This window comes from Oryx dammah, unplaced genomic scaffold (assembly GCF_014754425.2).
Source record: "Oryx dammah isolate SB20612 unplaced genomic scaffold, SCBI_Odam_1.1 HiC_scaffold_3, whole genome shotgun sequence".
NCBI lineage: Eukaryota > Metazoa > Chordata > Mammalia > Artiodactyla > Bovidae > Oryx > Oryx dammah.
In genome coordinates this window covers 83,874,937-84,114,838 of record NW_024070187.1, presented here as the reverse complement: position 1 = coordinate 84,114,838, position 239,902 = coordinate 83,874,937, and the positions used below count along the sequence as shown (strand labels likewise).

The 239,902-nt window shown below is 37.9% G+C and overlaps 3 protein-coding genes and 4 pseudogenes across 4 annotated transcripts in view; 6 read left to right on the top strand and 1 right to left on the bottom strand.

The window, feature by feature from the left end:
- The window catches only part of LOC120862204 (UDP-glucuronosyltransferase 2A2-like), a 30,207-nt gene extending 7,375 nt beyond the window's left edge, over nucleotides 1–22,832 (top strand). For both annotated transcript variants that reach the window (XM_040238324.1, XM_040238325.1), the window contains exons 2-6: nucleotides 718–866; nucleotides 4,766–4,897; nucleotides 18,109–18,196; nucleotides 19,807–20,026; nucleotides 22,303–22,832. In XM_040238324.1, coding sequence (XP_040094258.1) covers nucleotides 718–866; nucleotides 4,766–4,897; nucleotides 18,109–18,196; nucleotides 19,807–20,026; nucleotides 22,303–22,582 — 869 coding nt within the window. In that variant the 3' untranslated portion in view covers nucleotides 22,583–22,832. The remainder of the gene's footprint in view (nucleotides 1–717; nucleotides 867–4,765; nucleotides 4,898–18,108; nucleotides 18,197–19,806; nucleotides 20,027–22,302) is intronic.
- Nucleotides 22,833–36,818: 13,986 nt separating this feature from the next.
- On the top strand, nucleotides 36,819–43,657 carry LOC120862200 (annotated as a pseudogene).
- Nucleotides 43,658–47,720: 4,063 nt separating this feature from the next.
- On the bottom strand, nucleotides 47,721–48,905 carry LOC120862201 (annotated as a pseudogene).
- Nucleotides 48,906–66,180: 17,275 nt separating this feature from the next.
- Nucleotides 66,181–106,861, top strand: LOC120862198 (annotated as a pseudogene).
- Nucleotides 106,862–115,958: 9,097 nt separating this feature from the next.
- LOC120862197 (UDP-glucuronosyltransferase 2C1-like) lies at nucleotides 115,959–163,372 on the top strand. The gene is made up of 6 exons (XM_040238321.1): nucleotides 115,959–117,182; nucleotides 134,743–134,891; nucleotides 136,722–136,853; nucleotides 138,503–138,590; nucleotides 140,191–140,410; nucleotides 160,593–163,372. The coding sequence occupies exons 1-6, from the start codon at nucleotides 116,462–116,464 to the stop codon at nucleotides 160,870–160,872; spliced, it is 1,590 nt and encodes a 529-aa protein (XP_040094255.1). The 5' UTR covers nucleotides 115,959–116,461; the 3' UTR covers nucleotides 160,873–163,372.
- A 594-nt stretch (nucleotides 163,373–163,966) lies between these two features.
- Nucleotides 163,967–214,483, top strand: LOC120862202 (annotated as a pseudogene).
- An 18,169-nt stretch (nucleotides 214,484–232,652) lies between these two features.
- Nucleotides 232,653–239,902, top strand: part of LOC120862203 (UDP-glucuronosyltransferase 2C1-like) — a 39,891-nt gene continuing 32,641 nt past the window's right edge. Inside the window, exons 1-2 of the mRNA XM_040238323.1 lie at nucleotides 232,653–233,427; nucleotides 238,737–238,885. Of these exons, the coding sequence (XP_040094257.1) occupies nucleotides 232,707–233,427; nucleotides 238,737–238,885 (870 nt within the window). The 5' untranslated portion in view covers nucleotides 232,653–232,706. The remainder of the gene's footprint in view (nucleotides 233,428–238,736; nucleotides 238,886–239,902) is intronic.

The window sequence follows — 239,902 nt, the reverse complement described above, 5'->3', positions numbered from 1 at the left end:
ATTAACAGGACTTATCCACATTAGACTTTTATGCTACCAGATTTTCTTTCCACTTCTTCTGAAAGGGGACACTTTTGTCAGGAAATAGGTCAAAATAGCAAATATTTTGCCACCAGATTATGATGCAGTGCTCTATCTTCACCAAAGAGGACAAAGTTTTGTGAAACTAATTTTGTAAAGGAGATAATCACTTTAAGATTTTTATTATAAGATTTCCATTCTGGATAGGCTGTACTTAGTAGCAACAAGACATTTCCAATACCAGAAAAGAAAACAGTGGTTCAGTTTAAAAAGCTGTTTATTTTTAAAGCTATCAGAAGCTTTTGGAGCAATGAGGATGAAATAAATTGGAATTCCAGAAGAGGAGGAGACTGTACCACAGTAGGCTGAGGATCACTGGCTGTTTCTTGTTCATTGCTAAGAGCACCTGCTGATTCTGAGCATGGAGTAGGGCTCAGGTGTAGCTCAAGCTGAAAGATTTTGTTGGTAGAGATAAAGCAGAAGATCTTTGGTTATTCCATACTTAATTCTGTGTTTGGTTCTTCCTAGTCTCAGTATTTTGTACTCTTGGAGGGGGAAAAGCCTGTTGATTTCTCTTGGTTTGCATAGAACTAATATTGGTTCTTTAAAGATTTTGCATAGGAAACTTGATGGTAAAACATGTCCCACCTAGCATATCAAATAATTTTCCCTTTATCATCTTTCATTTTTGTTCAGGAAAATCTACCAAATTATGTGAGATTATGGGAAAAGCTGAAATGTGGTTGATTCGAACTAGCTGGGATTTTGAATTTCCTCACCCTTACTTACCTAACTTTGAATTTGTTGGAGGACTGCACTGTAAGCCTGCAAAACCCTTGCCTAAGGTAATTAAATGTGTTTCTTTTTGCCTCTCTCAGTATTTACCTCCTGGAATGATTTGTAGTTTATTATTTCTAGTATTTGATATTCAAACTGAAAGCCTAGACACAAGAATTAACAGGACTTATCCACATTAGACTTTTATGCTACCAGATTTTCTACATCATTGTGGTAATCATTACTGATGCTAATCAAATATGCCAGATGTTTAGCTAAAATAAAATTCCCAGCCCCTGAGTTTAGTGAAATTGTCCAATATTCTCAGGGCAATGAGTATGAGCTGAAGAGGCATGTAAAACTTCTATATCCGACTCTTAATTGGCAGATGCGCTTACTCCAGAGTTCTCTTTCCCTTTGTGATGTGAAAAGCGTGTGTCAATCTCAATCCTGATTAAAAATACATGGAATAATAGATATGTGGTAAAAGAAAGAAGCTGTTTCTTTAAGACACTAAGATTCTTGAGCCTTTTATTTACTTGTTTATTTTTGGCCATGCTGTGGCAGCATGTGGGATCTTTGTTCCCCTGACCAAGATTACACAGGCGTCCCCTGCCTTGGAAAGCAGAGTCTTCATCACTGGGACAGCAGGGAAACCCCAAGACACTGAGATTTGTGTTGCAACTTATTCAGCATAACCTAGTCTAAGAAATGGACATAGTAGAGAAATTACGATACTTTGAGAAAACATCAAATAGAGGTGTGATGGCTCACCCGAAATCCTGGCAGAACTTACAGTAATTATTTGTTTAGTTTAAATAGAGGAAAGAAATTAGCCTGGAGAGGTGATCATAGGATAAATTATGAAAAAATCAAATGAGCAATACTAAGTAGTCTTTGAGCTTCCCTGGTGGCTCAGAAAGTAAAGAATCCACCTGGAGTGGAGGAGACCTGCGTTCGATCCCAGGGTAGGGAAGATCCCCTTGAGGAGGGCATGGCAACCCATGCCAGTATTCTTGTCTGGAAAATCCCCATGGATTAGAGGAGCCTGGTGGGCTACAGTTTATGGGGTCGCAAAGAATCAGACACGACTGAGCAGCTAAGTGCAGCATAGTACAAGTACTCTTCCCCTCAAATTTAATATCAATGACAGATCAATGTGTAAGTTTTAAGCAATAACGTGATACAGCTTACCACTTCATATATTTTGGTTACTGGATTATTTGGAATGGAGTACAGTTTAAATAGGCTGAGATGGAATGGGCTGAGAAATATGTGCAATAGTTTCAGAAAGACTTTATAGAAATCCAAACTGAAATATGATAATAATTTTGAGCATAAATGGAAAGATTTGGTGAATATTTACAAAGAAAGTCAGATTTTCAGATAGGCTGGAGGTGGCAGTTAAGAGTGACAGTTTCAGAATTAATCCTTAGCTTTTTATTTCTTGTATATGTCATACCTTTGTATTTACTATATTGTATGGGAATTTAGTATAGAATATCGTCATTTACTAAGTGAAGAAGGAGAAAGGAGCAATTTTGAGGGGAAATGGTCAATTCATGTTTGTATATGCTGAATGAGGTACAATGCAGTATCTAGCAAGCAGCTATTAAATGCACTGTGTTAATCATAGGAGACAGGTCAATTAAGTATTTATGAAGTTTTTTAAATTAATAAACTATTTTTAGAGACATTTACATTCACAGCAAAATCTTAAAGCACAATGTTCAATATTTTGAAAAGATAGATGATGTTGGATATCCATTCTACATTGTCATAAGCCATTTTTTCAGCTCAGAAAGTAATCCTTTAAGTATTCTGAGTTTTTTTTCTTCATAATTTTTAATAAAAGATCTATGCCTTGTAAACATTCAGTTCTAAAATCCTAGAAATCAAATGTTGGAATAGTGTGAGGCTTGCTTATAAACATATTAGATATATTTAATAGCTCAAAAATATGAAGAATTCTTCTATTGTCTTCGTATTGACCAATAACATATGTATGTGTAATGTTTAATGTGTATGCCTATGTATGTGTAATGTGTATATTTAAGTATTTATTTATCAATAGTGTGGCATCAAGGATCAATCTGTTATTTTTTGCAGGGGGTCCAGAAAGCGTAAGAGCTTTGTAGATTTTCCAGTGAATCTATCTCCCCATCTCCACCCACAGAGAACACCAGGGCCCTGGGGACACTACAAAAGCACAATCACATCTCGGCAGTCACATAATGACATGCTCTCACACATATGAAAAAGAACAAAGATTCTTAAATCTATGATATCAGCAGGATTCTTCAATGTAGCAAGCATTTTCAAACATTGAATTTTTTGAATAATTTGTATTGCTAAGACTTTGATGCTGGGAGGGATTGGGGGCAGGAGGAGAAGGGGACGACCCAGGATGAGATGGCTGGATGGCATCACTGACTCGATGAGTGTGAATCTGAGTGAACTCCGGGAGTTGGTGATGGACAGGGGGGCCTGGCGTGCTGCGATTCATGGGGTTGCAAAGAGTTGGACACGACTGAGCGAATGAACTGAACTGAACTGAACTGAACTGAACTGAATGTTGGTTCAGTAATATCCCTAATTACAAAAATTAGGCAACAAAGGACACTAAATCAACATGTTATATACAGCTACAAGAGTCCATGCAAATGTGCAAAGTAAGGCATAAAGAGGGTGAAGAGTAAACTAATCGCAAGGTTTGAGGCTCTAATAGAAAGGAATATGATGGAGAACCTGGTGACCCTTGAATGTTTTCATGAACAATAACAACTTTTGTGGGCTGTTTCAGAGTTAGTGCATGTACAATGGTAAATGATGAGTAAGCCAATGACTATATTCAGTTCTCTTTATTACCTTTTAGCACCCTCTCCACAATGATCCAAATGAATAACGTTTGATTCTTAAGTAGTTCTGGTGCTTCACCTCATATTTAGCCATGGATGCTAATAAGATTCATCTTTCATTTTCTACTGAAGCACAGTCAATATAATGACATACCTTTGGTACAGTTACTTTGTTCTGTTTTCTAAATTTCAGTTTTGTTTTATATTGCCTATTTTTTCTCTTGGTAGAAGGTTCCGCAGCACATTTAGAAATGAGATGGCTATATAACTTCCTGACTGGACAAGTAATGCAGAACTTCTTATAATGCATATTCGAGAATGACAGTAATATAATAGACACATATAGCATCACATTCAAAGTAAAATGGCATATTTAATCGTGCTGAAGTAGCTTAGAAATTTGGCTAACACCTACAGCTGTGTGAAAGTCACTCAATTGTGTCCAACTCGTTTTTGGGACCCCATGGACTGTACCTGTCAGGCTCCTCTGTCCAAGGAATTCTCCAGGCCAGAATAGTGGAATGAGTAACTGCTACCTTCTCCAGAGGATCTTACCAACCCAGGGACCAAACCCAGCCCTCCCACATTGCAGGTGGATTCTTTACAGTCTGAGCCACCAGAGAAGCTCAAGAATACAGGAGTGGGTAGTGTATCCCTTCTCCAGCATATCTTCCCACCCAGGAGTGGAACTGGGGTCTCCTGCAATGGAGGTGGATTCTTTACCAGCTGAGCTACCAGGGAAGCTCTATAGCCTTGGACAAATTACTTAACCTTTCTGAGATAGTGTTCTCATCTGCAAATGTATACATATTACTTTAGTTACCATGTATCAGAGTCAAATTATACAAGTAAAGAGCTCAGCAATGGCAAAAGATACATATAGTCAATAATTTGTAAAGATATACACACACATCTCTAATGTGCTAAAAGGGAACCTCCAATTTAAATCATTTTTAATTTGCCTATTAACCAATGATTTCAGGTCATATTCTGTACTCTGAAATGGTTAACATGAAAAAAATAGAATCATTCTTAGTTCAGGCACATTGAGAAAAGTGTGTGACTCATAACTCTAAACTCTCACATAACAAAGACTGTTTTCTTTACAGGAGTTCGAAGAGTTTGTTCAAAGTTCTGGAAAAAATGGAGTCGTGGTGTTTACTCTGGGATCAATGGTCAAAAACCTCACAGAAGAAAAGTCTAAAATGATTGCATCAGCCCTTGCCCAGCTTCCACAAAAGGTCAGATATTTATATTTTTTGAGGGAAGGGCAGCTATTTTAGAATCTAGGAAAAATTCTTTAATTAAAAAGTGTGCTTTAAAATGTAGAAGTTATTGGTACTGTTATTGTCAATTTAACTGAGATATTAAAAAAGTATTAACTGTGAAAGTGACATATGTAATTGCTGTCCTGGCATTGCTAGCAGGAAAACATATTGCAGAATTTTCTTTAAACAATGAGCTAATACTGAGTCATTCACTACTGTTAATCAGTAAGCTTTGTGCTTAGATTTTAAACCTTCCATGTAATCTAACATTGTTTTGTTGTTTGTATTGTTTTATTTTAATATGAGGCATATATACAAGTTACAACTGCCATGATTGAGAATAAAATAATATTTATTTTAAATATTTTAAATATTTATTTTGAATATTTTAAAATATTTATTTAAATATTTTAAAGACTATAATATTTTAAATTATAGTCTTGATTCACAGGATGCCTTGGACTATATTTTCTTATAAATGGATTTGGGTCAGTCAGGACCTGGTTGATCCTTGAAGTAACAACATAGATTCTTGGAATACTCCTAAGCAATAATTCTTCTATTTACATAATTGAAAACTTTAATAACATTAATACAATAAAGATTTATCTAGTTCACTCTATGATGTTACCCTAAATTATAATTTTTATTGATACTATTCTAGGTTATAACTGAATAATATTCTTCTTATACTCCCAAAGACATTTTTCCCCCTAGCTTTAGTGAAAACAGAATTACCTGTAATGTTAAGTTACAAATGCTCACTATAATTATTGTATTCATAGCCAAATTACTTTCAAAAATTGTTTTGTGGAAGTAATATCTTCTAAATATTTAATGTAAAAAAGCATCTTCATAAGAATATTGAATTGTATTAAAATATACATTGCTTAAGGGTTGCTCAGTTGTGTCCGACTCCTTGACTCCATGGACTGCAGCAGGCCAGGCCTCCCTGTCCATCACCAACTCCCAGAGTTTACTCAAACTCATGTCCATTGAGTCAGTGATGCCATCCAACCATCTCATCCTCTGTTATCCCCTTCTCCTCCTGCCTTCATTTTTCCAAGCATCAGGGTCTTTTCAAATGAGTAAGCTTTTCGCATCAGGTAGCCAAAGTATTGGAGTTTCAGCTTCAACATCAGTCCTTCCAATGAACACTCAGGACTGATTTCCTTTAGGATGGACTGGTTGGACTCCAAGGGACTCTCAAGAGTTTTCTCCAACACCACAGTTCAAAAGCATCAATTCTTCGGCACTCAGCTTTCTTTATAGTCCAACTCTCACATCCATACATGACCACTGGAAAAACTATACCTTTAGATGGAACTTTGTTGGAAAAGTAATGTCTCTGCTTTTTAATATGCTGTCTAGGTTGGTCATAACTTTCCTTCCAAGAAGTAAACATCTTTTAATTTCATAGCTGCAGTCACCATCTGCAGTAATTTTGGAGCCCCCAAAATAAAGTCTGCCACTGTTGCCACTGTTTCTCCATCTATTTGCTATGAAGTGATGGGACAAGATGCCATGATCTTCGTTTTCTGAATGTTGAGCTTTAAGCCAACTTTTTTCTCTCCTCTTTCACTTTTTCATCAAGTGGCTCTTTAGTTCTTCTTCACTTTGTGCCATAAGGGTGGTGTCATCTGCATATCTGAGGTTATTGATATTTCTCCCAGCAATCTTGACTCCAGCTTGGGCTTCATGCAGCCCACCTATTCTCATGATGCACTCTGCATAGAGGTTAAATAAGCAGGGTGACAATATACAGCCTTGACCTACTCCTTTTCCTATTTGGAACCTGTTTGTTGTTCCAAGTCCAATTCCAACGGTTGCTTCCTGACCTGCACACCGGTTTCTCAAGAGGCAGGTCAGGTCGTCTGGTATTCCTATCTCTTGAAGAATTTTCCACAGTGTATTGTGGTCTACACAGTCAGAGGCTTTGACATAGTCAATAAAGCAGAAATAAATGTTTTTCTGGAACTCTCTTGCTTTTTCAATGATCCAGCAGATGTTGGAATTTGATCTCTGGTTCTGCTGCCTTTTCTAAAACCAGCTTGAACATCTGGAAATTCATGGTCCACTTATTGTTGAAGCCTAGCTTGGAGAATTTTGGGCATTACTTTGCTAGCGTGTGAGATGAATTCAATTGTGCAGTAGTTTGAGCATTCGTTGGCATTGCCTTTCTTAGGGATTGGAATGAAAACTGACCTTTTCCAGTCCTATGGCCACTGTTGAGTTTTCCAAATTTTCTGGCTTATTGAGTGTAGCACTTTCACAGCAACATTTTTTAGGATTTAGAATAGCTCAACTGGAATTCCATCACCTCCACTAGCTTTGTTCGTAGTGATGCTTCCTAAGGCCCACTTGACTTCACATTCCAGGATGTCTGGAATGCAAATGTTAACTGGGGACTGGAATGCAAAAGTAGGAAGTCAAGAAACACCTGGACTGACAGGCAAATTTGGCCTTGGAGTACAGAATAAAGCAGGGCAAAAACTAATAGACTTCGCCCAAGAGAACGCACTGGTCATAGCAAACACCTTCTTCCAACAACACAAGAGAAGTCTCCACATATGCTGAAATCAGATTGATTATATTCTTTGCAGCCAAAGATGGAGAAGCTCTATGCTGTTGCTGCTAAGTCGCTTCAGTCATGTCCAACTCTGTGCAACCCCATAGACGGCAGCCTACCAGGCTCCCCTGTCCCTGGAATTCTCCAGGCAAGAATACTGGAGTGGGTTGGTATTTCCTTCTTCAGTGAGAAACTCTATACAGTCAGCAAAAACAAGACTGAGAGCTGACTGTGGCTCAGATCATGAACTCCTTATTGCCAAATTCAGACTTAATTTGAAGAAAGTAGGGAAAACCACTAGACCATTCAGGTATGTCCTAAATCAAATTCCTAATGATTATACATTTGAAGTGTGAAATAGATTTAAGGGACTAGATCTGATAGACAGACTGCCTGATGAAAAATGGATGGAGGTTTGTGACATTGTGCAGAAGACTGGGAGCAAGGCCATCCCCAAGGAAAAGGAATGCAGAAAAGCAAAATGGGTGTCTGAGGAGGCCTTAGAAATAGCTGTGAAAAAAAGAGAAGCCAAAAGTAAAGGAGAACAGGAGAGATATACCCATTTGAATTCAGATTTCCAAAGAATAGCAAGGAGAGATAAGAAAGCCTTCCTCAATGATCAATGCAAAGAAATAGAGGAAAACAATAGAATGGGAAAGACTAGAGATCTCTTCAAGAAAATTAGAGATACCAAGGGGACATTCCATGCAAAGATGGGCTCAATAAAGGCGAGAAATGGTATGGACCTAACAGAAGTAAAGAATATCAAGAAGAAGTGGCAAATGTTAATAAAGAATAATTGAAATTATCAAGTTTGAGGAATAGAAAAAGAAAAAAAAGAAGAAAAATGAACAAAGCCTAAAAGTTGTGAAGATCCATCCTGTGAATGAGCATATTTACTGTGGGAGTCCCAGAAAGAGAGAAATAAGGGGATAACATACTAAAATAAATAATGGCTTAAAATAGCCCCAATTTAATAAAGGTATAAATCTATACGGAGCTTCCCAGATGGTGCTAGTGGTAAAGAACCTGTCTGCCAAAGCAGGAGATTTAAGAGCTGTGTGGTCAATCCCTGGATCAGGAAGATCCCCTGGAGGAGGGCACAAAACCCACTCCAGTATTCTTGCCTGGAGAATCCCATGGACAGAAGAGTTTGGCAAGCTATAGTCTATCGGGTCACAAAGATTTGGACATTACTGAAGCAGCTTAGTATGAATGAATCCACACCTCCAAGACGCTTAATGAACTTCCAGTTGATAAACTCAAAGCAACCTACATTAAGACATATTATAATCAACTTCTTGAAAGCCAAAGATAATGGGTAAATATTGAAAGTAGCTAGGAATAAAGAATTCATTACATATATGGTATCTTTAACACAGTGATCACCAATTTCTAATCAGAAACCTTGGAAAGACAGTAAGTTGTTAAATTCAAAGTGTTGAAAGACAAAATTGTTAAGAGAATTTTATATGATGAAAATGTCCTCAAAGCTGAAGTACAAATTAAGACATTCCCAGAAAAGCAAAAGTTGAAGAACATCATTAACATTAGATTTTCCCTGTAAAAAATGCAAAAGAAAAACTTTCTGGTTGTAATAAAAGTCTGCTAAACAGTAACACAAAACTATATGAAGAAATAAAGATCTACAGTGATGTGAAATTGCAGTAAATTCAGTTATAAAAGTTAGTATTTTTGTAGTTCTGGCTATATATCTAACTTTTAAAAATCTCAAAAATTTAATATATAAATGTTTAAAAACAATTATGTAATTAGGAACACAATGCATAAATATATAAATTATGACAACAGTAAAAGAAAGGATGAATCTATAAAGAAGAGGAGCTATTTTCTGCTATTGGATCAATAGGTCAAGGAATAAGGCATGAGAGTAATTAGAAAACATCTTTTTAAATGAATGAAAACACAAGAGACAAAAAATATATGGTGAGAAAGGAGGGCCATAGAAAAAATTTTAATTATTGAATTTGAATTTTAGTAATTAAGTAGTGTTCAACTCTTTTGGAACCCCATGGACTATAGCCCACTAAGCTCCTCTGTTCATGGGACTTTTCACAAGAATACTGGAGTGGTTGCTGTTTCCTACTCCAGGGGATCTTCCCAACTCAAGGACTGAACCCATGTCTGCTGCATTGACAGGCAGATTCTTTACCATTGAGCCATCAGGGAAGCCCTCATAGCTTTATGTGACTACACTGAAACAGAGGAAAGATCTAAAACAAGCAACTTAAGATTATACTTTAAAGAACTATAAAAAGAAGGCTAGCTGAACCAACATGTAGCCAAAGCAAAGAAGTAATGATTATTAGATCAGAGATAAACAAACAAAAATAGGTTAAAAATAAAACAGGGATAATCAATAAAATAAAAAGCCAGTACTTAAAAAAAGTCAGCAAAATTATCAAAATTTAACTAAACTGGAAAAGAGAAAAAAGAGAGTTGATGCAAAAAATTAAAATTAGAAATGATCCTAGATAAAAAGATTATGAGAGAATATAATAGCAATGTGGCTCAGATGGAGAGTAGAAAGACCCCAGATCACCAGCTCACCTTTTTCCTTAGGCACACTAAAATAGTTTCTATTTACAGAGCAATTATTGATGAGAACAAGCAGAAGACAGGCTGTAAAGATCTACACCTAAGGACATAAAGAAGGAACTACAATTAGATAGATAAGAAGGATGGAGATGGAATACAATCAAGACTCATATCCCCAAGCAGGCTAATCAGCAGAGGTGGTTCCCAAAGACTGAAAGGTTTGAGCCCAGTCCTGGACTCCTTGGCCTAGGTATTCTGTGCTCAGAATTTAATCCCCTCAGAGCACTGACTTCAAAGGCAAGTAGGTATTACTTTCAGAGGAGCCAATGGCTCACAGTAGTCAATCTGATCTCAGGGAAATTTAGCAGGCAGTGGCTTGAAGCAGGGTGTCAATTCCTTAACCAGATATTGAAACCAGGTCTAGGCAGTGAGAGTACTGAGTCCAGGCCATTAGACTGTGAAGGCCAGTAGCAAGTGAAAAGGCCCTGTCTTCTTAGCTTTGTAAAAATGAATTTCAACAAAGAGACAGAAATTAGTGAAACAAGTGAAATGTTTATTGGGAGAAAAAAGAAGAGTACGTGTGAACAGACACACATGGGCAGGTTCAGAGAGAGAGTTGTGATTTGTGGTAGCTTAAATCACTCTATGGATCATTTCTTTCCAAATTTCATCTGGCTGATATTGCTTTACCTGGCTCTGAGTCTTTATTGGTATAACTCAGAGTCTTCCCCTGTGTATGCATGCATTGCTTAGCTAGGATGGATTCCATCTCAGAGGCCTGTGGGAAGGTTTATACTACCTATTATGGGGTGACACTCTCTTCCTTTTTGACGCCTAAGAAGACTTTCTGCACATGTGTAATGGAAAAGGTCTCTTTGACCTCAAGAATGAAAAATCTGTGGTCTCTTTATATGAGCAGAACTCAGCTCCTCTCTGCCCCGTATCATCTTTATCTTGGATTATTGGTCCACAGGAGACAGACTTCAACTGCTCAGCCCGGGGCCCCTCTCTCTGCTGCCTCAAACCCATAACAGAAGGATGCATGCAGCCCAAATAGGGGCACCCCAATAGCTAATGACAAGACACTGGCTTGTCCGCTTTGTAAAAATGAAGAGGTAACCAGAGGAGGGTACACTGCTTGGATGCACAGGATATCTCCTACAAAAGATCTCTTCTCCAAGATCAAGCAAGGTAACCAAACTATAAGATACATAAAATAAAACAGAAAGTAAGGTGTCATAAGGTGATAGAAGAATATGGTCAAGTGGAGCAATAATATAAAACTCCAGAAAAAGAACTAAGTGAAATGGAAGCAGGCAATCTGCCTGATGGAGAGTTCAATTATTATGGCTGTAAAGATTTTCAAAGAACTTGGGGCAAGATTGGATCAACAGAGTGAGAAGTTAGAAATTTTTAACAAAGAGAAAATATGAAGCACCACTAAATAGAGATGAAGAATATAAAAACTGACATGAAAAATACACTAGAAGGAAAAAACAGTATATCAGATAATGTAGAGAAACAGGTCAGTGAGCAAAAAGATAAAGTGCTAGAAAACACTGAAGCTGAAAAGAAATAAAAAAAAAATAAAAAGAAATGAGGGCAGCTTAAGAGACCTGCATGACAGCATCAAGCACACTACATTAGTATTATAGGGGACCTGAAGAAGAGGGAGAAAGGGGCAAAGAGATATAACAACTAACCTGCAAAAGGAAACAAGCATCCAATCGTAGGAAGCAGAGACAATCTCAAACAGGACCAGTTCAAAAAGGACCACATTAAGACACAATGCAATTAAAATGGAAAAAAATAAAGATAAAGAAAAAAATGTAAAGCAGCAAAGGAAAAGAAACAAGTTATGTACAAGAAAACTCCCTTAACAGCTGATTTTTCAGAAGAAACTGTAAAGGCCAGAATGGAGTAACTTGACATATTTAAAATGATGAAAGGAGAAACCTACTACCAAGAATACTCTATACAGAAAGGTTCTCATTCAGATTTGATGGTGAGGTCAAATATTTTGCAAGCAAGCAGAAGCTAAAGGAGATTGGAGCCACCAAACCAGGTTTACAGAAATGTTAAGGGAACTTCTTCAAGTGAGAAAGAAAAGGTCAAAACTGGAAACATGAAAATTACAAAAGGAAAAATCTCATTGGTGAAGAGAAATATACCACAGTGCTAGTAAATCAGCAAGGTATAAGGCTAGCTGCTGCTGCTAAGTTGCTTCAGTCGTGTCTGACTTTGTGCGACCCCATAGACGGCAGCCCACCAGGCTCCGCCGTCCCTGGGATTCTCCAGGCAAGAACACTGGAGTGGGTTGTCATTTCCTTCTCCGATGCATGAAGGAAGGTTAAAAGACAAAAGTAATACCATTAAGTATACTCATAATAAGTAGTTAAGGGATACAAAAAACAAAAAGACTGAAAATATGATATTAAAAACACTAAGTGTGGTGGGAGGAGTAAAAACACAAGGTTCTTAAAATGCATTTGCACTTAAGAGGTCAGCAACTTAAGGTAATCATATATTTTACATATATTTGTATGTATTTTGCCAAATACAGTGTGGGGAATGACTATGTAATATCTTCACATGTTGTAACTACATCTATCATGATGATCACTTTGAAATATATAGAAATATCAAATCACTATGTGGTCTAACAGAAACTAATATAGTGTTGTAGGTCAATTATACTTCAAAACAACAACAACAAAAAATTACAGAAATTCCTAGGAAAACAGATCAGATTTTTGGTTACCAGAAGCATGGGATTGGGGAAGGGACAATAGAAGGAAGGTATTAGTAGGTTTAAACTTCCAGTTACAAGATAAATACCAGGATGCAATATACATCATAAACTTAATTAACACTAAGTGAAGTCGCTCAGTCGTGTCTGACTCTTTGCGACCCCATGGCCTGCAGCCTACCAGGCTCCTCCATCCATGGGATTCTCCAGGCAAGAATACTGGAGTGGGTTGCCATTGCCTTCTCCAGGGAATCTTCCCAACCCAGGGATTGAACCCAGGTCTCCCACATTGCAGGCAGACGCTTTAACCTCTGAGCCACCAGGGAAGCCCTGCTGTATGATATACACAGAAATTGTCAAGAGAATAACTTCCTGATTTCTCTTCTGAGGATTTTTTTCTATTTAATTTTATACATATATAAGCTGATAGATATTCACTAAGCTTATTGTGACAGTCATTTCCTAATATATGTAAGTTGAATCATTATGCTGTATAACTTAAGCTTACACAGTGCCGTTATATCAATTATATCACAACAAAACTGGAGGAAAAAGTGATATAAAAATTGCACAACAAAATTAAACAAACTAGAGGTCATGGATAAATATCTTGAAAAACTAGATTTACTTAAGGTGATTTTTTTCTCTTATTTATAATAATTTATTTTTACAGCAAATATTGAATTACTTTGATTATTCATTTACATAATAGTACTAACTCTCAATATTATGTTTTTATTACCACATCTGCTTTTACTGTTTTAGTATAAATCTGACAAAATGGTTGAATCAGAATGTGACAATTGAACATGTCCTATTCAATTACACCTGAAATATCCCTGAAATATTCCCAGTGAAATGTGTTATGCAAATTTGCACCATAAAAATCTATAAATGTCAAATTATACACTTCTTTTTTAAAAGACATTAGCAATATTATTATAAGAATTTAAAAATTTCTCTTCCATTTTTATTGAATGTTATTTAACTCTTTAACTGTCTTTTGAACCTTCTGAAAAATGTGTTGTATAAAAATCACACATTTTCAGTCATCTATAATTGCATGTCTATGACCCAAGAATCATTAAATTAATTTTTAAAAAATTATACAAATTTTAAGTGTTAGTTTCTATTTATAGTTACCACAAACTATTGGCTGTGTTCCCCATGTTGTACAATACATCTTTGAGCTTATCGTGTATTCAATATTTTGTGCTTCCTACTCCCTTAGGCTTATATTACCCTTCTTTCCTTCCCCACTGGTAGCTACTAGTTTCTTCTCTATATCTGTGAGTCTGATCAAAAAAAAAAAAAAAAAAGAAAAAAAAGAAAGAAATGGATTATTTCAACAGACATATCAAATTAAGAGATTGAATTATAAATTATAATAAAAAATCTCTCCTAGAGGAAAAATCCAGGAGAGATCACATCACTGGTAAAGTCTACCAGACTTTTAAACAATAAAATAAGTTAATCACTTCCAAATTTTCAAAAAATTTTAAGGGAACACTAAATAATTCTATGAGACTAGATTCACCCTGATACAAAAGCCACATAGAGACATCACAAAACATAGAACTATAGACCATGATCAGCTTTAAATGTAAATATTAAAATACTTAAGAAAATATTTGCAGATCAAATCCAGTAGAGTATTGAAAAAGAGTATTCACCATAATGAAATGGTATTTAATTTCCTTATATGAGGATGGTTAAGCAAAAGTAAATCAATCAGTATAATAACTTGATATGAGTGTAATGATCTTTCACAGTTATAGAGAAGAAAATAGTGGCTACCAGTGGGGAAGGGCAGAAGGGTAATATATGCCTAGGGGAGTAGGAGGCACAAAATATTGGGTATAAGATAAGCTCGGGGATGTATTGTACAACATCAGGTACATAGCCAATACTTTCTGACAACTATAAACAGAAAGTAACCCTTAAAATTTGTACGATTTTTAAAAAGTTAATTAATTTAATGTTATTTGGCTTGTAGACATATTATGCATGACTGGAAATGTGTAATTTTTACAGTAACACATTTTTCAGAAGATGCAAGAGACAGTTAAAGAGTTCAGTGACATTCAATAACAAGGAAAAAAACAAACAAACAATCATTACAAGCTACACATTAAAGAAAGCTGACAAAATCCAATTTCTCTCATGGTAAAAATTCTTAAGAAACTAGGAAGAGTGAAAAAAAACCCTTAACATGATACAGAGTATTAAAAAAAAAAAATCTAGTATCAAGCTCAATGATGGAACCTGAAAGCTTTCCTCATAAGATCAAGAAAAATACAAGAATGGCTACTTGCATTGCTGCTATTTAATTTTTACTAGAAGTTCAGCATGGAAATGACACAAGAAAAAGAAATGAAAGGCATTCATGCACATTAGAATGAGAGGTAAAACAATGTGTATTTGCAGATGACATGATCTTATACATAGAAAATCTCCAAGAATTCACAAAAAGCTACTAGGGCTAAAAACCAAATTTAACAAAAGTGTAGAATACAAGATTCACCCACAAAAATCAGTTTTGCTTATTATGCACACAGTATCAATGAACACACTGATGGTGAAAATTTAAAACTTTCTTTACAAGAACAATGAAACAATTTAAATACTTAAGAATGAATCTGACTGAGGAAGTTACATATTTGCATGTGGAAAACTACAAAACATTATCATTGTAAGGAATTAAAGAATGCCTAAATACACGGAAAGTCATCCCATGTCCAAGGATAGGAACATTAAGCATGTTAAAACGTCAACACTATCCAAAGTAATCTATAGATTTATTAAATGCCTATCAAAACTCTTTAACAGCCTTTTTTTGTCAGAAATGAAATATCCAATTAACAACCTCATATGAATTTCAAGAACCACAAATAGACAAACAATATTGAAAAACAAAAAAGTGAAAGGACTCATATTTTCAAACATTGTAATTAGAAACATTATAAACCAACAGTAAATTAACAGTGTGGTATTAGAAGCGTAGCCATATAAACCAATGGAAAGAAGACAAATTGGAATTAACCTTCATATATATGGCTAACTGATTTTCAACAAGTGTGAAAGACCTTTCAACTGGGAAAGGACAGTCACTTCTTGACACATTGTACTAATAAAACTCTGATATCCACATGCAAAAAATGAAGACATATCATATATATAAAAATTACCTCAAAATGGATCAAAGTATGAAAATTTAGAAGTAAAATTACAGCAATTTATAAGAAAATCCTAAGGGAAAACTTCATCACGTAAATTTGTTATGATTTCCTAGGTATGAGGCAAAAAGCATAGGTAATAAAAGAAAAGAAAATCAGATTTCATCAAAGAAATTTTGTATATCAAAGATGCTATCATAAAGTAACATGTAAAATTATATATCTGACAAGAATTAATGTGCACAATACATAAATAACTCTTGCAACTCAAGAACAACAAAAACCCAACTGAAAAATGGGAAATTACATAAATAGACATTGATCCAAAGGTATAAAAATGGTCAATAAGTACATGAAAAGGTATTCAACATCATTAATCGTTAGGAAAATGCAATGAAAACACAAAAACATACCACTTCACACATGAGAATAACTATTGCAAAAAAAAAAAAAAAAGAAACAAAATAATGATTGTTGGTTAGAATATGGAGAAATATGACCTCCTACATAGGTGGAGGATAGGTCAGTCGCTTCAGTCATGTCCGACTCTTTGCTACCACAGGGACTGTAGCCCCACAGACTCCTCTGTCCATGGGATTTTTCAAGCAGAAATACTGGAAAGTGACTTGCTCAGTAGTGTCCCACTCTTTGTGACCTCATGGACTGTCATTCCATGGAATTCTCCAGGGCACAACACTGGAGTGGGTAGCCTTTCCCTTCTCCAGGGGATCTTCCCAAACAGGTATCGAACCCAGGTCTCCTGCATTGCAGGTGGATTCTTTACCAGCTGAGCTATCAGGGAAACCCAGTGATATCGGAAGAATACTGGAGTGGGTTCCTATTTCCTCCTCCAGGGAATCTTCCTGACCCAGAGATCGAATCTGCATCCCTGCACTGCAGGTGGATTCTTTAACAGTTGAGCCACTGGAGAAGCCCAAAATGATGCATGTGAAAGGGAAAGCATCTTGTTTGACTCTTTGTGGCCTCATGGACTGTAACCCACCAGGCTCCTCTTTCCATGGAATTCTCCAGGCAAGAATCCTGGAGTGAGTTGTCATTCCCTTCTCCAGGGAATCTTCCCAATCCAGGGATCTGTCCTGGGTTTCCCACATTGCAGGCAGATTCTTTACCATCTGAGCTACCAAGGAAGCCCATGGGCTGTGGAAAACATTTTGTGTTTTCTCAGGAAGTTAAACATGAGTATATCACACAAACCAGTCATTCTAATTCTGGCTATATATCCAAAAGAATTGAAATCATGGGTTCAAACAGCTACTTGCACTCCAGTGGTCACAGCAACATTATTCACAATCATGAAATGACTGGATAAAATGTGACATATACACACAAAGAAATATTATCCACCTTTTAAAAGAAGGAAATCCTGATACGTTACAATATGTATGAACTTTGAGACATAACATTAAGTGAAATAATGTTAAGTCAGAAAGTAATGCATGATTCCACTTAGATTACCAGAGTAGTTAAATCTGCAGAGACAGAAAATAGAACAGAGGTCACCAGGGGTTATGAAGTGAAGGAAATAGGGAGTTGCTGCTGAATGATACAGAGTTATATAGGGATGATGAAGACATTTGGGATATTGATAGTGTTGATGGTTTGACAACATTGTGGATTGTAATGCCTAATGTAAGTTCTAGTCATACAATACCTTAAATTATAAATATCATTATGTATATTTATTATAATAAAGACAATACTCGATTCCATATCACTACTAAGTATATAACAAAGGTCAGAGTGCTAACAAGCTCTTAGGTAAATAACATCCATCCCCTTTACCTCTGAAAATTTTGTTGTGAAATCCCCTTTACCAGAATAACCTAGAAATGCCAATACATAATTGTTTCAGCTAAAGATTGTCTTTTTTTCCTTCATCTTTTAAGTGAGAATTAACCTGTTGTTATATAGATTAGGATTATTGTAAGCATTTGAAAATATGATTGTAATGTCAATGGTTTAGAAACATTCATTGCTTAATCACTAGGGCCTCATTGCTTGTGTAATACCTGGAGGCATTAAATCTGATTAATTCTAAGTTAACTGCCTCCTTCTGACGGGATATGGTTCTAAACATCTTCAAATGAAGTAAAGACACTTGCCTTAACAGGTTCTGTGGAAATATGGAGGAAAGAAACCAGAAAATTTAGGAGCCAATACCCGGATATATGAATGGATTCCACAGAATGATCTTCTGGGTAAGACCAAAGAGAAGAAAATCAAACAGAAAAAAATAAGAGATAATCTGAATGATTACTCAATAACAAATAAATCCAAAAAATTTGCATTCAAACTAAGAAATAAAAACCTTGATGGCTTCTTCACATTTCTTCTGGAGTTTGTTAAAGAAAAAATTATCCATGACACTTGTTAAAGACTAAACTGAAGTGAAGTGCAGTGAAAGTTGCTCAGTCGTGTCCAACTCTTTAATACCCCATGGACTATACAGTCCATGGAATTCTCCAGGCCAGAATACTGGAGTGAGTAGCCTTTCCCTTCTCTAGGGGATCTTCCCAACCCAGGGATTGAACTAGGGTCTCCTGCATTGCAAGTAGATTCTTTACCAAGAATCCTGAGCTATCAAAAAAAGCCCCAAAAGACTGGAAGCCCCAAAAGGCTGTAAAGAACACTTTATCCAAGACCATCAGGATTAATACTACTGCAATAGACTTTCACAGCAAATCAGAGATTGGACTCAATCTGAGTCAAAAAGGAAAAGTGGAAAATTTATAGATAAAGTACAGAGTGGATGGTCATTAGATGAAAAATTAATAAGAGTAAGCATCACAGACAAGAGGGGGGTGGATTCTGGCAAAAACAACTGAATCAGATTCTTGCCAAAGGCAGGCCAGAGTGATCAGGTATCAAATAGGGGGATGGTGAAGGATGAATCAACAATCATAGAGGTGATCAAATATCAAGGTTTCAAGAATCTAGGGAAACTGACTTCATAGGATGCTTGCTAAAATTAGGTAATGCAGAGAGAAAAAAGAAACCCTCAAACCAGGACCTAGTTGAGAAGAGAGTTCAGGGGAGCCTGACTAGACTTTGGTCAAGGATAGAATCTTTTTCAAGCTCTAACATAAATATGGATTTTATAATTCTCCCACTTATGATATAATCTCTGCCTCTTCAGGATCAGGGTAAAGGAAAGTACCTTTAGATAAGGCTCTCATTACTTTTTGTATAGAATATGGCAACACCTTCCCAACTCTCTGTATCCATTTTCTCCTCTGTATCCATCCTCCTCTCTGCGTGTTCCCTGCAGTAACTATTTAGGGAGAAAAAAATCTGGTAAACCATTTCATCATCTAGCATATTACAAATGGCTCCAGATTACTATAAAATTACATGCACAATTGTTTTCTTAAACAGGTACTTAATGAACTTGCCTTGGTCTATCTTTCTATCCTGTGCTGCCAACATTCTCACATTGAAACCCTGCATATCTCTCCGCCCATGTCCCATTCACAGAAGCATTTTTTCTTAAATCCCTCAATCCTGTTTATTAAAGCATCATCATCCCAATTACTTGTCCAATGGGAGGTACTCTCCATCATTTAACTCTGCACAAATTTTTCAGAGGTTTATGGAATGACTCACTAGCTGGAATCACTAATTGCTGCTTAGCCTGGAATAATCAATTGCTACTTTCTTTAGCACCTGTAGGAATCTATATATGGCTTCATTGTACACAATCACATAGTAGAATGCTACCTAACTGATTTAATTATTTATAAAGATGTTATGGCCTTCTATTTCTAAAACTCTTTCAATTTAGAATACTGATTTTTTTTTTTCTTTTTAGGTCATCCCCAAACCAGAGCTTTTATCACTCACTGTGGAACCAATGGGGTCTATGAAGCTATCTACCATGGGGTCCCTATGGTGGGAATCCCCCTGTTTGGTGATCAGTATGGTAATGTTGCTCGTGTTAAAGCCAAAGGAGTAGCTGTTGAATTAGACTTGCAGAGAATGACGAGTTCCGATCTGCTTAACGCTTTGAAGGCAGTTATTAACAACCCTATGTGAGTATAAAGTATACAGTTTTCTGAGAAACATTGGTATTTTAAAAGGAATAATTGTTTCATTCAGTTTAATTCAATACTTTTATATAATTACCAGGACATATCTAACATCAAATAAATTATTGCCATATACTTCTCAAATTCTATGAAAATATTTACCTATTGTTACTGGAGAATAGATTTCATCCTCAAAGAAATGCCAAATTTATTTAAAACAGCTAAACTATTTTAAAAGAGTCACACATACTTTTGCTATTATTATTTTTGTTCATGTGTATGCTCAGTGCTAAGTCATGTCGGCTCTTTTGCAACCTCATTGACTTTAGTCCACCAGTCTCTGTCTGTGGGATTCTATAGGCAAGAAGACTGGAGTGAGTTGCCATTTCCTTCTCCAGGGGAAATGGAGGTTTTTATATACAAAAACCTATATAATCCAGGGGATCTTCCTGACTCAGGGATCCAACCCACATCTGCATTGGCAGGCATATTCTTCACCACTGAGCCACCTGGGAAGCCATTTATTATGTCTTTAAAATTACAGATATTACTACTATAAAGAATTTAGGCAATGTGACAGAAATATAGAGAAATAAAGTTGAAAAAATCACATAGCTCTCTTCAGGTATCTATAACCTATTACCAGTATAGAAATATTACTTCAGATATTTCTTTGTGCTAATTTATAAAGAGAAAAGAAAAAAATGTATAAAAATGGGACCAGGCTACATTTTGGGACTTCCCTGGTGGCTCAGATGGTAAAGAATCTGCCTGCAATGCAGGAGAGGTTCGATCCTTAGGTCAGGACGATCTCCTGGAGAAGAAAATGGCCACCTACTTCAGTATTCTTACCTAGAGAATTCCATGGACAGAGGAGCCTGGAGACCTACAGTCCATGGGATTGCAAGAGTTAGACACAACTGAAGCAACTTTGCACAGCATGCTTGGTATATCTATTCCTGAATGATTTGTTTTATTAATTTTTTATCTGACAAATTTTTTTTCTGTGTCTCAGAGCTATTGTTTTTTCCTTGTTTTCCTGAGATATATCTAGAGGTATTTATTCATTAAATTCTTGTAATTAAGAAAGACCTGTCTTTTTTTTTTTTTTAGACCAAATGGTGACAGGGTTTTGCATACTTTTTTTATTTTGGCTCACAATTCTGTTTCTCAGAACTTTCTACATATGTTTCATTATTTTTCTACAATTTAATGTCCTGTATGCTCTATCAATGATAATTGCACTTCAGTGTGGGAGAATAACCTTTTCTTCCATCTCCTTCACAAACCCAAAGGAATACTTCCTCTAAGTGAGCCATTAAAAACTCTAAACCTAGAGCCTATTTTACAAAGAGAAAGAACTCAGAAAGAGAAAAACAAATGTATTAACTCATATATACAGAATCTAGAAAAATGGTACCAATGAACCTGTTTACAGGGGAGGAATAGAGACACAGATGTAGAGAGGATGGTATTGTGGACTCAGCAGGGGAAAAAGAGGGTGGGACAAATTGAGAAGAGTAGCCTTGACATTTTTCCCTTTTCACTTTCATGCATTGGAGAAGGAAATGGCAACCCACTCCAGTGTTCTTGCCTGCAGAATCCCGGGGACGGGGGAGCCTGGTGGGCTGCTGTCTATGGGGTCACACAGTGTGGGACACAACTGAAGCGACTTAGCAGCAGCAGCATTGACATATCATTGACTTACTCTCAGCCCCTACTATTTGCCCAGAGGATCATATCAAGCTTCTTGTTTTCATCTGGAATGTCAGGGCCATGAAAATCTCAGACTGAAATCTTTCCTGCTGCTGTTGAAAACTAGCTTCTTTTAGCACTAATACTGAACTGGGGAGAGGGAAGAGGAGTACAGGAAGAGTTATTTTCTCATAGCTCTGCCCTTTAAATGCTGCGTCTGTCACTATTATGTTCCCAGCACCACATTCAGCAAAAGAGATAAAAATTCTGTATTCTCAAATTACATATTCTACATTCCACTTTCTGAATCTTTAAAATGCTACTTCCAGTTAGAAATTCTCCCCTACCTCCAATTATTATAGAGACTGTGAAATATCCAACAAATTTCAGTTAATAAACTACCATATCTAGAATATCTCAAGAGTAAAAAAATCTTCCATGTATATTCTGTGCTGTTGGAGATATCATTTATGACATAATATATTTATAATTATGTAATATACTTTTAATAGTATATAACAATTTTAGGTATATCATGTCCTTAACAAAATTTTCAAGTGGCTCTCTATATATTCAATCCTTAGCTATAAAGAGAATGCTATGGAGTTATCAAGAATTCACCATGATATGCCGGTGAAGCCCCTGAAACGAGCAGTCTTCTGGATTGAGTTTATCATGCGTCACAAAGGAGCCAAACACCTTCGACCAGCCTTCCACAACCTCACCTGGTACCAGCACCACTCTTTGGATGTGATTGGCTTCCTGCTAGCTTGTGTGGCTACTATTATATTCTTGGTCACTAAATGTTGCCTGTTTTGTTGTGGGAAGTTTGGTAAAATTTCAAAGAAGAAAAAGAGAGAGTAGTTTTTTTTTTTTTTTTTTTTTTTTAACAGTTGGATTAGAAACCTTGATGCAATCCATCTGAGTTATACCAGGCACTGATTTGAACAGATTCCTACTCTCTTGGGTTCTTGTCCATTCCTCAGCTTATTGAGTCAAAGTTCAAACTCTCACTCCAAAAATATGCCACATGATTTATAATTATGGTTTAAAACATTCTTTTCTTTAAAAAGAGAGGATAAACAAATAAACATGTAAAAGTTGGTACCATTAATGATGTAGTGGTTTACTTCATTCATTGCTTTCAGTCCAACAAGTTGAGATGCTTGTTGGAGGCTTTATGAACATTACAAGTAATTCTATTTTCAGTGCTAACCATATTGAGTATTTCCTTAATATCTGACATGATTTTGGGTTCCATATTCTAAAGGAACTAGACAAGGAGTAATGTAGAGCACATTCTAATCAGAGCTTTCCTTCCAGTCAGGATGATCAGGAAACTCGTAGGGTTTCTACTCATCTGTAAAGCACATTTTACACCATCAATTTCCTTTCATATCATATATTAGGTGTTGTCCCTCTTGAAATGCAAAGCTTTGCTTTGTATTTGATTTGAAGATTGCCCTTCACTTGGATATTAGTAATGATAATACTCATTTGATAATAATAATAGTACTTAATTTGTATTGTAACACTTCATAGCTTCAGAGACCTAGTGATTTTCATATATTAACATGGTTGTTGGTATGATGGAGCAAAAGTAAATGACTGGAATTTAATACTCATCGTTTCAAAGTAACAACTTTTTAAACATTTATTTTAATTTATTTATCTTTCACTGTGTTATGTCTTCATTGCTGCTCATGGGCCTTCTCTAGGTGTGGTGAGCAGGGGCTCCTCTAGTTGCAGTCTGTGGGCTTTTCTTTGAGGTGGTTTCTTTTATTGCAGAGCACAGGCTCTAGGATATGTGAGTGTCAGCAGTTGTAGCTTGTGGGCTCTAGAGTGGGAATTCAGTAGTTTCATTGAACAGGCTTAGTTGCCTGTAGCAGGTGAAATCTTCCTGGACCAGGGATTGAATTCATGTCTCCTTCAGTGGCAGGTGGATTCTTAACTACTGGACCAACAGGCAAGCCCTAAACTAACTTAATTAAAAGAAATTTTCCTATATTAATTTTACTTAGAACATATACATTTGGAGAGAAGAAGCAAATTTCTTAGAGCTACACTGCAGATTCATTGAGGAAAATGCATTTCTCAGAAATACTATTTGCTATGGGGAAAGATTTCTCCATCTAAAGAGAAACTCAGTGGGTTCTCTCATTTCTTCCTTCACTTCCATCACTTCCCCTGGTCTTCTCATAAATGGTCTTTTGATCACCATTTACAAGCACAAGTACTTAACTAACATCTGCTGGAAATCTTCAGTAAGCTTGAAAACACAGCTTGAATTTTAATAAAAAGAGGTATCTCTTAAAAAAAAAAAAAAAGGAACATTCCCTTTCTTTCTTCTCTAATCATACAGGATCAGTTTTGGGGGGTCTGGACAATATTTTGAATTCCACTCAATTCTCCCCTTTAAAAAAGATGTCTCTAACATTCTTTTCTAAAAGTCTATCTCCAAAAAGTTATTTAACATAATACGTGGTTGGATGGCATCATCGACTCAATGGACATGAGTCTGAGTAAACTCCGGGAGTTGGTGATGGACAGGAGGCCTGGGGTGCTGCGGTCCATGAGGTCACAAAGGGTCGGACGCGACTGAACTGAACTGAACTGATATCAACCAGATTTAGTAATGATTTGTCATAGACTTTTATATTAATATCTCAGGCAAAATAGACCTTAAATTACAATCTCAGAATAAATATTAGTTTATCAAATTAGTCTAAGAACATAAAAATATATTAGAATGAATATAGAATTATCTTAAAGAAAGTATCCGACACTTTGGACCCTGTGGACTGTAGCCTGCCAGGCTCCTCCGTCCATGGGATTTTCTAGGCAAGAATACTGGGGAGGATTGCCATTTCCTCCTCCAGGGGATCTTCCCAACGTAGGGATCAAACCCAGATCTCATGCAGCACAGGCAGACTCCTTACTGTCTGAACCACCAGGGAAGTAGGACAAATATGAATGATTTGGGCATTTTTCAGTTTTATTACAGGAATAGTGGCACAAATAAGAACAAGATAAACATAAATTTATTCTTCAATGGGGAATTAACTATAAAAAATACATCAGAAAATTATTTATTCTTAATTTTATGAGTTTGAAATAATTATTATATTTTAAGATATAGAGTTTAAAAAACATAAACACTAATGTTGCTTGTTTTAAGACCTAATTCATGTAATCAATGCAGTAATTTATCATAGTGCTAAAGCATTTTTTTCTGACAGTAAGATAATGTCTTTTTCTATAATACTCTTTCAGTTTAGTTCAGTTCAGAGGCTCAGTCATGTCCGACTGTTTGTGACCATATGAATCGCAACACACCAGGCCTCCCTGTCCATCACCAACTCCTGGAGTCTACCCTAACCCATGTCCATTGAGTCAGTGATGTCATCCAGCCTCACCCTCTGTCGTCCCCTTCTCTTCCTGCCCCCAATCCCTCCCAGCATCAGAGTCTTTCCAGTGAGTGAAGTCTTCTCATGAGGTGGCCAAAATATTGGAGTTTCAGCTTCAACATCAGTCCTTCCAATGAACACCCAGGACTGATCTCCTTTAGAATGGACTGATTGGATCTCCTTGCAGTCCAAGGGACTCTCAAGAGTCTTCTCCAATACCACAGTTCAAAAGCATCAATTCTTTGGTGCTTGGCTTTCTTCACCATGCAACTCTCACATCCATACATGACTACTGGAAAAACCATAGACTTGATTAGACGGACCTTTGTTGGCAAAGTAATGTCTCTGCTTTCAAATATGGGGCCACCCAAGATAAGCGTGTCAAGGTGGAGAGGTCTGACAGAATGTGGTCCACTGGAGAAGGGAACAGCAAACCGTTTCAGTATTCTTGCCTTGAGAACCCCATGAACAGTATGAAAAGGCAAAAAGATAGGACACTGAAAGATGAACTCTCCAGGTCAGTAGGTGCCCAATGTGCTATTGGAGATCAGTGGAGAAATAACTCCAGAAAAAATGAAGGGATGGAGCCAAAGCGAAAACATTACCCAGTTGTGAATGGGACTGGTGATAGAAGCAAGGTCCAATTCTGTAAAGAGCAATATTTCATAGGAACCTGGAATGTTAGGTCCATGAATCAAGGCAAACTGGAAGTGGTCAAACAAGAGATGGCAAGAGTGACTGTTGACATTCTAGGAATCAGCGAACTAAAATGGACTGGTGCTGGGGTCCAGCCCTGGTGGATCCAGAGTAATTTGAAGGGAGGCAGAATCGGCGTCCTAGGAAAAACTTATTTAACTACAGATAGAGAGAGAGATTAGAAATGGATAGTGTAGTAGGAAATATTAGTGGAGAAAAAGATGCTGAATAACTTGGTTTATGTGGGAAACCAATAAAACTCCAAGACAAGGAATTTGCACCATCTACGTTGGGCCACCAGTGCCCGTTTGAATATTGGAGGGTGTCCCACCTTGGGCTCCCTCTCTCACAGATCTTAGAAGCCAGGGCAAGTAAGTAGACATGATGAGTACCCATGCTCCAGATGGGAATTCAGCCAGAAAAACGGGAAACAAGAAAGAACGACACGGGGAAATCAGTCTTTCCAGAAACTGATCCGATTTCTTTATTTTTTAGGTTTGCTTATATACCTTTTGTTACACATAGAGACAAATGGAAATTTTAAAGTCACGCGGGGGTCAGCAGTCCTGACCTTTATCAAAATCAGGTGCTTCACATAAATGTATAAAAAAGGTCTTAGGGGTTTTACATCATCTTCTGGCCATGAGGCCTGCTGACATTTTATGACCCTTTCTTTCTGATAACCAAAAAACTTATTTTTTCCTAGGGTGTTTTTTCTTAAACCAGGCTCCACCCTCCGAAGGTACCAGATAAAGTTGCATTCCTATAAGGTGAAGGTGTAGTGGGTTACAACTAAGAAAGGAATGTATTTAACCTAAGGTTAATATGATTAATCTTAAAGGTTAATACTTATTTCTCCTATATGCTAGTTATATTTAAGGGCAGGGAATATGAAGATTTAGCAGCAAACATCAGCCCAACAAATGAAAACCCTTCACCAACGTTCCCCTTAAGATCTATTTAGTCTTAAGATAGTGATAAAGTTACATTTTCACATAGCAAGGACACAGTGATTTATAACAAAGTACAGTTATCTATAACAAAAGAGAAAATTCATTAACTCAAAAAGTCGAGTATTGCTAACATCAAAAACTACTATATTTCTTTTTCTATATTCCAAATACATTAATATATTCCCAGGTGCCTAAGGATATGGAAGCCTGGCAGCATTCATTGACTCAACAATGAGAAAAGCCCCATGCTAATTAAGATTTTCAAAATACTCCAAACTCTCTCTGCTGTTTATGGTTGAGAGGTAGTAAACAATCATGCAGTGGCAGGAGTGTGGATAATCCTGTCTCACAAGCTAGTCTGCCAGCAGAGAGGTTTGACCTGAGACACCCTTGTCACGCCCAGGAATTTTTATTGACTGGAGCTGCAAGTTTACTCTTTCTCCAAGAGAACCAGTAGAGAATACCCCCCTCCCCCCATAAAGTCAAAGGTGTAGGTGAGAGCATAAAACAGTAAAGTAGGCACTCTGGTTTTGGGGGTAGATGCTCGGGAACAGGGGTTTTCCTGGGGCTTGATCCCACCTTTAGTTATGCCTAAGCCTCCTTCCTCATGACCTTTGCCATGGGCAGAGTTCCTCATGCTGGCTCCCGGCAGACTGGAATGGGTTAATTTAACTCAGATGACCATTATATTTACTACTACTGTGGGCAAGAATCCCAGAGAAGAAATGGAGTAGCCATCATGGTTAACAAAAGAGTCCGAAATGCAATACTTGGATGCAAACCATTCAATATAACAGTAATCCAAGCCTATGCCCCAACCAGTAACGCTGAAGAAGCTGTAGTTGAACAGTTCTATGAAGACTTAGAAGACCTTTTAGAACTAACAATCAAAAAAGATGTCCTTTTCATTATAGGGGACTGGAATGCAAAAGTAGGAAGTCAAGAAACACCTGGACTAACAGGTAAATTTGGCCTTGGAATACAGAATGAAGCAGAGCAAAGGCTAATAGAGTTTTGCCAAGAGAACACAAAGGTCATAGCAAACACTCTCTTCCAACAACACAAGAGAAGACTCTACACATGGACATCACCAGGTGGTCAACACTGAAATCAGATTGATTATATTCTTTGCAGCTAAAGATGGAGAAGCTCTATACAGTCAGCAAAAACAAGACCAGGAGCTGACTGTGGCTCAGATCATGAACTCCTTATTACCAAATTCAGACTCAAATTGAAGAAAGTAGGGAAAACCACTAGACCATTCAGGTATGACCTAAATCAAATATGATTATACAGTGGAAGTGAGAAATAGATTTAAGGGACTAGATCTGATAGATAAAGTGCTTGATGACCTATGGAATGAGGTTCATGACATTGTATAGGAGACAGAGATTAAGACCATTCCCATGGAAAAGAAATGCAAAAAAGCAAAATAACTGTCTGAGGAGGGCTTCCAAATAGCTGTGAAAAGAAGAGAAGTGAAAGCAAAGGAGAAAAGGAAAGATATAAGCATCTGAAGGCAGAGTTCCAAAGAATAGCAAGGAGAGATTAAAAAAAACAAACAAAAAAAAACCCTTCCTCAGTGATCAATGCAAAGAAATAGAGGAAAACAACAGAATGGGAAAGACTAGAGACCTCTTCAAAAAAAAAAAAAAAAAAATAGAGATACCAAGGTTACGTTTCATGCAAAGACGGACTTGAAAAAGGACAAAAATGGTATGGATCTAACAGAAGCAGAAGATATTAAGAAGAGGTGGCAAGAATACACAGGAAAACTGTACAAAAGATCTTCAAGACCCAGATAATCACGAAGCTGTGATCACTCACCAGACATCCTGGAATGTGAAGTCAAGTGGGCCTTAGAAAGCATCACTATGAATACAGCTAGTGGAGGTGATGGCATTCCAGTTGAGCTATTTCAAATCCTGAAAGATGATGCTGTGAAAGTACTGCACTCAATAGGCCAGCAAATTTGGAAAACTCAGCAGTGGCCACAGGACTGGAAAAGGTCAGTTTCCACTCTAATACCAAAGAAAGGCAATGCCAAAGAATGCTCAAACTACCACACAATTGCACTCATCTCACACACTAGCAAAGTAATGCTCAAAATTCTCCAAGCCAGGCCTCAGCAATACGTGAACTGTGAACTTCCAGATGTTCAAGCTGGTTTTAGAAAAGGCAGAGGAACCAGAGATCAAATTGGCAACATTTTCTGGATCATCGAAAAAGCAAGAGAGTTCCAGAAAAACATCTATTTCTGCTTTTTGACTATGCCAAAGCTTTTGGCTATGCCAAAGCTTTTGACTGTGTGGATCACAATAAACTATGGAAAATTCTTAAACAAATCGGAATACCAGACCACCTGACCTGCCTGTTGAGAAACCTATATGCAGGTCAGGAAGCAACAGTTAGAACTGGACATGAAAAAACAGACTGGTTTCAAATAGGAAAAGGAATACGTCAAGGCTGTATATTGTCACCCTGCTTATTTAACTTCTATGAAGAGTACATCATGAGAAACGCTGGGATGGAAGAAGCACAGCTGGAATAAGACTGCAGGGAGAAATATCAATAACCTCAGATTTGCAGATGACTCCACCATTATGGCAGAAAGTGAAGAGGAACTAAAAAGCTTCTTGAGGAAAGTGAAGGAGGAGAATGAAAAACTCTCCTCTTAAAACTCAACATTCAGAAAACTAAGATCATGGCATCTTGTCCCATCACTTTATGGGAAATAGATGAGGAAACAGTGGAAACAGTGTCAAATTTTATTTTGGGGGGCTCTAAAATTACTGCAGATGGTGATGCAGCCATGAAATTAAAAGGCGTTTGTTCCTTGGAAGGAAAGTTATGACCAATAATACTCTTTAAAAACCATAATTGAATCTTTCACCATTTTATGCCAAAATCAAGATGTCTTGCATAATATAAAATTATGTTAACATAGAGGAGCTTAACTAATTAAATGTTTAGATACTTTATTTCTGAAATTTCTCCATTTTTTTCAAAAAAGATACTCTGATAAATAAGTGAATCTATTCTATTTTATAGAAACTGGAACTTCTCTTAAACACTAATATTTGCCTATTTAAATCATCTACACATCATTTTATTAAATAAACAATATGCTAATAATTTTAGGTATGCAGAGACTAAACCTTTGTAACATGCTTTATTTTTCCAGTTTAGTTTTAATAGGCAATTTTTTTCCTGCATTTTTATGACATCTGGCTTTCCTAGTCTGTTATAATAACATGTTCTAAAATACTTTATATTTAAACTAGTTACATCTCATACATCTTTACGTTAGGAAATCCTGCTCAAATTTCTTCCATATCAAGACTTAAATTAAAATAAAAAATTTAAATTACCACAGGTATATGCAAATATTTTGTACATATGTGCATATATATATATGAACACAATGTCAAGTTCTATGTGTCATAAATAAAAAAAGATCCATGAAATTCTATGCTTTGATTTCTAAACTTGGCTGTCTTTTATGGTGAAGGACGTATTTGTTTTAGCTATATTCAACATATTTTAGCAAAAATAATGATTCATCTGTAATCTCAGATCTAACATTATCCATATATTTATGAGGATATCAACTGTAATATTTTAAAAAGCAGTACAATTGGGGCTTAAAATAATATGCAGTTTATGGAGCAGAGAAACCTTAGTTTTGCAATTCACATTGTATTGCCACCGACCTTTTGTTTCTCAATTTTGTTTCCTCCCTAGGTTCTTTGCTTCTGAATCCCACTCCATTTCCTAATGTTCTAGATTCTGGCTCTAAACTTGGCTGAGTAGACTGAGATCCTAAAAATCACAGTCTCACTTCCTGGCATTTATTTCCCTGGAAGATGTCCTTTTTATACACTTACATACAATTCTCTCATATATAATATCAGCAAACCATGTGACATCATGAAATACAAGTACTTATCTTTCATTCTTTTCATATTTTTAAAACTCAACATTCAGAAAACTAAGGTCATGGCATCTGATCCCATCACTTCATGGCAAATAGATGGAGAAACAATAGAAACAGTTACAGATTTTGTTTTTTGGTTCTCCAAAATCACTGAAGATGATGACTGCAGCCATGAAATTATAAGACGCTTACTCCTTGGAAAAAAAGTTATGACCAACCTAGACAGCATATTAAAAAGCAGAGACATTACTTTACCAACAAAGGTTCATCTAGTCAAAGCTCTGATTTTTCCAGTAGTTATGTATAAATGTGAGAGTTGGACTATAAAGAAGGCTGAGTGTTGAAGAATTGATGCTTGTGAACTGCGGTGTTGGTAAAAACTCTTGAGAGTCCCTTGGACAGCAAGGAGATCCAACCAGTCCTTCCTAGAGAAAATCAGTCCTGAACATTCATTGGAAGGACTGATGCTGAAGCTGAAACTCTAATACTCTGGCCACCTGATGCGAAGAGCTGATTCATTTGAAAAGACCCTGATACTGGGCAAGATTGAAGGTGGGAGAAAGGGATGACAGAGAATAAGATGGTTGGATGGCATCCCTGATTCATTGGACATGACTTGGAGTAAGCTCTGGAAGTTGGTGATGGACAGGGAAGCCTGGCATGCTGCATTCCAGGGGGTCACAAAGAGTTGGACATGACTGAGTGGTTGAACTGAACTGGTTCTAACAGTGTTAGCTGATATATCAAAGTGGCTATGATTTGCATTTCTGTGAGGGTTAGAAATACATTTCAATTTGGGGGGGGGCATATGTATGTTTTCTTTGGAAAAATTATTCAATGTGTCTGATCAGTTTTAAATCAGATTATTTTACTATTAATTGTGTGAGTTTTTTTTTTTTTTTTTTAAATTTTATTGGAGGATGGAATCCCAGGGATGGCGGAGCCTGGTGGGCTGCCGTCTATGGGGTCGCACAGAGTCGGACACGACTGAAGCGACTTAGCAGCAGCATAGTTGATTTACAATGTTGTATTAATTTCTGCTGTCATTGTTGCTTAGTTCCTCAGTCATGTCTGACTCTTTGCGACCCAATGAACTGTAGCTTGCCAGGCTCCTCTGTCCTTGGAATTCTCCAGGCAAGAATACTGGAGTGGGTTTCCATGTCCTTCTCCAAGGGATTATCCCAATCCAGGAACTGAAACTTTGTCTCTTGCTTGGCAAGCGGATTCTTTACCACTGAGCTACCATTTCTGCGGTACAGCAAAGTAAATTGGGAGATTGGGTTTGACATATGAGTTCTTTATATTTTGGGGATATTAATGCCTTAATAGGTATGTGGCTTGCTGATATCATCTGTCAGTTGCCTTTTCTTTCCTTCCTTCTTTTTTTTTTTTTTGCTGTGCACAACTTAATATTTTGATGTTGTCCCACTTGTTTACTTTTGTTCTTACTGCTGTGCTTTTGGGGTAAATCAAAAAAACTGCTGCCAAGACCAATATCAAGGAACATGTTCCCTATTTATTCTTCTAGGAATGGTTTAGGTTTTTGTTTTTATGTCTAATTCTTTATAAATTTCATGCTAAGTTTGTGAGTGGCATTTGGTAGAGGTCCAGTTTCACTCTTCTGGACATGGTAATCTGATTTTCCTACATTGTGTATTGCAAGGATTGTCCATTCCCCATCTATTGTTATTGGAACTCATGTTGAATATTAGTTGCCCATATTTATTACAGTTTTTTTTTTTTTAACTTTCAACTCTGTTCCAGTGGTCTTTGCCCATATTTTATGCCAATGTCATTTCAGTTCATGATTGCTATTTCTTTGTAACATAACTTGAAATCAGTAAGTGTAATATCTTCAGCTTTGTCTTTCTTTGGGGGATTGTTTTGGTGATTCAGGGTGTTTTATGGCTTCATACAAATATTAGGAGTGTTTTTCCTATTTTTGTGAAGATGCCTTGAAAATTTTATATTAACTGTATTAAGTAGTAGTAACAATGTAGTATTAGTTGCTTAGTCATGTCCAACTCTTTGTGACCCCACAGACGACCTCTCAACGTCTCTTCCACATTGATTTCTCCCTCTTGTGGGGGATTTATTTAAGTTGTGTATCTCCTTTTCATCCCACAATACCAGCCTCATGTTGAGAGTTTCCCATTTGTCCTCTTAAGTATAGAGTCCTGAAATGTCCAAGGTTGTGAGTATTCTCCCAGTACTACAGATATGGGTCAGATTTCTGCATTTGCTAACTCTTGCTGTCCATGGCAGTGCACAGAGGAGATGGTTCTGTGGGTCAGGGAGGAGGAGCAGAGTGGTGTGGGTGAGCAGATGAAGCACTGGGGAAGCCTGTGGCCACTCAGACTGGCCTGCAGATGAGGTGTCTAAGGAGATGGTGGGAAGTCCACCTGATGGAGTCTGCAAATTGTTTAGTAGGAAGAACCACAAAGTGGTTAATGGCATTGCTTTGAGGAGTTCTAAGACTCAGCAATGATACCAGCCTCTTGTAACCCCTTAGCTTTGAAGATCACTCAGTAATCTTGGCAAGGTAAAAAAAAAAAAAAAAAAAAAAAAAAAGAGGCATTCCTTATTGCTGGGACACCATGTACTGATTCATACAATTTCACTTTCCCCATGTGGGAGAAATTACATTTTACATGGATCTTTTGTGGCACTGAACCATGATAATTGGGGAAGAAGTGACAGAAAAAGCAAAACTCTTACCCTCTTCAATGCATACATTCTTGGGATTATTTGCTCTCAAGGTGGGCTGAAACTTATCCATTGGGCTTTCAGATTCCCAGAAAGTTATGCTCATCCTGAGGTAACTACCAAAATCATTGTTCTATGGGGATGACAGTAGAGATCTCCTATTCTGCAGTCTTGCTGATGTCATTCCAGAGAAGAAATTCTTACCATGAAAACCTCAAAGAAAGCTGATATCAATGGAGAAGGAATGTGGAATGACATATTAGAAATCAAGTCAGTATTTTGTGGGCCATTTCAGAGAGTATAGATTTTAATATCTATATAAGACATAGTTATTAAAATATTTGACTCCACTAAGATAATTTGTGAAAGAGAATTCAAAAAAAAAAAAAATCAGTGAAGTTTCTCTAGCTTCCCAGGTGACTCAGTGGTAAAGAATTTGCCTGCTAAGCAGGAGATTCAGTAGACGCTGGTTCAATCCTGGGTCAAGAAGGTCTTCTGGGGGAGGAAATGGTAACCCACTCTAATATTCTTGCTGGAATAATCCCATGGATAGAGGAATCTTGTGGGCTACAGTCCATGGGGTCCTAGAGAGTCAGACACAACTTAAAACTGCAGCAAAATTTCTCTATGGAATGTGAGTTGCGTGTGTGCAGAATTTGAAGCAGTGAGACCATAAGGGTTCTGTAGTAATTCCAGATTAGATATATAAATGACTATAATGGTGAAGTCTACAAATGTAAATAGATTGACTTATAATTTTGTAGTAGAATGTGTAGAAATAGTAAACAGTTGGATAATTACACAATTACATTTTTGTTAAGAAACAATTATTCTTATGACAATGGTATCATTATATATTTCTATTGTTTAATTGCTTGAGGAAAATAAACTTTTTAAGCAAATGTCCCTAAATATCATTGGATTCAATTCTACAGAGTGTAGTGAATTCAAGTTGCAAAAATTCAAGCAAAAAAAAAATGGAATTTTATATTATAAAAATTATTTTAGAACAAGAAGGCAAAGATAATACAATTAGATTTGCTGGATAGAAGGATAATATTATCAAGTTATGTTCTTCATGACTTCCTTTCTTCACTCTATTAATAAAGTATCTCTTCTCAACATAACATTAGTCTGATGAGAACCAGAGCTTGAATAAGCTGCACTAATAGTGAAAAGATATATTTCTCTGTTTCTCTTAAAGATAGATGTGATTTAGCAGGAAGAGTACTGAATTCAGCATCAGAACATTTGGATCTAAATCTCTCTGCCTTAACATCTCAAAGTATGCATAGTCACTCCATCTGGCAGTAAGTGATGGCCTCATTCTTAACTGAATATTTAGCAGATTTATCAGTAAGAAAAACACTACAGAGACTATCCTGTTCAAACAAACATTCAAATAAAAGCAGAGAAAAATATCCGAAAAAAACAAAAAAACAAAACAGTTCAGTTCAGTTGCTCAGTTGTGTCCAACTCTTAGTGACCCCATGGACTGCAGCATTCCAGGCTTCCCTGTCCATCACCAACTCCCAGAGCTTGCTCAAACTCATGTCCAGTGAGTTGGTGATGCCATCCAGTCATTTCATCCTTTGTTGTCCCCTTCTCCCCTCACCTTCAGTCTTTTGCAGCATCAAGGTCTTTTCCAGTGAGTTAGTTCTTTGCATCTGTTAAAGTATTGGAGTTTCAGCTTGAGCATCAGTCCTTTTAATGAACATTCAGGACTGATTTGCTGTAGGATGGACTGGTTGGATCTTCTTGCAGTCCAAGGGACTCTCAAGAGTATTCTTCAACACCACAGTTCCAAAGCATCAATTCTTCAGCACTCAGCCTTCTTTATAGTCCAGCTCTCACATCCATACATGACTACTGGAAAAACCATAGCTTTGATTAGATGGACCTTTGTTGTCTAAAGTAATGTTGACCAAAGTATTTTCTCTGCTTTAAATATGCTGTCTATGTTGTCATAGCTTTTTTTCCAAGGAGCAAGTGTCTTTTAATTTCATGGCAGCAGTCACCATCTTCAGTGATTTTGGAGCCCCCCAAAATAAAGTCTCTTCCTAATTCCATTATTTCTCCATCTATTCACCATTTATTTATTTATTTGCCAAAAAAATCTAGTCTTCATTGAATACACATGAGATGATGATGGATTTTCTTAACATTATTTAGAAATTATTATGAATTCATGTTTAACTTCACATGCCTTTTTTTTTTTTTAATATCAACTCTTGATGAAAGTAAAAGAGGAGAGTGAAAAAGTTGGCTTAAAGCTCAACATTCAGAAAACGAAGATCATGGCATCTAGTCCCATCACTCCATGGGAAATAGATGGAGAAACAGTGGAAACAGTGTCAGATTATTTTTTTGGGCTCCAAAATCACTGCAGATGGTGATTGCCGCCATGAAATTAAAAGATGCTTACTCCTTGGAAGAAAAGTTATGACCAACCTAGATAGCATATTCAAAAGCAGAGACATTACTTTGCCGACTAAGGTACATCTAGTCAAGGCTATGGTTTTTCCTGTGGTCATGTATGGATGTGAGAGTTGGACTGTGAAGAAGGCTGAGCGCCAAAGAATTGATGCTTTTGAACTGTGGTGTTGGAGAAGACTCTTGAGAGTCCCTTGGACTGCAAGGAGATCCAACCAGTCCATTCTGAAGGAGATCAACCCTGGGATTTCTTTGGAAGGAATAATGCTAAAGCTGAAACTCCAGTACTTTGACCACCTCATGCGAAGAGTTGACTCATTGGAAAAGTCTTTGATGCTGGGAGGGATTGGGGGCAGGAGAAGAAGGGAACGACCGGGGACGAGATGGCTGGATGGCATCACTGACTCAATGGACGTGAGTCTGAGTGAACTCTGGGAGTTGGTGATGGACAGGGAGGCCTGGTGTGCTGCGATTCATGGGGTCGCAAAGAGTCAGACACGACTGAGCGACTGAACTGAAAGACTCATTGGAAAAGACCTTGATGCTGGGAAAGACTGAGGGCAGGAGGAGAAAGGGACAACAGAGGATGAGATGGTTGGATGGCATCATCGACTCGATGGACATGGGTTGGGGTGGATTCCAGGAGCTGGTGATGGACAGGGAGGCTTGGCGTGCTGCTATTCATGGAGTCGCAAAGAGTCGGACGCTACTGAGTGACTGAACTGAACTGAAAATAAGTTTGGAAACTTATTCTGAGGGGTTTCTTTGTAACTCATTTTATTGACTTTATTGATATTTTTCTTTCCATCAAAACAGTTGTATTTCCTTTTAATCTTTAATGCAAAGTACACAACTCAAAGTTTAGTCCAACCATCTATAAACTGACTGTGAATCTCAGAGAGATCTTTGGATTGTGAGTTTCATGAACTTGGTTTAAACCCAGATTTTGTTTGAGCACAGTTAATGTCATGAAAACTGCAAAAGTCTTCTGTGTCCTTTTCATGCTACATTTATCATTCTTTGACCCTGAAAGGAAGGACTACTGGGAAGGTACTTGTATGACCCATGGATTTTAGTCACTGGGTTAATTTAAAAGTTATTCTGGATGAACTCCATTTTCGTGGGCATGAGATAACCATCCTGGTACATTCAACAAGTTTTCTGTTTGATCATTCAAGATTCCCTTTAATGTGGAGATTCTTCAACTTCCAATAAGTAAAGAAGGTTTCATGGAAGAACTCAGTGCTGGTCTCTACACACTTTCTTTTGAACTGCCAAAACTTTCATGATGGGACAGGCAAGTAAAACTGATAAAAATGATCATATTTTTTTTTTTTAGCAACAGACAAAAGAGTATGTGATAGTGCTGTCACAAAGAAGGAACTACTCAGCAGGCTACTGACAGCTAAGTTTGATATCTGTATTGCAGACCCTTTAAGCCTTTGTGGAGAATTAGTGGCTGAACTCATCAATATTCCATTTATATATTCTTTGCAGTTTTCCTATGAAAAAGTCATTGAGAGATTGTGTGCTGGGCTGCTTATGCTTTCTTCATATATTCCTGATGTCACATCAAGACTGACAGATAGTATGACTTTTATACAGAGGCTGGAGAAATGGTTATTGTATACCATGAGTGATGTGATATCTGTACATTATTCATTTCCAGAATGGAATGAGTATTACAGCAAGTTTTTAGGTAAGAGAAATTTGCATGCAATAATGATTCTTATTTCATATGTATAATCAGAGTGTCTATCTGGCTGTATGAAACCTTTGAAAAGTTTTAAGTGAGATATGAGATTCTGTTGCTTAACTGTTTTGAGTGAAAACAATAACTTTTTCTTTAATTTTTCCTTTTTTTTTAAGCTTTTGGTTTTTTGTTTTGTTTCAGATAACTGGGTATTGAAAATATGTATCACAGAAGAAATATTCTCTTTATTTTCCCATATATCCTGTTTGATGTTACTAATTTTTTCAAGTATCTGGAAAACTCAAATCTGACAGTGTGAGTTCCATAACCCTGGATTATTTCTCTCTTTTTTACTTCTCTTTTTATACACTCTGTTTTCTTTCTGATTAATCTTCTCTTTTTTCAAGCTTTCTATTTACATCCTATCAACACTTGGTTGGCTGATTCCTGGGCTTGGAATATGGTGAGCGTGAAACTGGAAAAGAAATATATAAATCTTGGTTTCTCTACTCTTGTCTCCCAGAGGAGAAACATGGAAGATTTTTCTCTAAAGGACCATGTTTCTAGATGTTTAAACTTATCTCATTTTCATCCTGTTGTTATTGTTCTGTTCATAACTACATTAAAGTCAATTAGTGAGCTTTGACTCCAACAAAAAGATTTTCTCTATTTCAGTAAGTCTGTGTGCCCCTTTGTTTTTCATTTTTCATAATTGATTTTTTAAAAGCAGCATTTATTTAATTTATTTAATTGTGCTAAGTATGATTTTGCACAATATAATAATTTTCTTAGAGGAGGCAGTACCCTAGTTGCATTATCTAGTTAGATTTTTTAAAAATATAATTAACATATAATATTGTATTAGTTTCAGGTGTGGATGAGGAAATTAGCCAATAGTTAGCCTAAGAAACAAGTGAAAAATTTTATTTGAGCCACTGTGAGCATTTTAACCCAGGAGAGAGTCTTTCAGAAAGCTCTGGAGAATATTTCACCAATTAAAAGTCAAAGAACAGTTATATGTTTTTGAGATAAAGGGTTTTACATCAGAGTAATATACTGACAGTTTACAGAGGCCAATAAAATGAGTGGTGGGTCACTGTGACCTCTTGAGAGATTAAGGAAGGAATGCTATCTCCTAAGGAGTTACTTTGCTGGTGCCAGGAGGAAATAGTAATTTTTGTTTGTTTTTGTTTTATTGTGAGTAGACATTCCTGTACCTTCTAAGGAGATCTTGATAATGTACAATGGAGATGCAAAATGTATACTAAAGGGAAGCAGGGTGTTGGCTCAAATGGCAGAGAACTTTTTATGTTAAATTTTTCTTGTCCTGCTTTAAAACCATATTGTTTCATCACAGGTATACAACATAATGATTTTATATTTGTACATATTTTGAAACGATCACTAAGGTAACTTTAGTTAACATTCATCACCACACATAGTTAAAATTCTCTTCTGCTTTGAGATAAGAACTTTAAACTTATTCTCTTAGCATATTTCAAATATACAATACAGTATTAACAATGATGGGCTTACCTGTTGGCTCAGTAGTAAAGAATCTGCCTGCCAGTACATTTGATCCCTAGGTCAGGAAGATCCCCTGGAAAAGGAAATGGCAACCCACTTCAGTATTCTTGCCTAGAAAATCCCATGGAGAGAGGAGACTAACAGGCTACACTCCATGGGTGGCAAAAGTGTCAGACAGTACTTAGTGAGTAAAAGACAACTACATATTAACTATAATTACCAAGCTGTACATTAGATCCCCAGGACTTCCTTATTTGAAAACTGAAGTTTGTATCTTTTGTCCACCTTCACCTTTGTGTCTATCCTTTATCCCTAGGATGTGGCAACCACCAGTCTGTTCTCTGTAACTTTATTTTTCTTTTTTTTGTTTCACTTTCTTTTTAGATTTCATATTTAAATAATATCAAACAATATTTGTCTTTCTCTGAGTTACGTTACTTACCATATTTCCTTCAAGTTCTATTCATGCTAAGCAAGTGGCAGATTGTTCATTTTTCTCATGACTTAATAATATTCTTTTTTTTTTGATATAACCATATTTTCTTTGTCCATTCACTCACTGAAAAACATGTTGTTTCCACATTATGGGTATTGTCAATAATGATACAACTGACATGGGAGTGCCTCGCATTAGTTTTATTTCGAAGTTTTTGAGGGACAACCATACTGTTTTCCATTGTAGCTTTACCAATTTACATTCCCACTAACAGAGCACAAGGGTTCTCTTTTCTCCACATCCCCACCAGTATTTTCTATCTGTTCTCTTTTTAATGATAGCTATCCTAATAGGTGAAAGTTGATATCTCATTGTGGTTTTGAGTTACATTTCTCTGGTAATTAGTGATGTTGAGAACATTTTTATGTACTTGTTGACTATTTGAGTATCTTCTTTGGAAAAATGTCTATTCATGTCCTTTGTTCATTTTTTAAATTGAATTATTTGGTTTTTCCATTGTTGAATTCTTTGTCTTCCTTAGACATTTTATATAGTAACAACAAATGAGATACATGGTTTGCAAGTATTTTCTCTCAATTCATAGGTTGCTTTTTCATCTTGTTAATTATTTCTTTTGCTGTTCAAAAGCTTTATAATGTGAATTAGTCTGTACTTTTTAATTTTTAATTTTATCACATGATTTTGTTGTCATATTTAAAAAAAAATCATTGCCAAGATCCATGTCTGAAGGTTTTCCCCTATATTTCCTCCTAAGAATTTTATGGTTTCAGGACTTCCATTTATATTCTTCTTATTCCATTGCAAGTTAATTTTTGTAGTGAAGTAAAATTGGGGTCTAGTTTCATTCTTTTGCATGCAAATATCCAGTTTTTTCAGCAAGAATTATTTAAGACTGTCTTCCTCCTCTGAATATTTTTGGCTGCTTTGTGAAATGTTAGCTGGCCATATATGTATGGGCTTATTTACGGGCTCTTGAGTCTGTTCCATTGATCAGTGGGTCTGCTTTTATACCAGTGTCATATCATTTTGATTGGTACAGCTCTAAAGTATTGCTTAAAATCAGAAACTGTGATGCCTCCATCTTTGTTCTTCTTTATCATGATTGCTTTGACTATTTGAAGTCTTGTAGTTCCACATGAATTTTAAAAGTGTTTTCTTTGTTGCTATTTTTTAACAGAAGTATCAATATCTCTAAAACCCTATCATTACTAAAAATTAAGCTTATTTCTAAATAATTAACAGTTTTCTTTGCACTTATGATCTGTTGTTTTATGTAGCCACTTCATTTTTCTCAAGATATCTGTTCAAAATTTCCTCTGAGAAATTATTTCTTCTACAACTCACAAACAATATGAGTGCTTCTACTGAAGTATGCTACCCAGAAATATGCCACAGATTCAAAAAAGGTGTATGACCTAACCAAGGTTGACGTGTTGCATGGAGGCTTTTTCTGGGCACTCTGTGACAGAAACAGGTGCTTATATCCCTAGAATCGACCCTAAAAAATGTGGACAAAACTGCTGCAAAGTGAGATTCCAAGCTGCAAAAGGCAAAAGTGAGAAAAGAAAACTGAAAATCTTCTGGTGACATTTTCTGAGTCATGGATCAAGCAGTGACTGATCTACAGCTGGACTGAAGCGATTTGCCTACTTCTGGTTCCAGCAACTTTGTACTCAGTTTTGAAAACTCTTTTATAGTAAGGAACAGTGATAGGATATAACTCTGTCTCTGATTTATTCCTAACTCTTGGCACATTAGAACATTCTTTTGGGTAATATATCGATAATCTGAGAAAGAATAATAAAGGCTTGGTAAACAGAAGAAAAACATTTCTTTGACTCTCATAAATTTTAAAATGCTATTACATATAGATTGCTATTCAGAATCCATTGAAGATCTTCATTATAAAGTATATTTCAAGTATATTTTTCAGATTTTAAAAGGATAACATAAATTATACAATTATAAACTGAATCATGTCACAGATATATTCAAATAATTGAAAAGGAAATGAGTAAGGTGGTATTTGTTTCAAAACATACATTGAGGAAATATTTATAAACATTTTGGGAGAAAAAGATCTGTTAGGTTAGGCATAAAAATGGTCAGTGTCTAAAGGGGTAACAGAACCATAATTTAATGGATTTTTTTTTACCAGACAGAAATATAACTCAAGTTTTTAACTTCACAGTATCAGAACACAAATGTCCACAATAAATCAATAATAAATAACAAACCAAAGCATAGGCACACTTTACTATGCTTTTCTTAAAGGATGTAAGTAATTTTTTAATCATTTAATATTCAGTGAATGCTCCAGCATTATATCAAATGTAGCATTGCTTTTGGAAATTCCAAAATGCTTTTCCAAATTTGAGATATTGTCTCACAATCTTCTTATTCAAATAAACTGCTTTTTAAAATCTCTTCTGCAATATCAGATTCATTTCAATAAGATGCATTAAGAGCATGCATGTGTGTATGCATGCTAAGTTGCTTCAGTCGTGCCTGACTCTGTAGGACTGTAAGGAATGCAGCCTGTTAGGCTGCTCTGTCCATGGCATTCACCAGGCAAGAATACTCAAGTGGGTTGCCAGTGCTTTCCTCCAGGAAATCTTCCTGACCCAGGGATTGAACCCACGTCTCTAAACATCTAACCTGTATTGGCAGGTGGGTTCTTTACCACTCTAGATTACTAAATTAGGAGTGGATAATTAACAGGAAAAAGATGTCATCTGATAATATGAAGGTTTGTGAAACAATCATATGACCCTGCAATTCTACTCCTAGGTTTAAAAATGATGACATATGTATATAGAAAACATATACATGAATGCTCATATCAGCATTATTCATAGTAGACAAACATGAAAACAGCCCCAAAGTTCACCAACCTGTGAATGAATAAACAAAATGAAGTATATCTCAACAAAAATCTTTCAGCAACAAAAAGTAATGAAGTACCGATACATGCTACCATGCAGGTGAACCTTGAAAAAAATTATGCTAAGTGAAAGAAGGCAATGAAAGAGACATGATAATGTATGAATTCATTTATATTAAGGGAAATAAAATTATTTGGGAACAGGCAAGTAAAGAAAAAAAATAGGTTACTGGTTTAGAAATGGAGAATGATGGCCAATGGATACAGGATTTCTTTTGTGAGTAATAAGTTTGCTTTTGAATTTAATAGTGGTGTATATACGTACACATGTGTGCTCAGTCAAGTCCTACTCTTTGTGACCCCATGGACTGTAGCCTGCCAGGCTCCTCTTCTATGGAATTTTCCAGACAAAAATACTGGAGGGGGTTACCATTTCCTACTCCAAGGGATCTTCCTGACTCAGGGATGGAACCCATATCTCTTGAGTTTCTTGCATTGGCAACCAGATTCTTTTATCACTGAGCCAGTGGTGATGTTCTCATAATGTTACAAATGTACTAAAAACTACTCAATTGTTTATTTAAAAAGAAGAATTGTATGGCATATAAAATACATCTCAGTAAAACTGTCATTAAAATAAATCATGAGAGAGAAACTTCACACAAAGTGAATAAGATTATACCCCTGGTTAACACCAGTAAGGCTCCAGTATGGGCTCTGTTTTGGACCTGAAACTGGATTTTTAATACCTGTGTCATTAACAGAGTGAGCCCCTAAATTACTGAGATGTGTTTGTGATCTTTTACATAAAAAGATTGTTCTGGTCATATAAAAAATCCTTATATTTTCTGATCAAAACTTCATCACACTTAGAACATCAAGAAAATATTCAAAAAGCCATGTGGTGAGAAAACAGATAGATATGGGTTCTTCCTATCAGTGATATGGAGCACATATTCCAAAAGGAAACCAAACTCTGGGCAAGGTTCTTGCTGCTGCTGCTGCTGTTGCTAAGTCGCTTCAGTCGTGTCCAACTCTGTGCGACACCATAGACGGCAGCCCGCCAGGCTCCCCCATCCCTGGGATTTTCCAGGCAAGAACACTGGAGTGGATTGCCATTTCCTTCTCCAATGCATGGAAATGAAAATTGAAATGGAAGCTGCTCAGTTGTGCCGACTCTTAGCAACCCCATGGACTACAGCCTACCAGACTCCTCTGTCCTTGGGATTTTCCAGGCAAGAGTACCAGAGTGGGGTGCCATTGCCTTCTCCGGGGTAAGGTTTTTATGCCCAGTAATTAAATATAGTTCAGAAATGAAGCTCTGTTTCTGAACTAAGGAAGATAACTCAATGCAGAGTCACTAATTTGAGTTCATGTTCACTTGGTCTCCACTTCAGTTGAAAAGTCACCTTTTGGTAATGTTTATCAGCTAAATATGTCGAAATGGCAAATATTACACCATCAAATTATTATGCAGTGCTCTATCTTCACCAAAGAGAACAAAGTCTTGTGAGACAGGAGTTATAATTATGTATAGAAAAGAAGGTCATTACTTTCTTTTTTTAAAATTTTTTTTAATTTTTATTTTTATTTAATTTTGCTTTACAATACTGTATTGGTTTTGCCATAGATTGACATGAATCAGCCACGGGTGTACATGAGTTCCCAATCATGAATCCCCCTCCCACCTCCCACCCCATATCTCTCTGGATCATCCCCATGCACCAGCCCCAAGCATCCTGTATCCTGTATTGAACATAGACTGGCGATTCGTTTCTTACTGGATAGTATACATGTTCCAATGCCATTCTCCCAAATCATCCCACCCTCTCCCTCTCCCACAGAGTATAAAAGTCCATTCTATACATCTGTGTCTTTTGCTGTCTCGCATAGAGGATTATCATTACCATCTACCTAAATTCCATATATATGTGTTAGTATACTGTATTTGTGTTTTTCTTTCTGGCTTATTTCACTCTGTATAATAGGCTCCAGTTTCATCCACTTCATTAGAACTGATTTAAATGTATTCTTTTCAATGGCTGAGTAATGCACCATTGTGTATATGTACCACAGCTTTCTTATCCATTCATCTGCTGATGGACATCTAGGTTGTTTCCATGTCCTGGCTATTATAAACAGTGCTGCGATGAACGTTGGGGTACATGTATCTCTTTTAATTCTGGTTTTCTCAGTGTGTATGCCCAGCAGTGGGATTGCTGGGTCATAATGCAGTTCTATTTGCAGTTTTTTAAGGAATCTCCACACTGTTCTCCATAGTGGCTGTACTAGTTTGCATCCCCACCAACAGTGTAAGAGGGTTCCCTTTTCTGCACACCCTCTCCAGCATTTATTGCTTGTAGACTTTTGGATCGCTGCTATTCTGACTGGTGTGAAATGGTACCTCATTGTGGTTTTAATTGCATTTCTCTGATAATGAGTGATGTTGAGCATCTTTTCATGTGTTTGTTAGCCATCCATATGTCTTCTTTGGAGAAATGTCTGTTTAGTTCTTTGGCCCATTTTTTGATTGGGTCATTTATTTTTCTGGAGTTGAGCTGCATAAGTTGCTTGTATATTTTTGAGATTAGTTGTTTGTCAGTTGTTTCATTTGCTATTATTTTCTCCCATTCCGAAGGCTGTCTTTTCACCTTGCTTATAGTTTCCTTTGTTGTGCAGAAGCTTTTAAGCTTAATTATGTCCCATTTGTTTATTTTTGCTTTTATTTCCAATATTCTGGGAGGTGGGTCATAGAGGATCCTGCTGTGATTTATGTTGGAGAGTGTTTTGCCTATGTTCTCCTCTAGGAGTTTTATAGTTTCTGGTCTTACGTTTAGATCTTTAATCCATTTTGAGTTTATTTTTGTGTGTGGTGTTAGAAAGTGATCTAGTTTCATTCTTCTACAAGTGGTTGACCAGTTTTCCCAGCACCACTTGTTAAAGAGATTGTCTTTACTCCATTGTATATTCTTGCCTCCTTTGGCGAAGATAAGGTGCCCATAGGTGTGTGGATTTATCTCTGGGCTTTCTATTTTGTTCCATTGATCTATATTTCTGTCTTTGTGCCAGTACCATACTGTCTTGATGACTGTGGCTTTGTAGTAGAGCCTGAAGTCAGGCAGGTTGATTCCTCCAGTTCCATTTTTCTTTCTCAAGATTGCTTTGGCTATTCGAGGTTTTTTGTATTTCCATACAAATTGTGAAATTATTTGTTCTAGCTCTGTGAAAAATACCATTGGTAGCTTGATAGGGATTGCATTGAATCTGTAGATTGCATTGGGTAGTATACTCATTTTCACTATATTGATTCTTCCGATCCATGAACATAGTATATTTCTCCATCTATTAGTGTCCTCTTTGATTTCTTTCATCAGTGTTTTATAATTTTCTATATTTAGTTCTTTAGTTTCTTTAGGTAGATATATTCCTAAGTATTTTATTCTTTTCATTGCAATGGTGAATGGAATTGTTTCCTTAATTTCTTTTTCTACTTTCTCATTATTAGTGTACAGGAATGCAAGGGATTTCTGTGTGTTGATTTTATATCCTGCAACTTTACTGTATTCATTGATTAGCTCTAGTAATTTTCTGGTGGAGTCTTTAGGGTTTTCTATGTAGAGGATCATGTCATCTGCAAACAGTGAGAGTTTTACTTCTTCTTTTCCAGTTTGGATTCCTTTTATTTCTTTTTCTGCTCTTATTGCTGTGGCCAAAACGTCCAAAACTATCTTGAATAGTAGTGGTGAAAGTGGGCACCCTTGTCTTGTTCCTGACTTTAGGGGAAATGCTTTCAATTTTTCACCATTGAGGATAATGTTTGCTGTGGGTTTGTCATAGATAGCTTTTATTATGTTGAGGTATGTTCCTTCTATTCCTGCTTTCTGGAGAGTTTTTATCATAAATTGATGTTGAATCTCATCAAAGGCCTTCTCTGCATCTATTGAGATAATCATATGGCTTTTATTTTTCAATCTGTTAATGTGGTGAATTACATTGATGATTTACAGATATTGAAGAATCCTTGCATCCCTGGGATAAAGACCACTTGGTCATGATGTATGAGCTTTTTAATGTGCTGTTGGATTCTGATTGCTAGAATTCTGTTAAGGATTTTTGCATCTATGTTCATCAGTGATATTGGCCTGTAGTTTTCTTTTTTTGTGGCATCTTTGTCAGTTTTTTTTTTTCTGTGATATTTGCTTTATTGTGGCACTCTAAGGCATGCCTGCACTCACACAACACTGTGAATATCCTGTTGGATCAAACTGCTGTTGACAAAGCCATCTGCCATGGCTTGGTGCCCAAATACAAGGCCATGAGGGAGGCAAAGTTCAAGTTTGAGGCAATCAAAGACAGGCAAAACAAGAGGTTCTTCCCAGGCTGTGATTTTAGATGCTGCCTACATCATCAAAGCAACTTCCCAGGAGAAAAATAAACAGAAGGTAGTAATATGCAAAATACTCTTAAAAAAATTTTTTTTATGGAGAACTGTCATTAACACAGCAGGATCAGATATGATTATGAAAGATACAAAAAAAAAAAAATAAAAAGAATGTTAGCATTTAATAGAAATTAAAACCTGAGCTGAAGGCTGATCAAAATGTTTGATACTTGGCACTGTTCTCATGAAAGATAAGAAATTTGTTTGGTCTTATAAATAAGACAGGTAACTCAGAAAAAGTTAAACTTAGATTTCAAAAAAGCTACAATGCAGTAACACTTGACTTTTTCAAAACTTCACTATGCTACTGGCAAACATTTAAGACAACCAGGGTTATAAGAAGCTCTTGAAGGGGGAGGCAGGGAAGCATATAAATTGTAGATTTTTAATTTGCAAGTTGAGATTATTTTGAAGAAATAATTCTGTTTTATTTATTCATTTAGCTCTAAAAGGCTGGCTCGGCCTGTCAGAGCACAAGAGAGAGTTCAAAGACGTGGGTAAGGACTAACGTGAAGCCGTTCCAGCTTCTAGAAATGAGTGGCGCGGTGTCAGACCACCACAAAGGGCAGCATCAGCGGGGGGAGGAGGCCTGCAGTCGAACTCACTGCTCTCTGGCTTCCAGAGTGTCACTTACTAAGAATCTGATGAAAAATAGGGGTGCTCTTCTCCTTTAATTAGTAACTATCTATAAACAGAGAAATGAACAAAAAAAGCTAACACAAAGTGATGTACTTCACTGACTAAAAATCTGTGAATGTGAATTCATTTTAGTATGCTGAACCTTGAGACATACTTACAAACCAATGGGTAATATACTACAAAACTTTAAAAACATAAACTCTCATCTACAACAGAACTCTAAAACTGATGGAATTAATTTCTCCCTTTTAATTATTCTTTTCAAGGAAAGTCCTGAAACTGAGCAGTCACTGGAATTTCTACACCTTTACATGTCATCAAAACATTATATATATATATATATATTTGTAGAAATGATGCAGGAAGCAATTTCAAAAGAGCTCAAGGAACTTATGTTCTCTAGAAACACATTTCCTGTTTTTTGTACTGCAGGTTACATAAAAAATAAGGAAGGCTGGACTCATAATTTCTCTGATCCCAATGTCATTAAACTCCCAATGTCCTCATGCTAGGAAAGGATACAGTATTTAAGTACACTATTAAATTTAAAAAATACCTCCAGTTCTAAAAGAAACACTTTTTATTTTTTAAAAAAGGGCTGATGCAGTGCCCTTTACTTAGCGGAGACCAGCCACTGACTTCCTTCCTTTACCAGCTTTCCAAGATGACACCAAGCGAGTTTTTGCCCTAATGCTCTTGCCCCAGGCTTTCCGGGGCTGCTCTTCTTTGTGCACCTTCGTGTGCTGCCTGAGGTGTGAGCTCTGGCTGAAGCATTTGCCACATTCACTGCACTGGTAGGGCTTCTCCCCAGTGTGGGTTCGCTGGTGCTGAATGAGGTGGGAACTCTGGCTGAAGCACCGGCCACATTCGTCACAATGATAAGGTTTTTCTCCAGTGTGAATTCTCTGATGCTGAATGAGGTTTGAGCTCTGTTTAAACCTCTCTCCACACTCATCTCACCAATAGGGCTTCTCCCCGGTGTGGACGTGGCAATGCTGAATGAGGTTAGAACTCTGAAAGAAGCTTTTCCCACAATCGGCACACTTGTGGGACTTCTTTCCAGTATGGATCTTCTGGTGCTGGAAGAGAGTCGAGCTCTGACTGAAGCTCTTTTCACATTCAACACATTTATAAGGCTTTTCATCCAGGCCTCGTCTCAGTCTCCTGAAGCTTGAGTCAAATCGGACAGTCACCCCCCCATCTCTGCCGCTGCCGGCCGGTTCTGCGCTGGTTCTCATAGACTTTTCCTTGGCTTGAGCTCCGAGATATACCTCCTTTAGGTTTTCCTAACCGCATGGTGAAGAGCCAAATGTATTCTTAAGACAGGTTATGTCCTTCTTCTGAACGAGTGTTCCACTTCCTAGAGCTACACAGCTCAGAATTTTCGCCGCTGCCCTTGCTCACTCGCCCCGAGCCCTTCCCATCAGGTTTTGATATTAAGGTGATGGTGGCCTCATAGAATGAGTTTGGAAGTTTACCTTCCTCTGCAATTTTCTAGAAGAGTTTGAGTAGGATAGGTGTTAGCTCTTCTCTGAATTTTTGGTAGAATTCAGCTGTGAAGCCTTCTGGACCTGGGCTTTTGTTTGCTGGAAGATTTCTGATTACAGTTTCAATTTCCGTGCTTGTCATGGGTCTGTTAAGATTATCTATTTCTTCCTGGTTCAGTTTTGGAAAGTTGTACTTTTCTAAGAATTTGTCCATTTCTTCCACGTTGTCCATTTCATTGGCATATAATTGCTGATAGTAGTCTCATGATCCTTTGTATTTCTGTGTTCTGTTGTGATCTCTCCATTTTCATTTCTAATTTTATTGATTTGATTTTTCTCCCTTTGTTTCTTGATGAGTCTGGCTAAAGTTTGTCAATTTTATTTATCCTTTCAAAGAACCAGCTTTTAGCTTTGTTGATTTTTGCTATGGTCTCTTTTGTTTCTTTTGCATTTATTTCTGCCCTACTTTTTAAGATTTCTTTCCTTCTACTAACTCTGGGGTTCTCCAATTCTTCCTTTTCTAGTTGCTTTAGGTGTAGAGTTAGGTTATTTATTTGACTTTTTTTTTTTTTGTTTCTTGAGGTATGCCTGTATTGCTATGAACTTACCTCTTAGCACTGCTTTTATAGTGTCCCACAGGTTTTGGGTTGTGTTTTCATTTTCATTCATTTCTATGCATATTTTGATTTCTTTTTTGATTTCTTCTGTGATTTGTTGGTTATTTCGGCCCTTAAGTATAGCAGCAGCTTCAAAGTCTTCATCACTCTGTACCATGACAACCCACATGCCTATATTTCTGATGGAATTTGGTGAAACCATGCTGGGCAAGAAAGACCTTATCCTCCAAGTACTGTGGTTCTGCATTCTGATTGCCAATTACTGCCCAGGATCATTGAGGTGTAGGCATAGAAGTTGGCCACATTTGATTCAACCAGATGGACTGGGAGGCCTGGCATGCTGTGATTCATGGGGTTGCAAAGATTTGGACACGACTGAGGGACTGAACTGAATTGAATTGATCGCTATAAGAAGCAACTTCCATGGGTTTAAAAGGATAGGTCTATTGTTTTTTCTTTTTCCTTTTCCTCCGTTTGGAAGCCAGGCATTAATGAATCAGGCTATTAAAAAAAAAAAAAAAAAAAAAAACTCTTAGTGAAATTTAGAAAGTTATGTGCATGTCCCAGGGAAAGACAGTGGCTCATACAAATACCCAGGAAGACCCAAGGCTTTACCCTCAGCCTGATTTCTGGCAAAGAGAAACACTTCAACAACAGCAATAACAAAAATCAAACTGTTAACAAAGCAGCAAGTATGATTTCTGAAGTTAGAACACTACGAAAATCAAATGTACAGTGCTCAACAAGTATGAACTGTACAAAGGTAGATGAAAGTATGGTTAAATCAAAGAAACTAAATAAAATTAGAGAAGCCATTCCTGAGGGAGCCTGGATTTTGGAATTACTAGAAAAAATTTCCTTTAAAACCACTGTCTTGAAGATGCACAAAGAACTAAGGAAGACAATGGTAAAGAGAAGAAAATGATGTAGGAAGAAAATGAAATATGGATAATGAGAAAGAAATTATTTTTAAAAGGAGCCAAAAAAGAATTTTGGATGTAAAAATTGCAGTAACTGAAATGAAAAGTTCACCACAGGAGTTTAAAATCAGACATGAGCAGGCAAAAGCATCAACAAACTTGAAGAAAGAGTACTTGAAATTATCAAATTCAAGGAACAGAAAGAAAAATAAATGGAAAAAAATGGATAAAGCCTAAGAAACTTGCGAAACACCATCTTGTAAATGTGCAAACACATTGTGGGGATCCCAGAAAGGGAGAAATGGGCAAAAAGAATATTTAAAGAAATAATAGCTTAACACATCCCTAATTTAATAAAATACATAAATCTACAAATCCAAGTATTTTAGTGAATTTCAAGTAGGATAAATTCAAAGAGACCTACACCAAGACACACTGTACTCATGTTGTTGAAAAACTAAAGATAATGAGTGGCTAATGAAAGAAATAAGGTAAACAATTCATCACTTAAAAGATATCTTCAATAAAGTGATCAGCAAATTTCTCATCAGAAACTTTGGAAACCAAAGGCAGTGGATTGATAAATTCAAAGTGATGAAAGACAAAATTGTTAACTGAGAACTTTATATCAGGTAAAATGTCCTTCAAAAATGAAATAGAAAGTAAGACATTTCCAGGTAAACACAAGTTGAAGGATATCATTAACACTAGACTTCCCTGTAAAAAAATGCAAAAGGTAATCCTTGTTGAAAGGAAATGCTGCTAAACAGTAAAACCATGTGAAGAAATAAAGATCTGCAGTAAGGCAAAATTACAGTAAAGGAAAGTATAAAAGCTATAAAAAATTACAAAAATCAATTACTGCAATTTTAAGGTTGTAACTCCATTTTAAAAATTTCTCAATGATTAAAATAAAAAATCATAAAAACTAATTATTGATTGATGTAATTATTAACATAATGTATAAATATTAATTTGTCTCATCAATACAGAGAGAGTTGGATGGATCTGTAAAGAAGTACATTTTTTATGCTTTTGAAGCTAACAATCAATAGGTCAAAGAATGTCATACAAGTAATTTGAAAATATTTGTTTAAATGAATGAAACATGAGACACCAAAGCAAGAGATGTAGAGAAAGCAGAGGTTACAGAGAAATTAATAATAGCTGTCCTGTGTGACGTGGTATGTCTTTGTTCTTTGATTTGCATTTTCCTAGTGATTAATGGGGCTTCCCTTGTGGCTCAGCTGGTAAAGTGCCTACACTGAAAAATAAGAATGATCTAAAATTAATTACCATATCTTATACTTTAAAGAACTATGAAAAGAAGACAAACCAAACCAAAAGCTAGCAGAAGGAGAGAAACGATGAAGATTAGAGCAGAGATAAAATTTAAAAAAGAAAACAGAAAATCAATAAAACCAAAATCTAGTTCTTCGAAAAGGTTAACAAAATTATCAAAGCTTTAACTAGATCCCCAAAAAGGAAAAAAAAAAATTGTATGTGAATAATTTAAATCAGAAATGAACCTAACGGCTTACAGAGATAAAAATTATAAGAGGATATGATTGTGGAGGTATGGCCAAGATGGAACAGCAGGAAGACCCTCAGCTCAGCTTTTCCCTTAGGCAAAACAAAATAGCTCCTATTTGAAGAGTAACTATTGATGAGGACAAATAGAATAATAGCAATAAATATTTTCTACACCTAAATAAAAAAGAACCTCAGTGAGACAGATAGGAGGGATGGAGAAGTGGTACAATCAAGACTTATAGTCCCAACTGAGTCAATTAGCAGAGATGGTCCCATAGATGTGAAAAGTCTGAGACCAATATTGGGTTTCCCAGCCCAGGGATCCTGCGCTGGGAAGTCAAGTCCGAGAGCACTGGATTTGAAGGCCAATTACTTTCAGAAGAATCAGGGCTCATAGTAGTCAACACACAAACACAGAAAGTCCCACGCAACCTAAAATTGGGTTCCCCTAGAACATATGGCTTTCATTATTAGAGCAATTCAAAGCAATTTACATATTCAATGCATCTTACAGGTTTAATGCACTACCTATCAAAACTCTAACAGCCTTTTTGTAGAAATAAAAAATCCAATCCTCAACTCCATGTGTAACAGCAAGAATTGCAAATAGAAAAAAAATTTGAAAAACAACAAAATGAAAGGACTGATATTTTAAAGTACTGAAATTAGAAATATGCTATAAAACCTATAGGAAATTAACACTGTGGTGCTGGAGGAAAGGCAGACATACTACCCAATGGAATAAAAAAAAAAAGTAGAAATTTATCCTCACATATATGGTCAGTTGATTTTCAACAAGGATGCAATACCATTCACTAAGGGAAAGAACAGACTCTTCTCAACCGATAGTGCTGGAAAAATCTTGATATCTGCATGCAAAATACTAAAGATAGATCCTTTTATTACAGCATATACAAACATTAACTCAAAATGGATCAGAGACTTAAACTTTAGAAGTAAAACTATAACACTTGTATAAGAAAATTTTGTTCATTGGTATGACACCAAAAGCACATCAATAAAAGTTAAAAATAAATTGGACTACATCAAAGGCAGAACTTTTTTACATCAAAAGATGGTACCAAGAAAATAAAATACAATGTACAGATTGGGAGAAAATCTTTGCAAATAGTATCACTGATAAGAAATTAAGATACATGATACCTAAGAATACCTATAACTCAACAACAGCAACAAAAACACAATTGAAAAATGGGAGAGTACTTAAAAGATATCTTTCCAAAGAAGATTAAGAAATGGTCAAAAATTACATGAAAAAGGATGCTCAGTGTCCTTAATCATTACCAGCAGGATTTTTTACCAGCTGAACCACAGAGGAAGCCCCATTAATCATTAGAGAAATGCAAATCAAAGAACAAAGAAATACCACCTCACACAGAACAGCTAGTAAAGAAAGAAAAGACAAATGTTCATGGAGAAAGAAGACCTCTTATTGCTGATAGGAGAGAAAAATTATGCATCTTCTCTGAAAAACTTTTTTTTGGTTCCTCTGAAGGTTATGACCAGTACGTTCTCTTGGCAAAACTCTGTTAGCCTTTGACCCGTTTCATTCTGTACTCCAAGGCCAAATTTGCCTGTTACTTCAGATATTTCTTGACTTCCTACTTTTGCATTCTAGTCCCCTAGATGAAAAAGGCATCTTTTTTGGGTGTTACTTCTAGAAGGTCTTGTAGGTCTTCACAGAACCATTCAACTTCAGCTTCTTCAGCATTATTGGTTGGGACATAGGCTGGGATTTCTATGATATTGAACTGTTTGCCTTGGAAACAAAAAGAGATAATTCTGTCATTTTTGAGATTGCATCCAAGTACTGCATTTCAGACTCTTGTTGACTATGAGGTCTACTTCAATTCTTCTAAGGGATTCTTGCCCACAGTAGTAGATATAATGGTCATCTGAGTTAAATTCACCCATTCCAGTCCATTTTAGTTTGTTGATTCCTAGAATGTTGATGTTCAATCTTGCCATCTCCTGTTTGACCACTTCCAATTTGCCTTGATTCACGGACCTAACATTCCATGTTCCTAAGCAATATTGCTCTTTACAGCAGCAGACCTTGCTTCCATCACCAATCACATCCACAACTGGGTATTGTTTTTACTTTGGCTCTGTCTCTTTGTTCTTTCTGGAGTTAGTTCTCCACTGATCTCCAGTAGGACATGGGGCACCTACTGACCTGGGGAGTTCATCTTTCAGTGTCCTATCTTTTTGCCTTTTCATACTGTTCATGGGGTTCTCAAGGCAAGAATACTGATGTTGTTTGCCATTCCCTTCTCCTGTGGGCCATGTTTTGTCAGATCTCTCTACCATGATCTGTCCAGCTTGGGTGGCCCTACATGGCATGGCTCATAGTTTCATTGAGTTAGACAAGGCTGTGGATCATGTGATCAGATTGGTTAGTTTCCTGTGATTATGGTTTTCAGTCAGTCTGCCCTCTGATGGAGAAAGATAAGAGGCTTATGGAAGCTTGCTGATGGGAGAGACTGACTAAGGGGGAAGGAGAGTCTTGTTCTGATGGGCGGGGCCATGCTCAGTAAATCTTTAATCTAATTTTATGTTGAAAGGTGGGGCTGTGTTATTTGACCTAAGGCCAAACTATGGTGGAGGTAATGAAGATAATGGTGACCACCTTCAAAAGGTTCCATGCAAGCACTGTTACACTCACTTCCCTCAACCCTGGACTAAAAGAAAGCTGAGCACCGAAGAATTGATGCTTTTGAACTGTGCTGCTGGAGAATACTCTTGAGAATCCCTTGGACAGCAAGGAGATCCAAATAGTCCATCCTAAAGGAAATCGGCCCTGAATTTTCATTAGAAGGACTTATGCTGAAGCTGAAACTCCAATACTTTGGCCACTTGATGCGAAGAGCTGACTCATTTGAAAAGACCCTGATGCTGGAAAAGATTGAAGGTAGATGAAGTGGATGATAGAGGATGAGATGGTTGAATGGCATCACTGCCTCAATGAACATGAGTTTGAGTAATCTCTGGGAGTTGGTGATGGACAGGGAGGCCTGGCATGCTGCAGTCAATTGGGTCACAAAGAGTTGGACACAACTGAGCAACAGAACTGAACTGAACTGAAAGTTAAAGATGGAGCAATGATATAGCCCAAGAACGCTAATCCTGGTTATGTAGACAAAGGGATTGAAATCAGGGACTAAAACAAATACTTCCACACCAATGGTCACAGCAACATTATACACAATAGCAAAATGAATGGGTAAAAAAAAATGTGATATACACACAAAATGCAATATTATTCAGCCTTAAAAAGAAAGAAAATTCTGGCATGTTACAACATCTATAAACCATGAAAACATAAAGCTAAGTGACATAGTGCAAAGAAAGAAATAGATAAATACTGTATGATTTCACTTAGCTATCTAGAGTAGTCAAATTCATAAAGACAGAAGTGGAATATACATTACTGGGGCTAGAGAATGGAGAGAATAGGGAGTTTCTGCTTAAAAATACAGTTTATGTAGGAAAGATGAAAACATTTGGGTATAGCGAGCAATGATTTTTTCACAATACTGTGGATGTAATTATGCCACCAAATTCTATACTTGCAATACTTCAAAGTGATAAATATCATCATATATATTTTACTATAATAAAAGAGACAATTCTTTATTCTATGTTACTGCCAAGTATACTTATAACAAAGTCAAAGAACCACCAATTTCTTAGTATCTCTTCCCTTTGCCTCTGAAAACTTTGTTTCAAAAATCTCCTTTACCAGAATGGCCTAATAACACCAATATGAAATTGTTTCTGGTACAGATTATTTTTTTCTCTTTATCTCCTAAATGAGAATCATCCTGAAGATGATAGCCTATTGACTGGGATTATTGCAAGCATTTGAAAATATGGTTGTAGTGTCAATGGTTTAAAACATTAATTACTTAATCACTCACAACCTCAGTTTTCCTATCTATTTCCAGGAGGTACTGAGCAAGATTAATTGCAAGTCAATTGCCTCCTTCTGATGAGATGTGATTTTTAAAATCTTCAAATATATAAAGGCATTTATCTGAGCTTCCCTGGTGACTCAAATGGTAAAAAATCTGCCTGCAATGTGGGAGACCTGGATTTGATCCCTGGGTTAGGAAGATTCCCTGGAGAAGGGAATGGCTACCAACTCCAGTATTCTTGCTTGGAGAATCACGTGGACAGAAGAGCCTGGCAGGCTGCAGTCCAGGGGATCACAAAGAGTTGGACAGGACTGAGTGACTTTTTTTTTTTTTTTTTAATCTTAATAGGTTCTGTGGAGATACACAGGGAGGAAACCAGAAACATTAGGAGCCAATACCTGGCTGTATGAATGGATTCAATAGAATGATCTTGATAAGACCAGAGAAGCAAAATTAAGTGGAACTGAATAAGGGGTAACCTGAAGGATTACTCAGTAACAAATAAATTCAGCAAATTTGTATTCAAAATAAGTTAAAAAAAAAAAACCCACCTTGATTTACTCTTTACATTTCTTCTGGAGCTTGTTAAAGAAAAAATTATTCATGACACTTGATAAGATTATAAGGCACATTTTATTCAAGACCATCAGGATGAATATAGTTACTACTGCAATGAACTTTTACAGTAATACAGAGAGATTGGGCTAAACTCTGAATGCAAAGAGGAAACTTGGGAAATTTATAACAGAACTGCTGAGTACAGGGTTGGGGCTGGGGGAGGAGACAGTAGATGGAAAATTACTAAGGAGAAACATCAGGGGCATGGAAGAACCCTGACAAACTGACTTAACTGGATTCTTGCTAAAGGTAGGCTAGGTTCATCAGACATCATGTGAGGGATGATGAAGTATGAAGCAACAGCTACATAGTGTGATCAGATATCAAGGTTGGAAGAGTCTAGCTAAACTTACTTAATAGGATGCTTGGTAAAGTTGGGCAATGCAGAAATAAACAAAGAAACCCTCTAATCAGGTCCTAGTTGAGAAAAATTTTAGAGGAGCTTAACTAGACTTTGGTCAAGGATAGAATCTTTGTGAAGCTATAACGTAAATATGGAATCTATAATATTCTTTTTTATGACACAATCTCTCTCTCAGAATCAGAGTCAGGGAAAGTACCTTTATATCAGGCTCTCATTAACTTTTGCATAAAATATTTCAGCAACCTCCTGACTTTCTGCATGTATTTTCTCCACCTCTCATCTCTTCCCCTAACTACAACTATTTGAAAAAAATCTGATACACCATTTCACCAGCTATAATACTATAAGTGGCTCCATATTACTTAAAATAAAGGGCAGATTTCCATTGTTTAAAACAGAAATCTCACAGTCTTGCCTGGGTCTATTTTTCTAGCCTGTAATGCCAGCACTCTCACATTGAAACCCTGAATATATCTCCTCCCTTCCCCATCCACACAGGTTTTTTTTTTTTTTTTTTAACATCCCTCAGTCCTGTTTATTGAAGTTATCTCATCCCAACAACTTGTCCAATGTAAGTACTCTACATCATTTAACTCTGCACAAACCTTTCAGAGCTTTTTGGAATGACTTAATAGCTGGAATAACTAATTGCTGCTTTCTTAGAGCCTATAGAAATTTATATATGACCTCATGGCACAGAATTATACAGATGTTACCTAATTGAATTAATGATTTATAAACGTGTCACAATTTTCTGTTTGTGAAACTCTTACAACTTAGAATAATGCAATTTTTTTCTTTAGGTCACCCCCAAACCAGAGCTTTTATTTCTTACTGTGAAACTAATGGTATCTATGAAGCTATTTACAATGGAGTCCCTATGGTGGGAATTGCCATGTTTGGTGATCAACATAATATTTCTTGTGTAAAAGTCAAAGGGGCAGTTGTTGAATTAGACTTGCACAGAATGATGAGTTCTGATCTGCTTAACGCTTTGAAAGCAGTTAACAACCCTTTGTGATTATAGAATATATAACTCTTCTGAGAAGCATCAGTATTTTAAAATGAGTAAGTCGTTTCACTCAACTAAATTGATTACTTTTTTCCCAGGATGTGGCTAACATAAAATATGATTGTCTTATACATCTCAGATTCTGTAAATGCATTTGATTCACCTGGGCAATAGATTACTGGGCAATAAATTCCAACCACAAACAAATACTAAATATATTTAAAGAAACTAAGTTATTATTAAATATTATTATTTCAATTAATAGTATTTATTGTTTGTTTTTTTAACATTGCAGATATTATCACTATAAAGAATTTAGGTGATATGACAGAAACAGAAATAAAAATGAAAATTCACTTAACTCTCCTCATGTAGCTATAACCAATTAACAGAAGAAATAATACCTCTATTATTTCCTTGTGCTAATTTATAAATAGGAAAAGAAAAATAATTTTATAAAAATGTGATGGTGCTACTTTTTAATTTAAAGTATTTCAAGAGAAATTAACCAGGCTCCCTGTCCCCTGGTAAAGATCAACAATTAGACACTGTTCATAAAGAAAAATATCTCTGTGAGAGCTCTAAAGTCTATGTAAGAAATTTTAGCAACATGGTGGAGCAAGCATACAATCAGAAAGACCTGAGAATAATCACAGGAGAACAGTGAATACAGCTTTATTATGCCTGCATAATCCTCTCCAAGGCCATGATTGTTCACCTCCAAAAGAAAACTTCCCAGCTAGCAAGAGTTCCTTATGGGAAAGGAGGAGTAAATTGAGTGACTAACTTCTAAAGCCATTTGGGATACAGAAATAGAAAACAAACAAACAAACAAACTTAAGTTGTTACAAACCCACAAAAGATCTCAAATAGCCAAAGAAGTCCTGAGAAAGAAGAAAGAAGCTGAAGGCATCTCAGTTCCTATTTCAAATTATGCTACAAAGTTATAGTGATTTCAAAAGTATGGTACTAGCACAAAAACAGACACATCTACCAATGGAGAGGAACGAGAGCACTGAAATACACCCTCACATACCAAACAGTAATTTGAAAAGAGAACCAAAATAGTCAATAGGAAAATGGTTGTCTCTTCATTAAATGGTACTGGGATAAATTGCTAATAATATGAAGGAGAATGAAGTTTGAGCCCCTATATTCCATCACTTACAAACACTGACTAGAAATACATTAAATACTTAAACATAACATTAAACCATGAAACTCCCAAAAGAAAATATAGGGGAAAAAAATCTCCTTGACTAAAGAAGACACACAAATGGCTAATAAGTATATGAAAAGGGGCTTGATGTCATTAAGCATAAGTTCAGTTGAGTTCAGTTCAGTCCTTCAGTTGTGTCTAACTCTTTGCTACCCCATGGACTGCAGCACGCCAGGCCTTCCTGTCCATCACTAACTCCTGGAGTTTACTCAAACTCATGCCCATTGAATTGGTGAGGCTATCTCCAACCATCTGATCCTCTGTTGTCCCCTTCTTCTCCTAGCTTCAATCTTTCCCAGCATCAGGATCTTTTCCAGTGAGTCAGTTCTTCACATCAGGTGGCCAAATTATTGGAGTTTCAGCTTTAGCATCAGTCCTTCCAATGAATGTTTAGGACTGATTTCCTTTAGGATGGACTGGTTGGATCTGCTTGCAGTCCAAGGGACTCTCAAGAGTCTTCTCCAACACCACAGTTCAAATGCATCAATTCTTTGGCATTCAGCCTTCTTCACAGTCCAACTCTCACATCCATACATGACCACAGGAGAAACCATAGCCTTGACTAGACGGACCTTAGTCGGCAAAGTAATGTCTCTGCATTTCCATATGCTATCTAGGTTGGTCATAACTTTTCTTGCAAGGAGTAAGCGTCTTTTAATTTCATGGCTGCAGTCATCATCTGCAGTGATTTTGGAGCTCAAAAAAATAAAGTCTGACACTATTTCCACTGTTTCCCCAACTATTTCCCATGAAGTGATGGGACCGGATGCCATGATCTTCGTTTTCTGAATGTTGAGCTTTAAGCCAACTTTTTCTCTCTCCTCTTTCACTTTCATCAAGAGGCTTTTTAGTTCCTCTTCACTTTCTGCCATAAGGGTGGTGTCATCTGCATATCTGAGGTTATTGATATTTCTCCTGGCAATCTTGATTCCAGCTTGTGTTTCTTCCAGTCCAGCATTTCTCATGATGTACTCTGCATAGAAGTTAAATAAGCAGGGTGACAATATACAGCCTTGACATACTCCTTTGCCTATTTGGAACCAGTGTGCTGTTCTATGTCCAGGTCTAACTGTTGCTTCCTGACCTGCATACAGATTTCTCAAGAGGCAGGTCAGGTGGTCTGGTATTCCCACCTCTTTCAGAATTTTCCACAGTTTATTGTAATCCACACAGTCAAAGGCTTTGGCATAGTCAATAAAGCAGAAATAGATGTTTTTCTGGAACTCTCTTGCTTTTTCCATGATCCAGCAGATGTTGGCAATTTGATCTCTGGTTCCCCTGCCTTTTCTAAAACCAGCTTGAACATCAGGGAGTTCACGGTTCACGTATTGCTGAAGCCTGGCTTGGAGAATTTTGAGCATTACTTTACTAGCATGTGAGATGTGTGCAATTGTGTGGTAGTCTGAGCATTCTTTGGCATTGCCTTTCTTTGGGATTGGAATGAAAACTGAACTTTTCCAGTCCTGTGGCCACTGCTGAGTTTTCCAAATTTGCTGGCCTATTGAGTGCAGCACTTTCACAGCATCATGTTTCAGGATTTGAAACAGCTCAACTGGAATGCCATCACCTCCACTAGCTTTGTTCATAGTCATGCTTTCTAAGGCCCACTTGACTTCACATTTCAAGATGTCTGGCTCTAGGTTAGTGATCACATCATGATTATCTGGATCATGAAGATCTTTTTTGTACAGTTCTTCTGTGTATTCTTGCCACCTCTTCTTAATATCTTCTGCTTCTGTTAGGTCCAGATCATTTCTGTCCTTTATCGAGCCCATCTTTGCATGAAATGTTCCCTTGGCATCTCTAATTTTCTTGAAGAGATCTCTTGTCTTTCCCATTCTGTTGTTTTCCTCTATTTCTTTGCATTGATTGCTGAAGAAGGCTTTCTTATCTCTTCTTGCTATTCTTTGGAACTCTGCATTCAGATGCTTATATCTTTCCTTTTCTCCTTTGCTTTTCGCCTCTCTTCTTTTCACAGCTATTTGTAAGGCCTCCCCAGACAGCCATTTTGCTTTTTTGCATTTCTTTTCCATGAGGATGGTCTTGATCCCTGCCTCTTGTATAATGTCATGAACCTCATTCCATAGTTCATCAGGCACTCTGTCTATCAGATCTAGGCCCTTAAATCTATTTGTCACTTCCACTGTATAATCATAAGGGATTTGATTGAGGTCATACCTGAATGGTTTAGCGGTTTCCCCTACTTTCTTCAGTTTAAGTCTGAATTTTGCAATAAGGAGTTCATGATCTGAGCCACAGTCAGCTCCTGGTCTTGTTTTTGTTGACTGTATAGAGCTTCTCCATCTTTGCCCGCATAGAATATAATCAATCTGATTTCAGTGTTGACCATCTGGTGATGTCCATGTGTAGAGTCTTCTCTTGTGTTGTTGAAAGAGGGTGTTTGCTATGACCAGTACATTTTCTTGGCAAAACTCTATTAGTCTTTGCCCTGCTTCATTCTGCATTCCAAGGCCAAATTTTCCTGTTACTCCAGGTGTTTCTTGACTTCCTACTTTTCATTCCAGTCCCCTATAATGAAAAGGACATCTTTTTGGGGTGTTAGTTCTGAAAGGTCTTGTAGGTCTTCATAAAACTGTTCCACTTCAGCTTCTTCAGCATTACTGGTTGGGGCATAGACTTGGATTACTGTGATATTGAATGGTTTGTTTTGGAGAGAAACAGAGATCATTCTGTCGTTTTTGAGATTGCATCTAAGTACTGCATTTCAGACTCTTTTGTTGACCATGATGGCTACTTCATTTCTTCTGAGGGATTCCTGCCCGCAGTAGCAGAATAATGGTCATCTGTGTTAAATTCACCCATTCCAGTCCACTTTAGTTCGCTGATTCCTAGAATGTCGATGTTCACCCTTGCCATCTCTTGTTTGACCACTTCCAATTTGCCTTGATTCACGGACCTGACATTCCAGGTTCCTATGCAATATTGCTCTTTACAGCATCGGATCTTGCTTCTGTCACCAGTCATATCCACAACTGCGTATTGTTTTTGCTTTGGCTCCATCCCTTCATTCTTTCTGGAGTTATTTCTCCACTGATCTCCAGTAGCATATTGGGCACCTAATGGCCTGGGAAGTTCCTCTTTCAGTATCCTATCATTTTGCCTTTTCATACTGTTCATGAAATTCTCAAGGCAAGAATACTGAAGTGGCTTGCCATTCCCTTCTCCAGTGGACCAAGTTCTGTCAGACTTCTCCAACATGACCTGCCCATCTTGGGCTGCCCCGCATGCATGGCTTGATTTCATTGAGTTGGACAAGGCTGTGGTCCTAGTGTGATTAGATTGACTAGATTTCTGTGAGTATGGTTTCAGTGTGTCTGCCCTCTGATGCCCTCTTGCAACACCTACCATCTTATTTGGGTTTCTCTTACCTTAAGCATGGGGTATCTCTTCATGGCTGCTCCAGCAAAGCACAGCCACTGCTCCAGCAAAGCACAGCCACTGCTCCTGCAAAGCACAGCCACTGCTCCTTACCTTGGACGAGGGTTATCTCCTTACAGCTGCCGTTCCTGACCTTCAACGTGGGATAGCTCCTCTAGGCCCTAATGCATTAGTTTCAGACAATGACAAAAATTTAATCAATAGTCAACCTAGGAAAAAAATGGAAAATTTTATCAGTTCCAATCTGAGGATTATAATCCTAGAGAAAATCTGGCAAGAAACTCTGAAGAATGGTCCGCCCATTAGAAGTTAAAGAACTGTCATATAAGTTTTTGAGGGAAAGGGTTATACATGAGTGGGTTATATATCTGAACATTGTATTGCCAGTTTATGTAGTCCTAAAAAATGATAAGCTTCCATAAACCTCTTATCCTTATTCATCAGAGGGCAAGTGAAAGTGAAAGTCACTCAGTCCTGTCTGACTCTTTGCAATCCTATGGACTATACAATCCATGGGATTCTCCAGGACAGAATATTGGAGTCGGTAGCTTTTTGCTTCTCCAGGGTATCTTCCATCCCAGGGATCAAACTCAGTTCTTCACTCAGTTGTGTCTTACTCTTTGTGATCCCATGGACTATACAGTCCATGTAATTATTCAGGCAAGAATACTGGAGTGGGTAGCCTTTCCCTTCTACAGGGTATCTTCCAACCCAGAGATCAAACCCAGGTCTCCCACATTGCAGGCAGATTATTTACCAGCTGAGCTACCAGGGAAGCCCCATCAGAGGACAGACAGAATGAAAACTATAGTCACAGAAAACTAACCAAACTGATTACAAGAACCACAGCCTTGTAGAACTCAATGAAACTATGAGCCATGCCATATAGGGACACCCAAGATGGATGAGTCGTGGTGGAGAGTTCTGACAAAACATGGTCCACTGGAGAAGGGAATGGAAAACCACCTCAGTATTCTTGCCTTGAGAACCCCATGAGAGTATGAAAAGGAAAAAAGATATGACACTGGAAGATAAACTCCCCAAGTCAATATGTACCCAATATGCTACTGAAGAAGAGTAGAGGAATAACTCCAGATAGAATGAAGAGATAGAGCCAAAGTAAAATCATCACCCAGCTGTGGATGTGACCAGTGGTGGAAGTCAACTGTGATGCTGTAAAGAACAATATGGCGGTAAGGAAAAATATTGCAAGGAACCTGGAATGTTAGGTCCATAAATCAAGGCAAATTGGAAATGGTCAAATAGGAAATGGCAAGAATGAACATAGACATTTTTGGAATCTGTGAACTAAATGGACTAGAATGGGAGATTTTGACTCAGAAGACCATTATATCTACTATTGTGGGCAAGAATCACTTAGAAAAAATGGAATAGCCCTCATTGTCAACAGAATAGTCTGAAATACAATACTTGGGTCCAATCTCAAACATGACAGAATGATCTCTGCTCATTTCCAAGGCAAACCATTCAATATCACAATAATCCAAGTCTTATGCCCCAACCACTAATGACAAAGAAGCTGAAGTTGAATAGTTCTATGAAGACCTACAAGACCTTCTAGAACTAACACTGAAAAAAGATGTCCTTTTCATCAGAGGGGGTTGGAATGCAAAGTAAAAAATCAAGAAATACCTGGAGTAACAGAAAAGTTTAGCCTTGGGGTACAAAATGAAGCAGCAAAGGCTAGCAGGGTTTTGCAAGAGAATACACATTCTTCCAACAACACAAGAGGCAGTGCTACAAATGGACATCACCAGATGGACAATACCAAAATCAGATTGATTATATTTTTTCCTGGAGAATATTGTGAGGCTCTATGCAGTCAGCACAAACAAGACTGGAAGCTGATTGTGGCTCAGAACACCAACTCCTTATTGCCAAATTCAGACTTAAGTTGAAGAAAGTAGGGAAAACCACTGCACGATTCAGGTATGACCTAAAACAAATCCTTTATGATTATACAGTGGAAGTGACAAATAGATTAATGGGATTAGATCTGATAGACAGAGTGTCTGAAGAACTTTAGATGGAGGTTCATGATATTGTACAGGAGACAGTGATCAAGATCATCTCCAAGAAAAAGAAATGCAAAAAAGCAAAATGGTTTTCTGAGGAGACCTTACAAATAGCTGAGAAAAAAAGGGAATTGACAGGCAAAGAAGAAAAGGAAAGATATATCCAAATGAAGGCAGAATTCCAAAGAATAGCAAGGAAAGAAAAGAAAGCTTTCCTTCCTAAGTGATCAATACAAAGAAACAGGAAAACAATAGAATGGGAAAGACTAGAGACCTCTTCAAGAAAATTAGGGATACCAAAAGAATATTTCTTGCAAAAATGGGCACGACAAAGGACAGAAATGGTATGGACCTAACAGAAGCAGAAGATATTAAGAAAAAGTGGCAAGAATACACAGAAGAACTATACAAAAAAAAAAAAAAAAAAAAAGATCTCAATGACTCAGATAACCTCGATGGTGTGATCACTCACCTAGAACCAGACAACCTAGAGTGTGAAGTTAAGTGGGCCTTAGGAAGCATCGCTATGAACAAAGCTAGTGGAGGTGATGGAATTCCAGCTGAGCTATTTCAAATTCTAAAAGATGATGCTGTTAATGTGTGGCACTCAATATGCCAGCAAATATGAAAAACTTAGCAGTGGTCACCAGACTGGAAAAGGTCAGTTTTCATTCTAATCCCAAAGAAAGGCAATGCCATAGAATGTACAATCTACTACCCAACTGTACTCAGCTCACAAGCTGGCAAAGTATTGCTCAACATTCTCTGAGTGAGGCTTAAATAGTATGTGAAGTGAGAGCTTCCTGATGTTCAAGATGGATTTAGAAAACACAGAGGAACCAGAGGTCAAATTGCTCACATCCGTTGGATCATAGAAAAGGCAGGAGAGTTCCTGAAAAACATCTGCTTTACTGACTACTCCAAAACCTTTGATTTTGTGGTTCACAAGAAACTGTGGAAAATACCAGACCACCTTACCACCTTACTGGCGTCCTGAGAAATCTGTATGCAGGTCAAGAAGTAACAGTTACAGCCAGACAGGGAACAATGGACTGGCTCCAAATTGGGAAAGGAGTACATGAAAGTTGTATATTGTCACCCTGCTTATGTGAAATGCTGGGCTGGAAGAAGCACAAGATGAAATCAAGATTTCTGGGAGAAATATCAATAACCTCAGATATGCAGATGACACCACCTTTATGGCCAAAAGTGAAGAGGAACTGAAGAGCCTCTTGATGAAAGTGAAAGAGGAGAGTGAAAAAGATGGCTTAAAACTCAACATTCAAAAAACAAAGATCATGGCATCCGGTCCCATCACTTCATGGCAAATAGATAGGGAGACAATGGAAACAGTGACAGACTTTATTTTTGGGGGCTCCAAAATCACTGTAGATGGTGACTGCAGCCATGAAATTAAAAGATGATTACTCCTTGAAAGAAAAGCTATGACCAACCTAGATAACATATTAGAAAACAGAGACATTACTTTGCAAAACATAGGTCCATCTAGTTAGAGCTATTGGTTTTCCAGTAGTCATGTATGGGGGTGAGAGCTGGACTATAATGAAAGCTGAACGTTGAAGATTGATGCCTTTGACTGAGGGGTTGAGTTTATAGAGGTGTTTTTTTTTTTCCCCCCATCAAAGCTGTTGTTTTTCATTTTAATCCATAATACAAAGTACACAATTTAAAGTTCATCCCAACCTACTATGAACTGATTGAGAAAGTTGAGAGATCTTTGGATTGTGAGTTTCACGCACTTGACTTAAGCCCAGATTTAATTCTGGGAAGAAATAGCCATGAAGACTGTGAAAGTCTTCTGCATCCTTTTCGTGCTGCATCTATGTCTCTTTGACTCTGGGAGAATGGGCAAAGTTCTTGCATGGCCTGTGGTTTTAGTCATTGGATTAATTTACAAGTTATTCTAGAAGAACTTCACCATCATGGACATGAGATAACTGTCTTGATACCTTCACCAAGTCTTCTGATTGATCATACCAAGGTTCCCTATAATGTGGAGATCCTCCAACCTTCTATGGAAGAGCTCAGTACCATTCTCTATGAAGCTTCTTTTGACATGTCAAAATTCTCATGGTGGGAAATGCAAATAAAACTGGCAAACATAGGCAGAAAATTTTTATTAACAACCAAAAGAGTGTGTGACAGTGCTGTCACTAACAAGGAGTTACTTAGCAGGCTACAGGCAGCCAAGTTTGATGTCTGTATTGCTGACCCTTTAAGATTTTGTGGGGAATTGGTGGCTGAACTCCTGAATATTCTATTTATATATACTTATCGGTTTTTCTCTGGGAATGTCATTGAAAGACTATGTGCTGGGCTTCCTATGCCTTCTTCATATGTTCCTGGTGTCACATCAAGACTGACAGACAACATGACTTTTATACAAAGGCTGGAGAACTGGTTACTGTATACAGTGAATGACATGATATATTCATATTATGTATTTCCAGAATGGGATGAATATTACAGCAAGGTCTTAGGTAAGGGAAATGTGTATATAGTAAGTATTCTTATATACTATGAAAAATGTAAATATTTATCTGACTGTATGAAAACTTACAAAAGGTATTTTAGGTGAAGAAGATCCAAGCTTCTGTGGCTACACTGTTTTGAATTTTAAAAGTAATAACATGCCTTTTTATGGTTTTGTGTTATATGATTAAATACTGATAATATATCCAAGAAGGAATATTCTCTATACTCATGCATAATATTTTGGAGTGTCTGGAGAACCCAAATCAGACAGTGTGCTTGATTTCTGTAACCTTGGATTAGTTTTCTGTTTTTTACTTCTGCTCTTATGCAGACTACTTTCTTTCTGATTAACTTGCACCTTCTAAGGATTTATATTTGTTTTCTATGAAGTAATGATTACTTGGTGGCCAGGTTTGCAATGCAAGCAAACCTGAAAATAGAAAATATATAATGTAGTTTGGTTTCATTTTCTCTTGTGAAGGAATGGTTACTTAGTGGCCAAGTTTGCAATTGTAGGCATGAAAATAGAAAATAAATAATGTAGTTTGGTTTCATTTTCTCTTGTCTTCTAAAGTGTTAAAACAAGAAGTTTTTTTTTTTCTTTTTTTGAAGGGTCATAGTTCTAACTTTTTTTTAACTCACCTCAGTGTTTTGTTCTTGTTGTTCTATTTAAAATTGCATTAGAGGTCAACTAGTGACTTTTGACCCTGAGTACAAAATTTTTGTCTATTTTATCAAGTCCATCTATCCCATTTTCCTTTTGAATAATTTATTTTTTATTATGTTAAGGTGATTATGTTAAGGAAGTTTTGCATAAGGGATAAATTACCCTTGAGAAAGCAGAATCTTTCTCATATTTTCTTTAGCTAGATTTTTTGAGATCCCCTGGGGAAGGGAAAGGATACCCACTACAGTATTTTGGCCTGGAGAATTCCATGGGCTATATAGTCCATGGGGTCACAAAGAGTCAGACACGACTGAGCGACTTTCACTTTTACTTTCTGATTGATTTTTTTTTTTTTTGAGTTATTATTAGCATGTAACCCCACTCCAGTACTCTTGCCTGGAAAATCCCATGGACGGAGGAGCCTGGTGGGCTGCAGTCCATGAGGTCGCTAAGAGTCAGACAGGACTGAGCGACGTCACTTTCACTTTTCACTTTCATGCATTGGAGAAGGAAATAGCAACCCACTCCAGTGTTCTTGCCTGGAGAATCCCAGGGACGGGGGAGCCTGGTGGGCTGCTGTCTATGGGGTCGCACAGAGTCCAACAGGACTGAAACGACTTAGCAGCAGCAGCAGCAGCAGCAACATTGTATTAGTTGCAGTTGGTGACAAAAATGTTAATTAATAGTCAACCTAGGAAAGAAACGGAAAATTTTATTTGAGCCAATCTGAGGATTATAACCCTGGAGAAAATTTGTCAGGAATCTCTGAGGAATGTTCTGCCCATTAGAAGTTAAAGAATTGTCATATAAGTTTTTGAGAGAAAGGGTTATACATCACAACATTTGATTGCCAGTTTATGTAGTCCTAAAAAATGAGTAGTGGGTCATTGTGACCCCTGAAGAGGTTAAGGAAGGAATGTTACCTCCTAAGGAGTTACCTTGCTAGTGCAAGGAGGAAAATTTTTCTTTTTTGTAAGCAAGCTTTCCTGTGTCTTCTGAGGGGATCTAGTTAATGTATAATGCAGATGCACACTGAAGACTAAAACAGGGAGTGCGTCAACTGGCAGATAAATTTTTATGCAAAATTTTTCCGTCCTGCTTTAAAATAATTTTGTTTCAACAGAGGTTTACAACAAAATGATTAGATATTTGTACATGTTGTGAAATAATCACGACAATAACTCTAGATAATATCCATCACTACACATAAATACAAATGGTTTTTACTTGAGAACTCTTAATATCTATTTCTTGGAAGTTAAGTCACTCAGTTGTGTTCGACTCTTTGCAACCCCGTGGACTGTAGCCCACCAAGCTTCTCCATACATGGGATTCTCCAGGCTAGAATACCGGAGTGGGTTGCCATTTCCTTCTCCAGGGGATCTTCCCAACCCAGGGATCAAACCCAGGTCTCCTGCATTGCAGGCAGACACTTTAACCCCTGAGCCACCAGGGAAGCCTATTTTCTTAGTACCTTTCAAATATAATACAGTATTAGTGACTAGAGTCACCAGATTATAAATTACACTCCCTAATTACTTACTTTAGAACTGGAACTTTGTACCATTTGACCACTTTCACCTACCTATTGTGACCATGACCCAACCCTAGCATCTGGCAATCACCAATCTTCTCAGTGTCTATAGCTTGTTGTAGTTTTTCTTTTGTTTTCTCTTTAAAATCCATATATAAGTGATATATTTTCCTATCTTACTTCACTTAACATCATATCCTCAACGTCCATCCAGTTGAGGCAAATGGCAAGTTTTCCTTGTTACTCATGACTTAATAATATTCCACTCCATCTGTCATCATGTTTTCTTTATACATTCACCTATTTATAAACACCTAAGTTGTTTCCATGTTTCTGGCTATTGTAAACAATGCTTCAATGAGCCTGAGAGTGCAGTGATCTGTTTTTTGTTTGTTTGTTTTGCTTTATTCTTTTAAAATATTATATCCAGAAGTGGAAATTTTGGATCATATGTTAGCTTTATTTTTAAATTTTGAGGAATCACCATCACATTTTCCATATTGGCTGTATTAATTTACATTTGCATTAACAGTGTTAAGGTGTCTCTTTTAACTACCTACTCACTAACATTTGTTGTCTCTTATCGTTTTGATGATCACCATTATAACAGGTACGAGATGTTACTTCCTTGTAGCTTTGCTTTGAGTTTTCTTGGTGACTAGTAACATTGAGCATTATTTCATATTCTTATTAACTATTTGAATCTTTTCTTCAAAAATTGTTTATTCAGGTCTTCAGCTAATTTTTTAAGGAATTATTTTTTTTGTGGTATTGAATTTTATGAGTTCTCCCTATATTTTAGATGGTAACACCTAGCTGAGAAAAGATAAGCAAAAGGCAAAGGAGAAAATGAAAGATATACCTATCTGAATACATAGTTCCAAGGAATACAAGTGAGAGATAAGAAACTCCTACTAAGTGATCTATACAAAGAAACAGAGGAGAACAATAGAATGGGAGATCTCTTTAAGAAAATTAGAGATACCAAGGGAATGTTTCATGCAAAGATGGGCACAAAAAAGGGCAGAAATGGTATGGACCTAACAGAAGCAGAAGATATTAAGAAGAGGTGGCAAGGATACACAAGAGAACTATACAAAAAAGATCTCTATGACCTAGATAATCTCTACTGTGTGATCACTCACAGAGAGCCAGACATACTGGAATGAAAAGTCAAGTGTCATAGGCTGCCTTCTTGTTTTGTTGATCTTTTTTTTCTTTCTGTGCAGTGTGCAGTAACTTCTAGTTGTAAGTAGTTCCACTTGTTCATTTTTAATTTTGTTACTTATATTTTAGGTGTCATATTTAAATTCACTGCCATGATGAATGTCAAAAATTATTTCCCATTGTTTTCTTTGAGGAATTTTGTGGTTTTAGGTCTTATATTTAAGCCTTGTCTATTTTAATATAATTTTGTAGTAGAGTGATTTCATTGAATATTTTTGGCTCCCTTGTGAAATACTAGTTGACTACATATGCAGTTTATCTTTGGGCCTTTGCTTCTGTTCTAATGGACCTGGTGACTGTTTTTAAACCTATGTATTGCTTTGATTACTATAGGTTTATAATATTCTTTAAAATTAGAGTGTGTGATGCCTACAGCTTTTCATTTCTCAGGAATGATTTGTCCATTTGGAACTTTTTCATTTTCATATGAATTTTTATTATTTTTCTTGTTACTGATTTTAACAGATGTATCTCTAATACTCTATCATTACTAAAAATTGTGTTTATTCCTAAAAAGTTAAAAAAATTATAGCTATGATCTCTTATTTTATATAGCCACTTCCTTTTTTGAGTATCTATTCAATATTTCCTCTGAGAAATTATTCAACAACTCAAAAACAATATGAATGCTTCTAATGAACTGTGCTGCCTGGCAATATGTAATATGTTAAAAAAAAGTCATATGACCTAATCAAGGTCGGCATGTTGCACTGAAACTTCTTCTGGGCATTTTGTGACAAAAACAGGTTCTTATATCTCTAGACATGGCCCTATAAAATGTGGGTGGAAACCATCACACATCCATGTTGAGAGTTCAAGCTACAAAAGGCAACACTAAGAAAAAAATAACTTAAAATTTCATCTAGATTACATTTTCTGATCATGGATTAAGCCTTGATTGATGTACAACTTGGTTGAACTTGTTTGTTTACTTCTGGTCCCAGCAGTCTGACACTCAGTTTAGGAACATCTTTTTGAGTGATGCCTTATTGATAGGGTATTACTCTGTCCCTGATTCTTCCATAGTTATTAGCAACTTAGAATATATATATATTTTTTGGTGGACTATATCAATAATCTGAGAAGAGTAAAAACTTGATAAATAGAAGAACCACATTTCTTTTACTCTCATAAATGTTAAAATGCTCTAAGATATAGATATAATTTAGCTATTCAGAATTTAAAATCTTCATTATGTTATGTACTGCAAGTATGTTTTACAAACTTTAAAAATATAACACATAATTTATAAAATTATTCATTAAAACATGTCATGCTGCTGTTGCTGCTGCTAAGTCACTTCAGTCATGTCCAACTCTGTGCGACCCCAGAGACGGCAGCCCACCAAGCTCCCCCGTCCCTGGGATTCTCCAGGCAAGAACACTGGAGTAGGTTGCCATTTCCTTCTCCAATGCATGAAAGTGAAAAGCGAAAGTGAAGCTGCTCAGTCGTGTCCGACTCTTAGTGACCCAATGGACTGCAGCCCATGAGGGTCCTCCACCCATGGGATTTTCCAGGCAAGAGTACTGGAGTGGGGTGCCATTGCCTTCTCCAAAAACATGTCATAGATATGTTCAAATAATTGATGAGAAACAAAAACAAGAAAGACAGCATTCATTACAAAAAATTGAGAAGCTCTTTATAAACCTTTCAGAGGATAAAGGAATTTTAGAATAAAAGTCCTAGGTTAGACAAAACAATGGTCAATAAATATCCTATAGAGCAATAAAATCATAATTTGGGAGATGATATTTTCTACTAGACAGAAATATTCCCAGTTAGCAATTAACTTAAATGTATTTTAGCTCAAAAGTAAATTAAAAAAATAAATGACAATGTAAAACCTATGTACATTTTCCAAAAGATATGTACTCAGTATGAAACTGGATATTGTCATTACCAGAATAAAATCTCTCATTTACTGAGATTTGCTTTGATCTCTTATGCGGATGCATCATCCTAGGACTTCAAATCCCTTATATTTTCTAATCAAAACTTTAGCACACTTAGAACATCAAGGAGAATATTCAAAAAGTCATGTGGTGAGAAACCAGATAGCTATGGTTTCATCCTATCAGTGACATGGAGCACATATTTCAGGCTCTACTACAAAGCCACAGTCATCAAGACAGTATGATACTGGCACAAAGACAGAAATATAGAACAATGGAACAAAATAGAAAGCCCAGAGATAAATCCACACACCTATGGACACCTTATCTTCAACAAAGGAGGCAAGAATACACAATGGAGTAAAGACAATCTCTTTAACAAGTGGTGCTGGGAAAACTGGTCAACCACTTGTAGAAGAATGAAACAAGATCACTTTCTAACACCACACACAAAAATAAACTCAAAATGGATTAAAGATCTAAATGTAAGACTGAAACTATAAAACTCCTAGAGGAGAACATAGGCAAAACACTCTCCGACATAAACCACAGCAGGCTCCTCTATGATCCACCTCCCAGAATACTGGAAATAAAAGCAAAAATAAACAAATGGGATCTAATTAAAATTAAAAGCTTCTGCACAACAAAGGAAAATATAAGCAAGGTGAAAAGACAGCTTTCTGAATGGGAGAAAACAATAGCAAATGAAACAACTGACAAACAACTAATCTTAAAAATATACAAGCAACTTATGCAGCTCAACTCCAGAAAAATGACCCAATCAAAAAATGGGCCAAAGAACTAAACAGACATTTCTCCAAAGAAGACATATGGATGGCTAACAAACACATGACAAGATGCTCAACATTGCTCATTATCAGAGAAATGCAAATCAAGACCACAATGAGGTAACATTTCACACATCAGAATGGCTGCGATCCAAAAGTCTACAAGCAATAAATGCTGGAGAGGGTGTGCAGAAAAGGGAACCCTCTTACACTGTTGGTGGGGATGCAAACTAGTACAGCCACTATGGAGAACAGTGTGGAGATTCCTTAAAAAATTGCAAATAGAACAGCCTTATGACCCAGCAATCCCACTGCTGGGCATACACACTGAGGAAACCAGAATTAAAAGAGACACGTGTACCCCAAAGTTCATCGCAGCACTGTTTATAATAGCCAGGACATGGAAACAACCTAGATGTCCATCAGCAGATGAATGGATAAGAAAGCTGTGGTACATACACACAATGGAGTATTACTCAACTATTACAAAGAATACATTTGAATCAGTTCTAATGAGATGGATGAAACTGGAGCCGATTATACAGAGTGAAGTAAGCCAGAAAGAAAAACACCAATACAGTATACTGACACATATATATGGAATTTAGAAAGATGGTAATGATAACCCTGTATGCGAGACAGCAAAAGAGACACAGATGTATAGAACGGACTTTTGGACTCTGAGGGAGAGGGCGAGGGTGGGATGATTTGGGAGAATGGCATTGAAACATGTATACTATCAGATAAGAAAAGAAGGGCCAGCCTATGTTTGGTACAGGATACAGAATGCTTGGGGCTGGTGCACGGGGATGATCCAGAGAGGATATGGGGTGGGAGGTGGGAGGGGGATTCAGGATTGGGAGCTCGTATACACCCGTGGCAGATTCATGTCAATGTATGGCAAAACCAATACAGTATTACAAAGTAAAATAAAGTAAAAATAAAAATTAAAAAAAAAAGACACCAAAATTCTGGGTAAGCTTCATTATAAAATAGAAACTATTTCACCACCAGATTATTATGCAGTGAAATATCTTCACCAATGAGGATAAAATCTTGTAAAACAAGAACTTTCAGACAAAACAACCTCTGAATGCAGGCAGAAGACATCAGGCAACCAGAAAAGCAGATCATTGTCTTCAAAAACAGGTAGGAAAAAATATAAAAGATGAGAAAAGAGACAAAGGAGGTGGGGAGGGAGCTCCGTCCCGGGAAGGGAAGCCTGTCCTGGGAAGGGAATTCTAAGAAGAGAGGTTTCCAAACACAAGGAAACACTCTACCTGCCGAGTCTGAGGCGAGCCTTGGAAACACAGAGGGCAACATAACAGGAAGGAAAAACGAATAAATAATTAAAACCAACAGATTACAAGCCCAACAGTAACTCCCCCAGCGGAAAAGCAGCGCAGACGCCTGCAACCGCCACTAGCAAGTGGGGGCAGGGAAGGGAAGCGCGGGAGACGCGGGCTGCCGTGCTCGGTAAGAAGCGGGCAGAAACGCCCCACGCGTAACCAGAGCGATCGAACTTGGGCGAGCAAACCAGGCTGGGAGATAGCTACCACGCGAAAAGCTGGAACATAAGACCCCGCCAGGACCGCGCACAGAACAAAGGACTGAACGGAAATAGCCGGCTGCAGACCACCCCCCTCCGGGGACAGGCAGCCAGAGCTGTAAGGGCTGGAAAGGGGCAATCGCAGCCCCGGAGAAACTTTACCTAAAAAGCGGCAGGCAGGCTTCTTTGCTGAGACTTCAGGGGATGCAGGACAGTCACCATCCGCCTCACAAGGAGCGCCAGCAGTACACCCAGAAAACTGAGCAGTAGAGACAGAGAAGGGGACAAGTCGCGGCGACCACGCTCACCAAGCTCCCGAGCTGCTCGGACCCGGGAGGGGTGCAGAGCGCAGTCCCAAACAAGTTTGTGCCTCTGAGGGTTACCTGGGCGCCAAACCTGAGCGGCTTGGACCCAGGAGGTGCGCGAAGCCTGGGGCCAGCCTCGGATGGTTCCCGGCTGAGCTCCGTGGAGACGGAGCGGTTTGTGCATCGTTGGGGGAGACAGGTCCAGCGGGGTTGAGACGCTGTGTGCCCACGACAGTGCTATTTGTTTGCAGCATCCCCCCCTTCCCACAGCGCGACTGAACTAGTGAGCCTAAAAAAAAAAAAAAAAAAGTGTCCACCACCGCCCCCATGTGTCAGGATGGAATTCAGACACTGAAGAGACCAGCAAACAGAAGTTAAACAGAGGGAACCGCCTTGGAAGTGACCCCACACGGCCCACAACATCAGAGAAGGGCCAGATATATCTTCACAATTTTTACAATCATTCCTTTTTTTTTTTTTTTTGCTTTTTTTTCCCTAACTTTTTTTAAACTGTTAAGTCTTCTATTTCTCTACCTTTTATTTCTATAACTATTACTTTTCAAAAAAAAAAAGACTCTACTTTTTTAAGGCAAACACCATATATAGTCTTCGTGTGGTTGTTGTTGGTATTTCTTTTTTAATCTTGTGGGTTTTTTTTTTAAATATATTTTTTTTCCTTATTTCTTTTTCTTCTTATTATTATTTTTTTTTATCTTTTTTCTTTTTTTTTCTTTATTCCCTCTGCTTCGTCTCTTTAATATTGTATTTTTGAAAATCTAACCTCTACTCTAGGTTTTTAATCTTTGCTTTTCGGTTTTTGTTGTCAATCTTGTACATTTCATAACCCAATCTTACCTGACAGCGAGATTACTGGCTTGACCACTCTCTCCTCCTTTTGGACTCTCCTTTTTCTCCACCAGGTGGCCTCTGTCTCTCACCCCCCCCCCCCGCCATCTCTTCTATATCCAACTCTGTGATTCTCTGTGTGTTCTAGATGGTGGAGAACACCTAAGGAACTGATTACTGGCTGGACCTGTCTCTCTCCTTTTCATTACTCTCTCTTACCCTCCTGGCCACCTCTGTCTACTTCCTCTCTCTCCTCTTCCCTGTATAACTCCGTGAATACCTCTGAGAGGTCCAGACTATGGAGCGCACATAAGGAAGTGACTATTGACTAGCTTGCTCTCTCCTCTTTTGATCTCACCGCATCTCATTCCAGTCACCTCTAACTACCCCCTCCCTCTTCTCTTCTCCATGTAACCCAGTGAACCTCTCTGGGTGCCCCTCAATGTGGAGAAACCTTTCATCTTTAGCCTAGATGCTATATCATTGGTGCTGTATAGATGGAGAAGTCTAGAGACCACCATAAAAATAAAACCAAAAACCAGAAGCAGGAGGCTTAAGTCCAAAGCTTGAGAACATCAGAGAACTCCCGAATTCAGGGAACATTAAGCAATAGGAGCTCATCAAATGCCTCCAAACCTACACTGAAACAAAGCTCCACCCAAGGGCCAACAAGTTCCAGAGCAAGACATATCACACAAATTCTCCAGCAACACAGGAACACACCCCTGAGCTTCAATATACAGGCAGCTCAAAGTTACTCCAAAACTTTAGACGTCTCATGACCCATTACTGGTCACTCCACTGCACTCCAGAGAGAAGAAACCCAGCTCCACCCACCAGACCTCCAACACAAGCTTCCCTAACCAGGAAACCTTGACAAGCCACTGATACAACCCCACCCACAGTGAGGAAGCTCCACAATAAAGAGAACTCCACAAATTACCAGAATATAAAAAGGCCATCCCAAACGCAGCAATATAACCAAGATGAAGAGACAGAGGAATACCCAACAGGTAAAGGAGCAGGAGAAATGCCCACCAAACCAGACAAAAGAGGAAGAGATAGGGAATCTACCTGAGAAAGAATTCCGAATATTGATAGTGAAAATGATCCAAAATCTTGAAATCAAAATGGAATCACAGATAAATACCCTAGAGACAAGGATTGAGAAGATGCAAGAAAGGTTCAACAAGGACCTAGAAGAAATAAAAAAGAGTCAATATACAATGAATAACGCAATAAATGAGATCAGAAACACTCTGGAGGCAACAAATAATAGAATAACGGAGGCAGAAGATAGGATTAGTGAAATAAAAGATAGAATGGTAGAAATAAATGAATCAGAGAGGAAAAAAGAAAAACGAATTAAAAGAAATGAGGACAATCTCAGAGACCTCCAGGACAATATGAAATGCTCCAACATTCGAATTATAGGAGTCCCAGAAGAAGAAGACAAAAAGAAAGACCATGAGAAAATCCTTGAGGAGATAATAGTTGAAAACTCCCTAAAATGGGGAAGGAAATAATCACCCAAGTCCAAGAAACCCAGAGAGTTCCAAATAGGATAAACCCAAGGCGAAACACCCCAAGACACATATTAATCAAATTAACAAAGATCAAACACAAAGAACAACTATTAAAAGCAGCAAGGGAAAAACAACAAATAACACACAAGGGGATTCCCATAAGGATAACAGCTGATCTCTCAATAGAAACTCTTCAGGCCAGGAGGGAATGGCAAGACATACTTAAAGTGATGAAAGAAAATAACCTACAGCCCAGATTACTATACCCAGCAAGGATCTCATTCAAATACGAAGGAGAAATCAAAAGCTTTACAGACAAGCAAAAGCTGAGAGAATTCAGCACCACCAAACCAGCTCTCCAACAAATTCTAAAGGATATTCCCTAGACAGGAAACACAAAAAGGGAGTATAAACCCAAACCCAAAATAATAAAACAAATGGCAACGGGATCATACTTATCAATAATTACCTTAAACGTAAATGGATTGAATGCCCCAACCAAAAGGCAAAGACTGGCCGATTGGATACAAAAACAAGAACCCTCTATATGCTGCTTACAAGAGACCCACCTCAAAACAAGGGACACATACAGACTGAAAGTGAAGGGTTGGAAAAAGATATTCCATGCAAATAGAGACCAAAAGAAAGCAGGAGTGGCAATACTCATATCCGATAAAATAGACTTTAAAACAAAGGCTGTGAAAAGAGACAAAGAAGGCCACTACATTATGATCAAAGGATCAATCCAAGAAGAAGATATAACAATTATAAATATATATGCACCCAATATAGGAGCACCGCAATATGTAGGACAAATGCTAACAAGTATGAAAGGGGAAATTAACAACAACACAATAATAGTGGGAGACTTTAATACCCCACTCACACCTATGGACAGATCAACTAAACAGAAAATTAACAAAGAAACGCAAACTTTAAATGATACATTAGATCAGTTAGACCTAATCGATATCTATAGGACATTTCACCCCAAAACAATGAATTTCACCTTTTTCTCAAGTGCTCATGGAACCTTCTCAAGGATAGATCACATCCTGGGCCATAAATATAACCTTGATAAATTCAAAAAAATCTAAATCATTCCAAGCATCTTTTCTGACCATAATGCACTAAGATTAGATCTCAATTACAGGAGGAAAACTATTAACAATTCCAACATATGGAGGCTGAACAACATGCTTCTGAATAACCAACAAATCACAGAAGAAATCAAAAAAGAAATCAAAATATGCATAGAAACTAATGCAAATGAAAACACAACAACCCAAAACCTGTGGGACACTATAAAAGCAGTGCTAAGAGGAAAGTTCATAGCAATACAGGCATGCTTCAAGAAACAAGAAAAAAGTCCAATAAATAACCTAACTCTACACCTAAAGCAACTAGAAAAGGAAGAATTAGAGAACCCCAGAGTTAGCAGAAGGAAAGAAATCTTAAAAATTAGGGCAGAAATAAATGCAAAAGAAACAAAGGAGACCATAGCAAAAATCAACAAAGCCAAAAGCTGGTTCTTTGAAAGGATAAATAAAATTGACAGACCATTAGCCAGACTCATCAAGAAGCAAAGAGAGAAAAATCAAATCAATAAAATTAGAAATGAAAATGGAGAGATCACAACAGACAACACAGAAATACAAAGGATCATAAGAGACTACTATCAGCAATTATATGCCAATAAAATGGACAACCTGGAAGAAATGGACAAATTCTTAGAAAAATACAATTTTCCAAAACTGAACCAGGAAGAAATAGACAATCTTAACAGACCCATCACAAGCATGGAAATTGAAACTGTAATCAGAAATCTTCCAGCAAACAAAAGCCCAGGTCCAGACGGCTTCACAGCTGAATTCTACCAAAAATTTTGAGAAGAGTTAACACCTATTCTAATCAAACTCTTCCAGAAAATTGCAGAGGAAGGGAAACTTCCAAACTCATTTTATGAGGCCACCATCACCCTAATACCAAAACCTGACAAAGATACTACAGAAAAAGAAAACTACAGGCCAATATCACTGATGAACATAGATGCAAAAATCCTCAATAAAATTCTAGCAATCAGAATCCAACAACACATTAAAAAGATCGTACACCATGACCAAGTGGGCTTTATCCCAGGGATGCAAGGATTCTTCAACATCCGCAAATCAATCAATGTAATTCACCACATTAACAAATTGAAAAATAAAAACCATATGATTATCTCAATAGATGCAGAGAAGGCCTTTGACAAAATTCAACATCCATTTATGATAAAAACTCTCCAGAAAGCAGGAATAGAAGGAACATACTTCAACATAATAAAAGCTATATATGACAAACCCACAGCAAACATTATCCTCAATGGTGAAAAATTGAAAGCATTTCCCCTTAAGTCAGGAACAAGACAAGGGTGCCCACTTTCACCACTACTATTCAACATAGTTCTGGACGTTTTGGCCACAGCAATCAGAGCAGAAAAAGAAATAAAAGGAATCCAAATTGGAAAAGAAGAAGTAAAACTCTCACTGTTTGCAGATGACATGATCCTCTACATAGAAAACACTAAAGACTCTACCAGAAAATTACTAGAGCTAATTAATGAATATAGTAAAGTTGCAGGATATAAAATCAACACACAGAAATCCCTTGCATTCCTATACACTAATAATGAGAAAGTAGAAGAAGAAATTAAGGAAACAATTCCATTCACCATTGCAACAAAAAGAATAAAATACTTAGGAATATATCTACCTAAAGAAACTAAAGACCTATATACAGAAAACTATAAAACACTGATGAAAGAAATCAAAGAGGACACTAATAGATGGAGAAATATACCATGCTCATGGATCAGAAGAATCAATATAGTGAAAATGAGTATATTACCCAAAGCAATTTACAAATTCAATGCAATCCCTATCAAGATACCGGCGATATTTTTCACAGAACTAGAACAAATAATTTCAAGATTTGTATGGAAATACAAAAAACCACGAATAGCCAAAGCAATCTTGAGAAAGAAGAATGGAACTGGAGGAATCAATTTGCCTGACTTCAGGCTCTACTACAAAGCCACAGTCATCAAGACAGTATGGTATTGGCACAAAGACAGACATATAGATCAATGGAACAAAATAGAAAGCCCAGAGATAAATCCACATACATATGGACACCTTATCTTTGACAAAGGAGACAAGAATATACAATGGAGTAAAGACAATCTCTTTAACAAGTGGTGCTGGGAAAACTGGTCAACCACTTGTAAAAGAATGAAACTAGATCACTTTCTAACACCGCACACAAAGATAAACTCAAAATGGATTAAAGATCTAAATGTAAGATCAGAAACTATAAAACTCTTAGAGGAGAACATAGGCAAAACACTCTCCGACATAAAGCACAGCAGGATCCTCTATGATCCACCTCCCAGAATTCTGGAAATAAAAGCAAAAATAAACAAATGGGATCTAATTAAAATTAAAAGCTTCTGCACAACAAAGGAAAACATAAGCAAAGTGAAAAGACAGCCTTCCGAATGGGAGAAAATAATAGCAAATGAAGCAACTGACAAACAACTAATCTCAAAAATATACAAGCAACTCCTGAAACTCAATTCCAGAAAAATAAACGACCCAATCAAAAAATGGGCCAAAGAACTAAACAGACATTTCTCCAAAGAAGACATACGGATGGCTAACAAACACATGAAAATATGCTCAACATCACTCATTATTAGAGAAATGCAAATCAAAACCACAATGAGGTACCACTTCACACCAGTCAGAATGTCTGTGATCCAAAAATCTGCAAGCAATAAATGCTGGAGAGGGTGTGGAGAGAAGGGAACCCTTCTACACTGTTGGTGGGAATGCAAACTAGTACAGCCACTATGGAGAACAGTGTGGAGATTCCTTAAAAAATTGCAAATAGAAATGCCTTACGACCCAGCAATCCCACTGTTGGGAATACACACAGAGGAAACCAGAATTGAAAGAGACACATGTACCCCAATGTTCATCGCAGCACTGTTTATAATAGCCAGGACATGGAAACAACCTAGATGTCCATCAGTAGATGAATGGATAAGAAAGCTGTGGTACATATACACAATGGAGTATTACTCAGCCATTAAAAAGAATACAATTTAATCAGTTCTGATGAGATGGATGAAACTGGAGCCAATTATACAGAGTGAAGTGAGCCAGAAAGAAAAACACCAATACAGTATACTAACACATATATATGGAATTTAGAAAGATGGCAATGATGACCCTGTATTCAGGACAGCAAAAAAGACACAGATGTGTATAGCGGACTTTTGGACTCAGAGAGAGAGGGAGAGGGTGTGATGATTTGGGAGAATGGCATTGAAACATGTATAATATCATGTAAGAATCGAATTGCCAGTCTATGTCTAATGCAGGATATGGCACGCTTGGGGCTGATGCACGGGGATGACCCAGAGAGATGTTGTGGGGAGGGGGGTGGGAGGGGGGTTCATGTTTGGGAACGCATGTACACCTGTGGTGCATTCATGTCAATCTATGCCAAAACCAATACAGAATTGTAAAGTAAAAATTAAAAATAAATAAATAAATTAATTAATTTAAAAAAATAAAAAATAAAGGAGAATGACGCTTAGAGTGAGTAGGAAACAATGCAGTGAGAAAGGAGAAGCTGCCTTTTCTGCCTTTCCTGGTTTCACCTCCAGGATCAGTTTTCCCTTAAAACATTACAAATAAAGCTCTTGTGCATATTACATAAAAAAAAAAAAGAAGTTTCATTAACTATAGCAAAGGAGACAATCACTTTAAGAATTGTATTAAAAGTACTCAGAATGTAATTAGTTGTGATAGCACACTTGAAAACAGTAGAAAAAGATGGGTAAAGCACAAGTTATTTTTCAGCATAATCAGAGGCTTTTGGAGCAATGATGATGAGATGAATTGGAATTCCAGAAAAGAAAGTGCAACTCTATCTCAGAAGGCTGAGGATTGCTACCTGTTTCTTGTACTTAGTAGAAGCACATGAATGGGTTCAGGCTTAGCTCAAGACGAACGACTCCATTGACGGGGAGAAAGCAACAGGCTTTTCGTTTTGTTCCTTATACTTAAATCTATGCTTACTTTTTCATATTGACTATCATGTACTCTTCAGGGGAAAAGGCCAATTGATTTATGTTGGGTTGCATAGGCTCAGTATTGATCTTTAAGAATTTACTCAGAAAATTAGGTGGAGATATATCTCTCATTTAACATATCAGATTCCTTTCCCTCTGTTATCCTTCATTTTTATTCAGGAAAACCTACCACACTATGTGAGATTATGGGGAAAGTTGACATGTGGTTATTTCAAAGTTACTGGGATTTTGAATTTCCTCAACCTTACTTGCCTAATACTGAATTTGTTGGAGGACTGTACTGCAAGCCTGCAAAGCCCCTACCTAAGGTAATTAAATGTGCTTATTATTGTCCTACATGAATGAAGTGTGAAGTGTTAGTCACTCAGTCATATCCAACTCTTTGCAACCCCATGGACTGTAACCCAACAGGCTCTTTTGTCCATGGAATTTTCCAGGTAAGAATACTGGAGTGGAATAGACATTCCCTTCTCCAGGGGATCTTCACTACCCAGCTATGAGTATTTATCTCTTAAGATGATTTCTGTTTTTTTTTTTTTTTTTTTGTTAACAATATTTGATCCCCAAACAGAGAAAACAGACATAGAATTTAATGGTCATTATTTTCTTAGACTATACACTACAGTAAGAAGATGAGTAGCCTTTATTTTGGATTATATGTTACTATCTGATTGAAGTAGTCCTCAATATTTTCTTTTCTTGTTCAAAGTCCATTCATTACACATGAAAACGTATTATATATAAAATTTAAAATATTTCCTCAGTTCAGTTCATTTCAGTCCAGTTGCTCAGTCGTGTCCGACTCTTTGCGACCCCATGAATCGCAGCATGCCAGGCCTCCCTCTCCATCACCAACTCCCGTAGTTCACTCAGACTCATGTCCATCGAGTCAGTGATGCCATCAAAATATTTCCTAGTATCTTACAAATTCTATGCAATTTTTTTTTTTCTAAGTCGCCTAAGTCATCTCCGACTCTGTGCGACCCCATAGATGGCAGCCCACCAGGCTCCTCTGTCCCTGGGAGTCTCCAGGCAATAATACTCAAATGGGTTGCCATTTCCTTCTCTAATACTATGCTACAATTGAACATAAAGATAACATTATATCTTAAGTCAAATCATCTGTAAACATAGTGTAATGGTTAATTTTATCTGTTAACCTGCCTGGCTAGGTACCCAGCTATTTAGACAAACATTTTCTAGAATTTACTGAGAAGCTCTTTTTAGATGAAATCAACTTTTAAGTATGTGGACCTGAATAAAGAAATTACTCTTCATTATGTGGGTAAGCCTCATCCAATTAGTTGCAGATATTATTAGAACAAAAGACTGAATTCTGCCCGTAGGCCACCTTCAGACTTAAACTACAGCAGTGGCTCTTCTCTGAGTCTCCAGCCTAATGTGCTGTTCTGCAGATTAAACTTGCCAGCTTCCATAACCATGTAAGAAATCTCTTAATATAAATTTCTTCCCTGTCTTTCCATTTCAAGCCTCACACATTTTTTTCTTATTTCATTTAATTGGCTTAGTTTTGCTAGTATTTCAACACAGGATGAACAGATTTATTTTTATTTTACCATGATTGAATATACTGTTTTTATTTTTAATTCAAAATTATATTTTTCTAATATATTCCTATCATCCTCAGAGTATGTTTTATAGGTATTTTGGCATTACTTGTCTGGTCATATGTTACATGGCTACCTCATTCCTAATTGTTTATGTGGAAACATATTAATATATATATATATATAATCAAAATAAAAGAAAATAGAAATTTAGAAAGCAGAGAAAAGTAAATTTACCAAAACTGTATCATTGTACTGACAGTGATTCATCAGAAAAAAATGAAAGATAATCTTATTAGGATCTAAGGCTAAATATAAAGTACAGCACTGGAACTATTTAACTTAAAGGTAGAAATTTGCTCTGCCAGCTACTGCTGTGTAGACTTGGACAAATTACTTAACCTTACTGAGATAGATTTCCCATTTGTAAATGTATACATATCTCATAAAATCACCATATATCTAAGTTAAATGATACATGTAAAGAGCTCAGCAAATGGCAAAAGATAACAGGCAGTCAATAATTTGTAAACACAAGCACACATCCACAAAGACACACACATGCCTCAAATATGCTTTACTAAATGAGCCTTTAGTAACAATAATTTTTAATTCACCTAATAAGGATGAGATGGCTAGATGGCATCACTGACTTGATGGACATGAGTTTGGGTTAACTGGGAGTTGGTGATAAACAGGGAGACCTGGCGTGCTGCAATTCATGGGGTAGCAAAGAGTCAGACACAACTGAGCAACTGAACTGAATAAGGATTTCAAGCCATCTATTATACACTGAAATGGTTAACATAATGAAATTACATAATTGTTCTAATAATTCAGACACATTGAAAAAAGAGTGTGACATCTATTATAACTGTAAACTTTTATATTTCAAAGACTGTTTTCTTCACAGGAGTTTGAAGAGTTTGTTCAAAGCTCTGGAAGAGATGGAGTCATAGTGTTTAATCTGGGGTCAATGATCAAAAACCTCTCAGAAGAAAAGTCTAATATGATTGCACCAGCCCTTGCCCAGATTCCACAGAAGGTCAGATAATATTTATTTCAGGGATGGTTATTTTAAAATCCATGATCATGGTAAAGTATACTTTTAAAATGCAGGAAAGGCTATTGATATTGTTAGTCTCAACTTAAGTGAGCGCTAAAGAAAAAGTACAAATGATAAAACGGGGTATTTGATTGCTATCTTGCTTTAAACCTGGCATTATTAACAGAAAATTCTATTGCAGTATTTTCTTTAAATAATGATCTGAAATTAATCATATGCTACTGTTAAAGCATCAGTCAGCTTTGAGCTTAGGTTTTAAGTCATTCATGTAATTTAACATCTTTGCCTGTTCTTATATATATCTTTTAAATCTGACGCATATAAACAAGTTACAAATAACATGACAGAGAATAAAGGAAAAGCTATTCAAAATAATAGGTATGATTCACAGCATGTCTTGGGACTATATTTTGTTATAATTAATTATTTTAAACATTGTCTTAATGAAACTTGGAAATAAGAGCATATATTCTAAAATTAAACCTATATAATGTTTCTTCTTGGAGAACGCAATGGCACCCCACTCCAGTACTCTTGCCTGGAAAATCCCGTGGATGGAGGAGCCTGGTAGGCTGCAGCCCATGGGGTCGAGAAGAGTTGGACACGACTGAGCGACTTCACTTTCACTTTTCACTTTCCTGCTTTAGAAAAGGAAATGGCAACCCACTCCAGTGTTCTTGCCTGGAGAATCCCAGGGACAGAGGAGCCTGGTGGGCTGACGTCTATGGGGTCGCACAGAGTCGGACACGACTGAGGTGACTTAGCAGCAGCAGCAGCAGCAGCAATATTTCTTCTAATAATCCTAAATAATGAATCTTAAAAATAATCCTAAATGAAATCCTAAATAATGACTCTAAACAGTTAAAGCTTTAATAATCCAGTAACAGATTTAAGAATACACTTTACAATGTTCCAGCAAACTGTAATTTTATATTAACATCATTCTAGGTTATAACTGAGTGACACCTTTTCCCTAGGTTTAGATAAAACATACCATTACAACAATCGTGTTTCAAATAATTATGACAATTCTTATATTTATATTCGAATTGCTTTCAAAAATTGCTTTGTAGAAGTAACACCCATTTAAACATTTAATCTAAAAAAACTTCATAAAATTATTGCATTTTTAATTCCATTAAAATACAATGCTTAGGAGTGGCATTGAGGAAGGGCTAGAGGCGCAAAAAACTCTTTCTCTCTCTCCAAAACTATGTTGAATAAAAGTGGCAAGAGGGAACATCCTTGTGTTTCTGGTCTTAGAAGAAAAGCTTTATTTTTCATCATTGAGAATAATGTTTGCTACAGGTAGTCATATATGGCCTTTATTTTGTTGATGTAACTTTCCTCTAGGTTCACTTTCTACAGAGCTTTTTTTTTTTTTTTTGGGTCATAAACATGTATTGAATTTTGTGAAAAGATTTTCCTGGATCAATTGAGATGATCATATCGCTTTACTACTCAGTTTGTTAATGTGTTTCCCTGATAGCTCAGTTGGTAAAGAAACCAACTGCAATGCAGGAGACCCCAGTTCAATTACTAGGTCAGGAAGATCCGCTGGAGAAGAGATAGGCTACCCACTCCAGTATTCTTGGGCTTCCTTTGTGGCTCAGCTAGTAAAGAATCTGGTTGCAATGCAGGAGACCTGGGTTCGATCCCTGGGTTGGGAAGATCCCTTGGATAAGGGAAAGGCTAACTGCTCCAGAATTCTGTCCTGGAGAATTCCATGGATTGTAGAGCCCACGGGGTTGCGAAGAGTCAGACATGACTGAGAGACTTTCACTTTGCTGCTGCTAAGTCGCTTCGGTCGTGTCCGACTCTGTGCGACCCCATAGACGGCAGCCCACCAGGCTCCCCCGTCCCTGGGATTCTCCAGGCAAGAACACTGGAGTGGGTTGCCATTTCCTTCTCCAATGCAGGAAAGTGAAAAGTGAAAGTGAAGTTGCTCAGCTGTGTCCGACTCGAAGCGACCCCATGGACTACAGCCTACCAGGCTCCTCTGCCCATGGGGTTTTCCAGGCAAGAGTACTGGAGTGGGTTGCCATTAACTTCTCCACTTTGCTAATGTTGTGTATCACATCGATTGATTTGTGTATATTGGACAATCCTTGCATCTCTGGAATAAATCCCACTTGATTATAGTATACAATCCTTTTTATGTATTGTTGGGTTCAGATTGCTAGTGTTTTGTTGAAGATTTTGGCATCTATGTTTATCACTGATATTGGCCTATAATATTCTTTTTTGTGATATCTTTGTCTGTTTTTGATATCAGGATGATGGTCGTCTCATATAATGAGATTCAGAATATTCCTTTCTCTGCCATTTTTGGAAAAGTTTCAGAAAGATAGATGTTGATTCTTTAAATTTTGACAGAATTTGCCTGTGAAGTCATCAGGATTCTGGACTTTTGTTTGTTGGAGGATTTTTAATCACAGTTTCAATTTCAGTACTTGTGATTTGTTTGTTTATATTTTCTTTTTTTTCTGGTTCAGTCTTGGGAGATTGTACATTTCTAAGACTTTGTCCATTTCTTCCATGTCATGCAATTGTCTTTTACTGATAAACAGTTGCTTTTAGTACTCTCTTAATATCCTTTGTATTTCTGTATTGTGCATGGTAGCTTCTTTCTCATTTCTCATTTTATTGATTTGACCCCTCTTCCTTTTTTGTTTGATGAGTTTGGCTGAAGTTTTGCTAGTTTTGCTTATTTTCTCAAAGAACCAGATTTTAGTTTCATTGATCTTTGCTACTGTTTTCTTTGTCTCTGTTTCATTTATTACTGCTTTGATCATTATGGCTTCATTCTACTAACTTTGATTTTGTTTATTCTTCTTTCTCTAGTTGCTTCAGGTTAAGGTTAGGATATTTACTTGAGATTTTTCGAGGTAATATTGTATTGCTAAAACTTCCCTTCTTAGAACTGTTTTTACTGTGTCTTATATGTTTTTGATATTGTATATTTGTTGTCATTAATCCTTAGATCTTAAAAAATTTCCTCAGTGATCCACTCTTTGTTTAGTAACATACTGTTTAGCCTCCATGTACAATGTTTTCTTGCATTATCCCCCTTTCCCAACTGATTTCTAATCTCATTGCTTTGTAATCAGAAAAGATGCTTGATACAATTTCAATTATTTTAAATTTACTAAAACTTGCTTTGTGACCCAAGATGTGATTATCCTGGAGAATGTTCTGTGTCCACTTGAGAAGAAACTGTATTCTGTTGCTTTCAGATGGAATGTCCTATAAATACCAATTAAGTCTATTTGATCTAATATATTATTTAAGGATTGTGTTTCCTTATTGATTTTCTGTCTGATGATCTGCCCATTGGTGTAAGTGCCCCACTATTATTGTATTACTGTTGAGTTCTCCTTTTATAAAAGGCTGTTAGCGTTTGTCTCCTATGTTGGTGCATATACATTTACAACTACTATTACTTCTTCTTACACTGATCTATTGATTATTATGTAGTGCCCTTTATTTTCTATTATAACAGTCCTTGTAGTAAAGTCTATTTTGTGTGATACAAGTATCACTACTTCAATTTTCTTTTGCTTTCCATTTGCATGGAATATCTTTTTCCATCTCCTCACTTTCAGTCAGTATGTGTCCCTAGATGTAAAAAGTAAGTCTCTTGTAGACAGCATATATATGAGTGTGGTTTTATCAATTATCAGTTTATGTCTTTTGGTTAGAGTTTTAATCTATTTACATTTAAGGTACTTATCAATGTGTATGTTCCTGTTGCCATTTTCTTAATTGTTTGGGGTTTGTTTCCATAGGTCTCTTTCTTCCCTTCTTTTTTTCCCTCTCTTCTCTTGTGGTTGAAGAACCTTCTTTTGTGTTGTGCTTGGATTGCTTTTTCTTATTTATATGTGTAGCTATTGTAGATTTTGCTTTGCATAGCTTCTATATATTTGGTTGTGTTAAGTTGCTGATCTTTTAATTTCAAATAGAGGTTAAAGCGTCTGCCTGCAATGTGGGAGAACTGGGTTTGATCCCTGGGTTGGGAAGATCCCCTGGAGAAGGAAATGGCAACCCACTCCAGTATCCTTGCCTGGAGAATCCCATGGACGGAGGAGCTTGGTGGGCTACAGTCTATGGGCCGCAAAGAGTCAGACATGACTGAGCGACTTCACTTTCACTTTCCTTCACTTTCAAAAATACATTTCCAATATCTGTAATCTCCACTTGTCACCATTGCTGGTTTTGATATCATTTTTATGTGTGGATGTTATCCTGTCTTTACTGTATGTTTGCCTTTTGTGTGCTTAGCACTCAGTCGTATCTAACTCTTTGCAAACCTATAGACTGTAGCCCACTAGGCTCCTCTGTTCATAGGGATTCTCCAGGCAAGAAGAGAACAATAAAGAGAAGAAAATGAAGTAGAAAGTAAGTAAAATACTGATAAAGGGGAAAAATTAAAGAACAACAACAAAAAAACTTGGAGCTAAAAATTTACAATAACTGAAGTGAAAACTTCACATCATGGGTTCCAAATCAGACATGACTATGAAGAAGTATCAGCACACTTGAAGAAAAGATAATAAAAATTATCAAATTGGAGGAGCAGAAAGAAAAAAAAATGTATAAAAATGAACCCTAAAGCACTTGTGGGACACTTCCCTGTGAATAATCATAAAGACTGTAGGACTTCTCAAAAAAGATAAATGGACAGAAAGGATACTAAAGAAATAATGGCATGAAATATTCCAGATTTAATGAAATAATTCATGAATATACACGTTTAAAAAACTTGAGAACTTCAAGTAGGATAAAATAAAAAAGACCTATACAAAGACATATTAAATTCAAGCTGTTGAAAGCCAAAGACAATGAAAAAATACTGAAAGGAGCTAGACAGGAGTAATTCATCACATAAAAGATATCTTCACTAAGATGATCAACAAATTTCTCATGAAAAACTCTGCAAGCCAGAGGGCAGTAGATTGATAAATTTTAAGTGCTGAAAGAAAAAAAAAATTAATTGATAATTTTGTCAGACAGAGTTTCTTTCAAAGATGAGGTAGATTAAGACATTAACAGAAAAACAAAAGTTGGGGGGTACATCATTACCATTAGACTTTGCCTATAAAAAATACAAAAGGGACTCTTTTTGGATGAAATGAAAAGCTACTAGATAGTAAAACAAACCACATGGAGACAAAAATGGCTTCAGTAAAGATAAGATCAAAAGTAATTTTAAAAGCTGATACTGATTTAATATGTAATTTATGACACTAATTACAGAAAAAGTTGGATGGAGATATTAAAGAGCAGAGTTTTTGTATGCTTTAAAGTTAACAATAAATACATCAAAGAATAAATCCCAAGAAAAATTAAAAATAGTTTTTAAATAAACCAAAACACAAGAGATTGAAACAAGATATTCAGAAGAAGAAAGGATCAGAAGGAAATTTATACCTGTCTGTGCCTACCTTTAAAATGGAAAAATATCTAAAATTAATATTCTAATATTATACCTTAAAGAATTATAAAATGAAGGCAAACCAAGCCCAAAGCTTGTAGAAGGAAGCAAATAATGAAGACTAGAGCAGAGATTAAAAGAAGATTAAAAAAAAAAAGAAAATCAGTAAAGCCAAAAGCTAGTTTATTGAAAAGATCAGCATTATTATCAAAATATTAGCTAAACTAGCAAAAAGGAAAAAAAGAATAGATGCAAATAAAATAAAAAATGAACCTACAGAGATTACTAATGGTGTTATAGATATAAAAAGGATTACAAGAAACTATAATAGAAGTGTAGACAAAACAGCTGAGGAGGAAGATACTAAGTTCACTTCTTCCCTCTGGCATACCAAAAGAGCAAAAATTTAAAGAGCAACTGTTAATGAGAATAACAGAAGACTAGCAGAAAAGACCTTGAGGTCCACATACAAAGGAAAAAATCTGGACTCTCACCTTATAACATATACAAAAAATCAACTCAAAATCTATAGAGACTTAAACTATGAAGTAAAAATATAACATTTTTACAAGAAAATCTAAGGGAAAAATTCATCACAGTGGATTTTGCTATGATTTCATAGGTAAGACAGCAAATGCAAAAGCAGAAAGAAAAAAAATATATATATAAATTAGACTTCTTCAAATGAAGACCCTTGTGCATCAAAAGATAGTCAAGAAAGTGAGATAAAATGTAGATTGTGAGAAATTCTTTTCTTTTCTTCTTCTTCTTCTTTTTTTTTTTTTTTTACTTTACAATATTGTATTGGTCTTGCCATACATCAGCATGAATCCACCACTGGTGTACACGTGTTCCCCATCCTGAACCCCCCTCCTACCACCCTCCCCGCACCATCCCTCTGGGTCATCCCAATGCACCAGTCCCAAGCATCCAGTATCCTGCATCAAACCTGGACTTCTGATTCGTTTTTACATGATATTATACATGTTTCAATGCCATTCTCCCAAATCATCCCACCCTAGCCCTCTCCCACAGAGTCCAAAAGACTGTTCTATACATCTGTGTCTCTTTTGCTATCTCGCATACAAGGTTATCATTACCATATTTCTAAATTCTATATATATGTGTTAGTATAGTGTATTGGTGTTTTTCTTTCTGGCTTACTTCACTCTGTATAGTTAGCTCCAGTTTCATCCATCTCATTAGAACTGATTCAAATGTATTCTTTTTAATGGCTGAGTAATACTCCATTGTGTATATGTACCACAGCTTTCTTATCCATTCATCTGCTGATGGACATCTAGGTTGCTTCCATGTCCTGGCTATCATATACAGTGCTGCGATGAATATTGGGGTACATGTGTCTCTTTCAATTCTGGTTTCCTCGGTGTGTATGCCCAGCAGTTCTATTTGCAGTTTTTTAAGGAATCTCCACACTGTTCTCCATAGTGGCTGTACTAGTTTGCATTCCCACCAACTGTGTAAGAGGGTTCCATTTTCTCCACACCCTCTCCAGCATTTATTACTTGTAGACTTTTGGATCACAGTCAGAAATCTTCCAGCAAACAAAAGCCCTGGTCCAGATGGCTTCTCAGCTGAATTCTACCAGAAATTTAGAGAAGAGCTAACACCTATCCTACTCAAACTCTTCAAGAAAATTACAGAGGAAGGTAAACTTCCAAATTCATTCTATGAGGCCACCATCACCCTAATACCAAAACCTGACAAAGAAGCCACAAAAAAAGAAAACTACAGGCCAATATCACTGATGAACATAGATGCAAAAATCCTTAACAAAATTCCAGCAATGAGAATCCAACAACATATTAGAAAGATCATACACCATGACCAAGTGGTCTTTATCCCAGGGATGCAAGGATTTTTCAATATCCGCAAATGAATCAATGTAATTCAGTTCAGTCACTCAGTTGTGTCCGACTCTTTGTGACCCCATGAATCGCAGCACGCCATGCCTCCTTGTCCATCACCAACTCCAAGAGTTCACTCAGACTCACGTCCATCAAGTCAGTGATGCCATCCAGCCATCTCATCCTCGGTCGTCCCCTTCTCCTCCTGCCCCCAATCCCTCCCAGCATCAGTCTTTTCCAATGAGTCAACTCTTTGCATGAGGTGGCCAAAGTACTGGAGTTTCAGCTTCAGCATCATTCCTTCCAAAGAAATCCCAGGACTGATCTCCTTCAGAATGGACTGGTTGGATCTCCTTGCAGTCCAAGGGACTCTTGAGAGTCTTCTCCAACACCACAGTTCAAAAGCATCAATTCTTCGGCACTCGGCTTTTTTCACAGTCCAACTCTCACATCTATACATGACTACTGGAAAAACCATAGCCTTGAGGAGAGCGACCTTTGTTGGCAAAATAATGTCTCTGCTTTTGAATATGCTATCTAGGTTGGTCATAACTTTTCTTCCAAGGAGTAAGCGTCTTTTAATTTCATGGCTGCAATCACCATCTGCAGTGATTTTGGAGCCCCCAAAAATAAAGTCTGACACTGTTTCCACTGTTTCCCCATCTATTTCCCATGAAGTGATGGGACCAGATGAAATGATCTTAGTTTTCTGAATGTTGAGCTTTAGGCCAACTTTTTCAGTCTCCTCTTTCACTTTCATCAAGAGGCTCTTTAGTTCCTCTTCACTTTCTGCCATAAGGGTGGTGTCATCCGCATATCTGAGGTTATTGATATTTCTCCTGGCAATCTTGATTCCAGCTTGTGTTTCTTCCAGTCCAGCGATTCTCATGATGTACTCTGCATATAAGTTAAATAAGCAGGGTGACAATATACTGCCTTGACGTACTCCTTTTCCTATTTGGAACCAGTCTGTTGTTCCATGTCCAGTTCTAACTGTTGTTTCCTGACCTGCATATAGGTTTCTCAAGAGGCAGGTCATGTGGTCTGGTATTCCCATCTTTTTCATAATTTTCCACAGTTTATTGTGATCCACACAGTCAAAGGCTTTGGCATAGTCAATAAAGCAGAAATGGATGTTTTTCTGGAACTCTTTTGCTTTTTCCATGTTGGCAATTTGATCTCTGGTTCCTCTGCCTTTTCTAAAACCAGCTTGAACATCAGGGAGTTCACGGTTCACGTATTGCTGAAGCCTGGCTTGGAGAATTTTGAGCATTACTTTACTAGCGTGTGAGATGAGGGCAATTGTGCGGTAGTTTGAGCATTCTTTGGCATTGCCTTTCTTTGGGATTGGAATGAAAACTGACCTTTTCCAGTCCTGTGGCCACTGCTGAGTGTTCCAAATTTGCTGGCATATTGAGGGCAGCACTTTCACAGCATTATCTTTCAGGATTTGGAATAGCTCAACTGGAATTCCATCACCTCCACTAGCTTTGTTCCTAGTGATGCTTTCTAAGGCCCACTTGACTTCACATTCCAGGATGTCTGGCTCTAGTTGAGTGATCACACCATTGTGATTATCTTGTTTGTGAAGATCTCTTCTGTACAGTTCTTCTGTGTATTCTTGCCACCTAACACATCATATTAAATATTTGAAAAATAAAAATCATATGATTATCTCAATAGATGCAGAGAAAGCCTTTGACAAAATTCAATATCCATTTAGGATATAAAAACTCTCCAGAAAACAGGAATGGAAGGAACATATCTTAAAATAATAAAAGCTATATATGACAAACCCACAGCAAACATTATCCTCAATGGTGAAAAATTGAAAGCATTTCCCCTAAAGTCAGGAACAAGACAAGGATGCCCACTTTCACCACTACTATTCAACATGGTTTTGGAAGTTTTGGCCACAGCAATCAGAGCAGAAAAAGAAATAAAAGGAATCCAAATTGGAAAAGAAGAAGTAAAACTCTCACTGTTTGCAGATGACATGATCCTCTATATAGAAAACCCTAAAGACTCTACCAGAAAATTACTAGAGCTAATCAATAAATATAGTAAAGTTGCAGGATATAAAATCAACACACAGAAATCCCTTGCATTCCTATACACTAATGATTAGAAAATAGAAAGAGAAATTAAGGAAACAATTCTATTCACCATGGCAACGAAAAGAATAAAATACTTTGGAATATATCTACCTAAAGAAACTAAAGACCTATATACAGAAAACTATAAAACACTGGTGAAAGAAATCAAAGAAGACACTAATAGATGGAAAAATATACCAAGTTCATGGATAGAAGAATCAATATAGTGAAAATGAGTATACTACCCAAAGCAATCTATAGATTCAACACAATCCCTATCAAGAAAATCTTTTAAAATTATGTATCTGGTAAGGAATTAATGTGCACAATACATAAAAGAACTGGTAGAGCTCAGCAACAACAACAACAAAATCTAATTGAAAAATGGAAAAGTACTTGAATAGATTTCTTCAAGGAATATACAAATGGTCAAAAGGTATATGAAAAGAAGCTCAACATCATTCATCATAATGGAAATGAAAATCAAAAGCATATAAAATTAATAATTCATTCAATAGGATATCTATTATCAGAAAAAGAAGGGAAAAAAAGGAAAATAACATGTTGGTGAGAATGTAGAGAAATAGGACTTGGTGGACTGCCACTAGGAGTAAAAATGATGCATCTGCTGTGAAAAACATTTTTGTAGTTTCTTAGAAAGTTAAACATAGGATCATATGAACTAGACATTCTCTCTTGGCTGTATATTGAAAGGAATAGAAATCAGTGATTAAAACACATATTTGTAGGTGGAACCTGGTGGGCTGCCATCTATGGAGTAACACAGAGTTGGACGTGACTGAAGTGACTTAGAAGCAGCAGCAGCAGCAGGCATAGTGACTTAATGAGTCAGATAACCATGATGATGTGATCACTCTTCTAGAACCAGACATCTTGGAGCGCAAAGTCAAGTGGCCTTTAAGAAACATCACTATGAACAAAGTTAGTGCAGGTGATGGAATTCCAGCTAAGCTATTTCTAATACTAAAATACAATGCTGTTAAAGTGCTGCACTCAATATGCCAGCAAATATGGAAAACTCATCACTGGACACAGGAATGGAAAAGGTCAATTTTCATTCCAATCCCAAAGAAAGGCAATGCCAAAGAATGTTCAAGCTACCACACAATTGCCCTCATTTCCCATAATAGCAAGGTCATGCTCAAAATCTCCAAGATAGGCTTAAACAGTATGTGAACCAAGAACTTCCAGATATTCAAGCTGGATTTTAAAAAGGAAGAGGAACCAGAGATCAAAATGCCAACATCCCTTGGATCCTAGAAAAACCAAGAGAATTCCAGAAAAATACTACTTCTGCTTTATTGACTATGCTAAAACCTTTGTGTGGATTACAACAAACTGTGGAAAACTCTTCAAGTGATGGGAATACCAGATCACTTTACCTGCCTCCTGAGAAACCTGCATGCAAGTCAAGAAACAGCAGTTAGAACCAGACCTGGAACAATGGACTGATTAAAAATTGGGAAAGGAGTATGTCAAGGCTGTATATTGTCACCCTGGTTATTTAAATTATACACAGAGTACATCATGAGAAACGCTGGGCTGGAAGAAGCACAAGCTGGAATCAAGACAGGTGGGAGAAATATCAATAACTTCAGATATGCAGATGACACCACCCTTATGGCAGAAAGTGAAGAAGAACTAAAGAACTTCTTGATGAAGTTGAAAAAGGAGAGTGAAAAAGCTGGCTTAAAACTCAACATTCAAAAAACAAAGATCATGGCATTCAGTCCCATTGCTTCATGGCAAATGGATGGGGAAAAAATGGAAACAGTGACAAACCTTATTTTCTTGGGCTCCAAAATCATTGCTGATATTGACTGTAGCCATGAAATGAAAAGATTCCTGCTCCTTGGAGGAAAAGCTATAACAAACATAGACAGCACATTAAAAAGAAGATACATTACTTTACTGACAAAGGTCCCTATAGTCAAATCTATGGTGTTTCTAGGGGTCATGTATGGATGTCAGAGTTGGACCATAAAGAAAGCTGAGCATTGACAAACTGATACTTTGGAACTGTGGTGTTGGAGAAGACTCTTGAGAGTCCCTTGGATTGCAAGGAGATCAAACCAGTCAATCCTAAAGGAAATCAGTCCTGAATATTCATTGCAAGGATGATGCTGAAGCTGAAGTTCCAATATTTTGGCCATCTGATGTGAAGAATTGACTCATTAGAAAAGACCCTGATGCTGGAAGTGATTGAAGGCTGGATAAGAAGGGGGAAACAGAGGATGAGATGGCTGGAGGGCTTCACTGTCTCAATGGACATTAGTTTTAGCAAACTCTGGGAAATGGTGAAGGACAGGAAGCCTGGCATGCTGCAATCCATGTGGTTGCAAAGAGTTGGACACAACTGAGCAACTGAACAAATCAGAGCAACAATTTTCAGGTCAGAAAAATGATGGATAAAGAATTTGTTTTATTTTATTTTATTTTTTTAATTTTTTTGGAGAGTTAATAGTTTTTAGTTCTGTTTTAGTATAGTTACTCTACAATGTTGTATTAGTTTCTACTATACAGCAAAGTGAATCAGCTATATGTATACATATATCACATTTTGGTGGATTTCCTTCACATATAGATCATTCCAGAACATTGAGTAGAGTTCCCTGTACTTTACAGCAGGTTCTCATTAGTTATCTACTTTAAACATGGTATCAGTAATGTATATATATCAATCTCTATCTCCCATTTCATCCCACCTTCCTTCCCCCTTGGTATCCATACACCTGTTTTCTATACCTGTTCCTCTATTTCTGCTTTGCAATTTATTTACATACATTCATACATACATATATATATATATACATATATGATTTATGTATACAAATAATGTATGATTCCACTTGTACGTGTTACCTAGAGTAGTCCAATTTTACAGAGATGGAAAGTAAGGCAGAGATTATCAGGGGCTAAGGAATGAGAGCTATAGGGAGTTATTTAATGATGCAGAGTTGATGTTATAGATGATGAAAATATTTGAGGTAAACATAGAGCTGATTGGACTTCCCTGGTGCCTTCAGTTCAATTCAGTCGCTCAGTCGTGTCTGACTCTTTGCGACCCCATGAATTGCAGCACGCCAGGCCTCCCTGTCCATCACCAACTCCCGGAGTTCACTCAAACTCATGTCCATCGAGTTGGTGATGCCATCCAGCCATCTCATCCTCTGTCGTCCCCTTCTCCTCCTGCCCCCAATCCCTCCCAGCATCAGAGTCTTTTCCAATGAGTCAACTCTTTGCATGAGGTGGCCAAAGTATTGGAGTTGCAGCTTTAGTATCAGTCCCTCCAAAGAATACCCAGGACTGATCTCCTTTAGGATGGACTGGTTGGATCTCCTTGTAGTCCAAGGGACTCTCATGAGTATTCTCCAACACCACAGTTCAAAAGCATCAATTCTTTGGCACTCAGCTTTCTTCCCTGGTGCCTTAGTTAGTAAATAATCCTCTTGCAATGTGGGAGACCTGAGTCCTATCCAGTGGGTCAGGAAGATGCCCTGGAGCAAGGCATGACAACCCACTCCAGTAATCTTACCTGGAGAATCCCCATGGACAGAGGAGCCTGGCAGGCTGCAGTCTATGGGGTTGCAAAGAGTCAGACACGACTGTGCAACTGGATGCCATGTCATATAGTTGATGGTTACACAACATTGTAGATGTTTTTAGTGTCACCAAACTCTAGACTAACAATACTTTAAAATAATAAATATAATTATGAATATTTTACTTTATGAGTCTATGTTACTGGTAAGTATGTAAAAAAAATAAGCTCAAAAGAGGTAAATAACATCCCTCCCCTTTGCTTCTGAAATCTTTGTTTCAAAAATCCTCTTTACCAGAGTGGCCTAGTAACACCAATATGTAGTTCTTTCAGCTGCAGATTGTCATTTTTCTTCATCTACATCTTCATCATTTTTCTTCATCCGGTTAAGTTAGAATTAACCCGAAGACGAAAGGCTATTGACTAGGATCATTGCAAGCCTTTGAAAACATGGTTGTAGTGTAATGGTTTATAAACACTCATGTATGATGCCTGGAGGCATCAAATCTGATTAATCATAGGTTAACTTCTGATAGGATGTGATTCTAAAAATATTCTAATAAAGACATTCATCTTAATAGGTTCTGTGGCGATACACAGGAAAGAAACCAAAAACACTAGGAGCCAATACCCAACTATATAAATGGATTCCACAAAATGATCTTGGTAAGACCAAAGAGAAGAAAAATAAATAGAGCTGAATGAAGTTTAATCTGAATGATTATTCAATAACATATATCTTACAAATTTATATTTAAAATAAGAAAAAAAGAAATTTTAATGTGTTCTTCACATTTCTTCAGGAGTTTGTGTAAAAAAGGATTATTCATGACACATTTTAAAGATTAAGGCACACTTTATTCAAGACCATCATGATAAATATAGTTATTAGTGCAATGGACTTTTACAATAAGACAGAGAGTTTGGACACAACTCTGTATGCAGAAAGGTAAAGTGGGGAATTTTTCCCCAAAGAACATAATGAAAGTTCATTGGATGAAAAATTACAAACAGTTCAACTGACCTAGTAAATGCTTGCTAAAATTGGGCACTGCAGAGATAGTGGAATCACAAAATCAAATTCTAGTTGAGAAGAGTTCAGAGGAACCTAACTAGATCTTGGTCAAGGATCTTTGTCAAACTTTAGCATAAATATCAAGTTTATAAATCTTTAATTTATGATTAATCTCTCCTTCCTCGGGATCAATGTAAGAGAAAGTACTTTTAGATCAGGCTCTCATTAACTTTTGTATAGAATATTGTAACACACTCCTGATGCTCTTCATCCATTTTCTCCTACCTTTCTTCTCTACAGGAAAAAAAAATTCTGGCAAGCCATTTCACCTATATTTCACATATAACATAAATGGCTGCATATTAGTATAAAGTCAAGCACAAATCCTATTTTCTTAAACAGAGAACATCATAAACTTGATGTAACCTATCTTTCTAGCCTGTTATGCCAACATTCTCATATTGAAATCCTGCACATCTCACCTTCCTTTTCCCATCTTCAAAAATATTTGGTTTCTACAGTCCTTCCCTTCATTTTTATTGATATATTCTTCCTGCAATAATTTGTCAAATGGCAAGTACTCTCCATCATATATTCTGCAGGAAACTTCTCAGTTGTCTGTCATTCCAGCAATGACTTAACTGCTGGAATCACTAATTATACTTAGCCTGGAGTAATTAATTGCTGCTTTGTTCAGAGCCTATAAGGATTTATATGTATTCTCATGGCACATAATTATATAGAAGATGTTACTTAATAGAATTTGGCTTATGCACGTGTCATGATTTTCTGTTTCTGACTCTCTTACAATTTAGAATAATAATGTTTCCTTTTTTTAAAATTTTTAGGATATCCCCAAACCAGAGCTTTTATCACTCACTGTGGAACCAATGGGATCTATGAAGCTATTTACCATGGGTCCCTATGGTTGGAATTCCTGTGTTTGGTGATCAACATGATAATGTTGTTCGTATGAAAGTCAAAGGGGCAGCTGTTGAAGTAGACTTGCAAAGAATGATAAGTGCAGATCTGCTTAATGCTTTGAAAGCAGTTATTAACAACCCTTTGTGAGTAGAGAATATATACATTTTTAAGAAGCCTCTTGTTTTTGAAGGAATAATCAATTTTATACAATTATAAATTGATAATTTTATATAATAACCAGTGCAAGGTAATATCAAATAAGATTATTTTATACTTCTTAAATTTTGTGAAATTATTTTGTCACCTACCACTACTGAGTGATAGATTACAACCTCAAAGAAATACTAAATTTATTTAAAGAAAATTATCTACTGTTAAAAAGATATAAACTTTTTAATTAACAATAGTACTTTTTATTTCTTAAAAATTGCAGATATTATCACTGTAAAGAATTTAGGAAATGTAACAAAATCATAAAAACATAACTACTCAGCTTTCCTTATGTAGTTATAACCAATACCAGTTTAGAAACTTCTGCTATTTGCTTGTGCTAATTTATAAATAGAAAGTAATAGAATATATTTGTAAAAATAGAGTTATATTTGTTAATTTAAAATATTTTATATTGGTATATTTTAAATTAAAACTAGAGAAAGAGAATGAAGCAAAATTGAGAGATCCAAATGGAGGCAGAGAAGACCCTAGCCTTCTTGTTCCCCAGTAGGAAATAACAATTAGACACTATCTATGAACAAAATCATTTCTGGGAGTGCTCTAAAGTCCATGTATGAAATTTTAGCAACACAGTAGAACAACAACCAAAACAAAAGAGCCTGAGATAAATCACAGAAGAACAAAATGATGACAGCTTTATTTTACCAGCATCATCCTCAAGCCAGCATTGCACAGCACCAAGAGAGAACTCTCAGCTAGAAAGAGTCCCTTGGTAGAAAAAGAAGAATGAGTTGAGTGACCAATTTCTAAGGGCTTCTGGGACACAGAAATAGAAAAACAAATTCTAAATTTGTATGAAGCCACAAGAGATCTCAAACAGCCAAAGCAGTCCCAAGAAATAATGAAATTGAAGGCATCCCACTTTTTATTTCAAACTGTACTATATAGTAATTTTAAACAGATGATATTGTCATAAAAATAGACATACAGACCAATGGACAGGACTGAGAACCCTGAAACAAAGCTTCATATATAAAGCTGAATAATATTTTTCAAAAAGTGAAGAATACTCCATAGGAAAAGCATTATCCCTTCAATGAGTAGTACTAAGGAAACTAGATAATTATATACAGGAGAATAGAATTTGGAACTGTATATTATATTACTCACAAAAGATGACTAGAAATGGACTAAAGTCTTAAACATAAGACCTGAAACCATAGAACTCCTATGATCAAACAGGAGGAAAAGTTTCTTGACAAGGGTATTGGCGACAAATTTTGTGATATAACATCAACAATACAAGGAACCAATGCAAAACAAAAGGTGGAGCTATATTAAGAAATGACCTACACAATGAAAGGCAACATACAAAATTGGAGAACATTTTGAAAATAACACATCTGATAAGAAACTAATATACAAAAGATATAAGTAACTCATATTACTCAATAGCAAAATTTTCAAAAAATGAATGGAGTTACTGAATATATATTGGCCCAAAAAAGATGTATACCTGCCAACAGGTACATGAAAAGGGGCTTGACACTACTAAGCATCATAAAATGCAAATCAAAACCTCACCTTTCCCACCTCACACTTATTAGAATTGCTGTTGAGGTTGTTCAGTCACTAAATTGTGGCTGACTCTGTGACCCCATTGACGACAGCATGCCAGACTACCCTGTCCTCAACTATCTCCTGGAGTTTGCTCAAATACATGTCCATTGAGGCGGTGATGCTATCTAACCATCTCATCCTCCGCTGCCCAATTTTCTTTCACCCTTCAATCTGACTCAGCAGTAGGTTCTTTTGCAATGAGTCAGCTCTTCGCATCAGGTGGCCAAAGTATTGGAGCTTCAGCTTTAGCATCATTCCTTCCATGAAATTCAGGGTTGATTTCCTTTAGGATTGACTGGTTTGACCTCCTTACTGTCCAAGGGACTCTCGAGTCTTCTTAAGCACCAGAAAGCATCAATTTTTCAATGCTCAGCCTTCTTTATGGTCCAACTCTCACATGATTGCTGGAAAAACCATAGCTTTGACTATAGGGACATTTGTCAGCAAAGTAATGTCTCTGCTTTTTAATATGCTGTCTGTGTTTGTCATAGTTTTTCTCCCAAAGAGCAAGAGCCTTTTAATTTCATGACTGCAGTTGCTCTCCGGAGTGATTTTGGAGCCCAAGAAAATAAAGTCTGTCATTGTTTCCACATCTATTTGTCACAAAGTGATGGGACAGGATACCATATTCTTAGTGTTTTTCAATGTTGAGTTTCAAGCCAGTTTTTCACTTTCTTTCACCTTCATCAAGAGGCTCTTCAGTTCCTCCTTGTTTTCTTCCATAAGGACAGAGTCATTTGCATATCTGAGGCTCTTGATATTTCTCCTGGCAATCTTGATTCCACCTTTGACTTCATCCAGCCTGGCATTTCTCATGATGTACTCTTTTTGCTTCTCTTCTTTTCTCAGCTATTTATAAGGCTTCCTCAGACAACCATTTTCCTTCTACAGTTCTTTTTCTTGGGGTTGGTTTTGATCATGGCCTCCTGTACAATGTCATAAAGCTCTGTCCATAGTTCTTCATGCACTCTGTCTATCTGATCTAATCCCTTGAATTCATTTGTCACTTCCACTGTATAATTGTAAGGAATTTGATCTGGTCATATCTGAATGGTCTACTGCTTTTCCCTCCTTATTTAATGTAAATCTGAATTTGGCAATAAGGAGTTCATGATCTGACCACAGTCAGCTCCTAGTCTTGTTTTTGCTAAATGTATATAGTTTGTTCATCCTCAACTTCAAAGAATATAATAATCTGATTCTGGGATTGACTATCTCTACACATTGACCACAAATAGTCATTTCTTGTGTTGTTGTAGAAGGGTGGTGTTTGCTATGACCAGTGCGTGTTCTTGAGAAAACTCTGTTAGCCTTTGCCATGCTTCATTTTGTACCCCAAGGCCAAAACTGCCTGTTACTCCAGGGGTTTCTTGACTTCCTATTTTTGCATTCCAATCCCCTATGATGAAACAGACATCTTTCTTTGGTGTTAATCCTAGAAAGTCTTGTAGGTTTTCACAGAGCCATTCAACTTCAATCTCTTCAGCATTAGTGGCTGGGGCAAAGATTTGGATTGCTGTGATGTTGAGTGGTTTGCCTTGGAAACAAATAGAGACCATTCTGTCATTTTTGCGATTGCTCCCAAGTACCTCATTTTGGACTCTTGCTGACTATGAGGGCTATTCCATTTCTTCTAAGGGATTCTAGCCCATAGTATTAGATGTAATGGTCATCTGAATTAAATTTGCACATTCCAGTCCATTTTAGTTCGCTGATTCCTAGAATGTCAATATTCACTCTTGCCATCTCCTGTCTGACCACTGCCAGTTTGCCTTCATTCATGGATCTAACATTCCAGGTTCCTATGCAATATTGCTCTTTATAGTGTCAGACTTTACTTTCACCAACAGAGACATCCACAAATGGGCGTCGTTTCTGCTCTGGGTCAGATTCTTCATTCCTTCTGGGGCTATTTCTCTGCTCTTCTCCAGTAACATTTTGGACACCTACTGACCTGGATGGTGCATATTTTGGTGTCATATCTTTTTGCCTTTTCATACTGTTCATGGGATTCTCAAGGCAGAATGCTGAAGTGGTTTGCCATTCCCTTCTCCAGTACAACAATGTGAATCCTCCATAAGTATATATATATATATATATATATAATCCCCTCCTTTTGAGTCTTCCTCTTACCTCCACCCACTCCCACTCTTTTGTGTTTTGTGGCAGTCTCTAGGGTATATTCAAGTCTTTTTGACCCCATGGACTGTAGCCTGCTAGTCTCCTCTGTTGATAGGACTTTCCAGGGATTAATACTGGCATGCATTGCCATTTGCTTCTCCAGAGGATCTCACTGACCCAGGGATCGAATGTGCATCGCCTGCTCTCCTGCATTGGCAGGGAGATTCTTTAGCACTGAGCCACCTAGGAAGCCCCAGAGTACCAGTCTGAGCTCTCTGTATTATACAGCAAATTCTAATGGCTATCTGCTCTACACATGATAGTATCTATAAGTCAGTGCTACTTCCTCAATTTGTCCGACTGTGTCCCATCCCTTGCTATGTATACAAATCTGTCCTCTACATCTGCATTTCTATTCCTACCCTACTAATGGGGTTATAAGTACAGTTTTTTTCCTAGGTTACAATATTAATATATGATATTTATTTTTCTCCTTCTGACTTACTTCACTCTGTAAAACAGGCTGTGGGTTCCATCAGTGTCTCTTAAACATCACATCTTAGATTTCTTTGCCATATTATCAGTACAATATTGTCAAAGCTTACAATGTATGCATCTTGCCCAAGACCACAATTTCCAATATCATTTAGCATTAATTTCATATTTATATGGATTTAATGAACCAATTTGTGTTTTAATAGAGTATTTTATTGACTTTTTATCTGATAAATACTTTCTGTGTCTGTCTTGGAATTTCTGTTGCTATTGTTTGTTTTCCTGAGATGTATTCAAAAGTACTTATCCTTTAAATTCTTGTGTATTAAAAAAAGCCTGCCTTGGTTGTTTAAACCAAAGAGCAACAGAGCTTTGTTTACTTTTTTCTGGTTTATAGTTCTCATCCTCAATACTTTTTGCTTGCTTTCCCATGATTTTCTACTATTTGATATTCTGTATTCTTTGTCAATGATGATTGCACTTTGCTGTGGGAGAATAACCTCCTTCCTTCACAAACCCAAGGAAATCTTGCTTCTAAGTCAGCCATTCAAAGCCTTAAGCCAAAACCGTGGTTTGGTCTTCTGTTTCTTGACAGAAGTTAGAAGGGTTAGTGTTCTAGCTATTGCAGTCCTTCCATCTCACCACTCTGTGCAGCCCTCTGTTGTTGTACAGTTGCTCAGTCATGTCTACTCTTTCTGACTCCATGAAATGCAGCACACCAGGCCTCCCTGTCCCTCACTATCTTCCAGAGTTTGCCCAAGTTCATGTTCATTTTCAGTGATGCCATCCAACTGTCTCATCCTTTGATGCCCTCTTCTCTTTCTTCCCTCAGTATTTCCCAGCACTGTGGACTTTCCCAGTGAGTTGTCTGTTCTCATCAGATGACCAAAATACTGGAGCTTCAGCTTCAACATCAGTCCTTCCAGTAAATATTCAGGGTTGATCTCCCTTATGATTGTCTGGTTTGACCTCCTTGCTGTCCAAGGGACTTTCAGGAGTCTTTTCCAGCACCACAGTTGAAGGCATCAGTTATTTGGCATTCTGACTTCTTTATGGTCCAACCCTCACAATAGTATGGGACAACTAGGAAGACCATAGCCTTGACTATTCAGACATTTGTTGGCAGAGTAATGATTCTACTTTTCAACACACAGCCCTCTTTAGCCTGAGGCAAAAATGCCAGCATCTATTCAGTCTCAGACCCTATTTCTTGCCTAGAGGATCACATGAAGCTTTCTTGCTTTCATCTGAAATGTCAGGACCATGAAGATCACATACTGAAATCATTTCCTGTTACTTCTGAAGTCTCATTAATACTGACACTCCAGACCAAACCTGAGGAAGAGTGAAGGAGTGGTGAAAGGGTTCCTTTTTCATAGACCTTCCCTTCCATGCCGCTTCCTACACTATTATGTTCCCAATACCACACTCAGCAAGTTAGACCAAAATTCTGTATTCTCAAGCTACATATTTTATTAATCCATTCTCATTTGTGTACTTTGAGAATGCTATTTTCAATTGGAAATTATTTTCTCTCCTACCTTTAATAATTGCTGAAATTCTAATGCATCCAACAGATACCAGCCAATGGACCATCATATCTAGAAATATCTCAAGAGGAAACAAATTTTCTTAAACTTTTCATATTCTTGGTGATATTAATTATGACATAACTTATATAATTAATTATGCAATGTATTTTTAATAATATATATCTGTTTTAGGTATATCATGTCCTTAACAAACTCTACAGGTTGTTATTTATATATATTCAATTTTAGCTATAAAGAGAATGCTATGAAGTTATCAAGAATTCACCATGATCAACCTGTAAAACCCCTGAATGGAGCAGTCTTCTGGGTTGAGTTTGTCATGTGCCACAAAGGAGCCAAGCACCTTCAACCAGCTTTCCATGACCTCACCTGGTTCCAGCACCACTCTTTGGATGTGATTTGCTTCCTGCTAGCTTGTGTGGCAACTGTTGCATTCCTGGTCACTAAATGTTGCCTGTTTTGTTGTTGGAAGTTTGGTAAGACTGCAAAGAAGAAAAAGAGAGAGTAGTCTCTTCTGCTTTTTTTTTTTTTTTTTTAATAATTGGGCTAGAAACCTTGACAGAGTCCATCTGAATAATCCAGCCACTGATTTGAAAAGATTTCTCTCCTGTTCTTCTGGGTTCTTATCCAGTCTTCAACTTATCAAGACAAAGATCAAAGACTCACTCCAGAAATAAGCCACATGATTCCAAATGAAGGTTTAAAATAATCTATTCTTTACAAAGATACGACAAATGAATAAACATATGGAAATTGTTACAATTAAAGTTTAGTGCTTTCCTTTATTCATGGCTTTCAGTTCAACCAGTTGAGATGCTGGTGAGGCCTCAGGAACATAATGATAAATCCTATTTCCATACTGATCAGGTTGAATATTTCTTAAATATCTAACATAATTTTGGGTCCAATAATCAATAATTATTTCATATTCTCTAAAAGAACTATACAAGAACTAATGCAGAACACACTCTAGCCAGAGCTTCTTTGCCAGTCAGGAATATCAGAAGCCTGATAGGATTTCTACTCTGCTGTAAAGCACATTTTACATCATCAATTTCCTTTCATATTACACATTAGACTTTGTCCCCTTTGGAATACAAAATACTGTTTGTTTGTTTGTTTGTTTGTTTTTCCAAGACTATCCTTCATTTGGATATTAATAATGATAGTACTTCATTTGTATTGTAACACTTCTTGGCTTCAGAGAACTAGCTGATTATTGTATGTTTTCATGGTTATTGGTACTATGGACCAAAGTAAATGACTGGAATTTAATGCCCACACTTTTAAATGAACTTAAGTACAATAAGGCTGTATATTGTCATTCTGCTTATTTAACTCTATATAGAGTGCATCATGCGAAATGCTGGCCTGGCCAAGCAGGAATCGAGATTGCCGCAGAAATATCAACCTCAGGTGATACACAGATGATACCCCTCTAATGTCAGAAAGTAAAAAGGAACTAAAGAGCCTTTTGATGAGGGTAAAAGGGGGAAAAGCTGGCTTAAAGCTGAGCATTAAAAAAAAAAAAAAAAAAAAAAGAAAGTCATGGCATCTGGTCCCATCATTTCATGGCAAATAGAAGTAGGAAAAGTGGAAACTGCTTTCTTGTCCTCCAAAATCACTGTGGATGCTCACTGTAGCCAAAAATTAAAAGACGCTTGCTTCTCAGAAGAAAAGCTATGACAAACCTAGACAGTGTGTTAAAAAGCAGAGATACCACTTTGCAGACAAAGGTCTATGTACTCAAAGTTATCCTTTTTCCTGTATGTTTATGAGAGTTGCACCATAAAGAAAGCCCAACAGTGTAGAATTGATGCCTTAAAATTGTAGTGCTGGCAAGTTAGAGAGCCATCAGAGGGGTTTGAGCTGAGACACTCCTTTTATATGCATAAGACTAATAACTGGAGCTCTCAGTTAACTTTTTCCAGAGAAAGGTGATCAGGGATAGCCCCCTTGAAATGTCAGAAGAATAGGTGGAAAGCATAATGCAGTAAGGCAGGCAGACTCTGGTTTTGGGGGTAGATGCCCAAGAAAGTCCAGGGGAACTCCTGAGGCCTGATCCCACCTTTGCATTTTGTCAGGACCCTTTCCTCATGACCTTTGCCATGGGGGAGATTCCCCATACTGGCTCCCGGCATCTCCCCCTTTTTTATTTCTTAAAACAGGCAGATGCAGTTCAGTCGTGAGCTTCTGAATGTTCTGCCGAAGAATCCTGACAATACAAGGAAGAATGATTATGAGGAGCAAGATTAGAGCACCCACAGCAACATAGCTAAAAACAGTAGACAGAATGTTTTTTCCAGAAATGAAATTAGAAAAGGTGTGGGAAAAGTTATTAGCTGCTCCTGTGGCAGTAAAGTCTAGTCGGGAGTGTTCCATAGTGGTTATCTGATTATGAAGTTTCCCTAAATCCAGACAATGTCAGAGCTGTTCCAAATACCTGAAATATGATTTTTAATTTTTTTCCATTCATAGTCTGTCTCGTTCACTTTCAGGGATGTAACGCATATCCACCCGTAGTCGGCATGACAGGACAATGCCAATTTTGTTTTTAATGCCTGTAGTTCAGTCCCAATATGTGTTATTGCTTCCTCTAGGGTATCTACCCTCATCTCTAGCTTCCTATCTATAATTTCTTGTGTTGCCAACGTTAAAGAAACATGTTTAGACATAGTATCAACATATTGGGCAGTATGCACTTGTTGAGTCAATGATATTGCTGCCACAGTAACAGAAGTAATTGCAGTTATTAAAGCTGATATTCCTAAGATAAGTAAGCCCACAAACCATCGTGATTGCATTAAATCTTGTAGTTGTTGTAACACAGCAATCATCATAACAACTACTTATCATACCAATAAGTAGTTACAGTTACAGGCACCGTAAGATAGGGTGGATATTTTAACACCACAAAACAGCAAACATTATATTGAAGAGTTAAGCAAGATGAAAGCATACATTGTTCACAGGACACTGTATTAAGTCCACCTGAATAATTTATCCGTACATAGAGTCTTCCGGAAACATTAGTGAAGAGAAAAACATAAGGAGAGGGTAAACAAGCCAAAACAGAATAAGTAGAATTATTTTCTGGTCAATGTTCACACTGCAGCAGCTCCGTCAGTCCCACCGGGATCTCGATGTTTACCTTGCCTCTCCTGCTGGCAGGCGCCCAGGCACTGCCCTCGCTCCCTCACTAAACCAGCCACGGGCCCAGTGGTGGCCAAGCGAGTGCAGACGGACACTGGTGGGGCCACCGGCTGCAAACGCAGTGCACTGGGTCCTGGCAGCCAGGCTGTTCCTGCCCGCGGCTCCCAGCACGCAGCTGTTCCATGAGGCAGCGGCGGCAGGGGCAGAGGAGTACCCTTCCTCTTTTGTGACGGAAGCTATGGGGGAACCGGATATCTAGGGGACTGCGACATGGCAAATCAGCCTGTCTGGGATCCAAATCGGAGAATCTGTATCCTGTGGAAAAATACAAACACATCCTCGACCGCTAGTTAACAATGGGTCAGGACCCCTCCATTGTCTGGAGAGGAGGTCCTTCCATTTCACCAATGGCTTTGCATTCTGTTGTTCCAGACACCAATGGTGAAGCATTGCAGTGGTTCCGGACAAATCAGCATTTAAGTTATTTATTACAAAGAAAGCATGTTGTAAAATCTGATGGGGGAACTATACTTAAGTTCCCCTTTCTTTAATTTTTTAGTTTGTATTTTTAATGTTTGGTGAGTTCTTTTTACTATAGCTTGTCCCTGTGGATTATAAGGGATGCCCATGTTATGTTTAATTTGGAACTTTGTACAAAATTCCTGGAAAGACTTAGAGGTATAAGCAGGAGCATTGTGAGTTTTTAAAGCTTTTGGCAAACCCAAATATGAAAAACAAGTAAAGAGATGTTGTATTACATCCTTATATGCCTCTCCTGTGCGAGCAGTTGCAATAATGACATGGGAAAAAGTATCTACAGTTACATGAACAAAAGACAATTTTCCAAATGAGGAGACATGAGTTACATCCATCTGCCAAAGCATATTAGGTTTGAGACTGCGAGGGTTAACTCCCATAGGTAAACTATTTATAGTAGTGGGATAGTGTGAGCAGGAACGAAAAATCTCTCAAGCAGATCCTCGAGGAATTTGAAATTGATATCTTAAGGCAGTAGCATTTTGATGATGAAGGGAGTGAGAGACTCGGGTTTCTTCAAAAATAGAGGCCACTGTAACCCTGGTTAATGAATCTGCCAATTTTCATCAAACATTAAAAGAGCATCAAGCTGTTCTTTGTTATATGGAATTACAATTTCTGATGGCTCTTTACCAAATAATTTAATGTTCCGCTTCCTTTCTTTTAATATCAACATAGCTATCAATCCTGGATAAGAAGCCACTAATTTTTTAGCTTGAGCAGGAAGATGGACCCACTCTAGAGGGCTGTTTTGCCATAAAACTAATTTTTTTGTCTGGCTACCCCAATTACACCTATGGGGATTTTATGGTAAAGAAATTGTCAAGCAGTTGTCAATTTAATTCTTTTAATTTTTAAAATTTATGTTTTAACAACATAAATTTAAGGATATGTTAATTTAGGTCTAATGTTTAGTTTAGGTCTCTGTATAAATTTAAATAATAAATGTATAACTTCCTTATCTCATTTAGGTATACAGATATACCTAAATAATGTATTTATATATGTATTTATATATGGCAATAAGTATAAACTTATTGACATATAATATATATAAATCAATATACTTGAATTAACCTTTATAATTAATATATTAATCAATATATATTGTAGCAATATAACATGCACACAACTAATACCAACCAACACAAACCAATGTACTATAATAATATATGTCACACATATATAATATAACTATACAGTATATATAATATATTTTATCACAGCACATCAGTCTATACCAATTAATATCAGCTACACACACACTATATTACCACAATATATATATTATATCTATAATATAATTATACAGTATATATTTAATATGTATATATAGTATACATATTAACTTATATACAAATTAAGTAAGTATAAATTTGTAAATAGAATTAGGTATACCTTTATTATATTTTATTTATACCCATACCTAATTAGGCAAACTGTAATTAGGCAAATATATTTATATTTAAATATATTATGTATTTATAACAATATACAAAGTATTGTTAATTGTACCACCTGTTGATAACTAAGAAATTGAGAAAACCCTTCTCCGAGCAACTCTTATTTGAGAGAGCACGTCCCTCCCACAAGTAGCAGTATAGCTGGCCCTTTCCACTCTCCTGTAAGGAGATCTTTTCACTTAACCAGAGGCCGAGTCATAGCCCCTTTCAAAGGCTGAATAGAAAATTTTTTTCAGAAAAATTACTGGATGTGTTTTCAAAATATGTGATGGGGGCTTGAGGGCAAATGAAACAAAATTTGACCCCTGACATCTATCAGGGCAACTTGCCAATCATTACTATTTTGTAAAAGACTTGCAGTTGATCCTTATTGAATGGAATTACTATCTTTGCTACTTGTTTTCCAAAAAGTTTCACACTTCTTTTTCTTCCTTTTATAATTAATTGTGCCACCAAGCTGGGATAAGATAAAACTATTTTTCTTGGGGTCACTGGTAGATGGAACCAATGGGCCTTCTTGTCACAAGCATCCTGTAGGTGTATGTTTTGTGGCAAGAATAATTTAATCTCATCTTTTGGTAATATTAATCCTAATTAACTGATCATTTAAAGCTTCATCTACTTTAACAAGAGCCAACTCTGTTTCTCTAGTCAACTTACCCTTAGAACTGGGATTAGGATCGCTTTTAAAGCAATCAAACAAAGGCTTTAAATCTGCAGTAGTCAGTTTTAAATGTGGGTGCATCAAATTAACATCCCCTAATAATTTTTGGAAATCATTTAAAGTTAGTAAACAATCTCTCCACAGCTTCAAAGGGGCATTATCAGTTTTCAAAACTTTTGGCAGACCTAAATATGAGAAGCAAGTAAAGAGGTGTTGCACAACTTCTTTATAAGCTTCTCCAGTTATCCTTCCATAACCTAAATCTGGTCTATAGCTTTTTAGATGACAAGCAACCATCTAATCTTTGCTTGAATACCCCCCAGCAACGGGGAACTCACTACTCCCCAAGGTTCTAAACTTTCCCTCACATTTTCTTCTGCAGCACCCCCACCCCGCATACCATTTTCTCTAATCTCACCAACTCATTTTCAGTAGTGTGTGTTGGCCAGGAGCTGGGCCAGTCTTTCCCAGCAATGCAAGAGATGTCTGCTCTAGTGTCTAACAGCCCTGACATTTTATTTCCTTGAATTAAAAAATCTTTTAAAGGCCTGGAAGCTGTAATTTCTGGCCCTCAAAAAGCTAGATCACTAGATCCAAATCCTCTGGGGCCCCTAGCTTGAGAAGTCAGGGTTTTTCTGTCTGATAATAAGGTAAAAGCAAAAGCTGTGTAATTCTTTGACCTTTATTAATTTGCACAGTTTTAGCAGGTGGCAAGATCAAAACTTTAATTTCCTCAGTATAATCAGAATCTACTACACCAGGCACCACAGAAATTCCTTGAAAAGAAAGCGAGCTATGCCGTAGCACAACTCTTACAATGCCCTCAGGCAGGGGGCCAGCCACTCCTGTTGGAATCAGAGTAACCTGCACGTCAGGGGTTAATATTGTTGCCAAGTCTCCTTTTCACTCTGGTTCTCTCCTAGCCTGGGTGAGGCCCCCTTGAGGGGATTTTCTCCAAGGAGCAGTCTCTGCATATTGTGCACAGCTTTCACAGTTCCTTTGTTCAAAACCTTTTTCAGCCTTAGGCAATGTTCTTGGAGGCTTTGGAGGCAAAGTGGGGAATTCCTGAGCCCTGGGGAGGAGCAAAAGGGAGGTGGTGGTGGTCGCCTTAAATCAGATAAATTTTTAAAGGTTTGTGTAGAGGGAGAGGGGGCTTGCCAGGGTGCCCGGCCACAGTGTCCTGTAAGCCCTCCCCTCCCTCGGGAGGTAGAGCACAGTCTCCCTCTTTTTCTTCATCAATGGCAGAAAATATGATCTGCATAGAAGGTGGAGACCCACTACCATCCACCACTATAGCCTCTCCTATAGGCTATCTAACTGCCTCATGACGGGGGTTCAGAACATTTCTAATCATATTCTACAGAGCAAAAGCTTAATAAGCTTTTAGCAGTTTCCCTACCTTCACCCAAGTATCTAAATTAACAGTGCCTTCTTTTGAAAACTAAGGACATTGTTCTTGTACAAATGTAAAAATGGATTGAATATTGGCTTTATTAACTTTAATTCATCTTAATTATTTCCTCTTAATTAATTACAAGATTACTTCTATAAAGAATTATCATTCTTTTAACTCACTGTTACCCATGTCAGAGATTTCTATAAGAAAGAAAGATTTCCGACTTGTAAAGAAGGTTTCGTTTCAACCTTTGTAAAAGGGGGTTTCTTTTCAATCCATTGGAAAGCAGGTTTCATTTCAACCCTTAGAAAGCAGGTTTCGTTTCAACCCTTCAACTGGGTTTCTTTCAACCAAAACTTCCCACCCCTCAATCCCTACCTATCTTATGCAGGGGGTCTGCGACACCCTGAGTGGGGTCCTAGCTGTCCCAAAAACTGTGCACTGAAGGAGACCTATCTTCGAATAACGTGTTCTGGGCACCACTTGCTGGGGTCCAGCCCCGGTGGATCCAGGGAATTCGAAGTGGGGACGGCGGAGCGAGAGAGATATATAGATTTAGAGAGAGATAAGGAAAGAATTTGCAGTTAAGAGAATAGAAGAGAGAAAGAGGCTGTATTCCTTGGTTTACATCGAAAGCCAATAAAGCCACTGAGACAAGGGACTTACACCGTCTATGTAGGGCCACAGGCGCCTGCTTGAATAGTGGAGGGTGCCCCACCTTGAGCTCCCTCTCGTGTGGGTCTTAGAAGCCCAGGCAAATAAGTAGACATGGCGAGCCTTTGTGTTCCAGACGGGAATTCAGCCTGAAAAGGAGAGGGAGAGAGAGGGAGAAAGAGAGAGAGAGAGAATTGACACAGGGGGAGCCAGATTTCGAGAAACTGGTCCATCCTTTTATTTTCTAGGAAAGCTTTTATACTTTAATTTGTACATAGAGATCAATGGATAATACAAAGTCAGGCAGGGTCAGCAGCCCTGACCCTTATGGAGACCAGGCTTTTTTCTGCATACCTTTCCCACAAACAATGTTGTGTATATTATCTTCTGGCCTTGGAGGCCTGTAGACATTTTATGACCCTCTTTTGATAAAGGCTACTCAACCAGAAAACTTATTTTCCCTTGAAGTGTTTTTTCTTTATATTTCTAATCTATGTTAGCCTCAGAAAGTATCAAACAGAGAAGTTCATTTTCAGGAAGCAAAGGTGCAGCAAGTTACAAAAAAGAAAGAACCAATTAGCTCAAAGGTCTGATGTGGTTAGTTTCAAGGCTGCACTTGTTTTTCTTGCATTCCAACTATGTTAACTAATGCACTCCCAGGTGCACAGTGGATAAGGGATATGGGAACTTGGCAGCAAGCATTGGCTCAACAGTGAAATCTTATACCAGCACTATTCTAACAGCTTTTAACTCTTTGAAAGGCTCTATATTTTAGGCTTCCCGTGCCTCTCACAGTTGGGGGGCTGTAAACAATCACATGCATAATTGTAAAAGTCCGGGTAAACCTGTCAGGCAAGTTAGAGAGCCATCAGAGGGGTTTGAGCTGAGACACTCCTTTTATATGCAGAAGACTAATAACTGGAGCTCTCAGTTAACTTTTTCCAGAGAAAGGTGATCGGGGATAGCCCCCTTGAAATGTCAGAAGAATAGGTGGAAAGCATAATGCAGTAAGGCAGGCAGACTCTGGTTTTGGGGGTAGATGCTCGAGAAAGTCCAGAGGGACCCCTGAGGCCTGATCCCACCTTTGCGTTTTGTCAGGCCCCTTTCCTCATGACATTTGCCACAGGTGGTATTCCCCATGCTGGCTCCCGGAAGGAAAGATATATGTAATGGAATGAAAATAGAACACTATTTAACATCATATACAAATATTAACTAGAAATGGATTAAAGACCTAAATGTAAGACCAAACACCAAAACATTCTTTGAATAAATCACAATGATATCCTTTTTGATTCATTTCCCAGATTATTGGAAATGGAAACAAAACTAACAAATATGATCAAATTAAACTCAAAAGCTGTTGCACAGCAAAGCAGAACATAAGCAAAATAGGAAGGCAACCCTCAGAATGGGAAAAACTATTTACAGATGAATAAATTGACAAGGGATTAATCTCCAAAATATTCCATCAACACAGATAGACCTGAAAGTTATCATACTAAGAGATTAAGGAATACAGAGAAAGATAATGACCACATTGCTTATATGTGCAATCTAAAAAATGAAAAAAGAACTTATTTACAAAACAAAAACAGACACACACTATAAACAAACTTATGGTTACAAAATGGGCAAAGTAGGGGAGCAATAAATTGGGAGTTCAGATTAGCAGATATAGACTACTGTATTTAATGTAGATGAACCAACAAGGACTTACTAGACTTACTATAAAGCACAGGAAATTCTGCTCAATATTCTGTAGCAACATAAATGTGAAAAGAATTTTGAAAAGAGCAGATATATGTATATGTATAACTGAATCACTTTGCTATATACCTGAAACTGACACATTGTTGTGAAGTCACTCAGTCGTGTCCGACTCTTTGTGACCCCATGGACTGCAGCCCACCAGGCTCCTCCATCCAAGGGATTTTCCAGGCAAGAACACTGGAGTGGGGTTCCATCACTTTCTCCACTAGACCAACTATAATCCAATATAAAATTAAAATTAAAAATAAAACAAATCCCCTTGCCTTAACATCTCTTAAAGTATGTGTATTTCTGGCATTAAGTGATGATCTCTTCTGTACCTAAAATATCTAGAAGAGTTATCAGTAAAAGAAACACTACAGAGATCTTCCTGTTCAAATGATCATAAAAATAAAACTAGAAAAAAAAATTCCAAAAAATCTAGCCCTAATAGAATATGCAATCACATAATGTCAGCTTTTCAAATATTACTTAGAAATTATTATGGATTTGTGTTTAAGCCTGAGTAAATATTTCCTAACTCAGTGTATTGTGATTTATCAAGTTTTTATTTTCCTCATGTCAAAGCAGTTGCTTTCGATTTTAATCCATGATACAAAGTACACACTTCAAAGTTCAGCTCAACCTACTATAAACTCATTGGAATTGTTAAGGAGAAATCTCTGGATTGTTAGTTTCATGCATTTGGTTTAAGATTTAATTCAAGCAGGAGTTAACCATGAAGACTGTGAAAGGCTTTTTCATCCTTTTTGTGCTGCAGCTATGTCTCCTCGACTCTGGGAGGACAGGCAAAGTTCTTGTATGGCCTGTGGATTTTAGTCACTGGATTAATTTACAAGTTATTCTAGAAGAGCTTCATCTTCGTGGGCATGAAATAACTGTCCTGGTACCGTCACAAAATCTTGTGATTGATCATACCAAGATTCCCTATCATGTGGAGATCCTCCAGGTTTCAGTAACTGAAGAAACTTTCATGGAAGAGCTCAATACCATGCTCTATGAAGAAATTTTTGAACTGCCAAAACTCTCATGGTGGGAAATGCAAATCAAACTGGCAAACCTGGACAAAAAATTTTTATTAACAAGCAAAAGAGTGTGTGACAGTGCTGTCACAAACAAGGAGTTACTCAGCAGGCTACAGGCAGCCAAGTTTGATGTCTGTATTGCTGACCCTTTAAGTTTTTGTGGGGAATTGGTGGCTGAACTCCTGAATATTCCATTTATATACACTTTTCGGTTTTTCTCTGGGAATGTCATTGAAAGACTGTGTGCTGGGCTTCCTATGCCTTCTTCATATGTTCCTGGTGTCACATCAAGACTGACAGACAAGATGACTTTTATACAGAGGCTGGAGAATTGGTTACTGTATACAGTGAGTGAAATGATATATTCATATTATGTATTTCCAGAATGGGATGAATATTACAGCAAGGTTTTAGGTAAGAATAGTATGTATATAATAAATATTCTTGTATTCTATAAATAATGTAAACATTTATCTGACTGTATGAAAACTTACAAATGGTATTTTAGGGTGGCTACACTGTTTTGAATGTAAAAATTAATAACACTTTTTTTTTTTTTGTTTTGTGTTATATGCTTAAATAATGATAACATTCCATCTTCTAGGGGATCTTCCCAACCCAGAGATCGAACCCAGGTCTCCTGCATTGAAGGCTGATTCTTGACCATTAGAGCCACCAGGGGAACCCTGATATATATCCAAGAAGGAATATTCTCTATATTTAAGCTTCAGTTTTTGGAGTGTCTGGAAAACCCAAATCTGACAGCGTGCTTAATTTCCATAACCTTGGAGTACTCTGTGTTCTGCTTCTCCTCTTTCACAATCTGATTTCTTTCTGATTAGCCTGTTCTTCTTAAGGCTTTCTATTTGTGTTCGATGAAAGAATAGTTCATTGATGACCAGGTTTGCAATGTAGTGAGCATGAAACTAGAAAATAAATAATGTAGTTTGGTTTCATTTGTTCTTGTCTTCAAAGGTGTAAAAACAAAAGATCTTTTTTTTCCTATAGGACCATGCTTCTAGATTTTTTAACTTGCTTCAGTGTTTTGTTCTTCTATTTAAGGTTAGAGTTCATTGGAAGTCAACTATTGACTTTTGACCCTGAGCACAAATTTTTTCTCTATTTTAGCAAGCCCATGTACCCCTTCTATTTTGCTTTTGAATAATTTATTTTTTATTATGTTTATGTGATTATGATAAGGAAAGTTTGCATAAGAGTTAACTTACCTTTGAGAAAGCAGTACCTTTCATATATTATTTAGATAGACTTTTTTGAGTCTATTATTAACAAACAACACTGTATTATTTTCAGATAGTGACAAAAAATTAGTCCATAGTCAACCTAGAATAGTATGGAAGATTCATTTGAGCCAATCTGAGGATTATAACTCTGGAGAAAATCTGTCAGGAAGCTCGGAGGAATACTCTGCCCATTAGAAGTTAAAGAACTGTCATGAAAGTTTTTGAGGGAAGGGGTTATTCTTAAAAGTGTTACACATCAGAACATTATATTGCCAGTTTATGTAGCCCTAAAAAGTGAGTAATGGGTCATCGTGACCCCTTAAAAGATTAAGGAAAGAATGTTAGTTTATAATGAGTTACCTTGCTGGTGCCAGGAGGAAATCACTTTTTTTGCAGAGTAAACTTTCCTGTGTCTTCTGAAGGGATCTAGTTAATGTATAATGCAGAAGCACATTGCACACTAAAACAGGGAGTGCCAGGTAGTGGCTCAACCGATAGAGAATTTTTTATGCAAAATTTTGCTTGCCGACTTAAAATAATTTTGTTTCAACACAGGTATACAACAAGATGATTAGATATTTGCACCTATTGTGAAATAATCACCAAATAACTCTAGATAATATCCATCACTACACATAAATACAAATGGTATTTATTTGAAAACTCTTAATTTCTACTTTTGTTATTTTTGAGATTGGACCCAAATACTGCATTTCACACTCTTTTCTTAACTAAGAAGAACACTCCCATTTCTTCTAAGTGATTCTTGCCCATGGTAGTAGATACAATGGTCCTCTGAATTAAATTCACCCACTCCAGTTCATTTTAGTTCACTGATTTTTAAAATGTCTATGTTCACCCTTGCTATCTCCTTTTTGATCACTTCCAATTTATGTTGTTTTGTGGGCTGAACATTCCCGGTTCCTATGCAATATTCTTACAGCATCAGACTTTACTTCTGTCACCAGTTACATCTAAACCTGGACATTATTTTTGCTTTCACTCCATCTCTTCATTGTATCTGGAGTTATTTTTCTACTCTTCTCCAGTAGCATATTGGACACCTACCAACCTAGGGAGTTTGTCTTTCAGTGTCATATCTTTTTGCCTTTTCATGCTGTTCGTGGGGTTCTCAAGGCAAGAATACTGAAGTGATTTGGCATTGTCTTCTCCAGTGTATCAGGTTTTGCCAGAATTTTCTGCTGTGACCCACTCATCTTGGGTGGCCCTACACGGCACGGCTCACAGTTTCATTGAGTTAGACAAGGCTGTGGTCCATGTGATCAGTTTGGTTAGTTTTCTGTGTTTTTCATTGTGGTTTTCATTCTGTTTGCCCTCTGATGAAAAGGATAAGATTCTGGGGACCAGCCCTGGTGGATCCAGGGTATTTCAAAGTGGGGACAGTGTGGTGAGAGAGATATCTAGATTTAGAGAGAGATAAGGAAAGAGTTTGCAGTTAAGAGAATAGAGGAGAGAAAGAGGCTGTATTCCTTGGTTTACATAGAAAGCCAATAAAGCCTTAGACAAGAGGCTTACACCATCTACATAAGGCCACAGGTGCCCGCTTGCATAGCGGAGGGTGCCCCTCCTTGGGCTCCCTCTCGTGTGGGTCTTAGAAGCCCAGGCAAATAAGTAGACACGATGAGCCTCTATGCTCCAGCTGGGAATCAGCCAGAAAATAGAGTAAGAAAGAAAAGAAGACATGGGGGAAGCCAGATTTCTGAGAAACTGGTTTGTCCTTTATTTTCCAGGAAAGCTTTTATACTTTTTTTGTACATAGAGATCAATGGATAATACAAAGTCATGAAGAGTCAGCAGCCCTGACCCTTATCGAGACCAGGCTTTCTCTCTGCATACCTAGCTGTATACAAAAGTCTTAGGTGATTTACATCATCTTCTGGCCAGGAGGCCTATTAGCATTTTATGGCACTTTTCCGATAAGGGTCCGTCAACCAGAAAACTTATTTGCCCTAAATGTGTTGTTCTTACTAAAGTCTGGTGCCACTCTCAGAAAGCACTAATTAAGGTTACATTCTTACATAGTAAGGACACAACAATTTATAACAAAGAAAGAGGAATACAGTAATTTATATCAAAGAGAAAATTCGTTAACTCAAAAATCTAGTATTGCTGACATCAAAACTACTATATTCTTTTTCTACATCTGGGTTACATTGATTAATATCCTCCAGGGACCTAAAAGATAAAGGATATGGAGGCCTGGCGGCAGTCATTAAGTTAACAATGAAAACTGTCCACCAATATAATTCTTAGCTCCTTAAAAAGGGCTCTATATCTTTTAATTTTTTTTTAAATACTAAAATTTTTATTTATTATTTTTTAAAAATTCCTACTTTTTTATTTTTAAATTTTTATTTTTACTTTATTTTACTTTACAATACTGTATTGGTTTTGCCATACATTGACATGAATCTGCCACGGGTGTACATGAGTTCCCAATCCTGAACCTCCCTCCCACCTCCCACCCCATATCATCTCTCTGGATCATCCCCGTCCACCAGCCCCAAGCATCCTGTATCCTGTATTGAATATAGACTGGCGATTCATTTCTTACCTGATAGTAAACATGTTTCAATGCCATTCTCCCAAATCATCACACCCTCTCCCTCTTCCACAGAGTCCAAAAGTCCACTCTATACATGTGTGTCTCTTTTGCTGTCTCGCATACAGGGTTATTATTACCATCTTTCTAAATTCCATATATATGTGCTAGTATACTGTATTTGTGTTTTTCTTTCTGGCTTACTTGACTCTGTATAATAGGCTCCAGTTTCATCCATCTCATTAGAACTGATTCAAATGTATTCTTTTTAATGGCTGAGTATTACTCCATTGTGTATATGTACCACAGCTTTCTTATCCATTCATCTGCTGATGGACATCTAGGTTGTTTCCATGTCCTGGCTATTATAAACAATGCGATGAACATTGGGGTACACGTGTCTTTTCAGTTCTGGTTTCCTCAGTGTGTATGCCCAGCAGTGGGATTGCTGGGTCATAAGGCAGTTCTATTTGCAATTTTTTAAGGAATCTCCACACTGTTTCCCATAGTGGCTATACTAGTTTACATTTCCACCAACAGTGTAAGAGGGTTCCCTTTTCTGCACACCCTCTCCAGCATTTATTGCTTGTAGACTTTTGGATCGCAGCCATTCTGACTGGCATGAGATGGTACCTCATTGTGGTTTTGATTTGCATTTCTCTGACAATGAGTGATGTTGAGCATCTTTTCATTTGTTTGTTAGTCATCCGTATGTCTTCTTTGGAGAAATGTCTATTTAGTTCTTTGGCTCATTTTTTGATTGGGTCGTTTATTTTTCTGGAGTTGAGCTGCATAAGTTGCTTGTATATTTTTGAGATTAGTTGTTTGCCAGTTGTTTCATTTGCTATTATTTTCTCCCATTCCAAAGGCTGTCTTTTCACCTTGCTTATAGTTTCCTTTGTTGTGCAGAAGCGTTTAATTTTAATTAGATCCCATTTGTTTATTTTTGCTTTATTTCTCGTATTCTGGGAGGTGGATCATAGAGGATCCTGCTGTGATTTATGTCGGAGAGTGTATTGTCTATGTTCTCCTCTAGGAGTTTTATAGTTTCTGGTCTTACATTTAGATCTTTAATCCATTTTGAGTTTATTTTCGTGTATGGTGTTAGAAAGTGATCTAGTTTCATTGTTTTGCAAGTGGTTGACCAATTTTCCCAGCACCACTTGTTAAAGAGATTGTCTTTAATTCATTGTATATTCTTGCCTCCTTTGTTGAAGATAAGGTGTGTGGATTTACCTCTGGGCTTTCTATTTTGTTCCATTGATCTATATTTCTGTCTTTTTGCCAGTACCATACTGTCTTGATGCCTCTTGCAGTTGGGGGGCTGTAAACAATCACATGCTTAGTTGTAAAAATCCGGGTAAACCTGTCAGGCAAGTTAGAGAGCCATCAGAGGAGTTTGAGCTGAGACACTCCTTTTATATGCAGGAGACTATTAACTGGAGCTTTAAGTTAACTTTTTCCAGAGAAAGGTTGTTGGGGATAGCCCCTGTTAATGTCTGACATGTTGGTGAAAGTCATAAATTAATAAGACAGACAGATTCTTGGTTTAGGGTAGATGCTAGAGAAGGCCCAGGGGGGTTTCCTCGAGGCTTGATCTCACCTTTGCCTATCAGGCCTCTTCCTCATGACCTTTGCCACAGGTGGGATTCCCCATGCTGGCTCCCAGCAATAAGAAGCTTATGCAAGTTTTCTGATGGGAGAGCCTGTTGTGTTCTGGTTGACAGGGCCATGCTCAGTGAATCTTTAATCCAATTTTCTGCTGATGGGAAGGGCTGGGTGCCTTCCCTGTTGTTTACCCTGAGGCCAAACTTTCAACACATGCCTCTACCAGAGACTCCTGGACACTCAAAGGCAAGTCTGGCTCAGTCTCCCACAGCCTCCAAAGTCAAATTCCCTGCAGGTTGTCAGTTACATTGCCAGATTCATGGATTGGAAAATCTGTCCTAAGGAAATCTGAACTTTTTTAACAGTGTGGGAAAATCTTTAGTATAATTGTTCTGCATTTTGTGGATCATCTGCTCAGCGGCTTTATGGTGGGGCTAATGGTGACCTCCACCATGAGGCTCAGGCCACATATTGGGTAACCCAGGCCTGCTGCAGTTAGAGTCCCTGTCCCCACAGCAGGCCACTGCTGACCCATAGCTCTGTGGGAGACACTCAAACAATCAAAGGTAGGTCTCCCTCAGTCTCTGTGGGACGTCTGGGTCTTGGTGTGCACAAGAGTTTTTTTGAGTCCTCCAAGCATCTCTGGTGAGTATGAGGTTTGATTCTAAGGACAATTTTTCCCCTCCTACCATCTTATTGGAGCTTCTCCTTTGCCGTTGGAATTGGGATTTTTTTTTTTTTTTTGGTGGAATCCAACATTCTGTCCATGGTTGTAAAGCAGCTAGTTGCAACTTTGGAGTTCACACAGGAGAAGATGAGCACATGACCTTTTAGTCTGCCATTTTGTTTGTTGATGTCCTTTTCATCATAAGGGACTGACAGGCAAAAGCAGGAAGTCAAGAGATAGCTGGAGCAACAGGCAAATTGGCTATGGAGTACAAAATGAAGTGGGGAAAAGGCTAACAGGGTTTTGTCAAGAGAAGGCAATGGTCATATCAAACACCCTCTTCAATAGCACAAGAGAAGACTCTAGACATGGACATCACCAGTTGGTCAGCACCAGAATCTGGTTGATTATATTCCTTAGAGTAGAAGATGGAGAAGAACTATACAGATAGCAAAAACAAGACTGGGAGTTGATTCTGGCTCAGATCATGAACTCCTTATTACTCAATTCAGACTTTAATTGAAGAAAGTAGGGAAAGCCACTGGGCCATTCAGGTATGACCTAAATCAAATCTAGTGTGAGTATACAGTAGAAATGACAAATGAATTTAAAGGATGAGATCTGATAGATAGAGTGCCTGAAGAACTAAGGATGGAGGTTCATGACATTGTACAGGAAGCAGTAATCAAGACTATCTTCAAGAAAAAGAAATGCAAAAGGCAAAACATCTGAGGAATCCTCACAATTAGCTGACAAAAGAAGAGAAGCTAAAGGCAAAGGAGAAAAGGAAAGATATATCCATCTGAGTGCAGAGTTCCAAAGAATAGCAAGGAGAGATAAGAAAACTTTCCTAAGTGAACAGTGCAAAGAAATAGAGGAAGATAATACAATAAGAAAGACTAAAGATCTCTTCAAGAAAATTAAAGATACCAAGGGAATATTTCATGCAAAGATGGGCACAATAAAGGACAGAAACGGTATGGACCTAACAGAAGCAGAAGATATTAAGAAGAGATGAAAAGAATACACAGAGGACTGCATAAAAGAGATCCTCATGACCCAGATAACCACGATGGTGTATTAACGCACGCCAGACATCCTGGAGTCTGAAGTTAAGTGGGCCTTAGGAAGCATCACTATGAACAAAGCTAGTGGAGGTGATGAAATTCCAGCTGAACTATTTCAAGTCCTAAAAGATGATGCTGTGAAAGTGCCACACTCAATATGCCAGCAAATTTGGAAAAATCAGCATGACAACAGGACTCAAAAAGATCAGTTTTTATTCCATTCCCAAAGAAAGGCAATGCCAAAGAATGCTCAAACTACTGCACAATTGCACTCATCTCACATGCTAGCATAGTAATGCTGAATAGTCTCAAAGCCAGGCTGCAACACTGCAGATGTTCAAGCTGGATTTAGAAAAGGCCAAAGAACCAGAGATCAAATCGCCATCATCTGTTGGATCATAGAAAAATTGAGAGCTCCAGAAAAACATCTAGTAACACTTTATTGAAACGTCAAAAACTTTGACTGTCTGGATTTCAAAATAATGCAAAAATTCTTCAAGAGATGGGAATACCAGACTACCTTACCTGACTCCTGCAAAGCTTATATGGATGTCAAAAGGAATAGTAAGAACTGGAAATGGAACAACAAACTGGTTCCAAATAGGGAAAGGAGTACATCAAGGCTGTATATCTTCTCCCTCTTATTTAAATTATATGCAGAGCACATCATGGAAAATGCCAGGATGGATGAAGCACAAACTGGAATCTAGATTGCCAAAAGAAATACCAAAAACCTCAGATATGCAAATGACACCACCCTTATGGCAGAAAGTCAAGAGGAACAACAGAGACACTTGATGAAGGTGAAAAAGGAGAGTGAAAAATTGGTTTAACACAACATTCAAAAAGTGAAGATCATGGCATCTGGTCCCATCACTTAATGGAAAAAGATGGGGAAAACAATGGAAACAGTGAGAGACTTTGTTTTCTTGGGCTCCAGAATCACTGCAGATAATGGTTGCAGCCAGGAAATTAAAATACCCTTACACTTTGGAAGCAAAGCTATGACAAAACTAGACAGCATATTAAAAAGCAGAGACATTACTTAAGTAACAAAGGTCCATATAATCAAAGCTATGGTTTAACCAGTAGTTTTATATTGATGCAACAGTTGGACCATAAAGAAGGCTGATCATAGAAGCATTAATCCTTTTGAACTGTGGTGTTGGAGAAACATCTTGAGAGTCCCTTAGACTGCAAGGGGATCAAACCAGTCAATCCTAAAGGAAATCAATCCTGAGTATTCATTGGAAGGACTGAGGCTGAAGCTGAAGCTCCAATATTTTAGCCACCTGATGTGAAGAACCGACTTAATAGAAAAGATCCTGATGCTGGGCTAGATTTAAGGCAGGAGGAAATGGGGATGACAGAGGATCAGCTGTTTGGATGGAACTACCATCTCAGTGAACGTGAGTTTTTTCAGGCTCCGGGAGATGGTGAAGGATAGGAAAGCCTGGATTGCTGTAATTGATTGTGCCGCGAAATGTAGGACATGAATGAATGACTGAACAAGAATAACCACACCTACACAGACAAAGGGTTTGCAAATATATATATATATTTTCTATTTTCATAGGCTGCCTTCTTGTTTGTTGATCATTTCTCTTACTGTGCAGTGTGCAGCGGCCACTATTTGGAAGTAGTTCACCTAGTTCATTTTTTTATTTTGTTACTTATACTTTCAGATCAGTTCAGTAGCTCAGTCATGTCTGATTCCTTGAAACCCCATGGATAGCAGCATGCCAGGCTTCCCTGTACATCACCAATTCCCTTAGCCTACTCAAACTCACATCCATAGAGTCAGTGATGCCATCCAACCATCTTATCCTCTGTCATCCACTTCTTCTCCTGCCTTCAGTCTTGCCCAGCATCAGGTTCATTTCCAGTGAGTCAGTTCTTTGCATCAGGTGGCCAACGTATTGGAGCTTCAGCTTCAGCTTCACTTCTTCCAATGAATATTAAGGACTGATTTTGTTTAGGAATGACGAGTTTGATCTCCTTGCAATCCAAGGTATGCTCAAGAGTTTGTTCCAACAGCACAGTTCAAAAGTATCCATTCTTCAGTGCTCAGTTTTCTTTACAGTCCAAATCCATTCATACATGACTACTGGAAAAACCATAGCTTCGATTAGATGGCCCTTTATAAGAAAAGTAATGTCTCTGGACTTTAATATGCTGTCTAGGTTGTTCATAGCTTTTCTTCCAATGAGCAAGCATCTTTTAACTTCATGGCTGCAATCATTATCTACAGTGATTTAGGTGCCCCCCAAAATAAGTGTTTCCATTGTTTCACCATCAATTTGCCATTAAGTCATGGGACCAGGTGCTATGATCCTCATTTTTTGAATATTGAGTTTTAAGACAACTTTTTCACTCTCCTCATTCACGTTCATCAAGAGGCTCCTTAGTTACTGTTGGCTTTCTGCCAGGATGGTGGTGTCATCTGCATATCTGAAGTTATTGATATATGTCCCTTCCATCTTCATTCCAGCTTGTGCTTCATCCATCCTGGTATTTTTCAAGATGTACTCTGCATATAAGTTAAATAAGCAGGGTGACAATATGTAACTTTGACATACACTTTTCCCTATTTGGAACAAGTCTGTTGTTCCATATCCAGTTCTAACTGTTGCTTCTTGATCTGCACACAGATTTCTCAGGAGGCAACTATGTTGGCCTGATATTCTCATCTCTTGAAGAATTTTTCCATTATTTGGTAATCCACACAGTCAAGGGCTTTGAGAGTCAATAAAGCAGAAGTAGATGTAGTAGTAGTAGAAGAGAGTGAAAAAGTTTGTTTAAAACTCAACATTCAGTAAACTAAGATCATGGCATCCAATCCCATCACTTCATGGCAAATAGGAAAAAAGTGGAAAAAGTGACAGACTTTAATTTTGGGGGCTTCAAAATCACTGCAGGTGGTGACTGCAGCCATGAAATTAAAGAATGCTTGCTCCTTGAAAGAAAAATTATGACCAACCTAGACAGCTTATATAAAATGCAGAGACATTTCTTTGCCAACAAAGGCCCATCTAGTCAAATCTATGGGTTTTCCAGTAGTAATATATGGATATGAGTGTTGGACTCTAAAGAAATCTGAGCACTGAAGAATGCTTTTGATGCTTTTGAACTGTGGTGTTGGAGAAGACTCTTGAGAGTCCCTTGGACTATAAGGAGATCCAACTAGTCCATCTTAAAGGAAATCAGTCTTGAATATTTGTTGGAAGGACTGATGCTCAAGCTGAAACTTCAATACTTTGGTCACATGATGTGAAGAACTGGCTCATTTGAAAAGACCTTGGGCTGGGAAAGACTGAAGGGAGGAGGAGAAGGGGATGACAGAAGATGAGATAGTTGGATGGCATCACAGATTCAATGGACATGAGTTTGAGTATCTCTGCGAGTTGGTGATGGACAGGGAAGCCTGGCATGCTGAAGTCTATGGAGTCACAAAGAGTCAGACATAACTGACCAACTGAACTGAACTGAGCTGGTGCAATATTGTTCTTTACAGCATCAGATTTACTTCGATCACCAGTCACATTTACACCTGGGCATTGTTTTTGCTTTTGGCCCATCACTTCATTTTTTCTTGAGTTATTTCTCCACTCTTCTCCAGTAGCATATTGGGCACCTACTGGACTGAAGTATTCATCTTTCAGTGGCATATCTTTTTGCCTTTTCATATTGCTCATGGCTCTCTCAAGGAAAGAATATTTATGTAGTTTGCCATTCTCTTCTTCAGTGGACTACATTTTGTCAGAACTTTCCATCATGACCTCTCCATCTGTGTGGCCCTAAGTGTCATGGCTCACGGTTTCATTGAGTTAGACGAGGCTGTGGTCCATGGGATCACTTTTATTTGTTTTGTATGATTGTGGTTTTCATTCTGCCTGCCCTTTGATGAATAAGGATAAGAGGCTTATGAAGCTTCCTGATGGGACAATCTTGGATTACCATGATATTGAATGGTTTGCCTTGGAAACGAACAGAGATCATTCTGTCGTTTTTGAGACTGCATTAATCTCAAATTGATGGTTGGATGGCATCATCGACTCAATGGACATGGGTTTGGGTGGACTCTGCGAGTTGGTGATGGACAGGAAGGCCTGGCATGCTGTGGTTCGTGGGGTCGCAAAGAATCAGGCATGACTGAGTGAGTGAACTGAACTGAAATGATGGGAGAGCCTAATTGTGGGGGAAACTGGGTCTTGTTCTAATGCGCGGGGCCATACTCAGTCAAATTTTAACCAATTTTTTTCTAATGGGTGGGGCTGTGTTCAATTTAGTTCAGTTCAGTCTCTCAGTCGTGTCCGATTCTTTGTGACCCCATGAATCGCAGCACGCCAGGCCTCCCTGTCCATCACCAATTCCCGGAGTTCACTTGGACTCACATCCATCGAGTCGGTGATGCCATCCAGCCATCTCATCCTCGGTCGTCCCCTTCTCCTCCTGCCCCCAATCCCTCCCAGCATAAGAGTCTTTTCCAATGAGTCAGCTCTTCACATGAGATGGCCAAAGTACTGGAGTTTCAGCTTTAGCATCATTCCTTCCAAAGAAATCCCAGGGCTGATCTCCTTCAGAATGGACTGGTTGGATCTCCTTGCAGGCCAAGGGACTCTCAAGAGTCTTCTCCAACACCACAGTTCAAAAGTATCAATTCTTTGGCACTCAGCTTTCTTCACAGTCCAAATCTCACATCCATACATGAACACGGGAAAAACAATAGCCTTGACTAGACAGACCTTTGTTGGCAAAGTAATGCCTCTGCTTTTGAATATGTTACCTAGGTTGGTCATAACTTTCCTTCCAAGGAGTAAGTGTCTTTTAATTTCATGGCTGCAGTCACCATCTGCAGTGATTTTGGAGCCCCCCCAAATAAAGCCTGACACTGTTTCCACTGTTTCCCCATCTATTTCCCATGAAGTGATGGGACCAGATGCCATTATCTTCGTTTTCTGAATGTTGAGCTTTAAGCCAACTTTTTCACTCTCCTCTTTCACTTTCATCAAGAGGCTTTTTAGCTCCTCTTCACTTTCTGCCATAAGGGTGGTGTCATCTGCATATCTGAGGTTACTGATATTTCTCCCGGTAAACTTGATTCCAGCTTGTGCTTCTTCCAGCTCAGTGTTTCTCATGATGTACTCTGCTAAGAAGTTAAATAAGCAGGGTGACAATATACAGCCTTGACGTACTCCTTTTCCTATTTGGAAGCAGTCTGTTGTTCCATGTCCAGTTCTAACTGTTGTTTCCTGACCTGCATACTGATTTCTCAAGAGGCAGGTCAGGTGGTCTGGTATTCCCATCTCTTTCAGAATTTTCCACAGTTTATTGTGATCCACACAGTCAAAGCCTTTGGCATAGTCAATAAAGAAGAAATAGATGTTTTTCTGGAACTCTCTTGCCTTTTCCACAATACAGCAGATGTTGGCAATTTGGTCTCTGGTTATTCTGCCTTTTCTAAAATCAGATTGAACATTTGGAATTTCACGATTCATGTACTGCTGAAGCCTGGCTTGGAGAATTTAGAGCATTACTTTACTAGTGTGTGAGATGAGTTCAGTTGTGCAGTAGGTTGAGCATTCTTTGGCATTGCCTTTCTTTGGGATTGGAATGAAAACTGACCTTTTCCAGTCTTGTGGCCACTGCTGAGTTTTCCAAATTTGCTGGCATATTTAATACAGCCCTTTCACAGCATCATCTTTCAGGATTTGAAATAGCTCAACTGGAATTCCATCACCTCCACTAGCTTTGTTCGTAGTGATGCTTTCTAAGGCCCACTTGACTTCACATTCCAGATTATCTGGCTCTAGCTGAGTGATCACACCATCATGATTATCTGGGTTGTGAAGATCTTTTTTGTATACTTCTTCTGTATATTCTTGCCTCCTCTTCTTAATATTTTCTTCTATTAGGTTCATACCATTTTTTTGTCTATATTGAGCCCATCTTTACATTAAATGTTCCCTTGGTATCTCTAATTTTCTTGAAAAGATCTCTAGGCTTTCCCATTATTTTGTTTTTCTCTATTTCTTTGCACAGATCCCCAAGGAAGGCTTTCTTATCTCTATTTGCTAGTCTTTGGAACTCTGCATTCAGATGAATATATCTTTCTTTTTCTCATTTTTTTTTTCTTCTCTTCTTTTCACAGCTATTTGTAAGGCCTCCTCAGACTACCATTTTGCTTTTTGCATTTCTTTTCTTGGTGATGGTCTTGATCCTTGTCTCCTGTACAATGTCAGGAACCTCTAAGCATAGTTCATTGGGCACTCTGTCTATCCAATTTAATCCCTTGAACCTATTTCTCACTTCCACTGTATAGTAAGGGATTTGATTTAAGTCATACCTGAATGATCTAGTGGCTTTCCCTACTTTCTTCAATTTATCTGAATTTGACCATAAGGAGTTCATGATCTTAGTCACAGTCAGCTCCCAGGATCATTTTTGCTGACTGTATAGAGCTTCTCCAACTTTCACTGCAGAGTATATAATAAGTCTGATTTTGGTTTTGAGCATCTGGTGTTATGCATGTGTAGAGTCTTTCCTTGTGTTTTTGGAAGAGGGTGTTTTCTATGAAAAGTGCATTCTCTTGGCAGAACTCTATTAGTCTTTGCCCTGCTTCATTCTGTACTCCAATGCCAAACTTGCCTGTTACTCCAGGTATTTCTTGACCTCCTACTTTTGCATTCCAGTCCCCTATAATGAAAAGAACATCTTTTTTGGGTGTTAGTTCTTAAAGGTCTTGTAGGTCATCATAGAACCATTCAAATTCATCTTCCTCAGCATTGTCAGTCAGTCAGTTCAGTCACTCAGTTGTGTCAGACTCTTTGCCACCCCATGGCCTACAGCATGCCAGGTCTCCCTGTCCATCACCAACTCCCGGAGTTCACTCAAACTCATGTCCATTGAGTCAGTGATGTCATCCAACCATCTCATCATTTGTCATCCCCTTCTCCTCTCGCCTGTAATCTTTCCTAGCATCAGGGTATTTTCAAATGAGTCAGCGCTTCACATCAGGTGCCAAAATCTTTAACATTACTGGTCGTCAAACCCATGCCTCCACTGGAGACTCCTTAACATTCATAGGCAAGTCTGACTCAGACTTTTGTGGGGACACTGCTCATTTCTCTCAGTTGCTGGTGTTGCAAGATTTTTTGTGCTCTCCAAATGTCTTTCTCCAATCATGTGGAAGAACATTACAGAAAGCTCTATAATGGTGTCCCACTAGCATCCAAAGTTATATTCCCTGGGGGTTCTCATCTGCTCACCAGCTCTATGGTGGGGCTAATGGTGACCTCTTCCAAGAGGGCTTATGCCACATGGGGCATGACACAGGTCTGCTGCAGTCATAGCCCCTGTCACTGCGGCAGGCCACTGCTGACCCATACCTCAGTCAAGGGCAGGAGACAACCAAGGGCAGTTCTAGCTCAGTTTCATTGGGACCTCTGGGTCTTGGTGTGCACAAAATTTTGTTTGAGCCCTCCAAGCATTTCTGGCGAGTATGGCACTTGATTCTAACTGCAATTTCCCTCCTTCTACTGTCTTGCTGGGGCTTCTCCTTTGCCCTTGGACCTGGGGTATCTTCTTTTTGGGGGGAATCCAACCTTCTCCTGTCAATGGTTGTTTAGCAGCTAGTTGCAATTTTGGAGTTCACACAGGAGAAGATGAGTGCACGTCCTTCTACTTCACTATCTTAATATCAAGATACAGTCCTCGAATTCTCCAAGACAGAATATTGGAGTGGGTAGCCTTTCCCTTCTCCAGAGGATCTTCCTAACCGGGGATCAAACCCAGGTCTCCCACACTGTAAGCGGATTCTTTACCAGCTGAGCCACCAGGGAAGCCCACTTAAACTTTATGTAACATATCTAAATTCACTGACACTATGAATGTCAAGAATTATTTCCCTTTGTTTTCTTTGAGCAATTTTATTGTTTTAGGTCTTATATTTAATAAATACTTGGTAAATAGAAGAAACACATTTCTTTTTATTCTCATCAGTGTTAAAATGCTATGTTATAATTTGGCTATTCAGAATTTAAAATTTTCATTATATTATATATTCAGTTCAGTTCAATTCACTCAGTCATGTCCGACTCTTTGCGACCCCATGAATCACAGCATGCCAGGCCTCCCTGTCCATCACCATCTCCCGGAGTTCACCCAGACTCATGTTCATCGAGTTCGTGATGCCATCCAGCCATCTCATGCTCTGTTGTCCCCTTCTCCTCCTGTCCCCAATCCCTCCCAGCATCAGAGTCTTTTCCAATGAGTCAACTCTTCTCATGAGATGGCCAAAGTACTGGAGTTTCAGCTTTAGCATCATTCCTTCCAAAGAAATCCCAGGGTTGATCTCGTTCAGAATGGACTGGTTGGATCTCCTTGCAGGCCAAGGGACTCTCAAGAGTCTTCTCCAACACCACAGTTCAAAAGCGTCAATTCTTTGGTGCTCAGCCTTCTTCACAGTCCAACTCTCACATCCATACATGACCACAGGAAAAACCATAGCCTTGACTAGACAGACCTTAGTCAGCAAAGTAATGTCTCTGCTTTTGAATATACTATCTAGGTTGGTCATAATTTTTCTTCCAAGGAGTAAGCATCTTTTAATTTCATGGCTGCAATCACCATCTGCAGTGATTTTGGAGCCCCCCAAAATAAAGTCTGACACTGTTTCCACTGTTCCCCCAATTATTTCCCATGAAGTGATGGGACCAGATGCCATGATCTTCGTTTTCTGAAAGCTGAGCTTTAAGCCAACTTTTTCGCTCTCCTCTTTCACTTTCATCAAGAGGCTTTTTCTGCCATAAGAATGATGTCATCTGCATATCTGAGGTTATTGATATTTCTCCTGGCAATCTTGATTCCAGCTTGTGTTTCTTCCAGTCCAGGTTTCTCATGATGTACTCTGCATAGAAGTTAAATAAGCAGGGTGACAATATACAGCCTTGACGTACTCCTTTGCCTATTTGGAACAAGTCTGTTGTTCCATGTCCAGTTCTAACTGTTGCTTCTTGACCTGCATACAGATTTCTCAAAAGGAAGGTTAGGTGGTCTGGTATTCCCATCTCTTTCAGAATTTTCCACAGTTTATTGTGATCCACACAGTCAAAGTCTTTGGCATAGTCAATAAAGCAGAAATAGATGTTTTTCTGGAACCCTCTTGTTTTTTCCATGATCCAGCGGATGTTGGCAATTTGATCTCTGGTTCCTCTGCCTTTTGTAAAACCAGCTTGAACATCAGGGAGCTCACAGTTCACATAGCTCAAGCCTGGCTTGGTTTAATGCCTAATTAGGAAATTTTATCTGTAGAATTATAAATATATTAATTAATATACATTTATACATATAAAATATACAAACATAATAAATATATGCATGAATATAAATTTATGTATAAAATATGAATTAATAATTTATAAAATTTTCATTAAAGCATGTCATAGTTATGTTCAAATAATTTATGAGAAAATAATCAAGAACGACAGCATTCATTTCAAAAACTTGGTAAACTCTTTATAAACTTTCAGGAGATAAAAGAATTTAGGATAAGCATAGTAGGCTGGAGAAAACAATGGTCAAAAAATACCATATAGAGCCATAGAATCATGATTTGGGAGATGGTATTTTCTACCAGACAGACATATAACAGTTAACAATTAACTTCAAAGTATATTATCTCAAAAGTTCAGAGTAAATTAAAAAATAAATGACAAAGTAAAACATATGTACATTTTCCTAAAGATATGTGCAGAGTATGAAAGTGGATATTGCAATTACCAGAATAAAACCACTCATTTACTGAGATTTTCCTTGATCTGTTATGCAGATACATCTTCCTAGGAGTTCAAAATCCCTTATATTTTCTAATCAAAACTTTAACACACACAGAACATCACAGAAAATATTCAAAAAACCATGTAGTGAGAAACTACATGGCTATGGTTTCCTCCTATCAGTGACATGGAGCACATATTTCTAAAGGACACCAAAACTCTGGGTAAAATTCACTATAAAATAGAAATTATTTCACCACCAGATTATTATGCAATGCAATATTTTCACCAAAGAGGACAAAATCTTGTAAAATAAGAAATTTCATTTACTATAGCAAAGGAGACAATCATTTTAAGAATTGTATTAAAAGTATTCAGAATGTAATTAGTGACAACACACTTGAAAATAATAGAAAAAAAGATGGGTAAAACGCAAGTTGTTTTTCAACATAATCAGAGGCTTTTGGAGCAATTGAGGATGAGATGAATTGGAATTCCAGAAAAAAAGGTGCGACTCTACCACAGAAGGCTGAGAATCACTACCTAAGTTTCTTGTACTTATAGGAACACCTGAGTGGGCTCAGGCTTAGATCAAGATGAAAGACTCCATTGACAGAGAGAAAGCAACAGGCTCTTGGCTTTGCTCCATACTTAAATCTGTGTTTGAAAGTGAAAGTGAAAGTCGCTCAGTCCTGCTGGATTCTTTGTGACCACCTGGACTATACAAGTCCATGGAATTCTCCAGGCCAGAATACTGGAATGGGTAACTTTTTCCTTCTCAAGGGGATGTTCCCAACCCAGGGATTGAATCCAGGTCTCTGGCATTTCAGGCGGATTCTTTACTAGCTGAATCACAAGGGAAGCCCAAATCTGTGCTTATTTATTCATAATCTGACTATGTGTACTCTTCAGTAAAAGGCCAATTGATTTAACCTGGGTTGCATAGGTTCAGTATTGGTCTTTAAGAATTTACTTAGAAAATTAGGTGAAGATATATCTCTCATTTAACATATCAGATTCTTTTCCCTCTATTATCCCTCATTTTTATTCAGGAAAACCTACCACACTATGTGAGATTATGGGGAAAGCTGACATGTGGTTATTTCGAAGTTACTGGGATTTTGAATTTCCTCAGCCTTACTTACCTAATACTGAATTTGTTGGAGGACTGCACTGCAAGCCTGCAAAGCCCCTACCTAAGGTAATTAAATGTGCTTATTATTGTCCTACATGAATGAAGTGTGAAGTGTTAGTCACTCAGTCATATCCAATTCTTTGCGACCCCATGGACTGTAACCCAACAGGCTCTTCTGTCCATGGAATTTTCCAGGTGAGAATACTGGAGTGGAATTGCCATTCCCTTCTCCAGGGGATCTTCCCAACCCAACTATGAGTATTTATCTCTTAAAATGATTTCTGGTTTATTGTTAACAATATTTGACCCACAAATGGAGAAAACAGACATAGAATTTAATGGTCATTATTTTCTTAGACTATACAGTAAGATGAGTAGACTTTATTTTGGATTATGTATTATTATCTAAGGAAGTAGTCCTCAATATTTTCTTTTCTTGTTCAAAGTCCATTAACTATTCATGAAAACGTGTTTTATATAAATTTTAAAATATTTCCTAGTATCTTACAAATACTATGCTATAATTGAACATAAAGATATCATTATATCTCAAGTCAAATCATCTCCCAACATAGTGTAATGGCTAACTTTAAGTGTCAACTTACCTGGCCAGGAAACCAGGTGTTTAGATAAACATTTTTCTAGAACTTACTGAGAGGCTATTTTTAGATGAAATCAACTTTTAAAGATGTGGACCTTGATTAAACAAATTACTCTGCATTATGTGGGTAAACCTCATTCAATTAGTTGAGGATGTGACTAGAACAAAAGACTGAATTATGCCAGCAGTCAACCTTCAGACTTGAACTACAGCAGTGGCTCTTTGAGTCTCCAGCCTAATGAACTGTTCTGCAGATTAAACTTGACATCCTCCATAACCATGTGTGTGTGTTAAGTCGCTTCAGTGTTGTCTGATACTTTGTGACCTCATATACTGCAATCTGCCAGACTTCTCTGTTCTTGGGATTTTCCAGGCAAGATTATTGGAATTGGTTGCCATTTCCTTCTCCAATAACCATGTGAGAAGTCCCTTAATATAAATATCTTCCCTGTCTTTCTATTTCATGCCTCACACACTTTTTTTTTTTTTCTTCTGGTCATACTTAATTGGCTTAGTTTTGATAGTATTTAAACAGAGGATGAAAAGATTTACTTCAGCATGATTATATATGTTGTTTTTATTTTCAATTCAAAGCTATATATTTCTACTACTATATTCCTATCATCCTCAGAGTATGCTTTATAGGTATTTCTGCATTACTTGTCTGGTCAGGAGTTAATGGCTACTTCATTCCTAATTGTACTTGTGGAAGCTTATATTAAAAAAACAAATATAATCAAAGTAAAAGAAAATAGAAATTTAGAAAACAGAGAAAAGTAAATATACCAACATTGTGTCATTGTACTGATCATGATTCAGCAGAAAAAATGAAAACAACATTATTAGCATCTAAGGCTAAATAAAAATTGCAATTCCAGAACTATTTAACTTAAAGGTAGAAATTTTCTCTGCCAGCTACTGCTGTGTAGACTTGGACTAATTACTTAACCTTAGGGAGGTAGATTTCCCATCTGAAAATGTGTGCATATCTCATAAAATCACCATATATCTAAGTTAAATGATATATGTAAAGAGCTCAGCAAATGGCAAAAGATAACAGGCAGTCATTAATTTGTAAACACAAACACACATGCACAAAGACAAACTCATACCTCAAATATGCTTTACTAACTGAGCCTTTAGTAACAATAATTTTTAATTTGCCATCTATTATACACTGAAATCATTAACATATGAAAGTACAGAATTGTTCTAATAATTCAGACACATTGAGAAGAGTGTGACATCTATTATAACTGTAAGCTTTTATATTACAAAGACTATTTTCTTCATAGGAGCTCGAAGAGTTTGTTCAAAGCTCTGGAGAAGATGGAGTTGTGGTGTTTACTCTGGGGTCAATGATCAAAAACCTCTCAGAAGAAAAGTCTAATATGATTGCATCAGCCCTTGCCCAGATTCCACAGAAGGTCAGATAATATTTTTTTTTTCAGAGACAACTGTTTTAAAATCCATGAAGTTCATAATAAAAGTATACTTGTAAAATTTAAGAAAGAGTATTGATATTGTTAGTCTCAAGTGAGCTCTAATGAAAGTGTGTAAATGATAAAAGGGGATATTTGATTGCTATTTTGCTTTAAACCAGGCCTTATTAAGGAAATTCTATTGCATTATTGTCTTTAAATAATAAATGAAAATTAATCATTTGCTACTGTTAAACCATCAGTCAGCTTTGTGCATTAGGTTTTAAGGCATACATGTAACGTAACACTTTTTGCTATTCTTATATTTCTTTAAATCTGTAGCATATAAATAAGTTGCAAATAACATGACAGAGAATAAAGGAAAAGATATTCAAAATAAAAGGCTTGATTCTCAGAATGTCTTAGTACTATATTTTCTAGTAATTACTGATTTTGAGCACTGTCATAATTGAACCTGGAAATAAGAGCTTAGATTCTAAAAATAATCCTAAATAATGATTCTTCTAATAATGCTAAATAATGAATCCTAAAAATAATCCTAAATGAAATCCTAAATAGTAATTCTTCAACATTTAAAACTTTAACAATACAGTAAAAGATTTAGGAGTATACTTTACAATGTTCCAGCAAACTATAACTTTTTATTGATACCATTCTAGGTTTTAACTGAGTGACATATTTTTTCTCAATTCAGTTCAGTCGCTCAGTCATGTTCAACTCTTTGTGGCTCCATGGACTGCAGCACGCTAAGCTTCCCTGTCCATTACCAACTCCAATGGGTCAGGAAGATCCCCTGGAGGAGGGCATGGCAACCCACTCCAGTAATCTTACCTAGAGAATCCCCTTGGACAGAGGAGCCTGGCAGGATGCAGTCCATGGGGTCACAAAGAGTAGGACACAACTGTGCGACTGGATGCCATGCCATACAGTTGATGGTTACACCTTGTGGATGTTTTTAACGCCGCCAAACTCTAGACTTAGAATACTTTAAAATGATAAATATGATTATGAATATTTTACTGTATGATTCTACGTTAATGATAACTATATAAACAATAGTTCAAAAGAGGTAAATAACATCCATCCCCTTGCCTCTGAAATCTTTCTTTCAAAAAACCCCTTTACTAGAGTGGCCTAGTAACACCAGTATGTAGCTCTTTCAGATTCAGATTGTCATTCTTCATGTACATCTTCATCATTTTTCTTCATTGAGTTAAATTAGAATTAACTCAAAGATGAAAGACTATTGACTAGGATCATTAGAAGCCTTTGAAAACATGGCTGTAATGTTTGTAGTTTAAAAACATTCATTACCTAATCACATATGGACTCAGTTTGCTTGTGCATTACCTGGAGGCATCAAATTTAATTGAAGTGAAGTCACTCAGTTATGTCTGACTCTTCTCAACCCCATGGACTATATCCTGCCAGGTTTCTCCATCCATGGAGTATTCCAGGCAAGGATACTGGAGTGGATTGCCATTTCCTTCTTCAGGGGATCTTCCTGATCCAAGGATCAAACCCTGGTCTTCAGTATTGTGGGAAAATTCTTTACCATCTGAGTTATCAGGGTAGGTTAACTTCTGATAGGATGTGATTCTAAAATCTTCTAATAAAGACATTTATCTTAATAGGTTCTGTGGAGATACACAGGAAAGAAACCAGAAACACTAGGAGCCAATACCCGGCTATATAAATGGATTCCACAGAATGATCTTCTTGGTAAGACCAAAGAGAAGAAACATAAACAGCTGAATGAGGTATAATCTGAATGATTATTCAATAACAGATATCAACAAATTTGTATTTAAAATAAGGAAAAAAAACTTTAATAAATCTTCACATTGCTTCAGGATTGTTAAAGACTGTAAAGCACATTTATTCAAGACCATCACCATAAGTATAGTTATTAGTGCAATGGACTTTAAAAATAAAACAGAAAGACTGGAAAAAATTTGTATGCAGAAAGAAAAATGGGGAATTTATCACAAAAGAACATAGTGGAAGTTCATTGGATAGAAAATTGCAGAGTTCAACTGACCTAGTAGAATGCTTGATAAAATTGGATAATGCAGAGATAGTGGAGCCACAAAATCAAATTGTAGTTGAGAAGAATTCAGAGGAACCTGACTAGACCTTGGTCAAGGATCTTTGTCAAACTCTAACATAAATATCAAATTTATGGCTCTCTCATTTATGATATAATCTCTCCCTCCTCAGAATCAAGGTCAGAGAAAGTATGTTTAGACAGGGTTTCATTAACTTTTGTATAGAATACTGCAACACACTCCTGATTCTCTTCACCAATTTTCTTACATCTCTCTTCTCTATGGAAAAAATAAAATCTGGCAACCATTTCATTTATGTTTCATGTATAATAATGGCTGCATACTAGTATAAATTCAAGTACAAATCCTATTTTCTTAAACACAGTACACCATGAACTAATGTAGCCTATATTTCTAGCTTGTTATGCCAACATTCTCATATTGAAACACTGCACATCTCCCCTCCCCTTTCAAATCTACAAAAATATTAATTTCTTCAGTTCCTCCCTTCTTTTTTATTGATATATTTTTCCTGCAACAACTTGTCAAATGACAAGAACACTCCACCATATATTCATCCTCTGTCGTCCCCTTCTCCTCCTGCCCCCAATCCCTCCCAGCATCTTTTCCAATGAGTCAACTCTTCACATGAGGTGGCCAAAGTACTGGAGTTTCAGCTTTAGCATCATTCCTTCCAAAGAAATCCCAGGGTTGATCTCCTTTAGAATGGACTGGTTGGATCTCCTTGCAGGCCAAGAGACTCTCAAGAGTCTTCTCCAACACCCCAGTTCAAAAGCATCAATTCTTCAGTGCTCAGGTTTCTTTACAGCCCAACTCTCACATCCATACATGACCACAGGAAAAACCATAGCCTTGACTAGATGGACCTTTGTTGGCAAAATAATGTCTCTGCTTTTGAATATGCTATCTAGGTTGGTCATAACTTTCCTTCCAAAGAGTAAGAATCTTTTAATTTCATGGTGGCAATCACCATCTGCAGTGATTTTGGAGCCCCCCAAATTAAAGTCTGACACTATTTCCCCTGTTTCCCATCTATTTCCCATGAAGTGATGGGACCTTAGCCTGCAGTAATTAATTGCTGCTTTCTTTAGAGCCTATAAGAATGTATATGTGTTCTCATGGCACAGAATTATATAGAAGATGTTACCTGATAGAATTTGACTTATGTAAGTGTCATGATTTTCTGTTTCTGACACTCTTATAACTTAGAATAATATATGTGTGTATATATATATATATTTTTTAATTTTTAGGTCATCCCAAAACCAGAGCTTTTGTCAGTCACTGTGGAACCAATGGGATCTATGAAGCTATTTACCACGGGGTCCCTATGGTTGGAATTCCTTTGTTTGGTGACCAGCATGATAATGTTGTTCGTATGAAAGCCAAAGGAGCAGCTGTTGCAGTAGACTTGCAAAGAATGACAAGTGCAGATCTACTTAATGCATTGAAAGCAGTTATTAACAACCCTTCGTGAGTAGATAATATATTCTTTTCTAACAATCATTTTGTTTTTGAAGGAATAATCGGTTTTATATAATTTTAAATTGACAAATTTTGCATAATTTAGAGTGTGCCTAATATCAAATAAGATTATTTTATATTTCCTAAATTTTGTGAAGGTATTTTGTCACCTACCACTACTTGGTGATAAATTATAACCTCAAAGAATTACTACATTTATTTAAAGAAAATGATCTATTGTTAAAAATATATGAATTTTTAAATTAATAATGGTACTTATTAGTTTTTAAAAATTACAGATATTACCACTATAAGAATTTAGGGAATACAATGAAAAACCACTCAGCTTTCCTCATGTCAGTTCAGTTCAGTTCAGTCATTTAGTCATGTCTGACTCTTTGTGACCCCATGGACTGCAGCACACTAGGCTTCCCTGTCCAACATCAACTCTCGGAGCTTGCTCAAACTCATGTCCATTGAGTCAGTGATGCTATTCTTGTTGTCCCCTTCTCCTCAACTTTCAATTTTTCCCAGCATCAGGGTCTTTTCCAATGAGTCAGTTTTTCACATCAGGTGACCAAAGTATTGGAGTTTCAGCTTCAGCATCAGTCCTTCCAATGAATATTCAGGACTGATTTCCTTTAGGATGGATTAGTTGAATTTCCTTTCACTCCAAGGGACTCTCAAGAGTTTTCTCAAACACTACAGTTCAAAAGCATCAATTCCTCAGTGCTCAGCTTTCTTTATAATCAAACTCTCACATCCATACATGACCACTGGAAAAACCATAGCCTTGACTAGATCACTTTTGTTGACAAAGTGATGTCTCTGCTTTTTAATTGCTGTCTAGGTTGGTCATAGCTTTTCTTCCAAGGAGCAAGTGTCTTTTAACTTCATGGCTGCAGTCATGATCTGCATAGTTATAACCATTACCAGTTTAAAAACTTACTTCTTCTAATTTATAAATAGGCGGAGGATCCCAGCCTCCTCATCCCCTGAAAGAAGAAAACCTGGACACTATCTATGAGCAAAATCATCTCTGGGGTGTCCTAAAGGCCATGTAAGAAGTTTTAACAACACAGTAGAACAAAAAATCTGAGATAAATCACACAAGAACAGAATGATGGTAGCTTTATTTTACCAGCATCATCCCCAAGCCAGCATTACTCATCACCAAGAGAGAACTTTCAGCTAGAAAGAGTTCCTTGGCAGAAAAAGAAGAATGGATTGAATGACCAATTTCTAAGTCCTTCTTGGCCATAGTAATTGAAAAACAAATTCTAAATTTGTGTAAAGTCACAAGAGATCTCAAACAGCCAAAGCAGTCCCAACAAATAATGACATTGGAGACATCCCACTTGTTATTTAAAGCTGTACTATAAAGTTATAGCAATTTTAAACAGATGATACTGTCATAAAAATAGACATACAGACCAATGGACAGGATTGAGAGCCCTGATACAAACCCTTACATGTAAAGTTGAATAATATTTGACAAAAAGTAAATAATAGTCAATAGGAAAAGTGTTATCTCTTCAATAAGTAGTACTAGGGAAACTAAATAATCATATGCAGGAGAATAAGGCTTGGACCCTTATATTACATTACTTCCCTCATAGCTCATTTGGTAAAGATCTGTTTTCAATGCAGAAGACAAAGGTTCAATTCTGGGGTCAGGAAAAGCTCCTGGAGAAGGAGTTAGCAACCCACTTCAGTATTCTTTCCTGGAGAATCCCATCTACCGAGGAGCCTGGTTGGATGTTCTCCATGGTGTCACAAGAGATAGACATGACTTAGCGACTAAACCACCGCATTGCATTACTTACAAAACTTGACTAGAAATAGACTACAGACTTGAACATAAGACCTGAAGCCATAAATGTCTTATAAAACTGGAGGAAAAGTTTCTTGACAAGGGTATTGGCAAGAAATTTTGGGATATGATACCAACAATACAAAGAACCAATGCAAAACAACAGGTAGGGCTTTATCAAGCTCAAAAGCTTCTACACAGAAAATTAAATTATTTACAAAATGAAGGTCAATATACAAAATTGGAGAATATTGAATATTTTGAAAATTACACATCTGATATAGACTGATATACAAAAGATATAAGTAACACATATTACTCAATAGCAAAATTTTTTTAAATGAATGGAGTTACTGAATATACATTTGCCCAAAGAAGACATATAAATGGTCAACAGGTACTTGAAAAGGGGATTGATGTTACTAAGCATCATGAAATGCAAATGAAAATCCCACCTCACATCTATTAGAATTGTTGTTGATGTTGTTCAGTCACTAAGTTGTGTCTGACGCTGTGATCCATTGACTACAGCATGACAAGCTCCTCCATTCTCCACCATCTCCTAGAGTTTGCTCAAATACATGCCCATTGAGGTGCGATGCTATCTAACCATCTCATCCTCTGCTGCCCCCTACTCTTTTTCCCTTCAATCTGCTCCAGCATCAGGTTTTTGCAGTGAGTCAGTTCTTCACATGAGGTGGCCAAAGTATTGGAGTTTCAGCTTCTGCATCCCTCCTTCCAGGAACAGTCGGAATTGATTTCCTTCAGGATTGATTGATTTGATCTCCTTATTCTCCAAGGGACTCTCAAGAGTCTTCTCCAGCACCACAATCAGAAAGCATCAAATCTTTGGTGTTCAGCCTTCTTTATGGTTCAGTGGTAAAGAAACCAGTTGCCGATGCAATTGTTGCAGGAGATGTAGGTTCGATTCCTGAGTCAGGAGATCTCATGGCATTTTTCAGTCACTCAGTTGCATCTGGCTCTGTGACCCCATGGACTGTAGCAGGCCAGACTTTTCTGCCCATCACCATCTCCCGAGCGTGCTCAAATTAATGTCATCAAGACAGTGATGCCATCTAAGCATCTAATCCTCTTCGTCCCCTTCTCCTCCTGCCTTCAATCTTTCCCATAATCAGGGTCTTTTCTAATGAGTCTGCACTTCACATCACCTGGCCAAAATATTGGAGCTTCAGCTTCAGCATCAGTCCTTCCAGTGAATATTCAGGATTGATTTCCTTTAGGATTGACCAATTTGATCTCCTTGCAGACCAAGGGACTCCCAAAAGTCTTGTCCAACACCAAAGTGCAAAAGCATCAATTCTTTGACTCTCAGCCTTTTTTATGGTCCAACTCTCACATCCATACCTGGCTGCTGGGAAAAGCCATAGTTTGACTATATAGACTTTGTCAGCAAAGTAATTTCTATGCTTTTTAATACATGCTCTAGGTTTGTCATAGCTTTTCTTTCAAGACCAAGATTCTTTTAATTTCATGGCCACACTCATCATCCACTGTAATTTTGGAGTCCAAGAAAATAAAGTCCGTCACTGTTTCCCCATCGATTTGCCATGAAGTGATGGAACTAGATGGCAGGATCTTCATTTTTTGAATGTTGAGCTTTAAGCCAGCTTTTTCTCTCTCCTCTTTCACTGTCATCAATAGACTATTTCCTCTTTGCTTTCTGGCATTTGGGTGCTGTCATCTGCATATCTAAGGTTATAGATATTTCTCCTGGCACTCTTGATTCCAGCTTGTTCTTCATCCAACCCAGCATTTTGCATGATGTATTATGTGTACAAGTTAAATAAACAGGTTTACAATATACATCCTTGACGTACTCTTCCCAGTTTGGAACCAGTCCATTTTTCCATGTCTGGTACTTATTGTTGCTTTTCGACCTGCATATAGGTTTTGCAGGAGGCAGGTAGGAGGTCTGGTACTCCCATCTCTTGAAGAATTTTCCATAGTTTGATTTGATCCACACAGTCAAATGCTTTAGTGTAGTCAATGAAGCAAAATTAATTTTTTTTTTCTGGAATTCTCTTGTTTTCTAGCATCCAATGGATATTGGCAACTTCATTTCTCATTCTTCTGCCTTTTTAAAATCCAGCTTGAACATCTGGAAATTCTCAATTCATATACTGTTAAAGCCAAGCTTGGAGAACTTTGAGCATTACTTTGCTAGTGTGTGAGGTGAGTACAATTGTGCAGTAGTTTGCACATTCTTTGCCACTGCCTTTCTTTGGGACTAGAATGAAAATTGACATTTTCCAGTCCTGTGGCCACTGCTGAATTTTCCAAATTTGCTGGCAAATTAAGTGCAGCACTTTTACAGCATCATCTGTTAGGTTTTGAAGTAACTCAACTGGAATTCCATCGTCTCCACTAGCTTTGTTCATAGTGATGCTTCCTAAGGCCCACTTGACTTCATACTCCATGATGTCTGGCTCTAGGAGAGTGATCAAACCATGGTGTAGGAAAAAGGAACTCATTTCAGCATTCTTGCTTGGAAAATCTTCCCCTGGTTTAGAAAACGGCAACCCACTCTGGTATTCTTGTTTGGAAAATCTCATGTATGGAGGAACCTGGACTACTTTAATCCATGGAGTCCGAAAGAGCATGACACAACTGAGCATGCATGTATGAAATAACATTCAAACCTGATTATTGCAGAACCATATCTTTGACTATATGGGCCATTGTCAGCAAAGCGGTATCCTTGCTTTTTAAAGTGCTGTATAGGTTTATCATACTTTTCCTTGCAATGAACAAGTGTCTTTTAATTTCATGGCAGCAGTCAATCTGCAGTGATTTTGGACCCCAAGAAAAATCTATCACTGCTTCCAAGTTTTCCCCTTCTATTTGCCTTGGAGTGATAGGACAATATACCATGGTCTTAGTTTTTTGAATGTTGAGTTTCAAGCCAGCTTGGAACATTTAGAATGGCCATCATTAAAAGACATGTTCTAAGAGGTGAGGAGTAGCTCCTCTCCACCTTCCTTTGCCTGCGCAGCCAACGCTCTTTGGACATGGGGTTGCTCCTCTCCGCCGCCTCCCCTGACCTCAGGCAAGGGGTAGCTCCTCCGAGCCACTGCCCTGACCTCAGGCATTCAGTAGCTCGTCTCGGCCCCCGCCCCTGACCTCGGACGTGGGGTAAGCTCCTCTCGGCCGCTCCGGTAGCTCCTCTTGGGCACGCTTCTGCGAGGTCTATCTCAGCCAGCGTGCTTCTTGCATGGAAAAGAAAAGCAAAAAAGCAAAATGACTGTCTGGGGTGACCTTACAAATAGCTGTGAAAAGAAGACAAGCAAAAAGCAAAAGAGAAAACGAAAGATATAAGCATCTGAATGCAGAGTTCCAAAGAAGAGCGAGGGGAGATAAGAAAGCGATCAATGCAAAGAAATAGAGGAAAACAGAATGGGAAAGACTAGAGTCTCTTCAAGAAAATTAGAGATACCACGGGAACATTTCATGCAAAGATGGGCTCGATAAAGGACAGAAATGGTCTGGACCTAACAGAAGCAGAAGATATTAAGAAGCAATGGCAAGAATACACAGAAGCACTGTACAAAAAAGATCTTCATGACCCGGATAATCACGATAGTGTGATCACTCATCTAGAGCCAGACATCCTGGAATGTGAAGTCAAGTGGGCCTTAGAAAGCATCACTAGGAACAAAGCTAGTGGAGGTGATGGAATTCCAGTTGAGCTGTTTCAAATCCTGAAAGATGATGCTGTGAAAGAGCTGCACTCAATATGCCAACAAATTTGGAAAACTCAGCAGTGGCCACGGGACTGGAAAAGGTCAGTTTTCATTCCAATCCCAAAGAAAGGCAATGCCAAAGAATGCTTAAACTACAGCACCATTGCACTCATCTCACATGCTAGTAAAGTAATGCTCAAAATTCTCCAAGCCAGGCTTCAGCAATATGTGAACCATGAACTTCCTGATGTTCAAGCTGGTTTTAGAAAAGGCAGAAGAACCAGAGATCAAATTGCCAATATTCGCTGGATCATTGAAAAAGCAAAAGTTCCAGAAAAACATCTCTTTCTGCTTTATTGACTATGCCAAAGCCTTTGACTGTGTGGACCACAATAAACTGTGGAAAAGTCTGAAAGAGATGGGAATACCAGACCACTTGACCTGCCTATTGAGAAACCTATATGCAGGTCAGGAAGCAACAGTTAGAACTGGACATGGAACAACAGACTAGTTCCAAATAGGAAAAAGGGTACTTCAAGGCTGTATATTGTCACCCTGTTTACTTAACTTCTATGCAGAGTACATCATGAGAAATGCTGGACTGGAAGAAGCCCAAGCTGGAATCAAGATTGCTGGGAGAAATATCAATAACCTCAGATATGCAGATGACACCACCCTATGGCAGAAAGTGAAGAGGAACTAGAAAGCCTCTTGATGAAAGTGAAAGAGGAGAGTGAAAAAGTTGGCTTCAAGCTCAACATTCAGAAAACAAAGATCATAGCATCTGGTCCCATCACTTCATGGGAAACAGATGGGGAAACAGTGGCTGATTTTATTTTTCTGGGCTCCAAAATCACTGAAGATGGTGATTGCAGACATGAAATTAAAAGACTCTTACTTCTTGGAAGGAAAGTTATGACCAACCTAGATAGCATATTGAAAAGCAGAGATATTACTTTGCTAACAAAGGTCCATCTAGTCAAGGCTATAGATTTTCCAGTGGTCGTGTATGGCTGTGAAAGTTGGACTGTGAAGAAAGCTGAGTGCCGAAGAATTGATGCTTTTGAACTATCGTGTTTGAGAAGACTCTTGAGAGTCCCTTGGACTGCAAGGAAATCCAACCAGTCCATCCTAAAGGAGATCAGTCCTGGGTGTTCTTTGGAAGGACTAATGCTGAAGCTGAAACTCCAATACTTTGGCCACCTGATGCGAAGAGTTGACTCATTGGAAAAGACTCTGATGCTGGGAGGGATTGGGGGCAGAAAGAGAAGTGAACAACAGAGGATGAGATGGCTGGATGGCATCACCGCTCGATGGACATGAGTGAGTGAACTCCGGGAGCTGGTGATGGATAAGGAGGCCTGGCGTGCTGTGATTCATGGGGTCGCAAAGAGTCGGACATGACTGAGTGACTGAACTGAACTGCACTGAACTGAACTGAAGAGGTGAGGATTTAGAAAAAGAAAAATTCCTCTGCACTCCAGGTGAGAATGTAAATTGGTGCAGCCACTATGGAAAACGGTATGGAAGCTTTTCAAAAGATCAACAGTAGAACTACTCCACTATTCAGTTATCTCTCTTCCTGCTATATACCTAAAGAAATGAAAACAGAATATGGATGAGACATCTTCAGTTCAGTTCAGTTCAGTTGCTCAATCGTGTGAGACTCTGCAACCTCATGGAGCACAGTATGGCAGGTCTCCCTGTCCATCGCCAACTCCTGTTTACTCAAACTCGTGTCCATTGAGTCAGTGATACCATGCAGCCATGTCATCCTCTGTCGTCCCCTTCTCCTCCTATCAATCTTGACCAGCATCAAGGTCTTTTCCAATGAGTCAGTTCTTCATATCAGGTGGCCAAAATAATGGAGTTTCAGCATCAGCATCAGTCCTTCCAATAAAAATTCAGGACTGATTTCCTTTAGGATGGACTGGTTGGATCTCCATGCAGGAAAAGGGACTCTCAAGAGTCTTCTCCAACAACACAGTTCAAAAGCATCAATTCTTTGGCACTTAGCTTTCTTTATAGTCCAACTCTCACATCCATACATGACTACTGGAAAAATCATAGCTTTGACTAGATGGACTTTGTTGGCAAAGTAATGTCTCTGCTTTTTAATATGCTGTCTGGGTTGGTCACAACTTTTCTTCCAAGGTGCAAGCATCCTTTAATTTCATGGCAGCAGTCACCATCTGCAGTGATTTTGGAGTCCCCAAAAATAGTCTGTCACTGTTTTCACTGTTTCCAATCTGTTTGCCATGAACGATGCGACTGGATGCCATGATCTTAATTTTCTGAATGTTGAGCTTTAAGCAAACTTTTTCACTCTCCACTTTCACTTTCATCAAGAGGCTCTTTAGTTCTTCTTCACTTTCTGCCATAGGGTGGTGTCATCTGCATATCTGAGGTTATTGATATTTCTCTCAGCAATCTTGATTCCAGGTTGTGCTTCATCCAGCCCAGCATTTCTCATGATGTACTGAGCATATAAGTTAAATTAAATAAGGGTGACAATATACAACCTTGACATATTCCTTTCCCTATTTGGAACCAGTTTGTTGTTTCATGTCCAGTTCTAACCATTGCTTCCTGACCTGCATACAGATTTCTAAACAGACAGGGCAGGTAGTCTGGTTTTCCCATATCTTTAAGAATTTCCAGAGTTTGTTGTGGTCCACACAGTCAAAGGCTTTGGCATAGTCGATAAAATAGAAGTAGATGGTTTTCTGGAACTCTCTTGCTTTTTTCGATGATCCAATGGATGTTGGCAATTTGATAGCTTCACCCCAGTACTAACTGCTGTATTATTCACAAAAATCAAGGTATGAATTAAACCTTAGTGTCTTTCAATGAATGAATAAATAAAGAAAATGTGGTGTAAGCATGTGAAGGAATATTATTTAGCAAAAAAGACAAAATAAATACTTCCATATTTGAAAACATGTTATTGTGCTAGATGAAGTAAGTCAGTGAATGACAAATATTATTTAGCATCACTTATACATGCAGCATAATAATTCAAACTCATAGAAGTGCAGAGTAGACTGGTGTTTTCCAGGGTCTAGGAGTTGAAAGAGTGGAGAGACAAGCTTTGAGTAATAGGGAACAGGCTTTGAGTAATAAAATAAATAAGTTCTGGGGAACATTGTACAACACAGTAGTTCAGTTCAATTCTGTTCAGTCGTGTCCGACTCTTTGCGACCTCATGAATCGCAGTACAGCAGCCCTCCCTGTCCATCACCAACTCCCAGAGTTCACTCAGACTCACATCCATTGAGTCAGTTATGCCATCCAGCCATCTCATCCTCTGTCGTCCCCTTCTTCTCCTGCCCCCAATCCCTCCCAGCATCAAAGTCGTTTCCAATGAGTCAACTGTTTGCATGAGGTGGCCAAAGTACTGGAGTTTCAGCTTTAGCATCATTCCTTCCAAAGAAATCCCAGGGTTGATTTCCTTTAGGATGGACTGGTTGGATCTCCTTGCCATCCAAGGGACTCTCAAGAGTCTTCTCCAACACCACAGGTCAAAAGCATCAATTCTTCAGTGCTCAGCCTTCTTCACAGCCCAACTCTCACATCCAAACATGACAACTGGAAAAACCATAGCCTTGACTAGATGGACCTTTGTTGGCAAAGTAATGTCTTTGCTTTTGAATATACTATCTAGGTTGGTCATAACTTTCCTTCCAAGGAGTAAGCATCTTTTAATTTCATGGCTGCAATCACCATCTGCAGTGATTTTGAAGCCCCAAAAAATAAAGCCTGACACTGTTTCCACTGTTTCCCCATCTATTTCCCATGAAGTGATGGAACCGGATGCCATGATCTTCATTTTTTGAATGTTGAGCTTTAGGTCAACTTTTTCAGTCTCCTCTTTCACTTTCATCAAGAGGCTTTTTAGTTCCTCTTCACTTTCTGCCATAAGGGTTGTGTCATCTGCATATCTGAGGTTATTGATATTTCTCCCAGCAATCTTGATTCCAGCTTCTGTTTCTTCCAGTCCAGCATTTCTCATGATGTACTCTGCAGATAAGTTAAATAAGCAGGGTGACAATATACAGCCTTGACGTACTCCTTTTCCTATTTGGAACCAGTCTGTTGTTCCATGTCCAGTTCTAACTGTTGCTTCCTGACCTGCATACAGATTTCTCCAGAGGCAGGTTAGGTGGTCTGGTATTCCCATCTCTTTCAGAATTTTCCACAGTTTATTGTGGTCCACACAGTCAAAGGCTTTGGCATAGTCAATAAAGCAGAAATAGATGTTTTTTTTGGAACCTCTTTGCTTTTTCGATGATCCAACGGATGTTGGCAATTTGATCTCTGGTTCCTCTGCCTTTTCTAAAACCAGCTTGAACATCAGGTAGTTCATGGTTCACATATTGCTGAAGCCTGGCTTGGAGAATTTTGAGCATTACTTTACTAGCATGTGAGATGAGTGCAATTGTGTGGTAGTTTGAGCATTCTTTGGCATTGCCTTTCTTTGGCATTGGAATGAAAACTGACCTTTTCCAGTCCCATGGCCACTGCTGAGTTTTCCAAATTTGTTGGCATATTGAGTGCAGCACTTTCACAGCATCATCTTTCAGGATTTGAAACAGCTCAACTGGAATTCCATCACCTCCACTAGCTTTGTTCCTAGTGATGCTTTCTAAGGCCCACTTGACTTCACATTCCAGGATGTCTGGCTCTAGATTTGTGATCACACCATCGTGATTATCCGGGTCATGAAGATCTTTTTTGTACAGTTCTTCTGTGTATTCTTGCCATCTCTTCTTAATATCTTCTGCTTCTGTTAGGTCCATACCATTTGTGTCCTTTATCGAGCTTAGCTGTGATCATAGACAAATAAATAAATTCTCAATAATGAAGATTGCATGTATTATGTAACTTTGTTTCACATGAATAAAACATATATTCTTTGGAAAAAAGAAAGTATATTAAAATTAAAATATTTGCCAGTGTCGGACAAATGTTTCTATATATCAGATAAATTCTTACTATTAATTTTGTGTAAATCTATAAACATGAATTGACATTAAAGATTAATATTATTTTATAAACATTTAAATTTTTAAAATATTGAATGATTTTTTACTATGAAGTCACTTATCAGTGTCTCTCTTTTTTGTTTAACTTATTTTTAATTGGGAGATAACTGATTTAAAATGTTACATTATTTTCTACCATGCAACAATGTTTTGTCGTTAAGTCGCTCAGTTGTGTCCAACTCTGCAATCCCATGGACTGCAGCACACCAGGCATCCCCATCCTAAACTATTTCCAGGCCTTTGGTCTCATGTTCATTGAATCAGGTACACCGTCCAACCATCTCATCCACTGTCGCCCCCTTCTCTTCCTGCCTTCAGTCTTTCTAAGAATCTGAGTCTTTTCAGGTGAGTTGGCTCCTCCATCAGGTGGTCAAAGTACTGGAGCTTCAACTTAAGCATCAATACTTCCAATGAATATTCAGGATTGATTTCCTTTAGGATTGACTGGTTTGATTTCCTTGCAGTTCAAGGGAATTTCAAGAGTTTTCTGCAATGCCACAGATGAAAAACATCATTTTTTCAGTGCTCAGCCTTCTGTATGGTCCACCTCTCACATCTGTATATGATTACTGGAAAAAATTTAGCTTTGACTAGTTGGACCTTTGTTGGGAAAGTGATGTCTCTGATTTTTAATATGGTACCTAATTCTGTCATAGATTTTCTTCCAAAGAGCAATCGTCTTTTAATTTCATGGCTGCAGTCATATCCACAGTGATTTTGGAGCCCCCCAAATAAATTCTGTCACTGTTTCCATTGTTTCCCCATCTATTTGCCACAGTTATTCTAGTGAAAGCTATGGCTTTTCCAGTTTCATGTATGGATGGAAGAGTTGGACCATAAAGAGAGCTGAGCACTGAAGATTTGATGCTTTTGAACTGTGGAGTTGGAGAAGATTGGTGAGAGTCACTTGGACTGCAAAGAGATCAAACCAGTCAATCCTAAGGGAAATCAGTCCTGAATTTTCATTGGAAGGACTGATGCTGAAGCTGAAGCTCCAATACTTTGGCTACTTGTTCCTCAAAGTCACATCACTTTTATTTAGTGTCTTGGCATACAGAAAGTATCTGTTGTGCCAGGATAAAATCAGCCTCCTGTGTCCCTGGTCACATCTCTCATTTTATTGTTTACTTTGAACTATCTTTGTTATGTTCTTGTACAAGGAATATCCCCAGGTATAGGTCTTAGACCCGAATATGCCTTGGGAAACATCTTAGTGTGTGCACAACCAGCGTTCCTAACTTGTGCTGACCTGTGTTCCCAGGTCCACATTATGTTTTTACTTAGCTTAGCAACAGGCAGCTGATTATTAACCCCTGCAAGAGGAGAAGGAGAAGACAGAGGAAGAGATGATTGGATGACTTCACAGACATGATGGACATGAGTTTGAGCAAGTTATGGGAGATGATGATGGACAGGGAACCCTGGCATGCTGCAGTCCATGGGGTCACAGAGTCAGACATAACTGAGTGACTGAACTGAACTGATGAGACTGGATACCATGATCTTTGCTTGCTGAATGTTGAGTTTGAAGCCAGTTGTCTCCCTCTCCTCATTTATCTTCATCAAGAGGCTCTTTAGTTCCTCTTTACTTTCTGCCATAATACTGGTGTCATCTGCATACCTGAGATCTTTGATATTTCTCCTAGCACTCTCAATTCCACCTTGAGCTTCATCCAGCCTGGCATTTCTCATTATGTACTCTGCATGCAAGTTAAATAAGCAGGGTTACAATATACATGCTTGACATATTCCTTTCCCAATTTAAAACCAGTCTGTTGTTCCATGTCTGGTTCTAACTGTTGCTTCATACAGGTTTTTCAGGAGGCAGGTATGGTGACCTGGTATTTCCATCTCATGGCAAAACCAATACAATATTGTAAAGTAATAATAATAATAAATAAATAAGTGAGAATTTTCCACAGTTTGTTGTGATCCACACAATAAAGTCGTTAATGTAGTCAATGAAGCAGAAATTGATGTTTTTCTGGAATTCTCTTGCTCTTTCTATGATCCAGCAGATGTTGGCATTTTGATCTCTGGTTCCTCTGCCTTTTCTAAATTCACTTTGAGCATCTGGAAGTTCTCATTTCACAAACTGTTGAAGCCAAGCTTGGAGAATTTTGAGCATTACTTTGGTAGAATGTGAGATGAGTACAATTCTGCAGTAGTTTGAACATTCTTTGGCACTTTATTTCTTTGGGATTAGGAATGAAAACTGACCTTTTCTAGTTCCTATGACCACTGGTGAGTTTTCCAAGTTTGCTGGCACATTAAGTGCAGAACTTTAATAGTATCATATTTTGTGCTGACTCAAATTGTCTGACTCTTTGTGACCCCAATGACTATAGCATACCAGCCTCCTTGGGATTAGAAATAGTTCAGCTGGAATTTCATCACTTCAACTATCTCTGTTCATAGTGGTGCTTCCTAAGACCCATTTGACTTTGCACTCCAGGATTTCTGGCTTCAGGTGAGTGTTCACATCATCGTGGCTACAAGGTTCATTAAGATCTTTTTGTCTAATTCTTTTGTGTATTCTTGCCACCTCCTCTTAATACCATTTGCTACTGTTAGGTTCCTACAATTTTTGCCTTTATTTTGCTCATATTTGCATGAAATGTTTCCTTGGTACTCTAATTTTCTTGAAGAGATCTCTAGTCTTTCCCATTCTATTGTTTTCCTCTATCTTTGCGTTGATCACTTAGGAAAGCTATCTTATCTCTCCTTGTTATTCTTTGAAATTCTGCATTCAGATGGATTATACCTTTTCTTTTCTCCATTGTCTTTCACTTCTCTTCTTTTCTCAGCTATTTGTAAGGCCTCCTCAGACTACCATTTTGCTTGTTTGCATTTCTATTTCCTGGGGATGGTTTTAATCATGGCCTCCTGTACAATGTTATGAATTTCCATTCATAGTCCTTCAGGCACTTGGTCTATCAGATCTAAACCCTTGACTCTATTTGTCACTTCCTCTGTATAATCATCATAAGGGATTTGATTTAGGTCATACCTGAATGGTCTAGTGGTTTTCCCTACTTTCTTTAATTTAAGTCTGAATTTGGTAATAAGAAGTTTTAGATCTGAGCCACAGTCAGCTCCCAGTCTTGTTTTTTGCTGACTACATAGAGCTTCTCCATCTTTCGCTGCAAAGAATTTAATCAATCTGATTTTGGTATTGACCATCTGGTGATGTCCATGTGTAGAGTCATCTCTTGTGTTGTTGGAAGAAGGTGTTTGCCATGACCACTGTGTATTCTCTTGGCAAAATTCTGTTAGTCTTTCCCCTGCTTCATTTTGTACTCCAAGGCCAACCTTGCCTGTTATTCCAGGTATCTTGCCTTCCTTCTTTTGCACGCCGGGCCCTTATGGTGAAAAGGACATCTTTTTTTTGGTGTTAGTTCTAGAAGGTCTTGTAGGTCTTCAAATTCAGCTTGGCATTATTGGTTGGGGCATATACTTGGATTACTGTGATTTTGAATGGTTTGCCTTGGAAACCCACAGAGATATTGCTGTCATTTTTGAGATTGCATCCAAGTTTTGCATTTTGAGCTCTTTTGATGACTATGAGGGCTACTGTATTTCTCAAAGTGATTCTTTCCCACAGTAGTAGATGTAATGGTCAGCTAAATCAAATTCACCAATGCAGTCCATTTTAGTCCACTGGTTCCTAAAATGTCAGTGTTCACGCTTGCCATATCCTATTTGATCTCTTCCAATTTACCTTGATTCGTAGGCCTAACATTCCAGGTTCCTATGCAATATTGTTCTTTACAGCATTGACTTTACTTTCACCACTAGTTCAGGTCAGTTCAGTTGCTCAGTCGTGTCCTACCTTTGCACTCCCATGAATTGCATCACACCAGGCCCCCCTGTCCATCACCAACTTCCAGAGTCCACCCAAACCCATGTCCATTGAGTCGGTGATGCCATCCAACCACCTCATCCTCTTTCATCCTCTTCTCCTCCTGCCCCCAATCCCTCTCAGCATCTGAGTCTTTCCAATGAATCAACTCTTCGCGTGAGGTGGCCAAAGTACTGGAGTTTCAGCTTTAGCATCATTCCTTCCAAAGAACATCCAGGACCGATCTCCTTTAGAATGGACTGGTTGGATCTCCTTCCAGGCCAAGTGACTCTCAAGAGTCTTCTCCAACACCACAGTTCAAAAGCATCAATTCTTCAGCGCTCAGCCTTCTTCACAGTCCAACTCTCACATCCATACATGACCACTGGAGAAACCATAGCCTTGACTAGATGGACCTTTGTTGGCAAAGCAATGTCTCTGCTTTTGAATATGTTATCTAGGTTGGTCATAACTTTCTTTCCAAGGAGTAAACATCTTTTAATTTCGTGGCTGCAATTACCATCTGCAGTGATTTTGAAGCCCAGAAAAATAAAGTCTGACACTGTTTCTACTGTTTCCCCATCTATTTGCCATAAAGTGATGGGACCGGATGCCATGATCTTAGTTTTCTGAATGTTGAGCTTTAAGCCAACTTTTTCACTCTCTTCTTTACTTTCATCAAGAGGCTCTTTAGTTCTTCTTCACTTTCTGCCATAAGAGTGGTGTCATCTGCATATCTGAGGTTATTAATATTTCTCCTGGGAATCTTGATTCCAGCTTCTGCTTCCACCAGCCCAGCATTTCTCATGATGTACTCTGCATATAAGTTAAATAAGTAGGGTGACAATATACAGCCTTGACTTACTCCCTTTCACCACCAGAGACACAAATAGCTGTCATTTCCACTATGGATCAGCCTCTTTATTCCTTTTGGGGCTGTTTCTCTGTCTTCTTCAGTCGCATATTGGACACCTACTGACCTGGGGAGGGTTCATCTTTTGGTGTCATATTGTTTTGCATTTTTGTACTGTTTATGGGTTTCTCAAGGCAGAATGCTGAAGTGGTTTGCCATTCCATTTTCAAGTACAACGTGAATCATGCTAAGTACATATATATACATATATATATACATACATATGTGTGTGTATATATATATATATATATATATATATATATAATCCCTCCCTCATGAGCCTCTCTCTGACCTCCATCCTATTCCACCCCTCTCTATTTTTGTGGCAATCTCTAAGGTGTCCAAGTCTTTTTGACCCCATCAACTGTTGCCTGCTGGGCTCCTCTGTTAGTAGGATTTTCCAGTGCAGAATGCTGGAGTAGTTTGCTATTTCTTCCTCCAGGGGATTCCCCTGACCCAGGGATGAAACTTGTGTCTGTGCTTCTTCTGAAGATTCTTTACCACTGTGCCACCTAAGAAGACCCAGAGCACCAGGCTGAGCTGCCTGTGGTATATAGCATCTTCTAACTGGCTGTCTACTTTAGACATGATAGTGTATATACTTTAGGGCTACTCGCTCAATTCATCCAATCAAGTACTACTCCTGCTGTGTCCACAAATCTGTCTCTACATCTGTATTTCTATTCCTACCCTACCAATGGGGTTATCAGTATTTTTTTTCTAGGTTACAATATTAATCTATGATGTTCATTTTTCTCTTTCTGACTTACTTTACTCTTTAAAACAAGCACCAGGCTCCATCAGTGTCTCTTAAACATCACATCTTATTTTTTTGCTATATTATCAGTGCAGTGTTATCAAAGCTTACAATGTACTTATCTTGTCCATGACCACAATTTCCAATATCATTTAGCATTAGTTTCATATTTATATGTACTTAATGATGCAGTTTATGTTTCAATAGAGTATATCTATTTATTTTATTGATTTTTTATCTGATAAATATTTTGTTTCTGCATCTGTCTTGGAACTTCTGTCACTATTATTAGTTTTCCTAGGATGTATTCAGAAGTACTTATTTCTTAAATTCCTGTGTATTAGGAAAGATCTGCCTTTCTTTTATTTTTTAAACTAAAGGGCAGTAGGGCTTTGTTTATTATTTTTTTTATGATGTATAGTTCTTGTCCTCAAAACTTTTTACATGCTTTCCCACGATTTTCTACAATTTAATGTTCTGTATTCTCTGTCAATGATGATTGCACTTTGGTGTGGGTAAATAACTTCACTCCTTCACAAACCCAAGGAAATCTTGCTTCTTAGTCAGCCATTCAAAGCCGTCAATCCAAATCCTGGTGGGGTCTTCTGCTCCTTGACAGAAGTTAGAAGGGTTTGTGTTCTATATATCGCCATCCTTCCATCTCACCACTGCAGATACAACCCTCTGTTATTGTTGTTGTTCAGTCGCCCAGTCGTGTCAACTGTTTGCAACCCATTAACTGCAGCATGCCAGGGATCTCTGTTCCTCACCATCTCCCAGAGTTTGCCCAAGTTCATATTCATTTTCAATGATGCCATTCAACTGTCTCATCCTCTGATGCCCTCTTCTCCTTCTGCCCTCAATCTTTCCCAGTATCATAGAATTTTCCAATGAGTTGTCTGTTCTCATCAGATGATCAAAATACTGGAGCTTCAGCATCAACATCAGTCCTTCCAGTGAATATTCATGGTTGATTTCCCTTATGATCGACTGCTTTGATCTCCTTGCTATCCAAAGGACTTTCAGGAGTCTTCTCTAGCACCACAGTTGAAGGCATCAGTTATTTGGCATTTTACCTTAGGAAGACCATCAGTTGAGTTGCTCAGTCATGTCCGACTCTTTGCGACCCCATGAATTGCAGCATGCCAGGCCTCCCCGTCCATCACCATCTCGGGAGTTCACTCAAACTCACGTCCATCGAGTCAGTGATGCCATCCAGCCATCTCATCCTCTGTCATCCCCTTCTCCTCCTGCCCCCAACCCTTCCCAGCATCAGAGTCTTTTCCAATGAGTCAACTCTTCGCATGAGGAGGCCAAAGTACTGGAGTTTCAATTTTAGCATCATTCCTTCCAAAGAACATCCAGGACAGATCTCCTTTAGAATGGACTGGTTGGATCTCTTTGCCGTCCAAGGGACTCTAAAGGGTCTTCTCCAACACCACAGTTCAACAGCATCAATTCTTCGGTGCTCAGCCTTCTTCACAGTCCAACTCTCACATCCATACATGACCACAGGAAAAACCATGGCCTTGACTAGACGGACCTTAGTCAGCAAAGTAATGTCTCTGCTTTTGAATATGCTATCTAGGTTGGTCATAAATTTTCTTCCAAGGACTAAGCATCTTTTAATTTCATGGTTGTAGTCACCATCTGCAGTGATTTTGGAGCCCCCCACCCCACAAAAAAAAAAAAAAAAGTCTGACACTGTTTCCACTGTTTCCTCATCTATTTCCCATGAAATGATGGGACCGGATGCCATGATCTTCATTTCTGAATGTTGAGCTTTAGGCCAACTTTTTCAGTCTCCTCTTTCACTTTCATCAAGAGGCTCTTTAGTTCCTCTTCACTTTCTGCCATAAGGGTGGTGTCATCTGCATATCTGAGGTTATTGATATTTCTCCTGGCAATCTTGATTCCAGCTTGTGTTTCTTCCAGTCCAGTGTTTCTCATGATGTATTCTGCATATAAGTTAAATAAGCAGGGTGACAATATATAGCCTTGACGTACTCCTTTTCCTATTTGGAACCAGTCTGTTGTTCCATGTCCAGGTCTAACTGTTGCTTCCTGACCTGCATACAGATTTCTCAAGAGGCAGGGCAGGTGATCTGGTATTCCCATCTCTTTCAGAATTTTCTACAGTTTATTGTGATCCACACAGTCAAAGGCTTTGGCATAGTCAATAAAGCAGAAAGAGATGTTTTTTCTGGAACTCTCTTGCTTTTTCCATGATCCAGTGGATGTTGGCAATTTGATCTCTGGTTCCTCTGCCTTTTCTAAAACCAGCTTGAACATCAGGGAGTTCACGGTTCACGTACTGCTGAAGCCTGGCTTGGAGAATTTTGAGCATTACTTTACTAGCATGTGAGATGAGTGCAATTGTGTGGTAGTTTGAGCATTCTTTGGCATTGCTTTTCTTTGGGATTGGAATGAAAACTGACCTTTTCCAGTCCTGTGGCCACTGCTGAGTTTTCCAAACTTGCTGGCCTATTGAGTGCAGCACTTTCACAGCATCATCTTTCAGGATTTGAAACAGCTCAACTGGAATTCCATCACCTCCACTAGCTTTGTTCCTAGTGATGCTTTCTAAGGCAGACTTGACTTCACATTCCAAGATGTCTGGCTCTAGATTAGTGATCACATCATCATGATTATCTGGATCATGAAGATCTTTTTTGTACAGTTCTTCCATGTATTCTTGCCACCTCTTCTTAATATCTTCTGCTTCTGTTAGGTCCATACCATTTCTGTCCTTTATCGAGCCCATCTTTGCATGAAATGTTCCCTTGGTATCTCTAATTTTCTTGAAGAGATCTCTAGTCTTTCCCATTCTGTTGTTTTCCTCTATTTCTTTGCATTGATCGCTGAAGAAGGCTTTCTTATCTCTTCTTGCTATTCTTTGGAACTCTGCATTCAGATGCTTATATCTTTCCTCTTCTTTGCTTTTTGCCTCTCTTCTTTTCACAGCTATTTGTAAGGCCTCCCCAGACAGCCATTTTGCTTTTTTGCATTTCTTTTCCATGGGGATGGTCTTGATCCCTGTGTCCTGTACTATGTCACGGACCTCATTCCATAGTTCATCAGGCACTCTATCTATCAGATCTAGGCCCTTAAATCTATTTCTCACTTCCTCTGTATAATCATCATAAGGGATTTGATTTAGGTCATACCTGAATGGTCTAGTGGTTTTCCCTTCTTTCTTCAATTTGAGTCTGAATAGAGTTTTGCCAAGAAAATGCACTGGTCATAGCAAACACCCTCTTCCAACAACACAAGAGAAAACTCTACACATGGACATCACCAGATGGTCAACACCAAAATCAGATTGATTATATTCTTTGCAGCCAAAGATGGAGAAACTCTATACAGTCAACAAAAACAAGAGCAGAAGCTGACTGTGGCTCAGATCATGAACTCCTTATTCACAAATTCAGGAAGACCATAGCCTTGACTATTCAGATCTTTGTTGGCAGAGTAATGGTTCTGTTTTTCAACACACACCCCTCTTTAGCCTGAAGCAAAAATGCCAGCATCTATTCAGTCTCAGGCCCTACTTCTTGCCCAGAGGGTTACATGAAGCTTTTTGCTTTCATCTGAAATGTCAGGACCATGGAGATCACAGAGTGAAACCATTTTCTGTTACTGCTGAAGTCTTCTTAACACTGACACTCCAGACCAAATTTGGGAATATTGAAGGAGTGGGGAAAGGGTTCCTTTTTCTTAGACCTTCCCCTCCATGCTACTTCCTATTACTATCATGTTCCCAATACCACACTCAGCAAGTTAGATCAAAATTCTGTATTCTCAAGCTACACATTCTAATAATCATTCCTATTTCTGTACTTTCAGAATGATATTTCCAACTGGAAATTATTTTCTCTCCCACTTCCAATAATTACTGAGACTATAAAGCATCCAACACATTCAAACTGATGAGCCATCACATCTAGAAATATCTGAAGAGGAAAGAAATTTTCATATGCTTTTCATATTCTTGGTGATATAAATTATGACACAACTAATCATATAATTAATTGCTCAATATATTTTTAATAATATATAACTGCTTTAGGTATATCATGTCCTTAACAAAATTTTCACGTTGTTTATTTATTCAATTTTAGCTATAAAGAGAATGCTATGAAGTTATCAAGGATTCACCATGATCAACCTGTAAAACCCCTGGACCGAACAGTCTTCTGGGTTGAGTTTGTCATGCGCCACAAAGGAGCCAAGCACCTTCGACCAGCTTTCCATGACCTCACCTGGTTCCAGTACCACTCTTTGGATGTGATTGGCTTCCTGCTAGCTTGTGTGGCAACTGTTGTATTCCTGGTCACTAAATGTTGCCTGTTTTGTTACTGGAAGTTTGGTAAGACTGCAAAGAAGAAAAAGAGAGAGTAGTCTTTTTCTGCCTTTTTTTTTTTTTTTTTTTAAACAGCTGAACTAGAAATCTTGACAGAGTCCATCTGTATAATCCAGCCACTGATTTGAAAAGATTTCTCTCCTGTTCTTCTGGGTTCTTGTCTATTCTTCAACTTATCATGTCAAAGACGCACTCCAAAAATATGCCACATGATTCAGAATTAAAGTTTAAAATAATCTATTCTTTACAAAGATATGACAGATGAATAAACACGTGGAAATTGTCACCATTGAAGACTTACTGCTTTATTTTCTTCATTGCTTTTAGTTCAACCAGTTGAGATGCTGTTTGAGGCCTCAGGAACACAATGATTAATTCTATTTCCATACTGATCAGATTGAATATTTCTTAAATATCTAACATAATTTAGGGTTTAATGATTAATAATTATTTTATATTCTCTAAAAGAATTATACAAGGACTAATGCAGAACACACTCTAGACAGAGCTTCTTTGCCAGTCAGGAATATTGAAGCCTGTTAGGGTTTCTACTCTGCTGTAAAATACATTTTACACCATCAATTTCCTTCCATATTATTCCACATTAGACTTTGTCCCCTTTGGAATACAAAACACTGTTTTGTTGTTGTTGTTGTTGTTTCTCATTTGAAGGTTATCCTTCATTTGGATATTAATATGGCGCCCCACTCCAGTACTCTTGCCTGGTAAATCCCATGGACGGAGGAGCCTGGTAGGCTGCAGTTCATGGGATTGCTGAGAGTCAGACACGATTGAACAACTTCACTTTCACTTTTCATTTTCATGCATCGGAGAAGAAAATGGCAAACCACTCCAGTGTTCTTGCTTGGAGAATCCCAGGGACGGGGGCGCCCGGTGGGCTGCTGTCTATGGGGCTGCACAGAGTCAGACACGACTGAAGTGACTTAGCAGCAATGATAGTATTTCATTTGTATTGTAACATTTCTTGGCTTCAGAGAACTAGCTGATTCTTGTATGTTTGCATGGTTATTGGTATGATAGACCAAAGTAAATGACTGGTTTTTAATACCCACTCTTTTAAAATAACTTAAGTACAATAAGGCTGTATATTGTCATTCTGTTTATTTAACTGTATGCAGAGTGTATCATGTGAAATGCTTGTCTCGATGAATTACAAGCAGTAATTGAGATTGCTGCAGAAATATCAACCTCAGGTGATACACAGTTGATGCCTCTCTAATGACAGACAGTAAAAAGGAACTAAGAGCCTTTTGATGAGGGTAAAAGAGGGAAAAGCTGGCTTAAGGCTGAGCGTTAAAAAAAAAAAAAAGAAAAAGAAAAGAAAAAAGAAAATCATGGAATCTGGTCCCATCATTTCATGCCAAATAGAAGGAAGAAAAGTGGAAACAGTGCTTTCTTGTCCTCCAAAATCACTGTGGATGGTGACTGTATCAATAAAATTAAAAGACGCTTGTTCCTCAGAAGAAAAGCTATGAAAAACCTGGTTCAGTTCAGTTCATTCCCTCAGTTGTGTCTGACTCTTTGTGACCCCATGAAGCTCAGCATGGCAGGCCTCCTTGTCCATCACCAACTCCCAGAGTTCACCCAAACCCATGTTCATTGAGCCAGTGATGCCATCCAACCATCTCATCCTCTGTTGTCCTCTTCTCCTCCTGCCCTCAATCTTTCCCAGCATCAGGGTCTTTCCCAGTGAGTCAGCTCTTCACATGGAAAGACATACCATAATACCATTCTTCTGGAATGGGAAGAATCAATATTATCAAAATTTCTACAATATTCAAGGCAATCTGCAGATTCAAAGTAATCCCTACAAAATTACCAATGGAAATTTTCATAAACTATCACAATTAAAAAAAAATAGGGAGACACAAAAGACCCTGAATGATGAAAGTAATTTTGAGAAAGAAAAAAAGAGGTAGAGAAATAAGCTTTCCCAGACAACACTACAAAGCTATAGTCATCAAGACAGTATGGTACTGGCACAAAACAGATATACATCACTGGAACAGTATAGAAAGTCCAGAAATAAACCCACAGACCTATCATCAATCTCTAACTGTGGATAAAAAACCAGGATCTTCAATAGGTGGTTCTGGGAAAACTGGAAAGATACAAGTAAAGGAATGAAAATAGAACATAATTTAACATCATTGTTAAATTAACTAAAAATGGATTAAAGACCTAAATGTAAGACCAAACACCAAAACATTCTTTGAATAAATCACAACGGTATTTTTTTTTAATTTATTTCCAAGAGTATTGGAAATGAAAACAAAACTAACAAATGGGATCAAATTAAACTCAAAAGCTGTTGCATAACAAAACAGAACATAATCAAAATAGGAAGGCAACCTTTGGAGTGGGAAAAAACATTTACAGATGAAGAAAGAGACAAGGGATTAATCTTCAAAATATAATATTGCAGCAACACAGATAGACCTGGAGATTATCATACTAAGTGAATAAGGAATACAGAGAAAGATAAGTACCACATTGCTTATATGTGCAAAAAAAAAAGGAACTTATTTACAAAACAAAAACAGACTTACACAATAGAAAAAACTTAAGGTTACAAAAGGGATTAGCAGATATAGACTACTATATTTCAAATAATTGAACCAATAAGAACTACTATATATACATAGCACAGGAAATTCTGCTCAATATTCTGTAGTGAAAAGAATTTTAAAAAGAGAAGATATATGTGTTTGTATAACTGAATCACTTTGCTGTACACCTGAAACTAATACATTGTTAATCAACTATAATCCAATATAAAATTAAAAATAAAATTAATCTCTTTGCCTTAACATCTCTTAAAGTGTGTTTATTTCTGGCACTAAGTGATGGTCTCTTCTGTACCTAAAATATCTAGAAGAATTATCAGTAAAAGAAACACTACAGAGATCTTCCTGTTCAAATGAACACAAAAATAAAACCAGGAAAAACAATCCAAATAATCTAACCTTAAGAGAATATGAAACCACATAATGTTAGGTTTTCAAATATTACTTAGAAATTATTATGGATTTGTGTTTAAGCCTGAGTATATATTTCCTAACTCAGTGTATTGTTTTTTATCAAGGGTTTTTGTTTTTGTTTTTGTTTTTTTCACTTCACAGCAGTTGTTTTCCATTTTAATCCATAATACAAAGTACACACTTCAAAGTTCAGCTCAACCTTCTATAAACTGATTGAGACTGTTAAGGAGAGATCTTTGGATTGGGAGTTTCATGCATTTGGTAAAAATTTAATTCAAGCAGGAGTTAACCATGAAGACTGTGAAAGGCTTCTGCATCCTTTTCGTGCTGCAGCTATGTCTCCTTGACTCTGGGAGGACTGGCAAAGTTCTTGTATGGCCTGTGGATTTTAGTCACTGGATTAATTTACAAGTTATTCTAGAAGAGCTTCATCTTCGTGGGCATGAAATAACTGTCCTGGTACCGTCACAAAATCTTCTGATTGATCATACCAAGATTCCCTATCATGTGGAGATCCTCCAGGTTTCAGTAACTGAAGAAACTTTCATGGAAGAGCTCAATACCATGCTCTATGAAGAAATTTTTGAACTGCCAAAACTCTCATGGTGGGAAATGCAAATCAAACTGGCAAACTCAGTCAGACAATTTTTATTAATAAAAAAAAAGAGTGTGTGACAGTGCTGTCACAAACAAGGAGTTACTCAGCAGGCTACAGGCAGCCAAGTTTGATGTCTGTATTGCTGACTCTTTAAGTTTTTGTGGGGAATTGGTGGCTGAACTCCTGAATATTCCATTTATATACACTTTTCGGTTTTTCTATGGGAATGCCATTGAAAGACTGTGTGCTGGGCTTCCTATGCCTTCTTCATATGTTCCTGATGTCACATCAAGACTGACAGACAAGATGATTTTTATATAGAGGCTGGAGAACTGGTTACTGTATGCAGTGAGTGACATGATATATTCATATTATGTATTTCCAGAATGGGGTGGATATTACAGCAAGGTTTTAGGTAAGAATAGTATGTATATAATAAATATTCTTATATTCTATAAACAATGCAAACATTTATCTGACTGTATGAAAACTTGCAAATGGCATTTTAGGGTGGCTTCACTGTTTTGAATGTAAAAATTAATAACACTCTTTTTTTTTTTGGTTTTGTGTTATATGATTGAATCGTAAAATTCCCTCTTCTAGGGGATCTTCCCAACCTACAGATTGAACCCGGGTCTCCTGTATTTCAGGTTGATTCTTTACCATTAGAGCCACCAGGGGAACCCTGATATATATCCAAGAAGGAATATTCTCTATATTTAAGGTTGTTTTTGGAGTGTCTGGAAAACCCAAATCTGACAGTGTGCTTAATTTCCATAACCTTGGACTACTCTGTGTTCTTGCTTCTCCTGTTTCACAACCTGTTTTCTTTCTGATTAACTTGCTCTTCCTAAGGCTTTATATTTGTGTTCTATGAAGGAATGGTTAATTGATGACCAGGTTTGGAATGTGATGAGCATGAAACTAGAAAATAAATAATGTAGTTTGGTTTCATTGGTCTTGTTTTCAAAAGTGTAAAAATGAAAGAAGACTTTTTCCTATAGGACCATGTTTCTAGATTTTTACCTCACTTCAGTGTTTTGTTCTTGTTCTATTTAAGGTTAGGTCATTAGAAGTCAACTAGTGACTTTTGACCCTGAGCATAAATTTTTTCTCTATTTGAACAAGTCCATTTATCCCTTTTATTTTGCTTTTGAATAATGTATTTTTTATTATGTTTATGTGATTATGGTAAGGAAAATTTGCATAAGAGGCAAATTACCTTATAGGAAGCAGTACCTTTCATGTATTATTTGGTTAGACTTTTTTAAGGTAATACTAACATGCAGCATTGTATTAGTTTCAGATGGTGACAAAAAATTAGTAGTCAACCTAGAATAGTATGGAAGATTTCATTTGAGCCAATCTGAGGATTATAACCCTGGAGAAAATCTGTCAGGAAGCTCTGAGGAATGCTTTGCCCATTAGAAGTTAAAGAACTGTCATATAAGTTTTTGAGAGAAGGGGTTATTCTTGAAAGTGTTATACATCAGAACATTATATTGCCAGTTTATGTAGTCCTAAAAAGTGAGTATTAGGTCATTGTGACCCCTTAAAAGATTAAGGAAAGAATGTTAGCTTATAATGAGTTATCTTGCTGGTGCCAGGAGGAAATTACTTTTTTTGTAGAGTAAACTTTCCTGTGTTTTCCGAGGGGATCTAGTTAATGTATAATGCAGAAGCACATTGCACACTAAAACAGGGAGTGCCGGGCAGTGGCTCAACTGGTAGAGAAATTTTTATGCAAACTTTTGCTTGCCAAGACTTAAGATAATTTTGTTTCAACACAGGTATACCACAAAATGATTAGATATTTGCACCTATTGTGAAATAATCACCAAATAGCTCTCAATAATATCTATCACTACACATAAATACAAATAATATTTATTTGAGAATTTCTAATTTCTACTTCTGTCATTTTTGAGATTGGACCAAAGTACTTCATTTCACACTCTTTTCTTGACTATGAGGGACCCTCCCATTTCTTCTAAATGATTCTTGCCCACGGTTCAGTTCAGTTTAGTTCAGTTCAGTTCAGTCGCTCAGTCGTGTCCGACTCTTTGTGACCCCATGAATCGCAGCACGCCAGGCCTCCCTGTCCATCACCAACTCCCAGAGTTCACTCAGATTCACATCCATCGAGTTAGTGATGCCATCCAGCCATCTCATCCTCGGTCATCCCCTTCTCCTCTTGCCCCCAATCCCTCCCAGCATCAGAGTCTTTTCCAATGAGTCAATGACATAATGGTCATCTGAAGTAAATTCACCTATTTCAGTTCATTTTAGTTCACTGATTCCTAAAATGTCTATATTCACTCTTGCTACTGCCTTTTTGATCACTTTCAATTTATGCTGATTCATGGACCAAACATTCCAGGTTCCTATGCAATATTCTTCTTACAGCATCAGACTTTACTTCCACCACCAGTCACATCTACACCTGGGCATTATTTTTGCTTTCGCTCCATCTCTTCATTATATCTGGAGTTATTTCGCCACTCTTATCCAGTAGCATACTGGGCATCTACCAACCTAGGGATTTCATCTTTCAGTGTCATATCTTTTTGCCTTTTCATACTCTTCATGGGGTTCTCAAGGCTCTTAAGAATACTGAAGAGATTTGGCATTGTCTTCTCCAGTGTACCAGGTTCTGTCAGAAATTTCCACCATGACCCATCAGTCTTGGGAGGCCCTACACGGCATGGCTCACAGTTTCACTGAGTTAGACAAGGCTGTGGTCCATGTGATCAGTGTGGTTCATTTTCTGTGATTGTGGTTTTCATTCTGTCTGCCCTCTGATGAAAAGGATAAGAGGCTTGAGGAAGTTTCCTGATGGAAGAGAACATCTGTGGGGGAACTGGGTTTTGTTCTGATGGGAGGGGCCATGTTCAGTGAATCTTTAATGCAATATTCTGCTGATAGGTGTGGCTGGGTTCCTTCCCTGTTGTTTAGCCTGAGGCCAAACTTTCAACCCATGCCTCCACCAGAGACTCCTGAACACTCAAAGACAAGTCTGGCTCAGTCTCCCATGGCCTTCAAAGTCAAATTCCCTGGGGGTTCTCAGTTGGATTTGCTGGATTCCCAGGATGGAAAATCTGTTCTGGGTCCTAGAACTTTCTTAACAGTGTGAGAATTTCTTTTTTATAATTGTTCTGCAGATGTATGTCATCTGCTCAGTGGCTCTATCATAGGGTTAATGGAGACCTCCTCCATGAAGCTCATGCCACACACTGAGTAATCCAGGTTTGCTGCAGTCAGTCCCTGTTCCCACAGCAAGCCACTGCTGACCCATACCTGTGCACGAGACACTCAGACAATCAAAGGCAAGTCTGGCTCAGTCTCTGTGGGAGGGACGTCTGGGTCTTGGTGGGCACAAGATTTTTCTTGAGTCCTCCAAGCATCTCTTGCAAGTATGGGGCTTGATTCTAAATGCAATTTTGCCCCAGCTACCATCTTACTTGGGCTTCTCTTTGCCCTTGGAATTGGGATAACTTTTTTTGGTGGACTCTAACATTCTCCTGTCCATAGTTGTTCAGCAGCTAGTTGCAACTTTGGAGTTCACACAGGAGAAGATGAGCACATGACCTTTTACCCTTCTGTACTGTTTGTTGATGTCCTTTTCATCATAGGGGACTGGAAGGCAAAAGCAGGAAGTTAAGAGATACCTGGAATAATAAACGAACTTGGTCATGGAGTACAAAATAAAGCAGGGCAAAGGCTAACAGAGTTTAGTCAAGAGAAGGAACTGGTCATAGCAAACACCCTCCTCATCATCACAAGAGAAGACTCTACACATGGACATAACCAGATGTTCAACACTGAAATCAGATTGATTATATTCTTTGGAGTCAAAGATGGAGAATAACTATACAGTCAGCAAAAACAATATCTGGAGCTGACTGTGGCACAGACCATGAGCTCCTTATTGCCCAATTCAGACTTTAACTGAAGAAAGTAGGGGAAACCACTAGACCATTCAGGTATGACCTAAATCAAATCCCATACGATTATACGGTGGAAATGACAAATAGGTTTAAAGAATGAGATCTGATAGACAGAGTGCCTGAAGAACTATGGACAGAGGTTCATGACATTGTACAGGAGGCAGTGATCAAGACTATCCCCAACAAAAAGAAACACAAAAGGCAAAACATCTGAGGAGTCCTCACAATTAACAGAGAAAAGAAGAGAAACTAAAGGCAAAAGAGAAAAGGAAAGCTATAGACATCTGAATGCAGAGTTCCAAAGAATAGCAAGGAGAGATAAAAAAGCCTTCTTAAGTGACAAATGCAAAGAAATAGAGGGAAAAAATAGAATGGGAAAGACTAGAGATCTCTTCAAGAAAATTAGAGATGCCAAGGGAATATTTCATGCAAAAATGGGCACAATAAAGAACAGAAACAGTATGGACATAACAGAAGAAATTAAGAAGAGGTGGCAAGAATACATGGAAGAACGATACAAAAAGATCCTCATGACCCAGATAACCATGATGTTATGATCATTTACATTGAGCCAGACATCCTGGAGTCTGAAATTAAGTGGGCCTTAGGAAGCATCGTTATGAACAAAGCTAGTGGGGGTGATGAAATTCCGGTTGAGCTATTTCAAGTCCTAAAAGATGATGCTGTGAAAGTGCTGCACTCAATAAACCAGCAAATTTGGAAAACTCAGCAGTGGCAACAGGACTGCAAAAGATCAAGTTTCATTCCAATCTCAAAGAAAAGCAATGCCAAAGAATGTTCAAACTACCGCAAATTTGCACTCATCTCACATGCTAGCAAAGTAATGCTGAATATTCTCAAAGCCAGGCTGCAACACTGCATGAACTAAGATATATCAGATGTTCAAGCTGGAATTAGAAAAGGCTGAGGAACCAGGGATCAAATTGCCATCATCTGTTGGATCATAAAAGAAAATAAGAGAGTTCCAGAAAAACACCTACTTCTACTGTATTGATTGAGGCAAAGCCTTTGACTGTGTGGATTACAAAATAATGAAAAAATTCCAAGAGATGGGAATGCCAGACCACCTTACCTGACTCCTGCAAAGCTTGTATGGAGGTCAAAAGCAACAGTAAGAACTAGACATGGAACAACGGACTGGTTTCAAATTGGGAAAGATATACATCAAGGCTGACATATATCAAGTATAACCACTCCCTGCTTATTTAACTTATATGCAGAGCACATCATGCAAAATGCCAGGATGGATGAAGCACAAGCTGGAATCTAGATTGCTAAGAGAGATACCAATAACCTCAGATCTTCAGATGACACCACCATTATGGCAGAAAGTGAAGAGGAACAACAGAGACACTTGATGAAAGTGAAAGAGAAGAGTGAAAAATTGGTTTAACACAACATTCAAAAAATGAATATCATGGCATCCAGTCCAATCATTTCATAGAAAAAGATAAGGAAGCAATGGAAACAGTGACTTTATTTTCTTGGACTCCAAAATCACTGCAAATGATGATTGCAGCCATGAAATTCAAAGACCCTTACACATTGGAAGAAAAGCTATGACAAATCTAGACAGCATATTAAAAAGCAGAGACATTACTTAGGCAACAAAGGTCCATATAGTCAAAGCTATGGTTTGAACCAGTAGTTTTTTATTGATGCAACTGGTGGACCATAAAGAAGGCCAAGCACTGAAGAATTGATGATTTTGAACTGTGGTGTTGGAGAAGCCTCTTGAGAGCCCCTTAGACTGCAAGGCGATCAAACCAGTCAATCCCAAAGGAAATCAATCCTGAATATTCATTGGAAGGATTGATGCTGATGCTGAAGCTCCAAAATTTTAGCCAGTTGACATGAAGAGCCATCTTACTAGAAAAGATCCTGATGCTGGGCAGGAGGAAATGGGGATGACAGAGCATCAGGTGTTTGGATGTAACTACCGTCTCAGTGGACATGAGTTTGAGCAGGCTCCAGGAGATGGTGAAGGATAGGAAAGCCTGAATTGCTGCAGTCCATGGCACTGCAAAATGTAGGACGTGAACGAACAACTGAACAACAATAACCACACCTACACAGACATATGGTTTTCAAATAAGTTTTCTGTTTTCATAGGCTGCCTTCTTGTTTTGTTGATCATTTCTCTTACTGTGAAGTGTGCAGTGGCTGTTACTTGGAATTAGTTCAACTAGTTCATTTTTCATTTTGTTCCTTATACTTTCAGTTTAGTTCAGTAGCTCAGTCATGTCCGATTCTTTGAAACCCCATGGATAGCAGCTTGCCAGGCTTCCCTGTACATCACCAACTCCCTTAGCCTACTCAAACTCATGTCCATTGAGTCGGTGATACCATCCAACCATCTCATCTTCTGTCATCCCCTTTTTCTCCTGCCTTCAGTCTTGCCCAGAATCAGGTTCATTTCCAGTGAGTCAGTTCTTCACATCAGGTGGCCAATGTATTGCAGCTTCAGCTTCAGCATCACTCCTTCCAATTAATATTCTGGACTGATTTCATTTAGGAGTGACAGGCTTGATCTCCTTGCAATCCAAGGTACTCTGAAGAGTTTTTTCCAAAAGCATGGTTCAAAAACATCCATTCTTCAGTGCTCAGTTTTCTTTATGGTCCAAATCTCACATTCATACATGACTACTGGAAAAACCATAGCTTTGATTAGATGGTCCTTTATTGGAAAAGTAATGTCTCTGGATTTTAATATGCTGTGTAGGTTGTTAATTGGAGAAGGCAATGGCACCCCACTCCAGTACTCTTGCCTGGAAAATCCCATGGATGGAGAAGCCTGGTGGGCTGCAGTCCATGGGGTTGTGAAGAGTCAGACACGACTGAGCTACTTCACTTTCACTTTTCACTTTCATGCATTGGAGAAGAAAATGGCAACCCACTCCAGTGTTCTTACCTGAAGAATCCCAGGGACAGGGGAGCCTGGTGGGCTGCCATCTCTGGGGTCGCACAGAGTCGGACTTGACTGAAGCAACTTAGCAGCAGTAGCAGCAGCAGGTTGTTAATAGCTTTTCTTCCAAGGAGCAAGCGTCTTTTAATTTCATGGCCACAGTCACCATCTGCAGCTATTTTGGAGAGCAAGGAAATAAAGTCTCTCAGTGTTTCCATTGTTTCACCATCAATTTGGCATTAAGTAATGGGATCAGATGCTATGATCCTAGTTTTTGGAATGTTGAGTTTTAAGACAACTTTTTCATACTTCTCATCCACTTTCATCAAGAGGCTCCTCAGTTACTCTTGGCTTTCTGCCAGGACTGTGGTGTCATCTGCATATCTGAGGATATTGATATATATACCGGCCATCTTGATTCCAGCTTGTACTTCATCCATCCTGGCATTTTGCATGATGTACTCTGTATATAAGTTAAATAAGCAGGATGACAATATACAGCCTTGAAGTACTCCATTCCCTATATGGAACCAGTCTGTTGTTCCATGTCCAGTTCTAACTATCTTTTCTTGATGAGCATACAGATTTCTCAGGAGGCAGGTAAGGTGGTCTGATATTCCCATCTCTTGAAGAATTTTTCCATTATTTTGTAATCCACACGGTCAAAGGCTTTGGCACAGTCAATAAAGCAGAAGTAGATGTTTTTCTGGAACTCTCTTACTTTTTCTATGATCCAACAGATGATGGCAATTTGATCCCTGGTTCCTCAGCCTTTTCTAATTCCAGCTTGAACATCTGGTATTTCTTAGTTCATGCAGTGTTGCAGCCTGGCTTTGAGAATATTCAGCATTACTTTGCTAGTGTGTGAGATGAGTGCAAATTTGCGGTAGTTTGAACATTCTCTGGCATTGCTTTTCTTTGGGATTGGAATGAAACCTGACCTTTTACAGTTCTGTTGCCACTGCTGAGTTTTCCAAATGTGCTGGCATATTGAGTGCAGCACTTTCACAGCATCATCTTTTAGGACTTGAAATAGCTCAACTGGAATTTCATCACCCCTACTAGCTTTGTTCATAACGATGCTTCCTAAGGCTCACTTAACTTCGGACTCCAGGATGTCTGGCTCTATGTGAATGATCACAACATCATGGTTTTCTGGGTCATGAAGATCTTTTTTGTACAGTTCTTCCATGTATTCGTGGCACCTCTTCTTAATTGCTTCTGTTACATCTATACCATTTCCTGTCCTTTATTTTGCCTATCTTTGCATGAAATATTCCCTTGGTGTCTAATTTTCTTGAAGAGATCTCTAGTCTTTCCCATTCTATTGTTTTCCTCTATTTCTTCCCATTGATCACTTAAGAAGCTTTCTTATCTCTCCTTACTATTCTTTGGAACTCTGCATTCAGATGGATATATCTTTCCTTTTCTTCTTTGCCTTGAGCTTCTCTTCTTTTCTCAGCTATTTGTAAGACTTCCTCAGACAACCATTTTGCCTTTTTGCATTTCATTTTCTTGGGGGTGGTCTTGATCTCTGCCTCCTGTATAATGTCATGAACCCCTGCCCATAGTTCTTCATGCACTCTATCAAATCTAATCTCTTGAATCTATTTGTCATTTCCACTGTATCATCATATGGGATTTGATTTAGGTCATAACTGAATGGTCTAATGGTTTTCCCCTACTTTTATAAAGTCTGAATTGGGCAACAAGAAAGTCATGATCTGAGCCACAATAAGCTCTCAGTCTTGTTTTTGCTCATTGTATAGAGCTTCTCCATCTTCGACTCCAAAGAATATAATCAATCTGATTTCACTGTTGACCAACTGGTTAAGTCCATGTGTAGAGTCTTCTCTTGTGTTGTTTGTAGAGACTGTTTGCTACCAGTGTCTTCTCTTGACAAAACTCTCTTATTCTTTGCCCTGATTCACTTTGCACTCCATGCTCAAATTTGCCTGTTATTCCAGGTAAATTTCTACTTCTGCATTCCAGTCTCCTATGATGAAAAGGACATCTTTTTTGGTATTACTTCTACAAAGCCTTGTAGGTCATTTTAGAGCCTTTAAACTTCAGATTCTCTGGCATTAATGTTTGGGGCATAGACATGGATTACTCTGATATTGAGTATTTTGCCTTGGAAAGCAGTGGAGATCATGCTGTCATTTTTGAGATTGTCCCCAAGTACTGCATTTTGGACTCTTTTGTTGATTATGAGGGCTACTCAATTTCTTGTAAGTGATTTTCCCCCACAGTATTGTATGTAATGGTCATCTGAATTAAATTCTCCCATTTCAGTCCATTTAAGTTCACTGATTCCTAAAATATTAATGTTCACTCTTGCCATCTCCTGTTTGACCACTTCCAACTTACATTTATTTATGGACCTAATATTCCAGGTTCCTATGCAATATTGCCCTTTACAGCATTGTACTTTACTTCCATCCCCAGTCACATCTACAACTGAGTGATGTTTTTGCTGTGCTTCTGTCTCTTCGTTCTGCAGTTATTTCTCCACTGATCTCTAGTAGCATATTGGGTACCTACTGACCTGGGGAGTTAGTTCATTTTTCAGTGTCCTATCTTTTTGCCCTTTCAAACTGTTCAAGGGGTTCTCAAGGCAAGAAAAATGAAGTGGTTCATCATTTTCTTCTCCAGTGGACCATATTTTGTCAGAACTCTCCACCATGACCCATCCATCTTGGGTGGCCCTACATGGCATGGCCCATAAATTCATTCAGCTGAACAGGCTGTAGTCTATGTGATCAGATTGATTAGTTTTATGTGATTGTGGTTTTCAGTCTGTCTGCCCTCTGATGGAGAAGGATAAGAGGCTTATGGAAGCTTCCTGATGAGAGAGACTGACTGAATGGGAAACAGGGTCTTGTTCTGATGGGCAGGGCCATACTCAGTAAATCTTTAATCCAATTTTCTATTGATAGGCTGTGTTCCCTCTCTGTTATTTGGCCTGTAATGAAGATAATGGCAACCTCCTTCAAAAGGTACCATGCTACATTCAGTGCCACAAACCCTGGAGAAGGCCACTGCTGACCCATGCCTCTGCAAAAGACTTAGGATAAAAAGAAATCCAAAAGGCATAATGATTGTCTGAGGAGGATGTTGATTAAAAAAAAGATGTACAACTTGAGAGTTGTGAGTTAAGTTTTACTGGGGGCAAAATGAGGACTGCAGCATGGGAGGCAGCATTTCAGACAGCTGTGAGAGACTCTTCCAAAGCAGCAGTGGGGGAGAGACAATATATAAGGTTTTGGTGAAAGGGGAGTTCAATACCATGAAGCACTCATTTTACAAAAGGCTTTTTGTTAGTCATGAGGACCTGATATCACCATGAAGGGATTTAGTGCTTCTCTAGATATGAGGTGATGCAAGGATTGAGATCATAAAATCTATTCCTAAAAACATCCATCTAAAAACCTGTCCCAGCAGATTCCCTGGAGCACAGAGTGCCTCACTTCACCCTGAACATCCTCAGGGGTTGTTGAAAGTCAACAGCTATAGCAACATGGGGTTCAATCTCCTTAGAGGCAGATACCAAATGCCTTTGTTGTTCAGTCAATGGCAATGCTCTTGGTAAAGTGCCAATTTATAGTTGACAGGGCCTTATAAATATCTTTAAAAAGAAGAGAAGCAAAATTCAAGGGAGAAAAGAAAAGGTATATCAATTTTAGTGCAAAGTTCCAAAAAATAGCAAGGAGTGGAAAGAATGCCTTTCTCAGTGATCAGTGCAAAGTAATAGAGGGAAACAACAGAATGGAGACTAGAGATCTCTTCAAGAAAATTAGAGATACCAAGGGAACATTTCATGCAAAGATGGGCTCGATAAAGGACAGAAATGGTCTGGACCTAACAGAAGCAGAAGATACTAAGAAGAGGTGGCAAGAATACACAGAAGTACTATACAGAAAAATCTTCAAGACCCAGATAATCGCAATGGTGTGATCACTCACCTAGAGCCAGACATCCTGGAATGTGAAGTCAAGTGGGCCTTAGGAAATATCACTATGAACAAAGCTAATGGAGGTGATGGAATTCCAGTTGAGCTATTTCAAATCCTAAAAGATGATACTGTGAAAGTGCTGCACTCAATATGCCAGCAAATTTGGAAAACTCAGCAGTGGCCACAGGACTGGAAGAGGTCAGTTTTCATTTCAATCCCAAAGAAAGGCAATGCCAAAGAATGCTCAAACTTCTGCACATTGGCCCTCATCTCACATGCTAGCAAAGTAATGCTGAAAATTCCCCAGCAAGGCTTCAAAACTACATGAACTTCCACATGTTCAAACTGGATTTAGAAAAGCCCAATGAACCAGAGATCAAATTTCCAACCTTCGTTGGATCATCAAAAAATCAAGAGGGTTCCATAAAAACATCTACTTCTCTTTTATTGACTATCCTGAAGTCTTTGACTGTTTCTATCACAACAAACTGTGGAAAGTTCTTCAAGAGATGGGAATACCAGACCATCTGATCTGTCTCTTGAGAAATCTGCATGCAGGTCAGGAAGCAACAGTTAGAACTGAACATGGAACAATGGACAGGTTCCAAATAGGGAAAGGAGTACATCAAGGTTGTATATTGTCACCATGCTTATTTAACTTAAATGCAGTGCACATCATGAGAAATGATGGACTGGATGAAGCACAAGCTGAAATCAAGATTGCCAGGAGAAATACTGATAACCTCAGATATGCAGATAACACCACCCTTATGACAGAAAATGAAGAAGAATGAAAGAGCCTCTTGATGATAGTGAAAAAAGAGAGTGAAAAATTTGGCTTAAAACCAACATTCTGTAAACTAAAATTATGGCATCTGGTCTCATTACTTCAAGGCAAATAGGTAGGAAAACAGTGGAAACAGTGACAGATTTAAATTTTGAGGGCTCAAAAACCACTGCAGATGGTGACTGCAGCCGTGAAATTAAAAGAATGCTTGCTCCTAGGAAGAAAATTGATGACCAAACTAGACAGGTTATTAAAATGCAGAGAGACATTACTTGACCAACAAAGGCCCGTCTAGTCAAAACTATGGTTTTTCCAGTAATAATGCATGGATGTGAAAGTTGGACTATAAAGAAAGTTGCTCATTTCTTTTCAGTGGCTCAATCCTGTCTGACTCTTTGCAACGCCATGGACTGCAGCATGCCAGGCCTCCCTGTCCATCACCAACTCCCAGAGTCCTCCAAACCCATGTCCATCGAGTCGGTGATGCCATACAACCATCTCATCCTCTGTCGTCCCCTTCTCCTGCCTTCAATCTTTCCCAGCATCAGGATCTTTTCAAATGAGCCGTTTTTTTCACATCATGTGGCCAAAGCATTGGATTTCAGCTTCAGCATCTGTCCTTCCAAAGAATGTTCAGGACTGATTTACTTTAGGATGGACTGGTTGGATCTCCGTGCAGGAGAAGGAACTCTCAAGAGTCTTCTCCAACACCACAGTTCAAGACTATTAATTCTTTGGTGCTTAAATTTCTTTATAGTCCAAATTCACGTCCATGGATGACTACTGGAAAATCCATAGGTTTGACTAGACCGACCTTTGTTGGCAAAGTAATGTCTGTGCTTTTTAATATGCTGTCTAGGTTGTTCATAACTTTTCTTTTTATTTATTTATTTATTTTTTAAATTTTACTTTACATTTCTGTATTGGTTTTGCCATACATTGACATGAATCCACCACGGGTGTACATGCGTTCCCAAACATGAACCCCCTTCCCACCCCCCTCCCCACAACGTCTCTCTGGGTCATCCCCATGTACCAGCCCCAAGCATGCCGTATCCTGCATCGGACATAGACTGGCAATTCGATTCTTACAGGACATTATACATGTTTCAATGCCATTCTCCCAAATCATCTCACCCTCTCCCTCTCCCTCTGAGTCCAAAAGTCCACTATACACATCTGTGTCTTTTTTGCTGTCTTGCATACAAGTTGGTCATTGCCATCTTTCTAAATTCCATATATATGTGTCAGTATACTGTATTGGTGTTTTTCTTTCTGGCTTACTTCACTCTGTATAATCGGCTCCAGTTTCATCCAGCTCATCAGAACTGATTCAAATGTATTCTTTTTAACGGCTGAGTAATACTCCATTGTGTATATGTACCACAGCTTTCTTATCCATTCATCTGCTGATGGATATCTAGGTTGTTTCTATGTCCTGGCTATTATAAACAGTGCTGCGATGAACATTGGGGTACATGTGTCTCTTTCAATTCTGATTTCCTCGGTGTGTATGCCCAGCAGTGGGATTGCTGGGTCATAAGGCAGTTCTATTTGCAATTTTTTAAGGAATCTCCACACTGTTCTCCATAGTGGATGTACTAGTTTGCATTCCTACCAACAGTGTAGGAGGGTTCCCTTTTCTCCATACCCTCTCCAGCATTTATTGCTTGCAGATTTTTGGATCACAGACATTCTGACTGGTGTGAAGTGGTACCTCATTGTGGTTTTGATTTGCATTTCTCTGATAATGAGTGATGTTGAGCATCTTGTCATGTGTTTGTTAGCCATCCGTATGTCTTCTTTGGAGAAATGTCTATTTAGTTCTTTGGCCTATTTTTTGATTGGGTCGTTTATTTTTCTGGAATTGAACTGCATAAGTTGCTTGTATATTTTTGAGATTAGTTGTTTGTCAGTTGCTTCATTTGCTATTATTTTCTCCCATTCGGAAGGCTGTCTTTTCACTTTGCTTATATTTTCCTTTGTTGTGCAGAAGCTTTTAATTTTAATTAGATCCCATTTGTTTATTTTTGCTTTTATTTCCAGAATTCTGGGAGGTGGATCATAGAGGATCCTGCTGTGGTTTATGTTGGAGAGTGTTTTGCCTATGTTCTCCTCTAGGAGTTTTATAGTTTCTGGTCTTACATTTAGATCTTTAATCCATTTTGAGTTTATTTTCGTGTATGGTGTTAGAAAGTGATCTAGTTTCATTGTTTTACAAGTGGTTGACCAATTTTCCCAGCACCACTTGTTAAAGAGATTGTCTTTCCTCCATTGTATATTCTTGTCTCCTTTGTTGAAGATAAGGTGTCCATAGGTGTGTGGATTTACCTCTGGGCTTTCTATTTTGTTCCATTGATCTATATTTCTGTCTTTGTGCCAATACCATACTGTCTTGATGACTGTGGCTTTGTAGTAGAGCCTGAAGTCAGGCAAGTTGATTCCTCCAGTTCCATTTTTCTTTCTCAAGATTGCTTTGGCTATTCGAGGTTTTTTGTATTTCCATACAAATCTTGAAATTATTTGTTCTAGTTCTGTGAAAAATATCGCTGGTAGCTTGATAGGGATTGCATTGAATTTGTAAATTGCTTTGGGTAGTATACTCATTTTCACTATATCAAATATGCATAGAAACTAATGAAAATGAAAACACAACAACCCAAAACCTGTGGGACACTATAAAAGCAGTGCTAAGAGGAAAGTTCATAGCAATACAGGCATACCTCAAGAAACAAGAAAAAAGACAAATAAATAACCTAACTCTACACCTAAAGCAACTAGAAAAGGAAGAATTGGAGAACCCCAGAGTTAGCAGAAGGAAAGAAATCTTAAAAATTAGGGCAGAAATAAATGCAAAAGAAACAAAAGAGACCATAGCAAAAATCAACAAAGCCAAAAGCTGGTTCTTTGAAAGGATAAATAAAATTGACAAACCATTAGCCAGACTCATCAAGAAGCAAAGAGAGAAAAATCAAATCAATAAAATTAGAAATGAAAATGGAAAGATCACAACAGACGACACAGAAATAGAAAGGATCATAAGAGACTACTATCAGCAATTATATGCCAATAAAATGGACAACGTGGAAGAAATGGACAAATTCTTAGAAAAGTACAATTTTCCAAAACTGAACCAGGAAGAAATAGACAATCTTAACAGACCCATCACAAGCATGGAAATTGAAACTGTAATCAGAAATCTTCCAGCAAACAAAAGCCCAGGTCCAGACGGCTTCACAGCTGAATTCTACCAAAAATTAGAGAAGAGCCAACACCGATCCTACTCAAACTCTTCCAGAAAATTGCATAGGAAGGTAAACTTCCAAACTCATTCTATGAGGCCAGCATCATCCTAATACCAAAACCTGACAAAGATACTACAAAAAAAGAGAAAACTACAGGCCAATATCACTGATGAACATAGATGCAAAAATCCTCAACAAAATTCTAGCAATCAGAATCCAACAACACATTAAAAAGATCATACACCATGACCAAGTGGGCTTTATCCCAGGGATGCAAGGATTCTTCAATATCTGCAAATCAATCAATATAATTCACCACATTAACAAATTGAAAAATAAAAGCCATATGATTATCTCAATAGATGCAGAGAAGGCCTTTGACAAAATTCAACATCCATTTATGATAAAAACTCTCCAGAAAGCAGGAATAGAAGGAACATACTTCAACATAATAAAAGCTATATATGACAAACCCACAGCAAACATTATCCTCAATGGTGAAAAATTGAAAGCATTTCCTCTAAAGTCAGGAACAAGACAAGGGTGCCCACTTTCACCACTACTATTCAACATAGTTCTGGAAGTTTTGGCCACAACAATCAGAGCAGAAAAAGAAATAAAAGGAATCCAAATTGGAAAAGAAGAAGTAAAACTCTCACTGTTTGCAGATGACATGATCCTCTACATAGAAAACCCTAAAGATTCTACCAGGAAATTACTAGAGCTAATTAATGAATATAGTAAAGTTGCAGGATATAAAATCAACACACAGAAATCTCTTGCATTCCTATACACTAATAATGAGAAAGTAGAAAAAGAAATTAAGGAAACAATTCCATTCACCATTGCAATGAAAAGAATAAAATACTTAGGAATATATCTACCTAAAGAAACTAAAGACCTATATATAGAAAACTATAAAACACTGATGAAAGAAATCAAAGAGGACACTAATAGATGGAGAAATATACCATAACTTTTCTTCTAAGGAGCAATCATCTTTTAATTTTGTGGCTGAGGTCACTATCTGCTGTGATTTTGGAGCCCCCCAAAATAAAGTTGGTCACTGTTTCCACTGTTTCCCCATCTATTTGCCATGAAGTGATGGGGCCAGATGTCATGATCTTAGATTTCTGAATGCTGAGCTTTAAGCCAACATTTTCACTCTTCTCATCCATTTTCATCAGGAAGCTCTTTAGTTCTTCTTTGCTTTCTGCCATAAGGGTGGTGTCATCTGCATGTCTGAGGTTATTGTTATTTTTCCCGGCAATCTTGATTCCACCTTGTGCATCCTCCAGCCCAGTGTTTTTCATGATGTACTCTGCATATAAGTTTAATAAGCAGGGTGACAATATACAGCCTTGATGTATTTCTTTCCCTATATGGAACCAGTCTGCTGTTCCATGTCCATTTCTAACTCTTTCTTCCTGACCTGCATATGGATTTCTTAAGAAGCAGGTCAGGTGGATGGGTGTTCCCATCTCTTGAAGAATATTCCACAGTTTGTCATGATCCACACAGTCAAAGGCTTTGGCATAGTCAATAAAGCAAAATAGATGTTTTTCTGGAACTCTCTTGCTTTTTGCATGACACAGCAGATGTAGGCAATTTGATCTCTGGTTCCTCTGCCTTTTCTAAAACCAGCTTGAATATCAGGAAGTTCACAGTTTATATAGTATTGAAGCCTGGCTTCAAGAATTTTGAGAATTACTTTGCTAGTGTGTGAGATGAGTGCAATTGTGTGGGCATTTGAGCATTCTTTGGCTTTACATTTCTTTGGGATTGGGATGAAAACTGAAATTTTGCAGTCCTGTGGCCACTGCTGAGTTTTCCAAATTTGTTGGCATATTGAGGGCAGCACTTTCACAGTATCATCTTTCAGGATTTGAAATAACTCAACTGTGATTCCATCACCTCCACTAGCTTTGTTCATAGTGATGCTTTCTAAGGCCCCTTTGACCATACATTCCAGGATGTCTGGCTCTAGGTAAGTGATCACACAATCATGATTATCTGGGTCGTGAAGATCTTTTTTGTAGTTCTTCTGGGTATTCTTGCCACCTCTTCTTAATATCTTCTGCTTCTGTTAGGTCCATACCATTTTTGTCCCTTATCGAGTCCATCTTTGCATGAAATGTTTCCTTGGTATCTCTAATTTTCTTGAAGAGATCTCTAGTCTTTCCCATTCTATTGTTTTCTTCTATTCCTTTGCATTGATCACTGAGGAAGTCTTTCTTATCTCCTTGCTATTCTTCAGAACTCTGCATTCAAATGGGAATATCTTTCCTTTTCTCCTTTGCTTTTTGCTTCTCTTCTTTCACAGCTGTTTGTTAGCCCTCCTCAAATAGCCATTTTGCTTTTTTGCATTTCTATTCCATAGGGACGGTCTTAATTCCTGTCTCATGTACAATGTCACGAACCTCAGTCAATAGTTCATCAGGCACTCTGTTTATCAGATCTAGTCTCTTAAATCTATTTCTCACTTCCACTGTATTATCATAAGGGATTTGATTTAGATCATAACTGAATGGTCTAGTGTTTTCCCCTACTTTTTTCAATTTAAGCCTAAATTTGGCAATAAGGAGTTCATGATCTGAGCCACAGTCAGCTCCTGGTCTTTTTTTGCTGACTGTATAGAGCTTCTCCATCTTTGGCTGCAAAGAATATAATCAATCTGATTTTGGTGTTGACCATCTGGTGATGTCCATGTGTAGAGTCTTCTCTTGTGTTGTTGGAAGAGGGTGTTTGCTATGACCAGTGCATTCTCTTGGTAAAACTCTATTAGCCTTTGCCCTGTTTCATTCCGTATTCCAAGGTCAAATTTGCCTGTTACTCCAGGTGTTTCTTGACTTCCTACTTTTGCATTCCAGTTTCCTATAACGAAAAGGACATCTTTCATGGATGTTAGTACTAAAAGGTCTGGAGGTCTTCATAGAACTGTTCAACTTCAGTTTCTTCAGCGTTATTGGCCGTCAAACCTGTGCCTCCACTGGAGACTCCTCAACACTCATAGGCAAGTCTGACTCAGTCTCTTGTGGGGACACTGCTCATTTCTCCCGGCTGCTGGTGTGTGCAAGGTTTTTTTGTATGTTTGTTTTGTTTTTGTGCTCTCCAAGTGTTTGTTTCTCCCATCCTGTGGAAGTTCTAAAATGACGTCCCACTGGCCTCCAAAGTCGTATTCCCTGGCAGTTCTCATCTGCTCACCAGCTCTATGGTGAAGCTAATGGCGACCTCCTCCACAAGGGCTTATGCCACGTGGTTCATGACCCAGGTCTGCTACAGTTATAGCCCCTGCCACTGAGGCAGGCCACTGCTAGCCCGTACCTTTCCAGGAGAAATTCAAACAATCAAAGGCCATTCTGGCTCAGTTTCTTTGTCATCTCTGTGTCTTGGTGTGCACAAGATTTTGTTTGAGCCCTCCAAGCATCTCTGGCGAGTATGGAGTTTGATTCTAACTGCAATTTTGCCCCTCAAACTGTCTTGTTGGGGCTTCTCCTTTGCCCTTGGACCTGGAGTATCTTCTTTTTGGAGGAATCCAACCTTCTCCTGTCGATGGTTGTTTAGCCGCTAGTTGCAATTTTGGAGTTCACACAGGAGAAGATGAGCACGTATTCTTCTACTACTCCGTCTTAATATCAAGATAAAATCCATGGAATTCTCCAAGCCAGAATATTGGAGCGGGTAGTCTTTCCCTTCTCCAGAGAATCTTCCTAACCCAGGGATTTAACCCAGGTCTCCCACATTGAAGGTGAATTCTTTACTAGCTGAGCCACCAAGGAAATCCACTTATACTTTAGATATCATATTTAAATTCACTGCCATAATGAATGTCAAAAATTATCCCCCCCTTTTTTTGAGTAATTTATGGTTTTAGGTCTTATATTTAAGCCTCTTATCCATTTTAATATAATTTTGTAGTGGAGTAAGATCCGAGTCTAGTTTTATTCTTTTCTGTGTGAGTATCCTTTCTTTTTTTTGGTAAGAATTATTTAAAAGATTATCTTCTTTCATTCATTGAGTATTTTTGGCTTCCTTATGAAATATTTGTTGACTACATATGCATGAGTTTTTCTTTGGGCTTTTGCTTCTGTTATAATGGACCATATGACTCTTTTTAAACCTGCATGTATTGTTTTGATTAATATAGCTTTATAATATTTCTTAAAATCAGAGTGTGTGTTACCTACAGTTTTGTTTTTTCTTCTCAGGATTGATTTGTCTATTTGGAACTTTTTTATTCATATGAATTTTTTATTATTTTCCTTGTTACTAATTTTAACAGATGTATCTCTAATACTGTATCATTACTAAAAATTACGTTTATTCCTAAAGACATTAAAAAGATATAGTTGTGATCTCTTATTTTATATATCCACTTCCTTTTTCCTTTTTTTTTTTTTTTTGATTGAAGTGCATAGCTCAATTGGTAAAGAATTCATCTGCAATGTAGGAGATCACAGTTCAATTCCTGGGTTGGGGATATTCGCTGGAGAAGGGATACACTACCCACTTCAGTATTCTTGGGCTTCTCTTATGGCTTGTCTGGTAAAGAATCTGCCTGTAATGTGGGAGACCTGGGTTTGATCCCTGGGTTGGGAAGATCACCCTGGAGAAGGGAAAAAGGCTACCCACTGCAGTATTTTGGCCTGGAGAATTCATGGACTGTATAGTCCATGGGGTCACAAAGAGTCACACACAACTAAACAACTTTCACTTCAGTGGAAAAAAGGAAGTGGCAATATGTCTATGCAATATTTCCTCTGAGAAATTATGCAACAACTCACAAACAACACGAGTGCTTCTAAGAACTCTGCTGCCCTGCAATATGGAGTATGTTCAAAAAGTCATATGACTTAATCAAGGTCTACATGTTGCACTGAAACTTCTTCTGGGCATTTTGTGACAGAAACAGGTGCTTATATCTCTAGAAATGACCCTATGAAAAGTGGGCAGAAACTCACACATCCATGCTGAGAGTTCAACCTACAAAAGACAACACTGAGAAAAGATAACTTAAAACTTCATCAAAGTGACATTTTCTGAGTCATGGATTAAGCCTTGAATAATCTACAACTGGACTGAAGCTGTTTGTTTACTTCTGATCCCAGCAGTCTGACACTCAGTTTAGGAACATCTTCTCCAGTGATAGGGTATTACTCTGTCCTGATTCTCCCATAGTTCTTAGTAACTTAGAATATTCTTTGGTAGAATATATCAATAATCTGAGAAGAAGAGTAAAAATGTGGTAAATAGAAGAAACACATTTGTTTTTACTCTCATCACTGTTAAAATGTTATGTTATAGATATAATTTGGCTGTTCAGAATTTGAAATCTTCATTATATTGTGTATTACAAGTACTTTTTTCAAAATTTAAAAATATAATGCATAATTTATAATGTTTTATGTATAAATTATAAATATAAATATTAATATATATCTGTATATATTTTAGGGCTTCCCTGGTGGCTCAGACGGTAAAGTGTCTGCCTACAATGCAGGAGATCTGGGTTCGATTCCTGGGTTGGGAAGATCCCCTGGAGAAGGAAATATAAATAAACATATAATAAATATATGCATGAATATCAGTTCAGTTCAGTTCAGTCACTCAGTCGTGTCTGACTCATTGCGATCCTATGAATCGCAGCACGCCAAGCCTCCCTGTCCATCGCCAACTCCCAGAGTCCACACAAACTCACTCCCATCGAGTCGGTGATGCCATCCAGCCATCTCATCCTCTGTCATCCCCTTCTCCTCCTGCCCACAATCCCTCCGAGCATCAGAGTCTTTCCAATGAGTCAACTCTTCGCATGAGGTGGCCAAAGTACTGGAGTTTCAGCTTTAGCATCATTCCTTCCAAAGAACACCCAGGACTGATCTCCTTTAGAATGGACTGGTTGGATCTCCTTGCAGTCCAAGGGACTCTCAAGAGTCTTCTCCAACACCACAGTTCAAAAGCATCAATTCTTCGGTGCTCAGCTTTCTTCACAGTCCAACTCTCACATCCATACATGACCACCAGAAAAACCATAGCCTTGACTAGACAGACCTGTGTTGGCAAAGTAATGTTTCTACTTTTCAATATGCTGTCTAGGTTGGTCATAACTTTTCTTCCAAGGAGTAAGCATCTTTTAATTTCATGGCTGCAATAAATATAAATTTATATATAATTATAAATTAATAAATAATTTATAAAATTGTTCATTAAAGCATGTCATAGTTATGTTCAAATAATTGATGAGAAAATAAATAAGAAAATATTCATTTAAAAAAATTGAGAAACTATTTATAAACCTCTTGGGGGGTAAAGGAATTTTAGGATAAGAGCACTAGGTTAGACACAAAAATGGTCCAAAAAAATCCTATAGGGCAATAAAATCATAATTTGGGAAATGATAATTTCTACCAGACAGAAATATACCAGTTAACAATTAATTTCAATGTATTTTAACTCAAAAGTTAGAGAAAAGTTAAAACAACAACAATGTAAAACATGCACACATTTTCCAAAAGGTATGTGCTGAGTATGAAACTGGATACTGTAATCACCAGAGTCAAGGCCCTCATTTGCTGAGATTTGCCTTGATCTCTTATTGCAGATAGATCTTCTAGGAGTGCAAAATCCCTTATTTTTTTCTAATAAAAATTTTAGCACACTTAGAACATCAAGGAGAATATACACAAAGCCATGAAGTGAGAAACGAGATAGCTATGATTTCCTCCCATCAGTGACATGGAGCACATATTTCTAAAGGACACCTAAACTCTGGGTAAGATTCGCTATAAAATAGAAACTATTTCACCACCAGATTATTATGCAGTGCAATATTTTCACCAAAGAGGACAAAATCTTGTAAAATAAGAAATTTCATTTACTATAGCAAAGGAGACAATCATTTTAAGAATTGTATTAAAAGTATTCAGGATGTAATTAGTTGTGACAACACACTTGAAAATAATAGAAAAAAAGATGGGTAAAACGCAAGTTGTTTTTCAACATAATCAGAGGCTTTTGGAGCAATGAGGATGAGATGAATTGGAATTCCAGAAAACAAGGTGCGACTCTACCACAGAAGGCTGAGAATCACTACCTAAGTTTCTTGTACTTATAGGAGCACCCGAGTGGGCTCAGGCTTAGATCAAGCTGAAAGACTCCATTGACAGAGAGAAAGCAACAGGCTCTTGGCTTTGCTCCATACTTAAATCTGTGTTTGAAAGTGAAAGTGAAAGTCGCTCAGTCCTGCCGGATTCTTTGCGACCCCTTGGACTATACAGTCTATGGAATTCTCCAGACCAGAATACTGGAATCGGTAGCCTTTCCCTTTTTAAGGGGATGTTTGCAACAGAGGGATTGAATCCAGGTCTCTGGGCATTTCAGGCGGGTTCATTACCAGCTGAACTGCAAAAGAAGCCCAAATCTGTGTTTACTTATTCATAATCTGACTATGTGTACTCTTCAAGGTAAAAGTTTTTCAACTGATTTAACTGATTCAATTGATTTAACCTGGGTTGCATAGGCTCAGTACTGGTCTTTAAGAATTTACTTAGAAAATTAGGTGAAAATATATCTCCCGTTTAACATATCAGATTCCTTTCCCTCTCTTATCCTTCATTTTTATTCAGGAAAACCTACCACACTATGTGAGATTATGGGGAAAGCTGACATGTGGTTGTTTCGATGTTACTGGGATTTTGAATTTCCTCAACCTTACTTACCTAATACTGAATTTGTTGGAGGACTGCACTACAAGCCTGCAAAGCCCCTACCTAAGGTAATTAAATGTGCTTATTATTGTCCTACATGAATGAAGTGTGTGTTAGTCACTCAGTTGTATCTGACTCTTTGTGACCCCATGAACTGTAGCCTGCCAGCCTCCTCTGTCCATGGAATTTTCCAGGCAGAAATACTGGAGTGGAATTGCCATTCCCTTCTCCAAGGGATCTTCCTGACCCAACTATGAGTATTTATCTCAAAATGACTTCTGGTTTATTGTTAACAATATTTGATCCCCAAACAGAGAAAACAGACATAGAATTTAATGGTCATTATTTTCTTAGACTATACATTACATTAAGAAGGTGAATAGCCTTTATTTTGGATTATGTATTATTATCTAATGAAGTAGTCCTCAATGTTTTATTTTCTTGTTCAAAGTCCATTAACTATTCATGAAAATGTGTTTTACATAAATTTTAAACTATTTCCTAGTATCTTATAAATACTATGCTATAATTGAACATAAAGCTATCATTATATCTTTAGTCAAATCATCTCTAAACATAGTGTAATGGTTAATTTTAAGTGTCAACTTGCCTTGCCGGGTACCAGGTATTTAGACAAACATTTTTCTAGAAGTTATTTAGAGGCTATTTTTAGATGAAATCAACTTTGAAATATGTGGACCTTGATTAAACAAATTACTCTCCATTATGTGGGTAAGCCTTATTCAATTAGTTGAAGATGTGACTAGAACAAAATTCTGAATTCTGCCTGTAGGCAGCTTTCAGACTTGAACTACAGCAGTGGCTCTTCTCTGAGTCTCCAGCCTAATGTACTGTTCTGCAGATTAAACTTGACAGCCTCCATAACCATGGGCATGAGTACTAAGTTGCTTCAGTCTGGTCTGACTCTTTGAGACCCCATAGACTGCAACCTGCCAGACTTCTCTGTTCATGGGATTCTCCAGGCAAGAATACTGGAGTTGGTTGCCATTTCCTTTTCCAATAACTATGTCAGAAATCCCTTAATATAAATTTCTTCCCTGTTTTTCAGTTTCACACCTCAAAAACACATTTTTTTTTTTGGTCTTACTTAATTGGCTTAGTTTTGCTAGTATTTAAACAGAGGTTGAAAAGATTTATTTCAGTATGATTAAATATGTTGTCTTTATTTTTAATTCAAAGCTATATATTTCTACTATATTCCTATAACCCTCAGAGTATGCTTTATAGGTATTTCTGCATTACTTGTCTGATCAGGAGTTACATGGCAATTTCATTCATAATTGCATATGTGGAAGCTTATATAAAAAACAAATCTAATCAAAGTAAAAGAAAATAGAAGTTTAGAAAACAAACAAAAGTAAATATACCAAAATTGTGTCATTGTACTGACCATGATTCAGCAGAAAAAAAAAATGAAAACAACCTTATTAGCATCTAAGGCTAAATAAAAATTGCAGCACCAGAATTATTTAACTTAAAGGTAGAAATTTGCCCTGCCAGCTACTGCTGTGTAGATTTGGACAAATTACTTAACCTTATAGAGATAGATCTCCCATCTGTAAATGTATACATATCTCATAAAATCACCATATATCTAAGTTAAATGATACATGCAAAGAGTTCAGCAAATGGCAGAAGATAACAGGCAGTCAATAACTTGTAAACACAAATACACATGCACAAAGACACACTCATACCTCAATATGCTTTACCAAATGAGCTTTTAGTAACAATAATTTTTAATTCACCTAATAAGGATTTCAGGTCATCTATTATACACTGAAATCATTAACATATGAAAGTACAGAATTGCTCTAATAATTCAGACACATTGAGAAAAGAGTGTGGCATCTATTATAACTGTAAGCTTTTATATTACAAAGACTTTTTTTCACAGGAGTTCGAAGAGTTTGTTCAAAGCTCTGGAAAAGATGGAGTCGTGGTGTTTACTCTGGGGTCAATAATCAAAAACCTCTCAGAAGAAAAGTCTAATATGATTGCATCAGCCTTTGCCCAGGTTCCACAGAAGGTCATTCCCCCCCCCCCCCCCGCCTCTCAGGGACAGCTGTTCTAAAATCCATGAAGTTCACAGTAAAAGTATACTTGTACAATGTAGGAAAGGGTATTGATATTGTTAGTCTCAACTTAAGTGAGCTCTAAAGAAAATGTATAAATGATAAAAGGGGATATTTGATTGCTGTCTTGCTTTAAACCTGGTATTTTTGACAGGAAATTATATTGCAGTATTTTCTTTAAATAATAAATGAAAATTAATCATTTGCTACTGTTAAACCATCAGTCAGCTTTGTGCATTAGGTTTTAAGGCATCTATGTAACGTAACACTTTTTGCTATTCTTATATTTCTTTAAATCTGAAGCATATAAACAAGTTACAAATAACATGACAGAGAATAAAGGAAAAGATATTCAAAATAATAGGCTTGATTCTCAAAATGTCTTGGGACTATATTTTCTAGTAATTACTGATTTTGAGCATTGTCCTAATTGAACCTGGAAATAAGAGCTTAGATTCTAAAAATAATCCTAAATAATGATTCTTCTAATAATGCTAAATAATGAATCCTAAAAATAATCCTAAATGAAATCCTAGATAGTGTTTCTTCAACATTTAAAACTTTAACAATACAGTAAAAGATCTAGGAGTATACTTTATAATGTTCCAGCTTCCCTGGTGGCTCAGAGGTTAAAGCGTCTGCCTCCAATGCGGGAGACTAGGGTTTGATCCCTGGGTCAGGAAGATCCCCTGGAGAAGGAAATGGCAACCCACTCCAGTATTCTTGCCTGGAGAATCCCATGGACTGAGGAGCCTGGTGGGCTGCAGTCCATGGGGTCACAAAGAGTTGGACACAACTGAGTGACTTTACTTTACTTTACAATGTTCCAGCAAACTATCATTTTTTATTGATACCATTCTGGGTTTTAACTGAGTGACATATTTTTTCCCAGTTCAGTTCGGTCTCTCAGTCATGTCCAACTCTTTATGACCCCATGAGTTGCAGCACGCCAGGCCTCACTGTCCATCACCAACTCCAATGGGTCAGGAAGATTCCCTGGAGGACAGCATGGTAACCCAATCCAGTAATCTTACCTAGAGAATCCCCATGGACAGAGGAGCCTGGCAGGCTGCAGTCCATGGGGTCGCAAAGAGTTGAACACAACTGTGCGACTGGATGCCATGATGGTTACACCTTGTGGATGTTTTTAATGCCGCCAAACTCTAGACTTAGAATACTTTAAAATGATAAATATGATTATAAATATTTTACTGCATGAGTCTACATTACTAGTAAGTATGTAAAAAATAGTTCAAAAGAGGTAAATAACATCCCTCCCCTTTGCCTCTGAAATCTTTGTCTCAAAAATCCCCTTTACCAGAGTGGCTTAGTAACACTATATGTAGTTCTTTCAGATACAGATTGTCATTTTTCTTCATCTACATCTTCATCACTTGTCTTCATTGGGTTAAGTCAGAATTAACCCGAAGATGAAAGGCTATTGACTAGGATCATTGCAAGCCTTTGAAAACATGGCTGTAGTGTTTATGGTAAAAACATTCATCACCTAATCACGTATGGACTCAGTTTGCTTGTGCATTACCTGGAGGCATAAATTTTGACTGAAGTGAAGTCACTTAGCCATGTCTGACTCTTTGCAACCCCATGGACCATAGCCTGCCAGGTTCCTCCATCCATAGGATAATCCAGGCAAGGATACTGGAGTGGGTTGCCATTTCCTTCCCCAAGGGATCTTCCCGATCCAGGGGTCAAACCCCGGTCTCCAGTATTGTGGGCAGATTCTTTACCATCTGAACCATCAGGGTTGGTTAACTTCTTCTGACAGGATGTGACTCTAAAATCTTCTAATAAAGACATTTATCTTAATAGGTTCTGTGAAAGAAACCTACAGGAAAGAAACCAGAAACACTAGGAGCCAATACCCAGCTATATAAATGGATTCCACAGAATGATCTTCTTGGTAAGACCAAAGAAAAGAAAAATAAACAGAGCTGAATGAGGTATAATCTGAATGATTATTCAATAACGGATATCAACAAATTTGTATTTAAAATAAGAAAAAAAAACTTTAATGTGTTCTTCACATTGCTTCAGGAGTTTTGAAAGAAAGGATTATTCATGACAATTGTTAAAGACTGTAAGGCACACTTTATTCAAGACCATCATGATAAGTAGAGTTATTAGTGCAATGGACTTTTACAATGAAACAGAGAGACTGGAAACAATTTGTATGAAGAAAGAAAAATGGGGAATTTATCACAAAAGAACATACTGGAAGTTCATTGGATGGAAAAGTGCAGAGCTCAACTGACCTAGTAGAATGCTTGCTAAAATTGGGCAATGCAGAGATAGTGGAGCCACAAAATCAAATTCTAGTTGAGAAGAGTTCAGAGGAAACTGACTAGACCTTGGTGACTCTCCCACTTATGATATGATCTCTCCCTTTTCAGGATCAAGGTCAGAGAAATTACCTTTAGATGAGGCTTTCATTAAGTTTTGTATATAATATTGCAACACACTCCTGATTCTCTTCACCGTATTCTCACACCTCTCTTCTCCATGGGGAGGGGGGGAATCTGGCAAACCATTTCAACTATTTTCATATATAATATAAATGGCTGCATATTAGTGTATAGTCAAACGCAAATCCTGTTTTCTTAAACAGAGTACACCATGAACTAATGTAGTCTATCTTTCTAGCTTGTTATGACAACATTTTCATATTGAAACCCTGCACATGTCACCTCCTCTTTCCCACCTACAAAAAGATTAGTTTCTTCAGTCCCTCCATTCTTTTTTATTGATGTATTCTTCTGCAACAACTTGTCAAACAGGCAAATACTCTCTGCCATATATTTTGCAGGAAACTTCTTAGTTGTCTGTGGAATGACTTAATTGATTTAATCACTAATTATACTTAGCCTGGAGTAATTAATTGGTGCTTTCTTCAGAGCCTATAAGAATTTGTATGTGTTCTCATGACACAGAATTATATAGAAGATGTTACCTAATAGAATTTGGTTTATGCAGGTGTCATGATTTTCTGTTTCTGACACTCTTACAACTTAGAATAATAATTTTTTTCTTTCAATTTTTAGGTCATCCCAAAACCAGAGCTTTTATCACTCACTGTGTAACCAATGGGATCTATGAAGCTATTTACCACGGGGTCCCTATGGTTGGAATTCCTATGTTTGGTGATCAGCATGATAATCTTGCTCGTATGAAAGCCAAAGGGGTAGCTGTCGAAGTAGACTTGCAAAGAATGACAAGTGCAGATCTGCTTCATGCTTTGAAAGCAGTTATTAACAACCCTTCGTGAATAGAGAATATATTCTTAACTAAGAAGCATTTTGTTTTTGAAAGAATAATCAGCTTTACATAATTTGAAATTGACAAATTTTACATAATTTAGAGTGTGCCTAATATCAAATAAGATTATACTTCCTAAATTTTGTGAAAGCATTTTCTCACCTACCACTACTGGGCAATAGATTATAACCTCAAATAAATACTACATTTATTTAAAGAAAATAATCTATTGTTTAAAAGATGAATTTTTAAATTAACAATAATATTTTTATTTCTTAAAAATTGCAGATATTAGCACTATAAAGAATTTAGGGAATACAACAAAATCATAAAAATCAAAATGAAAAACCACTCAGGTTTCCTCATGTCAGTTCAGTTCAGTTCAGTCGCTCAGTCGTGTCCAACTCTTTGCAACCCCATGGACTGCAGCACGCCAGTCTTCCCTGTCCAACATCAACTCTTGGAGTTTGTTCAAACTCATGTCCATTGAATCTGTGACGCCATCCTCTGTTGTTTCCTTCTCCTCCTGCCTTCAATTTTTCCCACCATCAGGGTCTTTTCCAATGAGTCAGTTCTTCACTTCAGGTGACCAAAGTATTGGAGTTTCAGTTTTAGCATCAGTCCTTCCCATGAATATTCAGGACTGATTTCCTTTAGGATGGACTGGTTGGATCTCCTTGCAGTCCAAGTGACTCTCAAGCCTCTTCTCCAACACCACAATTCAATAGCATTAAATCTTTGATGCTCAGCTTTCTTTATATTTCAACTCTCACATCCATACATGACTACTGGAAAAACCATAACATTGACTAGATAGACCATTGTTGGCAAAGTTATGTCTCTGCTTTTTAATATGTTGTCTAGGTAGTCATTGGAGAAGGCAATGGCAACCCACTCCAGTACTCTTGCCTGGTAAATCTCACGGATGGAGGAGCCTGGAAGGCTGCAGTCCGTGGGGTCGCTGAGGATCGGACACGACTGAGCGACTTCACTTTCACTTTTCACTTTCATGCATTGGAAAAGGAAATGGCAACCCACTCCAGTGTTCTTGCCTGGAGAATCCCAGGGACGGGAGAGCCTGCTGGGCTGCCGTCTATGGGGTCGCAGAAGTTGGACATGACTGAAGTGACTTAGCAGCAGCACCAGCAGCAGTAGCAGCAGGTAGTCATAGCTTTTTTTTTTTACCAAGCAGCAAGCATCTTTTAATCTCATGGCTGAAGTCACCATCTGGGTAGTTACAACCAATACCAGTTTAGAAACTTACTTCTGGTCTTTCGATGTGCTAATTTATAAATAGAAAGAAGGCCCCAGCCTCCCTTTCCCTGATAGAGAGTAACAGTTGGACACTATGCATGAGCAAAATCATCTCTGGGAGTGCTCTAAAGTCCATGTAAGAAATTTTAGCAACACAGTAGAACAAAAAGTCTGAGATTAATCACATAAGAACAGAATAATGACAGTTTTATTTTACCAGCGTCATCCCCAAGCAAGCATTACTCATCACCAAGAGAGAACTTTCAGCTAGAAAGAGTTCCTTGGCAGAAAAAGAATGAATTGAATAACAAATTTTTAAGGCCTTATGGAGTATAGAAATAGAAAAACAAATTCTAAACTTGTGTGAAGCCACAAGAGATTTCAAACAGCCAAACCAGTCCCAAGAAATAATGATGTTGGAGGCATCCGAATTCTTGTTTAAAGCTGTACTAAAAACATATAGCAATTTTAAAAAGATAATATTGTCATAAAAATAAACATACAAAACAATGGATAGGATTGAGAGCCCTGATACCAGCCCTTCTATGTAAAGTTGAATAATATTTGGCAAAGTGAATAATCAGTTCAGTTCAGTTCAGTTCATTCGCTCAGTCGTGTCTGACTCTTTGCGACCCCATGAATCGCAACACGCCAGGCCTCCCTGTCCATCACCATCTCCCGGAGTTCACCCAGACTCATGTCCATCGGGTCTGTGATGCCATCCAGCCATCTCATCCTCTGTCGTCCCCTTTTCCTCCTGCCCCCAATCCCTCCCAGCATCAGAGTCTTTTCCAATGAGTCAACTCTTCACATGAGGTGGCCAAAGTACTGGAGTTTCAGCTTCAGCATCATTCATTCCAAAGAAATCCCAGGGTTGATCTCCTTTAGAATGGACTGGTTGGATCTCCTTGCAGTCCAAGGGACTCTCAAGAGTCTTCTCCAACACCACAGTTCAAAAGCATCAATTCTTTGGCACTCAGCCTTCTTCACAGTCCAACTCTCACATCCATACATGACCACAGGAAAAGCCATAGCCTTGACTAGACGGACCTTAGTTGGCAAAATAATGTCTCTGCTTTTGAATATACTATCTAGGTTGGTCATAACTTTTCTTCCAAGGAGTAAGCGTCTTTTAATTTCATGGCTGCAATCACCATCCGCAGTGATTTTGGAGCCCCCAAAAATAAAGTCTGACACTGTTTCCCCTGTTTCCCATCTATTTCCCATGAAGTGATGGGACCAGATGCCATGATCTTCGTTTTCTGAATGTTGAGCTTTAAGCCAACTTTTTCACTCTCCTCTTTCACTTTCATTAAGAGGCTTTTTAGTTCCTCTTCACTTTCTGCCATAACGGTGGTGTCATCTGCATATCTGAGGTTATTGATATTTCTCCCAGCTAACTTGATTCCAGCTTGTATTCCTTCCAGTCCAGCGTTTCTCATGATGTATTCTGCATATAAGTTAAATAAGCAGGGTGACAATATACAGCCTTGACGTACTCCTTTTCCTATTTGGAACCAGTCTGTTGTTCCATGTCCAGTTCTAACTGTTGCTTCCTGACCTGCATACAGATTTCTCAAGAGGCAGGGCAGGTAGTCTGGTATTCCCATCTCTTTCAGAATTTTCCACAGTTTCTTGTGATCCACACAGTCAAAGGCTTTGGCATAGTCAATAAAGAAGAAAGAGATGTTTTTCTGGAACTCTCTTGCTTTTTCCATGATCCAGCAGATGTTGGCAATTTGATCTCTGGTTCCTCTGCCTTTTCTAAAACCAGCTTGAACATCAGGGAGTTCACGGTTCACGTATTGCTGAAGCCTGGCTTGGAGAATTTTGAGCATTACTTTACTAGCATGTGAGATGAGTGCAGTTGTGTGGTAGTTTGAGCATTCTTTGGCATTGCCTTTCTTTGGGATTGGAATGAAAACTGACCTTTTCCAGTCCTGTGGCCACTGCTGAGTTTTCCAAATTTGCTGGCCTATTGAGTGCAGCACTTTCACAACATCATCTTTCAGGATTTGAAATAGCTCAACTGGAATGCCATCACCTCCACTAGCTTTGTTTGTAGTGATGCTTTCTAAGGCCCACTTGACTTCACATTCCAAGATGTCTGGCTCTAGGTGAGTGATCACATCATCATGATTATCTGGGTCATGAAGATCTTTTTTTGTACAGTTCTTTGGTATATTCTTGTCACCTCTTCTTTATATCTTCTGCTTCTGTTAGGTCCATACCATTTCTGTCCTTTATTGAGCCCATCTTTGCATGAAATATTCCCTTGGTATCTCTAATTTTCTTGAAGAGATCTCTAGTCTTTCCCATTCTGTTCTTTTCCTCTATTTCTTTGCATTGATCACTGAAGAAGGCTTTCTTATCTCTTCTTGCTATTCTTTGGAACTCTGCATTCAGATGTTTATATCTTTCCTTTTCTCCTTTGCTTTTTGCCTCTCTTCTTTTCACAGCTATTTGTAAGGCCTCCTCATTCCATAGTTCATCAGGCACTCTATCTATCAGATCTAGGCCCTTAAATCTATTTCTCAGTTCCACTGTATAATCATAAGGGATTTGATTGAGGTCATACCTGAATGGTCTAGCAGTTTTCCCTACTTTCTTCAATTTGAGTCTGAATTTGGCTATAAGGAGTTCATGATCTGAACCACAGTCAGCTCCTGGTCTTGTTTTTGTTGACTGTATAGAGCTTCTCCATCTTTGGCTGCAAAGAATATAATCAATCTGATTTCGGTGTTGACCATCTGGTAATGTCCATGTGTAGAGTCTTTTCCTGTGTTGTTGGAAGAGGGTGTTTGCTATGACCAGTGCATTTTTTTGGCAAAACCCTATTAGTCTTTGCCCTGTTTCATTCCGCATTCCAAGGCCAGATTTGCCTGTTACTCCAGGTGTTTCTTGACTTCCTACTTTTGCATTCTAGTCCCCTATAATGAAAAGGATATCTTTTTTGGGTGTTAGTTCTAAAAGGTCTTGTAGGTCTTCATAGAACCGTTCAACTTCAGCTTCTTCAGCATTACTGGTTGGGGCATAGACTTGGATAACTGTGATAATGAATGGTTTGCCTTGGAGATGAACAGAGATCATTCTGTCGTTTTTGAGATTGCATCCAAGTACTGAATTTCAGACTCTTTTGTTGACCATGATGGCTACCCCATTTCTTCTGGGGGATTCCTGCCTGCAGTAGTAGATATAATGGTCATCTGAGTAAATTCACCCATTCCAGTCCATTTTAGTTCACTGATTCCTAGAATGTCAACGTTCACCCTTGCCATCTCTTGTTTGACCACTTCTAATTTGCCTTGATTCATGGACCTGACATTCTAGGTTCCTATGCAATATTGCTCTTTACAGTATCAGATCTTGCTTCTATCACCAGTCACATCCACAGCTGGGTATTGTTTTTGCTTTGGCTCCATCCCTTCATTCTTTCTGGAGTTATTTCTCCACTGATCTCCAGTTGCATATTGGGCCCCTAATGACCTGGGGAGTTTCTCTTTAGGTATCCTATCATTTTGCCTTTTCATACTGTTCATGGGGTTCTCAAGGCAAGAATACTGAAGTGGCTTGCCATTCCCTTCTCCAGTGGACCAGGCTCTGTCAGGCCTCTCCACCATGACCCGCCCGTCTTGGGTTGCCCCACAAGCATGGCTTAGTTTCATTGAGTTAGACAAGGCTGTGGTCCTGGTGTGATGTGATTGACTAGATTCCTGTGAGTATGGTTTCAGTGTGTCTGCCTTCTGATGCCCTCTTGCAACACCTACCATCTTACTTGGGTTTCTTTTACCTTGGGCGTGGGGTATCTCTTCATGGCTGCTCCAGCAAAGCACAGCCGCTGCTCCTTACCTTGGATGACGGGTATCTCCTTACTGCTGCCATTCCTGACCTTCAACGTGGGATACCTCCTCTAGGCCCTCCTGCACCTGCGCAGCCATCGGATGCTCCTCGGGATGCTCCTCCCTGCCGCCGGCCCTGGTCTCGGGGCGTGGGTGGCTCCTCCCAGCTGCCGCCCCTGGCCTCAGGCTCTGGGTGGCTCCTCAGGGTCACCGCCCCTAGTCTTGGGCGCGGGGTGTCTCCTCCCAGCCACCCCTGACCTCGGACGTGGGGTAGCTCCTCCTGACCGCCCCTGACCTTGGACAGAGTAGCTCCTCTCGGCCGTTCCTGCGCTGTCGCAGCCTGGCACTCTAGGCTGCTGCCCCTGAGCTCGGAAGTGGGGTAGCTCCTCTCACCCAGGCTTAGTGCCCCTGCTCTCGCAGCCACCTGCGCTTAGTGCAAAATACTCAATAGGAAAACTGTTATCTTTTCAATAAGTAGTACTGGGAAACTAGATAATTATATGCAGGAGAATAAAATTCGGTACCTTATATTACACTACTTCCCTCAGAGTTCAGATGGTAAAGATCTGTTTTCAATGCAAGAGACCCAGGTTCAATTCTGGGGTCAGGAAGAGCCCCTGGAGAAGGAAATGGCAACCCACTCCAGTATTCTTTCCTGGAGAATCCAATCGACAGAGGAGCCTGGCTGGCTACAGTCCATGGTGTCGCAAGAGACAGACACAACTTAGTGACTAAACCACCACATTGTGTTACTTACACAATTTGACTAGAAATGGACTAAAAACTTAAACATAAGAGGACCTGAAACCATTAAACTCCTATTATAAAACAGGAAGGAAAGATTCTTGATAAGGATATTGGCACCAAATTTTGGGATATGACACCAACAATACAAGGAACCAATGCAAACCAAAAGGTGGAGCTATATCAAGCTCAAAAGCTTCTACACAGCAATAAAAATGATTTACAAAATGGAAGGCAATGTACAAAATTGGAGAATATTTTGAAAATTACACATCTGATAAGAGACTAATATACAAAAGATATAAGTAACCCATATTACTCAATAGCAAAACATATTTTAAATGAATGTAGTTACTGAATACATATTTGCCCAAAGAAGACATATATATGGCCAACAGGTACTTGAAAAGGGGCTTGACACTACTAAGCATCAAGAAATGCAAATCAAAATCCCACCTCACACCTATTAGAATTGTTATGTTGTTCAGTCACTAAGTTGTGTCTGACACTGTGACCCCACTGACTACAGCATGATAAGCTCCTCCATTCTCCACCATCTCCTAGAGTTTGCTCAAATACATGCCCATTGAGGTGGCGATGCTATCTAACCATCTCATCCTCTGTCACCCCCTTCTCCTTTTCCCTTCAAATGCTCCAGCATTAGGTTTTTTTGCAGTGAGTCAGTTCTTCACATGAGGTGGCCAAAGTATTGGAGTTTCAGCTTCAGCATTAGTCCTTTCATGAATATTCAGAGTTGATTTCCTTCAGGATTGATTGATTTGATCTCCTTGCTCTCCAAGGGACTGTCAAGAGTCTTCTCAAGCATCACAATCATAAAGCATCAAATCTTTGGTGCTCAGCCTTCTTTATGGTTCAGTGGTAAAGAAACCACATGCCGATGCAGTTGCTACCGGAGATGCAGGTTCGATTCCTGAGTGAGGAGATCCCCTGGAATTGTTCAGTCACTCAGTTGTGTCTGACTCTTTGTGACACCATGGACTGAAGCATGCCAGGATTTCCTGCCCATCACCACCTCCCAAGCTTGTTCAAATTCATGTCCGTTAAGACAGTGATGCCATCTAAGCATCTATTCCTCTTTGTCCCCTTCTCCTCCTGCCTTCAATCTTTCCCATAATCAGGGTCTTTTCTAATAAGTCAGCACTTCACATCAGGTGGCCAAAATATTGGTACTTCAGCTTCAGCATCAGTCCTTCCAGTGAATATTCAGGGTTGGTTTCTTTTAGGATAGACTGGTTTGATCTTGCAGTCCAAGGCATTCCCAAAAGCCTTATCCAACACAACACTTCAAAAGCATCAATTTTCTGACACTCAGCTTACTTTATGGTCCAACTCTCACATCCATACCTGACTGCTGCAAAAACTATAGTTTGACTATATAGACCTTTGTCAGCAGAGTAATTTCTATGTTTTTTAATATGCTCTCTAGGTACTGTGTGGATCACAATAAACTGTGGAAAATTCAGAAAGAGATAAGAATACCAGACCACCTGACATGCCTCTTGAGAAACCTATATGCAGGTCACGAAGCAACAGTTAAAACTGGACATGGAACAACAGACTGGTTCCAAATAGGAAAAGGAGTACGTCAAGGCTGTATATTGTCACCCTGCTTATTTAACTTATATGCAGAGTACATCATAAGAAATGCTGGGCTGCAGGAAGCACAAGCTGGAATCAAGATTGCTGGGAGAAATATCAATAACCTCAGATATGCAGATGACACCACCCTTATGGCAGAAAGTGAAGAAGAACTAAAGAGCCTCTTGATGAAAGTGAAAGAGGAGAGTGAAAAAGTTGGCTTAAAGCTCAACATTCAGAAAACGAAGATCGTGGGATCTGGTCCCATCACTTCATGGGAAATAGATGGGGAAAAAGTGGAAACAGTGTCAGATTTTATTTTTCTGGGCTCCAAAATCACTGCAGATGGTGATTGCAGCCATGAAATTAAGAGACACTTACTCATTGGAAAGAGAGTTATGACCAACCTAGACAGCATATTAAAAAGCAGAGACATTACTTGTCGACAAAGGTCCGTCTAGTCAACGCTATGGTTTTTCCAGTGGTCATGTATGGCTATGAGAGTTGGACTATTAATAAAGCTGAGAACCAAAGAATTGATGCTTTTGAACTGTGGTGTTGGAGAAGACTCTTGAGAGTCCTTGGACAGCAAGGAGATCCAACCAGCCCATCCTAAAGGAGATCAGTCCTGGGTGTTCATTGGAAGGACTGATGTTGAAGCTGAAACTCCAATACTTTGGCCACCTGATGCAAAGAGCTGACTCATTTGAAAAGACCCTGATGCTGGGAAAGATTCAGGGCAGGAGGAGAAGGGGATGACAGAAGATGAGATGGTTGGATGGCATCACTGACTCGATGGACATGGGTTTGGGTGAACTCCGGGAGTTGGTGATGGACAGGGAGGCCTGGCATGCTGCGGTTCATTGGGTCGCAAAGAGTCGGACACGACTGAGCGACTGAACTAACTGACTGAGGTTTGTTATAGATTTTCTTCCAAGGAGCAAGAGTCTTTTAATTTCATGGCTGCAGTCACCACCCACAGTGATTTTGCAGCCCAAGAAAATAAAGTCTGTCATTTTTTCTCCATCTATTTGCCATGAAGTGATGGGACTAGATGGCATAAGCTTCATTTTTAAATGTTTAGCTTTAAGCCAACTTTTTCAGTCTCCTCTTTCACCTTCATCAAGAGACTGTTTCCTCTTTGCTTTCTGCCATTTGAGTGGTGTCATCTGCATATCTGAGGTTATTGATATTTCTCCAGGCAATCTTGATCCCAGCTTGTGCTTCATCCAGCCCAGTATTTTGCATGATGTACTATGCATGCAAGTTAAATTACATGCATCCTTGAAGTACTCTTTTCCCAATTTGGAACCATTCCATTGTTCCATGTCCAATTCTCATTGTTGCTTTTTGACCTGCATACAGGTTTTGCAGGAGGTAGGTAGGCAGTCTGGTACTCCCATCTCTTGGAGAATTTTCCATAGTTTGTTGTGATCCACACAGTCAAAGGCTTTAGTGTAGTCAATGAGCAGAAGTAGATTTTTTTCTGGAATTCTTTTGTTTTTTCTAGCATCCAATGGATGCTGGCAATTTCATCTCTCATTCTCTGCCTTTTTTTAAAAATTCAGCTTGAACATCTGGAAATTCTCAATTCATGTACTGTTGAACCCAATCTTGGAGAACTTTGAGCATTACTTTGCTAGTGTGTGAAATGATTGCAATTGTACAGTAGTTTGAACATTCTTTGGCACTGCCTTTCTTTGGGATTAGAATGAAAACTGGCCTTTTGAAGTTCTATGGGCACTGCTGAGTTTTCCAAATTTGCTGGCATGTTGAGTGCAGCACTTTCACAGCATCATCTTTTAGATTTTGAAGTAACTCAATGGGAATTGCATCATCTCCACTAGCTTTGTTCATAGTGATGCTTCCTAAGGCCCACTTGACTTCACATTCCAGAATGTCTGGCTCTAGGTGAGTGATCACATCATGGGAATGGAAATCCCATTTCAGTAAATGGGGATCCATTTCAGCATTCTTGCTTGGAAAATCTTCCCCTGGTTTAGGAAATGGCAACCCACTCTAGAATTGCTTGGAAAATCCCATGTACAGAGGAGCCTGGACGGCTTTAGTTTGTGGAGTCCCAAAGACTGGGACACACCGAGCATGCATCATGAAATAGCATTCAAACATGACTACTGGAGAACCATATGTTTGACTATATGGACCATTGTCAGCAAAGTGATATCCATGCTTTTTAACATGCTGTATAGGTTTATCATAGTTTTCCTTGCAAGGAGCAAGTATCTTTTAATTTCATGGCAGCAGTCACCATCTTCAGTGATTTTGGACCCCAAGAAAAATCTATCACTGCTTCCAAGTTTTCCCCTTCTATTTGCCTTGGAGTGATGGGACAAGATGCCATGGTCTTAAGTTTTTTGAATGTTGAGTATCAAGCCAGCTTGGAACTTTCAGAATGGCCATCATTAAAAGACATGGTCTAAGAGATGAAGATGTAGTAAAAGAAAAATTGAACTGCACTCCAGATGACAATGTAAATTGCTGTAGCAACTATGGAAAACAGTATGGAAGTTTTGCAAAAGATCAAAAATAGAGATATAGGTATATATCTCTAGGTATATATCTAAAGATTAAAACAGAATATGGAAGAGATAGCTTTAGTTCAGTTCAGTTCAGTTCAGTCTCTCAGTCCTGTGTGATTCTTTGCAACCTCATGGATTGAAGCATGCCAGGCCTACCTGTCCATTGCCAACTCCCAGTGTTTACTCAAACTCATGTCCATAGAGTTGGTGATGACATCCAGCTGTCTCATCCTCTGTCATCCCCTTCTCCTCCTGCCTTTAATCTTTCCCAGCATCAGGGTCTTTTCAAATGCATCAGCTCTTCATATCAGGTGGCCAAAGTATTGGAGTTTCAGCATCAAAATCCATCCTTTCAGTGAATATTCAGGACTGATTTCCTTTAGGATGGACTGGTTGAATCTCATTGCAGTCCAAGAGACTCGCAAGAGACTCCTCCCACACCACAGTTCAAAAGCATCAATTCTTCAGCACTCAGCTTTCTCTCACATCCATACATGACTACTGGAAAAACCATGTCTTTGATTAGATGGACCTTAGTCGGCAAAGTAATGTCTCTGCTTTTTAATATGCTGTCTAGTTTGGTCATAACTTTTCTTCCAAGGAGTAAGTGTTTTTTTAAATTTTGTGGCTGTATTCACCATCTGCAGTGATTTTGGATCCCCCAAAAATAAAGTCTGACACTGTTTCCACTGTTTCCCCATCTATTTCCCATGAAGTGATGGGACTGGATGCCATGATCTTTGTTTTCTGAATGTTGAGTTTTAAGCCAACTTTTTCACTCTCCTCTTCACTTTCATCAAGAGGCTCTTTAGTTCTTCTTTGCTTTCTGCCATAAGAGTGGTGTCATCTGCATATCTCAAGTTATTGCTATTTCTCCCAATCTTGATTCCAGCTTGTGCTTCCTTCAGCCCAGCATTTCTCATGATGTACTCTGCCTATAAGTTAAATAAGGGTGACAATATACAGACTTCACATACTCTTTTTCCAATTTGGAAACAGTTATTGTGCCATGTCCAGTTCTAACTGTTACTTCCTGATCTGCATACAGATTTCTCAGGAGGTGTTTTGGTATTACCATCTCTTTAACAATTTTCTAGAATTTGTTGTGGTCCACAGTCAAAGGCTTTGGCATAGTCAATAAAGCAGAAGAAATGATTTTCTGGAACTCTCTTGTTTTTTCAATGATCTGACGGATGTTGACAATTTGATAGCTTCACCCTAGTTCTAGTTGCTGTATTATTCACAAAAATCAAGGTGTGAATTAAACCTTAGTGTCTTTCAATGAATGAATAGATAAAAAAAAAATGTGGTGTATGTAGTGAAAGAATATTACTTAGCAAAGAACACAAAGGAAATACTTCCATATTTGAAAAAATGGTATTGTCCTAGGTGAAGTAAGTCAGTGAATGACAAATATTATTTAGAATCACTTACACATGCAGAAGCAGACGATATTAAGAAGAGATGGGCAAGAATACACAGAAGAACTGTACAAAAAAGATCTTCACGACCTGGATAATCACGATGGTGTGATCACTCATCTAGAGCCAGACATCCCGGAATGTGAAGTCAAGTGGGCCTTAGAAAGCATCACTACGAACAAAGCTAGTGGAGGTGATGGAATTCCAGTTGAACTCTTTCAAATCCTGAAAGATGATGCTGTGAAAGTGCTGCACTCAATATGCCAACACATTTGGAAAGCTCAGCAGTGGCCACGGGACTGGAAAAGGTCAGTTTTCATTCCAATTCCAAAGAAAGGCAATGCCAAAGAATGCTCAAAGTACCACACAATTGCACTCATATCACATGCTAGTAAAGTAATGCTCAAAATTCTCCAAGCCAGGCTTCAGCAATACGTGAACCGTGAACTCCCTGATGTTCAAGCTGGTTTTAGAAAAGGCAGAGGAACCAGAGATCAAATTGCCAACATCCGCTGGATCATGGGAAAAACAAGAGGATTCCAGAAAAACATCTATTTCTGCTTTATTGACTATGCCAAAGCCTTTGACAGTGTGGATCACAATAAACTGTGGAAAAATCTGAAAGAGATGGGAATACCAGACCACCTAACCTGCCTCTTGAGAAATCTGTATGCAGGTCAAGAAGCAACAGTTAGACCTGGACATGGAATAACAGACTGGTTCCAAATAGGAAAAGGAGTACGTCAAGGCTGTATATTGTCACCCTGCTTATTTAACTTCTATGCAGAGTACATCATGAGAAACGCTGGACTGGAAGAAACACAAGCTGGAATCAAGATTGCCAGGAGAAATATCAATAACCTCATTTATGCAGATGACACAACCCTTATGGCAGAAAGTGAAGAGGAGCTAAAAAGCCTCTTGATGAAAGTTAAAGAGGAGAATGAAAATGTTGGCTTAAACTCAACATTCAGGAAACGAAGATCATGGCATCCGGTCCCATCACTTCATGGGAAATAGATGGGGAAACAGTGAAAATAGTGTCAGATATTATTTTTTCTGGGCTCCAAAATCACTGCAAATGGTGATTGCCACCATGAAATTAAAAGATATTTACTCCTTGGAAGGAAAGTTATGAGCAACCTAGATAGTATATTCAAAAGCAGAAATATTACTTTGCCGACTAAGGTCCATCTAGTCAAGGCTATGGTTTTTCCAGTAGTCATGTATGGATGTGAGAGTTGGACTGTCAAGAAGGCAGAGCACCAAAGAATTGACGCTTTTGACCTGTGGTGTTGGAGAAGACTCTTGAGAGTCCCTTGGACTGCAAGGAGATCCAACCAGTCCATTCTGAACATCAGCCCTGGTATGTCTTTGGAATGAATGATGCTGAAGCTCAAACTCCAATACTTTGGCCACTTCATGTGAAGAGTTGACTCACTGAAAAGACTCTGATGCTGGGAGGGATTGCGGGCAGGAGGAGAAGGGGACGACAGAGGATGAGATGGCTGGATGGCATCACTGACTCGATGGACGTGAGTCTGAGTGAACTCCGGGAGTTTGTGATGGACAGGGACGTCTGGCGTGCCGCGATTCATGGGGTCGCAAAGAGTTGGAAAGGACTGAGGGACTGAACTGAAGTGAACTGATACTTGCAGCCTAATAATTGAAACTCATAGAAGTAGAGAGTAGACTGGTGTTTTCCAGGGTCTAGGAGTTAGAAGAATGGAGAGACAAGCTTTGAGTAATAGGGAACAAAGTTTGAGTAATAAAATAAATAAATCCTGGGGAACTTTGTACTAACTTTGTTAGCTAACTAACAGTAGTTAGCTGTGATCACAGACAAATAAATTCTCCATAATTGAAGAGTACATTTATTATGTAACTGTATTTCATATAAATAAAACATATTCTTTGGGAAAAAAACTATATTAAAATTAAAATCTTTGCTAGAGTTGTAAATGTTTCTATATATCAAATAAATTCTTACTAGAAATTTTGTGTAAGTCTATAAACATGCATTAACATTCGAGATTAAAATTATTTTTGAAACATTTAAAATTTTAAAATATTGAATGACTATGAAGTCATGAATATGAAGAATGACTATGAATCACTTGAAGGTACTTATCAGTGTGTCTCTTGTTTGTTTAACTTATTTTTAATTGGGATATAACTAATTTAAAATGTTGCATTTGTTTCTACCATGCAACAATGTGTTGTTGTTGTTAAGTCGCTCAGTCATGTTCAGCTATTTGCAATCTCATGGGCTGCAGCACGCTAGGCTTCCCCATTCTAAACTATCTCCAGGCCTTTGGTCTCATGTTCATTGAATCAGTGACACCCTCCAACTCTCTCATCCACTGTCGCCATCTTCTCCTGCATACAATCTTTCTCAGAATCTGAGTCTTTTCAGATGATTTCGTTCCTCCATCAAGTGGCCAAAATTCTGGAGCTTCAGCTTCAACATCATTACTTCTAATGAATATTCTGGGTTGATTTCTTTAGGATTGACTGGTTTGATTTCCTTGGAGTTCAAGGGACTCTCAAGAGTTCTCTCCAACACCACAGATGAAAAACATCATTTTTTTCAGCACTCAGCCTTCTTTATGGTCTGCCTCTCACATCTGTATGATTACTGGAAAAATGTTAGCTTTGACTAGTTGGACCTTTGTCGGCAAAGTGATGTCTCTGATTTTTAATGTGCTACCCAAATCTGTCATAGATTTTCTTCCAAGGAGAAATTGTTTTAATTTCATAGCTGCAGTCATATCCACAGTGATTTTGGAGCCCCCCCAAATAAAGTCTGTCACTGTTTCCATTGTTTCCCCATCTATTTGCCATGGTCCTTCTAGTGAAAGCTATGGTTCTTCCAATAGTCAAGTATGGATGGAAGAGTTGAACCATAAAGAGAGCTGAACACTGAAGAGTTGATGCTTTGAACTGTGGAGTTGGAAAAGACTTATGAAAGTCACTTAGACTGCAAAGAGATCCAACCAGTCAATCCTAAAGGAAATCAGTCCTGAATTTTCATTGAAAGGACTGATGCTGAAGCTGAAGCTCTGATACTTTGGCCACCTTTTCCTAAGAACTGACTCATTAGAAAAGACCCTGTTGCTGGGCAAGATTGAAGGCAGGAAAATGCTGCAGCCAGCCCAGCAGATAGGACTCAAAAGTGGTTGACACACAGTTTGGGAAAAAGAAACTAGAGACAGAATTAAAGTTTTAAAGATGGAAATGGAAAACTCAAGACCTCCTGAATCAAGACTCTGTTCTTCAGAGTCACATCACTTTTATTTAGTGTCTTGGCATGCAGAAAGTATCTGTTGTGTCACAATAAAATCAACCTCCTGTGTCCCTGATCACATCTCTCATTTTACTGATTACTTTGAACTATCTTTGTTATGTTCTTGTACAAGGAATATCCCCAGCTAGAGGTCATAGACCCGAATATGCCTTGGGAAAACATCTTGGTGTGTGCACAAGCAGCGTTCTGAACTTTCACTGACCAGCATTTCAGGTCCACATGTTCTTCCTTAGTTTAGCAGGCCATGACAACACCAACTAATAACTTGGTGTACTTTTGTTTCGATTATACGGTATTGCTATATTTTGCTTTTATTCTTTTCCTATGGTGTGTTTTTTAGGGCTTAGCCAGAGCAACAGGCAGCTGATTATTAACCCCTGCAAGAGGAGAAGGGGAAGACAGAGGATGAGATGGTTGGATGACTTCACAGACACGATGGACATGAGTTTGAGCAAGTTCTGGGAGATGATGTTGGACAGGGAAGCGTGGCATGTTGCAGTCCATGGGGTTGCAGAGTTGTACACAACTGAGTGACTGGACTGAACGGATGAGACTGGATGCCATGATCTTCGCTTGTTGAATGTTGAGTTGGAAGCTAGCTATCTCACTCTGCTCCTTCATCTTCATCAAGAGGCTTTTTAGATCCTCTTTGCTTTCTGCCATAAGATTAGTGTCATCTGCATACCTGAGGTTATTGATATTTCTCCTAGCACTCTTGATTCCACCTTGAGCTTCATCCAGCCTGGCATTTCTCATGATGTACTCTGCATACAAGTTAAATAAGCAGGGTTACAATATATAGGCTTGACATATTCCTTTCCCAATTTAAAACCAGTGTGTTGTTCCATGTCTGGTTCTAACTGTTGCTTCCTGACCCACATACAGGACCTTTTCTAATCTTGTGACCACTGGTTAGTTTTCCAAGTTTGCTGGCATATTAAGTGCAGAACTTTAATAGTATCATGTTTTGTGCTGTGCTTAGTAGCTCAATCTTGTCTGACTCTTTGTGACTCCAGTGACTATAGCATGCCAGACTCTTTGGGATTAGAAATAGCTCAGCTGAAATTTCATCACCTCCACTAGCTCTGTTCATAGTGGTGCTTCCTAACACCCATTTGACTTTGCACTCCAGGATTTCTGGCTGTAGTTGAATGCTCACACCATCATGGTTATCTGGTTCATTAAGATCTTTTTTGTATAATTCTTCTGTGTATTCTTGCCACCTCCTCTTAATACCTTCTGCTTCTGTTAGGTCCATACAGTTTCTGCCTTTACTTTGCCCATATTTACATGTGGACTGCAAGGAGATCCAACCAGTCCATTCTAAAGGATATCAGCCCTGGGTGTGCTTTGGAAGGAATGATGCTAAAGCTGAAACTCCAGTACTTTGGCCACCTCATGCGAAGAGTTGACTCATTGGAAAAGACTCTGATGCTGGGAGGGATTGGGGGCAGGAGGGAAAGGGGACAACAGAGGATGAGATGGCTGGATGGCATCACCGACTCAATGGACGTGAGTCTGAGTGAACTCCAGGAGTTGATGATGGACAGTGAGGCCTGGCGTGCTGCGATTCATGGGGTCGCAAAGAGTTGGACAAGACTGAGCAACTGAACTGAACTGAACATGTAATATTTCCTTGGTATGTCTAATTTTCTTGAAGAGATCTCTAGGCTTTCCCATTCTATTGTTTTCCTCTATCTTTGAATTGATCACTTAGGAAAGTATCTTATCTCTCTTTGCTATTCTTTGGAATTCTGCATTCAGATGGATATATCTTTCCTTTTCTCCATTGCCTTTCACTTCTCTTCTTTTCTCAGCTATTTGTAAGACCTCCTCAGACTACCATTTTGCCTGTTTGCCTTTCTTTTTCCTGGGGATTGGTTTGATCATGGCCTCCTGTACAATGTTATGGATTTCCATCAATAGTTCTTCAGGCACTCTGTGTACCAGATCTAATCCCTTGAATCTATTTGTCACTTCCTCTGTATAATCATAAGGGATTTGATTTAGGTCATACCTCAATGGTCTAGTGGTTTTCCCTATTTTCTTCAATTTAAGTCTGAATTTGGCAATAGGGAATTCATGATCTGAGCCACAGTCACCTCCTGGTTTTGTTTTTTGCTTACTGCATATAGCTTCTCCATCTTTGGCTGCAAAGAATATAATCAATCTGATTTCAGTATTGACCATATGATGATGTTCATGTGTAGAGGTGTCTCTTGCGTTGTTTGAAGAGGGTGTTTGCTATGACCAGTGTGCATTGTCTTGGCAAAACTCTGTTAGTCTTTGCCCTGCTTTGTTTTGTACTCCAAGGACAATCTTGCCTGTTACTCCAGGTATCTCTTACATTCCTATTTTTGGATTTCAGTCCATTATAATGAAAAGGACATCTTTTTTTTGGTGTTAGTTCTAGAAGGTCTTGTAGGTCTTCAAATTCAGCTTCCTTGTCATTATTGGTTGGGGCATATACTTGAATTACTATGGTTTTGAATGGTTTGGCTTTGAAACCACAGGATCTTTCTGTCATTTTTGAGATTACACCCAAGTTTTGCATTTTGGACTCTTTTTGACTATGAGGGCTATTGTATTTCGCTAAGTGCTGCTATCCCACAGTAGTAGATGTAATGGTCAGCTAAATTAAATTCACCTGTTGTGGTCCAGTTTAGTCAACTGATTCCTAAAATTTCAGTGTTCACACTTGTCATCTCCCATTCAATCTCTTCCAATTTACCTTGATTCGTAGGCTTAACATTCCAGGTTCCTATGCAATATTGTTCTTTACAGCATTGGACTTTACTTTCACCACCAGTTCAGGTCAGTTCAGTTGCTCAGTCATGCCCAATTCTTTGCAACCCATGAACTGCAGCACGCCAGGCCTCCCTTTCCATCACCAACTCCCAGAGTCCTCTCAAACCCATGTCCATTAAGACGGTGAGACCATCCAACCATCTCATCCTCTGTTGTCCCCTTCTCTTCCTGCCTTCAATCTTTCCCAGCATCAGGGTCTTTTCTAATGAGTCAGCTCTTCACATCAGGTGGTCCAAATATTGGAGTTTCAGCTTCAACATCAGTCCTTCCAATGAACACCCAGGACTGATCTCTTTTAGGATGGACTGGTTGGATCTCCTTGCAGTCCAAGAGACTCTCAAGAGTCTTCAACACCACATTTCAGAAGCATCAATTCTTCGGCACTCAGCTTTCTTCACAGTCCAACTCTCACATCCATACATGACCAAGGAAAAACCATAGCCTTGACTAGACAGACCTTTTTTGACAAAGTAATGTCTCTGCTTTTTAATATGCTCTCTAGATTGGTCATAGCTTTCCTTCTAGGGAGTAAGCGTCTTTTAATTTAATGGCTGCAATCACTATCTGCAGTGATTTTGGAGCCCAGAAAAATAAAGTCAGCCACTGTTTCCACCTTTTCCTTATCTATTTGTCATGAAGTGATGGGACTGGATGCTATGATCTTTGTTTTCTGAATGTTGAGCTTTAAGCCATCTTTTTCACTCTCCTCTTTCAACTTCATCAAGAGGTTCTTTAGTTCTTCTTCACTTTCTGCCATAAGGGTGGTGTCATCTGCATATCTGAGGTTATTGACATTTCTCCCGGCAGTCTTGATTCCAGTTTGAGCTTCCTCCAGCCCAGCATTTTTCATGATGTACTCGGCATATAAGTTAAATAAGTAGGGTGACAATATACAGCCTTGACATACTCCCTTTTACCACCAGAGTCATCCACAAATAGCTGTCATTTCCACTTTGGGTCAGCCTCTTCATTCCTTTTGGGGCTGTTTCTCTGTCTTCTCGAGTAGCATATTGGACACCTACTGACCTGTGGGGGATCATCTTTTGGTTTCATATTGTTTTGCCTTTTTGTACTGTTTATCAGTTTCTCAAGGCAGAATGCTGAAGTGGTTTGCCATTCCCTTCTTACGTATACGGTGAATCATGCTAAGTACATATATATTTGTAATCCTTCCCTCATGAGCCTGTCTCCAGCTTCCATCCCATCCCACCCCTCTGTGGTTTTGTGGCAATCTCTAAGGTGTCCAAGTCTTTTTGACCCCATCAACTGATGCCTGCTGGGCTCCTCTGTTAGTAGGATTTTCCAGTGCAGAATACTGGAGTGGTTTGCTATTTCTTCCTCCAGAGGATCTCCCTGACCCAGGGATCAAATGTGTGTCTCCTGCTTCTCCTGAGACCACTGTGCCACCTAGGAAGACCCAGAGCACCAGGCTGAGCTGCCTGTGGTATACAACAACTTCTAACTGGCTGTCTGCTTTACACATGATAGTGTATATATGTTAGGGCTACTCGCTCAATTCGTCCAACTGGGTACTACTCCTGTTGTGTCCACAAATCTGTTCTCTACATCTGTATTTCTATCCCTACCCTACAAATGGGGTTATCAGTACTATTTTTTCCTAGGTTACAATATTAATATATGATGTTTGTTTTTCTCCTTCTGACTTACTTTACTCTTTAAAACAAGCACCAGGTTCCATCAATGTCTCTTAAACATCACATCTTATTTTTTTGCTATATTATCAGTGCAATGTTATCAAAGCTTACAATGTATTTATCTTGTCCATGACCACAATTTCTAATATCATTTAACATTAATTTCATATTTATATGTACTTAATGATGCAGTATATGTTTTAATAGAGTATATCTATTTATTTTATTGACTTTTTCTCTAATAAATATTTTGTTTCTCCATCTGTCTTGGAACTTCTGTCACTATTATTTGTTTTCATGAGATGTATTCAGAGGTACTTATTCCTTATAATCCTGTGTTAGGAAAGGCCTGCCTGTTTTTTTAAATGAAAGGGCAGCAGGGCTTTGTTTATTTTTTATGTTGTATAGTTCTTTTCATCCAAACTTTTTACATACTTTCCCATGATTTTCTACAATATAATGTTCTGTATTCTCTATCAGTGATGATCGCACTTTGGTGTGGGTGAATAACTTGCCTCCTTCACAAACCCAAGGAAATCTTGCTTCTAAGTCAGCCATTCAAAGGATAGCAAGGAGATCAAACCTGTCAATCATAAGGGAGATCAACCCTGAATATTCACTGGAAGGACTGATGTTGAAGCTTAAGCTTCAGTATCAACCCAAATCCTGGTGGGGTCCTCTGCTCCTTGACAGAAGTTAGAAGGGTTTGTGTTCTATGTATCGCCATCCTTCCATCTCACCACTGCAGATGCAAACCTCTGCTATTGTTGTTGTTCAGTCGCCCAGTCGTGTCTACTCTGCAACCCCATGAACTGCAGCATGCCAGGGATCTCTGTTCCTCACCATCTCCCAGAGTTTGCCCAAGTTCATGTTCATTTTAAGTGTTGCCATCCAACTGTCTCATCCTCTGATGCCTTCTTCTCCTTCTGCCCTCAATCTTTCCCAGTATCATAGACTTTTCCAATGAGTTGTCTGTTCCCATCAGATGACCAAAATACTGGAGCTTCAGCTTCAACATCAGTCCTTCCAGTGAATATTCAAGGTTGATCTCCTTTATGATTGACTGGTTTTATCTCCTTGCTATCCAAGGGACTTTCAGGAGTCTTCTCTAGCACCACAGTTGAAGGCATCAGTTATCTGGCATTTTCCCTTCTTTATGGTCCAGCTCTCACAATGGTATGGAACCACTGGGAAGACCATAGCCTTGACTCTTCCGATCTTTGTTGGCAGAGTAATGTTTCTGCTTTTCAACACACAGCCTTCTTTAGCCTGAAGAAAAATGCCATTATCTGTTCAGTCTCAGGCCCTACTTCTTGCCCAGAGGGTCACCTGAAGCTTTTTTGCTTTCATCTGAAATGTCAGGACCATGAAGATCACAGACTGAAACCATTTCCTGTTACTACTGAAGTCTTGTTAACACTGATACTCCAGCCCAAACCTGGGGAAGAGTGAAGCAGTGGGGAAAGTGTTCCTTCTTCTCAGACCTTCCCCTCCATGCTGCTTCCTGTCACTATCATGTTCCCAATACCACCCTCAGCAAGTTAGATCAAAGTTCTGTATTCTTGAGCTACACATACTAATAATCATCCTATTTCTGTACTTTCAGAATGCTATTTTCAATTGGCAATTCTGTTCTCTCCCACTTCCAATAATTACTGAGACTATAAAGCATCCAACACTTTCAAACCGATGAACTATCACATCTAGAAATATCTCAAGAGGAAACAAGTTTTCATTTGCTTTTCATATTCTTGATGATATCATTTATGACACAACTTATCATATAATTAATTATGCAATATATTTTTAATAATATATAACTGTTTTAGGTGTATCATGTCCTTAACAAACTTTTCAAGTTGCTATTTATATATTCAATTTTAGCTATAAAGAGAATGCTATGAAGTTATCAAGAATTCATCATGATCAGCCTGTGAAACCCCTGGACCGAGCAGTCTTCTGGGTTGAGTTTGTCATGCACCACAAAGGAGCCAAGCACCTTCGACCAGCTTTCCATGACCTCACCTGGTTCCAGCACCACTCTTTGGATGTGATTGGCTTCCTGCTAGTTTGTGTGGCAACTGTTGTATTCCTGGTCACTAAATGTTGCCTGTTTTGTTTCTGGAAGTTTGGTAAGACAGCAAAGAAGAAAAAGAGAGAGTAGTCTCCTGCTTTTTTTTTTTTTTTTAAACAGTTGGGCTAGAAACCTTGACAGAGTCCATCTGAATAATCCAGCCACTGATTTGAAAAGATTTCTCCCCTGTTCTTCTGGGTTCTTTTCTATTCCTAAACTTATCATATCAAAGATCAAAGACTCACTCCAAAAATTTGCCACATGATTCAGAATTAAGGTTTAAAATAATCTATTCTTTAAAAGATACGACAAGTGAATAAACATATGGAAATTGTTACCATTAAAAACTTAATGCTTTCCTTTCTTTTAGTTCAACCAGTTGAGATGTTGTTTGAGGACTCAGGAACATAATGATTAATTCTATTTCCATACTGATCAAGTTGAATATTTCTTGAATATCTAACATAATTTAGGTTCAATATGCAATAATTATTTCATACTCTCTAGAAGAACTATACAAGGACTAATGTAGAACACACTTTAGCCAGAGCTTCTTTGTCAGTCAGGAAAATCAGAAGCCTGTTAGTATTTCTACTCTACTGTAAAGCACATTTTACACCACCAATTTTCTTCCATATCACACATTAGAGTTTCTCCTTCTTGGAATGCAAAACACTATTTTTTTTTTTGTCTTTCATTTGAAGACTATCCTTCTTTTGGATATTAATAATGATAGTACTTCATTTGTATTGTAATGCTTCTTGGCTGCAGAGAACTAGCTGCTTATTTCATGTTGGCATGGCTATTGGGATGATGGACCAAAGTAAATGACTTGAATTTAATACCTACACTTTTAAACTAACTTAAGTACAATAAGGCTGTATATCATCATCCTGCTTATTTAACTTATATGCAGAGTGCATCATGTGAAATGTTGGCCTGGTTGAATCACAAGCTGGAATCAAGATTGGTGCAGAAATATCAACTTCAGATACACAGATGATACCTCTCTAATGGCAGAAAGTAAAAAGGAATTAAAGCCTCTCTTAATGAAGGTGAAAAAGGAAAAGATTGGCATGAAACTCAGCTTTAAAAAAGGCGAAAATCATGGCATCTGGTCCATCACTTCACACAAATAGAAAGGGGAAAAGTGGGAACAGTATTTTTTTTTTTTTTTTGTCCTCCAAAATCATTGCTGGTGATGACTCTAGCCATGAAATTAAAAGACATTTGCTCCTTTAGAAGAAAAGCTATGACAAACCTAGACAGTGTATTAAAAAGCAGAGATATCACTTTGGTGACAAAGGTCTATGTAGTCAGAGTTATGTAGTCAGGTTTTCCACATAGGCATGCATATATGTGAGAGTTGGACCATAAAGAATTTCTAACAGTGAAGAATTGATGCTTTAGAATTGCAGTGCTGGAGAAGATTCTTGAGAGTCCCTTGAACTGCAAGGAGATAAAACCAGTCAATCCTAAAGGAAATCAACCCTGAATATTGACTGGAAGGACTGATGCTGCAGTTGAATCTCCAGTACTTTAGCCACCTGATAAGAAGAGCTGATTCATTGGAAAAGACCCTGACTATGGGAAAGATGGAGGGAAAAAGGAGAAGGGGGTGGCAGAGGATGAGATGGTTAAATAGCATCACTGACTCAATGGACATAAATTTGAGAAAACACTGTAAGATTTTGAGGGCTTCCTTGGTGGCTTAGTGGTAAAGAATCTGCCTGCCAATGTAGAAGACTTGTGTTTGATTCCTGCTTCAGGCAGATCCCCCAGAGGAAGAAATTGCAACCCACTCAAGTATTCTTGCCTGGGAAATCCCATGGACAGAGGAGCCTAGCAGGCTACAGTCCATGGGATTGCACAGAGTTAAACATGACTTAGCAACTAAACAACAACAACTGGGAAACAGTGAAGGACAGAAGAGATTGACGTGCTGCAGTCCATATGGTCACAAGAGTTGGACATGAACAACCACAAAAAAATTACTTAATTTTAATCCTTCATTAATTTTACTTACAATATAAATATGGCAAAGAAGAAGCAAATTGTTTAGAGTTTCTACTGCAGATACTTTGGACAGAAAATGCACTTCTAATAAATGCTGTTTTCTATGGGGATGATTTCTCCATCAGAAACTCAAGAGTTCATCCATTTCTTTCTTTTCCTTGGTCTCAGCATTTCTCCTGGTCTCATGAACTGTTCTGTGACCACTATTCTAAGCACAAGTACTGGTTTCTTATCAACTAGCATCAGCCTGAAACCTGCAGCAAATATGAAGACAGTTGAATTTAAAAAGTAAAGTTGTCACTAAAAACAGAATATTCTCTTTCTTTCCTTCTCTAATACTGTAGGTGAATATGGGGGGTTCTCTGGTCATGTCTTTGTTTTGAAATTCCACCAAATTCTCCATTTAAAAATACCTCTTCATTTCTTTTTGTTTGTTTGTTTGTTTTTGTTTTCTTTTTTATTTTATAATGCATTTTACAATATAATAATAAAAAGAATAGTGTGACTTTTTATTATAATAGTACATTTCTTCCAGTTTATTCCTCAAAAAGTAATATATCTATGTCTAATTGCTAAACCCCAAAACAGTATCTTTTCATCATCATCAATAACTTTGTTCTGCTTTTTGCCCCATTTAAAAAATTTGTTGCCATCTTCCACTGCAATCTTCCCTACCCCTAAAGCAATACTATTTTCAGTTATTTTTCCTATAGCATATTTTTTCCTTTTTAAAATATTTTTTTAAACACAAATCTATCTATTCAAATTGGAGGCTAATTGCCTTACAATATTGTATTGGCTTTGCCACACATCAACATGAATCTGCCACGGGTGTACACGTGTTCCCCATCCTGAACCCCCCGCCCACCTCCCTCCCCATACCATCCCTCTGGGTTATCCCAGTGCACCAGCCCCAAGCATAAAAACCTATCTTCAATATGCTTTCCAATAATTTGTTAACAAGGAAAAAAAAATTCATTCTAACTCAGATGATGTTATGTATTAACCAAGTTCAGTAATGGTTTACCACAGACTTTGACATCTAAAACTTAAGTAAAATAGACCTAAAATAACTAAGAAAAAATATGTCTACCAAATATAAAAATAGAGCAAATATAAAACTATCAGGATAAATAGAAATGATTTGGGCAATTATCTGTCTTTTTACAGGTATTAGAACAAAATAATCATAATTTATTATTAGCTGAGTAGTTAAATGTAAGGAAATATAAGAGCTAAAAATATGTTTTCTCAATTTTATAAAGCTTTGAATAATTAAATAATTACATTACTTTAAGGAATAGAGCTTAAAAATGCAAGCAAAGATGGAACTTGCTTAAAGACATTATGCATGCAATTAAAGCAATAATACACCATAATCCTAATTATCATAGGAAATATGATAATGAACTTTCTTATAATAGTCTTTATTTTTTTTTAATTAAAAGATAATTGTTTTACAGAATTTTGTTGTTTTCTGTCAAACCTCAACATGAATCAGGTTTAGGTATATATATATATCCCCTCCCTTTTGAAACTCTTTCTCATCTCCCTCCCCATTCCACACCACTAGGTTGATACAGAGGCCCTGCTTGAATTTCCTAAGCCATACAGCAAATTCCCTCTGGTTATCTATTTTACATATGGTAATGTAAGTTTCCATGTTACCCTTTCCATACATCTCACCCTCTCCTTCCCTCTCCTCATGTCCATAAGTCTATTCTCTATGTCTGTTTCTCCATTGCTGCCCTGCAAACAAATTCTTCAGTACTATTTTTCTAGATTCCATATATATGTGTGTGTGTTAGAATATGATATTTATCTTTCTCTTTCTGACTTACTTCACTCTGAAGAACAGGCTCTAGGTTCATCCACTTCATAAGAACTGACTCAAATGTGATCCTTTTTATGGATGAGTAATATTCCATTGTGTATATGTACCACAGTTTATTTATCAACTTATCTGTTGATGGACATCTAGGTTGCTTCCATCTAGGTTGTAAATAGTGCTGCAATGAACAATGGGATACATGTGTCTTTTTCAATTTTGGTCTTCTCAAGATATAGGCCTAAGAGTGGATTTGCTAAATCATGTGGTGGTTTTATTCCTAGTTTTTAAAGGAATCTCCATACCGTCTTCCATAGTGGTTTTTCAATTTACATTCCCATCAACAGTGCAAAAGCATTCCCTTTTCTCCATACTCTCTTTAGGATTTATTGTTTGTACACTTTTTGATGATGGCCATTGAGATGGGAATACTAGATTACCTGGCCTGCCTCTTAAGAAACCTGTGTGAAGGTCAGGAGGCAACAGTTAGAACTGGATATGGAACAACAGACTGGTTCCAAATAGGAAAAAGAATATGTCAAGGCTTTATATTGTACCCCTGCTTATTTAACTTCTATGCAGAGTACATCATGAGAAATGCTGGGCTGGAAGAAGCACAAGTTGGAATCAAGATTGCCAGGAGAAATATCAATAACCTCAGATATCCAGATGACAGCATCCTTGTGGCAGAAAGTGAGAAAGAACTAAAAAGCTTCTTGTAGAAAGTTAAAGAGGAGAGTGAAAAAGTTGGCTTAGAAAACTAAGATCATGGTATCTGGCCCATCACTTCATGGGAAATAGATGGGGAAACAGTGGAAACAGTGTCAGACTTTATTTTTGGGGGGCTCCAAAATCACTGCAGATGGTGATTGCAACCATGAAATTAAAAGACACTTACTCCTTGGAAGGAAAGTTATGACCAACCTAGATAGCATATTCAAAAGCAGAGACATTACTTTGCCAATAAAGGTCCATCTGGTCAAGGCTCTGGGTTTTCCAGTGGTCAAGTATGGATGTGAGAGTTGGACTGTGAAGAAAGCTGAGTGCCAAAGAATTGATGCTTTTGAACTGTGATGTTGAAGAAGACTCTTGAGAGTCCCTTGGACTGCAAGGAGATCCAACCAGTCCATCCTAAAGGAGATCAGTCCTGGGTGTTCATTGGAAGGATTGATGCTAAAGCTGAAACTCCAATACTTTGGCCACCTCATGTGAAGAGCTGACTCTTTGGAAAAGACCCTGATGCTGGGAGGGATCAGAGGCAGGAAGAGAAGGGGACGATAGAGGATGAGATGGCTGCATGGCATCACTGACACAATGGACATGAGTTTGAGTAAACTCTGGGAGTTGGTGATGGACAAGGAGGCCTGGTGTGCTGCGATTCATGGGGTCACAAAGAGTCAGACACTAATGAGCGACTGAAATGAACTGAACTGAATTGAATTGAATACTGAGTGATGTGAAGCATCTTTTCATCTGTATGTTAGCCATCTGTATGTCTTATTTGGAGAAATGTCTCTTTAGGTCTTTTTCCCACTTTTTCATTGGGTTGTTTTTTTTTATTGAGTTGTATGAGCTGCTTGTATATTTTGGAAAGTAATCCTTTGTCAGTTGTTTCATTTTCTGTTATTTTCTTCCATTCTGAAGGTTGTCTTTTCACCTTGCTTGTAGTTTCCTTTGCGGTGCAAAAGCTTTTAAGTTTAATCGGGTCCGACTTGTTTACTTTTGTTTTTATTTCCATTACTCTGGGAGGTGGGTCATAGATGATCTTGCTTTGATTTATGTCATCGAGTGCTCTGCCTATGTTTTCCTCTTAGAGTTTTATAGTTTCTGGTCTTTAACCAATTTTGCTGTTTAACCAGTTTTGAGCTTATCTTTGTGTATGGTGTTAGAAAGTGTTCTAAATTCATTCTGTTACATGTAGCTGTGCAGTTTTCCCAGAACCATTTATTGAAAAAGTTGTTTTTGTCCCATTGTATTTTCTTGCCTCCTTTGTCAAGATAAGGTACCCATATGTGCATGGGTTTATTTCTGGGCTTTCTATCTTGTTCCATTGGTCTATATTTCTGTTTTGGTGCCTGCACCATGCTGTCTTGATGACTGTAGCTTTGCAGTATAATCTGAAGTCAGGAAGCTTGATTCCTCCAGCTCCATTCTTCTTTCTTAAGACTGCTTTGGCTATTTGGGGTCTTTTGTGGTTCCATATGAATTGTGAAAATTTTGTTCTTGTTCTGTGAAAAATGCCATTGGTGATTTGATAAAGATTGCATTGAAACTGTAGATTGTATTTGGTAGTATAGTGATTTTAATAATATTGATTCTTCCTGTCTAGGAACAAGGAATATCTCTCCATCTGTTTATATCATCTTTGATTTCTTTTATCAGTGTCTTAAAATTTTCTGTGTACAATTCTTTTTTCTCCTTGGGTAAGTTTATTCCTTGATATTTTATTCTTTTTGTTAAAATGGCAATTGGATTGATTTCTTAATTTCTCTTTCTGATTTCTCAGTGTTATTACATAAAGATGCAAGTTATTTCTGTGTATTGATTTTGTTTCTGCAACTTTGCTAAATTCACTGATTAGCTCTAGTAATTTTCTGATACTATTTTTAGGGTTTTCCATGTACAGTATCATGTCATCTGCAAACAGTGAGAGCTTTATTTTTATTTTTTTCTGATCTGGATTCCTTTTATTTATCTATTTTTTTCTACTCTGATTGCTATAGCTAGGACTTCCAGAATTATGTTGAATAATAATGATGAGAGTGGACACCCTTGTCTTGTTCCTGATCCTAGAGGGAATGTTTTCAGTTTTTCACCATTGAAAATAATCTTTGCTATAGGCTTATCATATATGGCCTTTACTATGTTGAGGTAGATTCCTCCTATGCCCATTTTTTAAAGGGTTTTCATTATAAATGGGTGCTGAATTTTGTCAAAGACTTTCTCTGCATCTATTGAGATATCATATGGCTTTTATCTCTCAATTTGTTAATATGATGTATCACATTGAATGATCTCTGTATATTGTAGAATAATATGATGTATCACATTGAATGATCTCTGTATATTGTAGAATCCTTGCATCCATGGAATAAACCCAACTTGATAATGGTGTATGAGCTTTTTTATGTGTTGCTGAATTCTATCTGCTAAAATTTTGTTGAGGATTTTTGCATCTATGTTCATCAGTGATATTGACCTATAGTTTTCTTTTTTTGTGTTGTCTTTGTTTGGTTTTGGTAGAAGGATGATGCCTCGTAGAATGAGTTTGTAAGTGTTCCTTCCTCTGCATTTTTTTGAAGGAGTTTTAGGAAGACAGGCATTATCTCTTCTCCAAATGTTTGGTAGAATTTTTCCATGAAGCCCTCTGGTCCTGGGCTTTTGTTTTGAGGAAATTTTTTTTTTTTTTTTTAATCACAGCTTCAGTTTCAGTGCTTGTAATGGGGTTGTTCATAATTTCTATTTCTTCCTGGTTCAGTCTTGGAAGATTGGATTGAACTTTTCTAAGACTGTCCATTTGTTCCAGGCTATCCACTTTGTTGCCATATAGTTGTTCATAATAGTCTCTTATAACCCTTTGTGTTTCTGCATTGTCTGTTGTAACCTCTCTTTTTTCATTTCTAATTTTGTTGATTTGATTCTTCTCTTTTTTTCTTGATGAGTCTGGCTAAAGGTTTGTCATTTTGTTTATCTTCTCAAAGAACCGGTTTTTAGTTTTATTAATCTTTACTATTGTTTCTTTCATGTTTTTTTTCACATATTTCTGCTGTGATTTTTATGATTTCTTCTTCTTTTTCCAGTTGTTTTAGGTGTGAAGCTAGATTGTTTATTTGATGTTTTCCTTGTTTCTTGAGGTACAGTTGTATTGCTATAAACTTCCCTCTTAGAACTGCTTTTGCTGCATCACATAGGTTTTGAGTTGTCATGTTTTCATTGTCATTTGTTTCTAGAATTTTTTTATTTCCCTTTTGATTTCTTCAGTAACGTGTTAGTTATTTAGAAATGTGTTGTTTAATTTCCATGTGTTTGTGTTTCTTACAGCTTTTTTCTTCTAATTGATACCTAGTCTCCTAGTGCTGTGGTCAGAGATGCTTTATATGATTTCAATTTTCTTAAATTTACTGAGGTTTGATTTGTGACCCAAGATGTAGTCTATCGTGGAGAATGTTCCACGTGCACTTGAGAAGGAGGTGTATTCTTCTGCATTTGGATGGAATGTCCTGAAGATATCAGTGAGATCCATCTCATCTAATGTATTATTTAAGACTTATGTTTCCTTATTAATTTTCTGTTTTGATGATCTGTCCTTTGGTGTGAATGGAGTGTTAAGGTCTCCTACTATTATTGTGTTACTTCAGATTCTCATTTTATGTCTGTTAGTGTTTGTCTTATTTATTGAGGTGCTCTTATGTTGGGTGCATAGATATTTACAGTTGTTATGTCTTCCTCTTGGATTGATCCATTGATCATTATGTAGTGTCTTTCCTTATCTCTTGTAGTATTCTTTATTTTAAGGTCTATTTAGTCTGATATGAGAATTGTTACTCCAACTTTCTTTTACTTCTTATTTGATGGAATATATTTTTCCATCCTCTTACTGTCAATTTATATGTGTCTTTAGGTCTGAAGTGGGTTTCTTGTAAATAGCATATATATGAGTCTTGTTTTTATATCCATTCAGAAAGTCTGTGTCTTCTGGTTTAAGGGTTTAATCCATTTACATTTAAAGCAATTATTGATATGCATATTCTTATTGCCATTTTCTTGTTTGGAGTTGATTTTGTAGATCTTTTTCTTCTCTTGTATTTCTTGACTATATAAGTCCCTTCAACATTTGTTGTAAAACTGGTTTGGTGGTATTGAATTCTCTTAACTTTTGCTTGTCTAAAAAGCTATTTATTTCTCCATCAATTTTGAATTCGATCCGTGCCAGGTATAGTAATCTTGGCTGTAGGTTCTTACCTTTCTGTACTTTAAATATATCCTGCCATTCCCTTTTGGCCTGCAAGAGTTTCTGCTGAAAGATCAACTGTTAAGCATATGGGATTTCCCTTGTATGTTACTTGTTGCTTTTCTCTTGCTGCTTTTAATAGTCTTTCTTTGTGTTTAGTCTTTGTTATTTTGATTAGCATGTGTCTTGGCATGTTTCTCCTTGGGTTTATCCTGTCTCGAACTTGATTGACTTTTTCCTTTTCCATTTGGGGAAATTGTCAACTATCATCTCTTCAAAAATTTTCTCACACCCTTTCTTTTTCTCTTTTTCTTCTGGGACCCCTATACTTTGAATGTTGGTGTATTTGATATTGTCCCTGAGGTCTCTGATATTATCCTCACTTCTTTTCATTCTTTTTACTTTATATTGCTCTTCAGAAGTTATTTCCACCATTTTATCTTCCAGCTCACTGATTCCTTCTTCTGTTTCAGATATTCTGTTATTGATTCCTTCTAGAGTATTTTTAATTTCAGCAATTGTGCTGTTTTTCTCTGTATGATTATTCTTTAATCCTTCTAGTTCTTTGTTAATTGATTCTTGTACTTTCTCCATTTTGTTTTCAACATTTTTGATCATCTTTACTTGATTATTCTGAATTATTTTTCAGGTAGTTTGCCTATTTCCTCATCATTTATTTGGGCTTCTGTGTTTCTGCTGCTAAGTCACTTCAGTCGTGTCTGACTCTGTGTGATCCCATAGATGGCAGCTCACTAGGCTCCCCCGTCCCTGGGATTCTCCAGGCAAGAACACTGGAGAGGGTTGCCATTTCCTTCTCCAATGAAGGAAATGTGTTTCTAGTTTTGTCCTTCATTTGTGTAGTAGTTCTCTGCCTTTTCCTTTTTTTTTTTTTTTTCATCTCATTTTGTTTGAGGTCTCCTTTTCCCTGGCTTCAAGATTGAATTCTTTCTTCCTTTTGGTTTCTTCCCTCCTAACGTTAAATTCTTTCTTCCTTTTGGTTTCTTCCCTCCTAACGTTAGTTCAGTGGTTTGTGTAAGCTTATAGAGTGAGATTTGTGCTGAATTGTTCTTGGGTTTGTTTCCTTTTCCTCTGATGGGCAAGGCTGAGGGAAGTAGTAATCCTGTCTGCTGATGCTTGGGTTTATATTTTTTGTTTTGCTTGTTCTTTAGATGTACAGGGTGCTACTGGTAGTTGGGTGATGCCAGGTCTTGCATTCAGGTGGTTTCCTTTGTATGAATTCTCACTATTTGATACTCCCTAAGGTTAGTTCTCTGGTAGTCTAGGGTCTTAGAGTCAGTGCTCCCACTCCAAAGGCTCAGGGCTTGATATCTGGTCAGGAATGAAGATTCCACAAGGGGTTTGTTATGGCATTAAGTAAGATTTTAAAAAATACCCCAAAAAGAGAAATAAAAAATGAATCCCTAACAGATGGCAGTTACAAAATCAGGCAAATAATATTTAAAATAATGGAATATACATATATACATATACACCCATAAGCAAAATCAAAACAGTCCAATTAAATAAAGTACAGTAGATTGACCCAGCAAACAAAGGAAACCAAAAATTACATCTACCAGTTAAGAGCAAAACTAAATAAAGCACAAACTGGAAAGCAAAGCTAAAGCAAGGTGCCAAGAGGGGAATAAATGAAAACAAAACTAATAAATATGTTGAGAGGAAAGGAAAGAAAGAAGAGAAAGAATAGATGCAAAGTTAAATAGAGGTAGATAAAGATTTATATACTTTAAAAATTAACTGCAAGGGGAAAATAACAATAGAAAAGCAAAGAAATAAATGTAAAAAATAATTATTATTTTAAAAATTAAAATTGAAGAGAAAAGGAAAAAAAAAAAAAGGAAGAAAGAAAACAACAACAACAAAAGGAAAGCTCAACAGAACTGCAAAAGCCCAATGTAGAAGAAGAGTTTTATACCAGCAATAAAAAAATGTGACTGAGAAAAAAAATTAAAAAGCTCAAAAGCTTAATTAGATTTCATAGTGCCAATAACTGCGAGAGTCCTTTCCCTCGCTGGTAGTCATAGTCCACCTCACTTCCTTAGGGTGTCCTCCAACACTGTGCTGGTCTCTGGATCTGCTGTGGGGGCAGTTCAGATTCTAATCTGGTACGAGTCCTGTGTGTTCTTGCCTCCAATGTCCACAGCTATCAGAACTAGTGCATTCTGTTTTGTGGGAGCTCTCAATGTCCTTTAATATATTCCATAGACAGAGTGTCTGCCTAGTTGGTCTTGTAGATTTAATCTGGAGTTTGTACAGCTGGTGGGAAGGTTTTGAGTCTTTTTCCTTAGCCACACTGCCCCTGGGTTTCAATTGTAGTTTTATTTCCACCTCTGCATGTGGGTCATCCACTGGAGTTTGCTCCTGAGGCTTCCCTGGAGGACTTGTATCTGTCCCTGTGAGGACCAGGTGTGGAGGTGGTGCAGCTACTTGGGTTGCTGGGGTTCTGGCTGCACCAGGTACTCAGGGGAATTGCTGGTTAGGGAAGCAGGAAATATAATGTTCTAGAAGGATATGTCAACCAGTTATTGGCCAATACACTCCAGGATTCTTGCCTGGAGAACAACCCCCCGACAGAAAAGTGTGGCTGGTCACAGTCCACAGGGTCGCAAAGAGTTGGACACAACCAAAGCAACACTGTGTGCATACACATAAGAATTTTTTTGCCTGTGGCAGCTGTGCCCCAATTAGGGTTAAGCATGAAGGTGGCACAGCTGCTTAGTTTGCAAGGACGCAGGAGGCACCAAGTGTGCAGGGACATGGACTGCCTCCGCTGCTGGAGTTATGGCCCCATCAGAGTCTTTTTTAGAGCCTCTTGTAGCTGGTGATCAGAAGGCCTCAGAAGTCTTTCTCTATAGTTCTGCCCATTCAGGCACTTAGAGGGCTCCCTTGCCTAGGGTCCTTCTCTGTTGTTCGACACGTCAGGCACATAGAGGGGCCCCCCTGGCTGGGATCCTACTCTGCAGATCTGTGCATCAGGCACTTAAAGTGGAACCCTAGGTGGGGTCCTACTCTATAGTTTCTTGCCTCACTCAAAGGAGCACCCTGGGTGGGATCCTACTCTGTAGTTCAGTGCATCAGGCATTTGATGGGCCAGCCTCTCTATTGTTCAGCTGCTGATGCTGGCATGTGGGGAGAGAGAGGCTATGGTGATGGCTCCACCCACTATGCATGATCCAGCAGTATAGCCTTGCTTTCCTCCACAGGCATTTTCCACCACAATCTCCTCCCTCACATCCCCTCATTCCATTTCTCCATAGTCAACAGCAGCCCTAGCCCTGGGATTGCTCTGCAATCCCTAAACTCCAGCTCCCAGCTGCTGCGCCTTCTAGGGGACCTGCATCTTTGCCTGGGGTATGTATGGCTCTGTCAAGGGCTGTCTGGTTCTCATTCCATTTAGGCTGCCACAGATCAGCTGTTTCACTCTCAGCCTTAAATATTTTTCCTCTGACCCAGACATTTGCCCTGATGTGGGGATCAGACCCCTGCTTCAGTTCCCCCACCCACTGAGGGCAAGCCCAGTCCTACTAACACTCCTGTTTTTCTCCCTAGTTTCTTCATCCTACTGAGTTTTGCATGGTCTATATATTCTTTCCCTCTGGTCAGATACTCCTGTCCACTCTCACCTGGTGTTCTGCATACACTTCCGTGTCTGAAGGTGTATTCCTGATGTACCATGGAGAGAGATGTACTCCTCGCCTACCTACTCCTCCTTCATCTTGTACTCCTTCTCTATAATAGCTTTTAAGTCATAGTTTAATCTTTGGTCATTTTATGCCAAACTCAATATATCTCTTTGCTTTTCGTTAATATACAATAGTGTTACCATAAATAATTTAAGTAACTCAGGATTTAGATACCTTATTTCTGAATTTTCTGAGTTTATTCAAAAGAATTACTCTGACAACTAAATGCATATATTCTGTCTTGTAGCCGAAGCTTTTCTTAAACACAAATATTTACTTTTTGATATATCATTATGGGGCTTCTCAAGTGGTGCTGGTGGTAAAGAACCTGCCTGTCAATGTAGGAGACAGAAATGGGTTTGATCGCTGGGTCGGGAAGATTGCCTGAAGGAGAGCATGGCAATCCACTCCAGTATTCTTGCTGGAGAATTCCATGGACTGAGGAGCCTGGCTGGCTACAGTTCATAGGGTTGCAAAGACTCAGACATGACTGAAGTGACTTAGCACATATATACAACACTATATTCATTATATTAAAAATCTGACAATTTTAGGTATGCAAAGTCTAAACCTTTGTAAAATTTACATTTTTCAAGTTTTGGTTCAGTTCAGTTCAGTCGCTCAGTCGTGTCCGACTCTTTGCAACCCCATGAATTGCAGCACGCCAGGCCTCCCTGTCCATCACCAACTCCCGGAGTTCACTCAGATTCACGTCCATGGAGTCAGTGATGTCATCCAGCCATCTCATCCTCTGTCGTCCCCTTTTCCTCCTGCCCCAAGTCCCTCCCAGCATCAGAGTCTTTTCCAATGAGTCAACTCTTCTCATGAGCTGGCCAAAGTACTGGAGTTTCAGCTTTAGCATCATTCCTTCCAAAGAACACCCAGGACCTATCTCCTTTAGAATGGACTGGTTGGATCTCCTTGCAGTTCAAGTGACTCTCAAGAGTCTTCTCCAACACTACAGTTCAAAAGCATCAATTCTTTGGTGCTCAGCTTTCTTCACAGTCCAACTCTTACATCCATACATGACCACTGGAAAACTATAGCCTTGACTAGACAGACCTTAGTCAGCAAAGTAATGTCTCTGCTTTTGAATATGTTATCTAGGTTGGTCATAACTTTCCTTCCAAGAAGTATTTTTATTTTAAGTCACTTCAGTCATGTCTGACTCTGTGCGACCCCACAGACGGCAGCCCACTAGGCTCCCCCATCCCTGGGATTCTCCAGGCAAGAACACTGGAGTGGGTTGCCATTTCCTTCTCCAATGCATGAAAGTGAAAAGTGAAAGTGAAGTTGCTCAATCGTGTCCGACTCTTAGCGACCCCATGGACTGCAGCCTACCAGGCTCCTCCATCCATGGGATTTTCCAGGCAAGAGTACTGGAGTGGGGTGCCATTGCCTTCTCCAAGCAGTAAGCGTCTTTAATTTCATGGCTGCAGTCACCACCTGCAGTGATTTTGGAGCCCCCCAAAATAAAGTCTGACTCTGTTTCCACTGTTGCCCCATCTAATTCCCATGAAGTGATGGGACCAGGTGCTGTAAGCCAATTTTTTCACTCTCCTCTTTCACTTTCATCAAGAGGCTTTTTAGGTCCTCTTCACTTTCTGCCATAAGGGTGGTGTCATCTGCATATCTGAGGTTATTGATATTTCTCCCAGCAATCTTGATTCCAGCTTGTGCTTCTTCCAGCCCACGATTTCTCATGATGTACTCTGCATAGAAGTTAAATAAGCAAGGTGACAATATATAGCCTTGACATACTCCTTTTCCTATTTGGAACTAGTCTGTTGTTCCATGTCCAGTTCTAACTGTTGCTTCCTGACCTGCATACAGATTTCTCAAGAGGCAGGTTAGGTGGTCTGGTATTCCCATCTCTTGAAGAATTTTCCACAGTTTATTGCAATGCACACAGTCAAAGGCTTTGGCATAGTCAATAAAGCAGAAATATATGTTTTTTCTGGAACTTTCTTGCTTTTTCAATGATCCAGCAGATGTTGGCAACCTGACCTCTGGTTCCTCTGCCTTTTCTAAAACCAGGTGGAACATCTGGAAGTTCATGGTTCACGTATTGCTGAAGCCTGGCTTGGAGAATTTTGAGCATTACTTTACTAAGTGCTAATAAAAACTATTTATTTGGAGTTTTATGACCTCTGGCTCTCATAGTTAAACTAACATGCTTTAAAATATCTTTACTTAACAATTCAGATGAGATTATATTATGAAATCCTGCTCAAGTTTTTCTGGATCATGATAATATAAAATGCTAATAGGTAGACACACACACACACACACACACACACACATATGTATATGACCACAACATCATGTTCTATATGTTATAAAATAAAAGTTATTCATGCAGTGTCATGCTTTGATTGTTAAACTTCCTTGCCTTTTAAGATAAGGGAAATATTTGCTTCTACTATGTTCTATATATTTTACCAAAGATAATAATTCATCTGCAGACTCAGATTGACCATATTGCCTAAATTAATGGGAGTATCAACTGTGATATTCAAAATGGTAATAGAATTGGGCTTTAGAAGGATCTGATGCCTGTAGAGCAGAAAACATAAGTTCTGCAGTGTACATAAATTGCTATCTACCTTCTTCTGCTTTTCAATTTTATTTTCTACCCAGGTTCTTTGCTTCTGAATCTCATTCCAGCTCTACCGTGGTAAAAGATTCTTGCTCTAAACTTTGCCAGATATACTGAGATCCTATCTCTCATTCTCAGTTCCTGCCAATTATTTCCCCACAATTTGGATGTATTTCCCTCATATACAATATCAGTGTCAAAATGACACCATGAAATTCAGGTATCTACCTTTCACACTTAATGCAATTTTCAGATGTAAACCATGATTCTTCATGGAGGGAAGCCACAACAGCTGTGTAAGTGCCCTCTATGTTGATGCAGATTCACCAGGATTTCTTCCCATCCATAGAGAAAATATTCATTCCATGTGTATAGTATTTTATAAAGAAAGTTTATTTCTACAAACTCTCTATAATGGTTGAGAAATTTTGATTTACAAGCTATAAATGCTTTCATTTCCTCACTATGCTTAATAAAATATAAGTTCTGTTTAAGTTCTAACTTATAATGACAGAAAGTGAAGAGGAGATAAAGAACCTCTTGATGAAGGTGGAAGAAGAGAGTGAAAATTCTGGCTTAAAAAAAAACATTCAAGAAACTAGGATCATGGCATCTGGTCCTATAACTTCATTATGAACAGATGGGGGTAAGTGGAAATGGTGCAGATTTTATTTTCTTGGGCTCCCAAATCACTGAAGACAGTGACTTCAGTCATGAAATTAAATGACGCTTGCTCTTTGAGTATAAAGCTATGAAAAACCTAGACAGTGTGTTAAAAACTGAAGACATCACTTTGCTGATAATGGCCCATATAGTCAAACCTATGGTTGTCCCAGTAGTCATGTATGAATGTGAGATTTGGAACATGAAGAAGGCTGAGCACTGAAGAATGAAAGCTTTCTAACTCTAGTGCTGGAGAAGACTCTTGAGAGTCTCTTGGACAGCAAAGAGATAAAACCAGTCAAACCTAAAGGAAATCGACCCTGAGTATTCATTGGAATGATTGATGCTGAAGCTGCAACTCCAATACTTTGGCCACTTGATGTAAAGAGTTTACTCTTTGGAAAAGATTGAGGGCAGGAGGGGTAGGGAGTGATAGAGGATGAGATGGCTGATTGACATCAGTGACTCAGTGGACATGTGTTTGAGAAAAGTCCAGGAGATAAGGAAGGACAGTGAGGCCTGGTGTGCCCACAGTTCATGGGGTTGCAGGGAGTCAGACATGACTGCTCAACTGAAAAACAGCATCACTTCACACCATTCAGAACGGCTATCATCAGAAAATCTACAAGCAATAAATGCTGGAGAGAGAATGAAGAAAACGGAGCCCTCTTGCACTGTTGGTTGGAATGTAAATTGATATGGACACTATGGAAAGCAATACACATGTTCCTTAAAATACTAAAAATAGAACTCCCATAAGATCAGCAATTCTGCATTGGTCATATATTCTAAGAAAACCATATGTGAAAAAGATATATGCACCTCAAATGTCATTGCAGCACCATTTTCTAATACAACAGCCAGAACATAGAAGCAACCTAAATCCCCATCAGCAGATGAATGAAAGAAAGTGTGGTACATATATATAATGGAATATTACTCAACCACAAAAAGACATGTAACTAGATCATTTGTAGAAAGGTGGATTGACCTGGAGTATGTCATTCAGAGTGAGGTAATACAGAGAAAAAATAAATATCATATATTAATGCATACATGTGGAATCTAAAAAAAAATGGTACAGATTAATCTATTTGCAAGCCAGGGGTAGAGATGCAGACATAGAGAACAGACATGTGGACTTGGGAGGGGGATGAATTGGGAGATTGGGTTTGACTTATGTACCCTAACATGTAAAACAGATAAATAGTGGAAACCTGTTGTATAGTGTCAGAGGGTCAGCTTGGTTCTCTGCAGTGACTTAGATGGTGGGGTGGGGGTTCACAAAGAGGTCCAAGAGGGAGGGTACATATGTATACATATAGCTGATTCACTTTATTGTACAACAGAAACTAACACACCAATATAAAACAACTATACACCAATAAAATTTTTGGAAAAGAAATAAAACTATCACTGTTTATGGAAAACATGATACTATATATAGAAAATCCTAAAGATGCTATGCAAAGCTACTAGATCTTAGAAATGAATCTGTTAAATAAACAAGATACAGAATTAACACAGAAATTTGTTGCATTTCTATATACCAGCAATGAATGATCAGAAAGAAATTAAAGAAAAAATCCCATTATCACTTCATCAAAAAGAATAAAATATCTAGGAATAATCCTGACAAGGAAGCAAAAGACCTGTGCTCTGAACAGGATAAGACACTGAGGAAATAAATCAAAGATGACACAATCAGATGGAAAGAATTGGAAGAATCAATATTATCAAAATTACTATAGTACTCAAGGCAGTCTACAGATTCAATGCAATCCTTATCAAATTACCAAGCATATTTTTCATAAACTAGAACTATTTAAAAAAATTATGCATACAGAAAAGTTCCTGAATGGTCAAAGCAATTTTGAGAAAGAAAAACAGAGGTGGAGGAATAAGATGACTCCCTGACTTCAGGCTTTACTACAAAGCTACAGAATCAAGACAGTGTGGTACTGAGGCATAGATCAATGAAGAGGATAAAAAGTCCAGAAATAAACCAACAGACCTATTGTTAATTAATCTATGAAAAAGGAGCAAGACTACAATGGAGAACAGACTGGCTATTCAATAAGTGGCACTGGGAAAACTGGATAAATACATGTGAAGGAATGAAAGTAGAACATTATTTGACATCATACAAAAAAAAAACAAACAAACTCAAAATGGATTAAAGACCAATGTAAAACTGAACACCAAAACATTCTCTGAATAAATTACAATGATATCTTTTTTTGATCTATTTCCTAGAGTAATGGAAATGAAAACAAAACTAACAAATGGGATCAAATTAAACTCAAAAGCTGTTGCACAGCAAAGCAGAACATAAGCAAAATGGGAAGGCCTCCTTTAGAGTGGGAGGAAATATATGCAAATGAAGAAACAAGGAATTAATCTCCAAAATATTGCAGCAGCACAGATAAACCTGGAGATGATCATACTAAGTGAATAAGGAATGCAGAGAAAGACAACTATCACATTGCTTATATGTGCAATCTAAAAAAAAAAGAAAAGAACTTATTTACCAAGCAAAAACAGACTAACACACAATAAAACAAACTACGGTTACGAAAGAGGTAAGGTGGGGGGAGCAATGAATTGGGAGTTGGGATTAGCAGATACAGGCTACTATATTTTAAATAGATGAAGCAACAAGGACTTACTATATGGCACAGGAAATTCTGTTTAATATTCTGTAGCAAGTAAAGGCAAAAAGAATTTTAAAAAGAACAAATAAATATACATATATATATAACTGAATTATACATATATATAAATATACATATATATATATTCATATATATATAACTGAATCACTTTGCTGTACACCTGAAACTAACACATTGCTAATCAACTATAATCCAATATAAAATTAAAAATAAATCTCCCTGCCTTAACATCTCTTAAAGTATGCATATTTCTGGCATGGAAGAGTGATGATCTCTTCCATACCTACAATATCTAGCAGAGTTATTAGTAAAAGAAACACTACAGAGACCTTTCTGTTCAAATGAGCATTTAAATAAAACAAACAAAAAAGTTCAAAAACTTTAGCCTTAATAGAATATGCAATTACATAATGCTGGATTTTCTATCATTACTTAGAAATTATTATGGATTTGTGTTTAAGCCTGAGTATATATTTCCTAACTCAGTGTATTTTTTTTTTCCCACCAAAGTAGTTGCTTTTCATTTTAATCTATAATACAAAGTACACACTTCAAAGTTCAGCCCAGCCACTATAAATTGATTGGGATTGTTAAAGAGAGATCTTTGGATTGTGTTTCATGCATTTGGTTTAAGCCCAGATTTAATTTGAGCAAGAGTTAACCATGAAGACTGTGAAAGGCTTTTGCATCCTTTTTATCCTGCAGCTATGTCTCCTTGACTCTGGGAGGACGGGCAAAGTTCTTGTATGGCCTGTGGATTTTAGTCACTGGATTAATTTACAAGTTATTCTAGAAGAGCTTCACCTTCGTGGGCATGAGATAACTGTCCTGGTACCTTCACAAAGTCTTCTGATTGAGGATACTAAGGTTCCCTATAATATAGAGATCCTCCAGCTTTCAGTAACTAAAGAAACTTTCATGGAAGAGCTCAGTACCATGCTCTATGAAGCTACGTTTGCACTGACAAAACTCTCATGGTGGGAAATGCAAATCAAACTGGCAAACATAGGCAGAAGATTTTTATTAACAAGCAAAAGAGTGTGTGACAGTGCTGTCACTAACAAGGAGTTACTCAGACGGCTTCAGGCAGCCAAGTTCGATGTCTGTATTGCTGACCCTTTAAGTTTTTGTGGGGAATTGGTGGCTGAACTCCTGAATATTCCATTTATATACACTTTTCGATTTTTCTATGGAAATGTCATTGAAAGACTGTGTGCTGGGCTTCCTATGCCTTCTTCATATGTTCCTGGTGTCACATCAAGACTGACAGACAAGATGACTTTTACACAGAGGCTGGAGAACTGGTTACTGTATGCAGTGAGTGACATGATATATTCATATTATATATTTCCAGAATGGGATGAGTATTACAGCAAGGTTTTAGGTAAGAGAAATATGTATATAATAAGTATTCTTATAGCCTATAAAAATGTAAATATTTATCTGACCGTATGAAAACTTACAAAAAGTATTTTAGATGAAGAAGATCCAAGCACCTGTGGCTACACTGTTTTGAATTTAAGAAATAATAACATTCTTTCTTTGGTTTTGTGTTATTTGATTGAATACAGATAACATTCCCTTCTCCAGGGGATCTTTCCAGCCCAGAGATTGAACCCAGGTTTCCTGCATTGCAGGCTGATTCTTTAGCATCTGAGCTACCAGAGGAACCCCAATGATATATCTGAGAAGGAATATTCTCTATATTTATGTATGATTTCTTGGAGTGTCTGGAAAACCCAAATCTGACAGTGTGCTTAATTTTCATAAACTTGGACTACTTTTTTGAATTTTGCTTCTCATCTTTCGCAGCCTGTTTTCTTTCTGATTAACTTGCTCTTCCTAAAACTTTATATTTATGTCCTGTGAAAGAAAGGTTAATTGGTGGCCAGGTTTGCAATGTGTTGAACATGAAACTAGAAAATGAATAATGTGATTTGGTTTCATCTGCTCTTATCTTCTAAAGTGTAAAAAAAACAAAGATTTTTTTCTAAAGGACCATGTTTCCAGATTTTTTAAATCACCTCAGTGTTTTGTTTCTGTTGTTCTATTTAAAATTGCATTAGAGGTAAAGTAGTGACTTTTGACCCTGAGCACAAAGTTTTTCTCTACTCTGATTTGATCATACCAATATTCTGGATAACGTGGAGATCCTCCAGCTTTCAGTAACTAAAGAAACTTTTGTGGAAGAGCTCATGAAAGTCCATTTACCCCTTCTTTCATTTCTTTTGAATAATTTATTTTTTATTATTTTTTTGTGATTATGTTAAATAAATTTTGCATAAGAGGTAAATTACTTTTGAGAAAGAAGTACCTTTTTTACATCACTTAGTTTTTTTAAGTGTTACTAGCATGTAACATTTGGAGAAGGAAATGGCAACCCACTCCAGTGTTCCTGCCTGGAGAATCCCAGGGACGGGGGAGCCTGGTGGGCTGCCGTCTCTGGGGTCGCACAGAGTCGGACACGACTGAAGCAACTTAGCAGTAGCAGCAGCAGCAGCATGTAACATTGTGTTAGTTTCAGTTGGTGACAAAAGATTAATCAAGAGTCAACTTAAGAAGGAAATGGAAAATTTTATTTGAGCCAATCTGAGGATTGTAACCCTGGAGAAAGTCTGTTAGGAAGATCTGAGTAATGTTCTGCACATTAGGAGTCAAAGCACTGTTATATAAATTTTTGAGGGAAAGGGTTATACATGAAAGAGTCATCCATTAAAGCAATATATTGCGAGTTTATGTAGTCCTAAAAAGTGAGTAGTGGGTCATTGTGACCCCTTAAGGGATTAAGAAAGGAATGTTAACTCCTAACGAGCTACCTTGCAGGGGCCAGGAGGAAATTGCTTTTTTGTAGAGTAAATTTTCTTATGTCTTCTGTGGGGATCTAGTTAATACATAATACAGAAGAACATTGCACACTAAAACGAGGAGTGCTGGGCACTGACTCAAGTGGCAGAGAAATTTTTATGCAAAATATTTCTTGCCCTGCCTTAAAATAATTTTGTTTCATCACATGTATACAGCATAATGATAAGATATTTATACATATTGTGAAACAATCACTGTGGATAATATCAATCACTACACATAGTTACAAATGGGTTTTTATCTGAGAACTCATAAGATCTACTTTCTTAGGACAATACAGTATTAGTAACTATAGTCACCATGCTGTAAATTACTGGCTTACTTACTTTAGAACTGGAAATTTGTACCATTTGACCACCTTCAACTACCTGTTGTGACCATGCTACAACCTTAGCATCTGGCAACCACCAATTTTTTCAGTGTCTATAGTTTGTTTTAGTTTTCTCTTAGATTCCACATATAAGTGATATATTTCCCTGTCTTACTTCCCTTAACATAATATCCTCAAGATTCATCCATGTTGAGGCAAATGGCAAGTTTTCCTTGTTTCTCATGACTTAATAATGTTCCACTCTATCTGTAATTATATTTTCTTTATCATTCATGTATTTATAAACACTTAGATTGTTTCCATGATTTTAGCTATTGTGAATACTGCAGCAATGAGCTTAAGGGTACAATGATCTGTTTTTTTTTTTTTTTTTTCTATTTTCATACCCATAAGTGGAATTTCTGGATCATATGGTAAAATCAAATAAAATCAAGTTATTTTTAAATTTTGAGGAACCTCCATAACATTTTCCTTATTGGCTGTACCGATTTACATTTGCACTAACTGTAAACTTGTTCGTCTCTTTTCACTACCTCCTCACCAGCATTTGTCTCTTATCATTTTGATGATAGCCCTCATAACAGGTATGAGGTGTTAATTCTTTGTAGTTTTGCTTTGAATTTTCTTGGTCACTAGTAATGTTGAGCACCATTTCAGATTCTTATTGACTAACTGAATGTTTATTCAGTTCCTCAGCTAACTTTTTAAAATTTAATTAATTGTTTATGTGCTATTGAACTGTGTGAATTCCTTCTATATTTTAGGTGGCAGCACCTACACAGGCATATGGTTTGCAAATATTTTCTCTATTTTCATAGGCTGCCTTCTAATTTTGTTGATCATTTCTTTTTCTGTGCAGTATGCAGAACGTTCTAATTGGAAGTAGTTCTACTTGTTCATTTTTAATTTTTAATTTAATTTTGTTACTTATACTTTAGGTGTCACATTTTAAATTCACTGCCATGATGAGTGTCAAGAATTATTTCCCATTGGTTTTCCTTGAGGAATTTTATGGTTTTAGGTCTTATATTTAAGTCTTTAATCCATTTTAATATAATTTTATAGTGGAGTAAGATCAGGGTCTAGTTTTATTCCTTTGTATGTGAATATCCATTTTTTTCAGCAAGAATTAGTTAAAAGATTATCTTCCTTCATTGAATATTTTTGGCTCCATTGTGAAATATTAGTTGAATATATATGCATGAGTTTATTTTTGGGCTTTTAATTCTGCTCCAATGGACTGACTGTTTTTAGCTGTATTATTCTGATTACTATAGCTTTATAATAACCCTTAAAATCAGAGTGTGTGATGCCTCCAGCTTTGTTTTTCTTTCTCAAGATTGACTTTTCTATTTGGAACTTTTTCATTTTCATAAGAATTTTTAAAATTATTTTCCGTGTTACTAATTTTAATAGATGTATCTCTAATATCCTATCATTACTAAAAGTTGTGTTTATTCCCCAAAACTTAAAAAAAAATTATAGTTGTGATCCCTTATTTTATATAGCCACTTCCTTTTTCCTTTTTTTGAGTATCTATTTAAATATTTCTTCTGAGAAATTATTCAACAACGCAGAAGCAACATGATTGCTTCTAATGAACTATGCCACCTGGCAATATATAATATGTCCAAAAAAACATATTACCTAATTGGTGTCAACATGTTGTACTGAAACTTCTCTGCATTTTGTGACAGAAACAGGTGCTTATATCTCTAGACTTGGCCCTATAAAATATGGGCAGAAACCATCACAAATTCATGTTCAGAGTTCAAGCTACAAGAGGCAACACTGAGCAAAGATAATTTAAAATCTCATCAAGCTGACATTTTCTGAGTCATGGATTTATCCTTGATTGATCTACAACTGAACTGAACTGGTTTACTTCTGGTCCCAGCAGTCTGACACTCAGTTTAGGGACATCTTTTCTAGTGATAGGGTATTACTCTGTCAGTGATTCTTCCATAGTTCTTATCAACTTAGAATATTCTTTGGTGGAATATATCAATAATCTGAGAAGAAGAATTAAATACTTGGTAAATACAAGAAAGGCATATTTCTTATATATATTAAAAAGCTACAAGATATAGATGCAATTTGGCTATTCAGAATTTAAAATCATCATTATACAATGCATTCCAAGTATGTTTTTCAACTTTTAAAAGTGTAACTCATAATTTATAAAATTTTTCATTAAAACATGTCATATATATGTTCAAATAATTGATGACTAAACAAGAAAGATAGCATTAATTTCAAAAAATTGAGAAACTATTTATAAATCTCTAGGTTAGACACAAAAATGGTCCAAAAAAATCCTATAGGGCAATAAAATCATAATTTTGGAAATGATATTTTCTACCAGACAGAAATATGCCAGTTAACAATTAATTTCAATGTATTTTAACTCAAAAGTTAGAGAAAATTAAAAAACAAACCACCACCTAATGTGTGCACACATTTTTATAAAGATATGTGTTGAGTATGAAACTGGATATTGTAATCACCAGAGTCAAGCCCCTCATTTACTGAGAACTGCCTTGATCTCTTATGCAGATAGACCTTCCTGGGAGTTCAAAATCTCTTATATTAAAATCCTTAGCACACTTAGAACATCAAGGAGAATATTAAAAAAGTCTTGTAGTGAGAAACCAGATAGCTATGGTTTCCTCCTATTGGTGACACAGAGCACATATTTCAAAAGGACACCGACATTCTGGGTAAGGTTTGGTATACCTCAGTAGATATATAGAATTCAGAGATGAAACTCTGCTTGAAACTAAGGAAGATGATTCAATTCAGGGTCACTAATTTGAGTTCTTATTCTGTAAATATTCACTTGGCTTCCAATTCAGTTCAAAGGAACCCTTTTGTACTGTTTGTTAACTAAATATGTCAAAATAGCAAATATTTCACCACCAGATTACTGTGCAATGCAATATCTTTACCAAAGAGAATGAAATCTTGTAAAATAAGAACTTTCCTTTACTATAGCAAATGAAACAATCACTTTAAGAATTGTACTAAAAGTATTCAGGATGTAATTTATTGTGACAGCACACTTGAAAACAGTAGGAAAAAGAAGGATAAAACACAAGTTGATTTTCAACATAGAGACTTTTTGGGCAATGAGGATGAGATAAATTGGAATTTCAGAAGGTGTGACTCTACCATAGAAGGCTGAGGATCATTGCCTAAGTTTCTTGTACTTACTACAAGCACATGAGTGGGTTTCAGGGTTAGCTCAAGATGAAAGACTCCATTGCCAGAGCGAAAGCAATAGGCTTTTGGTTTTGCTCCATACTTATATCTGTGTTTACTTATTCATATTCTGACTATTATGTCTTCTTCAGGGTAAAAGGCCAATTGATACATAAGCTGGGTTGCAAAGGCTCAGTATTGGTCTTCAATAATTTACTTAGAAAATTAGGTGGAGAAATATCTTTTATTTACCATATCAGATTGTTTTCCCTCTATTATCCTTCATTTTTATTCAGGAAAACCAATCACACTATGTGAGATTATGGGGAAAGCTGACATGTGGTTGTTTCGAAGTTACTGGGATTTTGAATTTCCTCAGCCTTATTTACCTAATACTGAATTTGTTGGAGGACTGCACTGCAAGCCTGCAAAGCCCCTACCTAAGGTAATTAAACATGCTTATTATTTTCCTATAGGAGGGTTTATCTCTTAAATGATTTCTAATTATTATTAAGATTTGATTTGCAAACTGAGAATACAGAACAAAATTTAATGGTCATCATTTTCTTAGACTATACACTACAGTCAGAAGGTGAATACCATTATTTTGGATTATCTATTATTATCTGATTGAAGTAGGCCTCAATATTTTCTTTTCTTGTTCAAAGTCCATTCACTATTCATGAAAATCTATTTTATATAAATTTTACAATATTTTCTAGTATCTCAAGAATACCATGCTATAATTGAAAATAAAGATGATTATACTTTAAGTCAAATCTTCTATAAATGTAACGGGTAATTTTATGTATTAACTTCCCTGGCTAGGTACTCTGCTCTTTAGACATTTTTCTGGAAGTTACTGAGAGGATATTTTCAGATGACATTAACTTTTAAATATGTGAACCTTGAGTAAACAAATTACTCTTTGTTATATGGATAAGCCTCATCTTATTAGTTGAAGATGTGAATAGAACAAAAGACTGAATTCTGCCCGTAGGTAACCTTCAGATTTGAATTACAGCAGTGGCTTTTCTCTTGAGTCTCCAGCATAATGGGCTGTTGTGCAGCCCATTAAACTTGCCAGCCTCTGTAACCATGTGAGAAATCCCTGAAAATAAATATCTTACCTGGCTTTCCATTTTAAGTCTCACGTATTTTTTCTTGTCTTATTTAGTTAACTTAATTTTGCTAGTGTTTAAATACAGGACGAAAAGATTTCTTTTTATTTCAATACGATTGAGTTAAACAGTCGGATTCCCCTGGTCCTCACCAGTTCTAAGTCGGCTGCTAGGCGCCGGCCGAGGCGAGGCGCCGGGCGGAACGGCGCATCCGGCGAGGGGGGACCGACGCGCCCGCCGCCGCGGGCCGCGAGGGGCGGCGGGGGCGGCGGGGGCGGCGGGGGCGCTTTTGCTGATGCGCCGTTCCGCCCGGCGCCTCGCCTCGGCCGGCGCCTAGCAGC

Excerpts from the sequence above, each read along its gene's own strand:
- LOC120862197 (XM_040238321.1), top strand. The coding sequence starts at position 116,462 with ATGAAGACTGTGAAAGGCTTTTTCATCCTTTTTGTGCTGCAGCTATGT. Across the intron at positions 136,854-138,502 it reads TTGCCCAGATTCCACAGAAG|GTTCTGTGGAGATACACAGG; the intron begins GTCAGATAATAT and ends TTATCTTAATAG. Across the intron at positions 140,411-160,592 it reads GCAGTTATTAACAACCCTTC|CTATAAAGAGAATGCTATGA; the intron begins GTGAGTAGATAA and ends ATTCAATTTTAG.